The 288,358-nt window shown below is 47.5% G+C and overlaps 4 protein-coding genes, 1 long non-coding RNA gene and 1 pseudogene across 7 annotated transcripts; 4 read left to right on the top strand and 2 right to left on the bottom strand.

Annotated features, from left to right (window-relative positions):
* Positions 1–57,556: 57,556 nt before the first annotated feature.
* Positions 57,557–63,740, bottom strand: LOC100193443 (calcineurin subunit B). 2 transcript variants are annotated; one of them, NM_001138562.3, is made up of 6 exons: positions 63,521–63,717; positions 63,304–63,428; positions 63,001–63,097; positions 62,791–62,900; positions 61,717–61,791; positions 57,557–58,068 (listed from the first exon to the last, which is right to left on the bottom strand). In NM_001138562.3, the coding sequence occupies exons 1-6, from the start codon at positions 63,588–63,590 to the stop codon at positions 58,018–58,020; spliced, it is 528 nt and encodes a 175-aa protein (NP_001132034.1). In that variant the 5' UTR covers positions 63,591–63,717; the 3' UTR covers positions 57,557–58,017. The 2 variants fall into 2 exon arrangements, with proteins under 2 accessions (NP_001132034.1, XP_020406877.2); XM_020551288.3 differs by lacking the exon at positions 61,717–61,791 and having other exon boundaries at positions 57,752–58,068; positions 63,521–63,740.
* A 17,983-nt stretch (positions 63,741–81,723) lies between these two features.
* On the bottom strand, positions 81,724–214,121 carry LOC103655310 (uncharacterized; annotated as a pseudogene).
* Positions 214,122–220,883: 6,762 nt separating this feature from the next.
* On the top strand, positions 220,884–226,428 carry LOC103653308 (QWRF motif-containing protein 4). Of its 2 annotated transcripts, none has more exons than XM_008680245.3 (6): positions 220,884–222,455; positions 222,658–222,777; positions 223,019–223,135; positions 223,232–223,321; positions 223,537–223,644; positions 225,922–226,428. In XM_008680245.3, the coding sequence occupies exons 1-6, from the start codon at positions 221,187–221,189 to the stop codon at positions 225,973–225,975; spliced, it is 1,758 nt and encodes a 585-aa protein (XP_008678467.1). In that variant the 5' UTR covers positions 220,884–221,186; the 3' UTR covers positions 225,976–226,428. The 2 variants fall into 2 exon arrangements, with proteins under 2 accessions (XP_008678467.1, XP_008678466.1); XM_008680244.3 differs by having other exon boundaries at positions 220,886–222,455; positions 225,916–226,428.
* A 15,114-nt stretch (positions 226,429–241,542) lies between these two features.
* LOC103626035 (uncharacterized) lies at positions 241,543–251,518 on the top strand. Its single transcript, XR_002268723.2, has 4 exons — positions 241,543–241,561; positions 241,654–241,728; positions 250,932–251,007; positions 251,426–251,518. It is a non-coding gene; the product is annotated as an uncharacterized lncRNA (long non-coding RNA).
* Positions 251,519–259,809: 8,291 nt separating this feature from the next.
* On the top strand, positions 259,810–264,467 carry LOC103647279 (uncharacterized). Its single transcript, XM_020552076.2, has 10 exons — positions 259,810–260,087; positions 260,309–260,929; positions 261,057–261,212; positions 262,172–262,231; positions 262,315–262,617; positions 262,718–262,881; positions 263,379–263,559; positions 263,639–263,764; positions 263,890–264,267; positions 264,357–264,467. Exons 1-10 carry the CDS (start codon positions 259,821–259,823, stop codon positions 264,465–264,467), a joined length of 2,367 nt encoding a protein of 788 aa, XP_020407665.2. The 5' UTR covers positions 259,810–259,820.
* A 6,869-nt stretch (positions 264,468–271,336) lies between these two features.
* On the top strand, positions 271,337–271,633 carry LOC118476908 (uncharacterized). Its single transcript, XM_035967279.1, has one exon. The coding sequence runs from the start codon at positions 271,424–271,426 to the stop codon at positions 271,532–271,534; it is 111 nt and encodes a 36-aa protein (XP_035823172.1). The 5' UTR covers positions 271,337–271,423; the 3' UTR covers positions 271,535–271,633.
* Positions 271,634–288,358: the final 16,725 nt, after the last annotated feature.

Below are 288,358 nucleotides of genomic sequence, written 5' to 3'. Positions count from 1 at the left end.
GAGAAGAGCGCAGAGCCCGAAGGGCAATTAGTTATTAACTAATAGTTTTTATTGTGTTGTAATTTTTGGTTTTAAGCTTCGTTTGCCATTTGTAATAGCAATGTAGCCGTATCCTGTCCTACTTCAGATCCTGCTGAAGCGTCTCCGGGCCCTCAGCCGAAAGGAGACGACGAAATTAAAAAGATGACTGAAGCCATTATGGACGAAGTCATCAATCGGCTCCTGAATGAGGCTGCAGAAGTTGTTCTGAGAGAAGATTAAATACTATTGTAAATTAAACTTCTGAAATGTAATATGTGTGACATCTTGTAGCCCTGAATGTAATATACCTGCTTTTATTATTTAATTCTTTACGATGCATGAAATTTTACATACATACCGTTTTTGAGTCTTTGACGAAAAAAACACCTTCCCTTCTTTTTATGCTTCGTGAAGAATAATTTCCATTTGTCACCACAATATTCGTGGTGCTCTGATGAATAATATCCAAGCTTCGTGAAAATGTTCTCCGAAGCTGCTTAGCATGATTTTCCCCTTTCAAAACATTCTTCCGAAGATCGATGTCATGTCCCCTTCTTGTGCCATATGCAGCATGATGTATGATGCTTATGCTATGCGAAATGATGCGATGATGTTATGCTGTGTAAGATGTTGTTTATTCCGAAGATACACACATTCCTGCGACAAAACACATAATCTTTTGAATCAGCATTGTCTTTTTACTATAAGCCTCCCTTAGGAGCTTCTTCGCCTTTTACTTCAGCGGAATCAGCGTTTATTTTTCGCTGTAAGCCTCCCTTAGGAGCTTCTTCGCCTTTTACTTTCAGCGGTATTCGCGTTGACTTTTCGCGCTTCGCCTTTTACTTAGGCGGTATCAGCGTTGACTTTTCGCTGTATGCTCTGCATTCCCTTTGGAACGACTTTGGAGCAGAAAACTTACACTGCGCTCCCTTTGGAACGACTTTTTTGTGACTTCGGCAAACTTACTCTGCGTTCCTTAGAACGACTTTTTGTTGCTTCGAAGAATTTTCGATAGTTCGAAGGTCCTCTTTGTTATCACAAGTCTTTCAACAATTTAAGCCTGTGAAGAAAATATATTTTCCTTGTGGGAATCAACGAAACTATTTACATGAAACCTGAACAATGTCCTTTATTACAGAAAATAAAACTGAATGAAAAAGATTGCTATTAAGGTAGGATATTTGTCAATAGATGTGCTTTGACTCTGGCACAGTGCTGTTGACTGTGCGAGCTTCGGACTGTTCTCTGAAGTCCCTTTGGTGTGGAGCATATTGGCTCCCTTCTGGCTGCTGGCCTTGTTGCAGCGGTGGTGGAGGCGGAGGTTGTTGCCAGGAAGCCTGAGGTTGACTCGCCGAAGCAACAGAAACTGCAGGGTGATTGCCTACATACTCTGGAATGTAAGGCGAATGATACGAAGCAGTGTGCATGACCTGCTTCGGCTGAGCCTGTTGTGCTGCCGCTTCGGCTATTTCTTTTTGCTTCTGGATGGTAACATGGCACATCCTTGTGGTATGACCTTTGTTCTCACCACAGAATAAGCAAAAGATTCTTCTCGGTTGATCGCCAAATCTTCCTCCGAAGCCCCTGGCGCCTCTGCCTCTTGGAGCTGGTGGTCGGAAGGAGCCTTGCTGTTGCCCCGAAGCCTGTGAGGAACATTGTGGCCTTTGCTGTTGGTTCCCTCTATCATCATTTTGTGTAGAGTTATGAATTGATCTAACGTGCCTCGGGTAGAACCTCCCTCCGAAGCCCCTGGTCATTTCAGAAAACCTGAAAGCCTCCTCCCTTCTTTGGCGAAAATCATTATCGGCCCGAATGTACTCGTCCATCTTCTGGAGCAGCTTCTCCAAAGTTTGAGGAGGCTTCCTAGCGAAGTACTGAGCTGACGGTCCTGGCCGAAGCCCCTTGATCATGGCCTCAATGACAATTTCATTGGGCACCGTTGGTGCCTGTGCCCTCAAACACAAGAACCTCCGGACATACGCCTGAAGGTATTCTTCGTGATCCTGGGTGCACTGGAACAGAGCTTGAGCAGTAACCGGCTTCGTCTGAAACCCTTGGAAGCTAGTTAACAACAAGTCCTTCAGCTTCTGCCATGAAGTGATCGTTCCTGGTCGAAGGGAGGAATACCAGGTTTGAGCAACACTCCTAACAACCATAACAAAAGATTTGGCCATGACTGCAGCATTGCCACCATACGAAGATACTGTTGCTTCGTAGCTCATCAAAAACTGCTTCGGGTCTGAGTGGCCATCGAATACGGGAAGCTGAGGCGGCTTGTAGGACGGGGGCCAGGGTGTAGCCTGCAGCTCAGCGGACAGAGGAGAAGCATCATCAAAAACAAAATTCCCATGATGGAAATTGTCATACCAGTCATCTTCGTTGGGAAAACCCTCCTGATGAAGGTCTTGGTGCTGAGGCCTTCGGTGTTGCTCATCCTGGGCAAGATGACGAACTTCTTCAGAGGCTTCGTCTATCTGCCTCTGCAGTTCAGCTAGCCTGGCCATCTTTTCTTTCTTCCTCTGCACTTGTTGATGAAGCATCTCCATATCTCTGATTTCTTGATCTATCTCGTCCTCTAGTGGTGTCGGGCTGACAGCCTTCCTTTTCTGGCTTCGGGCCTCCCGAAGGGAGACTGTCTCCTGATTGTGGTCCAGCGGTTGCAGAGCTGCAGCCCCAGTCGCTGAAGCTTTCTTCGGCGCCATAACGAAGGTTTATGATCGCCGAAGGTGTTCAAAAAACTCAAAGAGTGGAAGTGAGTTCACCGGAGGTGGGCGCCAATGTTGGGGACTTGTTCTCAAATGCTATGAGTTAAGAACAAGGCAACATAGAAAATGTTAATCGATTAAGTCTTTCGTCCTTTGAAGCATTATTCCCCTTAGGATATAATGCTTTTCGGACGAAGATTATGAAATGCGTACCTTCATAAATACACTATACAGTGACGAAGGATGAATTGTAAGAAATATAAAGGACAACATAAACAATTATATATTATTATCATGTATAAACAGAAATAACATTGAATTACAAAAGTACCTTCAACTTGAAGGAGATGAAAGTACAAGCGTGACGCAAAAGTGAATGCCAAATCAGCGTGAACAGTACGGGGGTACTGTTCACCTATTTATAGGCACAGGACACAGCCTATGCAAAATTACATTTATACCCTTTACATTTGATAATAATTCTACAGTAATCTATTGAGGTCTGAATAGCCTTTTCATCTTTAAGTCGGTTTCATTTCGTTGCTACCACGCCGAAGCTTTCCTGCTCACACCTTCGGCGCTGTATAAACCTTCGTATTGTTCTGGTTTGCTGTGATACCGACTTGAGTCCGAAGATACCTGTTCACACATTAAACTCCAGAAATACTGTTAAATCCTGTTTTTGAGGACCTTCGTAAGCCGAAGGCCCCCAACATCTACGTTCTTCAGCAGCGTCCTCCAAACGATCATTTAAATTTAGAGGACGCTGCTGAATTCTCTATAAAGAGAGTTTCTCTAAACGATTCTCTATCCATTTGAATACTTTAAATAACTGGTTTAGCAAAACTAAAATATGTACAATACATTTGAGAGTATGAAAAATACGTATATACAAAAAATAAAAAATGTCTCTAATGTAACCATTTGAGTATAGAGGACGTGATTTAGAGGACGTTGTTGGAGAGAAAGTATATATAGAGGATGATTTTTTTTAGAGGAGACTGTAAAGGACGGATATAGAGGATGAATATAGAGGACGTTGCTAGAGACAGCCTTAGTAGCCAAGCTCAGCCTCAGCCCGTGGGCATTCCAGTTTGCACAGTTTTAGAACATAGTTTCAAAACGAACACAAATTCAAAATACAGTTTCACATTCTTAACTGAATGGACACAATTTCAGAACGAACATAATTTATCTGATAGTATAACAAGGTTCAAAATAACTACGATATTCATCCAAATATAGTTCATCTAATAGCATAACAAGGTTCACTTCTAACACTAGCTTACTAAAATCTTAGATAACACATAAATCAACAACTTATTAGAATCTTGTCACATTCTCTTCAGCTTCATTGGTATGAGCATCTTCACTAGCATCTTCTTAGGAGTTATATTCTTGGGAGGTGACTGGATATCAATCTGTCCATCTTCCAGTAGCATAGCAAGACGACTAAAAAATGAAGACCAGTATAATTTAATGAGACAACCGTGACTTGATGCAACATAATCGTAATGATATGTTTACCTCCTAGTGACTCTGATTGGGCTGTCCTGTAAAATAGACGCCCTTGTTGGTGTAATCGAAGAGAAACTTTGAGTTGGACAACTTCTTCAAGTTGGATAGCAACTTCGCCTTGGACAACACTGTGAACTTGGTCAATTTCTTCAAGTTGGACAACAGCTTCACTTTGGATCCCAATTATCATCAGTTTCACCATCTATGAATCCAAATGCAAGTGGATACATCCAATTATGACCATCAATAGCTGTGGCTGTAGCTATATGCCCATTCCATCTACCATTGAGGGCAATTGAGTCTATGCTAAGGTATGGCCTGCAACCATCTAAGAATCCTTGAATGCAAGGGGCTAATGTACAAAAAACAGTGGAAACAAATCTTGCCATCTACCTCTTTAAAGTCAACCTCAATGACACTCCCCGGAGAACGACTCAACACCTCTGCCCTCCAATTGAAAAGCGTCTGAAAACTCTCTTCCCAACTGCCATGTAACTCTTTTAGAGCCAATTGCCCCCTCCAAACAGTGTCATAATGAATTTCATACTTGTATTTTTCTTCCAACCTTTTCCACAGCTCCTTTGGACCTATGTTCGATTCCTTCTTGAGGAGATGGATACTTTTGATGCTACCCAAGCTCTAGTAGGGGTCGTGGTTTTTCCTTCTAGCACTGAAAGTAAAGTGTGTTCCTCAATTAAGACAATCACCTGCAATAATAAACCTCAATTAGTAACAACATAAACAATATCCTATGTACAAATAAAAAAATTGTAGTGCATCCCAGTCAATAACAAACTCTGAGTGCTCACTACGATGTACTACCATTGCTAAATTAAGTGAGGGCTCATCATCAAGGCTGAAAATAAAAAATAAAAATGAATTACACTACTGCTATTGTCAATACTACTTAGCTTGATTTGTAGAAAAGTTAGTAAATGTAGAAGCATACCCGTACATAGAATCATTCCAGTTGTATTCCATCTACCCACTTCCTCCTACTGTACAAGAGAACTTAGGGTTACAGGGTGTCGTGCGATTTGCTGAAGTAATCAAAGGGCAAGAACAAATTGGCAGTCTAGTTGTTAGTCACCAACGATGTGCCGTTGTTGGTCACTCAAATAAGAAAAAAACCTTGGGCGCTACTGAGAAGGGAGACAAGGCGCGGCTGTGCGTACCGATGGAACTGGGCGGAGTCTCGAACTAGGCGCTGGTGGTGGAATGCCGAGGTGAGCCGGTCGGTCGCCTGTGCAAGCCGAGGCCCGAGCGTCGCTGCCTCTCAGTCCGAGCGCAAGATGAGGATCAGAAGAGAGAGAGGTGCCCACGGGTAGAGAGAGAGAGAGGTGTTTTTTGTCAGGGGCAAAAGTGTCCGATGAAAAACTAACATCATAATCAAATAGTTTTATGTTTCAAATAACCCCCTAAATGACATTTTGTCTGTAAGCATATGAGTTGATAATGGTCTCTTAGCGAAGCGTGTTCCCATAATGGCATTTGAGTGAATCCTATGTTTCATAATGATAGAAATCCAAATTTCTCACCTCCAATGACTCCCAATACTTCTAACTTCAAACCTTAAAAATGGTACCCCCAACAATTCCCAATCTCTTCTCCCTATTCACTCGCAGCCAAAAAATAAAAAAAATCCAACCGCGTGCAAATATCCGCAGCCAGCATCTGCTCCTAGTCTCCCAATCCTGTTTTTCTCTTTCCTCGCATACGCGTAGGGGTGGTAATGGATCGCGATCCAAATGTTTCTTCATAAAATGGTAAGGCCCTAAATAGCTTGTAGTTCAAAAATAAATAAAATTAAGGCTCGATCCTAATCTGATTCGATCCTTAAATCTTATAGCGTTAAAGCCTATTGTCACCCCTACGAGCCAGTGGGGCACCCTAGAGTAGCCGTTGGCGAGGATCCAATCGAGGAGAGCAGGCCAGCGCCTGTGCCCGTCCCCACCATGGGAGCCTGGGACACTATTCCTTAGCAAAGTTGCTTTCAAACTTCCATGAGATGGAGATGACACCAGGATCCAAGGAAGCACAAAAACTAGTGCCTCCCGTACCATAATAACTAATTCAAAAGACTTTTAGAGAAAAAAAATACTAATTCAAAAGACTTTTAAAGAAAAATAGGGATCTATTGGGATACTTATAGGGTGTTTGGTTTGAGGAATAAGTTAGTCTATCATCTTCTAACTCCTTATTTTTTTGTTTGGTTTGTGGAATGGAATGAGTTGATTTATCACCATCTCATTCATCATAGTTAGTTAGTACTAATATGAGGAATGAGGTCATCTCATCAAATTTGAGGAATAGACTCATGATGCACCACCTCATGTTGAATGGAGTGGTTCCTCAAACCAAATATCCCCTTACTTTTTTATTGGAAAAGAAGAGTCTAGAGAGATCCCAAAATCAAGTATTTGGGGATATATTTTTAGTATCTCTTGGAGATGCTCTAACGTTTGCATAGAGAGGCAAAGAGATTTTTTAAAACTAATATATATATTATCGAGATCAACTATATTAGAAGTTGTAGACAAGATTAATGTAAAGTAGATGGATATATTTAATAAAACTATCTCAAGACAATGTACATCGACAACAAAGCTAGCCCGATGTTGAGCACCATATTTGGCACTGGTCACGGCCAGACGGTCTAGCCATATGGTTTGGACGGTTTGCGGGTGTAGCCCGGATGGTTAACAATTAGATTAACTTGAACGAGAGTCCTTATCTCGCGCATGCTTATCCAGCTAATCACGCAGGAAACTGTTGGGATACGCCTAGTGCCGTGGTTTCTGGAACCAGGGGACAATAAAATTTGTGTTCAGCGGGGGTGCTAGCACGGACTCACTCTGAATGGTGAGCTATGGGGGGCTCAAAGGTGGATTTGAGACGAGTGGGTTATACTGGCTGAAGCCCTAGTCCAGTGCAGTGCTGACAGTAGTTTTGCTTGGAGCGCGTTACAATTGGGTGCTTGTGTGAAGCTGTGGGATGTGTCTTTGGATGGGGGTTGTCATGCCCTTTTATAGCTTAAGGGTAGACGTTACAATGAGAACTTGTATTAAACTGGGGTGGAGTTTGACCTCCCACTTCTGGGCCTCGTAGCCCCTATGTTGTCGTCTGCTGGGTCGTGTGTCGTCGTACCCCTGGTATGGCATCACGTCTCGTCCGTTCCTCAATGGATTCCTGTAGTTGTTCCAATATAGACATAGCGATGCTTGATGGGTCCAGCCGAGTCAGCTCAAGGTGTGGTTTAGGGATATCTTCAATACAACTTCATCTTTCGTCGTCCCCTTTTCGTCACCTTCCATCATGCGTAGGCGTATGCTTGGTATCGCGTATTGCCCCATCCCTTCCGGCGTACGGGTCAATGTAGAGACCTCAATGCTGAGACCCCTGCGGCTTGGGTTGTCCGGTCCCACTAGTAAGCGGGGATACGTATCCAGCGTCGTGCTTGATAGATACCCTTCGATACCGCTTCCATGGTCTAGGCATGGCTCGGTGATGTCTCATCGTGCCGACGTGGCTCGATAGTACTAGGTCGGCTCTTCCTTTTAATAGAGGTGTTCGTCTAAGAGTCGACTGTCGTCTTGCTGGGTTGCTCGGCGGACAGGTTGGTTGGTAGCCCTGCCTCGCTGGGTTGCTCAGCGGATAGGTTGGTTGGCAGCCCCGCATCGCTGGATTGGTCGGCGGGTAGGTTGGTTGGTAGGCGCACCTCGCTAGGTTGCTTGGAGAACAGGCTAGTTGCCAGCCCGGCCTCGCTAGGTTTCTCGGCGGACAGGTTGGTCAGCAACCCCCCTCGCTGGGTAGCTCGACATTATTTGTTCGGTGAGCGGGCTGGTTGGCTTGGCGGGCCGTCATCGGAAGGCCTTTTGGACCTTCACGCCAAGCTTCTTGGTATGTGGGTCGGCCGGTTAGTGGCCCATCTTTGGGAGCCTTCGGGCCTTCTTTGGGTACTGTCGAAGAGAAAATCCTCCAACCGGGTGGCAGAACGCACCCGCCCTAATCCTAAGATGAGGAGGGGGCCTAAGAGGTTGCCTGTTTGGCGAATTCGGGAGAACACAAGAGGACTCAAGGGATTATAGTGGTTCAGGCCACCGGAGCGTAATACCCTACCTCCACTGTGTGTAAGTGATATTGAGTGTGTGATTGAGCGTGTGAGTCTTGCGTGTGATTGAGCCTATCCCTTGTAACGTTGTGTGCCTTCCCTTTTATAGTTTAAGGGAGGCACATACAAGGATGCTGAGCCCTGACATGCAGGCCCAGGAGCATAATGGAAGAAATAATAAATGCTGATAGCGCACAGAGATCTTCGTCGGACGTTGTGTTGCCTGCCTTAGTAACGCCTGAGCAATCAGCGGAAGTCATGATGGCTGCAGTCCATGCAGCATTGATAGATAGTAACCCTTTTCTTGGTAACGCGGGAGTAATGGTGAATCATTATCCTTGCTAGGGTAACGTGTGAGTAATGGCACGGCCCACGTATCGTGGTCTGGGCACGCCGCCTGCCAGTGGAATGGACAGGCACACGTCTTATCCGTAATGAATGCGAAGGCGCACGTAGCCAGAGGCGTCATGCCAGGTTCCGCCCGTTGGCTTATGACGCGCGCAGTAGGCCATGTGGCAGCATCGGGTCTCTGCCTGAGCGGGGAGCAGGAGTGTATGCGGATAGGTCCGGATCCTACTAGATCGAATCTGGACACGTGTCGGCACCGGACCCCCGCTTGGGCCCTGATTAAGGCACGGGTGTGTTCTGTCCTGGAACCTTGGGACCCTACTGTGGGTGGCCCGGACCCCATACGGGCGGGGTCCGGATCCCATTCTAGGGGTCTGATCCATACACGTGGGGGTCCTGGACCAAACATGGAGGTCCGGACTGTATATCTAGGGGTCCGGCACTTTCCCATGGGGGTCCGGACTCACTGTTGATGCCTTGGAGTATATCACTTTCTCTGGACACGTGGTGGCCCCTCGGACCCGCCCATGTGGTGGGGTCAGGCGCTGTTGCTGGCCCAGAGTAGTCGCCCGAGGCTGGGGCGAGTCATGGCCTGGTCCCACATATAGCTCTTTTACCACGCGACTAAGGATAGTCGTGTGGGTACTGCGTCTTTATACAGTAGTAAGGGGTACTCTAGTTTCAGGGTACCGACAGTGGCCCTCGGGCCCACCTTAGGGGAGGATGCGAGCCTGCAGGTGGGGCCAAAGCTTGTACTTTGCCTCAACATGGCTTGATTGGTGATTGGTGCGCTGTTTCAATGCGTCTACTGACGCACCCACCGTCAATCCACCTTCGGTCATGCCAACTGCCATATATGCCCCCACAGCTGACTGACCCACAGGCCCCCACTCCTGGTGGCTTCGTCGGGCCACGCGCGGGGCGACTCGTTGCTGCTGCATTGGTTTAAAATATTACCTTTTGTCTTCTGCAGCGGCCCCAAGGAGGCGCACTACAGACGCGTGTGGCGGTTCGCTCTTTCCGCACCCTAAATCTGGCACACAAACTGTATGACCTGTGGAGCCAGTGCCTCGTGTCATAGATTGGGCTGCCTGGGTCCTAGGTACCCGTCGAGCGAGATTTCCTGCAGCGATTCAGAGGCGCACGGAAGGGTTTCTCTGAACAGGGACTCAGGTTTCCTTGAAAAAGGATTCACCCCGTGTGTAGCAGTTACCTTTTCGCATTCTCTCCCAATCGCCTACACCCCTTTGCCTTCGTGCTCCTCTGCTCCACGCCCGCGCCGCCGCACACACCATGGCTTCGCTTGGTCACCCTGACCGTTTTTAGTCTGAGGAAGCACTTAACCTGGTGCGTGGCCTACTTGGGTGGAGCGCGCCAGGGCTCATCGGAAGAATCTGTGCCGGCGCTACCCCCTCGGCGATCTCGCCGCCGGGGAGTTCGTGTTGTTCACCTCCTACATCTCCTGAGGGTTGGTGCTCGATCTCGCCCTTCTTCCTGCTGCTGCTGGAGGAGTTCGGGCTTCAGCTTCAACACCTCATGCCCCACTCCATCCTCCAGGCAGCCATCTTTGTCCACCTCTGCGAGATGTTCGTAGGTGTGGCCCCCTACACTTCCCTCTTCCGCTACTTCTTTGTGCTTGTCAAGTCCGAGAAGACTAGGACCACATCAGTGCCTACTACTTCCAGACGAGGCCAGATCTGGTCGTAGTCTACATTCCCACCTTTGGTGGAGCGAGGTGGGAAAACTGGCGCAGCGACTGGGTGATTGCCAGCACCGAGGCCAACGACCGCCTCGTCCTACCGTCGAATGGACCGGCCCTCGACCGCAAGCAATGGAGGGCCAAGCCGTCCCTCTCGCCAGAGTTCCTGCCCATATTGGACAGGATCAAGGTCTTGGCCACGGGCGGCCTGACCTCAATGCACGTGGTCGGCGACCTCCTGAAGCGCCGGATCATGCCGCTACAGAGGAGGCCACGCCTGTGCTGCTGGTTTACCGGCCCAAACGACATCGGCAGGATCCAGCGCGGGCCGGGCACCGATCTATCCTAGGACGAGCTGGTAGTCCTGGTGGGAGGGATTACTGGGGAGACTTTTGTCCCTGAATCCCTGATACTCCCCTAGAACATCCCGACGCTCTGCGATGACCCAGGGCTGAGGACGGCGATCCTGGCCACACTGCCGACCCTCGACGACAGCGGCGTGGCGGTTCGCCAGACCGGCGGCCGGGACCCCCTCCGCGGGATCTGGATCTCCGATGCACCGGCTGGAGGTCCCCAGCCCGCCGGTATGGCTCCCAGCGCCAATCCCGTCGTGGCCCCCAGCCCCTTGGACAAGGGCAAAGGGGCTGCGAGCAGTGCCTCTGCCCCAGGTAGCTCCGGGGGGGTCGGAGGAGGAGAGACGATGAAGGCTGCGTCGCGCTGATGGGTCGCTTGTTTCGAACCCCCCCAGAAGCGCCAGAGGACTGCTAGTGGGGCCGAGGAGGCCAGCTCCCAGGCCCACGGCGCGCAGAGGCGCGTCAGTCCTCCGGTCCCGCTGCCACCACCACCATCTAGGGGTGATCACCCCTAGGGGCACCAGCAACAGCAACAGCAACAACAGCAACAACAGCGGTCGCCCCGCTTCCAGGGTCACTAGAAAGTCCAGGGCCCCAAGTAAGTGTAGCCCCTTTTTCCATGAGTCTAATCATCATGCCGACAAGTCTTAACCCATCATCTGTTCGCCAGGGATTCTTCCTCCGCCGCTCCCAAGGTCACGCCTCCTCCACCAGACACCAGGCCCACCGACGGGTCTGGCTCTCAGCAGCAGGAATCTGCTGAGGGTGGCGACGGCGGTCCGCCCCCAGCTGTTGCCAAGACAGCGCCAACGACTTCCCATGCCCCAGCCGAGGGTCTGGTGGCAGCGGCGCCAGTGTCAGGCGACGTCACAGTGGCAGAGGAGGTCCCAGTTGGGGGATCCGTGCCCACTCCCGACACCGGGGGTGACACCGGAGGCGCGTCTAGCTCCAACCCCCCGCCTGCACCGGAGGAGATGGAGGTAGTGTTCGGGCGACGGCTCTAGTCGGGTGCTGAGCAGGAAGCTGCGCCAGTCCCCCTCCCCCGCATGTTGTCTCGTGCCCACCAGGTCCTTAGTGACACTGGGGCAGCAATCTTGCGGGAGTGGAGGCGCTTGAGGCTGAGCACCAGCGCCTCAGTGACTGGCGCACCCAACTGGAGGAGCGCACCAAGACGCTGTCCCGACAGTTCATCTCCGAGCGGTCCCAACTCGAGCGGGACCGTAAGGAGTACAAGAGGGACCTCCAGAAGGTGTGCGCTAGGGAGCTAGAGGCGTCCCGAAGGGAGAAGAAGGTGGCCAGGAGGGAGGAGGTCGTGGCCTAGAGGGAGGCCCTTACAACAGAATACTAGGCCAAGCTGAGCGCCCTGGACCAGACTCTGGAAGCCTAGCGGGCCCAACAGGTCAAGGCTGTGGAGAGGCTGTAGAAATGGCAGCAGGAGCTCGAGGGCAAGGCCAGCGACGCCGCCCTCGCCGAGGAAAATCTTAAGGTGAAGGAGCAGTCCTTGGACAGGCGGGAGACGGACCTCACCAGGCAAGAGACAGATCTCGCCTTCAGGGAGGAAATGCTCACCCGGCGAGGCGAGCTGCTGGCCGAGCACGAGCTCGAGGCGGAGAAAAAAGAAAGGGAGCTGGAGGAGCAGATCCGCCAGTTCAATGCGGCGCAGGCGGCGCTGGGCCCCCAGGCCATGGAGGCCACCATGAAGGCCCTTGAAGATCTCCAGGTAGAGCACCGCGCCAGGGTCCAGCGCATTACCGAGTGGGCTGGCGAGGCTAGCACGGCACTGGTGCCACTAGGGAAGAGCCCCATCCCAGTGTCGGAGCTGCCGACGTCGATCTCCGATGCCCTCCCGGTGCTGGACTCCGCCGCCGATCGCCTCCGGTGCCTGGATTAGATCCTCGGAGCCCGCCTGGAGGAAGAGGGCAGCAAGCTCTACCGGGCGGTGGTTGAATACGTCCTGACGTGCTTCCAGAGTCACGACCCCGCCATATCCTTGGCGCCGGTGATCGCTGGTCCGGTGGCCGCCACAGAAGATGCCGCCCGGGAGAGTGTACAAGACGTCGTGGAGCTGTTGGCCGAGCGCTTCCAGCGTGATCCTGCTGACGACCTGTAGAGGCAAAGCAAGGGTTCCGCTGGGAAGCGACTGTAATAACTTTTGGTCTTATAACATATTTTAAGAACCGTTAATCAAGTAAAACTGGAACTTATCTTTTATGTTATTTGTCCTTGCTATGTGTAGTGTTATCAACTTCTCCCTGGTACTTGTACTTGGCCCTCTGGGAGGTAGGCTCGACGTGTCGAGGCTGGATACCAGTATACCAAAGAGAAAGTTGGTTGCCCGGTCCCTAGGAGGTAGTCTCAGCCGTCTTCCGAAGACGCCCTCGAGCACGGGTGCCCAAGTTGATGCCCTCGTGGAGAGTTCATCTACCGCTAAGTTGTTAGCTCGAGGAATATGTTGCAGTTCCAGGGCAATGAAGTCATTTTCTAGCTTCCTTACGTGGAGGAGGTAAGCTACGAGCCTAGGCTCGTTGCAGCTACATTCCCCGCGGACCTGCTTGATAATCAGCTGAGACCCCCCCCTTCACGAGGAGCTAGCGGATCCCTAGGGATAGGGCCACAGACAAGCCGAAGATCAGTGCTTCATACTCTGCCATGTTGTTGGTGGCCTTGAACTCAAGGTGCACCATGTACTTCACTTGATCTCCACTGGGGTCGACGAGGACCACCCCAGCACCGCCACCCTGCTGGCGGGCAGACCCGTCGAAGTAGAGCATCCAGTACGGCTCGGTGAAGACCGGAGCCCTAGGCTCCATAGGTGTGGGGTCCGAGTTAGGATCCGGACCCCCAGGAACGCTCGGGGATGTGGTCCATTCCACGATGAAGTCAGCCAGGACCTGGCTCTTAACAGCGTGGCGAGGCTGGAAGTCCAGTTGGAACTCAGCAAGCTCTGCGGCCCACTTGGCGATGTTGCCTATGGCGTTAGAGTTGTGGAGGATGGCCCTTAACGGGAAGGAGGTCACCACCACAACCCTGTGTGCCTGAAAATAGTGGCGCAGCTTCCTGGACGCAACAAGCACAACATAGATAAGCTTGTGCGTCTCAAGGTACCTGGCCTTTGCCTCATGGAGGACTTCGTTGACGTAGTAGACTGGCTTCTGGATGGTTCGGACCCCTACGGTTGGTCCCGAGCCCTCAAGCTCTTGACCTTCCATTACCATCGTGGTGGTCGGACCACCACCTTCTCCTAGGGGAACTTTTTGACTCCCCTAGGGATGTTGTGTCGTCCTTTCGACGACCAGCACCATGCTCACCGCCTCTGCAACCACTGCAATGTATAAGTACAACGGCTCCCCTGGCTCTGGAGCTACCAATATTGGTAGGGACACAAGGTGCTGCTTCAACTCTTGAAAGACCCGTTCTGCCTCCTCGGTCCAAGAGAATGGGCCGGACTTCCGTAAGAGCTTGAAGAAGGGTAGCGCCCTCTCAGCCAGCCTTGAGATGAAGCGGCTAAGGGCGGCCAGTGACCCCGTAAGCTTCTGGACGTCCTTGATTCGGGTCGGAGGCCTCATTGCCTGAATTGCTTTGATCTTCTCCGGGTTTGCTTCAATGCCCCGGTGAGAAACCAGGAATCCTAGCAACTTCCCTGCGGAGACACCAAAGACGCACTTTTCCAGGTTCAGCTTCGTGCGCGTTGCCCGCAGCTTGTCAAAGACCAGGGTCAAGTCTTCCACTAGAGTCGACCCTCTCTTAGTCTTGACCACGATGTCATCGATGTATATCTCTATCCTGTCCCTAATCAGGTCCCCAAAGGTCTTACTCATCGCCCGTACAAATGTTGGCAAGGCATTCTTCAGACCGTAGGGCATTACAACATAACAGTAAAGCCCATCCACAGTTACAAAAGCAGTATGCTTCCTATCTTGCCTAGACATCTGGATCTAATGAAAACCAGAGTAAGCATCTAGGAAGGACAAGAGGTCGCACCTGGAGGTAGAATCCACGATTTGATCTATGCGTGGAAGTGGATACAGGTCCTTGGGACAAGCCTTATTGATACTGGTGTAGTCGATGCACATCCAAAGCTTCCCGTTAGCCTTAGGAACGATGACTGGATTGGCTAGCCATACTGGGTGATGGACCTCTTTGATGAAGCCAGCGTGTAGCAGCTTCCAGACCTCCTCACGGATGAAATCCTGCCGCTCAACGAACTGTCCCCGAGGCTTCTGACTCACCGGTTTGGCATCAGGGTGGATCTTCAGATGGTGCTCAATCACCTCCCTGGGGATCCCAGGCATCTGCGATGGTTCCCATGCGAACACGTCGGCATTTGCTTGGAGGAAGACGACGAGCGTGATTTCCTATTTTTCATCTAGATTGCCCGTGATGCGAGTGGTCTGGGAGGAATCCACGCCGACCTAGATGGTCTTGACGGGACCGCCGTCTGCTCCAAATGGTTGCACCTTGGTAGGCGCCTTGGTACTAGAAGTCGAGGGGTCCCTCCCCCCGTCATCCGGGCGAACAGTTTCTGCCGCCAGAACATGCAACTTCTCGACAGCCACAAGCGCAGCGGCGCGGTCGCCCCGCACGGTGAGGACCCCAGCAGGGGATGACATCTTGAGGACCAAGTACCCGTAATGGGCAATGGCCATGAACCAGTACAGGGTCGGCCTGCCAATGATGGCATTGAAAGGGAGGTTAACCTCTGCGACGTCGAACTGGACGTTCTCTGTGTGGAAGTTCTCCTCGGTCCCGAATGTAACCGGGAGTGCGATGCTCCCAAGGGGATACACCGGTTGAGAGCCCACTCTGGAGAATGGATGAGAGGGTCCCAGTCGGGATCCTGGGATCTGCAGCTGCTTGAACGCAGCGTGACTGATGACGTTGAGTCCAGCCCCACCGTCAATCAGGACATGATGCAGCCTCATGTTGGCAATGACAGGGGCGGTGATGAGTGGTAGTATGCCGCCCCCCGCCATGTTTTTGGGGCAGTCGGATGCCCCGAAGGAGATAGTAGTGCTCCGCACTGCTGATGTGGAGCAGCCTTCGGGACCCCTGGGGTCGCCGAAAGGACCTCTCGGCGCAGGGACTTCACGTTCCTACGGGAAGTGAGCTCCTAGCTTCCGCCATACATCACGTACAGCTTTTTGCGGCGGTCATTTTCATCACCGGAGTCAGAGTCTCTAGTGAAGACGTCCTTAAGGACCTGCTCGGGGGACTGATACCCGAGGTCCCGTTCTCCCGCGGCCGCGTCGCCTTTGTCGACCTTCTCCTTGCCAGGTCGGTGACGAGGCAGTGAGCCATCTTTGGAGGCCTGCTTGCACCGCTCGCTGACGCGCTTCGTGAGCTTGAGGATCTCGCGGCATTTTGAGGCGCTGTGGCGACTGTTGGGGTGGACAGGGCATGACCCACTGTTGCTTCCCTGTTGCCGCGAGCGCTTGTCGCGCTCATTCCGGCCCCCCAGCCACGGCTGCAGCGACCGTAGCAGCAGACTGCGGCCTATCATGGCCGCGGTTCTTCTTCTTCTTCTTCTTCTTGTGGTTGCCGCCCTAGGTGGCGGTACCTGAGCCACCCGTCTGGGTAACTCCGGTCTGCGGTTCCAAGTGCCATGCACGACCCTCAGCAGCTCTGGCACATTTGTCAGCCAGAGCGAAGAGCGTAGTGACGGTTTCCATGTCATGCGTCGCCAACTTCTCCAACATCTTTTGATCACGCACCCCCTATTGAAAAGCAGTGATAATGGAGGCATCAGAGACGCGAGGTATGGTCCCGCGTACCTTGGTAAAGCAGGAGATGAAAGCCCAGAGAGTCTCCCCGGGTTCCTGCCTTACGACATGGAGATGAGCCTCCACACCATGCTGCTGGTAAGCACTGGCGAAGTTCGCTGTGAACCGTGCACAGAGCTCTTCCCAGGAGTAGATGGATCCCGGGGTAAGGTTCATGAGCCAGGTCCGGGCCAGCCTGGTCAAGGCTACATGGAAGTAGCTTACCATGAAGACAGTGTTTCCACTAGCTGCTGTAATGGCGGTGATGTAGACCTGCAAGAATTCTAACGGGTTTGATGTACCATCGTACTTCTCCGGCAGGTGTGGCCGGAACTTGGGTGGCCAAGTCACCGCGCGGAGATGATCCGCTAGTGTGGCACAGCCCACGCCGAGCAATGGGACCCCCGCCTGTATCCGGGTGCCCCTTGGAGTTTGTGGCGCAGCTGGAGAGAAGTCTTGGTCGAGGTTGTGACCCTCGAAGTTTTGTCGGCGCTCACGCGTCCTCTCTAGAGAGACTCGAGCATCCTCGCCCGCACGCCTACGGTTGAGTTCTGCCCGCAGATCGTCAGCCCTCTCCAGAGAGATCCGAGCATCCTCGCCCGCACGCCTGCGGTTGAGCACTGCCCGTAGGTCGTCAGTCCGTGCACTCCTCACTGAGGGTGAGTGCACAGACGCCGACGCCTCACGTTGACGCCGGAATGATCGAGGCCTGGGCCTGGCCGAGCTAGAATATGCCATGCCGAGGAGATGGTCGACATCTTCGCGCCACTGCCTCATGGCCCCCGGCGAGGCCGTTGAACTTGGAGGGTGGCGTAGCAACTCCCAGGCTACAGACAATGCCCCAGGAGCAGCCCTTGACGGAGCCATGGATGTCTGTGCGGATGTGTGCTGCTGCGCAGCGTGCATAGCAGCAGCACCAGGCGCAGGGCGGTTAGAGCCTCGTGGCATGGAAGATGCAGCCTCTTCCTCCATCAGGAAATCCTCGGGAGACAAGCCGTGGTGCTCGACGATCTGAACCATCGTGTCGAGCAAGAAAAATAGGAGAAAAATCTAGAGCCAAGCCCCCTACCTGGCACGCCAAATGTCGGAGAGAAAATCCTCCGGCTGGGTGGCGGAACGCACCCGCCCTAATTCTAAGATGAGGAGGGGGCCTAAGTGGTTGCCTGTTTGGCGAATTCGGGATGAACACAAGAGGACTCGAGGGATTATAGTGGTTCAGGCCGCTGGAGCGTAATACCCTACCTCCACTGTGTGTAAGTCGTATTGAGTGTGTGATTGAGCGTGTGAGTCTTGCGTGTGATTGAGCCTGTCCCTTGTAACGTCGTGTGCCTTCCCTTTTATAGTTTAAGGGAGGCACATACAAGGATGCTGAGCCCCGACATGCGGGCCTAGGAGCATAATGGAAGAAATACATTATGAATAATTGATAGTCGCCTAGAGGGGGGGGGTGAATAGGGTGAAACTGAAATTTACAAATATAAACACAACTACAAGTCGGGTTAGCGTTAGTAATAAAGAAATGAGTCCGCGAGAGAGGGCGCAAAACAAATCGCAAGCGAATAAGCAAGTGAGACACGGAGATTTGTTTTACCGAGGTTCGGTTCTTGCAAACCTACTCCCCATTGAGGAGGCCACAAAGGCCGGGTCTCTTTCAACCCTTCCCTCTCTCAAACGATCCACGGATCGAGTGAGCTTTCTCTTCTCAATCACACGGGAACAAAAGACTTCCCCGCAAGGGCCACCACACAATTGGTGCCTCTTGCCTTGGTTACAAATGAGTGTTGATCACAAGAACAAGTGAAAAAGAAAGAAAGCGATCCAAGCGCAAGAGCTCAAAAGAACACGACAAATCTCTCTCGCTAGTCACTAAAGGCTTGAGTGGAGTTGGAGAGGATTTGATCCTTTTAGTGTGTCTAGAATTGAATGCTAGAGCTCTTGTAGTAGTTGGGAAGTGGAAAACTTGGATGCAATGAATGGTGGGGTGGTTGGGGTATTTATAGCCCCAACCACCAAATGTGGCCGTTGGGAGGATGTCTGTTCGATGGCGCACCGGACAGTCCGGTGCCCCCTGCCACGTCATCACTGCCGTTGGATTCTGACCGTTGGAGCTTCTGACTTGTGGGCCCGCCTGGGTGTCCGGTGCACACCGGACATCTACTGTTCCTTGTCCGGTGTGCCGGAATGGGCGCGCCTGACATCTGCGCGCGCAGAGCGCGCATTAAATGCGCGGCAGAGAGCCGTTGGCGCGGAAGTAGCCGTTGCTCCGGAGTTGCACCGGACAGTCCGGTGAATTATAGCGGACTAGCCGTTGGAGTTTCCCGAAGCTGGCGAGTTCCTGAGGCTGCTCCTTCGTGGCGCACCGGACACTGTCCGGTGTACACCGGACAGTCCGGTGAATTATAGCGCGAGAGCCTCTGGAAGTTCCCGAAGGTGGCGAGTTTGAGCTAGAGTCCTCTAGTGCACCGGACACTGTCCGGTGTACACCGGACAGTCCGGTGCTCCCAGACCAGAGGGCCTTCGGTTCCCACTTGGCTCCTTTGTTGAATCCAAAACTTGGTCTTTTTATTGGCTGAGTGTGAACCTTTTACACCTGTGTAATCTATAAACTTGGGCAAACTTAGTTAGTCCAATTGTTTGTGTTGGGCAATTCAACCACCAAAATTAATTAGGGACTAGATGTAAGCCTAATTCCCTTTCAATCTCCCCCTTTTTGGTGATTGATGCCAACACAAACCAAAGCAAATATAGAAGTGCATAATTGAACTAGTTTACTTACAAGATATGCATGGATTGTTTCTTTCTTATAACATTTTGGACCACGTTTGCACCACATGTTTTGTTTTTGCAAACTCTTTTGTAAAATCCTTTTCAAAGTTCTTTTGCAAATAGTCAAAGGTGAATGAATAAGATTTGCAAAGCATTTTCCAGATTTGAAATTTTCTCCCCCTGTTTCAAATGCTTCTCTTTTGACTAACCAAAACTCCCCCTAAATGAGATCCACCTCTTAGTGTTCAAGAGGGTTTTGATATATCATTTTTGAAATACTACTTTCTCCCCCTTTTGAACATAAAGGAAAAACCAATTGATAATATTTAATACTAAGTTTTTGAAATTGGTGGTGGTGCGCGGTCGGTCCTTTTGCTTTGGGCTCATTTCTCCCCCTTTTTGGCATGAATCGCCAAAAACGGAATCATTAGAGCCCTCGAGGTGCTTTTCTTCCCCTTTGGTCATAAATAAACGAGTTAAGATTATACCAAAGATGAAGTCTGGGCCTTTTCTTGATGCTCATTTCTCCTCAAAGAATAGAGAGTTGCTTGGAGTGATGGCGAAGTATGAGTTACGGAGTGGAAGCCTTTGTCTTCGCCGAAGACTCCAATTCCCTTTCAATATACCTATGACTTGGTTTGAAATAGACTTGAAAACACATTAGTCATAGCATATGAAGGAGACATGATCAAAGGTATATAAAATGAGCTATGTGTGCAATCTAGCAAAAGAAATTGCGTGAATCAAGAATATTGAGCTCATGCCTAAGTTTGTTAAAAGATTGTTCATCAAGAGGCTTGGTGAAGATATCGGCTAATTGATCTTTAGTGTTAATGTAAGAAATCTCGATATCTCCCTTTTGTTGGTGATCCCTCAAAAAGTGATACCGAATGGCTATGTGTTTAGTGCGGCTATGCTCGACGGGATTGTCGGCCATTTTGATTGCACTCTCATTATCGCATAGCAAAGGGACTTTGGTTAATTTGTAACCGTAGTCCCGCAGGGTTTGCCTCATCCAAAGCAATTGCGCGCAACAATGGCCTGCGGCAATATACTCGTCTTCGGCGGTGGAAAGAGCGACTGAATTTTGTTTCTTTGAAGTCCAAGACACCAAGGATCTTCCCAAGAACTGGCAAGTCCCCGATGTGCTCTTCCTATTGATTTTGCACCCTGCCCAATCGGCATCCGAATAACCAATCAAATCAAATGTGGATCCCCGAGGGTACCAAAGCCCAAACTTAGGAGTATAAGCCAAATATCTCAAGATTCGTTTTACGGCCGTAAGGTGAGCTTCCTTAGGGTCGGCTTGGAATCTTGCACACATGCAAACGGAAAGCATAATATCCGGTCGAGATGCACATAAATAGAGTAAAGAACCTATCATCGACCGATATACCTTTTGATCCACGGACTTACCTCCCGTGTCGAGGTCGAGATGCCCATTGGTTCCCATGGGTGTTTTGATGGGCTTGGCATCCTTCATTCCAAACTTGGTTAAGATGTCTTGAGTGTATTTCGTTTGGCTAATGAAGGTGCCCTCTTGGAGTTGCTTTACTTGGAATCCTAAGAAATACTTCAACTCCCCCATCATAGACATCTCGAATTTCTGTGTCATAATCCTACTAAACTCTTCACAAGTAGACTCGTTAGTAGACCCAAATATAATATCATCAACATAAATTTGGCATACAAACAAGTCATTTTCAAGAGTTTTAGTAAAGAGTGTAGGATCGGCTTTACCGACTTTGAAGCCATTTGCAATAAGGAAATCTCTAAGGCATTCATACCATGCTCTTGGGGCTTGCTTGAGCCCATAAAGCGCCTTAGAGAGCTTATAGACATGGTTAGGATACTTACTGTCTTCAAAGCCGGGAGGTTGCTCAACATAGACCTCTTCCTTGATTGGTCCGTTGAGGAAGGCACTTTTCACGTCCATTTGATAAAGCTTAAAGCCATGGTAAGTAGCATAGGCCAATAATATGCGAATTGACTCAATCCTAGCTACGGGTGCATAGGTTTCACCAAAATCCAAACCTTCGACTTGGGAGTATCCTTTGGCCACAAGTCGAGCTTTGTTCCTTGTCACCACACCATGCTCGTCTTGCTTGTTGCAGAAGACCCATTTGGTTCCTACAACATTTTGGTTAGGACGTGGAACTAAATGCCATACCTCATTTCTCGTGAAGTTGTTGAGTTCTTCTTGCATCGCCACCACCCAATCCGAATCTTGGAGTGCTTCCTCTACCCTGTGTGGCTCAATAGAGGAAACAAACGAGTAATGTTCACAAAAATGCGCAACACGAGATCGAGTGGTTACCCCCTTATGAATGTCGCCGAGGATGGTGTCGACGGGGTGATCTCGTTGGATTGCTTGGTGGACTCTTGGGTGTGGCGGCCTTTGTTCTTCATCCTCCTTGTCTTCCTCAATTGTATCTCCCCCTTGATCATTGCTGTCATCTTGAGGTGGCTCATTTGCTTGATCTTCTACTTCATCAACTTGAGCCTCATCCTTATTTTGAGTCGGTGGAGATGCTTGCATGGAGGAGGATGGTTGATCTTGTGCACTTGGAGGCTCTTCGGATTCCTTAGGACACACATCCCCAATGGACATGTTCCTTAGCGCAATGCATGGAGCCTCTTCTTCACCTATCTCATCAAGATCAACTTGCTCTACTTGAGAGCCGTTAGTTTCATCAAACACAACGTCACATGAGACTTCAACTAGTCCAGTGGACTTGTTAAAGACCCTATATGCCCTTGTGTTTGAGTCATAACCAAGTAAAAAGCCTTCTACAGCCTTAGGAGCAAATTTAGATTTTCTACCTCTTTTAACAAGAATAAAGCATTTGCTACCAAAGACTCTAAAATATGAAATGTTGGGCTTTTTACCGGTTAGGAGTTCATATGATGTCTTCTTGAGGATTCGGTGTAGATATAACCGGTTGATGGCGTAGCAAGCGGTGTTGACTGCCTCCGCCCAAAACCGATCCGAAGTCTTGTACTCATCAAGCATGGTTCTTGCCATGTCCAATAGAGTCCTATTCTTCCTCTCCACTACACCATTTTGTTGAGGCGTGTAGGGAGAAGAGAACTCATGCTTGATGCCCTCTTCCTCAAGAAAGCCTTCGATTTGAGAGTTCTTGAACTCCGTTCCGTTGTCGCTTCTTATTTTCTTGATCCTTAAGCCGAACTCATTTTGAGCCCGTCTCAAGAATCCCTTTAAGGTCTCTTGGGTTTGAGATTTTTCCTGTAAAAAGAATACCCAAGTGAAGCGAGAATAATCATCCACAATAACTAGACAGTACTTACTCCCGCCGATGCTTATATAAGCAATCGGGCCGAATAGGTCCATGTGTAGGAGCTCCAGTGGCCTGTCGGTCGTCATGATGTTCTTGTGTGGATGATGGGCGCCAACTTGCTTTCCTGCCTGGCATGCGCTACAAATCTTGTCTTTCTCAAAATGAACATTTGTTAATCCTAAAATGTGTTCTCCCTTTAGAAGCTTGTGAAGATTCTTCATCCCAACATGGGCTAGTCGGCGGTGCCAGAGCCAACCCATGTTAGTCTTAGCAATTAAGCAAGTGTCGAGTTCAGCTCTATCAAAATCTACCAAGTATAGCTGACCCTCTAACACTCCCTTAAATGCTATTGAATCATCACTTCTTCTAAAGACAGTGACACCAATATCAGAAAAAAGACAGTTGTAGCCCATTTGACATAATTGAGAAACAGAAAGCAAGTTGTAATCTAGAGAATCTACAAGAAAAACATTGGAAATAGAATGGTCAGGAGATATAGCAATTTTACCAAGACCTTTGACCAAACCTTGATTTCCATCCCCGAATGTGATAGCTCGTTGGAGATCTTTGTTTTTCTCATAGGAGGAGAACATCTTCTTCTCCCCTGTCATGTGGTTTGTGCACCCGCTGTCGAGTATCCAACTTGTGCCCCCGGATGCATAAACCTACAAAACAAGTTTAGTTCTTGACTTTAGGTACCCAAATGGTTTTGGGTCCTTTGGCATTAGACACAAGAACTTTGGGTACCCAAACACAAGTCTTTGACCCCTTGTGCTTGCCCCCAACATATTTGGCAACTACTTTGTCGGATTTGTTAGTTAAAACATAGGATGCATCAAAAGTCTTAAAAGAAATGTCATGCTCATTTGATGCACTAGGAGTTTTCTTAGGCAACTTAGCATGGGTTGGTTGCCTAGAACTAGATGTCTCACCCATAAAAGCATGATTTGGGCCAGAGTGAGACTTCCTAGAATGAATTCTCCTAATTTTGCTCTCAGGATAACCGGCAGGGTACAAAATGTAACCCTCGTTATCCTGAGGCATGGGAGCTTTGCCCTTTACAAAGTTGGACAATCTCTTAGGAGGGGCACTAATTTTGACATTGTCTCCCCTTTGGAAGCCAATGCCATCCTTAATGCCCGGGCGTCTCCCATTATAAAGCATGCTACGAGCAAATTTAAATTTTTCATTTTCTAAGTTGTGCTCGGCAATTTTAGCATCTAGTTTTGCTATATGATCATTTTGTTGTTTAATTAAAGCCATATGATCATGAATAGCATTAACATCAATATCTCTACATCTAGTACAAATAGATACATGCTCAACAATAGATGTAGAGGGTTTGCAAGAATTAAGTTCAACAATCTTAGCATGAAGAATATCATTTTTATCCCTAAGATCGGAAATTGTAATTTTGCAAACATCAAAATCTTTAGCCTTAGTAATTAAATTTTCATTTTCTATTCTAAGGCTAGCAAGAGAAATGTTTAATTCTTCAATCCTAGCAAGTAAATCATCATTATTATCTCTAGGATTGGGAATTGAAACATTACAAACATGTGAATCAACCTTAGCATTTAAACTAGCATTTTCATGCCTAAGGTTGTCAATCATCTCACGGCAAGTGCTTAGCTCACTAGACAATTTTTCACATTTCTCAATTTCAAGAGCATAAGCCTTTTTAACCTTAACATGCTTCTTATTCTCCTTAATGAGGAGGTCCTCTTGGGAGTCCAAAAGGTCATCCTTTTCATGAATAGCACTAACCAATTCATTTAATTTCTCCTTTTGAGCTATGTTAAGGTTGGCAAAAAGGGAACACAAATTATCCTCCTCATCACTAGCATTATCATCACTAGAAGACTCATATTTAGTGGAGGAGTTAGATTTAACCTTCTTCCGTTTGCCGTCCTTTGCCATGAGGCACTTGTGGCCGACGTTGGGGAAGAGAAGTCCCTTGGTGACGGCGATGTTGGCGGCGTCCTCGTCGTCGGAGGAGTCGCTTGAGCTTTCGTCGGAGTCCCACTCTCGACAAACATGGGCATCGCCGCCCTTCTTCTTGTAGTACTTCTTCTTCTCCTTCCTTCTCACCTTCTTGTCGTCGCCTCGGTCACTGTCACTTGATATAGGACATTTAGCAATAAAATGACCGGGCTTACCACATTTGTAGCAAACCTTCTTGGAGCGGGACTTGTAGTCTTTCCCTCTCCTTTGCTTGAGGATTTGGCGGAAGCTCTTGATGACGAGCGCCATTTCCTCATTGTCGAGCTTGGAGGCGTCTATTGGTTGTCGACTTGGTGTAGCCTCCTCCTTCTTTTCTTCCGTCGCCTTGAGTGCGACGGGTTGAGCTTCGGATGTGGTGGGTTCGTCAAGCTCGTTGATTTTCCTCGAGCCTTCGATCATGCACTCAAAACTTACAAAATGCCCGATTACTTCCTCGGGGGTCATTTTAGTATATCTAGGATTACCACGGATTAATTGAACTTGAGTAGGGTTAAGGAAAATAAGTGATCTTAGAATAACCTTAACCACCTCATGGTCATCCCACTTTACGCTCCCGAGGTTGCGCACTTGGTTCACCAAGGTCTTGAGCCGGTTGTACATGTGTTTTGGCTCCTCCCCTTTGCGAAGCCGGAACCGACCGAGCTCCCTCTCGATCGTTTCCCGCTTGGTGATCTTGGTGAGCTCGTCTCCCTCGTGTGCGGTTTTGAGCACATCCCAAACCTCCTTGGCGCTCTTCAACCCTTGCACTTTGTTATACTCCTCTCTACTTAGAGAGGCGAGGAGTATTGTTGTTGCTTGAGAGTTGAAGTGCTCGATTTGGGCCACCTCATCCTCATCATAATTCTTATCCCCTATCGATGGTACCTGTGCACCAAACTCAACAACATCCCATATACTTTTGTGGAGTGAGGTTAGATGAAATCGCATTAAATCACTCCACCTAGCATAATCTTCACCATCAAAAGTTGGTGGTTTGCCTAATGGGACAGAAAGTAAAGGTGCATGTTTAGAAATGCGAGGGTAGTGTAGGGGGATCTTACTAAACTTCTTACGCTCTTGGCGTTTAGAAGTTACGGAGGGCGCGTCGGAGCCGTAGGTCGATGTTGATGAAGTGTCGGTCTCGTAGTAGACCACTTTCCTCATCCTCTTTTGTTTGTCTCCGCTTCGATGCGGCTTGTGGGAAGAAGATTTTTCCTTCTTCTCTTTGTGGTGAGAAGAAGATTTCTTCTCCTTCCCTTTGTTGGAGGAGATCTTCTTCTTCTCCCTCCGTTTGGTGCGGGACTCTTCCGATGAAGTGTTCCCGTTGCTTGTAGTGGGTTTTTCGCCAGTCTCCATCTCCTTCTTGGCGTGATCTCCCGACATCACTTCGAGCGGTTAGGCTCTAATGAAGCACCGAGCTCCGATACCAATTGATAGTCGCCTAGAGGGGGGGTGAATAGGGCAAAACTGAAATTTACAAATATAAACACAACTACAAGCCGGGTTAGCGTTAGTAATAAAGAAATGAGTCCGCGAGAGAGGGCGCAAAACAAATCGCAAGCGAATAAGCAAGTGAGACACGGAGATTTGTTTTACCGAGGTTCGGTTCTTGCAAACCTACTCCCCGTTGAGGAGGCCACAAAGGCCGGGTCTCTTTCAACCCTTCCCTCTCTCAAACGATCCACGGATCGAGTGAGCTTTCTCTTCTCAATCACACGGGAACAAAAGACTTCCCCGCAAGGGCCACCACACAATTGGTGCCTCTTGCCTTGGTTACAAATGAGTGTTGATCACAAGAACAAGTGAAAAAGAAAGAAAGCGATCCAAGCGCAAGAGCTCAAAAGAACACGGCAAATCTCTCTCGCTAGTCACTAAAGGCTTGAGTGGAGTTTGAGAGGATTTGATCCTTTTAGTGTGTCTAGAATTGAATGCTAGAGCTCTTGTAGTAGTTGGGAAGTGGAAAACTTGGATGCAATGAATGGTGGGGTGGTTGGGGTATTTATAGCCCCAACCACCAAATGTGGCCGTTGGGAGGATGTCTGTTCGATGGCGCACCGGACAGTCCGGTGCACACCGGACAGTCCGGTGCCCCCTGCCACATCATCATTGCCGTTGGATTCTGACCGTTGGAGCTTCTGAATTGTGGGCCCGCCTGGGTGTCCGGTGCACACCGGACATCTACTGTTCCTTGTCCGGTGTGCCGGAATGGGCGCGCCTGACATCTGCGCGCGCAGAGCGCGCATTAAATGCGCGGCAGAGAGCCGTTGGCGCGGAAGTAGCCATTGCTCCGGAGTTGCACCGGACAGTCCGGTGCACACCGGACAGTCCGGTGAATTATAGCGGACTAGCCGTTGGAGTTTCCCGAAGCTGGCGAGTTCCTGAGGCTGCTCCTTCGTGGCGCACCGGACACTGTCCGGTGTACACCGGACAGTCCGGTGAATTATAGCGCGAGAGCCTCTGGAAGTTCCCGAAGGTGGCGAGTTTGAGCTGGAGTCCTCTGGTGCACCGGACACTGTCCGGTGTACACCGGACAGTCCGGTGCTCCCAGACCAGAGGGCCTTCGGTTCCCACTTGGCTCCTTTGTTGAATCCAAAACTTGGTCTTTTTATTGGCTGAGTGTGAACCTTTTACACCTGTGTAATCTATAAACTTGGGCAAACTTAGTTAGTCCAATTGTTTGTGTTGGGCAATTCAACCACCAAAATTAATTAGGGACTAGATGTAAGCCTAATTCCCTTTCAATAATAAATGCTGAGAATGCACAGAGATCTTCGTCGGACGTTGTGTTGCCCGCCTTAGTAACGCTTGAGCAATCAACGGAAGTCATGATGGCTGCAGTCCATGTAGCATTTATAGATAGTAACCCTTTTCCTGGTAACGCGGGAGTAATGGTGAATCATTATCCTTGCTAGGGTAACGTGTGAGTAATGGCACGACCCACGTATCGTGGTCTGGGAACGCCGCCTGCCAGTGGAATGGACAGGCGCACGTCTTATCTGTAATGAATACGAAGGCGCGCGTAGCCTAGAGGCGTCATGTCAGGTTCCGCCCGTTGGCTTATGCCACACGCAGTAGGCCATGTGGCAGCATCGGGTCTCCGCCTGAGCGGGGAGCAGGAGTGTATGCGGATAGGTCCGGATCCTACCAGATTGGGTCTGGACACGTGTCGACACCGGACCCCCGCCTGAGCCCTGATTAAGGCCCGGGTGTGTTCTGTCCTGGAACCTTGGGACCCTACTGTGGGCGACCTGAACCCCATACGGGTGGGGTCCGGATCCCATTATAGGGGTCTGGTCCGTACATGTGGGGGTCCTGGACCAAACATGGAGGTCCGGACTGTATATCCAGGGGTCCAGCACTTTCCCATGGGGGTCCGGACTCATTGTTGATGCCTTGGAGTATATCACTTTCTCTGGACACGTGGCGGCCCCGGACCCACCCATGTGGTGGGGTTAGGCGCTGTTGCTGGCCCAGAGTAGTCGCCCGAGGCTGGGGCGAGTCATGGCCTAGTCCCACATACAGCTCTTTTACCACGCGACTAAGGATAGCCGTGTGGGTATTGCGTCTTTATACAGTAGTAAGGGGTACCCTAGTTTCAGGGTACCGACAGGTACCCTGTTCACAGGTACCCGACACCTAGGAATGGGTCTAGACCTCCCCCTATATATATGAAGGGGTACGGCTAATTGGTGTGAAACACATTTGATCCAAATCAATCTATTATCATTATCTTTCCAATTTTTGCCATAGGAGTAGCATCAATTTAGTCTAGATTTAGTCTTTCTGAATCTTCAACTTTCCTCGACTCTACATCGTTTAGATGCATCTTGGGTGGCCTGTCGACCCTAAGACAATCCTAGGATCTTTCCTCCGGGACGAGGTCCCACCCAGGGGTGAGATCTAGGTGCTAAAGGAGACCCTGAAGCCCTCTCTGCACACGCGAACGGTCTGCACACCCACAAAGAAGACTGGAGCCCCTCTACGCAATTGCAGACGGTTCGACCACCCAGCACAAACGATCCATGCTCCCACAGAGAGGACTTCAAGGTCCCACACGCCTTGCACGTGGCCCTAGAGTTTGTTTGGTGATTGACCCAAAGTGAGCCAACACATGTTTTTTTGACTCCGCTGGGGACGAGGGTGTCTAGAGCTGCTAAAAATTGGCCCCCAAAATGGCTAGTTCCAAAGATCGCACCAAAGTTTCCCTAAGCAACATCATGAAACCAACTCTGGAGAGTCTGTCGGCTGAAGATCAACAACAATTTGAAGATTACATAAGACAACAACAAGCCCAAGAGCGCAAGGAGGCGAAAGTGAAATATCTGGCACATTTCAAGGTGGATCGTCATCAGAGGATCGTCCAACAAGGAGAGTTCGAGATGACATCTCTTCTACCTACTACACATGCCCCTAATGTAAGTAAATCCGACAACATCCAATACTTAGGCAATATATAGATGAGCAGCGAGATCAATTAAAACAATACATGGGGTATGGAAGAGTCATTTAAAAAATCAACACGTGCATATGAAAAATTTGTCGTCTCTAATTTTCCATTGCATGAGATTGATACTAAGGCTGTCACACATAATTCATAGGCTACAAATGGGCATTCACAAACCTAGCCATCTTATGGTATATGCAGATGAACTCATACATCGGGCAACCATAACCTCATCCACCAATTTGGGATAAACCCACGGTCCTGCCCACGGTCGGACCGTCCGTGCCTGAGCTCATACTATCCACGCTCCCGGCCGATGGTCCCGTCCTTTACGATAGACCACCTAGAATCGCACTAGGACTTTCGTACTCTTGCAAGGCTTAATTGATATGCTTAGACTGTCCAGCTACACACACGAACCATCCGCATTTCACATTAGACCATTCGCGCTCCATACTGGACCATCCTAAAACGAGTACACAGAACATGATGCAGATTATTACTCGCAATCTCACCTGCCACAACAACACTTTCCCCTCCCTACATCTCATCAGGGTTTGTAGTATGGCTCCACCCTCATATGAGAACGAACACTTTTTGGCCCCTAGGAGGCCAGAAAGAATTAATACACAATATGGGCGACTGGGGGTAGTATGATCATGCCACAAAATCACATACCTTATCATCCATGGGTAAGGGGTCAGCATAATGAGGCCTGGTCACTCGCACATTTAGCCCTAAGGGCCAGTGGGCTACCATCGGCCTCTATTTATATAGTGAGAGAGGAAATACCTGAAGCATTCTGAGACAAACTCAGAGTTAGTATGACCAACATGAAATATGATCGAAAATTTTGTTTTGCGCTAGCGTAACCTTCCCATAATCCTACAAAAAGATACTTTCTTGCATGCATGATGTTTCCAACCATTCCCCATATCTAGCTCTACATTTACACTATAACTCCTCGTATGTTACTATTTGTATTGTTCTATCTGTTGCAGTCTCTAAAAGTGTAAAAGTTGGAGCTTGTAACAACTTGATGTATAGAATACATTTTTACATGGGCACCTAGAAGAAGAGCTCTACATGGAGCACCCTCGTGGCTATGAAAATGTGTTGAAACCTAGGTATATTTGCAAACTTGATAAAGCAATATATGAATTAAAACAAGCCTTTAGAGCCCGATACTCGGTTAAGTAACAAATTGATCTCTTTTGGTTTTCATGCATCAAAGGCAATGCCATTTTTTATAACACGGAGAATATAATAATTTTTATGCTTGTCTATATGGATAACATTGTTGTTGCTAGTTTATTAGAGAAGGCCACCTTAGTTTTGTTGCAGGACTTACAAAAATTGCTTTCGAGCACTTAGGAGATCTTCACTATTTTTCTTAGTATAGAAGTAACAAGAACTTCAAATGTAATTGTATTTACTAAGAAAAATATATGCATCGGATCTAGAGCAAATTGGGATGGTAGATTGTAAATATGTTGCCATGCCACTTTCAATGAGTGAGAAGTCATCACTTTATGAAGGATCCCCTCTAGGGCAAAAAATGGTACAAGCTATAAAAATATAGTAGAAGCTTTGCAATACTTGACTTTGACTAGACATAATATTTTGTTCTTAGTAAATAAGGTATGCTAGTTTTTGCATGCTTGTACTACTATTTATTGGATAACAAATAAGATGCTATTGAGATATTTAAGCTCTTATGCAGATTGGGAAGGATATATAGATGATAGAAGATCTACATATAGTTTATTTGGACAGTAATCCCACCTCATGGAGTGAACATAAGCAAGATATTGTATCAAGGTCTAGTACTAAAGCTGGGTACAAAGCCACAACAAATATTATGGTATAACTTATGTAGCTGTAAATTCTTCTAAAAGAGGCTAAAATTTCTAGTCCCAAGATGATAATACTGTGGCGTGATAATATTGTCACAAAGTATTTATCATCTAATCGTGTGTTTTATGCTAGAATAAAGCATATCGAAGTTTATTACCATTTTTTTGAGAAATAGGTCTTAGAAGAATGCTTGAGATGGATTTTGTTTTCTTCAAAGGATCAGGTGGCTAGTGTATCTATTAAAACTTTATCTGTAAAAATATCAAAGAATTTTAAGCATAATCTAAACCTAGAGAAGCTTACGATTCAAGGAGGCTATTAAGGATATTGTATAGGACGAGAAGTTGTAGTCGGATAGATGTTTCGATTTTAAGATATGCTAGAATCTAGTTTGAATCTGTACTGTATTTATCTATGACTCATCCTATATATATGTCATCATGAGGGCTATTCCTTATTCAACAGATCAACACGCAACACACAAAACTTAAGATTGGACTATCAGCGATTCCAGTAGTGATAGTCGCCTAGAGGGGGGGGGGGGGGGTGAATAGGGCGAAACTGAAATTCTTCAAAATAATCACAACTACAAGCCGGGTTAGCGTTAGAAATATAGACGAGTCCGCGAGAGGGCGTAAAACAAATCGCAAGTGAGTAAAGCGGTGAGACACAAGGATTTGTTTTACCAAGGTTCGGTTCTCGCAAACCTACTCCCCGTTGAGGAGGCCACAAAGGCCGGGTCTCTTTCAACCCTTTCCCTCTCTCAAACGGTCCCTCGGACCGAGTGAGCTTTCTCTTCTCAATCACTTGGAACACAGAGTTCCTACAAGGACCACCATAAGATTGGTGTCTCTTGCCTCAATTACAAGTGAGTTTGATCGCAAGAAAGAGTCAAGAAAGAAGAAAGCAATCCAAGCGCAAGAGCTCGAAAGAACACAATCAAATCTCTCTCACTAATCACTAAAGCTTTGTGTGGAATTTGGGAGAGGATTTGATCTCTTAAGTGTGTCTAGAATTGAATGCCTAGCTCTTGTAAGTGGTTGGAAGTGTGAAAACTTAGATGCAATGAATGGTGGGTGGTTGGGGGTATTTATAGCCCCAACCACCAAACTAGTCGTTTGGTGGGGCTGACTGTCGTATGGTGCACCGGACAGTCCGGTGCACACCAGACATGTCCGGTGCGCCAGCCACGTCATCAAAGCCGTTGGGTTCCGACCGTTGGAGCTCTGTCTTCTGGGCCCGCCTGGATGTCCGGTGGCGCACCGGACATGAACTGTAGAGTGTCCGGTGCGCCAGTATGGGCGTGCCTGACTTCTGCGCGCTCTGGCGCGCATTTAATGCGCTGCAGGTAGCCGTTGGCGCCGAAGTATCCGTTGCTCCGTTGTCACACCGGACAGTCCGGTGTACACCGGACATGTCCGGTGAATTATAGCGGACAAGCCGTTGCGGATTCCCGAAGCTGGCGAGTTCCGGAGGCGCCGTTCCTTGGAGCACCGGACAGTCCGGTGAATTATAGCGGAGCGCCTCTGGATTTTCTCGAAGGTGACGAGTTTGACTTGGAGTCCTCTGGTGCACCGGACACTGTCCGGTGGCACACCGGACAGTCCGGTGCGCCAGACCAGAGGTGCCTTCGGTTGTCCCTTTGCTCTTTTGTTGAACCCAATACTTTGTCTTTTTATTGGCTAAGTGTGAACCTTTGGCACCTGTATAACTTATACACTAGAGCAAACTAGTTAGTCCAATTATTTGTATTGGGCAATTCAACCACCAAAATCATTTAGGAACTAGGTGTAAGCCTAATTCCCTTTCAATCTCCCCCTTTTTGGTGATTGATGCCAACACAAATCAAAGCAAATATAGAAGTATGTAATTGAACTTAGCTTGCATAATGTAAGTGCAAAGGTTGCTTGGAATTGAGCCAATATAACTACTCATAAGATATGCATGTATTGTTTCTTTGTTTTTAACATTTTGGACCACGCTTGCACCACATGTTTTGTTTTTGCAAATTCTTTTGTAAATCCTTTTCAAAGTTCTTTTGCAACTAGTCAAAGATAAATGAAAAAGATTTTGCAAGGCATTTTCAAGATTTGAAATTTTCTCCCCCTGTTTCAAATGCTTTTCCTTTGACTAAACAAAACTCCCCCTTAATGAAATCTTCCTCTTAGTGTTCAAGAGGGTTTTGATATTAATTTTGAAGAGGGTATTCTAATTTGAAATTATATCACAAGAAAGATACCAATTTGAAAATACTCTTTGAAAAACTAAAATTTTAGAAATTGGTGGTGGTGCGGTCCGGTCCTTTTGCTTTGGGCTCATACTCTCTCCCCCTTTGGCATGAATCGCCAAAAACGGAATCATTAGAGCCTTAAGAATTACGCTCTCCTCCTTTGGTCATAAATAAATGAGTGAAGATTATACCAAAGTTGGAGTCCTCTTGCTTTGGACTCTCCCCAAAAGATGGAGAGATGCGAGGAGCGACGGCGAAGGAAGAGTTACGGAGTGGAAGCCTTTGTCTTCACCGAAGACTCCAATTCCCTTTCAATGTACCTATGACTTGGTTTGAGATTCACTTGAAAACACATTAGTCATAGCACATGAAAGAGACATGATCAAAGGTATATACATTAGCTATGTGTGCAGATTAACAAAAGAAGTTCCTAGAATCAAGAATATTTAGCTCATGCCTAAGTTTGTTAAAGGTTTGTTCATCAAGTGGCTTGGTAAAGATATCGGCTAATTGATCTTTAGTATTAATGTAAGAAATCTCGATATCTCCCTTTTGTTGGTGATCCCTTAAAAAGTGATACCTAATGGCTATGTGCTTAGTGCGGCTATGCTCAACGGGATTATCCGCCATGCGGATTGCACTCTCATTATCACATAGAAGAGGAACTTTGGTTAATTTGTAACCATAGTCCCTAAGGGTTTGCCTCATCCAAAGTAGTTGCGCGCAACAATGGCCTGCGGCAATATACTCGGCTTCGGCAGTAGAAAGAGCTACGGAATTTTGCTTCTTTGAAGCCCAAGACACCAAGGATCTTCCCAAGAACTGGCAAGTCCTCGATGTGCTCTTTCTATTAATTTTACAACCCGCCCAATCGGCATCGGAATAACCAATTAAATCAAATGTGGATCCCCTAGGATACCAAAGCCCAAACTTAGGAGTATAAGCCAAATATCTCAAGATTCGTTTTACGACCGTAAGGTGAGCTTCCTTAGGGTCGGCTTGGAATCTTGCACACATGCATACGGAAAGCATAATATCCGGTCGAGATTCACATAAATAGAGTAATGAACCTATCATCGACCGGTATACCTTTTGATCGACGGATTTACCTTCCGTGTCGAGGTCGAGATGCCCATTGGTTCCCATGGGTGTCTTGATGGGTTTGGCGTCCTTCATTCCAAACTTGCTTAGAATGTCTTGAGTATACTTTGTTTGGCTAAGGAAGGTGCCCTCTTGGAGTTGCTTCACTTAAAATCCTAAGAAATACTTCAACTCCCCCATCATAGACATCTCGAACTTTTGTGTCATGATCCTACTAAATTCTTCACAAGTAGACTCGTTAGTAGACCCAAATATAATATCATCAACATAAATTTGGCATACAAACAAGTCATTTTCAAGAGTTTTAGTGAATAGAGTAGGATCGGCCTTTCCAACTTTGAAGCCATTAGTGATAAGGAAATCCCTAAGGCATTCATACCATGCTCTTGGGGCTTGCTTGAGCCCATAAAGCGCCTTAGAGAGTTTATAAACATGTTTAGGGTACTCACTATCTTCAAAGCCGGGAGGTTGCTCAACATAGACCTCTTCCTTGATTGGTCCATTGAGGAAGGCACTTTTCACGTCCATTTGATAAAGCTTAAAGTCATGGTAAGTAGCATAGGCCAATAATATGCGAATTGACTCAAGCCTAGCTACGGGTGCATAGGTTTCACCGAAATCCAAACCTTCGACTTGGGAGTATCCCTTGGCCACAAGTCGAGCTTTGTTCCTTGTCACCACACCATGCTCATCTTGCTTGTTGCAGAAAACCCATTTGGTTCCTACAACATTTTGGTTAGGACGTGGAACTAAATGCCATACCTCATTCCTAGTGAAGTTGTTGAGCTCCTCTTGCATTGCCACCACCCAATCCGAATCTTGAAGTGCTTCCTCTACCCTGTGTGGCTCAATAGAGGAAACAAAAGGTAATGCTCACAAAAATGTGCAACACGAGATCTAGTGGTTACCCCCTTATTAATGTCGCCGAGGATGGTGTCGACGGGGTGATCTCGTTGGATTGCTTGATGGACTCTTGGGTGTGGCGGCCTTTGTTCTTCATCCTCCTTGTCTTGATCATTTGCATCTCCCCCTTGATCATTGTCGTCATCTTGAGGTGGCTCATTTGCTTGATCTTCTACTTCATCAACTTGAGCTTCATCCTCATTTTGAGTCAGTGGAGATGCTTGCGTGGAGGAGGATGGTTGATCTTGTGCATTTGGAGGCTCTTCGGATTCCTTAGGACACACATCCCCAATGGACATGTTCCTTAGCACGATGCACGGAGCCTCTTCATCACCTATCGCATCAAGATCAACTTGCTCTACTTGAGAGCCGTTAGTTTCATCAAACACAACGTCACAAGAAACTTCAACTAGTCGCGAGGACTTGTTAAAGACTCTATATGCCCTTGTGTTTGAGTCATATCCTAGTAAAAAGCCTTCTACAGTTTTAGGAGCAAATTTAGATTTTCTACCTCTTTTAATAAGAATAAAGCATTTGCTACCAAAAACTCTAAAATATGAAATATTGGGCTTTTTACCGGTTAGGAGTTCATAGGATGTCTTCTTGAGGATTCGGTGTAGATATAACCGGTTGATAGCGTAGCAAGCAGTGTTAACCGCCTCGGCCCAAAACCGATCCGGTGTCTTGTACTCATCAAGCATGGTCCTTGCCATGTCCAATAGAGTTCGATTCTTCCTCTCCACTACACCATTTTGTTATGGCGTGTAGGGAGAAGAGAACTCATGCTTGATGCCCTCCTCCTCAAGGAAGCCTTCGATTTGAGAGTTCTTGAACTCCGTCCCGTTGTCGCTTCTAATTTTGTTGATCCTTAAGCCGAACTCATTTTGAGCCCTTCTCAAGAATCCCTTTAAGGTTTCTTGGGTTTGAGATTTTTCTTGCAAAAAGAATACCCAAGTGAAGCGAGAATAATCATCCACTATTACAAGACAATACTTACTCCCGCCGATGCTTATGTAAGCAATTGGGCCGAATAGATCCATGTGGAGTAGCTCAAGCGGCCTGTCGGTCGTCATGATGTTCTTGTGTGGATGATGGGCACCAACTTGCTTTCCTGCTTGGCATGCGCTACAAACCCTGTCTTTCTCAAAATGAACATTGTTTAGTCCTAAAATGTGCTCTCCCTTTAGAAGCTTATGAAGATTCTTCATCCCAACATGAGCTAGTCGGCAGTGCCAGAGCCAACCCATGTTAGTCTTAGCAATTAAGCATGTGTCGAGTTCAGCTCTATCAAAATCTACTAAGTATAGCTGACCCTCTAACACACCCTTAAAAGCTATTGAATCATCACTCCTTCTAAAGACAGTGACACCTACATCAGTAAAGAGACAGTTGTAGCCCATTTTGCATAATTGAGATACAGAAAGAAATTGTAATATAATGAATCTACAAGAAAAATATTGGAAATAGAACGGTCAGGAGATATAGCTATTTTACCAAGACCTTTGACCAAACCTTGATTTCCATCCCCGAATGTAATAGCTCGTTGGGGATCTTGGTTTTTCTCATAGGAGGAGAACATCTTCTTCTCCCCAGTCATGTGGTTTGTGCACTCTCTATCGATGATCCAACTTGAGCCCCCGGATGCATACACCTACAAAACAAGTTTAGTTCTTGACTTTAGGTACCCAAACGGTTTTGGGTCCTTTGGCATTAGAAACAAGAACTTTGGGTACCCAAACACAAGTCTTGGAGCCCTTGTGTTTGCCCCCAACAAACTTGGCAACTACTTTGCCGGATTTGTTAGTTAAAACATATGATGCATCAAAAGTTTTGAATGAAATGTTACGATCATTTGATGCACTAGGAGTTTTCCTTTTAGGCAACTTAGCACGGGTTGGTTGCCTAGAACTAGATGTCTCACCCTTATACATAAAAGCATGATTTGGGCCAGAGTGAGACTTCCTAGAGTGAATTCTTCTAATTTTGCTCTCGGGATAACCGGCAGGGTACAAAATGTAACCCTCGTTATCCTGAGGCATGGGAGCCTTGCCCTTTACAAAATTAGACAATCTTTTAGGAGGGGCATTAAGTTTGACATTGTCTCCCCTTTGGAAGCCAATGCCATCCTTGATGCCAGGGCGTCTCCCATTATAAAGCATACTACGAGAAAATTTAAATTTTTCATTCTCTAAGTTATGCTCGGCAATTTTAGCATCTAATTTTGCTATATGATCATTTTGTTGTTTAACTAAAGACATGTGATCATGAATAGCATTAATATCAACATCTCTACATCTAGTACAAATAGATACATGCTCAACGATAGATGTAGAGGGTTTGCAAGATTTTAATTCTACAACCTTAGCATGTAATATATCGTTTTCACTTCTAAGGTTAGAAATAGTAGCATTGCAAACATCAAAATTTTTAGCCTTAGCAATTAATTTTTCATTTTCAATCCTAAGACTAGCAAGAGAATCATTTAATTCCTTAATCTTAGCAAGCAAATCATCATTACCATTTTTAAGATTGGGAATTGAAACATCACAAACATGAGAATCAACCTTAGCAATTAATCTAGTATTTTCATTTCTAAGGTTGTCAATAGTCTCATGGCAAGTGCTTAGCTCACTAGACAAATTTTCACATTTTTCAACTTGTAGAGCATAAGCATTTTTGACCTTAACATGCTTTTTGTTTTCCTTAATAAGGAAGTCCTCTTGAGAGTCCAAGAGATCATCCTTCTCGTGAATAGCACTAATCAATTCATTTAATTTTTCTTTTTGTTGCATGTTTAGGTCGGCAAAAAGAATGCGCAAGTTATCCTCCTCACTGCTAGCATCATCCTCATCACTAGAGGTTTCATATTTAGTGGAGGATCTTGATTTTACCTTCTTCTTTTTGCCCTCCTTGGCCATGAGGCACTTGTGGCCGACGTTGGGGAAGAGAAGTCCCTTGGTGACGGCGATGTTGGCGGCGTCCTCGTCGGAGGAGGAGTCGGTGGAGCTCTCGTCGGAGTCCCACTCGCGGCATACGTGGGCATCGCCGCCCTTCTTCTTGTAATGTCTCTTCTTCTCCCTTCTTCTCCCCTTCTTGTCGTCGCCCCTGTCACTATCACTAGATAATGGACATTTAGCAATAAAATGACCGGGCTTACCACATTTGTAGCATACTTTCTTGGAGAGGGGTTTGTAGTCTTTCCCCCTCCTTTGCTTGAGGATTTGGCGGAAGCTCTTGATGATGAGCGCCATCTCCTCGTTGTCGAGCTTGGAGGCGTCGATGGGTGTTCGACTTGGAGTAGCCTCCTCCTTCTTTTCTTCTGTTGCCTTGAATGCGACGGGTTGTGCTTCGGGCGTGGAGGAGGTGCCTTGCTCGATGATTTTCTTTGAGCCTTTAATCATTAGCTCAAAGCTCACAAATTTTCCTATAACCTCCTCGGGAGACATTAGCTTATATCTAGGATCACCTCGAATTAATTGAACTTGTGTAGGGTTAAGAAATACGAGGGATCTAAGAATAACCTTGACCATCTCATGGTCATCCCATTTTTCGCTCCCGAGGTTGCGCACTTGGTTCACCAAGGTCTTCAAGCGGTTGTACATAGCTTGTGGATCCTCCCCTTGGTGGAGCATGAAGCGACCGAGCTCCCCCTCGATCGTCTCCCGCTTGGTGATCTTTGTCACCTCGTCTCCCTCATGCGCGGTCTTGAGTACGTCCCAAATTTCCTTCGCACTTTTTAACCCTTGCACCTTATTATACTCCTCTCGACTTAGAGAGGCGAGGAGTATAGTGGTGGATTGGGAGTTAAAGTGGTGAATTTGGGCCACCTCGTCCGAGTCGTAGTCTTCATCCCCTACGGATGGTACCTGTACACCAAACTCAACAACATTCCATATGCTTGTGTGGAGTGAGGTTAGATGATGCCTCATTTTGTCACTCCACATATTATAATCTTCACCGTCAAAAACCGGTGGTTTGCCTAATGGAACGGAAAGTAATGGAGTATGTCTAGAAGTACGAGGATAATGTAAGGGAATCTTACTAAACTTCTTGCGCTCATGGCGCTTAGAAGTTATGGAGGGCGCGTCGGAGCCGGAGGTAGAAGGTGATGAAGTGTCGGTCTCGTAGTAGACCACCTTCCTCATCTTCTTAATTTTGTCGCCACTCCGATGCGACTTGTGGGAAGAAGTCTTTTTTTCCTTCTTCTTCTCCTTCCTCTTCTCCTTGTTGTGGGACTCTCCCGATAGAGCTTTCTCGTTGCTTGTAGTGGGCTTTTCGCCGGTCTCCATCTCCTTCTTGGCGTGATCTCCCGACATCACTTCGAGCGGTTAGGCTCTAATGAAGCACCGGGCTCTCATACCAATTGATAGTCGCCTAGAGGGGGGGTGAATAGGGCGAAACTGAAATTCTTCAAAATAATCACAACTACAAGCCGGGTTAGCGTTAGAAATATAGACGAGTCCGCGAGAGGGCGTAAAACAAATCACAAGTGAGTAAAGCGGTGAGACACAAGGATTTGTTTTACCGAGGTTCGGTTCTCGCAAACCTACTCCCCGTTGAGGAGGCCACAAAGGCCGGGTCTCTTTCAACCCTTTCCCTCTCTCAAACGGTCCCTCGGACCGAGTGAGCTTTCTCTTCTCAATCACTTGGAACACAGAGTTCCTACAAGGACCACCACAAGATTGGTGTCTCCTGCCTCAATTACAAGTGAGTTTGATCGCAAGAAAGAGTCAAGAAAGAAGAAAGCAATCCAAGCGCAAGAGCTCGAAAGAACACAAGCAAATCTCTCTCACTAATCACTAAAGCTTTGTGTGGAATTTGGGAGAGGATTTGATCTCTTAAGTGTGTCTAGAATTGAATGCCTAGCTCTTGTAAGTGGTTGGAAGTGTGAAAACTTAGATGCAATGAATGGTGGGTGGTTGGGGGTATTTATAACCCCAACCACCAAACTAGCCGTTTGGTGGGGCTGACTGTCGTATGGTGCACCGGACAGTCCGGTGCACACCGGACATGTCCGGTGCGCCAGCCACGTCACCAAAGCCGTTGGGTTCCGACCGTTGGAGCTCTGTCTTCTGGGCCCGCCTGGATGTCCGGTGGCGCACCGGACATGAATTGTAGAGTGTCCGGTGCGCCAGTATGGGCGTGCCTGACTTCTGCGCGCGCTGGCGCGCATTTAATGCGCTGCAGGTAGCCGTTGGCGCCGAAGTATCCGTTGCTCCGTTGTCACACCGGACAGTCCGGTGTACACCGGACATGTCCGGTGAATTATAGCAGACAAGCTGTTGCGGATTCCCGAAGCTGGCGAGTTCCGGAGGCGCCGTTCATTGGAGCACCGGACACTGTCCGGTGTACACCGGACAATCCGGTGTACATCGGACAGCCCGGTGAATTATAGTGGAGCGCCTCTGGATTTTCCCGAAGGTGACGAGTTTGACTTGGAGTCCGCTGGTGCACCGGACACTGTCCGGTGCGCCAGACCAGAGGTGCCTTCGGTTGTCCCTTTGCTCTTTTGTTGAACCCAATACTTTGTCTTTTTATTGGCTAAGTGTGAACCTTTGGCACCTGTATAACTTATACACTAGAGCAAACTAGTTAGTCCAATTATTTGTATTGGGCAATTCAACCACCAAAATCATTTAGGAACTAGGTGTAAGCCTAATTCCCTTTCAAGTAGCCTATGTACTTTTATAATATGAATTTTAGGGACGTGACCAAGTTGTGGTTCTTATAGGCCACATGTTATAGTTATTTGGACAGTAATCCCATCTCATGGAGTGAACGTAAGTAAGATATTGTATCAAGGTCTAGTACTAAAGTTGGGTACAAAGCCACAACAAATACTACGGTAGAACTTATGTGGCTGCAAATTCTTCTAAAAGAGGTTAAAATTTCTAGTCCCAAGATGGTAATACTGTGGTGTGATAATATTGTCACAAAGTATTTATCATCTAATCATGTGTTTTATGCTAGAATAAAACATATAGAAGTTTATTATCATTTTTTCGAGAAAGAGGTCTTAGAAGAATGCTTGAGATGGATTTTGTTTTCTTCAAAGTATCAGGTGGCTAGTGTATCTATTAAAACTTTGTATGTAAAATTATCAAAGAATTTTAAGCATAATCTAAACCTAGAGAAGCTTACGATTTAGGGAGGCTATTAAGGATATTGTATAGGATGAGAAGTTGTAGTCGGATAGATGTTTCGATTTTTAAGATATACTAGAATCTAGTTTAAATCTGTATTGTATTTATCTATGACTCGTCCTATATATATGTCATCGTGAGGGCTATTCCTTATTCAACAGATCAACATGCAACACACACAAACTTAAGATTGGACTATCAGCGATTCCAGTAGTCTATGTACTTTTACAATATGAATTTTAGGGACATGACCAAGTTGTGGTTCTTATAGGCCACATGTTATAGTTATTTGGACAGTAATCCCATCTCATGGAGTGAACGTAAGCAAGATATTGTATCAAGGTCTAGTACTAAAGATGGGTACAAAGCCACAACAAATACTACGGTAGAACTTATGTGGCTGTAAATTTCTTCTAAAAGAGGTTAAAATTTCTAGTCCCGAGATGATAATACTGTGGTGTGATAATATTGTCACAAAGTATTTATCATCTAATCGTGTGTTTTATGCTAGAATAAAGCATATAGAAGTTTATTATCATTGTTTCGAGAAAGAGGTCTTAGAAGAATGCTTGAGATGGATTTTGTTTTCTTCAAAGGATCAGGTGGCTAGTGTATCTATTAAAACTTTGTCTGTAAAATTATCAAAGAATTTTAAGCATAATCTAAACCTAGAGAAGCTTACGATTCATGGAGGCTATTAAGGATATTGTATAGGACGAGAAGTTGTAGTCAGATAGATGTTTCGATTTTAAGATATGCTAGAATCTAGTTTAAATCTGTATTGTATTTATTTATGACTCATCCTATATATATGTCATCGTGAGGGCTATTCCTTATTCAACAAATCAACACGAAACACACACAAACTTAAGATTGGACTATCAGCGATTCCACTAGCCTATGTACTTTTACAATATTAATTTTAGGGATGTGACCAAGTTGTGGTTCTTATAGGCCACATGTTATAGTTTTGTTTCCCGACAAGCACTCTTGTAAGAACAATACCCTAATAGGTGTAGGAAACGGTGAAGCCTAAGAGGGGGTGAATTAGGACTTCTAAAAACTATCTCTAAACTAGGCCATAATTAAATCCATAGAGCAAAACCTATGCAAATAAACATTCTAGAATGTGCAAGCTAGGTTTTGTCTAATTGTTGCTATCTCTACCGCAAATCCTAAGTTTCAATCCTAAATAATCTAACTAGAAAGGGTTAGAATCATCAATTAAATCAAAGCAAGAAGTAGAAGCATCTTTCTTAATAATTTCATGTATTTTAATTAAAGATACTTCTGAGGTGCTACCAATGTTCTCTAGCTTTGTAGTTAGCTCATTATTGTGTATGCTAAAAATTTTCATTTTTCCTATCAAGTTTTCAATGGCTTCTTCAGAGCTAGCTAACTTAGCCTTAAGTTTTCCATTCTTTTTAATAAGGCTATCATTGGTAGCTAAGGATGGAGCATTAGACTCTAATTTCTCAATTTTAGTTGTTAGCTCACCATTCAAATTTGCAAATGTATCAAATTTTTCTAAAAACATTTATAATCATTTTGAGAACTAATCAACTTATTTTTCAAGGTTTTAAGTTGAGCCTTTTATTTAGTGCATACATCCTCAAAAAATTTAATGGCTTCCTAAAAGTTGCCTAGAGAGGGGGTGAATAGGCGAAACCTGAAATTTATAAACTTTAAACACACACTAGGTCCGGGGTTAGCGTTAGAATTAAATTCAAGTCTAAAAGATTGTTTCTCTTGCTAGGAGTTGCTCAAAGAGTGCGGGTGACATATGGGAGCAAACTCAAATTAATACTAGCAAGGAAACGTTAGAGAGAGGAAAGAGGGCAAACAAATCAAGCGAGAATAAAGCGAGTAGAGACACGGTGATTTGTTTTACCGAGGTTCGGTTCCAAAGAACCTAGTCCCCGTTGAGGAGGCCACAAAGGTCGGGTCTATTTCAACCCTTTCCCTCTCTCAAACGATCACTTAGACCGAGTGAGCCTTCTCCTTAATCACATGGGTCACTAAGACCCCGCAAGTACCACCACACACTTGGTGTCTCTTGCTTTGCTTTACAATCACTTAGAAAAGGAGTGAGGAAGGAAGAAAGGCAATCCAAGCAACAAGAGAAACAAAAGAACACAAAACACCCTCTCTCAAGTCCCTAATGGAATTGAGTTGATTTGGAGGCTTGGAGAGGATTTGATCTATGTCTTGGAGTGAAGTCTTTTGCTCTTGCAACGAATGAGATGTTCAGAAAACTTGGATACCAATGAATGAGGTGGTTGGGGGTATTTATAGCCTCCAACCACTTCCTAGTCGTTGGCAAAGGCTGCTGGCGATGGGCGCACCGGACAGTCCGGTGCGCACCACGTCAGTGCAACCGTTAGGGTTCGGAGTAGTTGACCGTTGGAGTCGCTTGTCGTCTTGCTGCACCGGACAGTCTGATGACCTCTGACTTCTGCGCGACACTGTTCACTACTGTAGCTCTGCACAGTCGACCGTTGGCGCGCAGGGAGCTGTTGCTCCGCTGGCTCACCGGATAGTCCGGTGGCACACCGGACAATCTGGTGAATTATAGTGGAGCGTGCCTGACAGAAACCCGAGAGTGGCTAGTTTATAGTTGTACGGGCCTGGTGCACCGGACAGTGTCCGGTGCGCCAAATTTCAGCACACTCAAGTCCTTTTGCTCCAATCTTTAATTGTGTCTGTAACTGAAATTCTTTCTTGGTTTGTATTGAACCTTATGCACCTGAGATAAATGATATCTAGATAAACTAGTTAGTCCATGTGGTTTGTGTTGGATGTTAACCACCAAAATCAATTACAGGAAATAATTAACCCTATTTCCCTTTCACTTCCACAAGCTCATCTAAGGAGTGTTTTCCCTCACCTTCACCATCATCACTACCATCGTCATCACTAGAGGTTCGGATACTTATTTTACCTCTTGCCATAAGGCACTTGCGTGATGAGCGTGATGAGCGTGATGAGGATTAGTGGCTACGTGTCCTTGGAGGTTCATCTTCGCTTGAAGAGTCATCCCAAGTTTTGACACTTGTAAGCACTTTGCCTTTGCTCCTCCCCTTTGTGGGTTCGGCCATGTTTGGACAGCTGTCCCTGAAGTGGCCCTTCTCCCCGCATGCAAAGCATCCTCTCTTTCTTTGCTTTTTCCTATCAATGTTTAAGAGAAGATCCTCGACCTGCAGAGGCACACCCATTAGATTAATCTTGCGGATCATCCCCATTACCTTTCCGACGTGTCAGATTGTTTCTTCATCCTCGGAGGATGATGTTGATGGTTGATTATCTTCATCATCACTTTCTTCTTCTTCCTCTTCTTCACTTGAGGAGCTTGGAGTGGGAGCCTTCTTCATTCCCTTGTTCTTTTCATCACATGCAAAAGCATATGGTCTTGAAGAAGTTGGCTCCTCTTGTCAAGGGCAAGCTAGCACCTCGATACATCGGACCGTACCAGATTCAGGCAAGATGTGGAGAAGTGGCATATCAACTCAGCCTACCAGAAAGTCTGTCAATCGTGCATGGTGTGTTCCATGTGTCTCGGCTAAAGAAGTGTTTACGAGTCCCAAAAGAACAATTACCAATCGAGGACCTCGAAGTTCAAGAAGACTTAACTTATATCGAGAAGCCAACTCAGATTTTAGAGACAGCAGACAGTCACTTGAAGAAGCACCATCAGAATGTGCAAAGTCAAGTGGACGCCATCATTCAGATGAAGAAGCAACTTGGGAAAGAGAAGATGATCTGAAAGCTAAATAGGTTTGTAACACCCTGAATCTCGAGGGTGAGATTCTTTTTAAGGGGATAGGTTTGTAACACCCTAAATTTGGGGTATAAAATTTCTTCTCTAATGCCTACCAAATTAAGGTGTTACCTCTTGTTTCTCTCTCTCTAGTTTTCTTCTCTCTTCCTTTTTATTAGAATTATGTCTATTAGGTGGGAGATTAATTATTTCTTTACTATATCAAAACCTATGGGAGTCATGAAATGTTGCATCATGTTGAGCCTAAATTATTCTTTTGTTTGATGCACATGTTTGAATTATTTGAATTTGAATTATGGTTGAATTCGATTTGAATTCCATAGACAAAATAAAAAGAAAAAACATTTAGAAATTTAGGAAAATAGAAAAACCCGTTTTGGCCCAAACAACCCAGTCTGGCCCAGCTAGGCCGCGCGCGCGAGCCCGCGTCCTCTGACAGGTGGACCCCACCTGTCAACGTTAGCCCTCGCTCTCTCTCTCCCTCTGCCCGGTGGGCCCAGCTTGTCAACGCCGCGTTCTGCTCGCTCGCCTTCTCTCTCTGCCCAGTGGGACCGCCCCGTCAGTGCCATTGCACGCTCGCGCGCACTCGCTCTTGCTGACTTGCGCCCCCCTTGTCAGACACGTCCCCTCCCCCGCAGCCGCCGCGTCCGCACCCATGGCATGCGCCCCGTGCACGGTCAAACTGCGCCCACACCCCCACAACCCACCCACGTCGCTCGAGTGCCTAGGTGAAGACCCTGCGCCCCCTCAGCTCGCCGTGCCTCTCATTCGCTCTCTCCCTGCCCTCGCGCTCCCTCAGCCGTCGGCTAGATCTAATCCTGACCGTTGATCTGAGACCTAATGGCTGGCAGAACCCGACACCCCTTCGGTTTGTAGCTTTATAAAGGGAACCCTCGGCTTTCGAGAAATAGAACCCTCCATCCCCAGAGTTTGTAGCCGATCCCCTAGGACTTTGCAGAAAGGACCCCGAGCTTGTATTTAATCGCAGAAATAGGTCTGGTTTAGGGTTTTAAATTCCAAAACTTGTTTATTTCATATCTTTTGCATATGAGCTCCAAATTGGGTGGTTCAAATTGCAAAATGTTCATAAAATTATTCTCTACCTGTTTAAATTATAATCTTTTGTTGTCTGCATGTATTAATTGTATGCCTAGGCTATATGTGCATTTAAAGTAATGGTTTACTATTTAGAAAGAAAATAAGTAGGAGAACACTAATGATAATCAGGTGATTAACTTTGTGAAGGTAATATCATGTAATGTATGAACCCTTCTCTGGTATAATTTTAATCTCTACTAATCCTTAAGACGGTAGTGTAGACCAAGCACAACCATGCCCCCACCTGTATCCCAACCGTCCATTTACGTCCACCAAATCACCACCGTCCAATTCCATCCCCGCGCAGACGCCCGCGCAGACGCGCAGCGCGCAGCCGACCCCGCCCACGCGCAGCCGACCCGCAGCGCGCAGCCGCTCCCGCGCAGCGCGCATCCGACCCCGCCCCCGCCCACGCGCAGCGCGCAGCCGAGCCCGCGCAGACGAGCCCCCGCAGCCGACCCGCCCCCACGCAGCGCGCAGCCGAGCCCGCATCGCGCAGCCGCCCCCGCCCCCGCGCAGCGCGCAGCCGAACCCGCCCCCGCCGATTCCCCCGCACTGCGCGACTCATCCGATATCCGCGCATTCCCATGGCGCCCCGAATCCTCATCTTCAAGCCGCGAACAAACAAATCCCGCTCCGACCGCGATCCCCACGCCGTTCTCCCCGTCAACTACCACCTCCTTAACTCTCACGCCATGGATTGCAGCGATATACCCGCCCTCTGTGCCGTCAAAGAGCTCATCTCCATCACATCCCGACGTCGTCCCCATCCGTCTCGCCCCGCCCCGCAACCAAAATCCTCGTGCGATCGTGAGCCCCTTGCAGCGGCGCGGAAGATCGTGAGCCACCAGCCGACGGGATATCGGTCGCGAGCTCCGCGTAGCAGAAGCAGTGCCGATTTGCTGCCGTGGAAGCCCAACGACCTCGCCATCACTGCCAGGTATTCCCATTGTAATATCAATTTGCTGGTATATGCATCCACCTTAATTTTATTAACACCCGTGCGATCGTGAGCCCCTTGCAACTGCGCGGAAGATCTTGTTCAATCATCGCCGCCAGGTCCCCATACTAGCAGCGGCGCGGAAGATCGTGAGCCACCAGTCGACGGGATATCGGTCGCGAGCTCCGCGTAGCAGAAGCAGTGCCGATTTGCAGCCGTGGAAGCCCAACGACCTCGCCATCGCTGCCAGGTATTCCCATTGTAATATCAATTTGCTGGTATATGCATCACATTAATTTTATTATCACCACCAGTTACAGCATGACATCTTTGCCAATTATTTTGCTTTATTTGATCACATGCTTTTGGATGTCCAAATCCAAACAGCTCATATTCATGTACATCCAAAGCAGGCAGGGTTAATTTGGAGCCCTGACTACCAACCTTTAACAACATAGGTGTGCAGAAGGGATTGTATTATAGTTAGTGAGTTAGCATAGGTGCCAAGAAGTACGAAGAATGTAAGCATCTATAGTTGACTAAAAATAAGTTAGAGAAAACCTAACCTAAGCTTTCAAGGTGATAAATTAGGCATGAAGAGTAAGTCATGTCAAATAGTCAGTATCCATACTTCTTATTGAAATGTTGATGTCCACCCATTCATGTTAGTAGTTGCTCCATTTGAATATAATCCTCCCGTTGTTAGTGGACTACCATGTTCAAGGCCACTTTGATTTAAAATGGACGTGTTCTCCAACAGTGTGGAAACACGTAAAATTTTAGGTGTGCAGTGATTAATATGGTTTATGATAGTAATTCTGTTTTTTCTTTTCAATGTTTAATACTGAAAAGTACTTCACAAGCAGCTTACACATTTGCAAGTAACAACAGCTAACTCATTCTACACTTATGGATTCAGTCCGTCCACTGCTTTTCAGTCTGTTCATAGTCGATAGTAGCAGCTAACAATGTCCACAGTTGTGCTGCCATTTCGATTCAGTGTCAGCCATCAATTTTGTTTTTATTAAAAGTACACCTACTATATGCAGGAGTGATATATCTCAGATATAGTATCCGTATAACCTGTACAGTTTACCAAAGAATCATGTATGTGGTATAATTTACTCTGCTAATTGTTCAGTTTTAGTCCAGTTATACGACCATGAGGTCATCATTTTGGTCTAACAATGTGCTTCTTCATTGATCTATATATGTGTTCATAAGCTTTACACTTTCTATTGATCATTCCTATCAAATCCCAGTCACTTAGTTGTGTAAAGCAAATGCAGTTTTTTTGTTAGGAGTACGGAATTGCTACATGTTTGATATTTTTTCCTATCAGTTTCTCAACTGCTTGATAATTGATCGTGTTATCACTTTGATCATTGTGGGTTTTTTCCAATCTCTACTAATGATACAATGAAGAACCATACAAACATTTAATTTAGCCACCAAAAAAGTTGTTTCCTTCTTAGTGCATCTCTAGCCATGATGTTCTTGCCCACACCAAACCAGGAATCTCCACAATTCTACAACAATGACTCAGGTTCATCAGACATTCAGTTCATTATATAATATCTCTAAGCCTAATATAAGTAACCCAAACAAACTGTGATGACCTACTAAAATTCCTGAAGGTAATCTATTTGAGTAGGAATTCATCTTATTGCATTTTGAATTGCTATTAAGATTGCTTGAGCCGCTGAACCATACATGGGTTTGGGTTAAGTTTTTTTAGATAATGGAACAAGGTTCGAGCTGGGTTTGGGTTATGTATTACCATAACTAAAATCAGTTTAATAAAGGCCTACACTAGAGTATAGAGGGTGGGTACCATATGATTTACACAACCTCTTCTTGTGGCCAATTCAAACTTATACTTATATAATTGCACCTAGCATCCAATATATAGGTCTCAGTTCCCATCTCAGTCTCCTAGACATGGGCGCAATAAGAAATTCCTTTAGCACCCCCATGGATAATAGTACGGCCGTAGTAGTGTGCTTTTGTTCCAAGTGAGAATGTGAAGAAAATTGATGCTAACTGCAGTTGCATGAGGATAAAATCACTCAGAGCTGCACAGAAACCCTTTTCCAAACCTAGCTCCATCACCATAGGCAATCCTGTAAGCAGTCCCAGCTGGAGAAGAGACCATATGATTATGCTGACAATAGTGTTAATGATCTTTTGTATATGATAATCATTTGTATGCAAATATTGTGGGCCTGCAACAGATCTTGTGATAATGTAATTAAATGGCACACAAAGCTTACTGCTCAATGGGATTGATGGGGCAGGTATTTTATTTTTAGAATAATGAAAGTTCTGACCACAGTGCACGTTTTGTCCTCTTTTTGTAGGTAGGAACAATTTGACAACGACACATCATTATCTGGATATTGTGTTCTTGCTGAAAGATCCTGTTCAACATTGAGACTGTCTTCGATATACTTGCCACCCTTAACAGGTTTGATTTGCTTTCTTCATGCCTGGCCTTCACTGAAATCACATAAACTTTTTGACTTAACTCCATTTTTACTTTTTATGCTTTAGGGTCCTTATTTTTTGAATCTACTAAAGTTTAGTGGTCCTCTTTCTATAATAACTTTTGGTCTTCCCATCAGTCAGATATATGATGTAATTGTAATTAAAATATGACATAGGTTAATTAATTTTTGTGTATTTGGGGTCTTTTTTGGGGTATAAATTTTATAAGCATGATTCCTGTATATAGATGTTGATGCTAAACTTGAGATACATGAAAGTGGGATTTAGGGTCCTCTCTTTTTGAATCTACTGAAGTTTAGATGTCCTCTTTATATAATAACTTTTGGTTTTCCCATCGGTGAGTTTAGTAAGATATGGTAAAATTTGTAATTAAAATATGACATGAGTTAATTCCATTGTGTGTATTGGGGGTATTTTTTGGGGTATAAAATTCTATATGCATGCTTCCTGTATATATAGGTTGATGCTAAACTTGAGATAACATGATAGTGGGAAGGCTTAGCTGGTAGTATACTTTGAGTACGGTGCGCTTGCATCCGTTCCCAACTCTCTTTCTCACTTGCTTCTCTTTCTGCTTCTTTAGCGGGTCTAACATTAAACACAAAGACAAAGACAAAGACCCTTTATTGCTCAGCAAATTTATCGTGCATTGGTGTTTAATAAACAAATATAATCAATGTACTAAACCTTGTTCTGCTTGCCCCCTCTACTCAATTATAAAAATTAAAATTTAAACATTGTTAAAGGATACAAATTTTCGATGGATCCTGTCGTATTGAATCGTGAAAGAGCTGCAGCGGACCGCCCAAAAAGGATGCCTATGTAAGTTATATTAAATGGTTACACACGATTTGTCTATCAAACTTATGACCCTATATTTAATCGAATGGTTAATATAGCTTCAGGTTGTTCGATGACTATCGTGATGAAGATTTTTATGGGCTACCGCGGAAGTACAATATTGTCGCTCGGGTAGAAGTTAAATTTCCCTTTGAACCACGTTATCGAGACAGCCAACATTTCATTTTGTCTGACATCAACGTAAGACAGCATTTTCATAATTTCCTTTTCATAAATTATATATGACCTTAATACCATTGCCTCTTTAACTATTAAAATAATATTAGGGATCCAAGATCGAGGCCATGACAAGTTCATATGAGACGGTCAAACACTTCGATAGTTTGATCAACGAAAAACATGTTTACAAGATGCATAATGTAGAGTTCAGCATTAATTTAGGTGATCGTTTTCGACATATAAGTGGTCCCATGGAATTGTATCTCACCAGACAAACTGTTGTGGAGCCGTACACTGTTCCATTTCAAATGCCGCCATTCCCAAAACATATATTCTTGAACCTTGCTGCTATTGCCGAACTGCCAAACCGGACATTAGTTGGTAAGAATGTATATCAATCTCCTACTATTTCTAACACCTTCGCAGAAATCAGTATTAATCCATTTTTCACAATTTTGTAGACATTATGGCTATTGTAGTCCACTTAGATACAGTTCAACACACAATGTGGGGTAATGTCAGGAAGATTGTTGTCATGGATGCTAGGTGGTCTTTACACACTATTAAAGTTTGGGGTGACTTACTAAACAAAAATGCATTCCGCTGGGCGTTGGCTAATGAGAATTATGGCATAATAATTGGGACTATGTTTCGGCGATTTAGAAGGCAAGGTACAATATTTACCTACGTCTTTTCATGCCCATATGTCATTAGTAATTTTCGTTTAATGATTGGTAATGATAACTTTAATGTTCTACGCTAGAGTACCTCGAGTCATCTGATTATACAGCAATACACTTCAATCCGTACCATCACAGCACCCATCATTTTGAACGTAAGTATTTGAAAAAAACTCTTAAAATAAAATTTATGTTCACATTATAACTTATGAAGTAAATGTCATATACATGTAATCAAAATGTGGCATTCATTGCAGCTATTCGGAAAGCTTTGATGGAGTGGGGTCACGATCGTCAATTTGCTATTACATTCCTTGAAGAAAAGAGGTGTAGCTAGAGTGCAATTGTAAAGTGCCTTGAGTCTTCGGAACATACAACAATACACTTCCCCATCAAGTTTAGATCTTTTACCAAATCTGTATTCTATGATACAATAATTGTCATGGTGTTATAATATGACATCAAACTTACATATGTCAAGAGTTGTCAATCCTGTGTGTTCTCCATTTATGCTGTGTTGCCAGGGGAGTTAACAATAGTATAAAACAGAGATCTGGAACGACAAACTTCATTATGATATGTAAAATTCGTGTGCCATATTTTCAATGTAACACTAATATTTTAATGACGCTATTATACGTAATACTTACTATAATAAAATGCACCGAGGATCGAGGGATCAGCCTGATAGGCAGTCAAGGAGGAGGCGGTAAGTAAGAATGCTGGGAGCAAGCCTGAGGGTTGGGAACAATAATCCAGCCGCACCAGGCATTTAGTTATTATAAGTGGTTCAGTTGTCCTTGTTAATTATGACCCCATATATTATGCTGGTTAATAATGCCCAATTTATTCTCCCTTGATGGCCAATATGGTTAACTCATGTTTAATCTATATATTTGTTGGCCCTCTTGCATTGTTGTTTATATGCTCATATTTCCATGGCACTGTTTTGGTTATGGATCAGATGGGACATAACGCTGGTCACAAACCATTCACAGACATCTCAAACACCATCATTCGAGGTAAAATTTCAATTAGCACGTGTCAATTGATGATTGAATCGTAGTAAGTAGGGGAACATTAATAAGCAAACTTACATTATAGGTGATCAAAATGAATCAAACTCGCTTGGACCAATGGTCGATGCTAAGGAACGTAAGAGGAAGAGGGATAAGGAAAGATATGATGCGATGTCTGTTGAACAAAAGAATGAGAAAAATAAGAACCGTCGAGAAGCACGTCAGCGAAATAAAGCACTATCGATAAAGCCCAATTCATCCAGAGGTGATGAAAAGTTAAATTCCTAATTGTTATACCTACATGCCCCTGAATTACAAAGTTGACATGTACCCTTTATAAATATATAGATATATATGAAGAAGACATTAATACAAATCAGACACGTGAGGCGGTTAACGTTGAAATATTTGCAGATGTGCATCTTGGTTCAGGTACATGACAATTTTACCAGTAATTTTAATATATCATGAAGTTGATTAATGAGTATGTATTAACCCCGTTTTTGGCTTTCACCGTAATTCGCAGTTAGCTTTCCAGATAACTGTAGCACCATTGATTTCACACATTCCGCAACAAACCCTACTAAAAACATTTCACTGGTTGGTAATTCTATCAAACAAAAAATTCAAAGGGCTAGAGAAAGGCGTGCAACATTGTCCGTTGAACAAAGGAACATGATCAATAAGAAGCGTCGGGAAGCGCGTCAACGAAAGAAGGGACAAAATGTCCAGGCAAATGACATTGTCCCAACGATAGACCTTCTGACACCAGGTACTACATTTGACCGCAATGACCTCACTGACTCGGTGAGTTTGCACAAACTAAACAATTACTAATATTATCTCATTAACTTAGCGCAACATCTGATTCCATGTTTTACAAAAATATAAAGATTAAAGGGCTGCAAAAGCAAATTGATATGGTATCTCAGCGTAAAGATTTAAAAGATCACAGGTGGCCAAACCTTCAAGTTGCTTCTTGGCCGCTGAGAGAAATAGATATGGGATATGCAAAGTAGACAGATGGGTATACATAAATTCTTCTTAACTAATTTCTTCATACAAATGTTAATTTTGACATTTTTATTCATGTATATAATGTAGCTCTTCATGTGGCCTATTTCTTTTGAACTATATCGAGTACTGGACAGGGGATGAGCTATCTGACAGTTTTACCTAGGTATATTATTACTATTATGGTATATATGCACATCTACAGTCAGTGTTACATATAATGCTAAGTAAATTGTTTCTTATTTGCAGGATGACATGTCACATTTTAGAAAAAAATTGGCTGCTATATTACTATCTTCATACATGAACAAAAGAAGGAGATATCCAATATACAAATATGATAAAGAAGTTCATACTGGAAGCCCCTCTGATGTTGAGATATTAGATAGCCCAACAAATCATAAGAAGAGGAAACTACTCCATGTGCTTGATAATAGCGAGGTATTGATGGAAGATGAGGATGGCCCCATTACTCAAGCAGACTTACAAATGTGGTTTGTTGATGAATGGGATAAAAGAACTCCTACAAAAGTCTCGGCGGATGGGTGCACAGACGACTTTTTAATGAGTGGTCTCTCCACAAAAGACATGCCAGTGACTAAAGCCGATTTAATAGATGTGCTATGTGATTACATTATGACAATCCAAGATGATAGGACATTAGAGTAAGTGCTTATTGTTTTGTCTATTTTATTTATACCAATTACGTATAGTCTTGATATAGACTTCCGTCATGTCATGCTACATTACAGGATGATATGGGTGCGAAGTTTCAATCCTTTTAAGATAGAAATATCTGTCAAAGACCTGCAGAACCTATTAAGTATAAATCTAGATATGACTCTAAAATGTTTTGATATGGCTGTTCGATTGCTTGCCAATAAAGAGTCACGTAGGCCGAAAGGTGAAATCATAAAGAATAGAAAGCATTATATGGACATGCGCTTCTGGGTAAGTTTATTTCCAATCAATAATGTAGCAATATATAGTATCTATCTATATCTAATCCTCATGTGGTCATGTATATATTAATATTTATCCAGAGAATGATTGGTTTTGGTAAACTGCCAAAGTACCATCAGGACCCTACAGCAGAAGAGTTAACAAAAACACTCGATTGTTGGCCATCAATGAACTATTATATCACGACTTGTAAATATGTAAGTATGAGTTCATTTCAAATATATTTATAAAGGGCACTTCTTTGCAATCCTAATGACTGATATTTTATAGGTTCTTATGCCATGGAAATTCAACAGTTGCTACGCCCTTTTCGTAATAGATCATGGTAAAAAACACGTCACTTTTATTGACTTTGCACCTATTCAAGATTGGTGTAAGCATATGCCATACAAGAGGTTCGCAGAAGCGATTATCATCGCTTCAAAGAAATATAAGATTGCCTATAGCAAGAAACGTACTGGATGGACAGAGGATATTTTTAAGTGGCAACATACAATTCAACCTGGTGTTCCAATTGACTTAAAAGAGTATTTTCTCCGTACCATCTTCTTAGCAATTTCATTTTTTTATATGATTTCCATTGTATATAACTTAGTTGGCAAAACATTATTTTATAGGCTTAACACCAGCTACCTTATCCTACAAGCTATGGCCATGTGGGGGAATGATAGTCCAATGAAATTTGTTAGGGTGAGTGGAGTACGTTCCTTTCATATTCAAACATACATTCCAATTAAATAATAAAAAATGACGTTTTGTTCTCTTATATGTCTTATGTGTAGGATGCAAAGGTTCTTCGGAGGAACTTTATTATTGAACTGTTAAGTTACGAGGAAAATTCGTGCAGATATGCCATCCCGGCAAATATACAACAGAGAGTTAACAATATTATTAAAAAAGATTAGATTAGTGTACAAGGTGTCAACATATTTACTTATATGATTAAGCATTATATATTTACTCTTTATAAACTATTTGTGTGATTCCATTTCAATCTATTTGGGTAGACTTATTTATATCGTTCTATATCTATGTTTAACAATCACATATTTTGCCGTCACTATTGTACTCACGCCGCACGTTGTCAGGGCCCTAAGTCTATTAAAGGGTCGCAATTTGTATTCCGTGGCATCGCACGGGCACGTTCCTAGTAATCCATTAAGATGACTATAGTAAATTATGTAATCCACTGAGGTAAGCAGTACTTAGAGAACCCGAACCCCTAGTTTGTTTGTCTACCCTAGAATCTAGTTTTCACTCTGTTGTTTGTACTTTTCTGTTGGACTTGTGTTCACTTGATTGCATATGTTAGGTGTATTGTTCCTTTATCATTTTCCAAATGTGTTGAATGCATGATTGCTTTACGTAGACAATGAGCAGTCCGTAGTTCCTAAGTGTGTTGCCGGAGACTTCCTTGAGCAGCAACCTGATGAAGGCAGGTGTCCTCTGACCCATTATGTCCTATTTACTTTATAACTCACTGTCCCACATTACTTAATTGAAACCTAAGGATTGACTAGTTTGTATTTACCTTGTCCTTGATTACCTTTTTGGAGGGAGTACTTTTGGGTAATAACTAGGTTTATTACTAAAACTTGGCTTACTATTGGTAATAAATATCTGACCAACTAAAAGCAACTGCTTTAACCTTAACCCTCACGTACAGCTAGTCCACTTTAGCCAAACGAGATATTTGCTGAGTACGTTGATCTGTACTCACACTTGCTTTAAAAAACCCTCCAACCCCAGGTTGTCCCCACTGTAATCAGTGCTCAGGAGGAGATGAAGGCAACATGGAGAACTTTGTGGAGTTTCAGTACTACGATGAGTTCTAGTTGTGTTTAGTGGCAACCCCCAATTAGATGCCTGTGAAGGCCTTATCTTCTACGTTTCGTATTCCGCACTTTGATTATGATAATGACTATGTTAAGTTAATGAATCTGTTGATGTCTTGGATATCTTGATGTAATAAAGTATCATTTTCACTATTATTTTGAGCAATGTGTGATGATGTCCAACTATGTAATCGTTGTGTACGTGAGTTTCTGGACCTAGCACGTACATGATTCGTATTTGGTTTGCCTTCCAAAACTGGGTGTGACACACCTGGGTTGGGTGTATCAACTAGCATATAGCTCATGATAACGCTATGATCCCAGAGAGGGAAGGAGTCGATAGCGGCACCAGCGGCACGAGTGAGGGGGAGGGTGCGAGGGAGGGGATGCAGGGGATGGTGAGGCTAGGCACGACGGAGTCACAGGAAAGGGGGAGAGACGATCAAAATAATATTGTCCATTAGATTTGAGTAAGAGATAGATGGTTATCTAGCAATCTAAAGTTTTGATGGTGTATTAAATCTAAATGCAATTTGTTTGATGGATTTAGTATAGGCTATGGATGTGAGTGAGATTTAGTTAGGTGAGTTTTACTAAGTTTAAATTGATAGATTATATAATGATATAGATTAATAGAGGAAACTTTGGACGCCTCATCTTGAGAGAAAGAACGCCTCGTCTTGAGATAGAAAGAAAGGAACGTGCGATACAGGAACGTGCGATTTATTTTTGGGATGTGGACCTAGGAGTCATCTGATTTTTTGTTAGACTGTATCTAGTAACGTCCTCTATATACATTCTCTATATCCGTCCTTTACAGTCTTCTCTAAAAGATTTCATCTCTTATATCTACTTTCTCTCCAACAACGTCCTCTAAATCACGTCCTCTATATGTAAATACCTATATTAAAGACATTTTTAATTTTTTAATTTTTGTATATATATGTATTTGTCATACTCTTAAATGTATTGTACATATTTTAGTTTTATTAAACCGGTTGTTTAAAGTATTCAAATAGATAGAGAACCGTTTAGAGAAACTCTACATATAGAGGATCCAGCAGCGTTCTCTAAATTTAGAGGACCGTTTAGAGGATACTGTTGAAGGGAGTAGAGGACGTCCTCGTTCTCTAAATTTAGGGTACATGACCCTTTAGAGCTCCAACAAGGAGCTAGTAACTATCTGATTGTTTTTCTCGAATTAAGTTATCTGAAAACCTAACTGTTTTTCTTGATGAGTACCATCTTTTTGGGTTTCCTCAAGTTGGCCATGAGAAGGGGAGCTTTGACGCAGTAGTAATGTCATGGGTTCTCTTAAAAAATACAGGGAAAATACAGGAAAAAGCTGATGTTGCCTTGTCACCAAGACGTCAGGGATTCCAGTCAGTGAAAAGTCTCTTACAGAATACAGAGAAAAACTCCGTACAATAGATCACCGATCAATCATGGTCGAATGAACAGGGTCTTCCAAGTTAACTGAAATGTTCACCATGTTTATATCTTTTGTTTGGCAAGTCCATCTACAAAAAAAATAATAACCTTTTCCAAGAGACTCCGTTCCAAATTATAAGTTGTCTTAGATTTTCTACATACATATAGCTTACTGTATGTATATGCACCTAGACAAAATGTATATCTAGTATTAACAACTCTAAATTCAGTAATGCCTTGATCATTTAATTTTTTTTGACACATTTGTAGTGAACCTTACATCCGTAAGGTTATCTGGAAGATATCACGGCGTATAACAAGCGTTGTGTATAAGTGCGAGCCAACTAAACCTCCAAATAGCAGGTACATATGTTTCCTTAATTACATCTCTGATCATGATTTGAGTTGCAAGGATATAAATATACCATCTACTTAATTTAACACAAATGAAGATACAGGCCTGAAGCAACTAGATGATGCTTGTTAGGTTTTTAGTCAATAGGAACTTCAACCTCCATCTTGAGCTCAGAATTGCCAATAATCTGAAAATAAATACCAAGTTGGTCAAGGGAAAAAATGGCGCTTCCTTCCAGCTGAAATAGTACAATACAGATGTACAGTGGTTACATTGATGAGCCATAACTTTATAAGTGAAAGGACAGACCCAGCACCAGAACTCCCACATGAGTGGGGTGTGGAGAAGGGATAAAGTGATAAAGTGAGGCAAGCCTTTTCCGCAAATGCGGAGAGACTGCTTCAATCGCGTGAACTAGTGCCTCAGTGAGATAGCTCTCGCTGCTGCACCAGGCCTGCCCTTCCATAACTTTATAAGTGCATATCATAGAATTTCCAAGGTATATCAAACACAAAGAAATTGTGTTTGCAACATAAATAGTCGCTTCATGCATTTCAGAATACAACAAGCAATTCGTCTGGACTAGCCTTAATCATATGGTCACAAACTCACACTGTTCATTGTTCGATTTACTGCATAAAAATGTATAATGTGAAATTGTGCATGTGTTGTGAATATTTTTTTTTGAACAAACGCAGGAGAGCTGCGTGTCATTTCATTAACGGGGCGTTTGGATCCTTTCATTTTACAGGAATTGGAATTCACTCAATCAAGTAACTTATTTAATATGGAATTTGAGATTCCACCACTTTCCAAAGTTCAGATATAAATCTATCTCAAATTCATTAGGTGGAGGGTGGGAAATGATTTTATGCATTAGTAGAATTTGTTTCTACTTTGTAACTTACATGATAGTCTTTGTCTCACTCCTCTATAATAAAAATGTAGCACATAAATATCTCCGACATCTTGCTAATAATAGTATACAGATATATTTTGCATAAAACCGAATTAGCTTAATTGATATATGCCTAAATTACTATTATTAGAATGGAATTCAATTCCAATGATCCAAACGGGGCGTAAGAAGAAAACTACAAAGAGGGGCAGGACAAGACTTACTGGCCGCAATTACAGACCACGTCTAAGGACAGCGTGCCACACACAAGGTAGAGAACAACGACCACTAGCTTCACCGAATTCAGGTGGAGTCCCAGAGGGGAGCTGACGCAGCAGGAGGTCTTGGAGGGCTGACGCAGCAGGAGGTCTTGGAGGGCTGAAGCTCCAGCCAAGCACCAAGTGCGCCCTTCCTCGCCCACCGCTAGCACCACGTTTTGAACACAAGCCCTAGAACCCTCAAAGACACAAGAATTACGATGTTTCCAAAGCTGCCAGGCCACTAGGATGATTAGGGAATTGAGTCCTTTCCTCATGTCCTTTCCAACACTCTTGATGCTTTGGCTCCACCAGTTTGAGAAATGTGTGCAATCTAGCAGAGGGGCAATGGGGAGCAGACCAAACTTGCTGAGGATCGAAGTCCAGACTTCACGGGCGAAAACACAAGAGATGATGAGGATATGTTGAATGGTCTCGTTGGACTGATCACAAAGAGGGCATGCATTAGGATGAGGCATCCCTCTTTTAGCAAGTCTATCGGCTGTCTACACTCTGTTCTTGATTGCTAACCAAATGAAAACTTTGCAATTCGAAGGTCCTCCAAGGGGCAAAGGTTATGGACCCAGCGAAGAAGGCGTCATAGGCAGACTTGCTAGAATAGATGCCATGCTTAGAAAGGCGCCAAGTGTGACAGTCCGGAGTGTCATCCTGAAGCTCTATACTCTCGATGAGGTTCCAAAGCTGCAAATATTCCAAAAGCACTTGTACAGAAGTGCCTTTACGCTTTGTTTGGATACTCTAGTATTGACCTCAATCCACATGTGTTGAGGTGGATTGGGGTGTAAATTAGTTTAAGTTACACCACAATCCACCTCAATACATGTGAATTGATGTCAATACTAGAGTACCCAAACTAAGCCTTAATGTCCTGAACCCAATTCTGACCCAGCAGCCCCTGAGCCACTGTCCTATGCTTTCTAGCTTTCTTTGAGATTAGAAGGATCAAATTTGGGGCCAGATCAGTGACAGTAAGACCTTGCAGCCAACTGTCTGTCCAAAACTTAGTCGATTCGCCATTACATACCGTGGAAACCACAGCCATGTTAACAAGAGCTTGTACACAATCCGGCACACGAAAAGGAAGACCGGCCCAAGGGTGAGAGGCGTCCGTCTTTTGCAGCCACAACCAGCGAGCATGCAATGCCCAGCCGAATAATTCCAGATTAAGGACACCAAGGCCACCAAACCGCAAAGGCCGCTGAACACAATCCTAGGAAACAAGACAATGGCCTCCATGCACCTGCTCCTGCCCTTTCCAAAGAAAACATCTTCGTATTTTGTTAATTGCTTTAGTTACCCATTTAGGAAGGTCCAAGGCAAGCATAGAGTACACAGGGATGGAAGATAAGACCACCTTGACCATCACAAGCCGACCGGCCCTGCTCATGAGAGAAGATTTCCAGCCCGGTAGCTTGTTTGCCACTTTATCGATGAGAGGCAGCAGGTCAGATTTTCTAGGCTGGCAAAGTGTTAGGGAAAGACCTAAATAATTACAAGGGAACTCCTTGAGCTCACATGGCAGCAGCTCAGAAATGATAGCCAAATCCTCCCCTCCACATTGAATGGGTGTCACCGAACTTTTGTGAATATTGGTCTTGAGTCAAGGAGCTGTGTGATCAAAAGGAGATCAGGCCTGAGAGGCTGAAGAAATAGAACAACATCGTCGGCATAGAAGGATATGCGATGTTGGGCCTGTTGATACACAATTGGCTGCAGAAGGTGCTCCCGAGAAGCAAAGCTAATAAGAGAATTCAGCACATCCATGACCAGAATAAAAAGCATGGGTGACAGCGGGTCCCCATGGCGAAGTCCACGGTGGTGGAGGATGCAATTCCCAGGCTCCCCATTGATTAGAATCCTGGTAGAAGCAGTGGACAACATCAAGCTAACCAAGTTGCACCATTTGCGGCCAAATCCAAGGTGCTGCAATAGTTCTAGTAAGAAGGACCATGACACCGAATCGAATGCCTTGGAAATATCTAGCTTTAGGAGCACATGTGGCGTCTTCTTAGCATGTAAAACTCTTGCAAGCTGCTGAATATTTGGCAAAGACAAGCTAACGGACAATAGCAGGTGGTAGATAATAATGCCTAAAATTGGCTATAAAGGTATTTGCAGACAGCAGATGCCATAACAAAAACATATCATTTGATTCGATAGTATACAAGCAGCAGCAAATGGATCAGAAGAGTTGAACCTTGTCTGAAAAATGCACATTTGAGATGATGACCGTTACTTGTTCAGACTGTATATATGTTAGTTTGGAAGCCATCAACGTGCATTCGGTAAAAAAAAGTACCAGCCATCCAATATTGAGGTCTTGATTCAGAAAATATTCTGAGCCCTCCTAATGCTTTAACATGTACTTTGTTGACTGTTATATTAATGTTTTAACAGCTTTACAAATAATAAAGCTACTCCAGAGATCTGAAACATGTGTTCCAACACTTAAGTTGCCATAGCACTTGGTGTTGATGTCCGAGTGTAAGGAATAGTATCATAGCTAGATTTAGTTTTGTAACTGACATAAATTTATAAGCAAACTTTAGTAGCTTCTGATACCCAGAAAGCAATATTTTTATGCCCAAAGTAGATTATGGATGGTGATAATATGTTTATGACTGAGTAAATTTATCTGTTAAAGGAGGAACGAGGTTACCTTCATAAAGTCTGGGAGTGTAAAATGTGAATCTTTTGTGTATCCAGCTTCTTCTAACACATGAATCAAGACTTTCTGTAATGCACAATATGTGTCTTCACGTGAGAATAGCCAGAAAAGACTAATGCTAATGTGCACGCACGGGGGACAATACCATAATGACCAAAATGTCTCTTACATTACTATCGCACAAATATGTACAATAATGAATGCCTCTTAAAGCTAATATATACCCAAATTAAGAAATCTTAACTCCAGGAAACTGTATCCTGATGCATTGTGCTAGTAGTGCCTTTTTCTGGGGGAGAAAGAAAGATAAACTCCTTGCAAAAGGCATTATGTTTTACCGAGATAACTTGCCAGCTGAAACTATCTAACAGTTCATGACCACGCAAGAAGTGCAGGTATGAATTACACAACTAAGGCCTGTTTGGAAGCCCTCAGTTTTTAAGAATCTGGTTTATGAAAACTGAGGTGGTTCCAAACATACCAGTTTATGCTCTAGTTTATAGAAACTGGATTTCCAGTTTTTTAAAAAACAAAAAACTAATCTTCCCTAGCTAAAACTAGTTTATGGAAATAGAGGTGGTTCCAAACACCATTAACCAATTTTTTATAAACCAGTTTATGGAAACTAAATTCTTAAAAACTAGGTCGTTTCCAAACAGACCATGTTTGGAAGCGACCTAGTTTTTAAGAATCCAGTTTCTATCTCCCGTTTCTAGAAATTGGTTTATAAAAAAAACTGGTTGGTGGTCTTTGGAAGCACCTCAGCTTTCATAAACTGGTTTTAGCTAGGAGAGGCTAGCTTCTTGGTTTTAAGAAACTAGAAATCCGGTTTTTATAAACTGGGGCATAAACTGGTATATTTGGAACCACCTCAGTTTTCATAAACCAATTTTTAAAAAACTAGGTGCTTCCAAACAGGCCCTAATTAATCACAGACTAAAAGCAATATGTGAAAACATGTGGTATATCCAGTATTTGGAAACTCAAGACGGAAAAGTCAAGATTATTAATTCGTTTTGTTATGTCGTGTGATAACACAAAGAACCAGAAATCCAGAATACAAACCTGTCTCTGTTGCTCTGTCATAAATGAACCTGTCAGATCTCGCAAGATGCTCAAGATGTCATCAAAAGCAACCTTCCCGTTGCAGTCAGTATCATAAACCCTGAAAATAACTGGAGAAAATATAAAAAATCAGACAAAAAAGATTTGAAAGAATTTCCACACTACATATTGACAAATAATATAGAAGTTTAATAAAAATCTAATACCTACATTCAATCTTTTGCTGCAGGCTTGTGCGGGGGCTAAAAGCTGACAAAAATGCTACAAACTCCTTGAAGTTGAGCCCATCCAGCATCCTCAGGAGCCTCTGATATTAGAACAAAGCAACCTTCAATTGCAAATTATCAGGGAACAACACCTCCTTAAGCACACAATTCACATGCTCCAGCCAAAACCCTCAACGTAGCATGGTCTCTACGACTCTAGCCATTAGCATACTCCAAGGATGTTGTCGACAACAGAGGAGAGTGGTTAGTGGCGTGAGGCGAGTTTAGCGGTGGGTGGGGGCCGTACCTGGGAGAGGGGATTTACGGCGAACTCAGGGACCGACATGAACTCGTCAGCGGAGACGAAGCCACCACCGTTACGGTCGAGCTGGCAGAAGCGGTGGTACAGCGATACGATCTCCTGCTGCGAGACTAGCGCCGATAGCCGCGACGGCGAAGCACCAGATTAGATCAGACTAGACCAGATCAGGGGAGCGAATTAGGTGTCAGAGTTAGCGACTGACATGCGTGGTTACAATGGTCCTGGACCTCCTCGATATCGTATTGGGTGAGCATAGAGGAAGTGCTCCCCATCTCGGCCGGACCGCAGGCGGCGGCGGATATCGCCGGAGCAGGAAGAAGCGATGATTCTGGTCGGGACGGAGAGGACGAGGCGTGATGGAATTCCCAATCTGGACGTGACATAAGAAATTGAACCATTGGAGTTTTTGAACATGGGCCGATACCGTGACCCAAATCGATGTGCCATGGGCCGTATTATTCGAGAAAAGGTTTGAACGGGCTGCGTAATAAGGCCATATACATCATGGAGCGCTTAAACTGTCCGCAATTGTTCCCCTAAATTTATCTAATATTTCATTTTTCTCGTCAAGATTCCTTCCCTATATTCCTACCTCTTGTAATGGTTATAAAATTATTTTTTATCTCAACTACCATAGTTGTCGTCCTTCTTATTTTTCCTTTTAATTCAACAGAAACAAATATTTTGCTCCTTTTCGTGGCTACAAGTTGGTATGTAATTGTAATTTTTTTTAATGTTGTCAATAGGTTTCTATACAAAATAAATTAGTACTTTTGAGTATTGATAAAAAGAAGTTTTTGACATGAAGTAGGCCATGCACACGGAATACTTTGGTTTAGGGTTAGCCATGACAAATTTGATGGGTTTACAGTTTAGAATTGTGTACAAAAGAGTAGTTTTAATAATGAACTGAGACCTCTGCAAATAAGGTCGCCCCCTGTCAGCTACCATGATTAGTGCCAAAAACTCCTTCCCATAGATAGACAACTGCTTATTCTTCACTCCCAAATCTTTACTCAAAAAAGCTAATGGTCTATCCTCTTGCATCAAAATAGCTCATATCCCTTCATCGCATGCATCAGTTTCTACCACAAGACCCACATCAAACCGAGGCAAAGCAAGTACAAGGGTCTGAGTCATGGCTTGCTTCAAACTTACAAAGGCTTGTTGGGCTTCTTCAATCTAGTGTCATACTTTCTTGCCTTCGAGTAATCTGGTTAGAGGCTTTGCCAAAGTACCAAAATGCCTAACAAACTTCCTATAATATCCCATCAGGCACACCCCTCCCCAACTCTGTAACAAAGGTAGGGACTAGACATCTCCCCATTGCTTCTGTTTTAGAAGGGTCAGTAGCCAACCTTCCTTGGAAATAATGTGGCCCAAATATTGCAACTCTACCTTAGCAAAGGCACACTTCTTGAGATAAAACTGATGTTGCCTCAAAATGGTGAACACTCGCCTCAAATGGTGTAAATGGTCTTGAAATCTGGGACTATTCACCAAGATATCATCTATAAACACCATTATAAACTTTCTAAGGCATGGTTCCAAAATCGAGTTCATGGCACATTGAAAAGTTGCTGGGGCATTAGTAAGCCCAAAAGGCATTACTCGAAACTGGTAGTGCCCATGATGGGTTTTAAAAGCTGTTTTTAGTTCATCCTTCTCACCCAGCCTGATCTGATGGTACCCAGCTGTCATATCAGGGATAGAGAAATATTATGTTCATGCTAGCTCATCCAAGATTTAACCCACCAAAGTCATAGGAAATCAGTTCTTTATAGTCATGTCATTCAATTTTCGATAATCCACATAAAATTTCCAAGTCCCATCCTTATTTTGAACCAAAAGAACATGTAAGCCAAAAGGACTAACACTTGGAAGAATAAGTCTAGCTTGCAATAGCTCTGCCACTTGCCTTTCAATCTCGGTTTTATGCAAAGGAGAGTATCTGCAAAGTCTTGTATTAACTGGCACAGACCCTGGTAGCAAAGGTATATAATGATCAAATAATCTTGGAGGTGGTAGAGCAGCTGAAAGGGAAATAGGGTTAACCTTTTCCCACAATTAATTTTGGTGGTTGAATGCTCAACACAAATATATGGACTAACTAGTTTGCTCTAGAGTACATGTTCTACAGGTGCATAAAGGTTCAACACAAACCAATAAATATTCAAATTAGGGATCAAAATCAAAGGAGCAAAAGAAACCAAGTGTGTTGTGGTCTGGCGCACCGGACTATCCGGTGTGCCACCGGACAGTGTCCGGTGCACCAGGACCGTATTGTGTCCAACCAGCCACTCTCGGGTTTCCGCAGGCGCACTCCGCTATAATTCACCGGACTGTCCGGTGCACCAGCGGAGCAACGGCTAATTTGCGCAACGGTCGATTGCAAAAGCTGCTGACAGAGGAACAGTGCGTGCAGAGTCAGAGCCGCAGATTCAGAGGCGCACGGAACAGCGAACAAGACCTGTCCGGTGGCACCGGACTGTCCGGTGCCGCAAGGAGACAAAGCTCCAACGATCGACTTCACTCTGAACCCTAACGGTTGGGTGACGTGGCGGCGCATCGGACAGTGAACAGGATCTGTCCGGTGGCGCACCTGATTATCCGGTGCACCCATCGCTAGCAGCCTTCCCCAACGGCTTCTTGGTGGTTGAGGGCTATAAATAACCCCAACCACCACAACTCCAAGCATCCAAGTCTTCTGAAGTTTTCATTCAATACAAGAGCTAGTGCATTCACTCCTAGAGACAAATCAAAAGATCAAAGCCTCTCCAAGTCCCAAATTCATTCCAACAACCTAGTGACTTGAGAGAGAGTGTGTTCGTGTTCATTTGCGCTCTTGTTGTTTGGATCGCTTTCTTCCTTCCTCATTCTTGTTCCTAAGAGACTTGTAATCAAAGCAAGATACACCTAAGTGTGTGGTCGTCCTTGTGGGGTCTAAGTGACCCATTTGATTAAGGAGAAAGCTCACTCAGTCTAAGTGACCGTTTGAGAGAGGGAAAGGGTTGAAAGAGACCCGGTCTTTGTGACCACCTCAACGGGGATTAGGTTCTTTGGAACCGAACATTGGTAAAACAAATCACCGTGTTCATCTGCTTGTTTTCCATTTGATTTGTTTTCTCCTCTATCCCGGACTTGATTTAAGTTCTAACGCTAACTCCGGCTTGTAGTGTGTGTTTAAAGTTGTAAATTTCAGATTACGCCTATTCACCCCCCCTCTAGGCGACTTTCAATTGGTATTGGCTAACCCCCCTCTAACAACTCGAAGTGATGTTGGGAGATCACGCCAAGAGGGAGATCGTGACCGGAAACAAGCCCGCAAGCTCGGGGAGAACCCTTTCAAGGGAGTCCGGCCACAAGCATAAGGAGGAATCCTCTTCCTCCAACAAGACGCATCGGAAGGGTGACAAGAAGAAGAAGATGAAGAAGGTGGTCTACTACGAGACCGACTCTTCATCACCCTCCATGTCATGAAGCTCTGACTCGTATGTCGCCTATAAGCACCATGAGCGCAATAAGTATAGTAACATGCCACTTCACTATCCCCGTATTTCTAAGCGCGCTCCTTTACTTTCCGTTCCCTTAGGCAAACCACCATATTTTGATGGTGAAGATTATTGTATGTGGAGTGATAAAATGAGGCATCACCTAACCTCACTCCATGAAAGCATTTGGGATATAGTTGAATTTGGAGCGTAGGTACCATAGGTAGGGGATAAGGACTATGAATCGGACGAGGCCGCCCAAATTAGACACTTTAACTCCCAAGCCACGTCTATACTCCTCGCCTCCTTGTGTTGGGAGGAGTATAACAAGGTGCAAGGGTTAAAGAGCGCCAAAGAAATTTGGGACGTGCTAAAGACTGCGCACGAAGGGGACGAGGTGACCAAGATCACCAAGCGCGAGACGATCGAAGGGGAGCTCGGTTGGTTCGTCCTCAACAAAGGAGAAGAGCCGTAAGCCATGTACAACCGGCTCAAGACCATGGTGAACCAAGTGCGCAACCTCGGGAGCACCAAATGGGATGACCATGAAATGGTCAAGGTTATTCTTAGATCCCTCGTATTTCGCAATCCTACTCAAGTTCAATTAATACGTGGGGATCCTAGATACAAGCTAATATCTCCCGAGGAAGTGATTGGTAAGTTTGTGAGCTTTGAGCTAATGATCAAAGATTCCAAACACATCGTCAACTTGGAGCAAGGCACCACCTCCACACCCGAGGTGCAACCCGTCACATTCAAGGCGACGAAAGAAGAGAAGAGGGAGTCTACACCAAGTAGGCTTCCAATCGACGCCTCCAAGCTTGACAACGAGGAGATGGCGCTCATCATCAAGAGCTTTCGCCAAATCCTCAAGCATAGGAGGGGAAAGGACTACAAACCCCGCTTCAAGAGGGTGTGCTATAAATGTGGTAAGCCCGGTCATTTCATTGCTAAATGTCCAATGTCTAGTGAAAGTGACAAGGACGACGACAAGAAAGGGAAGAAGAAGGAAAAGAAGAGGTACTACAAGAAGAAGGGCAGTGATGCCACGTGTGTCGAGAATGGGACTCCGACGAGAGCTCCACCGACTCCTCCTCCGATGAGGACGCCGCCAACATCGCCGTCAACATGGGCCTCCTCTTCCCCAATGTCGGCCACAAATGCTTCATGGCTAAGGACGGCAAGAAAAAGAAGGTACAATCTAGATCCACCCCCAAATATACAACATCTAGTGATGAGGGTAGCTCTAGTGAAGATGAAGATGATTTGCTTACTCTTTTTGCCAACCTTAGCATGGAACAAAAGAAAAAATTAAATGAATTGATAGAAGCTATTCATGAGAAGGATGATCTCTTGGAAAGCCAAGAGGACTTTCTTATTAAAGAAAACAAAAACATGTTAAATTGAAAAATGCTTATGCTCAGGAAGTAGAAAAATGTGAAAACTTAACTAAGGAGCTTAGCATTTGTCATGACTCTATTTCAAACATTAGAACTGAGAATGCTAGTTTAATTTCTAAGGTTGAAAAGTTAAATGATTGTAATGATTCAATTTCCTGTCTTAGAGATGAAAATGCCATGTCAAAATCTAAGATAGATGAATTAAATGTTTGCAAACTCTCTACATCTACTGTCGATCATGTTTCCATTTGCACTAGATGTAGAGATATTAATGTAGAAGCTATTGATGATCAAATTGCTATGATTAAACAACAAAGTGATCATATAGCCAAATTAACTTCTAAAATCAATGAGCATGAACTTGAAAATGAAAAGTTTAAATTTGCTAGAAGCATGCTCTATAATGGGAGACGCCCTGACATTAAGGATGACATTGGTTTCTAACAAGGAAGCAATGTCAAGCTTAATGCCCCTAAAAGATTGTCTAATTTTATAAAGGGCAAGGCACCCATGGTTCAGGATAATGAGGGGTACATTTTATATCCTGCTAATTATCCTGAGCACAAAATTAGGAAGATTCATGCTAGGAGACCTCATACTGTTTCTCACCATGCTTTTATGTATAAGAATGAGGTATCTAGCTCTAGGAAAAGCACTCATGTTAAATTGCCTAGAAAGAAAATTCCTACTGCATCAAATGAACATAACATTTCATTTAAGACTTTTGATGCTTCATATGTTTTAACTAACAAATCAGGCAAAAGTAGTTGCCAAATATGTTGGGGGCAAACACAAGAGCTCCAAGACTTGTGTTTGGGTACCCAAGGTGCTTGTTTCTAACGTGAAAAGACCCAGGACTGTTTGGGTACCTAAGAACAAGGCCTAAATTGTTTTGCAGGTTTATGCATCCGGTGGTTCAAGTTGGATAATCGATAGCGGATGCACAAACCACATGACAGGGGAGAAGATAATGTTCTCCTTCTATGAGAAAAACTCAGATCCCCAAAGAGCTATCACATTCGGGGATGGAAATCAAGGTTTGGTCAAAGGTTTGGGTAAAATTGCCATATCACCTGATCATTCTATTTCCAATGTTTTTCTTGTAGATTCTTTAGATTACAATTTGCTTTCTGTTTCTCAATTATGTAAAATGGGCTACAATTGTCTATTTACTGATATAGGTGTTACTATCTTTAGAAGAAGTGATGATTCAATAGCATTTAAGGGAGTGTTAGAGGGACAACTATATTTAGTTGATTTTAATGATAACCAAGCTGAACTCGATACTTGTTTAATTGCTAAGACTAATATGGACTGGCTCTGGCATCGCCGACTTGCCCATGTTGGAATGAAGAATCTTCACAAACTTCTAAAAGGAGAGCACATTTTAAGACTAACAAATGTTCATTTTGAGAAAGACAGGGTTTGTAGCGCATGTCAAGCAGGGAAGCAAGTTGGCTCATCATCCACACAAGAACATAATGACAACGGACATGCCACTAGAGCTACTCCACATGGATTTATTCGGCCCGATTGCTTACATAAGCATCAGCGGGAGTAAGTACTGTCTAGTTATTGTGGATGACTATTCTCGCTTCACTTGGGTATTCTTTTTGCAGGAAAAATCTTAGACCCAAGATACACTAAAAGGAATCTTGAGACGGGCTCAAAATGAGTTCAGATTGAGAATCAAAAAGATTAGAAGCGATAATGGGACAGAGTTCAAGAACTCACAAATCGAAGGCTTTCTTGAGGATGAGGGCATCAAGCATGAGTTCTCTTCTCCCTACACACCTCAACAAAATGGTGTAGTGGAGAGGAAGAATAGAACTCTACTGGACATGACAAGAACCATGCTTGATGAGTACAAGACTCCGGACCAGTTTTGGGTTGAGGCGATTAACACCGCCTGCTACTCCATCAACCGGCTCTACCTTCACTGAATCCTCAAGAAGACATCATATGAACTCCTCACCAGTAAAAAGCCCAATGTTTCATATTTTAGAGTCTTTGGTAGCAAATGTTTTATTCTTGTTAAAAGAGGTAGAAAATCAAAATTTGCTCCTAAGGCTGTAGAAGGCTTTTTATTAGGATATGACTCAAACACAAGGGCATATAGAGTCTTCAACAAATCCATTGGATTAGTTGAAGTTTCTTGTGACATTGTGTTTAATGAGACTAATGGCTCCCAAGTGGAGCAAGTTGATCTTGATGAACTAGATGATGAAGAGGCTCCATGCGTCGTGCTAAGGAACATGTCCATTAGGGATGTGTGTCCTAAGGAATCTGAAGAGCCCACACAAGCACAAGATCAACCATCATCTTCCATGCAAGTATCTCCACCAACTCAGGATGAGGATCAGGCCCAAGATGATGAAAATGAAGATCAAGAGGATGAGCCACCTCAAGAGGAGGACAATGATCAAGGGGGAGATGAAGATAATGAAGACAAGGAAGATGATCAAGAAATACAGGGTCAAAGACCGCCACACCCAAGAGTCCACCAAGCAATTCAACGAGATCACCCCGTCAACTCCATACTTGGTGACATTCATAAGGGGGTAACTACTAGATCTCGACTTGCTCATTTTTGTGAACATTACTCTTTTGTTTCCTCTATTGAGCCATACAGGATAGAGGATGCACTAAAAGATCTGGATTGGGTGCTAGCGATGCCAGAGGAACTCAACAACTTCACAAGGAATGAGGTATGGCATTTAGTTCCACGTCCTAATCAAAATGTTGTAGGTACAAAATGGGTATTTCGCAACAAGCAAGATGAGCATGGTGTGGTGACAAGGAACAAAGCCCGACTTGTGGCCAAAGGTTATTCACAAGTCGAAGGTTTGGACTTTGATGAAACTTATGCACCCGTAGCCAGGCTTGAGTCAATTCATATATTACTTGCCTATGCTACTTACCATGGCTTTAAGCTTTATCAAATGGACGCGAAAAGTGCCTTCCTCAATGGACCTATCAAGGAAGAGGTCTATGTTGAGCAACCTCCCGGCTTTGAAGATATTGAGTATCCTAACCATGTTTACAAACTCTCAAAGGCGCTTTATGGGCCCAAGCAAGCCCTAAGAGCATGGTATGAATGCATGCGAGATTTTCTTATCACTAATGGCTTCAAAGTCAGAAAAGCCAATCCTACTCTCTTTACTAAAACTGTTGCAAAAGATTTGTTTGTATGCCAAAATTATGTTGATGATATCATATTTGGGTCTACTAACAAATTAACTTGTGAAGAGTTTAGTAGGATCATGATACAGAAATTCTAGATGTCTGTGGGGAGTTGGAGTATTTCCTTGGATTTCAAATCAAGCAACTCCAAGAGGGCACCTTCATCTGTCAAACAAAGTACATTCAAGACATACTTAAGAAGTTTGGGATGAAGGATGGCAAACCCATCAAGACACCCATGGGAACCAATGGGCATCTCGACCTCGACACGGGAGGTAAATCCGTAGATCAAACGGTATACCAGTTGATGATAAGATCTTTACTCTATTTATGTGCATCTCGACCGGATATTATGCTTTCCGTATGCATGTGTGCAAGGTTCCAAGGCGATCGTAAGGAAGTTCACCTTAGGGCCGTGAAGAGAATCATGAGATACTTAGTTTACACTCCTAAGTTTGGGCTTTGGTTCCCCAAGGGATCCACTTTTGATTTAATAGGTTATTTCGATGCCGATTGGGCAGGGTGTAAAATTGATAGGAAGAGCACATCAGGGACTTGTCAGTTTCTGGGAAGATCCCTGGTGTCTTGGGCTTCAAAGAAACAAAACTCAGTAGCTCTTTCCACCGTCGAAGCCGAGTATATTACCGCAGGCCATTGTTGTGTGCAATTACTTTGGATGAGGCAAACCCTCAGGGACTATGGCTACAAATTGAGCAAAGTCCCTCTCCTATGTGATAATGAGAGTGCAATCCGCATGATAGATAATCCCGTTGAACACAGTCGCACTAAGCACATAGACATTCGGTATCACTTTTTGAGGGATCACCAACAAAGGGGGATATCGAAATAGCTTATGTCAACACCAAGAATCAATTAGCCGATATCTTTACCAAGCCATTAGATGAGAAAACCTTTAGCAAACTTAGGAATGAGCTAAATATTCTTGATTCTCGAAACTTTGATTGAAACATTGCACACATAGCTCATTTATATACCTTTGATCATATTTCGTTCATTTGGCACAAATGCATATTCTTATTATGCCAAAGCTATGACTAATGTGTTTTCAAGTGTATTTCTATACTAAGTCGTAGATTGAAAGGGAAATGGAGTATTCGACAAAGACAAGGCTTCCACTCCACTCTAACGGTATCATTTACCCTTCGTCGTCACTCCACAACACTCTCAATTGGTATAACCCTTCACTCTTATTTACTTGTACCAATGGGAGAGAAAAGTCATAGGGCTCCCACATTCTCTGTTTTTGGCGATTAATGCCAAAGGGGGAGAAAATATTAAGCCCAAAGCAAAAGGACCGCACCACCACCATTTCAAAAATTTCGAAATAAAAGATTTAATTGGTATTCACAAAGGTTTGTTTTTTCAATTAGTATTCGAGGCAATTTCAAATTAGTATCTATTTCAAAACCCTCTTGAAAGCTAAGGGAGAATTTCATTCAGGGGAGTTTTATTTAGTCAAAAGAAAAGCATTTGAAATAGGGGGAGAAATTTCAAATCTTGAAAATGCTTCTTGCAATCTTATTCATATACCTTTGACTATTTGCAAAAGACTTTGAAAAGATTTTCCAAAAGAATTTGCAAAAACAAAACAAGTGGTGCAAAACATGGTCCAATATATTAAATAAAAGAAAGCAATCCATTCATATCTAGTGAGATTATTAATTGGTTTAATTCCAAGTAACCTATGCACTCACCTTATGCAAACTAGTTTATTTCTGCACTTTATATATTTGCTTTGGTTTGTGTTGGCATCAATCACCAAAAAGGGGGAGATTAAAAGGGAAATAGGGTTAACCTTTTCCCACAATTAATTTTGGTGGTTGAGTGCCCAACACAAATATATGGACTAACTAGTTTGCTCTAGAGTACATGTTCTACAGGTGCATAAAGGTTCAACACAAACCAATTAATATTCAAGTTAGGGATCAAATTCAAAGGAGCAAAAGAAACCAAGTGTGATGTGGTCTGGCGCACCGAACTGTCCGGTGTGCCATCGGACAGTGTCCGGTGCACCAGGACCGTACTGTGTCCAACCAGCCACTCTCGGGTTTCTGCAGGCGCACTCCGCTATAATTCACCGGACTGTCCGGTGTGCCACCGGACTGTCCGGTGCACCAACGGAGCAATGGCTAATTCGCGCAACGGTCGACTGCAAAAGCTGCTGACAGAGGAACAGTGCATGTAGAGTTAGAGCCGCAGAGTCAGAGGCACACCGGATAGTGAACAGGACCTGTCCGATGTGGCACCGGACTGTCCGGTGCCGCAAGGAGACAAAGCTCCAACGGTCGACTTCGCTCCAAACCCTAACAGTTGGGTGACGTGGCGGCGCACCGGACAGTGAACAGGACCTGTCCGGTGGCGCGCCGGACTTTCCGGTGCACCCATCACCAGCAGCCTTCCCCAACGGCTTCTTGGTGGTTGAGGGCTATAAATACCCCACAACCACCACAACTCCAAGCATCCAAGTCTTCTGAAGTTTTCATTCAATACAAGAGCTAGTGCATTCACTCCTAGACACAAATCAAAAGATCAAAGCCTCTCCAAGTCCCAAATTCATTCCAACAACCTAGTGACTTGAGAGGGTGTGTGTTCGTGTTCATTTGCGCTCTTGTTGCTTGGATCGCTTTCTTCCTTCATCATTCTTGTTCCCAAGAGATTTGTACTCAAAGCAAGAGACACCTAAGTGTGTGGTGGTCCTTGCGGGGTCTAAGTGACCCATTTGATTATGGAGAAGGCTCACTCGGTCTAAGTGACCGTTTGAGAGAGGGAAAGGGTTGAACCTTGGTAAAACAAGTCACCGTGTTCATCCGCTTGTTTTCTATTTGATTTGTTTTCCCCTCTATCCCAAACTTGATTTAAGTTCTAACGCTAACCCCAGCTTGTAGTGTGTGTTTAAAGTTGTAAATTTCAGATTACGCCTATTCACCCCCCTCTAGGCGACTTTCAGCAGTAGGTTGGGAAAACATATCTTGAAATTATGTAATTGGGTATGTCAGCTAACTTCCTCCACTTTTCTCCTCTTCTAGAGTTAGCTTTTGCAATGACACAAATGCCCAAACCTCATTCCCCTTTAGCCATTTCTACACCTACAGAGCTTGGACTTATGGAATTTCAGTGATAATTGGGCAATTCTGTTGCACCTGAATTTGATGTTCCAGGTAATAGAAATTGAGGGTCTTCTTGTTCCAATCATAGTTCATGGGATTATGGACCTTCAACTAATCAAACCCTAAAATGGAGTCATAAACTCCAATGTCCAACACCCTCATGGGACTACACCATCTAACTTCCTTCACCACCTGATCACTAGTCGTCATTCCACCATTAGTTGCCCTAGCTAACTCTCACAGGATCACAAGGCTCAACTTCTAGTCCCATCTTATCAACCATGTGTTGGCCAATAAAACTAATAGAACTTCCTGAGTGCACTAACATCAACATGAGTTGGTTTTGAATCAATGCCCTAATTCTGACACAATGAGGGTCATGAGCTCCACTAATGGCATCCATAGATAGTTGCTGAACTTCCTCTTCTAGCTTCTCTTCCTGTTCCACTTGTTCTAGCATTTTAGGTTGTAACACCATCCCCATATCCTCAGTGGTCAAGGCATGTAACTGAGGCACATTCCCCTTCAAACATTTAACCTGGTGTCTAGGCTCAAATTTCTCCCCATAAGTATAGCATAGACCATTTATTCTCCTAAACTACTTCAATATTGTCTCCTTACTTTATTCTCCCGTTTCTACCACACCTCTTGCCTCAGTTTTACTTCCTATAGTCAACTTGCTAGAACCTACTTATTTACTGAGTTTGAACTTCCCCTTATCCACAATATCCTACTGGACTTGGGTCAATAACATAGCTCTGTCCATAGTAGAAGGGACTTGTGACAAGACAAGCCCTTGAATCTCACTCTTCAGCCCCATGATAAACTATGTCACAAAGAAAGTCTCATCGAGTAGCATACCTAGCCTCTTCAAACTCCTGCACATACTCCTCTACAACACCTTTCTGCCTCATAGTCATCAGCTTCCACATAGCCCTTGGTTATTCTTATGTACCAAATTTCTCCATCACAGCTCTAGCTAGGCTTCTCCAATCTCCTAAACCATGCTTCAACCTGAACACTTGCAACCAACGCGCTGCATTTCCCTGCATATTCATGGATGTTGTTGTTATCTTCATCGCCTCAGGGACTTGGTACAGATTGAAGCAGTCCTCACACTTAACAATCTAGATGGTTAAATCAGTCCCACTGAATTAAGGAAACTACATTTTTAGGATGTGTTGTTGAGCCTGTTCCATGTTCCATTCTTGTTGGTTCTGTATCTCCCTCTGCATCCCTCCTGTGACACCTAGTATCCTACCTCTTCCACCACTAGTTTGTGGACCTCCCTGTAACACCCTGAATTTGGGGGTATAAAATTTCTTCTCTAATATCCACCAAATTCATGTGTTACTCTCTCATTTCTTTGCTTTCTTATTTTTTCCTAAAAATGGAGAATTATTTTGTTTTATATTGGCGTAAACCTAGTGGATGAGCCCTAGAGGCACTTCGGTTGTCGCATTCATGCCACTGCATGGTGTTTCTAAGTGCGAAATGTGTTTGAAACATGTTAGTCTATCCTATAGAAGCTCTCGGTTGATTTTCATATTTCTCAGAATATTTTCCTATTTTCCGGAAACCAAAATCTATTTATTTAAGATACTTAAAAATGTTTTTAGAAACTCTAAGTATGTTTTTAATTTCATTAGGTGCCAAAACATCTGTAGGAATTTTTCTGGAATGTTTGGAAGCATCTATAGTATTTTGAGCACAAAATATGAATTTCTAGGCTTTCCGAATTTTATAAATGGTAAAATCCGAATTTGAACCGAATTTCTACCTCATCCGAACCCCAGCTATATATATATATATATATGCCCAGCTTCTCCTTGTCGAGCACATTCTAAATTACAAAACGATTTCCTCAGATTCATCCCCACCTCCCGAAATTGCTCGCCGAAGTTCGAAAGCAGTTCCAACTCCGACGACAACTCCGGCGAGCAATTACTCCCAATCCGTGCATCGTCTGTGGAATCCGAGGATACCACTGCGATCATATCGTCGAGGGCTTCGCCTAGGTGCTTTCGATTCATTGATCCGACTGGTGGTTCGTCGTCAATCAGTGTTTTCCTTCTCGTCTCTAGCGAGCACCTTCTTCTCCGACGAGGTTCACCATTGCTTTTCTTTGTTTCCTCTTCATTTTCGCAGATTGTATTACATACTCTCCCCCCAGCCACATCCACCCCACGGCCCCCTGCCCCTGGCGGTGCAGCTCGTGCCCCATGGTGGCTCGGCCCCTGCTTCCCCCCCACGCGCTGCTGCCGCAGCAGCCAGCGGGGCAAGCGAGTGCGCCCTGCCCCCTATGCGAGAGCGGCTCAGCCCGCCGAGCGCCCTTGCCCGCCGGCGCGACCAGCGGCAGCTGTGGCCTGGCACGGTCTGGCCTGCTGGGCGAGCTCCCCATGGTGGTCGACCCCTCCTCTCTCCCCATGCCTTCTTCTCTCTCTTCTCAAGGTAGAAGAAACTACCCCCACATCTGATCCCACCAAATGCATTACTCTGTGGCTTTGCGTCCATGTGGCCCAGTGTGTGGCAAATGGTTTAACCAATAGAATTGTGCCACGTCATTTAAAAACGAGAGTTAATAAAAGTGCGATATCTTTTGTATTCCAAGTCCGTTTCGCACCGTTCAAATTACGTTAGATTTGTAATGACATTGCCCACATGTTAATAACATTAATTCATCTGGTCACATCCTACTACTCTATATGTTTGCATTGTAGGCGTGCACAGTAGCAAATGTTCTGCCATCGCGTGCTCCGCGCCCGCAGTCCCCTCCACACGCCAGCATCCCCCTCCACGCGCCCACATTCCCCGCCACCGTCCTCACGGCCGCAGCGCCCCCGGTCCCCAAATCGGCTGCGACCGCGCGCAAATCCACCGCGCCCCCAGTGCCCAAAGCTGCAACGTCCGCAAAGCTGTACCGCCGCGCCAGCAACGCCCGCAGTCTCCGCCGCGAGGACGCAGCTGAGCACAGCTGCAACGGCCGCAAAACCGACGCGCCAACAAGGTCCGCACGATTCCCCTCCCCGCGCCTGCATTCCCCGCCGAGGCCCGCAAATCCGCAACGCCAGCAATGCGCCACCACCTCTTCCTCGGACGCGCGGATGGAAGGTTGCGCCACCAAATCACGTGGATGGAAGGTCCACCTCCTCCTCCTCCTCTCTCCAAATCACGCATCCGCCGTCAATGGAAGGTTCGTGGCCCTGCGCCCTCAAATCCCACAGATCCGCCACCTCCTCCTCTGTCACCGTCAATGGAAGGTCCCAGATTTCTTCTCGCCATTACCATGCCCACCCCGTCAATGGAAGGTCCATCACCTCATCACACGTCTCCCTTTCTCTCGGAGCATCCACTGCCATTCATGGGCGGCAGACGCATCCATCCTCAAGAACTTGTATCTATTTAAAAACCCCTAATCGATCCATAAGCCATACGCCAGTGAAGCCACGCGTCGCTAAGGACACGGTTCTGAAGGTCAGTGTTTCCTTTTGATGAACAACTACTCATCTTTTCATGTGCTCTACCAGTTCGTAAGATTAGTTTAAGAACTTGTATCTCGGTTCATAGTTTGTTGTACCAGTGTTTCCTCTCGATTCATAGTTTGTTATATTTTTCATGATAGTTTGTTCTACCAATGTTTCCTCTCGGTTCATAGTTTGTTATATTTTTTCATGTATAATACAAGTTCATAGTTTGTTGTACTAGTGTTTCCTCTCGGTTCATAGTTTGTTATATTTTTCATGATAGTTTGTTCTACCAATGTTTCCTCTCGGTTCATAGTTTGTTGTACCAGTGTTTCCTCTCGGTTCATAGTTTGTTATATTTTTCATGATAGTTTGTTCTACCAATGTTTCCTCTCGGTTCATAGTTTGTTGTACCAGTGTTTCCTCTCGGTTCATAGTTTGTTATATTTTCATGATAGTTTGGTCTACCAATGTTTCCTCTCGGTTCATAGTTTTTTCATGTATACTTCAAGTTTGTTGTACCAGTGTTTTCATGATAGTTTAAGAACTTGTATCTCGGTTCATAGTTTGTTGTACCAGCTGATCTCGGTTCATAGTTTGTGGAATTTGATTTAGAAATACACTTGAACACTGAGTAGTTGTTCACTATCCATCCAAATTTTTTATTAATCCATAAGTGAAAGCGCACCCAGTAAGATAAACTCTTGGTTGCAAACGTGTTCAACTAAACTTTAGCCAGGGCATCGCTTTTGGTTGCAAACGTGTTCATTCAAGTTTCGTTTTTAACTTGTACAAACATATCCCAACTGAATTGGTTTTTTACTTGTACTAATCCTAATAACAACAACAAGGACCAACTTTATCTAACTTGTTTGCCAAACTTAAACCCCTTTATTATATAGGTTCTGGCAGAAAGAAGTCCCATGTGATCTTGAAGAACTATACCTTAAACGGCAAAATCGAAGGTAACTTGTGATGAACAACTACTCATATTTTCGTGTATACTTTTCTTGTGTTCTACCAGTTCCTGCTGATACAATTTTCATGTGTTCTACCAATATCATTTAACAACTGCCATGTGATCTTGCGTTGTACTGTGTATAATTATATATACTTAGATTTTTGCTGGTAATTATCTGCTTTCACCTGGTAATTGCTGATTTTTCCCCAGATCTTGTTTTGCCGCAATGTGAAATGCTTTTCTGGTTGCTAATTTTAGGTTTTAGTTGACCTAGAGCTTCGATCAGCATCACAAGAGGGGTTTTACCCTAATTTAGCCTAGATTGCCAATCTGGATTAGTTTATTGGAGTTCAGATCGATCCGTTTTATTTACCTTTTCATTTTCTACTTCTAGGTTTAAATTATTGCTGCAGTGTTGTACCTTGCAGTTTAATACAACATTGGATCATTCCTAATTTCTCTCCATCTAGATTGCAATATCGCCATTAAATGTATTCCCAAGATTATCTTATCTCAATTTTGCTGTTGAAACTTTCCCCAGCTACTTATAGTTATTCAGAAGAAAACTCAGATCTTTGTTCCTCACTGTCACTGCATTGTTCGTGGTCCTGGTAGTACTGCAGAGTTTGGTTTTGTTTGATCTGTATTTTGAATTGGTCTGTCAGTATCAATTGTTAAACTGGTCGCAGTGAAATTAGGTATCTAGATTTGAGTCTGGCTGTAGCCCTTGCTGTCCTTTTATGGAATTTGGATTGAGCTGAAGAAGGCAGTTGGCCTTGGAGGATGGCATTGGCTGGTAATTCGCTGCTTCCACCTTGCAATTCCCGAATTTTAATCCCAGACCTTGTTTTGCTGCAATGCGAATTACCAGCCAATGTAGCTGCGAATTGCTTCGACCTTACAGATCTTGGTTTCTGACCATCACTGCGTTGTTCGTGGTCCCGATTGCACTGCGAATTTTCATTTTGTTCGATCACTGCATTGGATGTTTAGGTAATCTAGATTTGAGTCTGGTTGTAGTCCTTGCTGTTTTTTAGGAGAGCTCTTAAGTTATTTGTTCCTGTATTTGAGGCAGCTCTTAAGTTATTTGTTCATGTATTTGAGGCACTGTTCCTGTATTGGGTTAGTCTTGATTTGATTTTAGAGTTATCCTATATGTTTTATGTAGCAAAATAATTTGGTATTTATGCTAGCCAATCACCTTTCTTAACAATATTAGTTTCTTGTTTCGGCTACATTGATCATAGAGTGTTTACTAAAATTGTGTATGGGGTTTCATTGTAGTAGTTTGTTGTTTCGGCTAGCGAGGGGTGTGGAAGAAGGAACAGATAAGGTGCTTGGTTGACCCGGACCGGACGGCAGGACACCGTCGGTGGTTCGCTGCAATGCATCGACGGCTTCCACAGCTTCTCGGGCCAAGGTAAGCTTTCAACCGAATTTGTTGCTGCAACTGTTCTTTAATAGCGTGTGATATGTTAGTAAATTGCCATACCACTTTGGTTTCATTTTTCGATCATGTTTCAGTTGAATTTTCCATACAAACAATGTTGTTAATGCCGTGTATGCTTGTGTGTATTGGGGACTAGTATTGGGGTATAAAGTTTATATGCATTCTTCCGGTATATATCGGTTGATGCTAATCTCTACTACTATAAATCAGAACAATAATTCATGTTTTTTTGTGCACACATATTTGTGCAGCTATCTGTATGGGGTCTCAAGGCTATATATCCTTGCTCTCCCTCCTTTAAAATAAACTACTTGTACCGGAACACCCGTACTAGCATTGAAGAATGCACCCAGGTAGTAGATAGTTGAAAGAGACCCCTGTCTGCGAGTAGTGCAAACCAGTAGGTGCTTCGTGTTTGCTTCTTTGCAAAACCAAATAAGCTGCCCTGGTATTTACACCATAGTTTCTGAAGCTACTGCTCAGCTACCATTGTACTGGTTTTACTTTCAGGACATGGTTTAACAAATCTGATTCCTTTGTTCTTGACAAGACCATGCCCATGCATTTCGTACTATTAAGCAAGTGAGCCCATCATGGTACCTCTCCGACAACAGTACAAATTCTGATGAGTACAATCCATGTCCTGTCAATATCTTATCTGAAACAGTTTCGTTTTGAAATGTTGTAGTACCAAATAATCCTCGATCTTAAGAAAATAATCCTTGATCTTACTGGCGACAGTACAATCTTGTTATGTTTATGTATCTATTTTTTATGCCATGCTTATTTCTGCTGCAGATCTATTCTTAAAGCTCCAGAAAAAGGCACATTTAGACGCACAGCAAAGAAAACAGGTCTAGGCCCAGAACTTGAATTTTGATTGATGTCTTTTTTGAAATCTAATGATTCCATTGAGAGTTCATTTTCCTCTCCAAGATTCAACCTTATAGCATTGTTGTCGTCTGGTGATAGATATGCATTACCGAGCTTCAACGAACTGAACTCGAGCTTTGCTGTTTTATCTATGATCGTTATTTCCATAACCGAGTCCGCCATTCAGTTATGCAGAGAGCGGCAGCTTTAAATGCATTTTACAATGGGTACATATGCATTGCAAATTCTGACATCACATGATGTTGGTGAACATTCTCGCACTCCCAATGGCCTATGGGCTGGTCTACATTGTTTGCGTATTTCCCTTGGTAATCAGGGTATGACGAGTAAAATGGCCATTCCCTGGGAGTAAACTGAATGACGTCCTCAGCTCGCTACAGTGGCGAAGTGCGCCCATACTTTGTCTGTTGAAACTGAATGACGTCCTCAGCTCGCTACTCTGCTCTAGCTCTCTTCTTGAGCTCCGAAATGAAGTCCTTCCTCTCTTCTAGTCTGACATGCCCTTCGTGGAGCAGTCCCCGAGCCCCACTCGGCGCCCCGCAGGCAGTACTTGTCCTGGATCATCCTCTCGTTCCTGCAAAAACCACATGTTCAACGTTGGAGATCACAAGAACCAAATAAAAGACTATGTTTTTACTTCTCTTTGTTCTTCCTTCTCTTCTCGAGCAGGTCCTGCAGCACCTTGGACTTCTTGAACCTGTTATCGAACTCGGTGTACTTCTTCTGGTTCTCCGCTTGAGAGCAAAACAGGGAGACATGGTTTCCATGAGTTAGAAAAGGCCCAGAATGGTAAAATGCTTGCAGCAAGAATAAGTCCTTGGCCTCCACAAGAACTCAGCAGGTAACTCAATATCTCAACTAACCATTCCATTTCTCCAGGAACTCGAGCCGGGGGAGGTCGGGGCCGGGAGTCGACTCCAGTCCCGAGAAACCGGATAGGATGCCTGCGTTCACTGCAGTTCACGAACAAAATGTTCCGGGCATTATTAGTCTGGAAGCACCGGTGGCGAATCTTTGAATGTATTACGTTCCATCAAGTGTGTGACTCTGATGCTGTGTTGCACCGGTGTCGCTAGCAAGTGCGCCGTGCCGGTGAGCAAGACTGCAAGAGTAGTCGTACCTGGACTGGACCAGAGGAAGAGCGAGAGCGAGAAACCTTGCAATGGATTTGAAGAAGCTTTTGGACAATGTAGGGAACTTGTACCACATTTGTGTTTAGCTCGTAAGCTGATATGCCTTGTTCATAAGACCATTGTGATGGCTAAGACCATTGTGAAGCAAAGTGGTGGACAATACCACGTCCTGTTGATAATTGCAGGTGGGCAGGTACCATGTTAACTCATCTTGTTTGGATGTTATGCAAGTATTTGATGTCTCTGAATACTCTATCCTTTTTCAAGTCATTTTCCTTACCTGTATATTGCCATTGCCTGAATCTAGCATGTCAGTACATGCATCAATGAAATAGAATTTTGTTCTTAAAATGAAGCATTTATAGTATCATAATATATGTTTAGGATGTTTTCTCTCTGATGCTTTTCACTTGCACTCTCTTTTTCCCTTTAGTCTGCAACTATGAATCCTATAGTCAGTAGCAAGTAGTGACAATAGCAACATTTCTTATAACTGTATAATACACATTTGTATATAAGTTATTGTGATATTATATGTTCCCGTTGCATCGCACGGGCATTCACCTAGTATTCTAATTAATTTATTTAATGGTTGCTTGACTAATATTTATTAGATTAGTAGTCCATTTAAATTAAATATATAGTTGTCAACTTGCGCTTTTATAAATAAACATTAACATGGTTAATATTAACTTAAATATTTTTTATTTATTTAATACTTGTTTAGTTTAAATACGTCATATAATTAGTTTTCCCCGTCTGTCGCGCGTGCCGTTCCGCACGCGGTGGCATGCTGTTTCGCGTGTCATTCGCGCACTGTTTGCGCATCGTCGTCGTTTGTTCGCGCATTCGAGCCGCGCGTCTGGGTCACGTGTTGCCGCATGTTGTTCGCGTGCGTCGTCACACATCATTTGCACATGGTCACACACGTTTTCGTGCTCGCAGTCTGTGTGCTTCTTCATCGCACGGTCTGCGCATAGTTCGTGTGTGATGTGCTTGTAGTCACGTGCTGATTCACGCGTCGTTCGCGCTGGTTGCGTGCACTATTTCGTGCGTCATCCGCATGCTAAGTCATGCGTGTCCGTGCGTCGTTCGCACGCTGTAGTGCTGTTTCGCACGTCGTAAATTCTCCTCGCTTAGAATCTATCACACCCGATTTTGGAAGGTAAACCGTATGCGAACCATGTACGTGTCAGGATCAGAAACTCACGTACACAGTGATTACATAATTGGACATCATCACACAATGCTCGAAATAAATAGCGGAAAGGTACTTGATTACATCAAGATGTCCAAGACATCCAGATAATCTATTACATAACCATTGTTCAACATAATTATCAAAGTGCGGAAATACGAAACGTAAGTGCTAAGCCTACACAGGCAGCTGACTGGGGGTTTGCCACTAAGAAAGGACTAGAACTCGTCATATTCCTGGAACTCCTCGAAGTCATCCATGTTGCCAGCATCACCTCCTGAGCACTGAGTACACTAGGGACAGCCTAGGGTGGGGTGGTGTGTAAAGCAAGGGTGAGTACACAACAACATACTCAGTGAATGTCCCGTTTGGCTAAAGTGGACTAGCTGTATATGGAGTTTGAGGTTAAGCAGTTGCTTTTAGTTGTTCAAGTATTTATTATTATTAGTAGAGCCAAGTTTTAGTAATAAACCCAGTTATTACCAAGAAGTACCTCCTCAAAAGAGGAAATACCAGAGATTAGATTTTATATCATCATTGTTAACCATCATCATAAAAGTATCCAAAGTTCTTCTAATCAAAGAGGATCCCAAGGCTGCTCTTAACCGTGAGCTCGGCTGATATACCAGTTTTTAACACTCTGCAGAGGTTGTACACTTTACTCACAAGTCGTGATCCCTCTCTAGCCTGGGTTGTACAGACCCGGTCTTCACTACCAAGGTGAATGGCCAGGGATACACTACGTAGCCTTTACAAAGACTACCCTGGTGCATAGCTACTCGTTAGGTTTCGCCAGTCGTACAAACGTGGTACACCTCCCCAAGGTGGGTGACTAACAAAACTAAATCGAAAGAACCTCTACACCCCAACCTTGGCAGAGCGAGCACTACGCCCCGGCCCCCATTGGCGGCCTTCCGGCAAAGCCAACTACACCCCCAGGTTCATCTAATTAATCAGCTAAGGGCGTCCCATTCCACCCTCATGGTTGTACTGTTATCCCGGGTGGTCACTCCACGAACAGGTCCTTACGGAGAGGTACTCAAGAAAATGGCCTGAGTCCCCTAGAGTATCACAATATCATCATCGGGATAACATCATCGTATCATATATATTCACAGCATGTTCATTGATTAAAGTAAAGCAATAACATGAAGCTAACCATAATAACCCAAAAGGTAAACAAGGACAAGGTAAATACAAAGCTAGTCAATCCTTAGGTTTCAATTAAGTAATGCAGGACAGTGAATTATAAGTAGATAGGACATAATGGGTCTGATGACACTTGCCTTCACCAGGTGGTTGCTCAGGGAGGTCTCCAACAACACACTCAGGAACCTCGGACTGCTCGTTGTCTAAATAAAGCGAGCATGCATTCAATACATTTGGAAAGTACAAATGAACATCACATCAAGCATGAACAAACATTGGAACACATCTTAAAAGGACACAATACTACATAAGGGATAATGAATTCAAAATATAACATGAACTATAACATAAATTAACTTCATTTGGAAGTAGATTATTATTTCCCTAAGTGTTATTTACAAGTACATAATCATAGATCAACTTATTTTATTGTGACCTAAAATTTAGAAAAGAGATGAACTTATGTAATACATATTATTAATCTCACAAGCTTAAACAAGTTTAAATCTCTAAGGTTCTCCTTTTATTTATTTTATTAAATAAATAAAACTACATCTACATTAGTTCATATTTAGTCATAAAAATTAGAATGTGCAGACAGTGAATGAAACCATTTTATTTAGACAGAGAATATATCTATGAACATTTTGTAATTTGAATCACTAAATTTGGAGTTCATATGCACAAGTTATGAAATAAACAAGTTTGAGAATTCAAAATATGAAATTAGGGCTAATTCTGTGAATATTTAAAAGTCCAAGGCTAAATCTGCAAGATTACAGGGGCCTGCGCGTGAAAACCAGGGACGGCGGGTTGATTTCCAGTAAACCAAGGGTCTCTTTAAGAAAACTACCGCGCAAAGGGGTATCGGGTGAATCTAATCGTCAGATCTAAAACCAACGGCTGAGATTAGATCTGCGGCTGTAGCGCGCGCGTGAGCGGGCGAGCGCTGACAGGCGGGCCAGGGAGTGTCAGCGACAGAGGGGGAGAGCGCGCTGACCGAGCGGGCCCAGCGCCAGGGGGTTTGGGCGCTGACAGGCGGGCCAGGGCGTCAGGGCGCGTGTTGGAACTTGCTCTCAGTTGCAAGGGGGTCCAACAAGGGTGAACAGTGGCGTTAACAGGGTTCTCGTGCAAAATGGCAATAGCTCTGTTAATCTGGCCTCTCACGGGCACTGTGCGGGGGTATTTATAGGTATCTGAGCGCCCAGCGTCTTGTGTCAAGGACGCATGTGCCCCCAGATACCTAGGTTATCCCCAGAATATTCTCATAAAGCAGGGTTACAGACTGTAATTACAGGAATGCCTTTACAAATTAGGCCCGTAACACGTAGCGGCCACGCAGGGCCCGTTACAATGGGCCGGATCGTACGTGGGCCTCCGAGCTGGGCGAGGCCGCACGGTGGGATGACCTCGTCGCATGCCTTCGTCTGATGTCGTATCGAGGGAAGGGTGTCCCTGCCCGTTTTGTCTTCGTCGGACCAACGACTGCAGCGAAGGCCTCGAGCGAAGGGTGGCGTCTTTGCCTTCGTCCCAACATTTGCCCTCCGAGGGACTAGTTCGACAAAGTCATCTGGTGCCGAAGACGTCGCTAGATGGTGGAGACGCTGCCCTCGCTCGAAGTGGTTCCGCGGGGGTTTTTGACATGACCGTTGATTGACACTGTATTGTTGGACTGCGGGTTTCCCGAAGCGCCGCGCCCTGTGTATAAAAGGGGGCGGGGGTCGGCGCTTTTTGAACTCCACTTTCCGCGCTCCGTGAAAACCCTAGCCGCCTTTTCCACCGTCTTGCTGCTCGTCTGCCCTCCCTGCTCTTGTTCGCCAGAGATCTGGCTCGAGTGAAGCAAACCGCCCGCCGCCGCCGACGGTACGTAGCGATGCCGACCTCCTCTTCTTCTGCTGCCGCCACGCCGCCGGCCGACGCCTCGCCACCGGCCGACGCCTCGCCGCCGGCTGACGCCTCGTCTGAGGAGACGCTGAGTACTTTGGTGGCGGAGGAGTTGCGCGCCGGCGATACGGTGAATTTTGGTGTGTCGCGGATGTCGTCGGTCCGCGTGCAAGATATGCAGCGGCTGGGTTACTTTGGCGGCGGAGTTGCTCGTGTCCCGGGGACGGAGGAAGTCCCCGAGCCGGAAGGCGAGTTGGTTGTGTTCGAGGCGTTCTTCGCCGCCGGTCTCCGCCTGCCTGCACACCGATTTGTTGGAGAAGTCCTGCGCAGATTCAACGTTCAGATACATCAGTTGACGCCGAATTCCGTGGTGGCTCTGTCGAAGTATGTCTGGGCGACGACTTCGTACGGCGGACAGCCATCGGTCGAGGTCTTTGCGAAGTACTATTGCCTGCACTGGCAGAAGAGGATGATTGGAGATGAAGTTGCCTAGTTTGGGTCCTGTACGTTTACGCCGAAGACCGGCAAGACCACGATGGAGGTAGTCGAGATGGTTCCTTGCGCCCGCAACAAGTGGGGCAATTGGAATGAGTTTTGGTTTTACGTCGCGGAGGGTACCGTCGAAGACCATGAGGGGCTCCCTGTGTCCGAGATGTGTTCGCATTTTTACTCAGCATACCCGCCCTTTGAGGTGGCGGAGGAGGATGCGGACGAAGGGGCCCTTCGGTGCGCCGCCGGCCTGAGCAGTGGGCGCGACTTGGTTGAAGAATTTGTGGCATACGGGGTATGGCCCTTGGCGCATGGCTGGGCGTTAGGCGAAGTGTGCCCTCGCCAGATGCCTTCCCATGGTGGGAAGATGGTGCGAAGTCCTGCCTTCGCGCTGGATCTGCAAAGCCACGATCCGGCCGCCTTTGTGCGTGAGGCGGAGGATGGGGCGGTGCAGATCGTTGGTCGGTACGTGCCGAGGACGGAGGGCCAGCGTAGCTGGGATATCCGCGGGTCGAATGACCGTTTGAACAGGGTTTTTGAATTGAATCGACTGTCGTATAACGGCTATCCGGGCCAAGATGATGTGGACCGCCGCGGGAAGAAGCCGGTGGTAGAGTCTGGAGACGACCCTGCGCCGGCGGCCGCCCTATCCTCTAAGAAGAGGAAACTAGGTACTGTTATGGGAGGACTTGGGGTTTCCGATGGTTTTGCTAGAGAGTTGATGAGGACATGCGCGGCCCCGGGGGGAAGGATGTCTTCGCCCGAGCTCCGGGAGTCTTCGGCGCGGATGCTGAGGGTTACCGGGGGTTGGTGGCCTAGGAATGTTCCTATACCCCGCGCGGCCGACGAAGACTTTTTTACATCCCGCATGGTTCGTGAATGGAAAGTGTTTCCTTATGGGTGGAATATTGCTGCTGTTGTGTCGGCAGTGATGGACAAGGATTGCCAGGGAGCTGCACAGAAGCGCCAGACAGTTGTCAGGCTTCATGAAGCCAGGCCGAAGAGGCAGCGATGGGCTGCGAAGGCTGCTAGCCCCGGTGGAGGCAAGCCACCGCTGGCGGCGAAGTCGGCCGTTCCTGCTTCCAGCAAGGCGCCGGAGGCTGTGGCTGGCGCCGGTGGTTCCAGGCCCGCGAAGGCTTTGCCGGCGTCCAGCAAGGTGCCGGAGGTCGCGAAGGCGGCCCGAGGGTTGCCGTCGCCGGGCAAGGCCGTCGCCGACTTCGCCACTGATATTAGTGTGGACGACTATCTTGGTGGTAAGCCGTTGGCTCGTTTTTTTTAAATTCGTTGATGCGTCGCAGGGTCGGACAAAGGCCAACTTGTTATTGTTGCGCCTGCCGCGGCGACCATGGCTGCCGCCGTAGTGCCGAAGGCAAAGGGCGGTGCTCTTAGTGCCGGAGGCGAGATGCCGGCACTCGCGGCTGTCAGGGACGAGGCGGGCGCTGTGTCCCGCCGGCTGAAGGAGATGAAGGAGGCGCTAAGTCAGGTCCGTTGAGCTAGACTTTGGGTTTTTTTTACCGGCTTTGTTGGGGCCGCGGTCTTACGTATGTTTTGCAGGCGACTGACTTCGCAGACCGCGCGGCGTCGGGGGCCCTCACGGCAGTTGTGTCTGCCGAAGTCGAGAGACTTCGGACGCAACCTGCTGATGCCGTCCGGGAAAAATCGGCCGCCGACAGTAAGTGCCGCAAGCTGGCGGACAAGGTGGCCGCACTGGAGGGGGAGAAGACTGACCTCCGGCGCCAACTGGCGGGGGAGAGAAGGGAGGCCAACGAGGCCCTCGCCAAGGCGCAGGCTGCGCAGGCGGAGGCCAATCTAGCGCGGGCGGAGGGCAATCTTGCTAGGGAGCGCGCCGAGCAGTTGCAGGAGCGGCTCAGCGCCCTGGAGAGCCGTGTGGAGAGGGCCGAAGCCGCGACGCGCGCGGAGGCTGAGCGGACGCGCAAACAGCTTATGGATTCATACCATGAGCTGGGCGCGCGGACCGGTGACTTCGAAGTGCCGGACCGAGAGCCCGGACTTCGCTGCCTGGAGTGGGTACAGGAGGAGTTGCAGGCACTCCCCACTATCGTGGAGGGGTTCATGTCGTATGCCTCCCTGGTCACCTGCGAGGGGGCGATGAACGCGCTCTCTCGCGAGGGGTGCCGACACTTTGAGGTCTTCGACCAAGCTGATGAAGATTTTGAGCGAGATATCTACAAGGTTGAGGACCCCATAGTGAAGGAATCCGCCGGAGCCATCTACGACCGGATGTGGGGTCCGCACGGTCGCGAGGTGGTCAGGGAGCGGGCCGAGACGGCGAGGGCTCAGGTAACGTTTGGCTTTTGTTTGACGTTTGCTGGATGTGGGCTATGTGTGGGTTTGCTGAATTTGTGTGCTGTGTCTTAGGCGGCGCGTGGCGAGAGGGTGGATGACTTCGGGGCGTTGAACAGCGCGCTGCCTGACCCGGAGCCGATTCCGGGTGTCCGGGGCCGCCATGTAGCCGCCCCCGGAGACTGCGGAAGGCGCTCCGGATGCCCCCGCAGCTGCTGCGGCCGGCGGAGACCCGCCCCCAGAGACCGCCGAAGGCGCTCCTGATGCCCCCGCAGCCGCTGCGCCGAGGGCTGCAGATCCTGCGACGGTGGCGGCGGAGGCGATAGCGGAGGCAACGGCAGAGGCTCCCGCGACGGCTGGGTCTTCGCAGGTGGCGTAGTGGGTGTGGATAGTTAGGGAATTTTGGATATGTTGCTGAATTTTGGTTGCTGCGCAGGTTCAAGATTTTGGGCCTGCGCACGCAACCGCCACTACTAATTTTTTGGCGGCTTCGACCGTGGATGGTGGTAATAAATATGATGGGTCTGCATCTGAGTTTTCTGATTTTGCTGACTCTGGGAGCTCGGTTGAGTGGACTGAGGAGTCGTCGGAGGAGGACTTGGACTACTTTGCGGCCTTGGATGTGGCAGCGGCGGAGGCTTCACCGCACGCTGCGGGCACAGAAGATGTGCCTGGTCCAAGTACTGGGCGCAGGCGGCGAAGGGCGGTTGCGAAGCGTAGGGTGAGCGGGGCGGAGGGCGGTCGGCTTCGTGTGAGTAGGGCTGGCCGGCAGGAACTGTTGTCCTTGCCTGCCGCCGCGAGTACAGGTGAAGGGGAATTGCGAAGTCTTTTTGCGGGTGAGGAGCTTAGGATAATGTTATTTAACTATAGGGAGATGGGAATTATTCCGAAGGTTGAGCCGATGTAGAGTGTGATGCCCTCGCTTGTACATGTGTAAAGGCTTGTATGATGAAGGTTGAGCCGATGTCAGGTGTATTTGTTATGCTGGACTGGTGCGTATATAGTCGGTCTTGGCGCGGACAGTTTGGTGTGGTCGTTTTTGCTTTTGTTACGCTTCGTCCGGCTGTGCCCTCGGGCAACTTAGGCGCGGATGGTCTTTGCAGTGGACTTCGGTTTTTCGCACTTGCTGTGCTAATCCGGCTGCACCCTTAGGCGACTTCTGCACGGTAAGTCTTCGCGGTAGACTTCGATTTTTCGCACTTGTTGTGCTAATCCGGCTGCACCCTTAGGCGACTTCTGCACGGTAAATCTTCGCGGTAGACTTCGATTTTTCGCACTTGTGCTAATCCGGCTGCACCCTTAGGCGACTTCTGCACGGTAAGTCTTTGCGGTAGACTTCGATTTTTCGCACTTGTTGTGCTAATCCGGCTGCACCCTTAGGCGACTTCTGCACGGTAAGTCTTTGCGGTAGACTTTGATTTTTCGCACTTGTTGTGCTAATCCGGCTGCACCCTTAGGCGACTTCTGTACGGAGTTGTCGCACGCGAGGGTGGCTAGCGCTGAGCCTCGCGGTGACTTCGTATTGGTCGAATGTCGAAGACCGTCGTCGCGGTCTTTTTTCGATGCATGTTTTTGCGGGGGATTTTTCACTTGTATATTACATGGCTCCGCCTCGTTAAAAACCTCACCCCCCAGGAGGAAAAGAGTGCGGGCCAGAATAAAATTGTTTTTGCGAATTACAAGGGCGAATCAGCCCTGATGAGTCAAACAAAAAAATTGCGGAGGTTGTCAATGTTCCAGGAGTGCTCCAGGTCTTCGCCGCTTGGCGTTGTGAGCCTGTAAGCGCTAGGGGAAGCTTTCGTCTTGACTATGAAGGGGCCCTCCCACCTGGGCTCTAGCTTGCCCCTGGACTCTGTCCGGGCTGTTCGGACGAGTACGAGGTCCCCTTCGCTGAATTCCCTTGGGATGACTGCATGGTCGCGCCATGCTTTTGTCTGGGCTTGGTATTTGTTTAGAGCTTGCAGGGCGAAGACTCGATCCCCATCGATGAGATCCTTTGAAGTGGGCTCGTCCACGTCAGGGACTGCTGAAGGAACTGTTCGCGGGGACCCATGTTTTATTTCTTGTGGGGTCATGGCCTCCGATCCATATAGAAGGCGGAAAGGAGTGAACCCGGTCGCCCTGCACTCAGTCGTGTTTAGTGCCCAGACTGCCTCGGGTAACAAATCGGCCCACTTGCCCTTTTTTTCGTCGAGGAGCATCTTTTTGACAGCTGTGAAGATTTTTCCATTGGCGCGTTCCACAACCCCGTTGGACTGCGGGTGATAGACTGAGGCGAAGGCAAGCTTGGTGCCGATGGAGAAGCAAAAGTCCTTGAAGTCTTGGCTGTCAAACTGTTTGCCGTTGTCGACTGTTAGTTCGGACGGTACTCCGAAGCGGCAAACAATGTTTTGCCAAAAGAATTTTTGGGCAGTCTTTGACGTTATTGTGGAGACAGCCCTTGCCTCGATCCATTTGGTGAAGTATTCGACAGCGACGAAGGCGAACTTAAGGTTCCCCTGAGCCATGGGTAGGGGCCCGACGATGTCCAGGCCCCAGCGCTGGAGAGGCCATGTGTGGGCGATAAGCTTTGTAAATTGCGAAGGGCTGCCTGATCGAGGGGAGAACTTCTGGCAGGCTTCGCAAGACCTTGTGACCCGATTTGTGGCGCAGATCATTGCGGGCCAGTAGAAACCCTGGCGGATCACCTTAGCGGCTAGGGCCCTTGGCCCTGCGTGAGAGCCGCAGGTACCACTGTGGACTTCGCGTAGGATCTGGACACCTTCGGTTTCGGTGACACATTTGAGCATTGGCTGACTGATCCCCTTCTTGTAGAGTTGGCCCTCAATCAGTGCGAAGTCCCGGCTTCGATGTTTGAGGCGCTTGGCCTCGTTGATGTCGGTTGGGTGATAATACCCCTGTAGGAACAGAGTTATTGGTGCCCGCCAGTCTTCGGTCATGATGAGGTTGACTATTCGGTGGCCCTCGCTGTCATTGGTTATTTGGAGCCCTTCGGGGCTTCGAACGGCTGGTGTGCCGATGACGTGGTAGAACATGTCGGAGGGCAAGGACTCGCCTCTGGCGGCAGCCTTGGCCAATGCGTCGGCCTCTTCATTTTTGGCCAGGTCCACATGCTGCAAAGTGAATCCCTTGAATTGTCTCTCGAGACTTCGGATGGCCGCGAGGTATTGCATGAGTGCGGGGTCCTTTGCTGCATAGTCTTTCTCGACCTGGCCGGCAACTACCTTGGAGTCTGTTCTGATGATGCAGGTGGTGACCCCAAGGGCCCTCAGCTTGCGGAGACCGAGGATGACTGCTTCATATTCTGCTATATTATTTGTGCATCTGTCAGATTCCAGAGCGAAGCTGAGGCGAGCCGCATATCTGTGCTTGACTCCGGTTGGCGAGGTGATGACTGCCGTGGCGCCTGCCCCCGCATGGCACCATGCGCCGTCGCAGTGGATCGTCCAAACCTTTTCTACGGGCGGTTCCGGCTGTGTAATTGGCCCAGTCCAGTCGACGACGAAGTCTGCCAGGACTTGTGACTTGATGGCTGTCCTGGGCTCGAAATTGATGTGGTAGCCGGAGAGTTCGGCCGCCCACTTGGCAATCCTCACCGATGCTTCCGGGTTTCTGAACAATTCGCCTAGTCCCCTGTCAGAGGTGACCCGGACCTTGAATGCTTCAAAATAATGGCGCAATTTGCGCGAAGACATAACGACTGCGTAGGAAATCTTCTCCAGCTCTGTCATGTTGCATTTGGACGGCGTCAGCACTTCGGAGACGTAATAAATTGGGCACTGCCTGATCACGCCCTCAACTGTCTGCTCCTGTACCAGTGCCGCGCTGACCGCATGCGGCGAAGCCGCAACATAGAGCAACAGAGGTAGTGAAGAGTCGGGGCTTGTAAGGACTGCCAACTCCGACAGGTACTGTTTTAACGAGGCGAAGGCCGCTGCCTGCTCTGGTCCCCAAGCGAAGTCTCTTGCGCCACGGAGAGTTTTGAGGAAAGGGAGACTTCGCTCAGTGGATCTAGAGATGAATCTGTTGAGGGCGGCCAATCTCCCCGTCAAGCGCTGGACGTCTCTGGCGGACTGTGGAGGCCTCATGTTTATGATGGCTTGAATTTTGGTTGGGTTGGCCTCAATGCCGCGGTGCGATACCAGGTAGCCCAATATTTTGCCTTGGCGAACGCTGAAGACACACTTTTCCGGGTTTAGGCGGAGTCGTGCGTCTCGCATGTTCGCGAATGTCTCGGCGAGGTCAGCGAGATGGTCCGCCTTGCTCTTGCTGGCGACGACGATGTCGTCCACATATGTGAATATATTTCTGCCAACCTGCCCGTTGAGCACTGTCTTGGTAAGCCTAGAGAAGGTGGACCCGGCGTTCTTGAGTCCCTCCGGCATTCTGATGAAGCAATATGTGCCGAAGGGTGTTATAAAGCTGGTGCTAGCCTTGTCTTCCTCCTTCATGTATATCTGGTGGTAACCGGAAAAGCAGTCGAGGAGTGACATGACTTCGCATCCGGCCGCGCTATCGACTATTTTGTCGATCCGCGGCAACGGGAAGTTGTCCTTTGGGCAGGCCTTATTGAGACTGGTGAAGTCGATGCACATTCGCCACTTCCCGCTCTTTTTCTGCACCATCACAACATTGGAGATCCACGTGGGGTAAGCCACCGGCTCGATGAATTTGGCTTCCAGGAGGCGGTGCACTTCTGCCTTGGCGGCCTCTGTCTTCTCGTCGGACATCTTGCGAAGCCGCTGTTTTTTCGGCCTCACCGAAGGGTCGATTCCCAAGCCGTGCTCAATTATGGAACGGCTGACCCCGACCAGATCGAGGGCTGACCAGGCGAAGACATCTTTGTTCTTGGATAGGCAGCAGAGGAGCTTCTCCTCTTCATGCGAAGTGAGGTCTTCGCTGATAGTGACTGTCTGCTTGGGCGTGGCCTGGTCGAGGGGGACAGTCTTGGTCCCGTCGTTGCTCTGTAGCTGTGCCTTGTCGTGCTGCTTATTGGTTGGGCTGGCGGGCGCGGGGACCTCGCGCTGGGCCGTGAGGCAGTGCACGTTTCTCTGACCGGGCACGAAGTCCCGGTCTATGTTGCGCGCAGTCTGTTGATTGTCGTAGACCGTAATAACGCCTAACGGACCTGGTATCTTCATACATAGGTACAGTCCGTGAATGGCTGCTTCGAACTTATTGATGGAACCCCAGCCCATGATGGCATTGTATGGATATACCATATCCACAATATCAAAGGTTACTTGCTCACTTCGGGCATTGGGTGCTACACCGAAGGAGAGAGGCAGCTCTATTTTGCCGACCGGAAAGGTGCCCTTGCTGCCGAAGCCATACAACGGGTTGTCCGAAGGCTTGAGCAGGCTGTGGCTTATGCCCATGCGATCGAAGGCGTGGAGGAAGATGATGTCCGCCTGACTGCCATTGTCAACTAGGACTTTGTGCAGGTCCCAGCCTGCCACGCTGCAATTGATAACCATGGCGTCGCAGTGGGGGGCACTGCTCAGGTCGACGTCTCGTGCGTCGAAGGTTAGCGGTATGTGGGACCACTTTGTCTGCATGACTGGGCCAGTGACGACGACGTGGTTGATGCTGCGGTAGTGGTCCCGCTTCTGCCGCTTTATGTCGAAGTCAGTGCTGGACCCCCCAGTTATCATGTGAATGACTCCGCGATATGGCTGATCGGCGAATTCTTCCTGCTTTGGAGCATGGGGGATGTTTTGATGTTGCTGGTGTGGTGGTGGGGGTTGGGGAGGTACGATTTGTACTTCCTGATGGTGTTGGTAAGCGTGGTGCGGTGGATGCGGGGCGGGGGCGTGGATATATGGTGGAGGGGGTTGCTGGTAAGTGTGTGCGACAACTCTGGGGTTGTCGGCTGGTTGCGCTCGTGCCATCCTGTCTCTGGTGGCCTTCGTTTCTGGGCAGTCTTTGGTTTGGTGGGCGCAGTCTTTGCCATGGAAGAGGCAGTAGAATCGGCGCGGCGGCTGCGCACGCCCCCGACCCCTACCGCGAGTTCCATTTCCGCGGCCCTGGGGGGGATATTCCTGGCGACGAGGGGCGTCAGCAGCGGGGTGCTGGTTGGCGATGTTGTGCACTTGCTGTTGATTGCGGCCGTCTCGACCGGAGTCTGGCTGCGGAGTCCTCGTCCACGTGCGGCTGGACTGTGGAGCATCTTTTGGCTTCCTTTGGGACTCAACCTTGCGCTGGTGAAGCTCTTCGGATTTGGCGTATTTTTCAAACAGCTGATATAATTCCTGGAGGTTCTTGGGCGGATCTCTGATGCAGTGGCTGTAAAGGACGCCGGCGCGAAGGCCACTGATAGCGTAGTTGATAGCGATCTGGTCATCGACTGAGGGCAGCTGTGACTTGAGTATTAAAAATTTGCGGTAATACTCCCGCAGAGTCTCCTTTTCCAGCTGCTTGCAGAGCGAGAGTTCGGCCAAGGCGTCGGTGTCTGGGCGGTACCCTTGGAAGTTGAGCAGGAACTTGTCCCGGAGGCTTCTCCAGGAATCAATGGACAGCGGAGGCAACCTGGTGAACCAGGTGAGAGCTGGGCCCTCTAGGGCGATGATGAAAGACTTCGCCATTGTGGCGTCGTCCCCTCCGGAAGATGCAACGGCGACCTGATAACTCATTATGTATTGTGCTGGGTCGGTGCTGCCGTTGTACTTGGGATAGGTCCCTGCCCGGAAGTTAGCTGGCCAAGGCATCACTTGCAGGTGTGGCGCCAGGGGACTTCGCTCGTCGAGGTAGTTGACCCCTTGGAATGGCGCGGCGTGCGGGAAGGTGTGGTCGCGCTGGGGGAAACGCGGGTCTTCCGGTTGTGCGCGCTGTTGCAGGGGTGGCCCATGCTGCAGGCCGAGGTGGCCTTCACGCGTGTCTTCCAGTTGTGCGCACTGCTGGAGGGGTGGCCCGTGCTGCAGGCCAGGGTGGCCTTCGCGCTGCATCAGCGCGATCTCTCGCTCGAGGTCCTGGGCCTTCTGCTCTTCGTCGCGTATCATTTGCCGCACTTTGGCTAGTGCGGACACGCGCTGGCGCTTGGCCTCCAGTATCTCTTTCTGCCTCTAGAGATTGCGGTTCTTGAGGCGCAGGGCGCGCAGCTGTAGCTGTTCTTTCGCTGAGACGCCGAGGACTTCACCGTCCTCGGTGAGGTCCGCGCCCTCCAGTGGGGCGAAGCCTGGGGGTGGCTGCGATTGTCCTTCAGGGCCGCAGGTGCGGAGAGTGTCGTCTTCGCAGGTGTGGAGAACGTCGTCTTCAGTGGCCTCTTGGTGGGTGGACTGGGTGAGGGCGAGGGCCTTGCCCTTTCTTGCGGCAAGCAGTGCTGCCTTCGCAGCCTCGTCAGCCTTCGAGTTAGCTTTCTTGGGTGCCATCGCGGGTGGTTTTCTCGTAGCACGAACGGTGGGCGCCAAATGTTGGAACTTGCTCTCAGTTGCAAGGGGGTCCAACAAGGGTGAACAGTGGCGTTAACAGGGTTCTCGCGCAAAATGGCAATAGCTCTGTTAATCTGGCCTCTCACGGGCACTGTGCGGGGGTATTTATAGGTATCTGAGTGCCCAACGTCTTGTGTCAAGGACGCATGTGCCCCCAGATACCTAGGTTAGCCCCAGAATATTCCCATAAAGCAGGGTTACAGACTGTAATTACAGGAATGCCTTTACAAATTAGGCCCATAACACGCAGCGGCCACGCAGGGCCCGTTACAATGGGCCGGATCGTACGTGGGCCTCCGAGCTGGGCGAGGCCGCACGGTGGGATGACCTCGTCGCAGGCCTTCGTCTGATGTCGTATCGAGGGAAGGGTGTCCCTGCCCGTTTTGTCTCCGTCGGACCAACGACTACAACGAAGGCCTCGAGCGAAGGGTGGCGTCTTTGCCTTCGCCCCAACAGCGCGCGTGGGCGAAACGTTATCTGTGATCTGAGCCGTTCGATCTGAATCGGATGGAGGGGATCAGACCAGGGGGGAAACAGACGTCTACATGCGGCACCGCTCCTCTCTGCGACGGTGAGGTCGCCGGAGTTGGGCAGAGAGGGAGAGGGTGCCACGACGAACTCAATGGCGGGGAAGAGGCCATGAATCCACTGGCAGAGAGGGGAGAACGGCGGTGAGAAAGCCTCGGGCGGGCCGGAGTAACTCCGGTGAGCTATTCTGGCCACGGGGAGGGGACTTAAGGTGCGCTAAGGCCTAGGCTAGCTTCAGTAGATGCAGGGGTGACACAGATACCTACTACGAGGAACTAGACCGGGCTAAATCGGCCGGCCACCGTGTGAGCACGGCGGACCGCCGCGGCCGAGCACCGGCGAAGGTGAAATTGGCCGAACACAGGGCACAATTGGGGAAATTGGGCATGGGGACGGGTGTCTCACCTTGGGGCGGAGCTCGGGGAGGCTTGGAGCAGTCTCCAGCGAGCTAGATGGTCGGGAACACGGGTGCGGGTCTCCGGCGGCGGCTGGCGGCGTGGGTAGAGCGCGAGAGAGGGTGATGCTATGCGAAATGAGGTGGGGGAGCGAGTGCGGGCACTAGCGGGGCTCTAATAAGGGAGCTGGGCGCGTGGGCGGGCGTCGTGGCCGAGAAATCCGGCGACGTGCGCGAGTGCGCACGCGCCGGTCCACGGTGAGCGCGAAGGGGGCGGAACTGACAGGGCAGGCCCACAGCGCAGAGAGAGAGGAAAGGGGCGCGCGGGGCAACGGCTCGGCGACTGGCGATCCGGGCCCGCGAGACAGAGAGAGAGAGCGCGCGCGGGGGAGAAAAACTGGTGCCAACAGATCGACCCCAGTGGGCAGCGAGCGAGGGAGGGAGGGCGTGCGCGAGGGAGAACTGCCGCTGACAGGCGGGGTCTGCCTGTTAGACGGCGCGGGCGCGCGGCCTGGCTGGGTCGACTTGGGCCGGCTGGGCTGCTTTATCCTTTTCTTTTTCTCTGAGTTTTCTAATTCCTTTTTCATTTCATTTTCTATAGAGTTTTCAAATCCAAATTCAAACTAGGTTTCGAATTTAAATAAATTCAAACTTGTGCAACACTTCAAAGAATATTTTAAGCTCAGCATGATGCAACATGTCAAGACTCATAAGGTTTTGGCAAAAAATAAATAATTAACCTCCACTAGTTTAATCTATTTCTAATCAAAAAGGAAAAAAAAGGAGAAAGAATCTTGAGAGAGAGAGAGAAATCCTAGAGTGAGAAAAAGAAGAGTAACACATGATTTTGGGTGATAATTAGAAAGAAATTTTATACCCCCAAAATCAGGGTGTTACAAACCTATCTCCCTTAAAAGAATCTCGCCCTCGAGATTCAGGGCTGGCTAGAAAAGAGCTCAGGATACTTGGCTTTCAAATTATCTTCTCTTTCCCATGTTGCTTCTTCTTCTGAGTGGTGACCCCATTTGACTTTGCACATCCTGATGGTACTTCTCCGAGTGACCCAGTTTGCTGTCTCCAGAATTTGAGTTGGCTTCTCAATATACGTCAGATCTTCTTGAACTTCAAGATCCTCTGCTGGCAACTGCTCTTCTGGCACTCTCAAGCATTTCTTCAACTGAGACACATGGAACACATCGTGCACAGCGGACAGATTCTCTGGTATGCTGAGTTGATAAGCCACTTATCCACGTCTTGCTTGAATCTGATATGGCCCAATATATCGAGGTGCTAGCTTGCCTTTGACTCCAAACCTTTTGGTTCCTCTGATGGGTGACACCTTTAAGTAGACATAGTCTCCCACTTCGAAACTGAGTTCCCTTCTTCTGGTGTCAGCATAGCTTCGCTATCTAGACTGCGCTGCCTTTAAATTCTCTTGGACCATCCTAATGTTCTCTTCGACTTCAAACAGAATATCTGGTCCGAACACCTGTCTTTCACCAGGTTGGTCCCAATGCAATGGAGTTCTGCAATTCCTCCCATAGAGCACTTCGAATGGTGACATCTTCAAACTGGCTTGGTAGCTGTTGTTGTAAGAGAATTCTGCATATGGTAATCTCTTGTCCCAACCTATCTTGTCTTGCAAAGCACAATCCCTCAACATATCCTCCAGAATCTGATTGGTTCTCTCTGTTTGACCATCTGCCTGTGGGTGGTAAGCTGAGCTGAACTATAAGTGTGTGCCCAAAGCTTCATGTAACTGCTACAAAAAATGAGAGGTGAACTGGGTGCCTCTATCTGATACTATCTTTTTTGGAACACCATGTAAGCACACAATCCAAGCCATGTATAGTTCGGCTAACACCGCACTGTTGTAGGTGGTCTTGACTGGTATGAAATGGGCCGCCTTTGTCAAACGGTCCACTACTACCTAGATGGAGTCATAACCAGTACGAGTGCGGGGCAAACCGACTATGAAATCTATTCCGATCTCTCATCCCATTTCCACTGAGGAATCTGCAACGGTTGCAACAAACCTGCAGGTCTCTGATGTTCTGCTTTAATCCTCTAACAACTGTCACATACAACCACATACTCTGCTATCTCCCTTTTCATACCGTACCACCAGAATATTTTCTTCAGGTCTTGGTACATCTTCTCACTACCAGGGTGTATAGAGTATGTTGTCTCATGAGCTTCCTTGAGAATCAGTTCCCGGATCGATTTGATATCGGGAACACACAATCTATCCTTGAACCATACCACTCCTTCTGCATCCTCACGGAAATCTTTGCCTTTCCCACTATGATTAGCTGCCGGATCTCGTTGATCTTCCCATCATCCTTCTGACCTTTCCTGATGTCTTGCTCTAGATTGGGTTCCAACTCAATTGTCACTCCTTGAGTGTTGTTCAGAAATTCGAGACTCAATCTGTCGAACTCCTTTGCTAGCTCATACGGCATCGGGTAAGCGGCCAACATATTAACTTGACTCTTTCTATTCAAAGCATCTGCAACCACATTTTCTTTGCCTGGATGATAATGAATCTCTAGCTCATAATCTTTGATCAACTCTAGCCATCTTCGCTGCCTCATGTTTAACTCTGATTGAGTGAATACGTATTTGAGGCTCTTGTGATCCGTGTAGATATCACACTTCTGCCCATAAAGATAATGCCTCCAGGTCTTCAATGCATGAACCACGGCTGCTAATTCCAGATCAAGAGTAGGATAATTTTTCTCATGAATCTTCAATTGTCGGGATGAGTATGCCACTACTCTCCCTTCCTGCATCAACACACATCCCAGTCCGGTGTACGAAGCATCGCAATACACTAAGAATGGCTTGTGAACATCTGGCAGAATCAGTACTGGTGTCGTTGTCAGCTTCTCCTTCAATGTCTCAAAGGACTTCTGGCATGCTGGGGTCCACTTGAACTCAACCTTCTTTGCCAACAATGCTGTCATTGGCCTGGCAATCTTGGAGAAACCTTTAATGAAATGCCAATAATAACCGGCCATTCCGATGAAACTCTTGATTCCTCGGACATGTTTTGGTGCTTTCCAGTCCAAGATAGTTGTTACCTTCTTCGAATCTACAGCCAATCTCTCTCGGTTTATAATGTGACCCAAGAATAGGACTTCACTGATCCAGAACTCGCACTTGTTAAGCTTGGCATACATCTGACAATCCTGTAGCCTCTGAAGTACTTTCCTCAAATGCTCCTCATGCTCTTGCTCATTCTGGGAATATATAAGAATGTCATCAATGAACACCACAACGAACTTGTCGAGATAATCCATAAACACACTGTTCATCAAGTACATGATGTAAGCTGGCGCATTCGTCAAACCAAATGACATAACCGTGAACTCATATAGTCCATACTTGGTGATGAATGTTGTCTTCGGTATATCCGAAGGTCGGATTCTAAGCTGATGGTAGCCTGACCTCAGATCTATCTTCGAGAACACACTGGCTCCTCTCAACTGATCGAATAAATCTTCAATTCTGGGCAGGGGGTACTTGTTCTTGATAGTAACTTCATTCAAGGATCTGTAGTCAGTGCACATCCTCTTTGTTCCATCCTTCTTCTCCACAAATAGCACTGGGGCTGCCCAAGGCGTGGTACTTGGTCTGATGTAGCCTTTCTCTGACAACTCATCAATCTGCTTCTTGAGTTCCACCAACTCTGGTCCGGACACTCGATAGGCTCTCTTGGAAATAGGGGCAGTGACTGGTATAAGCTCTATGGCAAATTCAACCTTCCTTTCAGGTGGCATACCCGGTAACTCCTCGGGAAACACATCTGGGAATTTTGACACTACATTGATAGCCTCTGATGGTTTAATCTCCTCAATATGGGCGGTGACTTGGTGACAACTCCCTTTCCTTGATCCAGACAAGACCAATTCCACTAACACTTCTTCTCCTGATAGGGACACTAACTTCACTGTTCTCTTGTCACAACTAAGACTGGCTTGATACTTGGTTAACCAATTCATCCCTAGGATAACATCTATAGTTTTATCCTGGTTACCCATAACTATTAAATCAGTGGGGAACTCTATCCCCCTTATTTGAACCTTTGTACTAGGGCAAAATCTATCAGTTTGGGTCCTTCCACCAACTGAACTAACTCTCATGGGTGGGTACATGGGTGCTACTGGTATATTATGTGATTCTACCCATGATGCAGTCACAAAAGAATGTGTTGCTCTAGTATCAAATAAGACATTTGCAGAATGGTACTCGATAGAAAACGTACCTAGTGCCACTCCTGGAGTCTCCTGGACGGTGTCAGCCTCCAAGTGGTTCACCTTTCCATACTGGGCACGAGGTTGCCCACGCTTGTTGCCTCCTGGCTGCATTGCATTCTGTCTGACTGGGGCATTGGGAGCTGGCTGCTGCTGAGCTGCTTTCTTTGGGCAATGATTCGCCCAATGGCCTTGTTCCCCACAGTGGAAACATGCACGACTTCCTCCTTAAGCTGGCGCTGCTTGATTGTTCTGGTTGGTTGCTGGGGCAGGAAGACGGGCTGCCTGGTTGCTCTGACGCTGATATTGATTTCCTCCTTGCTAGTTGTTCTGACGGTACTGCTGCTGCTGAGGAAATTGCCTCTGGTACTGCTGCTGGTTCTGACGCTGATGCTGGTGCTGGTGCTAGTGACCTTGCTTGAATTGCTGAGGTGGGTTGCCTGAGTAGCGAGGACGGCTGCTACTGCCAACCTGAGGTCCACCAATCTTGCGTTTCCTATCCTCCATCTCCCAACGCTTCCTTTCTGTCATGATTGCTCTATCTATCAGATGCTGGAAGGTAGGGAATGTGTGGTTCATCAACTGATAGTGGACGGGATCAACCAATCCTCTCAAGAAGCGGTACTGTCTCTTGGCATCCGTGTTGACATCCTTTGGGGCATAACGCGACAGCTGCAGAAACTTGTCCATGTACTCGCTGATGGACAGGGGACCTTGCTTCAGGGCGAGAAACTCCTCCTTCCTCACTATCATCAGTCCCTCGGGCACATGGTAGCGACGAAAGTTATCCCTGAACTCCTCCCAAGTGATAGCTTTAGGGTTGGCATGGGTGGCGAGGTAGGACTCCCACCAAGACTATGCTGCTCCCCTCAGCTGTCGGGGACCATACAACACCTTCTCACGATCGTTGCACTGGGCAGTGTGCAACTCACGCTCCACGGTACGTAGCCAATCTTCAGCGTCCATGGGATCAACAGAGTGGGCAAAGACTGGGGGATGGCTCCTCATGCATTCTGCCCACTTGTCTCTGGGCACTTGTTGCATCTGGACTTGCACTGGAGACTGAGGCGGTGGTGGCTGCTGCTGCACCTGTTGCATGGCTGCTAATGTCTAACCAATTGCCTGGACTGCTTGGGTCTGCATCAAGAACATCTGCTCAATGGTCATCGGTGGTGGCGGTGGCAAATGCTGCTGCGGGGCTGCCTCCTCTTGGGGTGCCTGCTGTTCAGGCTGAGCACGCCTCGCACCTCTACGCCTGTTCTCAGATATCTGTAGAAATCACACACATATATCAAATCTGACTATGCAGTCTTTCAGCATAAGAAAAGATGTATAGAAAATCTTCATAGAACTAAACAATTGACCATCTTCACTGACCGCTTATCAGATAAAGAGGAAAGTGGAAATAAATGGATTACTCAACTAAATAACTGACTTTATTAATAACTACACCAAGTTGCAGGGGGTACCCACACTTTGGTGACAATCATTACAAAGATCCAACTTCACTACATGTCCATCATAACAAGCATCCAACATAAAATAAGCAAACTAACTCTAACTAGACTGACTAGACTGAGATACTGAACTAAGAATTACTACAGACTCCGACTCTGTCGATCTAGGGATCCAAATCTATCCGGGTCCTGCAGTCTGGGGTACCATAGTCGAAGCGACCATAGGGCGACGAACGGTAACGGTGCTGAATCCCGATAGGGATGGGAGAACCACCATCCAGATAGTGGAGTGCTGCGCACTCAGCACGCAATTCCGCAACCTCCGCCCGAACCTTGCCCAACTCGGCGAGGGCGTGGTCCAACTCTGTATTGAGCACGACATCCAAGTTGACCATGTTGTTCAGCCTGGGATTGTCCTCACCAACTGGCGAGGCAATCACACCTCCAGCACTGCCGGTCGAACGACAAGGGTAGTACTTCAGGTCAAGGCCATCAGCTACCCCACTGAACAACGAGCAATACTGAGAAAGTGCCCGTCGTGCTGCATCTTGCATGGCTGCCTCGATAGTATCCCTCTCAGTAATAGAATAGTGCTATGAGAAGGCCTTTGCACCCTAGAGATCATCGTCCGGACGACGCACCAAGCAAGTAGCCTCCCACTGGTCCGGGTATAGCCCACGACGATGCTGGTAGACTACACAACGGTACTCGATAGACCAAGTGTGTCGATCAAAGGCCCGACGCAACAGGGTATCAAGAGCGTCGTGGAAGTGACACCCACGAGCAGCGTCACGAGTACTGGGTCTAGCGATCCATCCCTCCGGCTCCGGCTCCTTCGAGAGCTTCGTGCCGTGGCTCGAACTGCCACTGGCATCGTCGTCGTCTCCGACTCTGTCACGGTCTCCTCCAGCAGCCGGGATGCCCTATGGTGGTGCAGGGGGCATCTCTGGCTGAGGTGCAGGGGAAGGTGGCCTCTCAGACTCCACCTCCTGCTGAGGCGAGGGGGAAGAGTCCTGCTGCTACTGTTCCTGCTCCTGGCGTCGGCGCTCCTGCTCCTCGTGCAGGCGACGATGTAGTCTCTCTAGGTGACTGGACTGACCTGGCACCGTACGACGCAGTGGACGCTCCGCCAAGCGAGAAGGCAAAAAGGGGATCATAGACTTACGTGCAGTGCACCTAAGACGAGCCATCTACAGAAGACATCATAAGCACAAGAGTAAGAGTAGAACTATTAGACCAGAAAGTAAACAGAAAGAAAAGTGAGACAAAACTTTTGAGATAAGTAAATAACATAGAGTTGGTCAAGATGACCAACTTTTGAAAAGACTCTAAGGTCAAGGTAAGAGTAAGGGTCTATAGTCCTTAGGTCGACCATTCTAGTCTAGATTAGCGGTCCTACAGTTAGCAAGGCTTTGATACCACTTATGTCACACCCGGTTTTGGAAGGTAAACCATATGCGAACCATGTATGTGCCAGGATCAGAAACTCACGTACACAGCGATCACATAATTGGAAATCATCACACAATGCTCGAAATAAATAGCGGAAAGGTACTTGATTACATCAAGATGTTCAAGACATCCACAGAGTCTATTACATAACCATTGTTCAACATAATTATCAAAGTGCGGAAATACTAAACGTAAGTGCTAAGCCTACACAGGCAGCTGACTAGGGGTTTGCCACTAAGAAAGGACTAGAATTCGTCATATTCCTGGAACTCCTTGAAGTCATCCATGTTGCCAGCATCACCTCCTGAGCACTGAGTACACTAGGGACAACCTGGGGTGGGGTGGTGTGTAAAGCAAGAGTGAGTACACATCAACGTACTCAGCAAATGTCCCGTTTGGCTAAAGTGGACTAGCTGTATATGGAGTTTGAGGTTAAGCAATTGCTTTTAGTTGGTCAAGTATTTATTATTATTAGTAGAGCCAAGTTTTAGTAATAAACCCAGTTATTACCCAGAAGTCCCTCCTCAAAAGAGGAAATACCAGAGATTAGATTTTATATCGTCATTGTTAACCATCATCATAAAAGTATCCAAAGTTCTTCTAATCAAAGAGGATCCCAAGGCTGCTCTTAACCGTGAGCTCGGCTGATATACCAGTTTTTAACACTCTACAGAGGTTGTACACTTTACCCACAAGTCGTGATCCCTCTCTAGCCTGGGTTGTACAGACCCGGTCTTCACTACCAAGGTGAATGGCCAGGGATACACTACGTAGCCTTTACAAAGACTACCCTGGTGCATAGCTACTCGTTAGGTTTCGCCAGTCGTACAAACGTGGTACACCTCCCCAAGGTGGGTGACTAACAAAACTAAATCGAAAGAACCTCTGCACCCCAACCTTGGCAGAGCGAGCACTACGCCCCGGCCCCCATTGATGGCCCTCCGACAAAGCCAACTACACCCCCAGGTTCATCTAATTAATTAGCTAAGGGCGTCCCATTCCACCCTCATGGTTGTACTGTTATCCCGGGTGGTCACTCCACGAACAGGTCCTTACGGAGAGGTACTCAAGAAAATGGCCTGAGTCCCCTAGAGTATCACAATATCATCATCGGGATAACATCATCGTATCATATATATTCACATCATGTTCATTGATTAAAGTAAAGCAATAGCATGAAGCTAACCATAATAACCCAAAAGGTAAACAAGGACAAGGTAAATACAAAGCTAGTCAATCCTTAGGTTTCAATTAAGTAATGCGGGACAATGAATTATAAGTAGATAGGACATAATGGGTCTGATGACACTTGCCTTCACCAGGTGGTTGCTCAGGGAGGTCTCCAACAACACACTCAGGAACCTCGGACTGCTCGTTGTCTAAATAAAGCGAGCATGCATTCAATACATTTGGAAAGTACAAATGAACATCACATCAAGCATGAACAAACATTGGAACACATCTTAAAAGGACACAATACTACATAAGGGATAATGAATTCAAAATATAACATGAACTATAACATAAATTAACTTCATTTGGAAGTAGATTATTATTTCCCTAAGTGTTATTTACAAGTACATAATCATAGATCAACTTATTTTATTGTGACCTAAAATTTAGAAAAGAGATGAACTTATGTAATACATATTATTAATCTCACAAGCTTAAACAAGTTTAAATCTCTAAGGTTCTCCTTTTATTTATTTTATTAAATAAATAAAACTACATCTACATTAGTTCATATTTAATCATAAAAATTAGAATGTGCAGACAGTAAATGAAACCATTTTATTTAGATAGAGAATAATTCTACGAACATTTTGCAATTTGAATCACTAAATTTGGAGTTCATATGCAAAAGTTATGAAATAAATAAGTTTGGGAATTCAAAATATGAAATTAGGGCTAATTCTGTGAATATTTAAAAGTCCAGGGCTAAATTTGCAAGATTACAGGGGCCTGCGCGCAAAAACTAGGGACGGATGGTTGATTTCCAGTAAATGGAGGGTCTCTTTAATAAAACTACCGCGTGTCACACCCGGTTTTAGAAGGCAAACCGAATGCAAACCATGTACGTGCCAGGATCAGTTATTCACGTACACAGCAGTTACATAACATGGACATCATCACACAGTGCTCAAAATAGTATTAATAAGGGAAATAGTCGATTACATCATACGTCTGAGACGTCCATATAGTTCTTACAGTAAATCAAAGTGCGGAAAAGAAACGTAGATAACCGCGGCCTTCACAGGTAGCCGACTGGGGGTTGCCGCTAACCCACACCTAGAACTCGTCGTAATCTTGGAACTCCTGGAAGTCTCCTTCCACAGCTTCATCTTCGACTGAGCAGTGGTTGCAATGCTGACAACCTGGGGATGGGGGGTTTGGTGTGTAGAGCAAGGGTGAGTACACATCAACATACTCAGCAAGTATCCTGTTTGGCTGTAGTGGACTAGCTGTATGTGGGGATAAGTCAAGCAGTTGCTTTTAGTTGGTCAGATTATTACTTACTAGTAGAAAGCCAAGTTTTAGCATTAACCCAAGTTATTAACCCAAACGTACTCCTTTCCAAACGGAAAGAGTACCACTTACCAGCATCATAGTCATAACCAAAACCATCAATCTCATAACCACCTGTACCAAAGTATCTCTGATCAAGTACCACTAATCACTGGAGCTCCCTTGGCCGCTCATAACCGCGAGCACGGCTGATATATCAGTTTTTCAAACACTCTGCAGAGGTTGTGCACTTTACCCACAAGCCGTGATTCCCATTCTGCCCGGAGATCATGACTCTCCATTGATCACTACCAAGGTGACCCAGCAGGGCATCACTACGTAGCCTTTACAAAGATTCCCCGGGACTGTAGCCACCCGTTAGGTTTCCTAAATGCACCGCACTCCTCCCCAAGGGGCGAACCCAAACTTGGCAGAGCGAGCCGCATACACCGAGCCCCATTGACGGCACGACGGCTAAGTGAACTACACCCCGGATCCTCTAATTATTCAGCTAAGGGCACCCCATTCTACCCTCATGGTTGCACTGTTTTCCCGGGCGGTCATCCATAGAACAGGTCCTTACGGAGAGGCACTCGAGAAACCGCTCGAGCCCCCTTGGTGACCACAAGCATAACATCATAATAAGAGAAGGGAAAACAGCGTATCATAGATAATCTCATCATGTTCATTGATTATAGTTGAGCAATAGCATAAAGCTAAACAGTAATAATCCAACCCAAATAGGTGAACAAGGACATGGATCACAAAAGCTAGTCAATCCTTAGGCATAAATGTGTAAAGCGGGAGGTGAATTAAATAATGAATAGGACATAGATAGGTCAAAGGACACTTGCCTCCACCAACCGACTGCTGCTCAGGGGCTTCTCCTGCGAGTTCCTCGGGCTCTTCAACCGGATCGTTCTCTATACGAGCGCAAACATACATACATCCACATATTTAATACCAAAGAACAGTACACCATACAATAGAATGCAATAAGTAAACAGACGTTCCACGCGGGCTCGCGAGTACGGTTAAGAGAGAAAGAGGAAAAGACAGTCGAGAAACGATCACGTTGCATGATTATAAATTAGCCACTAGCTTAATGGAAGGAAATTTAATGTAGATACTATGTTTAGCGTAAAGTAAAGTCATGTTTCATGTCTAATTATTATAAGCAGGTGGAGATAAATAAAAGGATGGTCGCGCGGCGAGACGCGCGACAAAGCTCTCTAAAACAAATTAAAAAGTTAACGACTCGTCGCGCGACCGAGCACACAACGAGACACTTTGCCTTAGTTAAGAGGAGACGTTAAGCGTTGCGCGACGAAGCGCACGACGGCATACGTCGGCTAAACTGAGTCCAAAGTGGAACGTCGCGTGAATACACACGCGACGTTACACCCTAAACAACCTGGAACAAAATGGATCGTCGCGCGACGAAGCGCACGACGCAACACAAGATAGAATCTGAATTTAGACAAATCCGTCGCGCGGCGAAGCGCGCGACGCAACACGCTAATTAACAAATAATCACCACGAGCGCGGGCGAGCGGGGACACGGTCGGGCGAGGCCGGGACGGGGGAACGGGCGGGCGAACTGGGGCCAGGGCGGTTGAACCGGCCAGGGGGGCGGTTGAACCGGCCAGGGGCGGCCGAGTCGGGGGCGGGGGCGTGCGGGCGAGCGGGCTCACCGCGCCGCGGGAGGGCGCCGGGCCACCACGGCCGGCCGAGCCGAGGGGCGGGGCCGCGTGCAGGGGCCGGGGACGGGGCAGGGGGCGAGGCCGAGCGCCGCCGGGGGCCGGGCGGGGCCGCGCGAGGGGAGGGGTCGAGCGCCGCCGCGCCGAGGGAGGCCGGGCGGGGGCCGCGCCGAGGGGCCGAGCGGGGGCCGCGCCGAGGGGCCGAGCGGGGGCCGCGCCGCCGCGCCGAGGAGGCCGAGCGGGGGCCGCGCCGCCGCGCCGAGGAGGCCGAGCGGGGGCCGCGCCGCCGCGCCGAGGAGGCCGAGCGAGGGCCGCGCCGCCGGGGAGGCCGGGCGGGGCCGAGCGCCGCCGGGGAGGGGGACCGGGCGGGCGCCGCCGGGGAGGGCCGAGGCGGGGGGCCAAACGCCGCCGCGGGGAGGGAGGCCGGGCGGGCGAGGCCGAGCGCCGCCGCGGGTGAGCGCCGCCGGGGTGGGGTCGGGGTCGGGGTCGGGGTCGCGCGCGGGCAGGGGGAGAGGGAGGGTGCGCGCGCGGGGAAGAAGAGGAGGGAGAGAGAGAGAGAAGAAGGGGAGGGGAGGGGAGGGGAGCTCACCTTGGGGTCCAAAATCCGGTGATTGCCGTCTCCAAATCCTAGGGCACCACGGGGAGAGAGAGGTGGAAGAGGGAGAGGAGAGGTTGTTGCGCGGGAGATCCAAATGAGAGAGAGAGAGGGGAGGGGGGCGCATGGGGGGGGGGGGGTTTGGGCGCCGGGGGCGTGCAGGCCAGGGCGGGTCGGGCCGGCTGGGCTGGGCTGGACTAGATTGGGCTGGGCCGGGCCACTTCGCGGATCGAAAACCCACGACGAGCGCGACCACTAAACAGAATTAAATCGCGAACCGAAATCCAGAACGGAACGAGACGAACATTCATCATCAGACAAAGAAATGTGCTTCGGCATGATGCAACACCCATGAGACTTAGGTTTTGGTTTATACATGACACGGACACCTGCCGCTATACTGGTTTGAAATTGGGAAGAAGGAGCAAACAGGGAAAGAGAAAAGAGAGTAACGCCCGAATTTGGTGAGAGAAAAGAAGAAAAAATTCTGCCCCCAAATTCAGGGCGTTACAAACCTATCCCCCTTAAAAGAATCTCGCCCTCGAGATTCAGGGTTGGCTAGCAAAGAGCTCAGGGTATTTAGCCATCAGATCATCTTCACGCTCCCAGGTTGCTTCTTCCTCAGAGTGATGATCCCATCTGACTTTGCACATTCTGATGGTCTTCCTTCGGGTGACTCTGTTTGCAACCTCAAGGATTTGCACTGGCTTCTCAACGTAGGTCAAGTCCTCCTGGACTTCAAGACCTTCCACTGGCAACTGCTCTTCTGGCACACGCAAGCACTTCTTCAACTGAGGCACATGAAAGACATCATGCACAGCTGACAAATTCTCGGGCAAACTGAGCTGATAGGCCACTTCTCCACGTCTTGCAAGAATCTGATACGGACCAATGTAGCGGGGTGCTAGCTTGCCTTTCACTCCGAATCTTCTGACTCCTCTGATCGGTGACACTTTCAGATAGACAAAGTCTCCGACTTCGAAACTCAGCTCTCTTCTTCTTGTGTCTGCATAGCTTCGCTGCCTCGATTGCGCTATCTTCAGATTCTCTCGGACCATCTTGATGTTCTCTTCGGCTTCGAGCAAAATGTCTGGCCCAAACACTTGCTTTTCTCCAGGCTGATCCCATTGCAACGGAGTTCTGCAACTCCTTCCATAGAGCGCCTGAAATGGTGACATCTTCAAACTGGCCTGGTAACTGTTGTTATAGGAAAACTCTGCATAAGGCAATCTCTTATCCCATCCGGACTGATCTTGCAACGCACAGGCTCTCAACATGTCTTCAAGAATTTGATTGGTCCTTTCGGTCTGGCCATCTGTCTGCGGATGATAAGCTGAACTGAAATTCAGATGCGTGCCCAAAGCTTCATGCAACTGTTGCAAAAAATGAGAGGTGAACTGCGTTCCTCTGTCTGACACTATCTTCTTTGGCACACCATGAAGACAAACGATCCGAGACATATACAACTCTGCCAATACTGCACTGCTGTAGTTGGTCTTGACAGGTATGAAGTGGGCTGACTTGGTCAGACGGTCCACCACTACCAAAATGGAATCGTAGCCGGCTCGAGTGCGAGGCAATCCGACTATGAAATCCATACCGATTTCATCCCATTTCCACTGAGGGATCTGCAACGGTTGCAACAATCCAGCAGGTCTCTGGTGCTCTGCCTTAATTCTTCGGCAACTATCGCACATAGCCACATGCTCTGCGATTTCCCTCTTCATTCCGTACCACCAGAATTTCTTCTTCAGATCCTGATACATCTTCTCACTGCCAGGGTGAATCGAATAGGCTGTCTCATGAGCTTCCTTAAGAATCAACTCCCGAATGGACTGGACATTGGGAACACACAAGCGGTCTCTGAACCATATCACGCCTTCTGCGTCTTTTCGAAAATCTTTGCCTTTGCCTTCTAGAATCAGTCGCCGAATCTCACTGATTTTCTCATCATTCTTCTGCGCTTCTTTGATTTCGCGCTCCAAGGTAGGTTCCAACTCAACTGTAACTCCTCGCGAATTGTTCAGAAATCCGAGACTCAACCTGTCAAACTCCTTGGCCAACTCATAAGGCATCGGACGAGCGACCATCAGATTGACTTGACTCTTTCTGCTCAAAGCATCTGCCACTACGTTTGCTTTGCCTGGATGGTAATGAATCTCCAACTCGTAATCTTTGATCAACTCTAACCATCTTCGTTGCCTCATATTCAACTCGGACTGAGTGAATATGTACTTCAGACTCTTGTGGTCTGTGTAAACATCGCATTTCTGTCCATACAAATAGTGCCTCCATGACTTCAGTGCGTGAACCACTGCTGCCAACTCTAGATCATGGATTGGGTAATTCTTCTCATGAACCTTCAACTGTCGGGACGAGTAAGCCACAACTCTTCCCTCTTGCATTAACACACATCCCAAACCTGTGTAACAAGCATCACAATACACCGAGAAGGGCTTGTGCACATCAGGCAAGACTAGGACAGGCGCTGTAGTCAACTTCTCTTTCAGCGCTTCAAAGGCCTCTTGACATTTCTGGGTCCACTTGAACTCAACTTTGTTGCCTAGCAACGCTGTCATTGGTTTTGCGATCTTCGAAAACCCTTCAATGAATCGCCGATAATATCCGGCCATTCCAATGAAGCTCTTGATTCTTCGAGCATCTGTTGGCGCTTTCCAGTTCAAAATGTCTGCCACTTTCTTCGGATCCACAGCCAATCCTTCTTTGTTGATTATGTGACCCAAGAACAGGACTTCACTGATCCAGAACTCACACTTGCTCAACTTTGCATACAACTGATGCTCTCGCAATCTCTGCAACACCATCCTCAAATGATCTGCGTGCTCTTCTTCGCTTTGAGAATAAACCAGAATGTCATCAATGAATACCACCACAAACTTATCGAGATAATCCATGAATACACTGTTCATCAAGTTCATGAAGAACGCTGGCGCATTGGTCAAACCAAAAGACATCACTGTGAACTCATACAAACCATACTTGGAAATGAAGGCCGTCTTCGGAATGTCCGAAGGTCGGATTCTGAGCTGATGATAACCTGACCTCAGATCAATCTTGGAGAACACACTGGCTCCTCTCAACTGGCCGAACAAATCTTCTATTCTGGGCAAAGGATACTTGTTCTTGATCGTGACCTCATTCAAAGCTCGATAATCGATGCACATCCTTTTGGTGCCATCTTTCTTCTCCACAAATAGGACAGGGGCGGCCCAAGGCGAGGTGCTTGGCCGAATGTAACCTTTCTCTGACAGCTCATCAATTTGCTTCTTAAGTTCATCCAACTCTGGTCCAGATATTCTGTAAGCTCTCTTGAAGATAGGGGCGGTTCCAGGAAGAAGCTCTATAGCAAACTCAACTTTCCACTCTGGTGGCATACCCGGTAAGTCCTTTGGAAACACATCTGGGAACTCGGACACAACCTTAATACTCTCAATTGGGTCTGCTTCACTGCTATCAACAGCTATCTGATAACAACTTCCTTTCTTTGGCTCAGGCGGGACTAACTCGGTCACCACTTCCTCTCCTAGTGGGGACACCAACTTGATCGTCCTTTTATCACAACTGATAACTGCCTGATACTTATCTAGCCAATTCATCCCTAGGATGACATCTATTCCCTGAGTACCCATTACTATAAGGTTGGCGGGAAACGCTATCCCCCTTATTTCCACACTTATATTCAAACAAATGCTATTGGCTCGAATTCTACCACCGGCTGAGTCAATTTGAATGGGGGTTGACATGGTAGTAATTGGAAGATTATGTGCTTCTACCCATGATGCAGTAATGAAAGAATGCGTTGCTCCAGTATCAAATAACACTTCTGCAATATGGGAGTCGACCGGGAACATACCTACTATCATGCCGGGGGTCTCCTGAACTGCTTCAGCCTCCAAGTGGTTCAGCCTTCCATGATTATAGCGCGGCTGAGAGCGATTGCCTGCTCCAGGCTGAGACACATTCTGCTTTGCTGGGGCATTGGGGCCTGACTGCTGCTGGGCTGCCTTCTTCGGACATTGCATCACCCAATGGCCTTGCTCTCCACAGTGGAAACATGCTCTGTTTCCAACCTGAGCTGGTGCTGCCTGACTGTTCTGCTGGTTTGCTGGGGCAGGAAGACGAGGTGCCTGCTGATTCTGCCTCTGAAACTGACCTCCTGACTGATTGCTCTGACGGTTCTGATACTGATGCTGTGGATACTGCCTTTGGAACTGCTGATGCTGCTGAGGTGGACGCTGGTTCTGCCTGAACTGCTGAGGTTGATTGCCTGAGAAACGAGGACGATTGCTGCTTCCAGGCTGAGGTCCACTGATCTTGCGCTTACGATCTTCCATCTCCTTACGCTTTCTCTCTGTCATGATTGCTCTGTCAATCAGGTGCTGGAATGTCGGGAAGGTGTGATTCATCAGTTGGTACTGCAGAGGGTCAACCAAGCCTCTCAGGAAACGGTACTGTCGCTTGGCGTCGGTGTTGACATCTTCAGGAGCATAGCGAGACAATTGCAGAAACCTGTCTCGGTACTCACTGACAGACAATGGCCCTTGCTTGAGGGCCAGGAACTCCTCCTTCTTCACTGTCATCAGACCTGCAGGAACATGGTACTGACGAAAGCTACTTCTAAACTCTTCCCAGGTGATGGCGTCAGGGTGGGCATGGGTGGCGAGGTAAGACTCCCACCATGATTGGGCTGCTCCTCTCAACAGACGGGGACCATACAGAACTTTCTCCCTGTCATCGCACTGAGCGGTATGCAACTCCCGCTCCACAGTGCGCAGCCAATCTTCAGCATCCATAGGGTCAGAAGAATGAGCGAACGTTGGTGGATGACCTCTCATGAATTCAGCACGCTTATCTCTGGGCATCTGAGGCATCTGAGGCTGAGGTGGGGCCTGCTGCTGTTGCTGCTGCTGCTACTGAATGGCGGCCAAAGTCTGACCGATGGCTTGAACTGCCTGAGTCTGCATCAGAAACATCTGCTCGATCGACATCGGGGGCGGGGGCGGCAGGTGCTGCTGCTGAGGCACCTCCTCCTGTTGAGCGGCTCGCTCCTGCTGAGCACGCCTTCCTCCTCTGCGCCTGTTCCCTGACATCTGCAGGATGCAACCACACATCAGAACTGATCTGGCAAATCTTGCAGCATAAGGAAAGAGAATAGAATTCTTCAACAACACTGAACAGATGAGCATCTTCACTGATCTCCAACACAGACCACACAGCTTCTCAGATAGAAAGGAAAGGGGAATAAAAGGGGTTTCCCAACTATATAACTAACTCCATTAACATAATAGATAAACCAAAATGCGGGGGATACCCACACTCTGGTGACAATCATTACAAAGATCCAAACCAAACATAGTTCATCATGACAAACATAAATGCACAGGATATAGCAAACTACCCTGTCTAACTAAGACTAACTAAGACCGAGGTTAACGCTAAGACTGAAGCTTCTATGTATATATTTCGTATTAATTACAAGATCCAACTCTAACGATCTATGGTTCTAGAGTTATCTTGGTCTTGCAGTCGGGATTGCCATAAGACTGGTGTCCACGCTGAGGTGAGCGGTACGGGTGCTGAGTCCCGACGGGAGCGGGGGAACCACCATCCAAGTGACGACGTTCCGCACGCTCAGCCCGCAGCAGGGCGATCTCAGCACGAGCCCTACTCAGCTCGTCTAGTGCATGGTCCAGCTCCGTGTTTAGCACGGCGGCTAGGTTGACTGTGCTGCTCAACCTAGGATTGCCCTCACCAACAGGTGAGACAATCACGCCTCCTGTGCTGCCAGATGGACGGCGGGGGTAATACTTCAGGTCAAGACCGTCAGCTGCCCCACCGAAAACCGAGCAGTAGTGCGAAAGCGCACGCCGTGCAGCATCTTGCATGGCTGCCTCAGCTGAGTCCCGCTCAGAGATAGAATAGTGCTCTGAACAGGCCTCTGCACCCTGGAGACTGTTCTCCGGGCAGCGCACCAAGCAAGTTGCCTCCCAGCAGTCCGGATAGACCCCGCGACTGTGCTGGTAGACCACACAGCGATACTCGACGGACCAAGTATGCCGGTTAAATGCCCGACGTAGCAGGGTGTCGAGCACATCATGGAAGTGACACCCGCGAGCAGCGTCGCGAGTGATGGGTCGAGCAACCCATCCTTCCAGCTCAGGGTTAGCAGAGAAGTCGGTGTCGTGGCTCGAGCTGTCGTCGCCACCTCCGTCGTCTGGGTCTCCTCCAGCAGCTACTCCAGAAGCTGGGGCGCCCAGTGGTGGTGCAGGGGGCGGCTCCAGAGGAAGCACAGGGGAGCAGCTCCTCACAGACTCTATCTCCTGGTGGAGCGAGAAGGAAGAGCTCTGCTGCTCTGTCGTCGACGCTCCTGCTCCTCACGCAGGCGGTGGTGTAGTCTCTCCAAGTGGCTGGACTGTCCGGCCACGGGACGGCGAAGCGGACGCTCAACAAGACGGGAGGGTAAGAAGGGGATGACTGACTTTCGTGCAGTGTGTCTAAGTCGAGCCATCTACAAAAGACATCGCAAGCAAAAGGGTAAGAACAGAATTAATATGACCAGCAAATAATAAACCATAAGTAAATGAAGGATTAGAATAAAACATGATTTTCAGCAAGGTATTATATATAGTAGAACATAGGTTTGGTCGGTATGACCAACTTTTGAAGGGATATCAAAGTCAAGGCAGAGACAGAGGTCTATAGTCCTTAGAGCGACCATTCTACTCTAGGTTAGCGGTCCTACAGTCAGCACGGCTTTGATACCACTTATGTCACACCCGGTTTTAGAAGGCAAACCGAATGCGAACCATGTACGTGCCAGGATCAGTTATTCACGTACACAGCAGTTACATAACATGGACATCATCACACAGTGCTCAAAATAGTATTAATAAGGGAAATAGTCGATTACATCATACGTCTGAGACGTCCATATAGTTCTTACAGTAAATCAAAGTGCGGAAAAGAAACGTAGATAACCGCGGCCTTCACAGGCAGCCGACTGGGGGTTGCCGCTAACCCACACCTAGAACTCGTCGTAATCTTGGAACTCCTGGAAGTCTCCTTCCACAGCTTCATCTTCGACTGAGCAGTGGTTGCAATGCTGACAACCTGGGGATGGGGGGTTTGGTGTGTAGAGCAAGGGTGAGTACACATCAACATACTCAGCAAGTATCCTGTTTGGCTGTAGTGGACTAGCTGTATGTGGGGATAAGTCAAGCAGTTGCTTTTAGTTGGTCAGATTATTACTTACTAGTAGAAAGCCAAGTTTTAGCATTAACCCAAGTTATTAACCCAAACGTACTCCTTTCCAAACGGAAAGAGTACCACTTACCAGCATCATAGTCATAACCAAAACCATCAATCTCATAACCACCTGTACCAAAGTATCTCTGATCAAGTACCACTAATCACTGGAGCTCCCTTGGCCGCTCATAACCGCGAGCACGGCTGATATATCAGTTTTTCAAACACTCTGCAGAGGTTGTGCACTTTACCCACAAGCCGTGATTCCCATTCTGCCCGGAGATCATGACTCTCCATTGATCACTACCAAGGTGACCCAGCAGGGCATCACTACGTAGCCTTTACAAAGATTCCCCGGGACTGCAGCCACCCGTTAGGTTTCCTAAATGCACCGCACTCCTCCCCAAGGGGAGAACCCAAACTTGGCAGAGCGAGCCGCATACACCGAGCCCCATTGACGGCACGACGACTAAGTGAACTACACCCCGGATCCTCTAATTATTCAGCTAAGGGCACCCCATTCTACCCTCATGGTTGCACTGTTTTCCCGGGCGGTCATCCATAGAACAGGTCCTTACGGAGAGGCACTCGAGAAACCGCTCGAGCCCCCTTGGTGACCACAAGCATAACATCATAATAAGAGAAGGGAAAACAGCGTATCATAGATAATCTCATCATGTTCATTGATTATAGTTGAGCAATAGCATAAAGCTAAACAGTAATAATCCAACCCAAATAGGTGAACAAGGACATGGATCACAAAAGCTAGTCAATCCTTAGGCATAAATGTGTAAAGCGGGAGGTGAATTAAATAATGAATAGGACATAGATAGGTCAAAGGACACTTGCCTCCACCAACCGACTGCTGCTCAGGGGCTTCTCCTGCGAGTTCCTTGGGCTCTTCAACCGGATCGTTCTCTATACGAGCGCAAACATACATACATCCACATATTTAATACCAAAGAACAGTACACCATACAATAGAATGCAATAAGTAAACAGACGTTCCACGCGGGCTCGCGAGTACGGTTAAGAGAGAAAGAGGAAAAGACAGTCGAGAAACGATCACGTTGCATGATTATAAATTAGCCACTAGCTTAATGGAAGGAAATTTAATGTAGATACTATGTTTAGCGTAAAGTAAAGTCATGTTTCATGTCTAATTATTATAAGCAGGTGGAGATAAATAAAAGGATGGTCGCGCGGCGAGACGCGCGACAAAGCTCTCTAAAACAAATTAAAAAGTTAACGACTCGTCGCGCGACCGAGCACGCAACGAGACACTTTGCCTTAGTTAAGAGGAGACGTTAAGAGTTGCGCGACGAAGCGCACGACGGCATACGTCGGCTAAACTGAGTCCAAAGTGGAACGTCGCGTGAATACACACGCGGCGTTACACCCTAAACAACCTGGAACAAAATGGATCGTCGCGCGACGAAGCGCACGACGCAACACAAGATAGAATCTGAATTTAGACAAATCCGTCGCGCGGCGAAGCGCGCGACGCAACACGCTAATTAACAAATAATCACCACGAGCGCGGGCGAGCGGGGACACAGTCGGGCGAGGCCGGGACGGGGGAACGGGCGGGCGAACTGGGGCCAGGGCGGTTGAACCGGCCAGAGGGGCGGTTGAACCGGCCAGGGGCGGCCGAGCCGGGGCGGGGGCGCGCGGGCGAGCGGGCTCGCCGCGCCGCGGGAGGGCGCCGGGCCACCACGGCCGGCCGAGCCGAGGGGCGGGGCCGCGCGCAGGGGCCGGGGACAGGGCAGGGGGCGAGGCCGAGCGCTGCCGGGGGCCGGGCGGGGCCGCGCGAGGGGAGGGGTCGAGCGCCGCCACGCCGAGGGGCCGAGCGGGGGCCGCGCCGCCGCGCCGCCGCGCCGAGGAGGCCGAGCGAGGGCCGCGCCGCCGGGGAGGCCGGGCGGGGCCGAGCGCCGCCGGGGAGGGGGACCGGGCGGGCGCCGCCGGGGAGGGCCGAGGCGGGGGGCCGAACGCCGCCGCGGGGAGGGAGGCTGGGCGGGCGAGGCCGAGCGCCGCCGCGGGCGAGCGCCGCCGGGGTGGGGTCGGGGTCGGGGTCGGGGTCGCGCGCGGGCAGGGGGAGAGGGAGGGTGCGCGCGCGGGGAAGAAGAGGAGGGAGAGAGAGAGAGAAGAAGGGGAGGGGAGGGGAGCTCACCTCGGGGTCCAAAATCCGGTGATTGCCGTCTCCAAATCCTAGGGCACCACGGGGAGAGAGAGGTGGAAGAGGGAGAGGAGAGGTTGTTGCGCGGGAGATCCAAATGAGAGAGAGAGAGGGGAGGGGGGCGCATGGGGGGGGGGGGGGGGGGGGGGGGGGGTTTGGGCGCCGGGGGCGCGCAGGCCAGGGCGGGCCGGGCCGGCTGGGCTGGGCTGGACTAGATTGGGCTGGGCCAGGCCACTTCGTGGATCGAAAACCCACGACGAGCGCGACCACTAAACGGAATTAAATCGCGAACCGAAATCCGGAACGGAACGAGACGAACATTCATCATCAGACAAAGAAATGTGCTTCGACATGATGCAACACCCATGAGACTTAGGTTTTGGTTTATACATGACACGGACACCTGCCGCTATACTGGTTTGAAATTGGGAAGAAGGAGCAAACGGGGAAAGAGAAAAGAGAGTAACGCCCGAATTTGGTGAGAGAAAAGAAGAAAAAATTCTGCCCCCAAATTCAGGGCGTTACACCGCGCGAAGGGGTATCGGGTGAATCTAACCGTCAGATCTAAAACCAACGGCTGAGCTTAGATCTGCGACCGAAGGCGCGCGCGCGCGAGCGGGCGAGCGCTGACAGGCAGGCCAGGGAGTGTCAGCGATAGAGGGGGAGAGCACGCTGACCGAGCGGGTCCAGCGCCAGGGGGTTTGGGCGCTGACAGGCGGGCCAGGGCGTCAGGGCGCACGTGCGCAAAGCGTTATCCGTGATCTGATCCGTTCAATCTGAATCGGACGGAGGGGATCAGACCAGGGGGAAACATACGACTGCAGGCGATGTCGCTCCTCTCTGTGACGGTGAGGTCACCGGAGTTGAGACTGGCGTGAGCTAGGGTGACTCCGAGGTTGGTGGAGTTGGGCAGAGAGGGAGAGGGCGCCACGACGAACTCAATGGTTGGGAAGAGGCCATGAATCCACGGGCATAGAGGGGAGAACGGCGGTGAGAAAGCCTCGGGTGGGCCGGAGTAACTCTGGTGAGCCATTCCGACCACGGGGAGGGGACTTAAGGCGCGCTAAGGCCTGGGCTAGCTTTAGCAGATGCAAGGGTGACACAGGGACCTACTCCAGGGAACTAGACCGGGCTAAATCGGCCGGCCACCGCGTGAGCACGGCGGACCGCCACGGCCGAGCACCGGTGAAGGTGAAATTGGTCGAACACAGGGCGCAACAGGGGAAATTGGGCACGAGGACGGGTGTCTCACCTCAGGGCGGAGCTCGGGGAGGCTTGGAGCGGTCTCCGACAAGCTGGATGGCCGAGAACACGGGCGTGGGTCTTCGGCGGTAGCTGGCGGCGTGGGTAGAGCGCGAGAGAGGGCGATGCTGTGCGAAATGAGGCGGGGGAGCGAGTGCGGGCACTGGCGGGGCTCTAAGAAGGGAGCTGGGCGCGTGGGCGGGCGTCGTGGCCGAGAAATCCGGCAACGTGCACGAGTGCGCACGTGTCGGTCCACGACGAGCGCGGAGGGGGCGGAACTGACAGGGCAGGCCCACTGCGTAGAGAGAAAGGGGCGCGGGGGCAACGGCTCGGCGACTAGAGATTCGGACCCGCAAGACAGAGAGAGAGCGCGCGGGGGAGAAAAACTGGCGCCGACAGATCGGCCCCACTGGGCAGCGAGGGAGGGAGGGAGGGCGCGCACAAGGGAGAACTGCCGCTGACAGGCGGGGTCTGTCTGTCAGACTGCGCGGGCGCGCGGGCTGGCTGGGCCGACTTGGGCCGGCTGGGCTGCTTTATCCTTTTCTTTTTCTCTAAATTTTCTAATTCCTTTTCCATTTCTTTTTCTATAGAGTTATCAAATCCAAATTCAAACTAGGTTTCAAATTCAAATAAATTCAAACTTGTGCAACACTTCAAAGAATATTTTAAGCTCAGCATGATGCAACATGTCATGACTCATAAGGTTTTGGCAAAAAATAAATAATTAACCTCCACTAGTTTAAGCTATTTCTAATCAAAAAGGAAAAAGGGAGAAAGAATCTAGAGAGAGAGAAAGCCTAGAGTGAGAAAAAGAAGAGTAACACATGATTTTGGGTGATAATTAGAAAGAAATTTTATACCCCAAAATCAGGGTGTTACAGAATCTCTCGTGTTAATTAAATTTCTTATTAAACTAATAGTTGTTAGTGTAGCAGATTAATCAGAACTAAGTAGTAGTCTTATTTTTCTTATGATAAATATTTGTTAATATGTGTGAGGGACCATAATTAGGGGTACCCCCAAGACTCCTAATCTCAGCTGGTAACCCCCATTAGCACTAAGCTGCAAAGGCCTGATGGGTGCGATTAAGTCAAGGCTCGGTCCACTCAAGGGACAGGATCTCGCCTCGCCCGAGCCCAGCCTCGGGCAAAGGCAGCCGACCCCGGAGGATTCACGTCTCGCCCGAGGACCCCCTCAAGCGACGGACACACCTTCGGCTCGCCCGAGGCCCAGTCTTCGCCAAGAAGCAACCTTGGCCAGATCGCCACGCCAACCGACCGTATCGCAGGAGCATTTAATGCAAACGTGGCCTGACACCTTATCCTGATGCACGCCCTTTAGTCGACAGAGCCGAAGTGACCGCAGTCACTTCGCCGCTCCACTGACCGGCCTGACAAGAAGACAGCGCCGCCTGCGTCGCTCCGACTGTTGTGCCACTCGACAGAGTGAGGCTGACAGCGGCCAAGTCCGGCCTCGGGCGCCATAGGAAACTCCGCCTCACCCTACCCCAGGGCTCGGACTCGGGCTCGGCCCCGGAAGACGACGAACTCTGCCTCGCCCGACCCTAGGGCTCGGACTCGGGCTCGGCCCCGGAAGACGACGAACTCCGCCTCGCCCGACCCCAGGGTTCGGACTCGGGCTCGGCCCCGGAAGACGACGAACTCTGCCTCGCCGACCCCAGGGCTCCGACTCGGGCTTGGCCCTGGAAGACGACGAACTCCGCCTCGCCCGACCCCAGGGCTTGGACTCGGGCTTGGCCCCGGAAGACGACGAACTCTGCCTCGCCCGACCCCAGGGTTCGGACTCGGGCTCGGCCCCGGAAGACAACGAACTCCGCCTCGCCCGACCCCAGGTGTAACACTCCTGGTGTTACTGTAACTAAAACTTGAGCATGACATCATAAGCATTGGCATTGCATATGTTTGATACACTTAGAGTGCATTCACTAGGTAAAAATTTCAAACAAGTGTATTGTTCTAATGTTTTTCAAATAGGATCCTAGATAGGGAACTTAACCCTAAATAGGGGTTAAGGGGTAAAACCTAAACCAAGTTGAGAAAACCTAAAAGCTTTAGGGTAAAAGTCATAAAATATCCCCAAAAATAAAGTTGAATCACATTTATACCCCTGGGATACCAAAAATCTCAATTATAATCCTGGAAAACCCTAAATCCAAAACCCTAGGGGCATATGTGCAAAATTAGTCCACTTTTGGACTAAAGTGCAAGAACCAAGTTAAATAAGTATATTAAGTCATTTGGGTCATTCATATGTGAATTTACAAGCCAAACCCTGAGTTTTGGACTTACTTGCAAAAGAGCCACATTTGAACTCTTTTGGCTAAGTCTGAATTTCAGTGTATTGTGCTCACCTTTGTGACCTTGCAACTTTCAAAATATAGGGTTTTTGCCCTAGGCCACCACATAAATTTTGTAAACCTATTATAGGAGAGCAACTTTGATGCAGACATCTCCTGTTGTTGTTATACAAAAATTAGAGAAAAACACACCCAAAGTCAGGCTGTCAGGCAACCCTAGGACTGAATTTCCAGTAACAGTGGACTTAGGCAGGCTTTGAACCTGATTTTGAGTTGGATTTGGTAACTATTTTATGGTGAGCTCCGTGGCAAAGTTGAAGATGAACTATAGGTCTATAACTTTAGTATAGAGACTTAAATCAGTCACCACAGTAAATTTGGAGGAAATTCGAGTTCAACATTGGCTGTCAGGTTCATCTGACTGAAACTCGCGATGGTACAATAGCCTGGATTGGATCAGGCTGCCAGCGCGGAACTCTCACCGCCGACGATACCTCCGCCGTGATTCGTGTCGCTGGTGTTTGGGTTCGTGCGGGTGGCAAGTAGATAACGTCGCGGGGTGAAAGTGCATCACCGTCGGTGAGCTGGACTCCACTCCGGCTAGCCGCCGTGCCCCTCCCCTGCACACTGATCTTTCGGATAGGGTTCTCACCGCCGTCGTGCTGTCACCGTCGCGCACCACGTGCCTTAGCGCTGGCTCTCGTCACGGTGAATCATGCGGTGCATGTCCGGTGATCACCGGAGCACCTGCCACGGTGAAAGGCCACTGCGTCATGCGCCAGAGACCTTTTTCCTCTCCGGCCGCCACCGCGCCATCCTCAATTCAAGTGCCACCGACGAAATTGCCTATAAATTGAGCTCGTGACTAGCTTCGCAATATCATTGTGCACCCCCACACCAAGTAATGCTCCTAGCCGATTCCCTACGAGCTCTAATTTCGCATTCACCCCAATTCGGTTCAAGCATACCCGAAACCCAACCTCATCGTGGCCAGCGCTCCTCGGGTCGGTAATTATCTAATTGCTCCTTGTTCTCGGTTGTATTTGATCTCCTATTGCCCCCTGTATCAACAATTAGAATTTGGTTGAAGCCCATCACCAGAACGCGTGCTTGCTCTGAAGAACACCGCCGTGACCCCCTCACCGTCGACCCACTCCTCGGGCCTTGTTCTGCCCAAAACAAAATGTGTCCGTAGACCCTGGTGAACCCGTGAAGCTTTACCCAGCCCCAATTTGGCCATCCTCATCGCTGTTTGATCGGAACACGTTCATCCCCTTGCCCATCCGCTCGGACACCATGAACCGATTGATCCAGTGCCCCCTTGGTGAAATTAATGGAGGGGAAATGCTCGGGCTTGGTCCAATTTGATGTCCGCCGCTCGGGAACCCTAGCCGTTGCCCCAATCGGCCGGCGTAGGTGCTCGCCGGAGCTCGGCTGGGCGTGAACGCCGCCGGGGACTTCACCGTGCAAGGGAATAGAAGGTGGAGGTCCTATTTGTAATCGGTCAGCGACACACAGGAACAGTGAAGAAGCTCGTTTTCAGTTAGTTAGAAACCCGGGGTCTCTTCTGCAAAGATGCCAGGGCGCGGGCGCGCGCGGGCGCGTTTTGCCCTGGACCTGGGCCGTCTGGGCCAGAACCGGCCCAGCTCTATTTAATCCTTTTCTTTTTCTTTTTTACAATAGAGCTTTAGAAATTTGTTAAAATTGTAGAAAAATCCTAAAATTGTGAAACTAATTTTCCTAGGCTTGTTATTTTCCCTAGAATTTAGTAAGAATAGTTTTGTGATTTTTAGTGGAAATAAGAAATTTTAGGGTATTTAAAGTGGTTAAAGTATTAGTTCTGGATTTTTAGAAAACATATGGTAATTCCAAAAATGCCCAAACTTTTTATGGGAACTTAAAACAATATTTAGAAGCCTTGGGTAGAGTTTGAATTGATTTGGACCTTGTTTGATCACCAAACCCCAAAACACCCCCCTGCCCTATGAACTCCTTTACCGACTCCGGAAACCCTAAGTTCTCGGAGTTCTGTGAAGGAAAGTTGTATTCAAGACTTAGTCAATAAATTTTTATTATCTTTGCATCCTCATGAGCATCCCATGGCATCCATTCTTATAAATATATATGGTGATGTTAGAACATGAAGAAGAGATAGAAGTCACCGAAGACAGGACACCACCACCTTCGGATTCTCAAGCAGGCAACTGCTTCTACTTCGATATCTATGGATCCGAACCCGATTCACCTGTAAACGAAGGCAAGCCCCGGTGCATTTGCCACCTCCCTTGATATTTTTAAAATCTTTCTCACTTGCTTGATGCATTAGGTGATAGGAGTTGATTGCTAAAACAATTCCTGCATTACCTTCCTTGAATTTGATTACCTTCCTTGATCACTCATTTTACAAAAGATTTTTGATGCTTAGCCTTGCTTTAGAAAACAAAATGTTTTGTTTTTACAAAATATGTGGCAAAAGTGGGTGGGATGTTTTCGAAAATAAAACTTGATGATGGATCTATCAAAGGCCTTGATAGGTTCAACATCGGAAAAGATGTACCTCTGTCAGGTACCAAACTTTGGGTTTGAAATAATTAAGTTGAGACCGGGCGGGTGACTTGCACGAGAAGAGAGTCTCGGTGTAGTGTCTCCGTCTGAGTCGATTAAGGACCTTGTCGATGTAGGCTTGATGATCGGGGACCCTTTAACTGGTCACATGCCTCGTCATGGGTAAGCCTTGCCTCGGGCAGACTAAGGCCAGAATAAGATAACACGAAATGGGCGTGGAGCAGTGGCGAGAGTAGCGTGTACCCTCTGTGGCAAGAGGCTGGACGGTGGTGTATCTGTGCTCTCGGTTTGCGTGAACCTGATCTGGTCTTAAGAACCCCGGTGGCGGGTTGACATATGCAAGGGTTAAGTGCTACATATGTCGTGTGATTGGAGATCCTCAGCTGAGTATAATCGATTCAGATCGCCGTACCTTCGCGGTTTTGAAGACTTGGTCACTGCCCTACACGTAGCATTCCACTAAAGATGATGGGTTTTTGTTAAGAAATTGGCTAGTGCAGGACCAGTGATTGAACTAGGGTAGAAAGAACTCTAGTTGCAGGTAATTGTACTTAACTTGACAAATAAAATTGGATTTTTAAAGATCCACTTTAGTAAGCATTTCTGCAAAACAGAGTCTTTGATTATTGAAAAGCCTTACCTTGACTCCCTTAAGCCAGCATACCCTTGAGAGTCTTTTCTTTAGTCGGGTAAGACTTGCTGAGTAATTCCATACTCAGGGTTTATCCCTTTGTTGTTTTTAGGTGAGGAAGTAGCAGATTTCTGCTGCTTCTGTGCCAAGGTGGTTCCCAAAGAAGAAAAACAAGACTGAAGTGCGGGAGGACTCGGTCCTCCACATAGGATATTTTGCTTATAACTTATCGGGAGGAGTTTGTGCCTCCCTTGGTTTGTATAATATTACTACTCTGCACTCGCTTTTAGTTCTGGTCTGTAATAAGTAACTTAATCTTACTTTCTAAATAAATGTAAGTTTATGTAATTGCTTCCACATTTCTTTACCTCCGATGTTCTGTAATGTCTGCAAGACGGGTGAAACGTTCCTGGTAAGGTAAGGAAAGATACCGAACTTGTCAAGTAGTTCAGGGGCACCTACAGGGTTGTCTGAGGTCCGTTGGACAAGGACAACTGTAGGTGGGCCTAATTACTTGGGAGGTTCCGTCACAGCTGGTATCGGAGCGTAGCCCTTCTTTGCAGATATTATGAGGCATCTTCAAAAGGATTTTCAAAAGTCTTACCTAAAAACTCTTTTCTCTTCTTACCTAAGTATTCTGAAGAGTCTATCTTAAAGACCAGATAGGAAGAGTGCAATGTATAGAAGGTTGAATCGACTAAGGTTGATTCTGTACTTACACATGCATCATGCTAAGAATTATACTAATAACATTTTCCCCCTTAGAGAAATGCTGTCGCGCACCAGAAAGACCGCGCGCGAATCTATTAGACCTATTGGCATACTCCGCCATTAACTTTCCCCAAGACATGAAGAAAGTAGCAGTGGTAGCAACGATCCTATCAGGGATCTGGAAGCACAAGTCGAACTGCTTCAATCAGAACTCCGTTATAGGAATGATCTGTGAGTCGCGGATGCAGTCATCCGCTACTTGCAAGACCAACTCGCGAAACGAGATCTAGCGCTCGATTGGACGGTTAACTCTCGTTTACTCGCCTGGACTAAGGAAGCCAAAGCTCGAGCCCATGTGGAGGAGCTTAGCTTAGCCATGGATAACTTGCAGGTCTATTATAATACACTACATGAAAAAGTTCATGTGTTGTATTCACAACTACACCCGAACGTCTCTGCGAATTCTATCGGGATGGAAGCCGGACCTTCTCATGTAGCGGGATAAGCACTTGATGGTGCATTGGACCTTTTCAGGCCCCCTCCCTCTATGAAGTTGGTTGACAAATGGTCTCCTACGCCCAACAGCAAAGCTACCAAAAGTGAAAAGAAGTGGCTTACCAAGTGCCTGTAACATTGGCCGGACGGGACTTTCCTGCTAATATGGTTGTTCTGAAAGGCCAAGACATAGATGTCATCTTGGGCATAAACTGGTTAGCCCAGCATAAAGCAATTCTCAATCCTGATCTGAGAACCATCAGGTTTAGTTATGACCAATAGAGAGTTGGTGACTTGAGTGCCTAAACCCAAGAATTAGGCTATATTCGTATTTAGTGAACCATGACCCGACCCAAAGTCGAATTTTCCGTTATCACTTCATGACCACACCCGTACAAATAAATGCCTAAATAATTTCCTTGTCAAACCTAAGGTGTACCTAGACTTCAAACAAGGATCTCAAGTCATACCTCCTTTTAGAGCCATTCTCTTGATCAGCTGATGCAGGTTGAAGTCTCTAGTGTATTTGGCCTCTCCTTGCGGATCGTCGTGTTGCTCTATTAACCCAACCTAGAAAAGACATGTCCGACCATTTCCTTGAATTTGATGCCTTTGGTTCCTTCATACTTATCAAAGGCATACCAACTTAAGCCTTGACCTTGTGATCTCTGCGATGGGCATAGAAATATGCTTGGGCTGAATTAACAGTCTCCCATCGTACTTCTTTCATCAAGTTAGGTTATGGCCATGCCTTGTTTACTTCATCGGGCCATGATCTATATGGCTCTCTACTTGTAACCATTCTTACAAGTGGAGTCTCTTTTGTACATTGTCATCCTTAACCCGTCTATTTGTGTTATGTGAGATTTCTTATTGGTTATGTCTGGTAATGGTGTTATGACTAAAATCGGTGACACCGCGCTGAAACCGAGGGCCTCCGGTGGGTGCACACACATGGTTGCGCTACTTGGCACGCGCTAGTATCACAGTTAGTAGTCATAATCCATTATAAGGCTATATTGATATGTTATCTCTACGCCTTGTTCTTACCTTGTGAGATTCAGTATTGGTGTCAGTTTTGTAGTGGTGTCATGATTAATGACTTATGGTGCCGCAACGAAACTGAGAGCCTCCTGTGAATGCGCACACATGACTGTGCCACTCATCGGATGCTGGTATCAAGGTCTCTGGTCATGATCCATTGTGGAACTACCCTGATGGTTATCTTCCGTGGACTCCTTCCTTGAAACAATTTCTATGTTGTTTGTCAAATGGCCAAGCAACATCTATCATCTCTGTTGGATCAAAAGGGGCATACCAGTTTTAGGTGTGGTCTCTTTTCTTTTGATCTTAGTAGTGACTACTTATAGAAGTTCCCTTTACATCCTTTGTGTAAAGGTGAAGTCTTGGAGCTTTTTAGTGTTGAGAGACAACTAATTAGCTCTCAAAATGGAGATCTGTTTTTCCCTACTGCTGAGATGCAGGAGTTTGTTTATTCGCTCCCTTATTTAATCCATATATTCCCTAACCAAGTCTGTTCATCTTGCATGAAGAAACGGGTGAACAACCTGACCAAATGGATTTCTACCCAACTACATGCACAACTGTTAATATGAGTGAACTCTCGACCGTTGGCTTACCAATGGTACTGAGAGGATTTGCTTAATGTCAAAAGTAGTTCAACAAGTTGGTTTTGACTAACTTGTAACTGCCCAATGAACACATGCTGAGTTTAGAGATCGTTTTATCGAGTTGTCTAAACTCACTTTGGTTCAACCCACGCTAAAGAAAGTACTTACCAAAATCAAGTTAAGTTGACCAGTAACCACTTAATTATCGCTCTAGTCGCGCCTCGACCGTTTCACGCATGCTTTTCCTGCATGTGTGATCATGCCGATCCATGACTAGTGCTGGATGAAATGGACTGGTTGCAAAGTCCGCATTTTTTTAGATCCCTCCACTGGTGATTTTTCTTGAATCAATATCACCTTTCGTGGACTTGGATCCCCTGGTTAACACGAGTTGACCGTGATGTTATTCGACATTCACACCCGTCTCGTGTGCTATGAACTTACTGCAACCACTTGTTGGTAAACCTCTTTCGTGTGTTTTACCCAAGATGGTGCATCTGATTCTATTTGGGTAAAGTTGCATAAGTGCCGCCCACCCAATAGACTCAGATAGTACAGTGTCATCCGAAAAAGCAAGTTGCACACATGGAACCTTATGTGTTCTTCTGGTGGGCAAAGATGCAAATTGGAATTGCACGGTGTGACACTTGTAAACGTGTCAAGGCCACACATATGAAAACTGCTGGTCCATTACAATCTTTGCCAATACCAACATGGAAATGGGAAGATATTGTATGGACTTTATCGTGGGATTACCCAGGACTACAAAAGGGTATGACTCTATCTGGGTTATTGATCGGCTTACGGAAATTTCTCATTTTCTGCCAGTCAAGACATATTACCCGGTAATTACCTATGCGGAGTTGTACATTGCTCGCATTCTCAGTTGCACGGTGTTCCAAAGACTATAGTGTCGGATCATGGACCACAATTGGTATCCAAATTCTGGGAAGAACTCTATAAATCCCTGGATACCAAGCTGCTCCACAGTTCGGCCTAGCGGACGGACTGAGAGAGTCAATCAAATACTTGAAGATAAGCTACGGGCATGTGTTCTGGAATTCCCACAGAAATGGGATGAATGTTTGCCCTTAGCGGAGTTCTCATATAATAATAGCTATCAAGAAAGCATTAAGATGGCACCCCTTTGAAGCTTTGTATGGACGACGATGTCGTACTTCGCTAAATTGGTCTGAACCTGGAGAAAGATACTTCTTTAGGCCTGATATGGTGAAAGAGGTCGAAGAAAAGGTTCAGAAAATTATTCATAATATGAAGAAAGCTCAGACTCGGCAAAAGAGTTATGCAGACCGACGACGACAACCCTTATGCTTTCTGGTAGGCGATTTTATCTACTTGAAAGTTTCACCAATGAAGGGTGTATCGCATTTCGGGGTTAAAGGGAAGCCTGCATCCAGGTCCATTGGTCCATTTCCTATACTTGAAAGATATGGGCTAGTGGCGTATCGACTTCAGCTCCCCGAAACATTGTCTGCCGTGCATAATGTGTTCCACGTGTCACAATTGAAGAAGTGTCTTCGAGTTCCCGATCGAACCATTGAAGTAACGGATGTTGTCCTTGAACCGGACTTGACATACTTTTAGCACCCTATACGAGTCTTGGATCAAAAGGACAGGGTTACCCGGAGAAAAACTCTCAAGTTTTATAAAATACAGTGGAACCAGCATTCTGAAGACGAAGATACTTGGGAAACTCAAGACTTCTTGAATGAGAATTTCCCAGGCTTTTTAGCCTCATGTAAGTTGTAAAGCCTGTATAACTGTGTAATACAAAAGTGACCCCCACATCACCCCTGCCTTGTACCAGAAATAAGGAAATAAAAGTATTCCGCGTTTCCTTTTCCATTACTTATCCTAGGACTTTTAATCTCGGGACGAGATTCTTTTATGGGGGGAAGGATGTAACACTCCTGGTGTTACTGTAACTAAAACTTGAGCATGACATCATAAGCATTGGCATTGCATATGTTTGATACACTTAGAGTGCATTCACTAGGTAAAAATTTCAAACAAGCGTATTGTTCTAATGTTTTTCAAATAGGATCCTGGATAGGGAACTTAACCCTAAATAGGGGTTAAGGGGTAAAACCTAAACCAAGTTGAGAAAACCTAAAAGCTTTAGGGTAAAAGTCATAAAATATTCCCAAAAATAAAGTTGAATCACATTTATACCCCTGGGATACCAAAAATCTCAATTAGAACCCTGGAAAACCCTAAATCCAAAACCCTAGGGGCATATGTGCAAAATTAGTCCACTTTTGGACTAAAGTGCAAGAACCAAGTTAAATAAGTATATTAAGTCATTTGGGTCATTCATATGTGAATTTACAAGCCAAACCCTGAGTTTTGGACTTACTTGCAAAAGAGCCACATTTGAACTCTTTTGGCTAAGTCTGAATTTCAGTGTATTGTGCTCACATTTGTGACCTTGCAACTTTCAAAATATAGGGTTTTTGCCCTAGGCCACCACATAAATTTTGTAAACCTATTATAGGAGAGCAACTTTGATGCAGACATCTCCTGTTGTTGTTATACAAAAATTAGAGAAAAACACACCCAAAGTCAGGCTGTCAGGCAACCCTAGGACTGAATTTCCAGTAACAGTGGACTTAGGCAGACTTTGAACCTGATTTTGAGTTGGATTTGGTAACTATTTTATGGTGAGCTCCGTGGCAAAGTTGAAGATGAACTATAGGTCTATAACTTTAGTATAGAGACTTAAATTAGTCACCACAGTAAATTTGGAGGAAATTCGAGTTCAACATTGGCTGTCAGGTTCATCTGACTGAAACTCGCGATGGTACAGTAGCCTGGATTGGATCAGGCTGCCAGCGCGGAACTCTCACCGCCGACGATACCTCCGCCGTGATTCATGTCGCTGGTGTTTGGGTTCGTGCGGGTGGCAAGTAGATAACGTCGCGGGGTGAAAGTGCATCACCGTCGGTGAGCTGGACTCCACTCCGGCTAGCCGCCGTGCCCCTCCCCTGCACACTGATCTTTCGGATAGGGTTCTCACCGCCGTCGTGCTGTCACCGTCGCGCACCACGTGCCTTAGCGCTGGCTCTCGTCACGGTGAATCATGCGGTGCATGTCCGGTGATCACCGGAGCACCTGCCACGGTGAAAGGCCACTGCGTCATGCGCCAGAGACCTTTTTCCTCTCCGGCCGCCACCGCGCCATCCTCATTTCAAGTGCCACCGACGAAGTTGCCTATAAATTGAGCTCGTGACTAGCTTCGCAATATCATTGTGCACCCCCACACCAAGTATTGCTCCTAGCCGATTCCCTACGAGCTCTAATTTCGCATTCACCCCAATTCGGTTCAAGCATACCCGAAACCCAACCTCATCGTGGCCAGCGCTCCTCGGGTCGGTAATTATCTAATTGCTCCTTGTTCTCGGTTGTATTTGATCTCCTATTGCCCCCTGTATCAACAATTAGAATTTGGTTGAAGCCCATCACCAGAACGCGTGCTTGCTCTGAAGAACACCGCCGTGACCCCCTCACCGTCGACCCACTCCTCGGGCCTTGTTCTGCCCAAACCAAAATGTGTCCGTAGACCCTGGTGAACCCGTGAAGCTTTACCCAGCCCCAATTTGGCCATCCTCATCGCTGTTTGATCGGAACACGTTCATCCCCTTGCCGATCCGCTCGGACACCATGAACCGATTGATCCAGTGCCCCCTTGGTGAAATTAATGGAGGGGAAATGCTCGGGCTTGGTCCAATTTGATGTCCGCCGCTCGGGAACCCTAGCCGTTGCCCCCAATCGGCCGGCGTAGGTGCTCGCCGGAGCTCGGCTGGGCGTGAACGCCGTCGGGGACTTCACCGTGCAAGGGAATAGAAGGTGGAGGTCCTATTTGTAATCGGTCAGCGACACACAGGAACAGTGAAGAAGCTCGTTTTCAGTTAGTCAGAAACCCGGGGTCTCTTCAGCAAAGATGCCAGGGCGCGGGCGCGCGCGGGCGCGTTTTGCCCTGGACCTGGGCCGTCTAGGCCAGAACCGGCCCAGCTCTATTTAATCCTTTTCTTTTTCTTTTTACAATAGAGCTTTAGAAATTTGTTAAAATTGTAGAAAAATCCTAAAATTGTGAAACTAATTTTCCTAGGCTTGTTATTTTCCCTAGAATTTAGTAAGAATAGTTTTGTGATTTTTAGTGGAAATAAGAAATTTTAGGGTATTTAAAGTGGTTAAAGTATTAGTTCTGGAATTTTAGAAAACATATGGTAATTCCAAAAATGCCCAAACTTTTTATGGGAACTTAAAACAATATTTAGAAGCCTTGGGTAGAGTTTGAATTGATTTGGACCTTGTTTGATCACCAAACCCCAAAACACCCCCCTGCCCTATGAACTCCTTTACCGACTCCGGAAACCCTAAGTTCTCGGAGTTCCGTGAAGGAAAGTTGTATTCAAGACTTAGTCAATAAATTTTTATTATCTTTGCATCCTCATGAGCATCCCATGGCATCCATTCTTATACATATATATGGTGATGTTAGAACGTGAAGAAGAGATAGAAGTCACCGAAGACAGGACACCACCACCTTCGGATTCTCAAGCAGGCAACTGCTTCTACTTCGATATCTGTGGATCCGAACCCGATTCACCTGTAAACGAAGGCAAGCCCCGGTGCATTTGCCACCTCCCTTGATATTTTTAAAATCTTTCTCACTTTCTTGATGCATTAGGTGATAGGAGTTGATTGCTAAAACAATTCCTGCATTACCTTCCTTGAATTTGATTACCTTCCTTGATCACCCGTTTTACAAAAGATTTTTGATGCTTAGCCTTGCTTTAGAAAACAAAATGTTTTGTTTTTACAAAATATGTGGCAAAAGTGGGTGGGATGTTTTCGAAAATAAAACTTGATGATGGATCTATCAAAGGCCTTGATAGGTTCAACATCGGAAAAGATGTACCTCTGTCAGGTACCAAACTTTGGGTTTGAAATAATTAAGTTGAGACCGGGCGGGTGACTTGCACGAGAAGAGAGTCTCGGTGTAGTGTCTCCGTCTGAGTCGATTAAGGACCTTGTCGATGTAGGCTTGATGATCGGGGACCCTTTAACTGGTCACATGCCTCGTCATGGGTAAGCCTTGCCTCGGGCAGACTAAGGCCAGAATAAGATAACACGAAATGGGCGTGGAGCGGTGGCGAGAGTAGCGTGTACCCTCCGTGGCAAGAGGCTGGACGGTGGTGTATCTGTGCTCTCGGTTTGCGTGAACCTGATCTGGTCTTAAGAACCCCGGTGGCAGGTTGACATATGCAAGGGTTAAGTGCTACATATGTCGTGTGATTGGAGATCCTCAGCTGAGTATAATCGATTCGGATCGCCGTACCTTCGCGGTTATGAAGACTTGGTCACTGACCTACACGTAGCATTCCACTAAAGATGATGGGTTTTTGTTAAGAAATTGGCTAGTGCAGGACCAGTGATTGAACTAGGGTAGAAAGAACTCTAGTTGCAGGTAATTGTACTTAACTTGACAAATAAAATTGGATTTTTAAGGATCCACTTTAGTAAGCATTTCTGCAAAACAGAGTCTTTGATTATTGAAAAGCCTTACCTTGACTCCCTTAAGCCAGCATACCCTTGAGAGTCTTTTCTTTAGTCGGGTAAGACTTGCTGAGTAATTCCATACTCAGGGTTTATCCCTTCGTTGTTTTTAGGTGAGGAAGTAGCAGATTTCTGCTGCTTCTGTGCCAAGGTGGTTCCCAAAGAAGAAAAACAAGACTGAAGTGCGGGAGGACTCGGTCCTCCACATAGGATATTTTGCTTATAACTTATCGGGAGGAGTTTGTGCCTCCCTTGGTTTGTATAATATTGCTACTCTGCACTCGCTTTTAGTTCTGGTCTGTAATAAGTAACTTAATCTTACTTTCTAAATAAATGTAAGTTTATGTAATTGCTTCCGCATTTCTTTACCTCCTATGTTCTGTAATGTCTGCAAGACGGGTGAAACGTTCCTGGTAAGGTAAGGAAAGATACCGAACTTGTCAAGTAGTTCAGGGGCACCTACAGGGTTGTCTGAGGTCCGTTGGATAAGGACAACTGTAGGTGGGCCTAATTACTTGGGAGGTTCTGTCACACCAGGGCTCGGACTCGGGCTCGGCCCCGGAAGACGACAAACTCCGCCTCGCCCGACCCCAGGGCTCGGACTCAGCCTTGGCCTCGGACGACGGTTTCCGCCTCGCCCGACCCGAGGCTCGGACTCGACCTCGACCTCGGAAGACAGACTCGACCTCGACCTCGGAGGAGCCTCCGTCTCGCCCAACCCAGGGCTCGGACCGACCACGTCACAAGAGGGGCCATCATTATCCTACCCCTAGCTAGCTTAGGCTACGGTGAACAAGACCGGCGTCCCATCTGGCTCGCCCCGGTAAACAAATAATGATGGCGCCCCACGTGCTCCGTGACGACGGCGGCTCTCAGCCCCTTACGGAAGCAAGGAGACGTCAGCAAGGACTCGACAGCCCCGACAGCTGTCCTTTCGCAAGGCTCCAGCGCTCCTCCGACGGCCACAACATCACATGAACAGGGTGCCAAAACCTCTCCGGCTGCCACGACGGCATGTACTTAGGGCGCTAGCTCCTCTCTGCTAGACACGTTAGCACACTGCTACATCTCCTATTGTACACCTGGGCCCTCTCCTTACGCCTATAAAAGGAAGGCCCAGGGCACTCGTACGAGGGGGTTGGCCGCGCGGGAGGACGGGACGACGCGTGTAGGCCTCTCGCCCCCTCCCACGCGGACGCTTGTAACCCCCTACTGCAAGCGCACCCGACCTGGGCACGGGACAAACACAAAGGACATGGGTTTCCCCTTTACGCCTGTCTCCTTGTTTCCCCCCTCCGTGCTCCGTCTCGCGCCGACCCATCTGGGCTGGGGCACGCGGCGACAATTTACTAGTCGGTCCAGGGACCCCCCGGGGTCGAAACGCCGACAGTTGGCGCGCCAGGTAGGGGCCTGCTGCGTGTTGACGAACAGCTTCCCGTCAAGCTCCAGATGGGTAGTCTCCAGCAACCTTTCCAGCCTGGGACGGTGCTCCGTTTCGGGAGTCTTGAGTTCATGTCCCTCGACGGCAGCTACGACATGATACTCCTTCCCCCGCCGCGCGACAGCGACAATGGCGGCCGGCAACCCGCCCGCCGGTGGCGGAATCGATGACATCTTCCCCACGTGGCGGAAGAACAACATTCGGGTTTGTCCCGTCGCCTCCCCCGCCGACAGAGGAGGAGGCAGGGCAACCAAGGCCAAGTAGGAGGCGGCACCTCGTCGGCTGTCGAGCGAGTCGACGGCGCCGGCGCCCCAACGGGGGACACATCGGGCATCGACCTCGCGTCTGAGACGAAGACAAGCGCCATTTCCCCGCAACACGCCAACTCCAAGCGGACGGACGACGCCAGCACGCTCGCAAAGGACTTGCTGGGCATCACCCTCGTACCCGAGACGACGGTGCAGTCTGCCCCTGACGCGACTTCGTCACCGCCCATCGACCAGGAGGTACCGACCGATTCCCATCTCATGCCTTCATAGAGGCGTGTCCAAACCCTTCGGGGTACGGTATGCGGTCACCCTGGGACCGGCTGACAGCCGTCTCGACCTACGGCCCCTCGGGTTCCGAGGAAGATGACGAGCCCGACTTTTGTTGGGATTTCTCCGGACTTGGTAACCCCAGTGCCATGCGGGACTTCATGACCGCATGCGACTACTGCCTTTCCGACTGTTCCGACGGTAGCCACAGCTTCGGCGACGAGGACTGCGGCCCAAGTCATGACTGTTTCCACGTCGATCTAGGGGGTCCCGGCGAAGGCAACCATCTTGGTATACCGGAAAATGGTGATCCCCCTAGGCCTGCGCCTCGCGTTGACATCCTTCGGGAGCTAGCTGTGGTCCCAGTCCCTACGGGGGGTCAGGACGCACAACTCGAGCAAATCCGCGAGATGCAGGCCAGGCTCGACGAGGGAGCTGGAACACTTGAGTCGTTCCGCCAGAACATCGGGCAGGAATGGGCAGGCCAAGCTCAGGCCGGAGAAGCGCGTCATCTACCCCAGGGCATCCAGCACCGCATTGCCGATGACGTCAGGGAAAGGCCGCCACCGGCTTCCAGTGGGGTCGGCCAGAACCTGGCTGCAGCAGCGATACTTCTCCGCGCGATGCCGGAGCCATCAACCACCGAAGGGCGGCATATCCAGGGAGAGCTCAAGAATCTCCTAGAGGATGCCGCGGTCCGACGGGCCGAAAGCTCTGCCTCCCGAAGGCAGGGGTACCCCTCGAAGCATCGCGCCGCGACTTCCCGATTCATGCGGGAAGCCTCGGTCCACACCGGGCGCATGCGCAACACAGCGCCTGCGGCCCCGGGTCGCCTCGGCAACGAGCACCACCACCGCAACCGTCGAACCCACCTCGACGAGAGGGTGCGCCAAGGCTACCACCCCAGGCGTGGGGGACACTATGACAGCGGGGAGGATCGGAGTCCCTCGCCCGAACCACCCGGTCCGCAGGCTTTCAGCCGGGCCATACGACGGGCGCCGTTCCCGACCCGGTTCCGAACCCCGACTACTATCACAAAGTACTCGGGGGAGACGAGGCCGGAACTGTGGCTCGCGGACTACCAGCTGGCCTGCCAACTGGGTGGAACGGACGACGACAACCTCATCATCCGCAACCTCCCCCTGTTCCTCTCCGACACCGCTCGAGCCTGGTTGGAGCACCTGCCTCCGGGGCAGATCTCCAACTGGGATGACCTGGTCCAAGCCTTCGCCGACAACTTCCAAGGCACATACGTGCGCCCTGGGAACTCCTGGGATCTCCGAAGCTGCCGCCAGCAACCAGGAGAGTCTCTCCGGGACTACATCCGGCGATTCTCGAAGCAACGCACCGAGCTGCCCAACGTCACCGATTCGGATGTCATCGGCGCGTTCCTCGCCGGCACCACCTGCCGCGACCTGGTGAGCAAGCTGGGTCGCAAGACCCCCACCAGGGCGAGCGAGCTGATGGACATCGCCACCAAGTTCGCCTCTGGCCAGGAGGCGGTTGAGGCCATCTTCCGGAAGGACAAGCAGCCCTAGGGCCACCGGCCGGAAGATGTCCCCAAGGCGTCCACTCAGCGCGGCACCAAGAAGAAAGGCAAGAAGAAGTCGCAAGCGAAACGCGATGCCGCTGACGCGGACCTTGTCGCCGCCGCTGAGTACAAGAACCCTCGGAAACCTCCCGGAGGCGCCAATCTCTTCGACAAGATGCTCAAGGAGCTGTGCCCCTATCATCAGGGGCCCGTCAAGCACACCCTTGAGGAGTGCGCCATGCTTCGGCGCCACTTTCACAAGGCCGGGCCACCTGCGGAAGGTGGCAGGGCCCACAACAACGAAAAGAAGGAGGATCATAAGGCAGAGGAGTTCCCCGAGGTCCACGACTGCTTCATGATCTACGGTGGGCAAGTGGCGAACGCCTCATCTCGGCACCGCAAGCAAGAGCGTCGGGAGGTCTGCTCGGTAAAGGTGGCGGCGCCAGTCTATCTAGACTGGTCCGACAAGCCCATCACCTTCGACCAGGGCGACCACCCCGACCGCGTGCCGAGCCCGGGGAAATATCCGCTCGTTGTCGACCCCGTCATCGGCAACGTCAGGCTCACCAAGGTCCTCATGGACGGAGGCAGCAGCCTCAACATCATCTACGCCGAGACCCTCGGGCTCCTGCGGATCGATCTATCCTCGGTCCGGGCGGGCGCGGCGCCTTTTCACGGGATCATCCCCGGGAAACGCGTCCAGCCCCTCGGACAACTCGATCTACCCGTCTGCTTCGGGACTCCCTCCAACTTCCGAAGGGAAACCCTCACGTTCGAGGTGGTCAGGTTCCGAGGAACCTACCACGCAGTGCTGGGGAGGCCATGCTACGCCAAGTTCATGGTCGTCCCCAACTACACCTACCTCAAGCTCAAGGTGCCGGGCCCCAATGGGGTCATCACCGTCGGCCCCACGTACTGACACGCGTACGAATGCAACATGGAGTGCGTGGAGTACGCCGAGGCCCTCGCCGAATCCGAGGCCCTCATCGCCGACCTGGAGAGCCTCTCCAAGGAGGCACCAGACGTGAAGCGCCATGCCGGCAACTTCGAGCCAGCGGAGACGGTCAAATCCGTCCCTCTCGACCCCAGCAACGACGCCTCCAAGCAGATCCGGATCGGCTCCGAGCTCGACCCCAAATAGGAAGCAGTGCTCGTCGACTTTCTCCACGCAAACGCCGAAGTTTTCACGTGGAGTCCCTCGGACATGCGTGGCATACCGAGGGATGTCGCCGAGCACTCGCTGGATATCCAAGCTAGAGCCCGACCCGTGAAGCAGCCTCTGCGCCGATTCGACGAAGAAAAGCGCAGAGCCATAGGCGAGGAGATCCACAAGCTGATGGCAGCAGGGTTCATCAACGAGGTATTCCATCCCGAATGGCTTGCCAACCCTGTGATTGTGAGAAAGAAAGGAGGGAAATGGCGGATGTGTGTAGACTACACTGGTCTGAACAAAGCATGTCCGAAAGTTCCCTATCCTCTACCTCGCATCGATCAAATCGTGGATTCCACTGCTGGGTGCGAAACCCTGTCTTTCCTCGATGCCTACTCAGGGTATCACCAAATCAGGATGAAAGAGTCCGACTAGCTTGCGACTTCTTTCATCACACCTTTCAGCATGTACTGCTACGTTACTATGCCGTTTGGTTTGAGGAATGCGAGTGCGACATACCAAAGGTGCATGAACCACGTGTTCGGCCAACACATCGGTCGAACGGTCGAGGCTTACGTCAATGACATCGTAGTCAAGACGAAGAAAGCCTCCGACCTCCTTTCCGACCTTGAAACGACATTCCGGTGTCTCAAGGCGAAAGGCGTAAAACTCAATCCCGAGAAGTGCATCTTCGGAGTCCCCCGAGGCATGCTCTTAGAGTTCATCGTGTCCGAGCGGGGCATCAAGGCCAACCCGGAGAAAATCGCAGCCATCACCAACATGGGGCCCATCGAGGACTTGAAAGGCGTACAGAGGGTCATGGGATGCCTTGCGGCTCTGAGCCGCTTCATCTCGCGCCTCGGCGAAAGAGGCCTACCCCTGTACCGCCTCTTAAGAAAGGCCGAGTGCTTCACCTAGACCCCTGAGGCCGAAGAAGCCCTTTGGAACCTGAAGGCGCTCCTCACGAACGCGCCCATCTTGGTGCCCCCCGCTGCCGGAGAAGCCCTCTTAATCTACGTCGCCACTACCACTCAGGTGGTCAGCGCCGCGATCGTGGTTGAGAGACGAGAAGAGGGGCATGCATTGCCCGTCCAGAGGTCGGTCTACTTCATCAGTGAGGTACTGTCCGAGACCAAGATCCGCTACCCACAAATTCAGAAACTGCTGTACACGGTGATCCTGACGCGGCGGAAGTTGCGACACTACTTCGAGTCTCATCCGGTGACTGTGGTGTCATCCTTCCCCCTGGGGGAGATCATCCAGTGCCGAGAGGCCTCGGGTAGGATCGCAAAGTGGGCGGTGGAAATCATGGGCGAGACAATCTCGTTCGCCCCTCGGAAGGCCATCAAGTCCCAAGTCTTGGCGGACTTTGTGGCTGAATGGGTCGACACCCAGCTTCCAGCAACTCTGATCCAACCGGAACTCTGGACCATGTTTTTCGATGGGTCGCTGATGAAAACAGGGGCAGGCGCGGGCCTGCTCTTCATCTCGCCCCTCGGGAAGCACCTCCGCTACGTGTTGCGCCTCCATTTCCCGGCGTCCAACAACATGGCTGAGTACGAGGCTCTGGTTAACGGGTTGCGCATCGCCATCGAGCTAGGGGTTCGACGCCTCGACACTCGCGGCGACTCGCAGCTTGTCATCGACCAAGTCATGAAGAACTCCCACTGTCGCGACCCGAAGATGGAAGCCTACTGCGACGAGGTTCGGCGCTTGGAAGACAAGTTCTACGGGCTCGAGCTCAACCACGTTGCCCGACGATACAACGAGACTGCGGACGAGCTGGCTAAGATAGCCTCGGGGCGAACAACGGTTCCCCCAGACGTCTTCTCCCGAGACCTACATCAACCCTCAGTCAAGACCGACGACACGCCCGAGCCCGAGAAGGCCTCGGCTCAGCCCGAGGCACCCTCGGCCTTCGAGGGTGAGGCACTACGCGTCAAGGAAGAGCGAAGCGGGGTCACGCCTAATCGAAACTGGCAGACCCCGTACCTGCAATATCTCCACCGAGGAGAGCTGCCCCTCGACCGAGCCGAAGCTCGGCGATTGGCGCGGCGCGCCAAGTCGTTCGTCTTGCTGGGGGACGGGAAGGAGCTCTTCCACCGCAGCCCCTCAGGCATCCTCCAGCGATGCATATCCATCGCCAAAGGTCAGGAGCTCTTACAAGAAATACACTCGGGGGGCTTGTGGTCATCACGCAGCGCCTCGAGCCCTTGTTGGAAACGCCTTACGACAAGGTTTCTACTGGCCGACCGCGGTGGCCGACGCCACTAGAATTGTCCGCACCTGCCTAGGGTGTCAATTCTATGCAAGGCAGACCCACCTGCCCGCTCAGGCTCTACAGACGATACCCATCACCTGGTCGTTTGCTGTGTGGGGTCTGGACCTCGTTGGTCCCTTGCAGAAGGCACCCGGGGGCTACACGCACCTGCTGGTCGCCATCGACAAATTCTCCAAGTGGATCGAGGTCCGACCCCTAAACATCATCAGGTCCGAACAGGCGGTGGCGTTCTTCACCAACATCATCCATCGCTTTGGGGTCCCGAGCTCCATCATCACCGACAACGACACCTAGTTCACCGGCAGAAAGTTCCTGGACTTCTGCGAGGATCACCACATCCGGGTGGACTGGGCCGCCGTGGCTCACCCCATGACGAATGGGCAAGTAGAACGTGCCAACGACATGATTCTGGAAGGACTCAAGCCGAGGATCTACAACGACCTCAACAAGTTCGGCAGGCGATGGATGAAGGAACTCCCCTCGGTGGTCTAGAGTCTGAGGACAACGCCGAGCCGAGCCACAGGCTTCACACCATTCTTTCTAGTCTATGGGGCCGAGGCCATCTTGCCCACAGACTTAGAATACGGTTCCCCGAGGGCGAGGGCCTACGACGACTAAAGCAATCGAACAAACCAAGAAGACTCACTAGACCAGCTGGAAGAGGCTCGGGACATGGCCTTACTACACTCGGCGTGGTATCAGCAGTCCCTGCGACGCTACCACGCCCGAGGGGTTTGGTCCCGAGACCTCCAGGTGGGCAACTTGGTGCTTCGGCTGCGACAAGACGCCCGAGGGCGGCACAAGCTCACGCCTCCCTGGGAAGGGCCGTTCGTCATTGCCAAGGTTCTGAAGCCCGGGACATACAAGCTAGCCAACAGTCAAGGCGAGGTCTACAACAACGCTTGGAACATCCGACAGCTACGTCGCTTCTACCCTTAAGATGCTTTCAAGTTGTTCGTACATCTCGTCCGCGTACAAAGTCTAACCATCAAGGAAGGGTCAGCCTTGCCTCGGCAAAGCCCGACCCTCCCTCGGGGGCTAGAAGGGGGGAACCCCCTCTGCGTCAAAATTTTCCTCGCAAAAAGTCTTCCATAAAAAAGACTTTCGCGTCTCTCGGCTATATCAGTAACAGGACCCCAAGAAACGAATAAGGGTGCATGTAAGTGGCAAGGCCGATCGAGCCGAGGGACTCCTACGCCTCTAGGATACGGATACCTCACTCGTCGCCTACCACGAAAAATGACTCTTACTTGGGCAAGCTACCCTGCTACTGACGAACGGGTTCGGATACGCAAAACGGAAGGAAAAGAAACACAACCTTATATTACGATAATAAGGTGTTCGGGCCTCGGCGGCCGCAAAAGACACATATGCATTCAAAGAAAACTGCTCCGGCAGAATCAGGCGTCGCCCGGAGAAGGAGTCGCGCCCTCGGCTTCGTCCCCACCCTCGGCAAGATCCGCCCCGGCCTCGGACGATGGCGCAAGAGGGAGGATCTCTGCCTCGAAGGTGGTTGCCAGCACCACGCTTGGGCCCACGGCGACCGCGTCGTGCCTCTGGACTTCGGCCAGGGCAGCTTCATCTTTGTCGAGGAGGCAATACCCCTCGCTGACCCGCTCCAGATCCACGTCATAGTGGGAAGCGAGCACGGCGAAGGCCCGCCTGACGCCGTGATGCAGCGCCTCGCGGAGTCTGCCACGCGCATGGTCACCCAAGGCCTGCAGGCGACTTTGAGGGGAACTTCCCGAGGGGACGTCATCAAAGCCAAAGACCTGGCAGAAGGCCGAGATGGCCTCGGACATGGCCGCGTGGTCGGCCTCCCTCTCCTCGGCCGCCTGAGCAAGCGCCTTGGCGGACTTATCAAGGGCAGTCTCGAGCTCTACGAACAGCCAAAGCGGAAGACTTCAAACACGAGTTGAGGAACGAAGCCGAATCGAAATCTTAAAACAGCCAAGACATACCTTCGGCTCGGGCACGCTGCTCCGAGGATGCGGCTTGGGCCATGGCTAGGTCTGCTACAAGGGCTCCGGCCCGAGCAGACGCCTCGGCTAAACTGGACTCCAAGAGCCTCAGCCCGGCTTTCGGCCTCGGCGGCCCGGCCCCGAGATTGGTCCCGCTCGCCGGTGACCTGGTCAAGCTCCGATTGCTGCCGCTGCGCCTCTGCGCGTGCCGCTGCTGCCTCTGCTCCCAGATCGGCACAGAGAAACCGAAGGTCCGCCACCTCGGCGCTCTGTTGGGAGAGGCGCGCGGTAGCCCTGGAAAGCGTGGTCCTCAGGGACCGCAGCGAACCCCAGACATTGACCTCGCGGCGGATGAACGACGACTTGGCGGCGCTCAGATCCGTCAGATCTTGAGGGAAGGAAGCGGGGCGTCACAAAGAGCGCCTTAATCACGTGAAAGGTATGCCTGAAATCATTACCTGGAGGATCTTGGGAACGTCCCTGCAAAGGACCTCCAAGGTCGAACAGAGCGACCCCACCGTTGCCTCGGCACACTCACGAAGCCCGTCCCAAGACTGCTCCTCCCGCTCGTCGTCAAGAACGAAGAGGGGATCTGAGGCCCCACGGGTCCGGAACCGAAGCAACTTGCGCCGCCCGTTGGAACTACGCCGCGCAGGGACAAGGCTGCTGCTCGATGGGACGGGTCGCGGTTCCGCGCCCCCCCTCCTCCGAGGCACCAAGTAGCGATGCCTCGGCCATCTCAGCATCGGCGGCGACGGGTGGCTCCACGGCTAGAACGGCAACGGCCTCGGCAGCAGCCGGCGCCACCGCCGGCAGCATGTCTGGTGGGCCCGAGGCCACAGCCGCGCCGGCAGCCTCCCCCAGCGCGATGGCCGCGTCGACAGAGGAGTCAGCCTTGGGAGCTTGCCCCCCAGCAACTGGTGCCGCCTGAGCCCCCCGCCGTGGGGCGTCTTGCGAGGAGGTCAGCTGGCTGGCGAGGCCCGGCGCGGCACTAGCTGTAGAAGCCGACGCCGTCTTGAGGACCTTCCGGGGAGCCAGACCGGTCGAACCGTGCCTCCGCTTGCTAAGGAGAAAAGGAAAATCAGGATCAGGACATACAAAGGAGGAGCCAGGACGAAGATATCCTAAGATACTTACCCTCTCCGAGCCATGATCAATCGTGCCTGTGGGGAGGTCTCTCGAACCTCGATCCCCAAGGGTACCACCGAGGTCTGCCCCGCTGCCGGCTTCGGTACCGTCCTCGCCTTGGGCGCCCGAGGCACCCGAGGGACGGGCTGCCTAGAAGCAACCACGACGACCCGAGGATCGCCCTCCTGCGCGGTCGGCACGGGCGACGGTTCTCGGGGAACAGGCAGCTCTGCCTGACTCCCCGGGGTCACCTCAACTACCTCGGCCGAGGGGTCAAGTACCCCCTCGGTCTGCCCCCGCTCTTCGGACCGGGACCCCGACGTCCCGGCCTCGGATACCGATGGCACCAGCCCGCTCGGGGGCTGGCTTGACGACCCCTGGCCCAGCCTCAGATCCGGGTTGAGGCCGAGGCGGGCAGCCATATCGTCGTCTTCATCATCATCTTCATCGTCGTCGTTGTCGTCAGGCGTCTCCGGCGATGGCTCCCTCGGGAGCCCATCCCTCTCCTGCCGACGACGGAGCCTTTCCAAGGCGTCCCGAGCCCGCGTTCGCTCGCGAGCCTGAGCCTTCTTCGCGTCCTTCTTCTCCTTCCTCTTCTCCGCGGCAACCCTCCGCGCAGCTCGGTCCACCGCGTCCTCCGGGACTGGTGGCAGGGAAGGCTTGTGATGCCCTACCTCCTGGAGACAGACGAAAAGTCTCGGCTGTGAGAACCAAGGGCAATCCGACGCAAGAAGAAAGAAGGAGCGGACACTCACCAGGGACACACACCCGCGGTCGGGACGCATCAAGAGCTGGGAGAGGGCGCCGACATCCGGCTTCCCCAACGTGACGGCTACCCGCCTGTGGAGGTCGTCGACGGGAAGGGGATCCGAGGACATCCGCAAACCCTCCAAGTCGACCTCTGGCGTCATCTCCCAAAGCGGCAGCCGCCGCTCTGTCAAAGGGAGCACCCTCCGGCGATGAATGGCAGCAACCACCCCCGCGGCGGTGAGCCCTTTTCCTCGCAACTCCTCCAAGGCCTTCAAAAGGGGCTGGAGATTCTTCTATCTGTCGCGCGGGGTCCCGTAGCGCCAGTTCTCGGCGGCGGTGGTCACCACTCGTTGAGAAAACGACGGGAGCCTCCCGTCGTCATTCCAGAGATAAAACCACCGGCGCTGCCACCCTTTGTTCGAAGACGCAAGGATGGCAGGGATGTACTGCAGTGCCCACGCCTGCCTCAGCTAGAGGATGCAGCCACCGGCCCGCACCGCCATGCGAACCCTTCTTTCCCCCGTCGGCGAGGCAAAAAGCTCCGCGGAGAAAAGATGGGTCCACAGGTCCTAGTGGGGGGCAATCCCCAAGTATCCTTCACAAACCGTCGCGAAGATGGCGGCCTGCGAGATGGAGTTGGGACTAAGGTTGTGCAGCTCCACCCCGTAGACGTGCTGAATCGCCCGCATAAAACGGCTCGCCGGCACTCTGAACCCCCGCTCGTGAAAGGAGACGAAGCTCACCACATACCCCGGCGGCGGGGACAGGGCGGCTCCGCTCGAGGGGGCCATCCACTCCGGCTGCGAGTCACCGGAGAGAGGGCGAAGTAAACCATCAGCAACAAGGGCCTCCAGGTCATCCACCGTGATGGTGGAGAAAGGCCACGGGTCGCGCGGCGAAACAATGGTCACCCGGTCAGCCATCACTAAGCAGAAGAGGTGGCGGCGGAGAGGACGAGGTGCGCGGTTTCCTTTCTCTGGCAATTCCCTCGGGTTGCGAAAACCTAAGTGGGAGGCGAGCAGCAGAGTAGAAAACCGCCACCGGTCCCTCTCTCGAATATATGAAGGGCCAGGCAAGACCAGTTCAACACTTCGCCCGAACCTGCCGCGAGATTCAAAACTCAACGCGAGACGTCCGTTCCTTGAATGGCTCGCGCACGCGCAACGGCTACCCCGCAAACCACTCGTCCCGTCGCATGAACTCTGCGGCAGGACAGGCGACACCTTTGGCAAGCGAAGCAGGTGACGCTTCGCTTCCGCCATAATGACCGCGTCGAAAAAGATGCGCCACGTCATTCGATTTCGTATCCTTTTCCTCTTTCTCTCTCTTACAACAGGGACCGGGAAAGGGGATACTCCGAAAGGGATCCTTCTCCGTGAAGGAAGCGGGCCCCGAGCCCCCCCTACTGATCAGAGGTTCGAAGGCTGGCCCCTCAGAAGGGTTCAACGACCGCCTCAGAGCACTCGGGCTCCGCGCCCACTACTGGTCAGAGGTTCGAAGACCGGCCCCTCGAAAGGGTTCAACGGCCGCCTCAGGCCACTCGGGCTCCGCGCCCACTACTGATCAGGGGTTCGTAGGCTGGCCCCCGAAGGGTTCGACAGCCGCCTCAGACGCAGAGCGAGGGATTGACCCTGGGTACGTTCGATACATAACCAAGGCTCAGGCTATGCTCCCGAGGTACCCTAGGACATTTCCGAGACCAGCGGGAATGATCTAGTAACGGAATCCCACCAGAGGGAGGCATCGAGCCCTCGGACCCCATCAAAAGGGGACCGGGTCCGGCAAATCACCCGCAGGTACTTTTGGAGCGCGCCTCCGGGCCACTAGCCGACCCCTAACGAATGGGGCACGGGCGTCCACTCGGATTACCCGTTAGCAACTCACTGGAGACCATGTTCGGCACCCTCTGAGGGCAACATGGCGCTTTCCCCCCTCCTCCTTGCGGAAAGGCGACGTAGGGGCGTATGTAAAAAAGTCGAGTCTGTCCTTGACCGTCCTCTCGCTCTGTGCGGAGGCTCGGGGGCTGCTCTCGCAAACCCGGCCCCGGCCAAACCGTTGACAACGTCAACATACCAGCCCGAGAACTTGGGACTCGACTGTGCACCCGGGCTACGGCCAGTTCGCATGAGGGAACAACCAGACCGGCCAAAGCATTACGAAACGTACTAAGACCTCGAAGGAGTCAAACTACTCCTCCGAGGCCTCGGGGGCTACACCCGGCGGGTGCGCTCGCGCGCACCCACCGGAATGAAACGCAACCGAGAAAGGCCGGTCCCCTTGCAAAAAAGTGCGACAAAAGCCTCCAAGCGAGTATCAACACTCCCTTCGAGGCTCGGGGGCTACTGTCGGGGACCATAATTAGGGGTACCCCCAAGACTCCTAATCTCAGCTGGTAACCCCCATCAGCACTAAGCTACAAAGGTCTGATGGGTGCAATTAAGTCAAGGCTCGGTCCACTCAAGGGACACGATCTCGTCTCGCCCGAGCCCAGCCTCGGGCAGGGGCAGCCGACCCCGGAGGATTCACGTCTCGCCCGAGGACCCCCTCAAGCGACGGACACACCTTCGGCTCGCCCGAGGCCCAGTCTTCGCCAAGAAGAAACCTTGGCCAGATCGCCACGCCAACCGACCGTATTGCAGGAGCATTTAATGCAAAGGTGGCCTGACACCTTATCCTGATGCACGTCCTTCAGTTGACAGAGCCGAAGTGACCGCAGTCACTTCGCCGCTCCATTGACCAGCCTGACAAGAAGACAGCGCCGCCCGCGTCGCTCCGACTGCTGTGCCACTCGACAGAGTGAGGCTGACAGCGGCCAAGTCCGGCCTCGGGCGTCGTAGGAAACTCCGCCTCGCCCGACCCCAGGGCTCGGACTCGAGCTCGGCCCCGGAAGATGACGAACTCCGCCTCGCCCGACCCCAGGGCTCGGACTCGGGCTCGGCCCTGGAAGACGACGAACTCCGCCTCACCCGACCCCAGGGTTCGGACTCGGGCTTGGCCCCGGAAGACGACGAACTTCGCCTCGCCCGACCCCAGGGCTCGGACTCGGCCTCGGCCTCGGAAGACGACGAACTCCGCCTCGCTCGACCCCAGGGCTCGGACTCAGGCTCGGCCCCAAAAGACGACGAACTCCGCCTCGCCCGACCCCAGGGTTCGGACTCGGACTCGGTCCCGGAAGACGACGAACTCTGCCTCGCCCGAACCCAGGGCTCGGACTCGGGCTCGACCCCGGAAGACGACGAACTCCGCCTCGCCCGACCCCAGGGCTCGGACTCAGCCTTGGCCTCGGACGACGGTTTCCGCCTCGCCCGACCCGAGGTTCGGACTCGACCTCGACCTCAACCTCGGAGGAGCCTCCGTCTCGCCCGACCCAGGGCTCGGACCAACCACGTCACAAGAGGGGCCATCATTATCCTACCCCTAGCTAGCTCAGGCTACGGGGAACAAGACCGTCGTCCCATCTAGCTCGCCCCGGTAAACAAATAATGATGGCACCCCGCGTGCTCCGTGACGACGGCGGCTCTCAGCCCCTTACGGAAGCAAGGAGACATCAGCAAGGACTCGACAGCCCCGACAGCTGTCCTTCCGCAAGGCTCCAGCGCTCCTCCGACGGCCACAACATCACATGAACAGGGTGCCAAAACCTCTCCGGCTGCCACGACGGCATGTACTTAGGGCGCTAGCTCCTCTCTGCTAGACACGTTAGCACACTGCTACATCTCCTATTGTACACCTGGGCCCTCTCCTTACGCCTATAAAAGGAAGGCCCAGGGAACTCGTACGAGGGGGTTGGCCGCGCGGGAGGACGGGACGGCGTGTGTAGGCCTCTCGCCCCCTCCCACGCGGACGCTTGTAACCCCCTACTGCAAGCGCACCCGACCTGGGCACGGGACAAACACGAAGGCCGCGGGTTTCCCCTTTACGCCTGTCTCCTTGTTTCCCCCCTCCGTGCTCCGTCTCGCACCGACCCATCTGGGCTGGGGCACGCGGCGACAATTTACTCGTCGGTCCAGGGACCCCCCGGGGTCGAAACGCTGACAATATGATAATGCCAAATTGAATGTCCTAGTTCATATTCGTTTAGCACAAACACGGTATAACTCGACCGTAGCTCCGACTGTCTCGTTTCTTTTCCTCGCGTGACCGTAGTAGCGAGCTCTATTTCGTATTGCATGTTTTTATTATGTTTTCCTTGTCATGGTGTAATGTTCTTATGCATATATATGTTTGTTTGCTTGTACCTCTTTGTCTTCGCTCCGCGTTGCGATTAGATCACCGTTTCGGAGCTTCGGTGAATCAGGGATCAAGCGTTGGCGACTAAGTGATCCAGCACTTCGAGTTCTACGAGATTGAAGACCCTGAGTATCTGTTTGGTGAAGGCAAGTGTCCTATGACCTATTTATGTCCTATTCACATGATAATTCACTTCCTCGCGCTACATAATTGAAAACTATGGATTTACTAGCTTTCTATTTACCGTATCCTTGATTACCTTTTGGGTTATTGTTGTTAGCTTTATGGTAGCGCTCTACTTTAATCAATGAATATGATGAGAATATTTATGATACACTCATGATATCTTGATTATGATGATGAGCTTGTGTTACTTTAGGGGACTTGGGTTGTTTGCCGAGTCCCTCTCCGTAAGGACATGTTCGTTGGATAACCAACCGGGAAAATAGTGCAACCATGAGGGTGGTATGGGACACCCTTAGTTGATTAATTGGAGGAACTTGGAGGTGTAGTTGGCTTCGCCGTAGGGCCGTCAATGGGGGTCGGGGCATAGTGCTTGCTCTACTAAGGGTGGGTGTTGAGGTTCTTTTTATTTGGTTTTGTTAGTCACCCACCTTAAGGAGGATTACTGCGTTTGTACGACTGGCGAAACCTAATGGGCAGCTACACACCAGGGGAATCTTTTCAAAGGCTACATAGTGTACCCCTGGCCATTTACCTCGGTAGTGAAGATTGGGTCTCGCAAACTCATGGGTGAAGTGTGCGACCTCTGCAGAGGAATGAAATTGATATATCAGCCATGCTCACGGTTATGAGCGGCCTTGGGAGCTCCTTTGATTAGAGATATAGATGATCTGCGATACAATGGTTCTATTAATGGTTTTGGTTCGATGATGACAACGATGTTCCTCGATGAGGAAAGGATTCATGGGTTGGTTATTTCTAAAACTTGGCTTCCACTAATAATAAATATCTGACCAACTAAAAGCAACTACTTTGAGCTTAACTCCACATAAAGCTAGTCCTCCTCAGCCAAACAGGACATTTGTTGAGTACGTTGATGTGTAATCACCATTGCTTTCACAAAACACTAGGTTGCCTTTGGTGCAACATATGCTCAGGTAAAGAAGGATAAGAAGGCGTCGAGGCGGATCTCCTGGAGTTCCAAGACTTCAACGAGTTTGAGGATTAGGCTAGCGACCTCCCCCAGTCGACTACATGTGGTGGGTTTATTTACGTTGGCTACATTTCTGTTATGTGCACTTTGGTTCATATTATTTAAATGATTCTAGTATTTAATATTATTACTTACTCTTTATTGTTATTCGAAGCATTTTGCTATGATGAGTCATTTATGTAATCGCTATGTACGTGAATTTCTGATCCTGGCACGTACATGGTTCGCATTCGGTTTACCTTCTAAAACCGGGTGTGACATAAGTGGTATCAAAGCCTTGCTGACTGTAGGACCGCTATCCTAGAGTAGCATTGGCTATTTTAAGGACTTATTGATTATTACTTCATCTCATCCTTGATGCTGCTTCAAAATATTAGTCACCTCCACTAATTCCATGTTATTCTCCTATATATATATATCACCTTGCCAAAAGTATTTTATTCTAGTATGGTCTATACTTTTCTCAATCTATTAGATCATATCTCACTCTTATGCTTTCGACATCTTTGTAGATGACCCCCGACCATAGCTTTTAGTCTTTTGGGATTCTTTCATCTTCCATTATTAAGTTGCTACCATTTGACCATCTTTGTTCCCTTGGTATTGACATGCTCGTACCCCCTGGATTCTTTCATACTCTTGTTTCAAATACTTACCTCTGAATTTCTATTGCCTACTTAAACATTCTAGTTTATATTTTCATGACCTTCCTGTCTTTTGAGATCCCTTCCTATTCCGTTGTTAAGTCATTATCTATCAGCAATTTCTATTCCCTAGGTCTTAGTATGCTCGTATCCTTGGAGTCTTGCATACTCTTATATTTTCGTGTATGCTTATCTTCATACCCCAATGTCTGTTTAAGACATTTCAGTTAACATGTCCTTGACCACCCTTGTTTCTTAATGATCCATGAGCGGTCATTTTATTTTGCATATCCTTGGTGATCTCGTTAATTCCTTATAACTTCCTTCGGTAATGAATTTTTACTTCAACACTTTTGTCAGAACCTCACTGGTCTTATCCTTGATTGTTTTCTCCACTTCGTCACTTTGCGAGTCTTGCCTTAACTCTGTCAATGCATTATGCTTTTCATCATTATCACCTTTATCCTTATCACCTCTATATCTTACCTTGATGTTTATCTTATACCGGCCTTTAAAATATCCTCTTTTCCATCTCAATCCGAGCATTGTACTTTACCTACTTTTCCCTTGGTCGTATCCTCTTCTTTGTCACCTTCGAGTTTTTAACTCTATCCTTGTTTTGTTTTTGTTTGTTATGTCCTTTACCCTTCTCATCACTCTATCCTACCTTGTGATTACATTATGTCTGTTATCTAAAATCTCCAATCTCCTATCTAAATTTGAGAGCGGTGTTTTACTTAACTTGCCCTTGGCTATATCCTCTTCTTCACCGCGTGTAAGCTTGTGCGCAACTCCATTCTTTGTTGTACTCATACCACTGGCTCTCCAATGCCTTCATATTTTCTCTCATACCCTTGTCTGTTATCACCTTTAACCCTTGTAATATCTATATCTTTACTTAAATGCTTACTTTGAACTTATCCTTTAAAAGCCTCCCCTTTCTTTCAACCCAGTCTGAGAGCTGTGAGTTACCTATCTCTCCCTTGATTTCTTTTCCCTCTTTGTCGCCTTACAAGTTTTGTCTTAATTCCATCCTTTGATGTGTTTTTATTTGTTGTCACCATTACCTTGTTATCCATCGATCTTGCCTTGATACTTATCTTTATGCCTGCTCTTTAAAAAATCTCCTCTCTTCCACCTCAATTTGAGAGTGACAAATTACCTATCTGGCCCTTGGATATATCCTCTTCCTTTCCACTTGTAGGTCTTGTCTTAACTCCATCCTTTGTGTTTCTTATTCTCTTGGTTCTTATGCACATTTACCTCCTCTCTTACACCCATGTCTGTCATCACCTTTAACCCTTGTAATATCTATACCCTTACCTTCATGCTTACTTTGAACCTAACCTTTAAAGCCTCCTCTTTTCCGTCCCTGTTCAAGGGTAATGCCTCACCCACTTCACCATTGACTGCTCCCCCTTTGTTGACACCTTCCAAGTTTTGCCTAAAATACATCCTTTGTTGTGTGTTTGCTCGTTATCACCCTCACCCTTGGCGTCCCTCTATCTTTACCTTGATGCTTATCCCATACCTGCATTTTTAAAGCCTCCTGTCTCGTCCTAGTTGAAGAGTGTTGTCTTACCCATCCCGCTCTTGGTCGTTTCCTTTTCCTCTATCGCATTGCAAGTCTTAGCTTTTGTTTGATATCACCCTTACCTTTGTAATCACTAGATCCTGCCTCGATGCTTATCTTAGGTCTACTTTTTGAAATCTCCTCTTTTCTATCTCAACTCGAGAGTGGTGTTCTACCTATTATGCCCTTAGTTGTATCATTTTCTCGGTTGCTCCAATGCTTGCTTTAACTCCATCCTTTATTGTGCTCGTGCCCCTGTCCTGCACGTCTTGTTTGTCTCCTTGTCCTTAGACAACCTTAGATAGTAGTTATCCCCTTTTCAAGAAAGACCACCATGTACTTAAAAGGAAAGTATTGTTGGAACTTGCTCTCCTGGGCAAGATGATCCAACGGGGGAGTGAAAGGAATGCGAACAAGGTTTTAACTCAAGATGGCGATTGCTCTGTTAATCCAACCTCTCAAGGGCACTGTACGGGGGTATTTATAGGTGCCTGAGAGCCCAGCGTCTTGATGTAAGGACGCATGTGCCCTCAGGCACCTGGACTATCCTCGGAATATTCCCATAAGGGAGGGTTACAGACTGTCATTACAGAAAAGCCATTACAAGTCGGGCCTGTAACACACTTCTCCGTGCAGGGCCTGTTACAATGGGCCGAATCCCGCGTGGGCCTCCAGGTTGGGTGAGGACGCGGGACGGGGCGACTTCGTCCTAGGCCTTCGTATTGTAGTGTAGAGGACGAAGGGTGGACCCTGCCGGTCGTTTTGCCTCCGTTGGTGCAGCGAGATTGACGAAGGCTTGGAGTGAAGGGTAGCGTCTTCGCCTTCGCCCCAACATTTGCCCTCCGAGGGACCAGTTCGACTAAGTCATCTAGTGCCGAAGGTGTCGCTATATGGTGGAGACGCTGCCCTCGCTCGAAGTGGTTCCACGGGGGTTTTTGATGTGACCGTTGACGGACGCAGTACTGTTGGACTGCGGGTTTCCCGAAGCGTCGCGTCCTGTGTATAAAAGGGGGGCGGCGTGGGTCAGGTTCTCTTACCTTTCTGTGCGCCGCAAAACCCTAGCCTCCTTTTGAAACTGTTCGCCCGCTCGCCTGCCCTTCTTGCTCCTGTTCGTCGGAGATCTGGCCCGCGTCAAGCAGACCGCTCGCCGCTGGCCGACGCATCGTCTGAGGATACCTTGAGCAATGTGGCGGCGGCGGAGCTACATCCGGGTGATACAGTGGAGTTCGGCGTTTCGAGGATTTCCTCGGTCCGCGTGCATGATATGCAGCAGCTGGGGTATTTTGGCAGCGGAGTTGGGCGTGTCCCGGGGGCGGAGGAGGTTCCCGAGCCCGAGTTGATCGTGTTTGAGGCGTTTTTCACCACTGGCCTTCGCCTGCCTGCGCATCGCTTTGTGGCGGATGTCCTGCAGAGGTTTGAGGTCCAGGTCCACCAGCTGACACCTAACGCCGTGGTGGCCCTGGCGAAGTATGTCTGGGCGGCGACTTTGTATGGCGGTCAGCCTTCTGTGGAGGTCTTCCCAAACATTACGGTCTGCATTGGCAAAAAAGAAAAATTGGACACAAGATTGCACAGTTTGGATCGTGCACGTTTACGCCGAGGCCCGGAAAGACTTCGATGGAAGTCGTGGAGTTAGTTCCCTATGCCCGCAATAAGTGGGGCAACTGGTGGGATTTCTGGTTTTATGTTTCCGAGGGCGAAGTCGAAAACCACCCAGGGCTCCCCGTGGTCGTGATGTGCTCCCATTATTATGTGGCTTACCCGCAATTTGAGGTGGTAGAGGATGATGAAAATGAAGGAGCCCTTCGGTGCGCTGCCCGCATGAGTAGCGGACGTGATTTAGTTGAGGAATTCATTGGGTATGGGGTGTGGCCCTTGGCACATGGCTGGGCATTGGGCGAAGTATGCCCTCGCGAGATGCCCTCCCTGGGTGGGCAGCGAGTGCGAAGTCCAGCCTTCGCGTTAGATCTGCATGGCTGGGATCCCGCCACATTCGTGCGTGAAGCGGAAGACGGGGCTGCACGTATTGTGGGGCGTTATGTGCCTAGGACGGAGGCCCTGCGGAGTTGGGATATCCGTGGATCCAACGTTCGCCTGAATAGGGTCTTCGAGCTGAATCGCTTGCCATACGGTGGCTATCCCGGGGATGACGCTGTCGACCGCCGCGGGAAGAGGCCAGTGGCCGTGACTGAGGAAGGCCCTTCGTAGGAGGCCGCCCCAGCCACGAAGAAGAGAAAAATAGGTACTGCAGTGGGGGACTGGGGGTCTCCGATAGTTTTGCTGTGGAGTTGATGGGGACGTGCGCAACCCTCGGGGGAAGGATGTCTTCGCCCGAGCTCCAGGAGTCTTCGGCACGAATGCTGGAGGAGCTCCATCAACTCGATGTTTTGCCTCCGTTGATGCAGCGAGATTAACGAAGGCTTGGAGCGAAGGGTAGCGTCTTCGCCTTCGCCCCAACACGTATAGCAACGAGATGTTTGTTGTTGTATGCTTGTCATGAACAGTAAATAACAAATTGATAATAAAAGCATGATCATGAATAATGTGTATCTTAACACCTAAAACGACATAAAGCAATAGCAGGTACTACCCAAAACTTTAGTGGTAAACAAGGTATAAAGATAGCGAAACTAGGGTAACCTATTGGGTCCCATCAAAATTAACCTATGCCGATCATAATGATTAACAGGAACATTATTGTGTAAATAGAAATGATCAAGGGCACAACTTGCCTTCAACGAGCTCCTGCTCAGCAATTTCCACCTACTGAACACCTAGGTCCTCGGTCACTTGCTCGTCTACTCATAGCAATACAAACAAACATGGTATAGGAGAAATTATCATCACACCAAACATGAGTACATAATATATGATAATAATCTACGCATCGTAACGAGATCATAGGTTTGAGAATTACTAAATTCGGAGTTACGGTTAACGAGTTATGATATTTCGAAGATTTATTATATTATAAATTGGTTAATATACAATATATGAGAAATATAATCTAAATGACTAATTCAACTTTAATCCAGATTATATCTTGATTAGGGATTTCATTTTAATCAGATTATAATTATGGAGAGATTAACCTAAATTAGTGGAGTTAATCTACTGGATATAGATTAAACACTTATCTAATTATAAAATATGGAATATGGTACACATGATGTTGCTACTGCGCAGATAATATTTTTATAAAGCTAACACAACTACAATGGGTTAAATCGGAGTTATATCGAAGAAGTAATTGAATTTCAAAGTAATTTATATTAATTTTATACTCTAAAATTGTTTCAGGGGTGTTTCTGCTAATACTAGGGACCCTGATGTAACACTTTCCTACCACTAGGGGACATCAGGTTAATTTACTAAGTCCCTAGCGTTTCTTTTGTAAATCAGGACGGCCGAAGGGGTATCCTGGCGCCACAGCCGATGGATCTTAAGTGGATGGCTCGGATTAAATCCCGCCAAAGTGGTACGCTCTATCTCAATCGGAGTCGTATGATCACGAATCAACACATAGCTACTGTCCACGCCCTGGATCAAATCCATACCATTGATGTATGACCCAATGACAATCGTGCCATAAGCCGAATTGGTATGGCATGAGTTAATCTGAGCCGTTCATCAAACGGGTGACAGTAGCCACGCCATCACCCACCTCCAGACCACGGCCGGAGTCAAACAGGGCTCCCGCGGTAGAGCACCACCGGAGCCATGCCCGCCGGCACCCCAAGTGCCCTAAGCTTCAAGGGAGTGGTTTATGAGAAGATGGCAGACATGAGGAGGGGCACATACCTGCGGCAATGTCACGGTGAAGGCGGCCACGGGGCTGTGGATCTTGCGGCCGAGTGATTGTTCCGGCGAGTGATTGACGAGAGCCTGTCCACCCTTGAGCCGATGCAATCAACGGCCCAGCAACCCCCAGGGCTCACGCTCCTTCCTGACCCAGTGCCCAAGATTGGACCGGCAGTACAGGTGAGACCCACGTATGGTGGCGCTCCTCTCCGACGAGACTCTCGACAGGTAGCACGACTTAGAGATTAATTTCTAGTGGACAGGAAGGGAGCATGATCATCATAAATAGGGCATGCGGTGAAGGCGGTGACAACTCATCTAGGTGGGATCCGAAACAACCCCCGGTGATCTCGGTTGACGATGCGCGGAGTTCGATATGGGGCGGTGGAGCATGATGACCGCACGAGCCCAGTTACAGCGGCATCATAGAAGCTGAGGCGCGGGCCCCATGTGAAAGTGGCACAAGTCGCATAAGTGGCCTAGCGGGGTAGGGAGGGAGTTTGGGCTAGTTTGTGGCCCACACGGGCGTGAGAGGGAGAGGCCGCAATGGGCTGTGACCAGCGCAGATGGATTATGTTATTCTTTTCCTTTTTATTTTTCCTGATTATCTTTCTTTCTTCTCTATGTCATTTTCACTTTCTTGACTTCAAATTAAGTTAAACCCCACTTTCAACATTAACCTATCTTTATCACTCTTATCATTATTAGTAAATGCACAAACAAATAAACTCCAACATGATGCATATGTTTGTTGCTTCATTAATTACTTTGTTTACTTTAATTAGGCTCTTTAGAATTCATCATGAATGAAAGACCATACCTATAAGAAGATTAATACCATTCATTCATTATTTACAAGTTGGGTATTACAAATCCTACCCCCTTAAAAAGAATCTCGACCTCGAGATTAAGAGGAACTAGGAAAGAGGTGGGAAAATTCTATTCGTAGCTCTTCTTCTCTCTCCCAAGTTGCTTCATCTTTTCCATGATGACTCCATTGCACTTTGCACATTTTGATCACTTTACTCCTCGTAACCTAGGTCAAAGTATCAAGGATCTTGATAGGATACTCAGTATAAGTCAGATCATCTTGAACACTCAACTCCTCCATAGGTAGTTGCTCTTCGGGTACCCTGAGACACTTCTTCAACTAGGATACATGGAAGACATCATGTACATCCGCAAGATGGTCGGGTAGTTCTAGTTGGTAGGCAACTTCCCTCACTCGTTTAAGGATCTTGAAGGGTCCAATAAAGCGAGGGGGTAACTTACCTTTAACTTTAAACCTCCTCATACCCCGGATTGGTGACACCTTTAGATACACATGATCACCCTCCTTAAACTCCAACTACCTTCTCCGGGTATCGGCATAGCTTTTCTGCCTTGACTACGCAGTTCTCAAGTTTTCCCGTATCAATCGTACTTGTTCTTCTGCCTCTTGTATAAATTTTGGCCCAAAGAACTACCTTTCACCAGTTTGATCCCAATATAGAGGAGTCCTGCATTTTCTTCCATATAAAGCTTCAAACGGGGACATCTTCAAACTATCCTAGTAACTGTTATTGTAAGAGAACTCTGCATAGGGCAAACTCTTATCCCAACAGCCACATGTTTAAGAGCACAAGCTCTTAACATATCTTCTAGCACTTGGTTGGTTCTCTCGGTCTGCCCATCGGTTTGAGGATGGTAGGCCGAGCTGAAATTCAACTTTGTGTCCAAGCACTCGTGCAACTTCTGCCAAAACCGAGAAGTGAACCGGGATCCCCGGTCTGACACAATCTTCTTAGGCACTCCGTGTAGACAAACTATTCGGGCCATGTACAACTCTGCTAGCTTGCCCCCATGTAATTAGTCCTCACAGGGATGAAGTGAGCTACTTTTGTTAATCTATCCACAATCACCCAAATAGAGTCATACCCAGCAGAAGAGCGGGGTAGACCAACAAAGAAGTCCATACCAATTTATTCCCACTTCCACTCGGGTACCTTGAGTGGGTGAAGTAATCCAGCTAGTCTCTGATATTCAACTTTTACCCTCTGGCAAACATCACACACTGCCACATGTGAAGCAACGTCCCTTTTTAGACCATACCACTAATATTTTTGTTTCAGGTCTTGGTACATCTTGGTACTGCCAGGATGAATGGAGTAGGCTGAGTCATGTGCTTTCTTTAATATGGTCTCACAAAGACTATCAATCTTATGGACACAAATCCTGCTCTTGAACCAGATCATGCCCTGCTCATCTTCTGTGAAGTCTAGACCTCTACCTTCTGCCAGCAGATCTTTGATCTCTTCAATTTTAACATCACCGATCTGACCTTTTCATATTTATTGTTCTAAGGTAGGTTCCACTTCTATGGTAATTCCCTCAGTATGAGCAACTATCCCCAGATTGAGCTTCTCAAAGTCTTCTACTAACTCATCGGGTAACTGGGAGGCAATAGCTCCATGAACATGCTCCTTCCGACTCAAGGCATCTGCAACCAGATTCGCCTTTCCCTGATGGTAATGAATCTCCAAGTCATAATCTTTGATGAGCTCCAACCAACGACGTTGCCTAAGGTTGAGATCCTTCTAAGTGAAGATATACTTTAAGCACTTATGATCAGTGTGACTTGGCACTTAGTCCCCATAATATAATGCCTCCAAATCTTGAGTGCATGCACTACGACTACCAGTTCTAAATCATGAGTGGGGTAGTTCAACTCATGTTTCCAAACTGATGAGACGTGTAGGCAATGACATGTCCTTCTTGCATAAGAACACATCCCAAGCCCTGGCGGTACGCATCACAATATATGTCAAATCCCTTATGTAGATCTGACATAACCAACACTGGAGGTGACATCAATTTTAACTTCAATTGATTGAAACTATCTTGACATTCATGAGACCACTTAAACTCCTTTCCCTTCTCTAATAGTGAGGTCATAGGCTTCGCTATCTTGGAGAATCCCTCAATAAATCGTCGATAATACCCTGCGAGTCCCAAGAAGCTCCGGATCTCAGTAATCAAACTTGGTATCTTCCATCCCACTATCTCTCTTACTTTAGCAGGATCCACTGATATTCCTCCATTAGAAATGATGTGTCCCAGGAATGGTACTTCGTCAAGCCAGAACTCACACTTGCTATACTTGGCATAAAGTTGGTTACCCCTTAACTTCTGTAGCAACATTCGCAGATGTTCCTCATGATCACTATCATTCTTGGAATAAACCAGAATGTCGTCGATGAATACCATGACAAATTTATCAAGATACTCCATGAACACCTTGTTCATCAGATTCATGAAGTAGGCTGGTGCATTAGTTAAGCCAAACGACATGACCGTGAACTCATATAGACCGTATCGGGTAGAAAAGTCATCTTGGGAATATTAGAGGACCTAATCTTCATTTGATGATAACCTGATCTGAGATCAAACTTAGAGAATACCCTAGCACCTCTCATCTGATCAAATACATCTTCGATACGAGGTAAAGGATACTTATTCTTGATTGTAACATCATTAAGTGATCTATAATTAACACACATCCTTTATGAACCGTCCTTCTTCTGTACAAATAGAACCGGTGCTACCCAAGGTGAGGAACTCGGACGAATGTACCTCGCCTCCTGTAAATCTATTAGTTGCTTCTTTAGTTCTTCCACGGACATCCTATATGGCCTTTTAGAAATAGGAGCGGTTCCCGGTAAGAGATTGTCGGAGAGGAAATCTCCGGCCGGGTGGCGGAGTGCACCCGCCCTAAATCCTAAGATGAGGAGGGGCCTAAGCGTTTTGCTTGTTGCGAGATGAAGGAATGAACACAAGAACACGCAAGAGTTTAGAGTGGTTCGGGCCGCCGGAGCGTAATACCCTACTCCACTGTGTGTTATATTGCTTGAGAGCTTGAGTTGTCTTGGATGACTTGGGTCTAAGCCTAAAGATTGAGCTTGCCTTGTAACATTGCATGCCTCCCCTTTTATAGCTAAGGGGGGCATGCACAAGGGTACTGAGCCCAGACACGTGGGCCCAGGAACATAACGGATGAGCTACTAATGTTTGCTGTTGGAGCAATCTCCTTGTGCCCTGACATCCGAGATCTGCGTAGTATCGACGTGCAGGGGAAGCTTCTCGTACAAGGGATGATGGAATTAGTGTGCCGCGCAGCATGGGCGCACTGTTTGATAATGGACTGGACAGGTGCGCCGTCTGTAGGATGGCCCTGACACCGCCTACCAGCGGAGTGGACAGGACACATTAAATGCTGAGGGGGCACATCGCCTGTCAGCAGGGTGGACAGGCGGCGCGTCCTCTCCGCAATAAATGCAGAGACCGTGCGGCCTAGAGGCCTTACGTCAGGCTCCGCTCGCTGGCTTATGTCACGGGCAAGATATCATGCGGCAGCATCGGGGACTCCGCCTGAGCGGGGAGCGCTAGCACACGAGATAAGGCCTAGCCACGTGTCAGTACCGGACCCTTGCTTATGCCAGGGTATCCCCTATCCTGGGACCTCGTTGCGGTTCGGACCTTACTAGGATGGAGTCTCGGACCGTAATCGGGGGTCCGGGTTGTGTGTACAGGAGTCCGGTGCTTCGTCGTGGAGGTCCAGTCCAACTGATACATCCTGGGATGTATCATCTTTTCTCGTCACGTGGTGCCCCTTGAGCTGTCCTCACGGTGGGGCTGGGTGCTGCTCACCGTGCGCCTAGAGATCGCCGTACGGGCACCGCGTCTTCATACTGTAGTAAGGGGTACCCCTGATTCAGGGTACCGACAGTGGCGCCCGGGCCCGCCTCAGGGGAGGACACGAGCCTGCAGGTGGGGCCAAAGTTTGGCAGGCGATTGATTCGCTATTTTTGCGCGCCCGTTGGTGTAATTGCTGTCGGTCCTCCCTTGGTCACACCGACTACCACGCCTGCCCCCGCGGCTGACTGACCCCTGACCTTCGTACTTAATGGCTTTGTTGGGCCATGCACGGGGTGCCTCGAGTCGCTGCATTGGTTTTGAAAATTTAACTTCTTCGTCTTCTGCGGTGGCCCCGAGGAGGCGTGGTACTGGCGCGAGTGGTGGTGCGACTTCTCTGTACGCAGAAACCGGCGTGCCGGGTGCATGACCTGTGGGCCTGGGCCCCCATGCCAGAGGTTGGACTGCTAGATGCAGCGAAGCCGAGGGGGCGCACAACCGCGGTGCGGTTGCACGCTCCTTGTGCGGTGGTTCGCCTTCTTGACCGCTGGTTGCGGTGAAGATGAAAGGGCGTATAACCGCGGGGCGATCGCACGCTCCTTGTGCGGCGGTTCGCCTTCTTCGCGCTTCGGGCCAGCTTGTATGACATGTGAGGCCTGACCCCCGTGTCATAGGATGGGAACCTTGGTGCGCATCGGGGGAGGCCCCACCCGTGACGCTTCGGGGCGCGAGCGGGGAAATCTGCCTTTAAAAAGGGGTTCACCCCTCGAGTAGCAGCCATGTCTTGCTTCTCTCCAACTCGCGGTGCCCTTTCATCTTCGAGCTCTCTGCGCCCCTTTGCCTTCAAGGTTTCTGCTTTGCGTTGCCGTAGTTCGCCATGGCCTTGTGACTTCATCTCGAGCGCGCCCAGACTGAGTGAGTGCTCGAAATGGTATACCACCTGCTTGGATGGAATGCGCCAGCGCTTGGCGGAAGGGTTTGCGCCAGCGTCATCCACCCCGATGATCTTGCTGCTAGAGAGTTTGTGCCTTTTGTTCTCCCTAGCGGGCCGGTGCTACCGGTCTTGTTTTTCCTCTGCTAGAGGTGCGCGGCCTTGCGGGAGCGACGCTCTTCCACCGATGCTTGGCTTCAAGGGTGTTCATCAGCCTTGCGGTGGTGAGGAGCGAGCTAAGCCGCGGCTTCGCCTCCCACATGGGCTGGTGCCCACCTCTTCCTCCAGCATTCGGAGGAAAAGGATGATCACCAGCCTTGTGAAGGAGGCGAACTTTGGCTATACGGTCCCGGCCAGACCACAAGCACCGCCTTCCATCGTGCTCCTAGCTCCATGGCTTGGATGGTCTTGTCCTCACCCCCGTAGTGGGATGGAGGCGAGGACCTCTTCGCCATGGCGCGCACGCTGAGGTGGTCGCCACCGCTAGGAGGCTGCCTGGCGCAGAGGTGGTTGCCGCCGCTGGTGAGGCTGCCCGTTGCAGAGGTGGTTGCCCCTGCTGGCGAGCCACTCGGAGCTAAGGTAGTCGTCGCCACTGGCGAGCCATCGGTGCAGAGGTGGTCGCTGCCGTCGGAGCAGAGGTGGTCGCCTCCGCTGGCGAGCCGCTCGGAGCTAGCTACCCACGCGGCCCTACTGGTGTGGAGGTAGTTCATACCTGTAGAGTAGAGATGGAGCTAGGACTCCACTTGAAGGCGGGTGTAATAATTTTGCTTTTTGTAAGGTACTTTTGAGTACTATTTATCAAGCAGTATTAGCACTTATTTGTGTACCACTTGTCCCTGTTGTGTGTGGTGTAACCGATTTTTCCTTGGTACCTGGCCCCCCTGGGATGTAGGCTCGATTTGTCGAGGCTGTAGACCAGCATACCTAAGAAAGAGTTGGCGATGGCCCCTAGGAGGTAGCCTCGACTGGGACCTGGGCCTGCACACAACTTCGACTAGGGAGCATTAGTAGTACACCCACAGGACCCACCATCTGACACTAGCCATCCTTTGATACATGCTCGGGACCTGCAGGGTCTAGTCTGGGAGGCCAAGTTGTGCGTCCGGACCCCCTGGATGGTGGTTCTAGGTACTAGGACACCCGTCGCAGAGTGGTGGAGCGTGCAGGCCCATGGTATGGGACCAGGCTGAGCGGCTACACGGGCTCCGGACCACCCCAGGAGACAAGTGTCCATTCTCTAGTTCCGAACCCCAGGTTGTTAGGCCCACAGGACTTATAGCTCCAAATACTAGGGTTCCCGTCATGGAGCGGTGGAGTGTGTAGGCTTTCGGGTATGGGACCAGGCTAAGCGACCACACAGGCTCCGGACCACTCCATGGAACGGGCTCCTGTTCTTTAGAACCGGCCCCTAGGCTGTCAGGCCCTCCTGCTTTCGCAGAGAGGTCCTAAACTGCAAGCCTGGATGTTTAATTCGGATGTCATTATGTCTGATGGAAAGGGAACTGTTAGGGTGGGTTAGATAAAATAACATCCGAAAAACTGCAAGGTAAGACCGTGGAGCAGTAGGATAAAACTATCATAGAGGCACATCTGAGGGGGTAAATCTTTTCTTTATAACTTGTCATGCATGGGTGCAGACCAATAGGTCAGGCTTATGAGGGCGGACCTCACAGGGTTGGCATACACGTATGCGGTACCTAGTTACAAAAGGGAGAAAAATTCGACCCCTCAGACTTGCTCCTATGGATAGGACTTACAGAGATGCTCCAGTGGGCAGGGAGAGGTACTCCTTCAGTTGTGGCGAGATAGTCACCCCCGGGTCAGCGCATTCCCGCCACCTTGAAGGGTCCTTCCCAGCTAGGGGAGAGTTGCGGAGCCCTTCTTGGTTTGGTACTTGCCGTAGGACTAGGTCCCGACCCTGGGTTCCCATCTGTGTCTGATGAGGAAGCCCTTGCCCTCATGCTGTAGCCATTTCTGCATGGACCTGTCAGAGGCCTAGACCCGTGGGGAGTCCAGAAGGGTTTCCGGGGGAAGGCAGGCTTCGCCCCCATAGACCGGGGAGTACGAGGTCCCTCTGGGGGTCCATCTAGTTGTCGCCACCGGAGTAGGAACCTCCGGCGAAGACGTCCTTCAGGTCCCCCTCGGGTGACTGATACCTGAGGTCCCGTTCAGCCACGGCCACCTCGTCGTCGTCGACCTTTTCTTTGCCAGGTCGACGACGAGGTGGGGAGCCGTCTTTGGAAGACTACTTGCGCCGCTTGCTGACGCGTTTCGCGAGGTCAATGATCTCGCAACACTCCGCGGTGTTGTGGCGACTGTTGGGGTGCACAGGGCATGAGCCGCTGTTACCCCTCTACGGCCGTGGGCGTTTGTTGCGGTCGCCCCGGCCCCCGGTCGCGGCTGCAACGACTAGAGCGGTGGACCGTGGCTTCTAGTAGTCGTGGTCCTTCTTCTTTTTCTTCTTACCGTCCTGGGGGACGGCACCCGAGCCACCCGACTGGGCAGCCCGGTTTGTGGGGCCGAGTGCCATGCACGGCCCTCGGTGGCTCTGGCGCATTTGTTGGCCAGAGCGAAGAGTGTGGGGACAGTCTCCACGTCATGCGTGGCCAACTTCTCCAACATTTTCTCATCACGTACTCCTGGCGAAAGGCCATGATGATGGAAGCATCGGAAATGCAAGGTATAGTACCTCGCACCTTGGTGAAGCGGGAGATGAACGTCCGGAGAGTCTCCCCGGGCTCTGGCCTTACCGCGTGGAGGTGGGCCTCCACACCGTGTTGTTGGTAACCGCTGGTGAAGTTCGCAACGAACCGCGCGCAGAGCTCTTCCCAGGAGTAGAATGACCCTGGGGCGAGGTTCATGAGCCAAATCTGGGCAGGTCTAGACAAGGCGACATGAAAATATGTCGCCATCACAGCGGTGTTTCCACCTTCTGCTGTGATAGCGATGACGTACACCTGCAGGAACTCCGATGGGTTTGACGTGCCGTCGTACTTTTCCGGCAGGTGTGGCCGAAACTTGGATGGCCATGACGCCGCGTGGAGATGATCCGCAAGGGCGGCGCAGCCTACGCCGACCAAGGGGACACCCGCTTGGGACCGGGTGCCCATTGGGGCTTGCGGTGCTGCCGCAGCGAAGTCTTGATCGAGGTTGCGGCCCTCAATGTTTTGGCGGCGCTCGCGCGCCCTCTTCAAAGAGACCCGGGCGTCCTCTCCCGCACGCCTGTGGTCGAATTCTGCCCGAAGGTCGTTGGTCTGTGCGCCCCTCACTGAGGGTGAGCGCACAGACGCCGACGCGTCATGTTGGCGCCGGGATGAGCGTGGCCTCGACCTAGTCGAGGTAGAATGTGCCATGCCGAGCAGTCGGTCAATGTCATCCCGCCATTGCTTCATGGTCCCTGGTGAGGCTGTGGAGCTTGGAGGGTGTCACAGCAACTCCCTGGCTGCTGACAATGCTCCCAGAGTCGCCCTCGACGGAGTCCGAGATGTCTGTGCAGCTGTATGCTGCCGTGCAGTGTGCACAGCAGCAGTGCCCGGCACAGGGCGGTTGGGAACCTGTGGTGTGGAAGAAGCAGCTTCTTCCTCAACCACGAAATCCACCAAAGTCTCGGCGCGGTGCTCAAAGATTTTCACCATCATGCTGAGCGAGAAAACAAGCAAAAACCTAAAGCCTAGCCCCTACCTTGGCGCGCCAAATGTCGGAGAGGAAATCTCCAGCCGGGTGGCGGAGTGCACCCACCCTAAATCCTAAGATGAGGAGGGGCCTAAGCATTTTGCTTGTTGCGAGATGAAGGAATGAACACAAGAACACGCAAGAGTTTAGAGTGGTTCAGGCCGCTGGAGCGTAATACCCTACTCCACTGTGTGTTATATTGCTTGAGAGCTTGAGTTGTCTTGGATGACTTGGGTCTAAGCCTAAAGATTGAGCTTGCCTTGTAACATTGCATGCCTCCCCTTTTATAGCTAAGGGGGGCATGCACAAGGGTACTGAGCCCCGACACGTGGGCTCAGGAACATAACAGATGATCTACTAATGTTTGCTGTTGGAGCAATCTCCTTGCGCCTTAACATCCGAGATCTGCGTAGTATCGACGTGTAGGGGAAGCTTCTCGTACAAGGGATGATGGACTCAGTGCGCCGCGCAGCACGGGCGCACTGTTTGACAATGGACTGGACACGTCTGCAGGATGGCCCTGACACCGCCTGCCAGCGGAGTGGACAAGACGCATTAAATGCTGAGGGGGCACATCGCCTGTCAGCAAGGTGGACAGGCGGCGCGTCCTCTCCGCAATAAATGCAGAGACCACGCGGCTTAGAGGCCTTACGTCAGGCTCCGCCCGCTGGCTTATGTCATGGGCAAGATACCACACGGCAGCATCGGGGACTCCGCCTGAGCGGGGAGCGCAACCGCACGGGATAAGGCTTGGACACGTGTCAGTACCGGACGCTTGCTTATGCCAGGGTATCCCCTGTCCTGGGACCTCGTTGCGGTCCGGACCTTACTCGAAGGGAGTCTCGGACCGTAATCGGGGGTCCGGGTTGTGCGTACAAGGGTCCGGTGCTTCCTCGCGGAGGTCCGGTCCAACTAATACATCCTAGGATGTATCATCTTTTCTCATCATGTGGTGCCCCTTGAGCTGTCCTCGCGGTGGGGCCGGGTGCTGCTCACCGTGCGGCTAAGGATCGTCGTACGGGCACCGTGTCTTCATACTATAGTAAGGGGTACCCCTGATTCAGGGTACCAATAGAGATCAATAGCAAACTCAACTTTTCTATGTGGTGGCATTCCGGGTAACTGAAAGTTCCCTTTGTCCGGGAACATGATCTGGATGTTGCCTAGAGGGAGGTGAATAGGCGAATAATAATTATCACTTTGAAACTTAATTTCTTCCTCTACTCGAAGACTGTATCGCAGTGGAATGAAGAATCCTTCGAGTAGGTTGCAGGGGAATAGAAGATCCTGTCTTAAAATGCCCTGCACTTCAAATATAACTTGTAGCACAAATAAGTGTTGAAGTGCAGATATAAAAAGTAAGAAAGACAGAGACACAGCACAGAGCAGAGCACACAGACGCAGAGATTTATCCCGAGGTTCGGCCAAGCCTAAATTGCTTGCCTAGTCCTCGTTGGAGTTAGCCACACCTGGGCTTGGAGTCTTTTTCAACTCCTTCCTCTGTTTGCTCAGATCTGTCAATATGACAGATAGAGCCTTCCACTATGTTGATATGGGTTACAACAATGCCGTGGCTGCTTACAGTCTTCTTTACAGCACTCCGGCAGAGTAACAATCCACTCAAGACTTTGCTCTAGCTCTTAGCAGCACTTCTCCACTCTCTAAAGGGTTATATCTTTGCCTCTACACAAACTAGAGAGATACACACGAGAGGGAGAGAGAGAGAATTGATCCAAATGATGTATACAATTGTTGGCTGCACTCGTGTACTTGTTGGAGACGCCTAGGGGTCCCTTTTATAGACCCAAGGGGCCTAGGAGCCGTCGGAATTCATTTTGGAAGGCAATATTTGCTTTCTGTCGGGTGGCGCACCGGACAGTCCGGTGCACCACCGGACAGGTCCTGTAGCTTGTCCGATGCGCGATCTCCTTCCATATCGGGCTCAGCTGACCGTTGGAGCAACAGTCCTCTTGATTCACCGGTCAATGTCCTGTGCACACCGGACAGTCAGGTGCGCCAACTAACCGTTGGCTCAGGCCACGTGTCGCCCGCTGATTTCGCTGCCGACCGTTGGCGCAGTCGACCGTTGGCTCACCGGACAGTCTGGTGAATTATAGCCGCACGTCGCCAGACTTTTCCCGAGAGTGGCATGTTCACCGGAGTTCAGACTGGCGCACCGGACACTGTCCGGTGCACCACCGGACAGTCCGGTGTGCCAGACTGAGCAGAGTTTTGGCTGCACCGAGCCAAGACTTTTTGCAATTCTTTTCTCGCTGTTTCTAGCACTTAGACAGAATATGTTAGTACTCAAAAACAATTCACTAAGTCTAGAAACACACCTTGTTCTTGTTTTGCACTCCTTTAGCATTTGGCATGATTGAGATTGATGTTGGACTCATAAACTATCAAGTCAACTTGACTTGATCTAGATTTGTCATTTCTGAGCTCCAACATCCTGCAAAGGTCACATAGGATATCTCCAAACATAGGAACAACCCAAACTAAAGATCAAGGTGCACTTAGCTTTTTGGGTTGCTTCCAGTTCTGGTTTTGACACAGCTTCTCCTTCCAGTGACCTTGTTCACTTCTTGAGCTTGATCTTGAGCCTTATGACTTTCACCACATAATTGTAGATGTTACCTCATTGGTTGTAAGTCATGTCCTTTTGAAGTGTTCCTTGATGCACCATAACTCTTAACAAGATCAACCTTGACTTTGCAAGTCTTTTTTTCACCCCTGGCTTTGGGTTCCTGGTCTCCTTGACTTTCTCCCGTGCACTCGGTACCTCAAAGCTCTTCTTGCTTCCATCCTTGGCTTGATCGGTTGTCTCTGAGTTATGCACATCGAGTCTCACTTAAGCAATGTCCATCTTTCTTGTGATGTCCATTATCTAGAGATAATTCAGTCTTTGGACCATCACACTTGTTCACTTGTGTTGAACCCTGTTCGCTTTGCATTCAGCACCTGTTCAACACTAAGCACACGTGTTAGTCCTTTAATTGGGTTGTCATCTAAACACCAAAACCCACAAGAGAGCTTTCAATCTCCCCCTTTTTGGTGATTGATGGCAACACAATTAAAGCTTATATAAGAATAAGATTTAAAGCACAAATTTTGAATTCTAAGTATATAGAATGCTCCCCCTAAATATGTGCCCACATTAAAATCTTAACTTTGGCCTTATATTCCAATTTGCACATACTTAGGCTAATTCGAAGCATTACTACACCTTAGCACCTGTGGGATGCACTGTGTCAAACACAAATGCACAGAATCCGAGTTAAACACCAATTAAATGGATATACCACAGGAATACAAACCTACCACTATTCCCATTAAGATACCAATTTAATGCAATTTTAAAGCACCATAACCACATGAATATCTATTACATGATAAACACAATAGATGCCAATTGATTCATATCAACGGAAGCACTAATTTTGCATCATCACCATATAATACAACAAGAAGCATTAACACATCCTTCCTTAAGACCAACGAAAGTCAAGGAAACCTCAGCATTAACACATCCTTCCTTAAGACCAAAGGAACTCAAGGAAACCTAAGCTTTAATGCACAAAATTATCCCCCTTTGACATCAAACACCAAAACCACATTCACGCAAGAACATAGGATGATGTTAAGGAATAGCAGGGTATTTAGCAGGTAAAATACAACACACTAACATTACTCCCCCTTACACATTAAACATATGCAACACAAAAATTGGAGGAAAATTAAGATACAAATACGAAAAGGTCAATACTTCCTTTTGTACCTTTACCATGTTGTGATGTAGTTTAATCTCTAGGGAGCTCCTTCATACTTGTGCTTGATCCTTTATCCTGACCTTTTCTTGTTGCTAAGACACCAGACTTAGAACAAGTTATAGTATTGTGGCACAAGATGAAGCTTCTATTCTAGTGATTACCAAAAGATATCAATTGAAGCACACTACCAAGGCTATCAATCGAAAAATCATTACTGTCATAGCTCCATGATATTTAAAGATAAGCATCATGGATCACCAACTATTATAAAGCACGAGCAATCTTTTAAATATGCAATTACTCATAACTTTAGATACCAATTGCTCGACTTGTGGAGGTACCCACCCAAGTCCTTATTGCTCCACTTCTTGCTCATCTTCCCTTTTCCACCTTGAGACTATATAGGATCACTCAAGAAATAGTTAGTCTCAAAAGACACAAGTTATGTGTGCTCCCCCTAAAGTTGTGCATCAAGTATTTGAATGACTTGCACTTTGCACGTCCTCAGAACTAGAGGGGATCACAACATACCTTGGTCTAGGCATAATATCTCAATTGTATCACAAAAAGATACCAATTGAATAGATGACCTAATACACTTTATGACTAATGGAAACAATGCATGCCTCAAGATATACAACATTTTAAAAGCAACCTAGGCACGCTTCACACATGATTATCATTGCAACATGCATATAAAGCACAATGTTTAAGCACACCATGATTAAGAAGTAATTTCTTAGGTACACCAAAGGAAACAACATTTTAAGGCATAAGGCGCCTAAGCCAAGATACTACCAATTGAAAGGCAAGAACATAGCTATGATCACAATCAATGGAACTTCAAGATATTCAATGAAATTGCATAGTTCCATTCTCCATACCTTTGCCTTTTCCTGAATTGCCATGAGAGCACCTGTTGTCACCAATTTAGGACTCCTTTTGCTCATGCACCTTATAGCTCAGGAGGGTGCATTAGAGGCACAACACGGATTTCTTGTTTCGTTATACACAGAGTTCCAATACAAAGAAATCATGTGAACGTGGACTAAACAAAACTGTCATGCTTGCACATAGATTAATCATTAAAAAACATATAGCATGATTTACAAAAAGATACAGGTTTATTCACGAACACAAAAAGAGTTAATGATGGTGAATATATCAAATGAAAAGCCACTAATTGAATGATTCAAGAGATATAACATATAGAACACACAATCATGATTAAGAAAGCATCATTATGATCTTGGAAATCATGAACCATTGATTGAAAGGTATTCCACACAGGCAATCTCAAAAGCATAACTACTCCAAGGATAGGTAGCACAACAATCCAACTTAAGAGCAATACTGATTGGCAATAATGTACTTAAGATACATGGGTACCGTCCTTTGGAGAGCGAGTTGCAGATTTTCATCAAGGTTCTTTGTTTGATTCACCAATAATGATTAAAGACCTCTACAACTTATTTAACTTGAGATGAACATGGGATTAGTATTGCACAATAATTCAACCTTGGGTCAATAAATAGACAATAAAAATTGACAGCTTAAGCATAGAGTTTGAATTAACCATCTTAAGCTCTCCCATGGTCTCCAGTCCATCTCGAGGCACTTGCATGGCACAGTTTGGTACCCATCTCGAGATGGGTCCATAACAATCATCCAAAAGAGCCTTTGGTACCCAAATAGCAATTTTGCTAGTTCTAGGTGATCTCATTACTGATCTAGCACAAGTGTATGGTTTGGGTCTCCTAAGCGAATAAGATTGAGATAAATTTACTTGCTTAGGAACCTTACCCTTTTTACATACCTTGGATAGATGACCATGCTCACCACACATGTAGCAGAAGCGTCGCTTAACCTAACATGATGCTTGTTGTTTGTCTTCTTTCTTAGTGGGGGTCATCTCGGAGAGTGCACGTGCTTGATTTTTCATGAGCGGACAAGAAGTGATCATATGGTCCTTGTCATTGCATCTGAAGCATCTCCTCATCCCTTCATCCTTGTCGTTGTGTGGACACGACGCAATGAGGTGTCCTAACTCATTGCACTTAAAGCATCTCCTTTTTCATTTTCTCTTTTTGTTCTTGGATGACATAGAGAGATGGTTAGTGCAGACAACATGACTGATTGAATCTTTACCTTTTTCTTTGTTCATGTTGATTTCTTCATTTTTGTGCTTTAGGAACATCCTTCTTATGGAGCTTAACTCTTGCTGCAGTTTCTACGCACCCGTGGATATCTTGAGAAGGTTGAGCAATGCGTCTTCTCCTTAGTTGCTTTCTTTTCTTGTTCCTTTCTTTATTGATGAGCACTTTTTCCTTTGATCCTGCAGCTTGATGCTCATTCAAAAGTTGGCTTTCTTTTAAGCAACAGGGGTTAGCACATGGTGATGTATTATCTAAATGTGCACGTGTGCAAGAATGAGGTTCACATGAATTTAGGTTTGCGATTACAACCTCATGAGCAACATCAAGCATGATATGTCTATCCAAGAGATTATCATGATAATAAGACAATAAATCATATTTTTCAGTAAGAGCAAATTTATCATGACTTAGCAATTCTACTTGCCTCTCAAGCATGGCATTTTCCATTTTAAGTTGAGCAACACAAGATAAAGCATCATCATTATTTCTTTGCTCAATTAAAACTGAATCATACTGTTGGACCAAATCATCATGAGAGCACTTTAGCTCCTCATGTTCTTTGGTCATCTTCTCCAGGCTGTTGTTGGTTTTGATGAGAGTCTCCTCTAGCCTGAGAAGCGTCTCGCCTTGTTCCTTGTTCCTTCTCAACAGCTTAACCAAGAGCATTTTGTCTTCTTTGTGGAGATGGGTGTAGAAATGGTGAATCTCCTCTTCTTCCACATCATCGGTTTCATTTTCCCTGTCATAATTATCAGTGGAAGCAAAACAGGAAAATGTACCTTCTGGTGATGTAGACTCATCCTCGCTATCATCCGCATATTCCTCCCTATCATTGCTTTCATCTCCACTCTCATTGTTAGCAACAAGACATGTATAACTAGTGGGAGATGAACCTGTTGGTGAGGTGGATCCACCGCTTGGTGTCCATTGTTCTTGTTCTTCTCCCTTGGACAAGTTAGTACTACCAGCAATAGAGGGAGCAGAAGCAGTGCATATGGACTTAAAAAGTTTCAACTTAATTTTAGTCCATAGATCATGAGCATCAACAAATAAATCACTATCACTACTCATGATGGCAAAATAGACACCTCTAGAAAGAGAGTCAACTAAGATGTTGCAAGCATGGTGATTGAGAGACAGACATCTTAGTTCAGCATTAGAAAGTTCTCTACTAAAATCAGAGGGAAAAATACTTCTACTGAAGATATGTCTCAAATCAGGATCAATATGCATGAAAGCATTATAAATAGAGACAGACCAGGATTTATAATTAGAACCATCGCCTAGAAGAAGTTCTACAGTTACCTCTTGTGACGACATCGTCATCTCCGGACGGCTAAGCCCACACTGGAGAGGCCTAGCTCCGATACCAATTGAAAGTTCCCTTTGCCCAGGAACAGGATCTGGATGTCGCCTAGAGGGGGGTGAATAGGCGAATAATAATTATCACTTTGAAACTTAATTTCTTCCTCTACTCGAAGACTGTATCGCAATGGAATGAAGAATCCTTCGAGTAGGTTGCAGCAGAATAGAAGATCCTGTATTAAAATGCCCTGCACTTCAAATATAACTTGTAGCACAAATAAGTGTTGAAGTGCAGATATAAAAAGTAAGAAAGACAGAGACACAACACAGAGCAGAGCACACAGACGCAGAGATTTATCCCGAGGTTCGGCCAAGCCTGAAATGCTTGCCTAGTCCTCGTTGGAGTTAGCCACACCTGGGCTTGGAGTCTTTTTCAACTCCTTCCTACGTTTGCTTAGATCTGTCAATATGACAGATAGAGCCTTCCACTATGTTGATATGGGTTACAACAATGTCGTGGCTGCTTACAGTCTTCTTTACAGCACTCCGGTAGAGTAACAATCCGCTCAAGACTTTGCTCTAGCTCTTAGCAGCACTTCTCCACTCTCTAAAGGCTTATATCTTTGCCTCCACACAAACTAGAGAGATACACACGAGATGGAGAGAGAGAATTGATCCAAATGATGTATACAATTGTTGGCTGCACTCGTGTACTTGTTGGAGACGCCTAGGGGTCCCTTTTATAGACCCAAGGGGCCTAGGAGCCGTTGGAATTCATTTTGGAAGGCAATATTTGCTTTGTTTCGGGTGGCGCACCGGACAGTTCGGTGCACCACCGGACAGGTCCTATAGCTTGTCCGGTGCGCGATCTCCTTCCATATCGGGCTCAGCTGACCATTGGAGCAACAGTCTTCTTGGTTCACCGGACAATGTCCGATGCACACCGGACAGTCTAGTGCGCCAACTAACCGTTGGCTCATGCCACGTGTCGCCCGCTGATTTCGCTGCCGATCGTTGGCGCAGTCGACCGTTGGCTCACCGGACAGTCCAGTGTACCACCGGACAGTCCGGTAAATTATAGTTGCACGCCGCCAGACTTTTCCCGAGAGTGGTCTGTTCACCGGAGTTCAGACTGGCGCACCGGACACTGTCCGGTGCACCACCGGACAGTCCGGTGTGCCAGACTGAGCAGAGTTTTGGCTACGCCGAGCCAAGACTTTTTGCAATTCTTTTCTCGCTGTTTCTAGCACTTAAACAGAATATGTTAGTACTCAAAAACAATTCACTAAGTCTAGAAACACACCTTGTTCTTGTTTTGCACTCCTTTAGCATTTGGCATGATTGAGATTGATGTTGGACTCATAAACTATCAAGTCAACTTGACTTGATCTAGATTTGTCATTTCTGAGCTCCAACATCCTGCAAAGGTCACATAGGATATCTCCAAACATAAGAACAACCCAAACTAAAGATCAAGGTGCACTTAGCTTTTTTGGATTGCTTCCAGTTCTGGTTTTGACACAGCTTCTCCTTCCAGTGACCTTGTTCACTTCTTGAGCTTGATCTTGAGCCTTATGACTTTCACCACATAATTGTAGATGTTACCTCATTGGTTGTAAGTCATGTCCTTTTGAAGTGTTCCTTGATGCACCATAACTCTTAACAAGATCAACCTTGACTTTGCAAGTCTTCTTCTTCACCCCTGGCTTTGGGTTCCTGGTCTCCTTGACTTTCTCCCGTGCACTCGGTACCTCAAAGCTCTTCTTGCTTCCATCCTTGGCTTGATCGGTTGTCTCTGAGTTATGCACATCGAGTCTCACTTAAGCAATGTCCATCTTTCTTGTGATGTCCATTATCTAGAGATAATTCAGTCTTTGGACCATCACACTTGTTCACTTGTGTTGAACCCTATTCGCTTTGTATTCAGCACCTGTTCAACACTAAGCACACGTGTTAGTCCTTTAATTGGGTTGTCATCTAAACACCAAAACCCACAAGAGAGCTTTCAGTAACTCCTCTTGAAAGACAACTGGGAACTATCAAACCACACAGATGTTTCTGCCCACAAATTTTCCATCTACTAAATATATGGCGGGTCTGGTAGAGGGGGTTATGGTAATCATGACTTCGAATCTTTCTCCTTTTGGACTGGTGAGTTCTACAGTTCCCCTAGCACAATGTATAACTACCTTTGCTTTCCTTAACCATGACATACCAAGTATCAGATCTATACTGCTCTCCTCTAATACTATAGGCATAGACCAGAATTCCCTTCCCATGATTGTAAGTGTTAATCTGTTGGTCATATAGTTTGCTTCAATATATCCTTTAGGGGTAATTACTATCAGTGATTTTTGCATAGTTTGAAGTGGTAACTCATTTGTGTTGACATAGCAAGCAGAAACGAACGAATGCGTAGCTCCAGAATCAAATAATATAGCTACAGGAACTGTATTAACGTAAAATGTATCGATAGTGATATCAGCTCCATCAGCATTAGCATCAGCACTGACTTGGTTGACTCTGGCAATGCTGAATCCCTTGCCAGATGATGGAGTCTGTTGCTTGCCTTGGACATTGCTTCGAGCAGGTGTGTTGGTGATCCTCTTCGGACAAGCGTTGGCGTAGTGCCCAACCTCACCAGACTTGAAGCAAGTGGTGACTGTACCCTGTCTTGCAGGTCTCGCCGAGGTGCCAGTGGGGACAACCTGACGAGTGTGTGGAGTTTGTAGAGTCGCCTGTGGTGTATACTGAGCTGGTCGTTGCGCTCCTCCAGGACGAGCTGGTGTACCCTGGGGTGGAACATAGCGAGGACAGATACTACTGCTCCCCTGCCCTTGGGTGATAGCCTTCCTTTTCATCTCACCCAGCTGAACACATTTGTGTTCAACTGCTATAGCCTTGTCCAGAAGCCTCTAGAAAGATGGGAAGGTGTGAGAAACCAGCTGATATTGAAGAGGCCCAATAAGTCCCTCCATGAAATGCTCCTGCTTCCTTTCATCATCAGCAACCTCATCTGGAGCATACCTTGATAGCTGAATAAATTTGTCACGATATTCACTAACTAACATGTTGTCTTGCTTCAGCGATAAGAATTCCTTCTTCTTGATTTTCATCAGGCCGGCAGGAATATGGTAGTTTCTGAACTGTGTAGCAAATTCTGCCCAGGTAATAGTATTGGCAGCATCATGGGCAGCAGTGGAGTCCCGCCAATCAGCAGCGGAGCCAGTGAGACGACCCGAAGAATAGAGCACCTTCTCTCGATCAGTGCATTGAGCAATATTAAGCATCTTCTCCACTGATTTTAGCCAGTCATCAGCATGTAGGGGGTCTGGGGATCTAGAGAATGTAGGTGGCTTGTGACTCATGAATTCCTGGTGCTTGTCTCGAGGTGGAGCTGGTGGTGGTGGTGGAGGTAGTGGTGGTTGTTGTTGCCTTTCGCGTCATTCTTGCCTCATCTCCTCTTGCATCTACTGCCTTTCCTGACGCATCTCCTGACTTTCTTGCCTCATTTGAGCCTGCATTTCATTCATCGTGTTTGCCATCTGCTGTAGCATCTGCATCTGAGCGGCAACCACTGGATCTGTCCCAGCCGATGGAGGATTTGGAGGATTCATTTCTGGTTGTGGTTGTCTAACAATCCTTCTGCTATGGTGGTTGGCAGGTAGATCTATTCCGTCTCCCTTCCTAGTATTGACTATCTGGGTTAGAAACACATGGTAAGATAGAATTGTAGATAAGACGAGTAATTACGAGACGTGATCTTTTGGGGGTTTTATTAGCTAAGTAGATTAGTGTGCCACCCACTAAGACTAACACATTACCTTATAGTGGTACATGCTAGAATTCCCTGCTATACTAATTCAGTCAATCAAAGAAGCAAATCAAGCATTTATCGTCAGAACAAACATCCAATCACTTCAGGTAGAGAATATATATATATATATATATATTTGTCTTAGGTCTCGTATCTCTTTAAGAGGTCTTAGATGTAGGATTCCAAGGTGTGAAATCCTTCTTGTCTTTCTAAAGTAAAAAGGTAAGAGTAGTCATAGTAGAACAACAAAAGATGAGACAGGATCAGGATAAGTATAGAAAGAATCAGAGTAAAGATAAGTAGGTAAGGGTTTTGTCCATTTCTATCTAGGTTTCGTCCTACAGTCAACATTTCCTCTATTACCACTTTTGTCATACCCGGATTTAAGGGATAAAGCCGGGTGCGTCTCATATGTGCACCAAAGAAGAACATCACATATAATGACAAAGTGTATAGATATAAATGTCACAAGTATCATTATTACATAGCAAAAGTCTTAGAAAAATAGATGATAACAATAAAACGAACTAAATAATTATTCCTTGGCGCCATCAAGCTGAATGGGAGACGCCACCTAGATAAGCTTGTACTCCTCGTTGTAGGCCTCCTCTTGGACCACCTGTTCTTCTCCTGTGGGGGGGGGGTTTATATATCGCAAGAGTGAGCTCACAAAAGATCATAGCTCAACAAGTTATGGGTAATAATGTGCATGAACTCACCAAAGGTGGGAGTTCATGTGAAGTGTAGGGCTGATCAACAAACAATGGTTAAAGCTGAGCATTGCTTTTAATAAGTTGGTCAAATTTTATTAGTAGTTACTAAATGTAAGTATATACCAAACCAGGGTAATAATAGATCAAAATTAATAATAAACCACAATGCAATGCAAATGACCAATTAAATTTAATTCCATAAGTTATTCATGTGAGGGTCCGAGCCACTCATGACCGTGAGCACGATAATATACCAGTTTTACACTCTGCAGAGGTTGCATATCTTTACCCACAAGTCATGTTACCCGTCTACCAAGGGGTCATGAATCCCATACACCTCTACCAAGGAAGCGAGGCAGGGTAACACTACGAGGCCTTTACAAAGTTTCACTAGCTTCACAAAACCCGCTACAGTTTCTAGGGCACGCAATGCAGGAATCCCCCGTCTGACCGCCATCGTAGCAAAATCAACCCGAGAACCTCCCTACACCAACCACTCCCCTACTGCCCTTGCCCCTTTCGGGTAAGGTAGTCATCCACTAGCTTTCCTAATTAGTCAGCCAATGGCGTCCCATACCACCCTTGTGGTAGCACTATTTTCCCGGGTGGTTCTCCATGTTCCAATTAACATAATGATCTTGTCATGAACAGTAAATAACAAATTGATAATAAAACATGATCATGAATAATGTGTATCTTAACACCCAAAACCACATAAAGCAATAGCAGTGTCGGCGTTTCGACCCCGGGTGGTCCCTGGACTGACGAGTGAATTGTCGCCGCGTGTCCCAGCCCAGATGGGTCGGCGCGAGACGGAGCACGAAGGGGGGAAGAAACAGGCAAAGGGGAAACCTGCGGCCTTCGTGTTGCCCTGCGCCCAGGTCGGGTGCGCTTGTAGTAGGGGGTTACAAGCGTTCGCGTGGGAGAGAGCGAGAGCCTTATGTGCCGGCCCGTTCTCCCGCGCGGCCAACCTCCTCGTACGAGAGCCCTGGACCTTCCTTTTATAGGCGTAAGGAGAGGGTCCAGGTGTACAATGGGGGGTGTAGCAGTGTGCTAACGTGTCTAGCAGAGAGGAGCTAGATCCCTAAGTACATGCCGTCGTGGCAGTCGGAGAGGTTTTGGCACCCTGTTCATGTGATGTCGTGGCCGTCGGAGGAGAGCTGGAGCCCTGCGGAAGGACAGCTGTCGGGGCTGTCGAATCCTTGCTGACATCTCCTTGCTTCCGTAAGGGGCTGAGAGCCGCCGTCGTCATGGAGCACGCGGGGCGCCATCATTACTTATTTACCGGGGCGAGCCAGATGGGACGCCGGTCTTGTTCCCCGTAGCCTGAGCTAGCTAGGGGTAGGGTAATGATGCCCCCCCTGTGTCGTGGCCGGTCCGAGCCCTAGGTCGGGCGAGGCGGAGGCTCCTCCGAGGTCGAGGTTGAGTCCGTCTTCCGAGGTCGAGGCTGTGTCCGAGCCCCGGGTCGAGCGAGGCGGAGTCCGTCTTCCGAGGCCGAGGCTGAGTCCGAGCCCTGGGTCGGGCGAGGCGGAGTCCGTTGTCCAGCGTCGAGGTTGAGCCCGAGCCCTGGGGTCGGGCGAGGCGGAGACCGTCTTCTGAGGCTGAGGCTGAGTCCGAGCCCTGGGTCGGGCGAGGCGGAGTCCGTCGTCCAGCGTCGAGGTTGAGCCCGAGACCTGGGGTCGGGCGAGGCGGAACTTCCTATGGCGCCCGAGGCTGGACTTAGCTGCTGTCAGCCTCACTCTGTCGAGTGGCACAACAGTCGGAGCGACGCAGGCGGTGCTGTTTTCTTGTCAGGTCGGTCAGTGGAGCGGCGAAGTGACTGCGGCCACTTCGGCTCTGTCGACTGAAGAGCGTGCGTCAGGATAAGGTGTCAGACGATCCTCTCATTAAATGCTCCTGCGATACGGTCAGTTGGCATGGCGATCTGACCAAAGTTGCTTCTCTGCGAAGACTGGGCCTCGGGCGAGCCGAAGGTGTGTCCATTGCTTGAGGGCGCCCTCGGGCGAGACGTGAATCCTCCGAGGTCGGCTGCCTTTGCCCGAGGCTGGGCTTGGGCGAGGCGAGATCGTGTCCCTTGAGCGGACTGAGCCTTGACCTTAATCGTGCCCATCAGGCCTTTGCAGCTTTGTGCTGATGGGGGTTACCAGCTGAGATTAGGAGTCTTGGGGGTACCCCTAATTATGGTCCCCGACAGTAGCCCTCGAGCCTCGAAGGGAGTGTTGATACTCGCTTGGAGGCTTTTGTCGCACTTTTTTGCAAGGGGTTCAGCCTTTCTCGGTTGCGTTTCGTTCTGGTGGGTGCGCGCGAGCGCACCCGCCGGGTGTAGCCCCCGAGACCTCGGAGGAGTGGTTTGACTCCTTCGAGGTCTTAGCGCATTTCGTGATGCTTCGGCCGGTCTGGTTGTTCCCTCATGCGAACTGGCCGTAGCCCGGGTGCATAGTCGAGTCCCAAGTTCTCGGGCTGGTATGTTGACGCTGTCAACGGTTTGGCCGAAGCCAGGTTTGCGAGAGCAGCCCCCGAGCCTCCGCACAGAGCGAGAGGACGGTCAAGGACAGACTCGGCTTTTTTCATACGCCTCTGCGTCGCCTTTCCGCAAGGAGGAGGGGGGGAAAGCGCCATGTTGCCCTCGGAGGGCGCCGAACATGGTGTCTCCAGTGAGTTGCTAATGGGTAATCCGAGTGGACGCCCGTGCCCCATTCATTAGGGGTCGGCTAGTGGCCCGGAGGCGCGCTCCAAAAGTACCTGCGGGTGATTCGCCGGACCCGGTCCCCTTTTGACGGGGTCCGAGGGCTCGATGCCTCCCTCTGGTGGGATTCCGTTACAAAATCATTCCCGTCGGTCTCGAAAATGTCCTAGGGTACCTCGAGAGCGTAGCCCAAGCCTTGGTTATGTATCGAACATACCCAGGGTCATCCCTCGCTCTGCGTGCTCTGAGGCGGCTGTCAGAACCCTTCGGGGGCCAGCCTACGAACCCCTGATCAGTAGTGGGCGCGGAGCCCGAGTGGCCTGAGGCGGCTGTTGAACCCTTCCGAGGGGCCAGCCTTCGAACCTCTGACCAGTAGTGGGCGCGGAGCCTGGGTGCTCTGAGGCGGCTGTTGAACCCTTCCGAGGGGCCAGCCTTCGAACCTCTGATCAGTAGGGGGGCTCGGGGCCCGCTTCCTTCGCGGAGAAGGATCCCTTTTGGAGTATCCCCTTTCCCGGTCCCTGTGGCAAGAGAGAGAAAGAGGAAGTGGAAAAGGATACGAAATTGAACGACGTGGCGCACCTTTTTTGACGCGGTCATTTTGGCGGAGGTGAAGCGTCGCCTGCTTCGCCTGCCAAAGGTGCCGCCTGTCCTGCCGCAGAGTTAATGCGATGGGACGAGTGGTTCGTGGGGCAGCCGTTGTGCGTGCGCGAGCCGTTTGAGGAACGGAACACGGGCGCTTCGTCTTTACTCCATGGGAGAGGGCTCTCTTGCTGTCCCAGGAGGGGACGTGAGTCCGCAGGCGACTTGACCGCTGCTTTCGCTCGCCTGCCACTGCCATTACTGCCGGCCCATTTCTGGCCGTATCGACCGTCGCGCCTTCTCCCGTGGCTGGCTGACCCGTGACCGATGTGCTCGGTTGGCACTGTCGGGTCATGCGCAGGGTCACCTCGAGTCGCGGCACCGGTTCCGCAGTCGAGAAGGCGCGGTACTGGCGCGAGTGGCGGTGCAGTTTCTTGCACGTAGTAACCGGCGCGCCGGTTACATGACGTGTGGGCCTGGGCCTCCATGTTGGACGCATCGAAGTCGAAAGGGTGCGCCCCCTTGGTGCGATTGCATGCCGCCTGCATGGCGGTCCGCCCTTTCACCTGCTGGTCCGGGCGATAGTGGAGGAATGCTTGTAACTGCTGGGCTGTTGTGCGCTCCGTGCGTGGCGGTTTGGCTCCTTCTGTCCTGGGCCAGCTTGCATGATGCGTGGGACCCAGCCCCCGTGTTGTAGGGGGAAGACATTGGAGCATGTTGGAGAAGACTCAGTCCGTGCCGGCTGAGGACGCGAGTGGGGTGAGTCACCTTTAAAAGGAGGGTGACCCCCTTGGATGGCAACCATGTCTTTGCACTCTCCTCATGCATCTCGCCCTTCCACCTTCCGAGCCCCCGGATGGGGAGCGCTCGCGTTGCTTTCGTCTTGTCGTCGTTGGAGGAACGCAACTTCGCGGAAGTTGGTACCTTTCAGCCATCGTTCGGCTTCAAGGATTTTCGTCAGGCAGCCCGGCTGCATCCCCTCGCCGGTGGTCACCCAAGACGGTGACCACCAGTTCGATGGTGGGGAGAAGCGAGCCGGGCTGCGACCTCAGTCCCGCCCTCAGCTTCAAGGATCTTCATCATCCTTGCTGGGGCGGAGAGCGAGGCGAGCCGGGGCCTGCCTTCGCGTGGGCTGGCGTCCCGCCTCTTCCAGCTTCTGGGGGTGGGAACCATCCTCCAGCTCTATGGAGGAGGCGCCCCCCAGCCATGCCGGGGAAGGCGGACTGTTGCTGCCTAGCTAGGATGCAACATTCCGTCCTCTGTCCTCGCTTTCGTGGCGAGGACGGGAGTGAGGACCTGCCGGTGCGCTTTGGGGTGGCCGACGCTCACTAGTGCGGTGTTGGTGGACGCCGCCGTCGGTGGCAGCTGGAGAAAGCTTCTCCGCCGACAAGCCCGTCAGTGCTACCCGTGAACCGACCTCCAGCTCTTTGGCTTTAATGTCTGGTTCGCGCCCCTTGAGTGGGGACACGAACGAGAGCCTTCTGGCGACAACGTCCGTCCTGGGATCGTCGCTGCTGCTGCAGAGGTCGCTGGCGAGCCACCAGGAGTTTGTCGTCCCGTAGTCTCTCCGGTGTGGAGGTTGTTCATACCCGCGGGGGCGGAACCGGAGTTCCGTTTGTAATGGCACCTTGAGTGCCGGTGTCTTGTTCGTCGTGGTTGTCGGGGCCTGAACATGTATGTATTTTTGGCATGAAGCCGTGTTTTTTCCTCATTTCGAGCACTAGGACTCGCCTGTCGGCTAACTGAACCGCTTAACCAAGTGTGAGTTGCCTCGTGCGAAGGTGACAAGTGAGGTATCCGTATCCCGAAGGCGTAGGAGTCCCTCAGCTCGGTCGGCCTTGCCGCCCGAGGCTTCTCTTGCTTAGTTAAAGGAACCCTCGGCCGCTCTGCGGTGAGCTGGGGCTGAAGGCAGCGGTGTCAGCATGAACAGAGGCAGAGTTGGCTCGAAAAGAAGACTTCGTCGGCCGGAGCCTGGCCGGGCCGTCCACTGGCAGGACCAGCACCGGAGTCGAGTTGCCGAGGCCACGAGCCGGGCTGGTGTCCTCGGGGGACAGCTGGCTGAGGCTTCGGGGCGACCGGCCGAGCCGTCTGCTCGGGCCGGGTTCCTGGAGGAGACCCTGACGGCGACGGCCCGGGCGTGGTGCTGACGTCGTCCTTCGGAGCGGAGATCCTTCGCTCGGGTTGCCGTCCGAGGCTCGGTCGGACTTTGCCGAAGGTGGAGTTGACGTCGAGGGTGCTGCTGCTCCCCCTCCATCGACGTCTGAGCCTGCAGGATCAGCTTTGTCTGTAGTGTGTGTATGTTTTTTGCAGCCGCTGAGGCCCAAACATACTGTCGTCGTGTTGTAAAGCTGCGTTTCTTTTCCTCTCGTTTCGAGTATCTGGACTTATTTGTCGGTAACAGAATTGTTTGTCCGAGCGAGAGTTACTTTTCACGGAAGGTGATGAGTGAGGTATCTGTATCCCGGAGGCGTAGGAGTCCCTCGGCTCGGTCGGCCTTGCCGCTTACGTGTACTCTTACTCGTTCATAGGATTCTGCTATCGATATAGTCGAGAAGGCACGAAAAATCGTTTCAGCAGAAAAGTTTCCGAGCATTAAGACTTGTTCGGTCAGCGGAATCGCTTATCCGAGCGTGAGTTACTTATCGCAGAAGGTGATGAGTGAGGTATCCGTATCCCGGAGGCGTAGGAGTCCCTCGGCTCGGTCGGCCTTGGCTGCTTACGTGTACTCCGTCGTTTTCGGGATCCCACTTTCGAAGTAGTCGAAAAGCACGAAAGATATTCTGGCAGAAAGACTTTTTCCGAAGAAATTTTTGACGCGGAGGGGGTTCGCCCCATCTAGCCCCCGAGGGAGGGTCGGGCTTTGCCGAGGCAAGGCTAACCCTTCCTTGATGGTTAGACTTCATATGTAAACGAGGTATATGAACGGCTTGAGAACATCTTAAGGGTAGAAGCGACGTAGCTGTCGGATGTTCTAAGCGTTGCTGTAGACCTCGCCTTGGCTGTTGGCTAGCTTGTACGTCCCGGGCTTCAAAACCTTGGCGATGACGAACGACCCTTCCCAGGGAGGCGTTTGCTTGTGCCGCCCTCGGGCGTCTTCTCATAGTCGAAGCACCAAGTTGCCCACCTGGAGGTCTCGGGACCGAACCCCTCGGGCGTGGTAGCGTCGCAGGGACTGCTGATATCGCGCCGAGTGTAGTAAGGCCATGTCCCGAGCCTCTTCCAGCTGGTCCAGTGAGTCTTCTCGGTTGGTTCGATTGCTTTGGTCGTCGTACGCCCTCGTCCTCGGGGAACCGTATTCTAAGTCTGTGGGAAAGATGGCCTCGGCCCATAGACTAGAAAGAATGGTGTGAAGCCCGTGGCTCGGCTCGGCGTTGTCCTCAGACTCCAGACCACCGAGGGGAGTTCCTTCACCCATCGCCTGCCGAACTTGTGGAGGTCGTTGTAGATCCTCGGCTTGAGTCCTTGCAGAATCATGCCGTTGGCACGCTCTACCTGCCCATTCGTCATGGGGTGAGCCATGGCGGCCCAGTTCACCCGGATGTGGTGATCCTCGCAGAAGTCCAGGAACTTTCTGTCGGTGAACTGGGTGTCGTTGTCGGTGATGATGGAGTTTGGGACCCCGAAGCGGTGGATGATGTTGGTGAAGAACGCCACCGCCTGTTCGGACCTGATGCTGTTTAGGGGTCGGACCTCGATCCACTTGGAGAATTTGTCGATGGCGACCAGCAGGTGCGTGTAGCCCCCGGGTGCCTTCTGCAAGGGACCGACGAGGTCCAGACCCCACACAACAAATGGCCAGGTGATGGGTATTGTCTGTAGAGCCTGAGCGGGTAGGTGGGTCTGCCTTGCGTAGAATTGACACCCTTGGCAGGTGCGGACAATTCTAGTGGCGTCGACCACCGCGGTCGGCCAGTAGAAACCTTATCGGAAAGTGTTTCCGACAAGGGCTCGAGGCGCTGCGTGATGACCGCAAGCCCCCGAGTGTATTTCTTGTAAGAGCTCCTGGCCTTCGGCGATGGATATGCATCGCTGGAGGATGCCGGAGGGGCTGCGGTGGTAGAGCTCCTTCCCGTCACACAGCAAGACGAATGACTTGGCGCATCGCGCCAGTCGCCGAGCTTCGGCTCTGTCGAGGGGTAGCTCTCCTCAGTGGAGATATTGCAGGTACGGGGCCTGCCAATTTCGATTAGGCGTGACCCCATTCCGCTCTTTCTCGATGCGCAGTGCCTCACCCTCGGAAGCCGAGGGTGCCTCGGGCTGAGCCGAGGGCACCTCGGGCAGGGCCGAGACCTTCTCGGTCTCGGGCGTGTCGTTTGTCTTGACTGAGGGTTGATGTAGGTCCCGGGAGAAGACGTCCGGGGGAACCGTTGTCCGCCCCGAGGCTATCTTAGCCAGCTCGTCCGCAGTCTCGTTGTATCGTCGGGCGACGTGGTTGACCTCGAGCCCGTAGAACTTGTCTTCCAAGCGCCGAACCTCGTCGCAGTAGGCTTCCATCTTCGGGTCGCGGCAGTGGGAGTTCTTCATGACTTGGTCGATGACAAGCTGCGAGTCACCGCGAGCGTCGAGGCGTCGGACCCCTAGCTCGATGGTGATGCGCAACCCGTTGACCAGAGCCTCGTACTCAGCCACGTTGTTGGACGCCGGGAAGTGGAGGCGCAGCACATAGCGGAGGTGCTTTCCGAGGGGCGAGATGAAGAGCAGGCCCGCGCCTGCCCCTGTTTTCACCAGCGACCCGTCGAAAAACATGGTCCAGAGTTCCGGTTGGATCGGAGCCGTTGGAAGCTGGGTGTCGACCCATTCAGCCACAAAGTCCGCTAAGACTTGGGACTTGATGGCCTTCCGAGGGGCGAACGAGATTGTCTCGCCCATGATTTCCACCACCCACTTTGTAATCCTACCCGAGGCCTCTCGGCACTGGATGACCTCCCCCAGGGGGAAGGATGACACCACAGTCACCGGATGAGACTCGAAGTAGTGTCGCAACTTCCGCCGCGTCAGAATCATCGCGTACAGCAGCTTCTGAATTTGTGGGTAGCGGATCTTGGTCTCGGACAGTACCTCACTGATGAAGTAGACCGGCCTCTGGACGGGCAATGCATGCCCTTCTTCTCGTCTCTCAACCACGATCGCGGCGCTGACCACCTGAGTGGTAGCGACGACGTAGATCAAGAGGGCTTCTCCGGCAGCGGGGGGCACCAGGATGGGTGCGTTCGTAAGGAGCGCCTTCAGGTTCTCGAGGGCTTCCTCGGCCTCGGGGGTCCAAGTGAAGCACTCGGTCTTCCTTAAGAGGCGGTACAGAGGTAGGCCTCTTTCGCCGAGGCGCGAGATGAAACGACTCAGAGCCGCAAGGCATCCCATGACCCTCTATACGCCTTTCAAGTCCTTGATGGGCCCCATGTTGGTGATGGCTGCGATTTTCTCCGGGTTGGCCTCGATGCCCCGCTCGGAGACGATGAACCCCAAGAGCATGCCTCGGGGGACTCCGAAGACGCACTTCTCGGGATTGAGTTTTACGTCTTTCGCCTTGAGACACCGGAATGTCATTTCAAGGTCGGAGAGGAGGTCGGAGGCTTTCCTCGTCTTGACTACGATGTCATCGACGTAAGCCTCGACCATTCGACCAATGTGTTCGCCAAACACGTGGTTCATGCACCTTTGGTACGTCGCACCCGCATTCCTCAAACCAAATGGCATAGTAATGTAGTAGTACATGCCAAAGGGCGTGATGAAAGAAGTCGCGAGCTGGTCGGACTCTTTCATCCTGATTTGGTGATACTCTGAGTAGGCATCGAGGAAAGACAGGGTTTCGCACCCAGCAGTGGAATCCACGATTTGATCGATGCGAGGCAGAGGGTAGGGAACCTTCAGACATGCTTTGTTTAGACCAGTGTAGTCTACACACATCCGCCATTTCCCTCCTTTCTTTCTCACAAGCACAGGGTTGGCAAGCCATTCGGGATGGAATACCTCTTTGATGAACCCTGCGGCCATCAGCTTGTGGATCTCCTCGCCTATGGCTCTGCGCTTTTCTTCGTCGAATCGGCGCAGTGGCTGCTTCACGGGTCGGGCTCCAGCTCGGATATCCAGCGAGTGCTCGGCGACATCCCTCGGTATGCCAGGCATGTCCGAGGGACTCCACGCAAAGACTTCGGCGTTCGCGCGGAGAAAGTTGACGAGCACTGCTTCCTATTTGGGGTCGAGCTCGGAGCCGATCCGTATCTGCTTGGAGGCGTCGTTGCTGGGGTCGAGAGGGACGGACTTAACCGTCTCTGCTGGCTCGAAGTTGCCGGCGTGGTGCTTCACGTCTGGTGCCTCCTTGGAGAGGCTCTCCAGGTCGGCGATGAGGGCCTCGGATTCGGCGAGGGCCTCGGCGTACTCCACGCACTCCACGTCACATTCGTACGCGTGTCGGTACGTGGGGCCGACAGTGATGACCCCGTTGGGGCTCGGCATTTTGAGCTTGAGGTAGGTGTAGTTGGGGACGGCCATGAACTTGGCGTAGCATGGCCTCCCCAGTACTGCATGGTAGGTTCCTCGGAACCCGACCACCTCGAACGTGAGGGTTTCCCTTCGGAAGTTGGAGGGAGTCCCGAAGCAGACGGGTAGATCGAGTTGTCCGAGGGGTTGGACGCGTTTCCCGGGGATGATCCCGTGAAAAGGCGTCGCGCCTGTCCGGATTGAGGACAGATTGATCTACAGGAGCCCGAGGGTCTCGGCATAGATGATGTTGAGGCTGCTGCCTCCGTCCATGAGGACCTTGGTGAGCCTGATGTTGCCGATGACGGGGTCGACAACGAGCGGATATTTCCCCGGGCTCGGCACGCGGTTGGGGTGGTCGTCCTGGTCGAAGGTGATGGGCTTGTCGCACCAGTCTAGGTAGACTGGCGCCACCACCTTTACCGAGCAGACCTTCCGACGCTCTTGCTTGCGGTGCTGAGCCGAGGCGTTCGCCACTGGCCCACCGTAGATCATGAAGCAGTCGTGGACCTCGGGGAACTCCTCTGCCTTGTGATCCTCCTTCTTGTCGTTGTTGTGGGCCCTGCCACCCTCCGCAGGTGGCCCGGCCTTGTGAAAGTGGCGCCGAAGCATGGCGCACTTCTCAAGGGTGTGCTTGACGAGCCCCTGATGATAGGGGCACGGCTCCTTGAGCATCTTGTCGAAGAGATTGCCACCTCCAGGAGGTTTCCGAGGGTTCTTGTACTCAGCGGCGGCGACAAGATCCGCGTCGGCGGCGTCGCGTTTCGCTTGTGACTTTTTCTTGTTCTTCTTCTTGGTTCCGCGCTGAGCGGACGCCTCGGGGACGTCTTCCGGTTGGCGACCCTGGGGCTGCTTGTCCTTCCGGAAGATGGCCTCAACCGCCTCCTGGCCAGAGGCGAACTTGGTGGCGATGTCCATCAGCTCGCTCGCCCTGGTGGGGGTCTTGCGACCTAGCTTGCTCACCAGGTCGCGGCAGGTGGTGTCCATCAGCTCGCTCGCCCTGGTGGGGGTCTTGCGACCTAGCTTGCTCACCAGGTCGCGGCAGGTGGTGCCGGCGAGGAACGCGCCGATGACGTCCGAGTCGGTGACGTTGGGCAGCTCAGTGCGCTGCTTCGAGAATTGTCGGATGTAGTCCCGGAGAGACTCTCCCGGCTGCTGGCGGCAGCTTCGGAGATCCCAGGAGTTCCCAGGGCGTACGTACGTGCCCTGGAAGTTGCCAGCGAAGGCTTGGACCAGGTCGTCCCAGTTGGAGATCTGCTCCGGAGGCAGATGCTCCAGCCAGGCTCGAGCGGTGTCAGAGAGGAACAGGGGGAGGTTGCGGATGATGAGGTTGTCATCGTCCGTTCCACCCAGCTGGCCGGCCAGTCGGTAGTCCGCGAGCCACAGTTCCGGCCTCGTCTCCCCCGAGTACTTTGTGATGGTAGTCGGGGTTCGGAACCGGGTCGGGAACAGCGCCCGTCGTATGGCTCGGCTAAAAGCCTGCGGACCGGGTGGTTTGGGCGAGGGACTCCGATCCTCCCCGCTGTCGTAGCGTCCCCCACACCTGGGGTGGTAGCCTCGGTGCACCCTCTCGTCGAGGTGGGCTCAACGGTTGCGGTGGTGGTGCTCGTTGCCGAGGCGACCCGGGGCCGCAGACGCCGTGTTGCGCGTGCGCCCGGTGTGGACCGAGGCTTCCCGCATAAATCGGGAAGTCGCGGCGCGATGCTCCGAGGGGTACCCCTGCCTTCGGGAGGCAGAGCTTTTGGCCCGTTGGACCGCGACATCCTCCAGGAGATTCTTGAGCTCTCCCCGGATACGCCGCCCTTCGGTGGTCGACGGTTCTGGCATCACGCAGAGTAGTATTGCTGCTGCAGCCAGGTTCTGGCCGACCCCACTGGAAGCCGGTGGCGGCCTTGCCCTGACGTCGTCGGCAATGCGGTACTGGATGCCCTGGGGTAGATGGCGCGCTTCTCCGGCCGGAGCTTGGTGAAAGGGAATTAGGCTTACACCTAGTTCCTAAATAATTTTGGTGGTTGAATTGCCCAACACAAATAATTGGACTAACTAGTTTGCTCTAGTGTATAAGTTATACAGGTGCTAAAGGTTCACACTTAGCCATTAAAAAGACCAAAAGTTGGGTTCAACAAAAGAGCAAAGGGCCAATCGAAGGCACCTCTGGTCTGGCGCACCGGACAGTGTCCGGTGCACCACCGGACATGTCCGGTGCACCAGAGGACTCCAACGCAAACTCGCCACCTTCGGGAATTTCCAGAGGCACTCGCACTATAATTCACCAGACTGTCCGGTGTACACCGGACAGTGTCCGGTGCACCAAGGAGGAGCAGCCTCAGGAACTCGCCAGCTTCGGGAATCTCCAACGGCTAGTCCGCTATAATTCACCGGACATGTCCGGTGTGCACCGGACTGTCCGGTGCAACTCCGGAGCAACGGCTACATCACGCCAACGGCTACCTGCGATGCATTAAATGCGTGCGCAGCGCGCGCAGAAGTCAGGCGTGCCCATACTGGCGCACCGGACAGTGAACAGTTCGTGTCCGGTGCGCCACCGGACATCAAGGCGGGCCCAGAAGTCAGAACTCCAACGGTCAGATTCCAACGGCATTGGTGACGTGGCTGGGGCACCGGACATGTCCGGTGTGCACCGGACTGTCCGGTGCGCCATTGAGCAGACAGCCTCCACCAACGGTCAAGTTTGGTGGTTGGGGCTATAAATACCCCAACCACCCCCACATTCAAGCCATCCAAGTTTTCCACTTCTCAACCACTTACAAGAGCTAGGCATTCAATTCTAGACATAGCAAAGAGATCAAATCCTCTCAAATTCCACAAAAGGCTTTAGTGATTAGCGAGATAGATTTGCCGTGTTCTTTTGAGCTCTTGCGCTTGGATTGCTTCTTTTCTTTCTCACTTGCTCTTGTGATCAACACTCAATTGTAATCAAGGCAAGAGGCACCAATTGTGTGGTGGCCCTTGCGGGGAAGTTTTGTTCCCGGCTTTGATTTGAGAAGAGAAGCTCACTCGGTCCGAGGGACCGCTTGAGAGAGGGAAGGGTTGAAAGAGACCCGGCCTTTGTGGCCTCCTCAACGGGGAGTAGGTTTGCGAGAACCGAACCTCGGTAAAACAAATCCGCGTGTCACACTCTTCATTTGCTTGCGATTTGTTTTGCGCCCTCTCTCGCGGACTCGTTTATATTTCTAACGCTAACCTGGCTTGTAGTTGTGTTTATATTTGTAAATTTCAGTTTCGCCCTATTCACCCCCCCCCCCCCCCTCTAGGCGACTATCAATTGGTATCAGAACAGGTTCTTCATTAGAGCCTAACCGCTCGAAGTGATGTCGGGAGATCACGCCAAGAAGGAGATGGAAACCGGCGAAAAGCCCACTACAAGCCATGGGAGCACTTCATCGGAAGAGTCCCGCACCAAGAGAAAGGAGAAGAAGAAGAGCTCCTCCAACAAGGGGAAGGAGAAGAAATCTTCTTCTCACCACAAAGAGAAGAAGGAGAAATCTTCTTCTCACAAGCCGCATCAGAGTGGGGACAAGCACAAGAGGATGAGGAAAGTGGTCTATTACGAGACCGACACTTCATCAACATCCACCTCTGGGTCCGACGCGCCCTCCGTAACTTCTAAACGCCAAGAGCGTAAGAAGTTTAGTAAGATCCCCCTACACTACCCTCGCATTTCTAAACATGCACCTTTACTTTCCGTCCCATTAGGCAAACCACCAACTTTTGATGGTGAAGATTATGCTAGGTGGAGTGATTTAATGCGATTTCATCTAACCTCACTCCACAAAAGTATATGGGATGTTGTTGAGTTTGGTGCACAGGTACCATCCATAGGGGATAAAGACTATGATGAGGATGAGGTGGCCCAAATCGAGCACTTCAACTCTCAAGCGACAACAATACTCCTCGCCTCTCTAAGTAGAGAGGAGTATAACAAAGTGCAAGGGTTGAAGAGCGCCAAGGAAGTTTGGGATGTGCTCAAAACCGCTCACGAAGGAGATGAGCTCACAAAGATCACCAAGCGGGAGACGATCGAGGGGGAGCTCGGTCGGTTTCGGCTTCGCAAAGGGGAGGAGCCACAACACATGTACAACCGGCTCAAGACTTTGGTGAACCAAGTGCGCAACCTCGGGAGCAAAAAGTGGGATAACCACGAGGTGGTTAAGGTTATTCTAAGATCTCTTATTTTCCTTAACCCCACTCAAGTTCAATTAATTCGTGGTAATCCTAGATATACTAAAATGACCCCCGAGGAAGTTATCGGGAATTTTGTAAGTTTTGAGTGCATGATCGAAGGCTCGAGGAAGATCAACGAGCTTGATGATCCCTCCACATCCGAAGCTCAACCCGTCGCATTCAAGGCGACGGAGGAAAAGAAGGAGGAGTCCACACCAAGTCGGCAACCAATCGACGCCTCCAAGCTCGATAATGAGGAAATGGCGCTCGTCATCAAAAGCTTCCGCCAAATCCTCAAGCAAAGGAGAGGGAAAGACTACAAGTCCCGCTCCAAGAAGGTTTGCTACAAATGTGGTAAGCCCGGTCACTTTATTGCTAAATGTCCATTATCAAGTGACAGTGACAGGGATAACGACAAGAAGGGCAAGAGGAGAGAAAAGAAGAGGTACTACAAGAAGAGGGGCGGCGATGCCCATGTTTGTCGGGAGTGGGACTCCGACGAAAGCTCTAGCGACTCCTCCGACGACGAGGACGCCGCCAACATCGCCGTCACCAAGGGACTCCTCTTCCCCAACGTCGGCCACAAGTGCCTCATGGCAAAGGACGGCAAAAAGAAGGTTAAATCTAAATCCTCCACTAAATATGAATCCTCTAGTGATGATAATGCTAGTGATGAGGAAGATAACTTGCGCTCTCTTATTGCCAACCTCAACATGCAACAAAAGGAAAAATTAAATGAATTAATTAGTGCCATCCATGAGAAGGATGATCTCTTGGACTCTCAAGAGGACTTCCTAATCAAGGAAAATAAAAAGCATGTTAAGGTTAAAAATGCTTATGCTCTAGAAATTGAGAAATGTGAAAAATTATCTAGTGAGCTAAGCACTTGCCATGAGAAAATAGACAACCTTAGAAATGAAAATGCGAATTTATTAGCTAAGGTTGATTCTCATGTTTGTAATGTTTCAACTTCCAATCCTAGAGATGTTAATGATGATTTACTTGCTAGGATTGAAGAATTGAACATTTCTCTTGCTAGCCTTAGAAATGAAAATGAAAAATTGCTTGCCAAGACTAAAGATTTTGATATTTGCAATGCTACTATTTCTGATCTTAGAAGTAAAAATGAAATATTGCATGCTAAGGTTGTAGAACTAAAATCTTGCAAACCCTCTACATCTACCGTTGAGCACACTTCTATTTGTATTAGATGTAGAGATGTTGATATTAATGCTATTCATGATCACATGGCTTTAATTAAACAACAAAATGATCATATAGCTAAATTAGATGCTAAAATTGCCGAGCATAACCTAGAAAATGAAAAATTTAAATTTGCTCGTAGCATGCTTTATAATGGGAGACGCTCTGGCATCAAGGATGGCATTGGCTTCCAAAGGGGAGACAATGTTAAACTTAATGCCCCTCCTAAAAGATTGTCTAACTTTGTTAAGGGCAAGGATCCCATGCCTCAGGATAACGAGTGTTACATTTTATACCCTGCCGGTTATCCCGAGGACAAAATTAGGAAAATTCATTCTAGGAAGTCTCACTCTGGTTCTAATCATGCTTTTATGTATAAGAGTGAGACATCTAGCTCTAGGCAACCAACCCGTGCTAAGTTGCCTAAGAAGAAAATTCCTAATGCATCAAATGAACATAGCATTTCATTTAAGACTTTTGATGCATCTTATGTGTTGACTAACAAATCCGGCAAAGTAGTTGCAAAATATGTTGGGGGCAAGCACAAGGGGTCAAAGACTTGTGTTTGGGTACCCAAAGTTCTTGTGTCTAATGCCAAAGGACCCAAAACCATTTGGGTACCTAAAATCAAGAACTAAACTTGTTTTGTAGGTTTATGCATCCGGGGGCTCAAGTTGGATACTCGACAGCGGGTGCACAAACCACATGACAGGGGAGAAAAAGATGTTCTCCTACGAGAAAAACCATGATCCCCAACGAGCAATCACATTCGGGGATGGAAAACAAGGTTTGGTCAAAGGATTGGGTAAAATTGCTATATCTCCTGACCCTTCTATTTCCAATGTTTTTCTTGTAGATTCATTAGACTACAATTTGCTTTCCGTATCTCAATTATGCAAAATGGGCTACAAATGTCTCTTTACTGATATAGGTGTCACTGTCTTTAGAAGAAGTGATGATTCAATAGCATTTAAGGGTGTGTTAGAGGGTCAGCTATACTTAGTAGATTTTGATAGAGCTGAACTCGACACATGCTTAATTGCTAAGACCAACATGGGTTGGCTCTGGCACCGCCGACTAGCCCATGTTGGGATGAAGAATCTTCATAAGATTCTAAAGGGAGAACACATTTTAGGGCTAACAAATGTTCATTTTGAGAAAGACAGGATTTGTAGCGCATGTCAGGCAGGAAAGCAAGTTGGAGCCCATCATCCACACAAGAACATCATGACGACCGACAGGCCAATAGAGCTCCTACACATGGACCTATTCGGCCTGATTGCTTACATAAGCATCGGCGGGAGTAAGTACTGTCTAGTTATTGTGGATGATTATTCTCGCTTCACTTGGGTATTCTTTTTACAGGAAAAATCTCAAACCCAAGAGACCTTAAAGGGATTCTTGAGACGGGCTCAAAATGAGTTCGGCTTAAGGATCAAGAAAATTAGAAGCGACAACGGGACGGAGTTCAAGAATTCTCAAATTGAAGGCTTCCTTGAGGAGGAGGGCATCAAGCATGAGTTCTCTTCTCCCTACACGCCGCAACAAAATGGTGTAGTGGAGAGGAAGAATCGAACTCTATTGGACATGGCAAGAACCATGCTTGATGAGTACAAGACTTCGGATCGGTTTTGGGCCGAGGCGGTCAACACCGCTTGCTACGCCATCAACCGGTTATATCTTCACCGAATCCTCAAGAAGACATCATATGAACTCCTAACCGGTAAAAAGCCCAACATTTCATATTTTAGAGTCTTTGGTAGCAAATGCTTTATTCTTGTTAAAAGAGGTAGAAAATCTAAATTTGCTCCTAAGACTGTAGAAGGCTTTTTACTAGGATATGACTCAAACACAAGGGCATATAGAGTCTTTAACAAGTCCACTGGACAAGTTGAAGTTTCTTGTGACGTTGTGTTTGATGAGACTAACGGCTCTCAAGTAGAGCAAGTTGATCTTGATGAGATAGGTGAAGAACAGGCTCCATGCATCACGCTAAGGAACATGTCCATTGGGGATGTATGTCCTAAGGAATCCGAAGAGCCTCCAAATGCACAAGATCAACCATCCTCCTCTATGCAAGCATCTCCACCAACTCAAAATGAGGAAGAGGCTCAAGTTGATGAAGAAGAAGATCAATCAAATGAGCCACCTCAAGATGACGGCATAGATCAAGGGGGAGATGCAAATGATCAAGACAAGGAGGATGAAGAGCAAATGCCGCCACACCCAAGAGTCCACCAAGCAATCCAACGAGATCACCCCGTCGACACCATCCTCGGCGACATTCATAAGGGGGTAACCACTAGATCTCGTGTTGCGCATTTTTGTGAACATTACTCGTTTGTTTCCTCTATTGAGCCACACAAGGTAGAGGAAGCACTACAAGATTCGGATTGGGTGGTGGCGATGCAAGAGGAGCTCAACAACTTCACTAGGAATGAGGTATGGCATTTAGTTCCACGTCCTAATCAAAATGTTGTAGGAACCAAATGGGTCTTCCGCAACAAGCAAGATGAGCATGGTGTGGTGACAAGGAACAAAGCTCGACTTGTGGCCAAAGGATACTCTCAAGTCGAAGGTTTGGATTTCGGTGAAACCTATGCACCCGTAGCTAGGCTTGAGTCAATTCGTATATTATTAGCCTATGCTACTTACCATGGCTTTAGGCTTTATCAAATGGACGTGAAAAGTGCCTTCCTCAATGGACCAATCAAGGAAGAGGTCTATGTTGAGCAACCTCCTGGCTTTGAAGACAGTAAGTACCCTAACCATGTCTATAAGCTCTCTAAGGCGCTTTATGGGCTCAAGCAAGCCCCAAGAGCATGGTATGAATGCCTTAGAGATTTCCTTATTGCTAATGGATTCAAAGTCGGAAAGGCCGATCCTACACTCTTTACTAAAACTCTTGGAAATGACTTGTTTGTATGCCAAATTTATGTTGATGATATCATATTTGGGTCTACTAACGAGTCTACATGTGAAGAGTTCAGTAGGATCATGACACAAAAATTCGAGATGTCTATGATGGGGGAGTTGAAGTACTTCTTAGGATTTCAAGTGAAGCAACTCCAAGAAGGCACCTTCCTAAGCCAAACGAAGTACACTCAAGATATTCTAAGCAAGTTTGGAATGAAGGATGCCAAACCCATCAAGACACCCATGGGAACTAATGGGCATCTCGACCTCGACACGGGAGGTAAGTCCGTGGATCAAAAGGTATACCGGTCGATGATAGGTTCTTTACTCTATTTATGTGCATCTCGACCGGATATTATGCTTTCCGTATGCATGTGTGCAAGATTTCAATCCGGCCCTAAGGAATCCCACCTTACGGCCGTAAAACGAATCTTGAGATATTTGGCTTATACTCCTAAGTTTGGGCTTTGGTACCCTCGGGGATCCACATTTGATTTGATTGGTTATTCGGATGCCGATTGGGTGGGGTGTAAAATTAATAGGAAGAGCACATCGGGGACTTGCCAGTTCTTGGGGAGATCCTTGGTGTCTTGGGCTTCAAAGAAGCAAAATTCGGTCGCTCTTTCCACCGCCGAAGCCGAGTACATTGCCGCAGGTCATTGTTGCGCGCAACTACTTTGGATGAGGCAAACCCTGCGGGACTACGGTTACAAATTAACCAAAGTCCCTTTGCTATGTGATAATGAGAGTGCAATCAAAATGGCCGACAATCCTGTCGAGCATAGCCGCACTAAACACATAGCCATCCGGTATCATTTTCTTAGGGATCACCAACAAAAGGGGGATATCGAGATTTCTTACATTAACACTAAAGATCAATTAGCCGATATCTTTACCTAGCCTCTTGATGAACAAACTTTTACCAAACTTAGGCATGAGCTCAATATTCTTGATTCACGCAACTTCTTTTGCTAGATTGCACACATAGCTCATTTATATACTTTTGATCATATCTCTTTTATATGTTATGACTAATGTGTTTTCAAGTCTACTTCAAACCAAGTCATAGGTATATTGAAAGGGAATTGGAGTCTTCGGCGAAGACAAAGGCTTCCACTCCGTAACTCATTCTTCGCCGTCGCTCCAAGCCACTCTCCATCTGTGGGGGAGAGAGCAAAAGGACTTCATCTTTGGTATAATCTTAACTCATTTGTTTATGACCAAAGGGGAAGAAATTACTTCGAGAGCTCTAATGATTCCGTTTTTGGCGATTCATGCCAAAGGGGGAGAAAGTAAGAGCCCAAAGCAAAAGGACCGCACCACCACCAATTTCAAAAACTTTGTGTTTCCAAGGATATTATCAATTGGCTTTCCTATTATGTTCAAAAGGGGGAGAAAAGTAGTATTTCAAAAATTATCAAAACCCTCTTGAACACTAAGAGGAGGATCTCATTTAGGGGGAGTTTTGTTTAGTCAAAGGAAAAGCATTTAAAACAGGGGGAGAAAATTTCAAATCTTGAAAAAGCTTCTCAAAATCTTATTCATTTGCCTTTGACTATTTGCAAAAGAACTTTGAAAAAGATTTACAAAAGAGTTTGCAAAAACAAAACTTGTGGTGCAAGCGTGGTCCAAAATATTATATAAGAAAGAAACAATACATGCATATCTCGTAAGTATTTATATTAGCTCAATTCCAAGCAACCTTTACACTTACTTTTTGCAAACTAGTTCAATTATGCACTTCTATATTTGCTTTGGTTTGTGTTGGCATCAATCACCAAAAAGGGGGAGATTGAAAGGGAATTAGGCTTACACCTAGTTCCTAAATAATTTTGGTGGTTGAATTGCCCAACACAAATAATTGGACTAACTAGTTTGCTCTAGTGTATAAGTTATACAGGTGCTAAAGGTTCACACTTAGCCATTAAAAAGACCAAAAGTTGGGTTCAACAAAAGAGCAAAGGGCCAACCAAAGGCACCTCTGGTCTGGCGCACCGGACTGTCCGGTGTGCCACCAGACAGTGTCCGGTGCACCACCGGACATGTCTGGTGCACCAGAGGACTCCAACGCAAACTCGCCACCTTCGGGAATTTCCAGAGGCACTCGCACTATAATTCACCGGACTGTCCGGTGTACACCGGACAGTGTCCGGTGCACCAAGGAGGAGCAGCCTCAGGAACTCGCCAGCTTCGGGAATCTCCAACGGCTAGTCCGCTATAATTCACCGGACATGTCCGGTGTGCACCGGACTGTCCGGTGCAACTCCGGAGCAACGGCTACATCACGCCAACGGCTACCTGCGATGCATTAAATGCGCGCGCAGCGCGCGCAGAAGTCAGGCGTGCCCATACTGGCGCACCGGACAGTGAACAGTTCGTGTCCGGTGCGCCACCGGACATCAAGGCGGGCCCAGAAGTCAGAACTCCAACGGTCAGATTCCAACGGCATTGGTGACGTGGCTGGGGCACCGGACATGTCCGGTGTGCACCGGACTGTCCGGTGCGCCATCGAGCAGACAGCCTCCACCAACGGTCAAGTTTGGTGGTTGGGGCTATAAATACCCCAACCACCCCCACATTCAAGTCATCCAAGTTTTCCACTTCTCAACCACTTACAAGAGCTAGGCATTCAATTCTAGACATAGCAAAGAGATCAAATCCTCTCAAATTCCACAAAAGGCTTTAGTGATTAGCGAGATAGATTTGTCGTGTTCTTTTGAGCTCTTGCGCTTGGATTGCTTCTTTTCTTTCTCACTTGCTCTTGTGATCAACACTCAATTGTAATCAAGGCAAGAGGCACCAATTGTGTGGTGGCCCTTGCGGGGAAGTTTTGTTCCCGGCTTTGATTTGAGAAGAGAAGCTCACTTGGTCCGAGGGACCGCTTGAGAGAGGGAAGGGTTGAAAGAGACCCGGCCTGTGGCCTCCTCAACGGGGAGTAGGTTTGCGAGAACCGAACCTCGGTAAAACAAATCCGCGTGTCACACTCTTCATTTGCTTGCGATTTGTTTTGCGCCCTCTCTCGCGGACTCGTTTATATTTCTAATGCTAACCCGGCTTGTAGTTGTGTTTATATTTGTAAATTTCAGTTTCGCCCTATTCACCCCCCCTCTAGGCGACTATCACTTGGTCTGCCCATTCCTGCCCGATGTTCCGTCGAAACGGCTCAAGTGTTCCTGCTCCCTCGTCGAGCCTGACCTGCATCTCGCGGATTTGCTCGAGCTGTGCGTCCTGACCCCCCGCAAGGACTGGGACCACAGCTAGCTCCCGAAGGATGTCAACGCGAGGCGCAGGCCTAGGGGGATCGCCGTTTTCCGGCATACCAAGATGGTTTCCTTCGCCGGGACCCCCTAGATCGACGTGGAAACGTTCACGACTTGGGTCGCAGTCCTCGTCGCCGAAGCTGCGGCTACCATCGGAACAATCAGAGAGGCAGTAGTCGCATGCGGTCATGAAGTCCCGCATGGCACTGGGGTTACCGAGCCCGGAGAAATCCCAACAAAAGTCGGGCTCGTCATCTTCCTTGGAACTCGAGGGTCCGTAGGTCGAGACGGTCGTTAGTCTGTCCCAGGGCGACCGCATATGGTACCCCGGAGGGTTGGTACATGCCTCTATGAAGGCTTCCACCGAAGCGAGGTCGCTTGGTGGGTCGAAGCTGAATCCAAAAGGCACGAGACGGGAATCGGTCGGTACCTCTTGGTCGACGGGCGGTGATGAAGTCGCGTCAGGGGCGAACTGCACCGTTGTCTCAGGTACGAGGGCGACGCCCAGCAAGTCCTTCTCGAGCGTGCTAGCGTCGTTCGTCTGCTTGGGGTTGGCGTGTTGCGGGGAAACGGCGCTCGTCTTCGTCTCAGACGCGAGGTCGAAGCCCGACGTGTCCCCCGCTGGGGCACCGGCGTCGTCGACTTGCTCGACAGCCGACGAGGTGCCACCTCCTGCTTGGCCATGGTTGCCCCGCCTCCTCCTCCATCGGCAGGGGAGGTGATGGGACAAACCCGGATGTTGTTCTTCCGCCACGTGGGGAAGACGTCGTCGATTCCGCCACCGGCGGGCGGGCTGACGGCCGCCATTGTCGCTGTCGCGCGGCGGAGGAAGGAGTATCATGTCGTAGCTGCCGTCGAGGGACATGAACTCAAGACTCCCGAAACGGAGCATCGTCCCGGGTTGGAAAGGTTGCTGGAGACTACCCATCTGGAGCTTGACGGGAAGCTATTCGTCAACACGTAGCAGGCCCCTACCTGGCGCGCCAACTGTCGGCGTTTCGACCCCGGGGGGTCCCTGGACCGACGAGTGAATTGTCACCGCGTGTCCCAGCCCAGATGGGTCAGCGCGAGACGGAGCACGAAGGGGGGAAGAAACAGGCAAAGGGGAAACCCGCGGCCTTCGTGTTGCCCTGCGCCCAGGTCGGGTGCGCTTGCAGTAGGGGGTTACAAGCGTTCGCGTGGGAGAGAGCGAGAGCCTTATGTGCCGGCCTGTTCTCCCACGCGGCCAACCTCCTCGTACGAGAGCCCTGGACCTTCCTTTTATAGGCGTAAGGAGAGGGTCCAGGTGTACAATGGGGGGGTGTAGCAGTGTGCTAACGTGTCTAGCAGAGAGGAGCTAGAGCCCTAAGTACATGCCGTCGTGGCAGTCGGAGAGGTTTTGGCACCCTGTTCATGTGATGTCGTGGTCGTCGGAGGAGAGCTGGAGCCCTGCGGAAGGATAGCTGTCGAGGCTGTCGAATCCTTGTTGACGTCTCCTTGCTTCCGCAAGGGGCTGAGAGCCGCCGTCGTCATGGAGCACGCGGGGCGCCAACATTACTTGTTTACCGGGGCGAGCCAGATGGGACGCCGGTCTTGTTCCCCGTAGCCTGAGCTAGCTAGGGGTAGGGTAATGATGGCCCCCCCTGTGTCGTGGCCGGTCCGAGCCCTAGGTCGGGCGAGGCGGAGGCTACTCCGAGGTCGAGGTTGAGTCCGTCTTCCGAGGTCGAGGCTGTGTCCGAGCCCCGGGTCGGGCGAGGCAGAGTCCGTCTTTCGAGGCTGAGGCTGAGTCCGAGCCCTGGGTCGGGCGAGGCGGAGTCCGTCGTCCAGCGTCGAGGTTGAGCCCGAGCCCTGGGGTCGGGCGAGGCAGAGACCGTCTTCCGAGGTCGAGGCTGAGTCCGAGCCCTGGGTCGAGCGAGGCGGAGTCCGTCGTCCAGCGTCGAGGTTGAGCCCGAGCCCTAGGGTCGGCCGAGGCGGAGCTTCCTATGGCACCCGAGGCTGGACTTAGCTGCTGTCAGCCTCACTCTGTCGAGTGGCACAGCAGTCGGAGCGACGCAGGCAGCGCTGTTTTCTTGTCAGGTCGGTCAGTGGAGTGGCGAAGTGACTGCAGTCACTTCGGCTCTGTTGACTGAAGAGCGCGCGTCAGGATAAGGTGTTAGGCGATCCTCGCATTAAATGCTCCTGCGATACGGTCGGTTGGCGTGGCGATCTAGCCAAGGTTGCTTCTCTGCGAAGACTGGGCCTCGGGCGAGCCGAAGGTGTGTCCGTTGCTTGAGGGGGCCCTTAGGCGAGACGTGAATCCTCCGGGGTCGGCTGGCTTTGCCCGAGGCTGGGCTCGAGCGAGGCGAGATCGTGTCCCTTGAGCGGACTGAGCCTTGACCTTAATCGCGCCCATCAGGCCTTTGCAGCTTTGTGCTGATGGGGGTTACCAGCTGAGATTAGGAGTCTTGGGGGTACCCCTAATTATGGTCCCCGACAAGCAGGTACTACCCAAAAGTTCAGTGGTAGATAAGGTATAAAGGTAGCCAAACTAGGGTAACCTATTGGGTCCCATCAAAATTAACCTATGCAAATCATAATGATTAACATGAACATTATTGGGTAAATAGAAGTGATCAAGGGCACAACTTGCCTTCAACGAGCTCCTACTCAGCAATTTCCACCTGCTGAACACTTGGGTCCTCGATCACTTGCTCGTCTACTCGTAGCAATACAAACAAATATGGTATAGGAGAACTTAACATCACACCAAACATGAGTACATAATACATGATAATAATCAACACATCGTAATGAGATCGTAGGTTCGAGAATCACTAAATTCGGAGTTACGGTTAACGAGTTATGATTTTCCGAAGATTTATTATATTATAAATTGGTTAATATAAAGAATATGAGAAATATAATCTAAATGACTAATTCAACTTTAATCCATATTATATCTTGATTAGGGATTTCATTTTAATCAGATTATAATTATGGAGAGATTAACCTAAATTAGTGGAGTTAATCTACTGAATATAGATTGAACACTTATCTAATTATAAACATATGGAATATGGTACACATGATGTTGCTACTGAGTAGAAAATATTTTTATGAAGCTAATGCAACTAGAATGAGTTAAATTAGAGTTATATCGAAGAAGTTATTGAATTTCAAAGTAATTTATATTATATTTATACTCTAAAATTATTTTAGGGGTGTTTCTGCTAATACTAGGGACCCTGATGTAACACTTTCTTACCACTAGGAGACAACGGGTTAATTTACTAAGTCCCTAGGGTTTCTTTTGTAAATCAAGACGACCGAAGGGGTATCCTGGAGCCACAGCCGATGTGTCACACCCGGTTTTAGAAGGCAAACCGAATGCGAACCATGTACGTGCCAGGATCAGTTATTCACGTACACAGCAGTTACATAACATGGACATCATCACACAGTGCTCAAAATAGTATTAATAAGGGAAGTAGTCGATTACATCATACATCTGAGACGTCCATGTAGTTCTTACAATAAATCAAAGTGCAGAAAAGAAACGTAGATAACCGCGGCCTTCACAGGCAGCCGACTGGGGGTTGCCGCTAACCCACACCTAGAACTCGTCGTAGTCTTGAAACTCCTGGAAGTCTCCTTCCACAGCTTCATCTTCGCCTGAGCAGTGGTTGCAATGCTGACAACCTGGGGATGGGGGGGTTTGGTGTGTAGAGCAAGGGTGAGTACACATCAACATACTCAGCAAGCATCCTGTTTGGCTGTAGTGGACTAGCTGTATGTGGGGATAAGTCAAGCAGTTGCTTTTAGTTGGTCAGATTATTACTTACTAGTAGAAAGCTAAGTTTTAACATTAACCCAAGTTGTTAACCCAAAAGTACCCTTTCCAAACGGAAAGAATACCACTTACCATTACCATAATCATAATCAAAACCATCATTCTCATCACCACCTGTAATCCGAACATCTCTGATCAAGTATCACTAATCACTGGAGCTCCCTTGGCCGCTCATAACCGCGAGCACGGCTGATATATCAGTTTTCAAACACTCTGCAGAGGTTGTGCACTTTACCCACAAGCCGTGATTCCCATTCTGCCCGGAGAGAGCTACTCCCCATTGACCACTACCTAGGTGGCCTAGCAGGGCATCACTACGTAGCCTTTACAAAGATTCCCCGGGGCTGTAGCCACCCGTTAGGTTTCCTAAATGCACCGCACTCCTCCCCAAGGGGCGAACCCAAACTTGGCAGAGCGAGCCGCATACACCGAGCCCCATTAACGGCACGACGGCTAAGCGAACTACACCCCGGATCCTCTAATTATTCAGCTAAGGGCATCCCATTCCACCCTTGTGGTTGCACTGTTTTCCCGGGCGGTCATCCATAGAATAGGTCCTTACGGAGAGGCACTCGAGAAACCGCTCGAGCCCCCTTGATGACCACAAGTACAACATCATAATAAGAGAAGGGAAAACAGCGTATCATAGATAATCTCATCATGTTCATTGATTATAGTTGAGCAATAGCATAAAGCTAAACAGTAATAATCCAACCCAAATAGGTGAACAAGGACATGGATCACAAAAGCTAGTCAATCCTTAGGCATAAAGGTGTAAAGCGGGAGGTGAATTAAAGAATGAATAGGACAGAGATAGGTCAAGGGACACTTGCCTCCACCAACCGACTGCTGCTCAGGGGCTTCTCCTGCGAGCTCCTCGGGCTCTTCGACCGGATCGTTCTCTATGCGATTGCAAGCATACATACATTCATCCATTCAAATTGGCAAACAAACAGTACATCATACAAGGGAACAAATAAAGTGAATATGCATCAAGTATGACATTCGATATCGCACTCATTATGGTTAGAAAGAAACGGGAAAAGGTCTCGCGGGAGGGGGGGGTTAAAGCTTATGCACTAATGATTAGTTACTATTGGTTCTAACAAAAGAATTCAGTTATATGCACTAATGGAAACCTAGTCGTTTTTAGTTGATCAACATTGGACTGGATAAACAATTAATTGTATGAACTAACTAGCATAACGAAATTCTAAATTAAGTTTCCTATTTCAATAACATGAACAATGATTAACCTACCTAAAATAAAATAAGTAACAGTAATGAAAGAAAATAAAATAAAATAAAATAAAATAAAAAAGGGGGGCGGTTGAACCGGCCAGGGGGCGGTTGAACCGGCCAGGGGCGGTTGAACCGGCCTGGGGCAGGGGCGGCCGAGCCGGCGGCGGGCGGCCGAGCTGGCGGGGGGCGCGGAGCAGGGGGGCGCAGGGGCGGCCGAGCCGGCCAGGGGGCGGGGCAGGGCGCGCGGGGGCGGCGGCGGCCGAGCCGGCCAGGGGGCGGCCGAGCTGGGCGGCGGGCAGCCGGACCGGGGCGCAGGGGCAGGGGGCGGCCGAGCCGGGTAGGGGAAAGGGGAGGGGAGATGGGGGAGGGAGGAGAGGGGGAGGGGGACCTCACCGGGGACGGGGACGGGGCGGCCGAACCGGCGATGAGCAGGGGCGGCGGCTAGGGCAGGGGCGGCGGCTGGGGTGGGGGAGAATGAGAATGAGAGGGAGGGAGAGGGATTTTGGGGAAATTGAGGGAAATTGGGGGGAAGGGAGGGGGTGGCTGGGCCAATGGGCCCAAAGGGGGCGCGCGGGGGGGGGGGGGCTGGGCCGGCCAGGGGCGGCTGGGCCGAGCCGGGGCGGCCCACGGCGCGGGAGAGAGAAAAAAAGAGAGAGAGAGAGAGAGAAAGAAAAAGAAAAAGAAAAAGAAAAAGAAAGAAAAGGTTTTTCTCCTTTTCGAAATCCGATCTTTCTAGATGAATGCACTTACATCTCTAAGCAAATCAAAGAATGCATAGTTCGGCATGGTGCATCAAACCACATAAAGTAATTTAGAGTTTTTCTTAACACGGGAAATCCAAGCCAAACCCCGCTATAACTTTGGAAAAGGTCAAGGTTTAGCGAGGGAACGAGAAAAGAAAAGAGTAACGCCTGAATTTGGTGAGAGAAAAGAAGAAAAAATTCTACCCCCAAATTCAGGGCGTTACAAACCTATCCCCCTTAAAAGAATCTCGCCCTCGAGATTCAGGGTTGGCTAGCAAAGAGCTCAGGGTACTTGGCCATCAGATCATCTTCACGCTCCCAGGTTGCTTCTTCCTCAGAGTGGTGATTCCATTTGACTTTGCACATTCTGATGGTTTTCCTCCGGGTGACTCTGTCTGCAACCTCAAGGATCTGCACTGGTTTATCAACGTAGGTCAAGTCCTCCTGGACTTCAAGACCTTCCACTGGCAACTGCTCTTCTAGCACACGCAAGCACTTCCTCAACTGAGACACATGAAAGACATCATGCACAGCAGACAAATTCTCTGGCAAACTGAGCTGATAGGCCACTTCTCCACGTCTTGCAAGAATCTGATACGGGCTAATGTAGCGGGGTGCTAGCTTGCCTTTCACTCCGAACCTTCTGACTCCTCTGATCGGTGACACTTTCAGATAGACAAAGTCTCCGACTTCGAAACTCAGCTCTCTTCTTCTTGTGTCTGCATAGCTTCGCTGCCTCGATTGCGCTATCTTCAGATTCTCTCGGACCATCTTGATGTTCTCTTCGGCTTCAAGCAAAATGTCTGGCCCAAACACCTGCTTTTCTCCAGGCTGATCCCATTGCAACGGAGTTCTGCAACTCCTTCCATAGAGCGCCTGAAATGGTGACATCTTCAAACTGGCCTGGTAGCTGTTGTTATAGGAAAACTCTGCATAAGGCAATCTCTTATCCCATCCGGACTGATCTTGCAACGCACAGGCTCTCAACATGTCTTCAAGAATTTGGTTGGTCCTTTCGGTCTGGCCATCTGTCTGCGGATGATAAGCTGAACTGAAATTCAGATGCGTGCCCAAAGCTTCATGCAACTGCTGCTAGAAATGAGAGGTGAACTGCGTTCCTCTGTCTGACACTATCTTCTTTGGCACACCATGAAGACAAACGATCCGAGACATATACAATTCTGCCAATACGGCACTGCTATAGTTGGTCTTGACAGGTATGAAGTGGGCTGACTTGGTCAGACGGTCCACTACTACCCAAATGGAATCGTAGCCGGCTCGAGTGCGAGGCAGTCCGACTATGAAATCCATACCAATTTCATCCCATTTCCACTGAGGGATCTGCAACGGCTGGAACAATCCAGCAGGTCTCTGGTGCTCTGCCTTAATTCTTCGGCAACTATCGCACATAGCCACATGCTCTGCGATTTCCCTCTTCATTCCGTACCACCAGAATTTCTTCTTCATATCTTGATACATCTTCTCACTGCCAGGGTGAATCGAATAGGCTGTCTCATGAGCTTCCTTAAGAATCAACTCCCGAATGGATTGGACATTGGGAACACACAAGCGGTCTTTGAACCATATCACACCTGCTGCATCTTCTCGAAAATCTTTGCCTTTGCCATCTAGAATCAGTCACCGGATCTCACTGATTTTCTCATCATTCTTCTGCGCTTCTTTGATTTCGCGCTCCAAGGTAGGTTCCAACTCAACTGTGACTCCTCGCGAATTGTTCAGAAATCCGAGACTCAACCTGTCAAATTCTTTGGCCAACTCATAAGGCATCGGACGAGCAACCATCAGATTGACTTGACTCTTTCTGCTCAAAGCATCTGCCACTACGTTTGCTTTGCCTGGATGGTAATGAATCTCCAACTCATAGTCTTTGATCAACTCTAACCATCTTCGTTGCCTCATGTTCAACTCTGACTGAATGAATATGTACTTCAGACTCTTGTGGTCTGTGTAAACATCGCATTTCTGTCCATACAAATAGTGCCTCCATGACTTCAGTGCGTGAACCACTGCTGCCAACTCTAGATCATGGATTGGGTAGTTCTTCTCATGAACCTTCAGCTGTCAGGACGAGTAAGCCACAACTCTTCCCTCTTGCATCAACACACATCCCAAACCTGTGTAACAAGCATCACAATACACCGAGAAGGGCTTGTGCACATCAGGCAAGACTAGGACAGGCGCTGTAGTCAACTTCTCTTTCAGCGCTTCAAAGGCCTCTTGACATTTCTGGGTCCACTTGAACTCAACCTTGTTGCCTAGCAACGCTGTCATTGGCTTTGCGATCTTCGAAAACCCTTCAATGAATCGCCGATAGTATCCGGCCATTCCAATGAAGCTCTTGATTCCTCTAGCATCTGTCGGCGCTTTCCAGTTCAAAATGTCTGCCACTTTCTTCGGATCCACAGCCAATCCTTCTTTGTTGATTATGTGACCCAAGAACAGGACTTCATTGATCCAGAACTCACACTTGCTCAACTTTGCATACAACTGGTGCTCTCGCAATCTCTGTAATACCATCCTCAAATGATCTGCATGCTCTTCTTCGCTTTGAGAATAAACCAGAATGTCATAAATGAATACCACCACAAACTTATCAAGGTAATCCATGAATACACTGTTCATCAAGTTCATGAAGAATGCTGGCGCATTGGTCAAACCAAAAGACATTACTGTGAACTCATACAACCCATACTTGGTAATGAATGCCGTCTTCGGAATGTCCGAAGGTCGGATCCTGAGCTGATGATAACCTGACCTCAGATCAATCTTGGAGAACACACTGGCTCCTCTCAACTGGTCGAACAAATCTTCTATTCTGGGCAAGGGATACTTGTTCTTGATCGTGACCTCATTCAAAGCTCGATAATCGATACACATCCTCTTGGTGCCATCTTTCTTCTCCACAAACAGGACAGGGGCGGCCCAAGGCGAGGTTCTTGGCCAAATGTAACCTTTCTCTGACAGCTCATCAATCTGCTTCTTAAGTTCAACCAACTCTGGTCCAGATATCCTGTAAGCTCTCTTGAAGATAGGGGCGGTTCCAGGAAGAAGCTCTATAGCAAACTCAACTTTCCGCTCTGGTGGCATACCCGGTAAGTCCTTTGGAAACACATCTGGGAACTCGGACACAACCCTGATACTCTCAATTGGGTCTGCTTCACTGCTATCAACAGCTATCTGATAACAACTTCCTTTCTTTGGCTCAGGCGGGACTAACTCGGTCGCCACTTCCTCTCCTAGTGGGGACACCAACTTGATTGTCCTTTTATCACAACTGATAACTGCCTGATACTTATCTAGCCAATTCATCCCTAGGATGACATCTATTCCCTGAGTACCCATTACTATAAGGTTGGCGGGAAACGCTATCCCCCTTATTTCCACACTTATATTCAAACAAATGCTATCGGCTCGAATTCTACCACCGGCTGAGTTGATTTGAATGGGGGTTGACATGGTAGTAATTGGAAGATTATGTGCTTCTACCCATGATGCAGCAATGAAAGAATGCGTTGCTCCAGTATCAAATAACACTTCTGCAATATGGGAGTCGACTGGGAACATACCTACTATCATGCCGGGGGTCTCCTGAACTGCTTCAGCCTCCAAGTGGTTCAGTCTTCCATGATTATAGCGCGGTTGAGAGCGATTGCCTGCTCCAGGCTGAGGCACATTCTGCTTTGCTGGGGCATTGGGGCCTGACTGCTGCTGGGCTGCCTTCTTCGGACATTGCATCACCCAGTGGCCTTGCTCTCCACAGTGGAAACATGCTCTGTTTCCAACCTGAGCTGGTGCTGCCTGACTGTTCTGCTGGGCTGTTGGGGCAGGAAGGCGAGGTGCCTGCTGATTCTGCCTCTGAAACTGACCTCCTGACTGATTGCTCTGACGGTTCTGGTACTGGTGCTGAGGATACTGCCTTTGGAACTGCTGATGCTGCTGAGGTGGACGCTGGTTCTGCCTAAACTGCTGAGGTTGATTGCCTGAGAAACGAGGACGACTGCTGCTTCCAGGCTGGGGTCCACTGATCTTGCGCTTACGATCTTCCATCTCCTTACGCTTCCTTTCTGTCATGATTGCTCTGTCAATCAGGTGCTGGAATGTTGGAAAGGTGTGATTCATCAGTTGGTACTGCAGAGGGTCAACCAAGCCTCTCAGGAAACGGTACTGCCGCTTGGCGTCGGTGTTGACATCTTCAGGAGCATAGCGAGACAATTGCATAAACCTGTCCCGGTACTCACTGACAGACGATGGCCCTTGCTTGAGGGCCAGGAACTCCTCCTTCTTCACTGTCATCAGACCGGCAGGAACATGGTACTGACGAAAGCTACTTCTGAACTCTTCCCAGGTGATGGCGTCAGGGTGGGCATGGGTGGCGAGGTAAGACTCCCACCATGATTGGGCTGCCCCTCTCAACAGACGGGGACCGTACAGGACTTTCTCCCTGTCATCGCACTGAGCGGTATGCAACTCCCGCTCCACAGTGTGCAGCCAGTCTTCAGCATCCATGGGGTCAGAAGAGTGAGCAAACGTTGGTGGATGACCTCTCATGAATTCAGCACGCTTGTCTCTGGGCATTTGAGGCATCTGAGGCTGAGGTGGAGCCTGCTGCTGCTGCTGCTGAATGGCGGCCAAAGTCTGACCGATGGCTTGAACTGCCTGAGTCTGCATCAGGAACATCTGCTCGATCGACATCGGGGGCGGGGGCGGCAGGTGCTGCTGCTGAGGCACCTCCTCCGGTTGAGCGGCTCGCTCCTGTTGAGCACGCCTTCCTCCTCTGCGCCTGTTTTCTGACATCTGCAGAATGCAACCACACATCAGAACTGATCTGGCAAATCTTGCAGCATAAGAAAAGAGAATAGAATTCTTCAACAGCACTGAACAGATGAGCATCTTCACTGATCTCCAACACAGACCACACAGCTTCTCAGATAAAGAGGAGAGTGGAATAAAAGGTTTCCCAACTATATAACTAACTCTATTAACATAATAGGTAAACCAAAATGCAGGGGATACCCACACTCTGGTGACAGTCATTACAAAGATCCAAACCAAACATAGTTCATCATGACAAACACAAATGCACAGGATATAGCAAACTACCCTGTCTAACTAAGACTAACTAAGACTGAGACTAACGCTAAGACTGAAGCTTCTACGTATATATTTCGTATTAATTACAAGATCCAACTCTAACGATCTATGGTTCTAGAGTTATCTTGGTCTTGCAGTCGGGATTGCCATATGACTGGTGTCCACGCTGAGGTGAGCGGTACGGGTGCTGAGTCCCGACGGGAGCGAGGGAACCACCATCCAAGTGACGACGTTCCGCACGCTCAGCCCGCAGCAGAGCGATCTCAGCACGAGCCCTACTCAGCTCGTCTAATGCATGGTCCAGCTCCGTGTTTAGCACGGCGGCTAGGTTGACTGTGCTGCTCAACCTAGGATTGCCCTCACCAATAGGTGAGACAATCACGCTTCCTGTGCTGCCAGATGGACGGCGGGGGTAATACTTCAGGTCAAGACCATCAGCTGCCCCACCGAAAACCGAGCAGTAGTGCGAAAGCGCACGCCGTGTAGCATCTTGCATGGCTGCCTCAGCTGAGTCCCGCTCAGAGATAGAATAGTGCTCTGAGCAGGCCTCCGCACCCTGGAGACTGTCCTCCGGGCAGCGCACCAAGCAGGTTGCCTCCCAGCGGTCCGGGTAGACCCCGCGACTGTGCTGGTAGACCACACAGCGATACTCGACGGACCAAGTATGCCGGTTAAATGCCCGACGTAGCAGGGTGTCGAGAGCATCGTGGAAGTGACACCCGCGAGCAGCGTCGCGAGTGATGGGTCGAGCAACCCATCCTTCCGGCTCAGGGTTAGCAGAGAAGTCGGTGTCGTGGCTCGAGCTGTCGTCGCCACCTCCGTCGTCTGGGTCTCCTCCAGCAGCTACTCCAGAAGCTGGGGCGCCCAGTGGTGGTGCAGGGGGTGGCTCCAGAGGAAGCACAGGGGAGCAGCTCCTCACAGACTCTATCTCCTGCTGGAGCGAGAAGGAAGAGCCCTGCTGCTCCTGTCGTCGACGCTCCTGCTCCTCACGCAGGCGGTGGTGTAGTCTCTCCAAGTGGCTGGACTGTCCGGCCACGGGACGGCGAAGCGGACGCTCAGCAAGGCGGGAGGGTAAGAAGGGGATGACTGACTTTCGTGCAGTGTGTCTAAGTCGAGCCATCTACAAAAGACATCGCAAGCATAAGGGTGAGAACAGAATTAATATGACCAGCAAATAATGAATCATAAGTAAATGAAGGATTAGAATAAAACATGATTTTCAGCAAGGTATGTTATATAGTAGAACATAGGTGTGGTCGGTATGACCAACTTTTGAAGGGATATCAAAGTCAAGGCAGAGACAGAGGTCTATAGTCCTTAGAGCGACCATTCTACTCTAGGTTAGCGGTCCTACAGTCAGCACGGCTTTGATACCACTTATGTCACACCCGATTTTAGAAGGCAAACCGAATGCGAACCATGTACGTGCCAGGATCAGTTATTCACGTACACAGCAGTTACATAACATGGACATCATCACACAGTGCTCAAAATAGTATTAATAAGGGAAGTAGTCGATTACATCATACATCTGAGACGTCCATGTAGTTCTTACAATAAATCAAAGTGCAGAAAAGAAACGTAGATAACCGCGGCCTTCACAGGCAGCCGACTGGGGGTTGCCGCTAACCCACACCTAGAACTCGTCGTAGTCTTGAAACTCCTGGAAGTCTCCTTCCACAGCTTCATCTTCGCCTGAGCAGTGGTTGCAATGCTGACAACCTGGGGATGGGGGGGTTTGGTGTGTAGAGCAAGGGTGAGTACACATCAACATACTCAGCAAGCATCCTGTTTGGCTGTAGTGGACTAGCTGTATGTGGGGATAAGTCAAGCAGTTGCTTTTAGTTGGTCAGATTATTACTTACTAGTAGAAAGCCAAGTTTTAACATTAACCCAAGTTGTTAACCCAAAAGTACCCTTTCCAAACGGAAAGAATACCACTTACCATTACCATAATCATAATCAAAACCATCATTCTCATCACCACCTGTAATCCGAACATCTCTGATCAAGTATCACTAATCACTGGAGCTCCCTTGGCCGCTCATAACCGCGAGCACGGCTGATATATCAGTTTTCAAACACTCTGCAGAGGTTGTGCACTTTACCCACAAGCCGTGATTCCCATTCTGCCCGGAGAGAGCTACTCCCCATTGACCACTACCTAGGTGGCCTAGCAGGGCATCACTACGTAGCTTTTACAAAGATTCCCCGGGGCTGTAGCCACCCGTTAGGTTTCCTAAATGCACCGCACTCCTCCCCAAGGGGCGAACCCAAACTTGGCAGAGTGAGCCGCATACACCGAGCCCCATTAACGGCACGACGGCTAAGCGAACTACACCCCGGATCCTCTAATTATTCAGCTAAGGGCATCCCATTCCACCCTCGTGGTTGCACTGTTTTCCCGGGCGGTCATCCATAGAACAGGTCCTTACGAAGAGGCACTCGAGAAACCGCTCGAGCCCCCTTGATGACCACAAGTACAACATCATAATAAGAGAAGGGAAAACAGCGTATCATAGATAATCTCATCATGTTCATTGATTATAGTTGAGCAATAGCATAAAGCTAAACAGTAATAATCCAACCCAAATAGGTGAACAAGGACATGGATCACAAAAGCTAGTCAATCCTTAGGCATAAAGGTGTAAAGCGGGAGGTGAATTAAAGAATGAATAGGACAGAGATAGGTCAAGGGACACTTGCCTCCACCAACCGACTGCTGCTCAGGGGCTTCTCCTGCGAGCTCCTCGGGCTCTTCGACCGGATCGTTCTCTATGCGATTGCAAGCATACATACATTCATCCATTCAAATTGGCAAACAAACAGTACATCATACAAGGGAACAAATAAAGTGAATATGCATCAAGTATGACATTCGATATCGCACTCATTATGGTTAGAAAGAAACGGGAAAAGGTCTCGCGGGAGGGGGGGTTAAAGCTTATGCACTAATGATTAGTTACAATTGGTTCTAACAAAAGAATTCAGTTATATGCACTAAGGGAAACCTAGTCGTTTTTAGTTGATCAACATTGGACTGGATAAACAATTAATTGTATGAACTAACTAGCATAACGAAATTCTAAATTAAGTTTCCTATTTCAATAACATGAACAATGATTAACCTACCTAAAATAAAATAAGTAACAGTAATGAAAGAAAATAAAATAAAATAAAATAAAATAAAATAAAAAGGGGGGCGGTTGAACCGGCCTGGGGCAGGGGCGGCCGAGCCGGCGGCGGGCGGCCGAGCTGGCGGGGGGCGCGGGGCGCGGGGCAGGGCGCGCGGGGGCGGCGGCGGCCGAGCCGGCCAGGGGGCGGCCGAGCTGGGCGGCGGGCGGGCGGACCGGGGCGCAGGGGCAGGGGGCGGCCGAGCCGGGTAGGGGAAAGGGGAGGGGAGATGGGGGAGGGAGGAGAGGGGGAGGGGGACCTCACCGGGGACGGGGACGGGGCGGCCGAACCGGCGATGAGCAGGGGCGGCGGCTAGGGCAGGGGCGGCGGCTAGGGTGGGGGAGAATGAGAATGAGAGGGAGGGAGAGGGATTTTGGGGAAATTGAGGGAAATTGGGGGGAAGGGAGGGGGCGGCTGGGCCAATGGGCCCAAAGGGGGCGCGCGCGGGGGGGGGGGGCGGCTGGGCCGGCCAGGGGCGGCTGGGCCGAGCCGGGGCGGCCCACGGCGCGGGAGAGAGAAAAAAGAGAGAGAGAGAGAAAGAAAAAGAAAAAGAAAAAGAAAGAAAAGGTTTTTCTCCTTTTCGAAATCCGATCTTTCTAGATGAATGCACTTACATCTCTAAGCAAATCAAAGAATGCATAGTTCGGCATGGTGCATCAAACCACATAAAGTAATTTAGAGTTTTTCTTAACACGGGAAATCCAAGCCAAACCCCGCTATAACTTTGGAAAAGGTCAAGGTTTAGCGAGGGAACGAGAAAAGAAAAGAGTAACGCCTGAATTTGGTGAGAGAAAAGAAGAAAAAATTCTACCCCCAAATTCAGGGCGTTACACGATGGATATTAAGTGGATGGCTTGAATTAAATCCCACTGAAGCGGTATGCTCTATCTCAATCAGAATCGTACAATCACGAATCAACGCACAACTACAGTCCATGCCCTAGATCAAATCCATACCGTTGATGTATGACCCAATAGCAATCGTGCCATCAGCCAAATTGGTATGGCACGAGTTAATCTGAGTCATTCATCAAACGGGTGACGGTAGCCATGCCGTCACCCACCTTTAGACCACGGCCGGAGGCAAACAGGGCTCTCGCGGTAGAGCACCACCGGAGCCATGCCCGCCGGCACCCCAAATGCCTTAAGCTTCAAGCGGAGTGGTGCTAAACATTGATGAGAAGATGGCAGACAAGCAGAGGGGCACATTCCGGCAACAATGTCACGATGAAGGCGGCCGCGGGGCTGTGGATCTTGCGGCCGAGTGATTGTTCCGGTGAGCGATTGCTGAGAGCTTGTCCGCCCTTGAGCCAATGCAATCAACAGCCCAGCAACCCCAAGGGCTCGCGCTCCTTCCTAACCCGGTGCCCAAGGTTGGACCGGCGGTAGAGGCGAGACCCACGTATGGCGACGCTCCTCTCCGACGAGACTCTCGACAGCTAGCACGACTTGAGATTAACCGCTAGTGGACAGGAAGGGGGCATGACCGTCATAAATAGGACATGCGGTGAAGGCGGTGGAAACTCTTCTAGGTGGGATCCGAAACAACCCCCGGTGATCTCGGCTGGCGACGCACGAAGTTCGGTATGGGGCGGTGGAGCATGATGACCGCACGGGCCCAGTGATAGCGGCAGCAGAGAAGCTGAGGCGTGGGCCCCATGTGACAGTGGCACAAGACGCATAAGTGGGCTGGCGGGGTAGGGAGGGAGTTTGGGCCGGTTTGTGGCCCACACGGGCGCGAGAGGGAGAGGCCGCAATGGGCTGTGACCAGGATACAGCCCAAGCACGGATGGATTTTGTTATTCTTTTCCTTTTTATTTTTCCTATTTTTCTTTCTTCTCTATGTCATTTTCACTTTCTTGACTTCAAATTAAGTTAAACCCCACTTTCAAAATTAACCTATCTTTATCAATATTATCATTATTAGTAAATGCACAAACAAATAAACTCCAACATGATGTGTATGTTTGTTGCTTCATTAATTACTTTGTTTACTTTAATTAGGCTCTTTAGAATTCATCATGAATGAAAGACCATACCTATAAGAAGATTAATACCATTCTTTCATTATTTACAAGTTGGGTATTACACATGGATGGTCTGGTACACACACGGATGGTCTAACTGACTCAGCTGGACAGTCCGGCAGCAGCTAGAGACCGCTGCATCTACGCACCTTCAAGCTTCGACAACCAGAAGTAGGTACATGAAAGCAAAATACATTCAAGACATCTGGTCGGCTGGTTAAAGTCGACTCTACTTTTGATCAATTACTATCCAATAATAAGAAGGTTGTTCCACGTGGTTGGCCAACAAAGCAACCTCGACCACCCACAAAAGTAACACAAGCTATAAAAAGGGCCCAAAAGGCGTCATAATGAGTGTCGCGTGTTCATCCTTCCCTAGTAGTGTGATGGTACTTTTTACCGGCATACTCATCGCCGATATATTATCATATTCAAATATGGAATAGTACGACGATGAACCTGTATTACATGCATAATCCCTTTGGTTACTCGGGCTAGGGCATCACAATTCTATGCCTTTTGACCCATTGATCAAATAGTCATGCCCGAGAAAGATGCAATCTTAAACGGCCTTTATGCATTAGAATTCTATTAAATGATTATCCTATTAGATTGAAAAAGTCGGTGACTTGCCTCGAGCTGAATTTTTACTTCAGAAACAAAATGACTTGTGAGATATATTGTTTCTTGAAGGGTGCTAATAGTGCAAGTGCTTTTGGTTCGTCAAGCTCCATCAAAAGGCAGGGACATGTGTTGAGCACCAAAAGTGGTCGGACAGTCCTACCCTAGAGCACGAACGGTCCGCACGGGAACATATTCAGTTAGGGTTCCTGATTTCTTGCGGGATTTGTTTGAGAACCGACTAGATATAGGTCTAGAGCTCCCCCATATATAAATAAAGGGGTACGTCTTATTGGAAGAACCACAATCAAATCTATCAAACCAATTTATCTTATTTGCCTTGTTCTTTTCATGCATTAGAAGTAGGAGTAATCTAGCCTTAGTGTAGCCTTTCTCAACCTCAATCTTCATATTTTTTCGGCTCTACATCGTCTAGAGAATTTTTTGGGTGGTCTGTCGATTGCAAGACAACACTATGATCTCTGCTCCCCGATGAGGTCCCTTATAGAAAGCGAGATTCATGTTTCTACGCAGAAAAAGACTCTGCGTCGTTGCAGACCGTCCGAAACTACGCATGGACCATCCGAAAACACGCAGAGAGGAACATCTCCTGCACCACTGTGCAATGCACGATCCTAGACCGTCCACGCTAACGCCGAGACCACCGCCTCGAAATTCGTACCGGTGTTTAGTCTAAAATAACGCCCACAAAAACAAAAGCATCTGGTGCAACGCCATCGATGCAACAAAAACACACACACCATTTTTTCCCCAAGGAAAATGAGATGAGATATTTTGGGGGATGCCGACCTATAGATGGCCAACCGGGCCGCACGGCACGGCACTGGCACTAGCACGGCTAGGCACGGCACGAAAGGGCACGGCACGGTTAGGCACGGTAGAAGATCCGTGCCGTGCCTATTAGTGCCAGCGTGCTGGGCCCTCGGCCCAGGCACGGCACTACCAGTGCTTAACCGTGCCGTGCCGTGCCAACAGGCACGCCAGCACGCCAGTGCTAGTGCCAGCACGGGCACTACGAGTAGAAAAACCAGCAGCAGCATTCAAACAGCATAACTGAGTAACAGATTTCATAGTTAATAACAGATTCAAACAGTATTCAAACAGCATTCACAAAGAGAGTAAGAGACTAATCAAACAACAATTTTATGAGCTGTAGTGCAATGGCTGCCTCGTTAAAAACCTGTCTAGGTAAAACTCACCCTTGTGAGAAACCCTAGACAGGAAAAAAGAGTACAGCCCAGCTCATTAAAATGTTTTTCAAATGTTTACAGTCCAGTCCAGTGTCCAGGTGCATAATATTACAGTCCCATTACAGAAATGGTCAGAAAGAGAGTAAGACTAATCAAGATAAAGATCTTCAAATGTTTCTTCAAGCTCTTTGTCATCCACCATGTGTTGCATCCTTGCTTCAGCATCCTCCCAATCTTTAATGCATGTCAACATCTCAACCACATCAGACTTCAATCTCCTCCTCCGCTCGTCGATGATCCTGCCAGTTAAACTAAAAGTGGATTCTGAAGAGATGGTAGACACAGGAACAGTTAAAATATCTTTAGCCATAATTGATAGTACTGGATAAGTGAGTTTGTGCTGATGCCACCAGTGCAAGATATTGAAATCATCAGTTAATTGGTTGACAGTGTCACAATCTAAGTAAGAAATGAGTTCAGAAGCAGTAGAAGCTGAAGAGCTTGCAGCATGCAGTAGAGCAGTTGCAGAGGTATCTCTAGCAATGTTTAGAGTAGAAGCAAAAGAATGCATACCAACAGAAGTACCCACATCATCAGCATCATCATAAATTTCATCCCAAGCAGACCGTTTCTTACCAGACAAGTTAGGAGGGACAACCCTGTTCAATCTAACAGATCCACATTATAGGTCTAAGCAACCTCATGGCAGCAGCATTAGATGATGCATTGTCTAGGGTAAAAGCAAACACCTTATTAGTCAAGCCATAATCAGCAAGCACACCAGCAACACGATCAGCAATGTTTTGTCCATTGTGTGACACATCAATAAGAACTAAAGCAAGCACCCTTTTCTCTAGTTGCCAATCAGGGTTTATGTAATGGGCAACAACACTAAGGTAGTCCTCTTTGGCATTACCAGACCAAATGTCAGAGGTCAAACACACACAATTAACATCAGAAGAAGAAAGTGTCTCAACAAGCTTAGCCTTTTTGTCAGTGAAGTATTTAACCATGTCTCTGGTGGTGGTTTGCCTAGAGACAGGCACAAATTTAGGATTATGTGCAGTTCTAATGTAGTGTTCAAATGCAGCATTTTCACCCAAACTAATAGGAATTTCTAGCCTAGCAAGCAATCGAACCAATTCATTACGTGCAACCATAAGACAGTACTCCCAATTACGCATACTACCATCAGGATTAAAAGATATCTGAGACTGAGACATGCGGGTTTTTTCACGCCTCCTGGGACATCTATCTCTATGTCGGGTCAGGTGGCCAGTGCCACCACTAGAGAGAGCAGAATATTGCTTAGAGCAATGTATGCACTTAGCTGCAAACCTTATCTTCTTACCATTCACGGTTTTGAAAATTTTCTCGAAATCTAACCACACTGCAGAAGTAGAAGGACGACAACGCTTGGAACTGTGTTCGTCCCCTTCACCTTCCTGATCCTGACCACCGACTTGTTGTTCATCACCGACATGGACGGGATGCTCACTGCTAAGGCCAAAGAGCGCTGCAGCATCCTCCCGGAGGTCATCCTCATCGTCGTCTCCGGCCAACCCACACAACCGTCGCTCCTCGTTGCAGTCGATCTCAACAGTTTCATCGTCGGAGACGGCCATCGACCCACCTCGGGCTCGGAGTCCCGGTTCCTCAACGGAGTAAGCCGGAGCACCAGAGCTAGGAGAGAGGAGGGGATGACCGGTCCGGCCAACCGGTTCCTCCACGGATTTGAATCCGGAGCACCAGAGCTAGGAGAGACCGGAGCTAGGAGAGACCGGAGCACCAGAAGAAGATAGGTGAGGGAGACCAGAGCTAGGAGAGAGTAGAGGCCGAGAAGAAGATAGGTGAGGGAGACCGGAGCTAGGAGAGAAGAGAGTACAAGTGCCAGTGCCAGTGCCGGACAGTGCCGGAGGGGGAGAAGAAGATAGGTGAGGGAGACCAGAGCTAGGAGAGAGGAGAGGCCGAGAGGGAGACCGGAGCTAGGAGAGAAGAGAGTACAAGTGCCAGTGCCAGTGCCGGACAGTGCCGGAGGGGGAGAAGAAGATAGGTGAGGGAGACAAGAGCTAGGAGAGAGGAGAGGCCGAGAGGGAGACCGGAGCTAGGAGAGAGGAGAGTACCAGTGCCAGTGCCAGTGCCGCCGTACCGGACCCCGGAGTCCCGGTTCCTCAACGGAGCAAGCCGGAGCACCGGGATCTCCGCAGAAGCGCAGATCACACCGGAGGCCGGAGGGGGAGAAGAAGACAGGAGAGAGGAGAGAGATGAGGGAGAACGGAGCACCGGGATCTCCGCAGAAGCGCAGATCGCACCGGTTCACAAACCCTAATAAGCCGGAGCACCGAGATCTCCGCAGATCACACCGGAGGGGGAGAAGAAGACAAGAGATCCGAGCGGGGGTTATGGATCTGAGTTACCCGGTTCACAAATGCGCAGATCCGAGCGGGGGAGAGCCGGAGAGGATCTCCATTCTCCGACGAGCGACGATCGATCCGAGTCCGAGCGGAGGCGCCGAGGCGGAGAGCCGGAGACCGCAGACCGGAGGCGGAGATGGAGACCGGAGCGCTTAGCGGAGGCGGAGGCCGGAGGGAACGAGGGAGAGGGGAGCTCGCCGGACGCCGCCGAATCGCCCGCGGGCCGCGGCTGAGCGAGAGCGAGTTAGGGTTTGAGCGAGAGCGAGAGCGGGTGAGCGAGTGAGCGACTGAGCGGCCGCGGCTGGGGAGTGGGGACTGGGAAGTGGGGGCCGGGGGCGGGTTACACTGCTGGCCGGCTGCTGGGTGGGCCGTGCCGGCGCCGTGCCAGCCCAATTTACCGTGCCGTGCCTGGGCCGACCCTACGGGCCCAAGTGGTGGCCCAGGCACGGCACTAAGAACGGGCCGTGCCCGGCACTGGCACTAAAAGGTCCGTGCCGTGCCGTGCCAGTGCCGTGCTTTTTAGTGCCGTGCCAGTGCCGGCCCGTCGTGTTAGTGCCATTTGGCCAACTATATGCCGACCAATTCAAGCCGTGTTCCTCGCTTCGCTTCGCATGGCGTCCTCTTCGCGCTGCTGTGCTGTACCAAGCCAGTAACCGTATCGTACCGTACGGCGCCTTTACATCGAATCCTTTGCGCCCAAGTCAAGCGTCCCTTTCCGTGCGATTGGGCATTTTGATTCACCGTGGGGGTGCGTCCAGGTTGATAGCGCCGGTCGCTTCAGATCCAGAAACGCGCGCATGGTGTGGCGGCGCGCTGGACTTGGAGAACGGCTCAACTCGAAGCCAATTTGGCTACATTTTTATAATACTAGTTTATTTATCGTGGGCCGCTGCTACCAACGTGCCGGTAACTCTTCATGTCTATCTATCTTGCTTGTTTCTTGGACTATTTTTCAGCTATATATGTTTCCTCCGGTTTTTTTTTTCTAAACCACGGAGGCTTGGATTTTGTGGGCTTGTCTCATTGTCTGCGTAGAACCAACAATGCTGAAGTGTTACTGAACCATCCATGTGTTCCCCTGCTGCTTCGAAGCTGTATATTATTACTACCGCTCCATCATGTGTCGCTGTCGGCCGCAAAGATTTCCATGATGGATTCCATCATCCATGCAGGTAGCCGGTAGCGTCGTCGCAGCCGGCGAGTATGAGCAGCAGGAAACGCCGCGCTTGATTCCGTCCGTCCGAGCTAGCACACTAGCAGTACCTTCAGTCACGGGAAATTCACACGGCAGTGCATGTGTCCACTGCCCTCCATCTCGCCATGGCTGTGACCTGTGAGCCCCACGTTGCGCTAGCTAGAGAGCCTTCTTCTTCTTCCCCCAGGGGACCGTTGCGGACCAGTCCACGGCATGACGGCAACGGCATCCCCGTGACGAGAGCGACTCGTTACAGTAGCAACAAACCGGCCGGAGGGTTTCCTAACCCATAGGCCATAGCCGAATGCGCGCGCGCGCGTGACCGCGGCACTTGGCTGTCGCCATCGGGCATGCACCGGCCGCCGGTGGCCAGAGCGTGCGCCGTCGTCGCTGTAGCGCTCGCTTCCCCGAGTGGGGGGTCCGGGTCCGGGTTCTTGGCCCCGCTCGCGACGTGGTGTGGTGGGGGACTGGGTTTTGCTCCTTCTCTAGTCCGTCCGAGATGGTTAACGCTAGCTTCTATCTTGGCTGATTATCCCGGTGGTTGGATCCGTGTCTCTGTCTTTTCCGGTAGTCCCCGCGTGGCGTGGCCTTGCCGTGGCACTGGCAGTGGCGGACGGGCGCGCGTACCTTGATGAGAGCCACACCGATGTGGGTGGTGCGTGCTACTACTGCTGCCTCTCTGGCGCGCGGCTATTCCATTCTCCTTCGTCGTCATCGTCATGGAATCCATCATGAAGGCTGAGCGGAGCAAGGCTGCTGCTGCCGCACAGAGGCGGCCGCTGGCGCCGTCCGAGAAGAACAATGCAGCAGCCCCCGCCGGTCGGAGAACAGAGAGCCCTTCGAGGTTCAAGCCCGTGTCGGTGTCGCCGGCGGCTCCTGCAGCGAGGCGGTGCGGTTCTCCGAGCCCCGGCCCCGCCTCTGCGGACGGCGGCTCGGCGACGTGCAACGGAGCGCGGTCGGCTGCCGCGCCTTCTCCTGCGCCGTCCTCTCGGCTGAAGCCCTCGGCCGCGGCGAGGTCCGCGTCTGCCGTGTCTCCACGTGACGCGGCCGCCGATGGACACGGCACTCCACCCCGTGCAAGGAAGGGCAAAGACTCCGACCGCCCGTGGGCGTCGGCGCGGAGCTCGTGCTCGTCTCCCCTGCTTCGACCAGAGGCAGAGCACGGGCAGTCCCCTGCCACTGCCAGTAAGGTAGACAGGCTAGTCCGTGGCCTACCTTCAGAGCCGGTGGTCAGACTGAGGCCAGGAGCTGTGGCTGAGAGGAAGACGAGCACGAGCCCTCGACCTCGTGGAAGGAGCACGAGCAAGAACAACACCGGCGACCAAAGCCAACACGAGAATGCTCGCCCTCCGGAGTCCCCTGCCAACAGTGTCGCCCTCGCCGATAAACACTGGTGGCCGGGGATGATGGCTGGCCTCTCTTCGACAACCGCCGCTTCTGCGGAAAAGGCTAGCAGGTCTGACGCCTCTTCGTCATCAGATGCTTCAGCAGGACGTTCTCCTCCAAGGAGGACGCGTCCATGTGAAGGCGCAGCAACCGGCAAGAGCGTGAAGCGGGGACCATCGAACGAGACGGCGCAGATCGTTCACCGGAGAAGGAAAGACAAGGCGGCGGACTCCAGCAGCGACGCCTCCTCGCAGATGTCGGAGAGCTCTAAACCCACCTGCCGCCCGATCAAGCAGGCCGTTTCTCTGCCCGTTCCAGCTCTGCGCCGGTCCTCGTCTACTACCTCCCGGTCCTGCCAGACCCCGTCGCGGATGAGGCCGTCAGCAGCAGCTTGCCAATCGAAATGCGCGTCTTCGGCTGCTCGAACGGTTGTCGAACAGCCTGCTTTTAGCTACATCATCGCTGATGCGCGGAAAGGGAAGAAGAACGCATGCCAGATTGAGAACGTACACCAGCTCCGTCTGCTGAGCAGTAGGTATCTGCAGTGGCGCTTCGTGAATGCACATTCAGAAGAGACACTGTCCCATAGAAATAGTGTTGAGGTAACTTTGGCAACGTCGCATCTTACGTTACCTATGTTCATGATATATATATTTTTGCATCATATAATCAGTCAGTATGCACACTATTTACCGGCAATGGTGTTTTAGTGTCTTAAGTGATTTTTTAGTTTTTTTTGTAGGTAAATTTTCTGTACCAACGTTAAACTGACACGAAACCCTTTTTCTCCTATCATGCAAGCAGAGTGTTCTTTACAATGTTTGGGAAAGTATCTCGACACTGCGGGATGCTATGGCAATAACAAGAGACAGTGTGCGACACCTGCAGCAACAAGTGAAGCTGTATCACATTCTAACAGAGCAGGTGCAGTGCAATATTCAGAAACCAGTCACTTTGTTTTTGCATCTCGACCTGTTTAGGATCGGAGGACCCATGCATAGACATTTTTTTTTTGAAAAAAAACCATATTAATAAATAGATGTTTTTTAGATAATGGAAAGAACCAACCATATTGAATAGATATATATGTGTGGAAACCTTATGGGCAGCCTTGTTTTCTCCCATAATTCGGTTTACTGACCATGCATACACTAGTATGATTCAGATTTGTTACCTTGAGCAATGGCCTGCACTAGAAGAAGAATGCAATGGCACACTAGTTGAGGCGACGGAGGCTCTCAAAGCAAGCACGCTTCGCCTTCCAGTCACATCAGGAGCACAGGTGTGTGCCAAACAAACATCTTCCAACTAATGAACAGTAGTCTTTATTGTTTCTACTAGGATATATATAATAATGGCATTGCTACTGCGTGAGCAGGCTGACGGAATTGCAGTCAGGAACGCTATAAGCTCAGCCGTTGATGTCATGCAAGCTCTGAGTTCCTCTATCTACTACGTGCAATCGAAGGTTGGGTTTTTTTTAGCTTTCGGTTCTTCCACAGTATGTCTCTACTATGATGATTTGGAACGAGCCTCAGAATCATTGTAAACTAATTATATATGTTTAAAAGGAAACAACTATAATCTATGAACTGTTTATATTATTAGTACTACATGGTTTGGTGGAAGATGGGAGGACGTCCTTGCTGCCGTTATTGACGCTAGGACATGCGTGCGTGCCAGGTCGAAGACAGGACATGTTTGGTTTCGGGACTTTCGGCTACGGCAAGAGAGGAAAACGTCGCCCTTGATCAATGCAGAGAGCTCTTAGCTACGGCAGCAAAACTGCAGGTATTTTTTGGATTACTGTCAGGTCAAACCTTCTATTATCAAATCAGCAAGTGTCTAAAACAATCGGAAAAGCCTAAAAAACAATCGGCAAAGAAAGATCGACGAACCGTACATCGACAACGACTTTTTATCAAGTATTTTTTATCGGGCACTTGGTAAAAACTTTGTCGAGTATCGGCCGCTACTCGGCAAAGAAAAGTCGTCGTCACGGCGCTAGGTAACGGCGACGGAGTCTATACCAAGTGTCACGGCTCACTCTTTGTCGAGTGTCCACTGTACTGACACTCGGCAAAGAAGCCCCACATGGGCCCCTTTACCAGAGCCTTTAGCATATTAGGTGGCACTCGGCAAAGGCGGCCGAGTGTCCGCCGGACTAGCACTCGGCAAAGGGATCACCAGCGGGCCCCTTTGTCAGTTTCGTTACCGAAAGTGTGACTTTGCTGAGTGTGGCACTCGACAAAAAATTCTTTGCCGAGTATCCGACAAAAAACACTCGGTAAAGTGCCGGATTCCGGTAGTGTCCGAGACCGCTGATCACCGTTTGCGTTTTATCTTATTACCATCTTGATAATTCACAATTTAGTTCCCACTTAAGCTCTCTGGATTCAATAAACATTGGCATTCCGTACCCTAGGTGACTGATATATATGAATTTTATTAAGAAAATGTTGAGATTAAAACCCATTCTAGAAAAATTTATGCACGGCAAGTAGGGGTGAAAACGGTCGAAAACGCTGGGTAAATACTAAAACCATTTCCGTTTTCATATTTTTTCTCGAAAATGAAATCGAAAACAAAAACGACATCGGTAATTCGGAAATGAAAGTTAAGTACAGAAAACACATCAGTTACTGTCGTAATCTAAAATACACCGGTAAAAGTCGTAACATGTACCCTCAATTAACTTTAATTTAAAAATTCACACAAGTCGTACATCCACATAAAAAAATAGTAAAAAAATATAAATATTCACAAATTCATGAAGGATTAAAACATATCTCACAAAACATTAAAGTAATATCTCATAAATACAAGTGACAGGCACTGCGCACATATACATATAGTTATAGAAAGTCAACATAATTGGTATCATCCTGGTCCTATAAAGCCCTTGTGCAAATTATGAATATATGTATCAAGAGTAATAATTGTAAAGAAACTATAAATAATATCCATAAAAAGATTCACTCTAAATTATATACCATTATATAGATCTTGATTTTAGGAAAACAATGAAATTAGTTTCATAATTTTCTTAGTAAAAACAAATTTATTAAGAATTTATAAAGTTTCTAAAAAATGCCGAATTTATTAGAGACGGTAAAAATACCAAATAAATACCGTGAATTCCGGAAATGGTTATAAGAGGATCGAACTATTTCTGTTTCTGATTTTTTGTACCGATTTCGTTTCCATATTTTTGGTAGCCGTTTACATTTAGCCTTGAATTTCGGTGAAAAATCGAAAATGATTTCCGATAAACAAAAAGTTACCGTTTATGTTTTCACCTATATCTGCCAGACAAATTCAAAGAAATTTCGTCTTTTAGTTCACATCACTTTAGTTTTATCTTTTTTCCATGGATTTTTTTTTAAAGATTGAGTTGAACTCAACTTTTCAGGGAACTTCGTATATGGACTCACTAATCATTGTTGATATGCGTCTTTTATTTTTTTTCTAGTAATTGCACGTTTGCACCAAAGTGTATAGGCTTACATACTTTACAGTACAGGTATTCTAGTTCGATAGTACTCGTACGTCAAAGCAGCCGTGAGCTGTTGAGACTTGAGAGGATTATTGTACTCCGCCCAAGTCTACATATACATACTGGTTAAGGGATTGTTTGGTTACTACAAACTAATTTTTAGTCCATCCATTTTATTGCATTTGAATTTATAAATTGTCATATATTTTAGTTTCCGTATTTACCACTTTATGAATAAAATAAAAAATAGAATAAAATTGAGACACTAAAAAATTAGTGCCTAGAGATCAAACACCCTCTTAAGTTTGCATTGCCATATCATGCGTTTGGAATTGTTTGCTCCTCGTGGGCTGTGGCTGGACCGTGGTACCTGACAAATTCCGCCGGTAGGAATCCGTCCATAGTTAGTTCTGGACCATTTGACGAAGAGCTACTGAATCTATTTGCCTTCAGCGTCCCGGCTGAATTTTCCATCAACAGTGCATTGTGCATATCTTGAAACAACAAACTCGAACTATATGTAAGAATTAAGATAGCAGGTTATTACATGGATTATCTTTGGTCAGGTGCAGGAGACCAGCCTTCGCACGCTTCTGATGCAACTGCGGCAGAGATCTGCAGGATGAACTGACAAAGATGATGAAGGAAAATAACCATGTTTTTGACGTCAACACTGCCAACATCAGCCTACGTCGTACGTACTGGAACATACTCCCACCAAAGTAAACAGTGATCTGTAGAGATGAGTAGCAGACTGCGCATACCGCACGTATACAGCCATACACAGTATCTGTCCTTGGGGGTATGGCCGTATGGGGGCGTTGTGCATTTCTGCAAGCCTGCAGCTAACGACTCACGACGCTTACAATTGTTTGAGGAAAAGAAAAAGGACAAAAGGTGTAAATGATTTTCACCGTACTGTAGTTCTTTTATTTGTTTGTTTGTTTTCATTTCATAGGGGACGTTAGTTGTTTCTTCAGGGAGCTAGCAATCTTTCTTACCCAGCTCCCACTGTACATCTTGATTTTTTCGAGAAGTGAAAAGAAAAGAAAAAGGATAGAAGAAGAACCGCCAACAAATTTATCGTGTCATTTTCACTGCAGTATGCAGCTTCTTTGCCGAGTGTCTGAAGCAATCGGTAAAACCTTGGAAACACTCATCAACTATAAACGACTGCTGACGGCCCTTTACCGAGTGTCCTTAATGCCGAGAGTTTGACACTAGGCAAAGGGACTTTGCCAAGTGTCCTTCTATACCGAGTGTCGCACTCTCGCTAAACGTTGTCATTGTCGAGAGTCTTATTTCGTCGATAGTAGCTGTAGCACCCAAAAAATTCAAATCTTGAAAATTTCTCAAACTCGCTATAAATTCAAATTGAATTTTAAATTTTATTTCAAAATGTTTGATTGCGAGTTGATCTCAACAAATAAAATATAGTGGTCTATATTCTCTCTAAAATTCTCCTCAAAATATCCTACAAATATTTTCCAATGACCACCTCAATTTCTTTCCAGAAATACCGCCCAAATATTCCACCGATATTTCTCCAAATATTTTTCTCCTCAGAAATACCTGAATCATTTTTTGAAGTCCATACAAATATTTTCTTAATAATTTTCCTCATGCTTATACGTATACATACGTCTCCGGTGTCATACAGTAAGCTCTACAAGCTAATTTCACTTATACATGACTGATACATGTTTATCTCCTACTAATCCTCGCCTCCTCCCACTAATCCTCGCCTCCTCCCCTAATCCCCCACCTTGCCTATAAATAGAGGAGCAAGTGCCTCCCCTCATACCACCCCAAGCCACTTCATGGCAACTCACTTCCCCCTCACTCCCACTCCCACACAAGCACAACATAAGCGCAAGGATCGTTCGATCGTCCGTCCACCTATTCATAATTTTTTCATTTGTCCGATCATTCATGGTTTGTTCGTTCGTTTGTCCGATCGTTCGTCCAAATAATCTTTGTTCAGTCGTTATGCTGTCAAAATTCTGATCGCTCGTTCGTTCATAATCCCTATTCATCGTTCATCGTTCGTTCATACGAACTATTCATCGTTCGTTCATCGTTCTTTGATACAGACTATTCATCAGATCGTTCATAGTCACTATTCATCGTTCGTTCATACAAACTATTCATCGTTCATTCATACGGACTATTCATCGTTCATCTTACTATTCATCGTTAATATTCATCGATCATCTTATCACCCAAATATTTAACTGTCCATCCGTCATGATGTCCAGCTCACCTAAGACCTATCAGACCAATATTTCAGTCATACGAACTCTGGTGACTGTGATTTTCCTTCTAGTAAGAACTTCCTGTCTGGTCACCCATCCCAGATTTCTCCAAGTTGAGCACGCTTAACTTTGAGATTCTTTCGAACTAGGCTTCCAAAAAGAAATGCGAACCATGTTTGTATGGATATGCCGTCAATCCTATAAAACCTGGCCCAAGATACCACAACCCACCGGACAACCACAATATTCCAGCCATCTGGGTCCCGCCTTACTGTTGTCCCAAATGACACGATATGTAAGAACAGTTGCCACCAACATAAGCCTTTGCTCATGAATAACCTAGAAATAATTCCTGTCACTCTGCTTTGTTTTTCCAAATATCTCTAAATATTCAAATTCTGGAATATTCTAGGAATATTCCTTTTCCCTTTTATTTTTATTTCCATGATTATAAAATCCATCCTTGGCGAGCATCGGTTAACCCCCATGCGCCCACCCGCCAGATAATGGACTGATGGCCCCGATGGGCACCACACTGATCCTCACTACCGAGAGACTGGCTTTGGGTGTCTCGACGCCCAGACCCATCTCCCGCACAATGGTACACCCAATTTCGTGTTCCCATCATCCCAACATATTCTAAGTTCCATACCTCAGCATGTTGGGAGAACTGTGTTTGGATCTACTCATGCACCTAATCTCGGCTCCCTTTCGAAGCTTCATTTTCTTGCATTCGACGAGGATAACACGGGTCTATGGATTAATAGGTCTGAAGATTATTGTGATCTCTATCACATTGACCCAAGTATGTGGATTCGCATCGTCGTTGTGCATTTCACATGCCCTGCCATTAGATGGTGTCAGTCTGTTGAGAAACGGTTTAAGGGCACCATCTGGAGGGAGTTTGGCACTTGGTCATTAGAACGCTTCGGGTGAGACCAGCATGAACAACATATTCGCCAGTTGTTTCACATTAGATAGACATCCACTATAGCGGCCTACATAGAACAATTCTCTAAACTAATAGATTAGTTATCAACTTATGAGAACAAAACCGATCCACTATTTTATATGATGTGATTTATTGATGGTTTGCGGGATAATATTAAGTCTAGTGTGCTTTTACACCATCCTTATACACTCGATACTGCTTGTGCTCTTGCCCAATTGTAGGAGGAAGTTGTTGGGGACTTGTTCTCAAATGCTTCGAATTAAGAACAAGGCAACATAAAATGTTAAATGTTAATGACCTTCGTCCATCGAAGCATTATCTCCCCAAGGATATAATGAACTTCGGACAAAGGTCATGAGCAACAATCACAAAGGTCATACCTTCGTAACTAGAATTGTGAAATAATGAAAGATGAAATATAAAATATAAGACATGAAGGAATAATATATCAAAACACATAAGCTTATTCATATATTTCATTATATAAATTCAAATATTAAAACATAACATTTAATCACATTTATACCTTCGTCTTGACAGAAGGCAATAATCCAAGTGTCGCGTGCAAGCGATTACAATATTGCGTGAACAGTACGGGGTACTGTTCATCTATTTATAGGCACAGGGCGCAGCCTGTGTGAAAATACATTTATGCCCTTTACAATCGATTACAATCATGACACAAACTATCATGGGTCTATTGGTCATTTCATCTTTAAGTCGGTTCACTCCTTCGTCTTGAGACATGTCATTATGCCGAAGCTTTATAGGTGATAGCTTCGGCACTACTTTTGAGAGGACCTGCTGAAGGTGTTTCTTTCTTTAGGATCTTCGGCTACGAAGCATATCCCAACAGTAGCCTCTTCGCGGTGCTAGATCGTTTTTCGTAACGAGCTTGATCCGTGAAAAAGTCTCCTAAGCTTCAGGATGCCGAAGATCCGAAAAACACCTTCCCTGAGCTCGTTGCCAAGAAACGATTAAAATAATCCGAGCGGGAGGTGACCCCACCATGCAGTAATTGTGCGTGTCCTGGCGATTCACCTTCCCGGGCTCTGTGGCCCACCGTTCAGTGGGTGCGGGCGACTGTTTGTCCGGTGCGGAAGACTTGACGATTTACCTTCCCACCTGCGGCGCTATATAAACAGACGGGTAGGTGTGAAGTTACCACAACATTCATTGCTATTGCACTGTTTTGCTGCCAAAAATTTGACCATAGCCGAAGCTTGCTTACTGCATCGTCAGTCGAAGCTATTCATTTTGCTCAAGCTTCGTAACAAGAAAGAGCTTCGGCAAAATTAAAAATTTTCAACTTCGTCAAAAAACAAGAAATTCAATCATCAGATGGCTAGGCTACGCTCAACAGCTAGGGTTACTCACGACGGAGAGGAAGCCGAAGGTGCCGAAACTGCTCCAATCTCTGAAGTGATGCAACAGTCAGGGCTGGTAGTATCGGAGGATGCACCTGCCGCTGAAGCTAAGCAGGTTAATGCTGAGGAAATTGAATCTGAAGATGATTACAACGCCGTGCCATCTAAACCCAACCACCTGGAGTTTGGGAAATCCACCATTACCGAAGGTGATATGTCTAAGCTGATGAAGTTAGGCTATTTTAGCGAAGCAAAGAAGGAGCTGGTTCATTTTGGCGGAGAGGAAATTACTCCAAAGCCGAAAAAGGATGAGGTGGTAGTGTTCAAAAGCTTCTTTAAAGCAGGATTAAGATTTCCTTTGAATGGGATGATTGCTGATGTTTTGAAGAAGTTTGGGATTTATCTTCATCAACTAACTCCTAACGCCATCGTTAGGCTTAGTGTCTACATCTGGGCCCTCCGAAGCCAGGGGTAGAACCATTTGCCGAAGGCTTCTGCCGAGTACATGAGCTTCATTATCAAACAAAGGCTAGAGAAGATGGGCTGCATGAAAACTTCGGCTGCTACAATTTTGCTTATCGCAAAAATACGAAGTTTCCAGTTATCAGCTATCGTACCAAGTGGACAGCTGGCTGGAAGACCGAATGGTTTTACGTCAAAGTTGATGAAGAAAAGGAGAAGCTGGTCCAATGTCCACTGGAATTAATCTTCGGAGAAACCAGGCCCCAGTGCAACATGACACCGAAGAGTCCAAGCCAAATTGCACTGGTTGAATTTCGAGTTATTGCGGAGCATATTGGCACTAGGGATCTAGTGCAAGAATTCTTGGCTTTTAGAGTGTTCCCAACTTTGAAAGAGTGGGACATGCCGAAGCTTGAGGGAGAAAAGAAAAAGGGGGAACTTGTTCGGTTGCCCTATTATTATAAATTCAAGAAACATTTCAAAGTACCTTGCCAAGAATGGTTAGACACAATTGAAGTTATGTGCAACGACATTCTTGGCAATTATTCTAAAAAAGAAGATCAACTAATGACTGCAGCCTTCGGCACCCATCCGAAGCGAAGGTTAAACCGGGTAATGGATGCTCTGAACTTTGAGTATCCTGACTATGAGCGACTAGACCGAGGCGCCAAAGGACAGAAAAGAAAGAGAGTTGCCAGCGTCCTGAATAAAGAAGATGCTAAATTGGTGAAAGATGATAAAGAAAAACTGAAAAAGAGAAAGCTGAGGCCTGAGCCGAAGACAGATGCTTCGAAGAAAAGAAAGACTGCGGCTCCGAAGCAGAAGGCGACTGATATAGAAGAAGAAACTGCTGCAACACCTTCTGCCACCGACGTGGAGGAAATCTTAAAGGTAATGGCTGAATCTTTGCCTATCAAGCTAAGTCCACTGGGGCCGCATCTGATGAAGCTTTTTTAGAAGGAAAAGGAGCCCTCGATAACGAAGAAGGCAGCTGGGCCAAAAAAACGAAGAATTATTACTGTGACAGAAGTTATTGAAGGGACACCACCGTCAGCTTCGGCTTCGAAGGCACCAGTTGTTGAGAGCGCAACAGCCACCGAAGCTGCACCTACTGAAGCTGCAGCTGCCGAAGCTGCCACAACCGAAGATGTACATATAGAGAGCACACTTTCTAACATTGATAAGATACTTCTGGACATGGCCACAGAAGAAGCTGCCGCAGCCGCTGAAGAAGCCATGGCTACAGTACCTGAGAAGGAGAAGAAAATAGTTGAAGAACCTTCGGAAGAAGAAAACTTTAACTTTCAAAACTTAATTGGCAAGAATTGTCGGAGGCTGAGAAAGAAGAGTTGAGAGAATACGCCATATCCTGCGGGTATCAACCAGGGGCACTACTCTTCGGCGGTGTTGACGATGAAAAATTGGGCTGCGTCTGAGACCAAATCAGAGCGAAGGTTATCGGTACTCTGTCAAAGAGTATTGGTTTCCCAAAGCTTGAGACTGACATAAGCTACTACCGACGACAACATCTTGTCGGTAGTTTATTCTATTCTAATTTCAAGGTAAAAACTTTTCTTCGACTTTTTTGTTTTGAACAATGAAGGTGTTTTCTAACGAAGGTTGCTTGTGCATAGAGTATGTTGTTGAGTAAAGCTATGAGAATGCAACAAGATCTTGAAGATAAAAAACATGAAGTTATAATTGAGAGTTTAGAAAGCAAATTAAAAGATCAAGCAGCTGCTCTTGAAAAGAAGGATTTCGAGCTTCAGACAACAGAAGGGTTATTGGCAGAAGCTGAAGCTAAAATTGCAAAGTTAAATTCAGAGCTTCTCTCGAAGTCAGAAAGCTTCGAACAGGAGAAGCAGAAGTTAAATACCAAATTTAAGACTGAGGTCGAGAAAAGCTCGAATCTGCAAAAATCATTGACAGAGCTTTAAAACAAATGTCTGGAGTTCAGTAGCCGATGTGTACAACGGCTGAAGCAGATCTTCAATTCGGTTGGAGCCAGCTGTGAAAAATTTAGTCCTTCGACTGAAGACTTGCCAGGGGCCTTCGAACATATTGAAGGTGAAATTGATGACCTTGATGAAATCATAGCCGGACATGGTGATTTCTGTGCCCTGATAGCTTCTCGAGGCACAGCTGTCGCCTTCCTGAAATCTGGTTGCACACATGGAAAGGTTGTCAATAGACCCAACTTTGGTTTATCACCAGCAGGTCTGGTTAATATTCCCAGTCTTGCCCGAAGCATAGGAAACAGATTTATAAAACTAGTATGGACGAAGGGTGGACGAAGCATAGCTGATGACGAAGCTCGAAGTCATCTTAAGCCGGTAACAAAATCATACCTTGTGTTTACCTTTTTCTTTAAACTTGAATTTTCCTTACAATACTTTAATATGTACAGGATGATGAAGCTGAGGAACAAGTTGACGAAGCTGAAGAGCACAAAGCCGAAGCTTAATAGATAATGATGAAGCTTGACTAGATAGCTGTAGAAAAAACTCTAAGAACACTTGTAATAACCTTTGTAAAGAATATTGTAATTTAAGAATTAGATCTTACTCTGTAAATTTTGTCCATACCTTGTAATAATATATTTTTACCTTTCCATCAATGTATGAAGTGCTTCGATGTGAACGAAATTAGCACTTTTGAGCCGAAGGCGAAAAACACCTTCCCTTCTTTTCGTGCACAATGAAGCATAAAACTGCTTCTTTTTTCTTTTGCCGAAGCCTGTGTTATGATGATGATGATCCTATGGATGTCTAAATGAATGTTTATGAATGCAAATGTATGATGTAATGTGTCGTGCAAATGAATATCCAAACACACGCATACGAAGCCACAACCATAGCCTTCATTCCCTTGAGAATGACCGAAGTCTCTTTGCCGTTTATTTTTCGGCTTCACCGCTTATTTTTCAGTGTATCAGCGCTGACTTTTCGCTGTAAGTTCTGCATCCCCTTAGGAACGTCTTTTGAACTTCTTCGCCTTCTATTTCGGCGGTATCGCGTTGACTTTTCGCGCTTCGCCTTATATTTCGGCGATATCAGCGTTGACTTTTCGCTGTAAGCTCTGCATTCCCTTGGGAATGAATTTTGAGCAGAAAACTTACGCTGCACTCCCTTAGGAACGACTTTTTGTAGCTTCGTCGTGCTCTGCATCCCCTTAGGGATGACTTTCGAGCTTCTCCCTGTTTTTTCCTTTTTGCCTGCACTCGATGGTGCATGCTCAGTTTTTACATTTACATTTTTGGGAGATTTTGCTCTCGTAGAGCTGAATAAGAAAAAGAGAAATTACATGCTATGGCCCCATTAAAAACCTTTCTCCCCCTTCGAAAAGGAAAAGGGTGCCATAGGAAAAATAAAAAGATTACATCAAGCTAAACATAATATCGCCGAAGCTCATCCGCATTCCAAGATCTAGGAATGTCGTTGCCGTCCATATCCTTCAGTCTGTAAGAGCCGGGTCTTGACGAAGATACTACCAGAAAAGGTCCTTCCCACTTCAACTGTAGCTTGCCTACTGTATCTGGGTTGGCAACTCTCCGAAGCACCAAATGCCCTGGCTTGATGTTCTTTAGCCGAACTTTTCTGTCACGCCACTTTATTGTTTCGGCTTGATATTTATTGATGTTCTCGATGGCCTGAAGCCTGATCCCTTCTATAGCAACTTTTGTCACAGAACAATCAGCTTCGTCCTCTGCCGAAGCCACTGTTCTTATTGATCCTGCCTTAGTTTCTTCTGGGGTTATTGCTTCGTCACCAAACAGTAATTTGAATGGTGTAAAGCCTGTTGACCTTGATATTGTTGTGTTGTGGCTCCACACCACTTTGATCAATTCATCTGGCCACTTTCCACTGGGCTGATTGAAGATTAACTTCATTATTCCCGTCATTATAATGCCATTAGCTCTTTCAACAAGTCCGTTTGACTCCGGATGTCTAACCGATGCAAAATGAATCTTCGTGCCAATTTGTTCATAGAATTCTTTGAAAGCGTCAGCATCGAATTGTGTCCCGTTGTCCACAGTAATAGCCTTCGGCACTTCGAAGCGACAAACAATATTTTGCCATAAAAATTTCTGGACTGTGACCGAAGTTATTGTGGCTAAAGGCTTTACCTCAATCCACTTGGAAAAATACTCTACCGCCACCACAACATATTTTAGATTTCCTTGTGCTGGTGGAAGTGGGCCTAGCAAATCGAGGCCCCACCTTTGCAATGGCCAAGTGGGTTGTATTAATTGAGTGAGAGACGAAGGTTGCTTCTGATCCCTTGCACATTTTTGACAGCCTTCGCATTTTTGGACTAATTCTGCTCCATCCGAAGCTGCTTTCGGCCAATAAAATCCTTGTCGAAAAACTTTTCCCATCAAGGGCCTAGATCCAATGTGAGATCCACACAAACCTGCATGTATCTCTTTCATTAATTCCATACCTTCGGTTCTTGATAAACATTTGAGGAGTGGTGAACAAACTCCATATTTATACAATTCCCCTTCTATCGTCACATATGGTCTTGTTCTTGCCTCCATTCTTTTGTTATAAGCTTCGTCACTTGAAAGACAATTGCCTTGAAGGAAAGATATTATTTCAGTTCTTCAGTCTTCACTGTGTACTGGAGAGATAGTAAGCACTGCTCTCTCCATGAGCTCAACCGAAGGTGCTTTTATTGCTTCAAAAAATACTTCGGAGGGTAGGGGGAGCCCCTGAGCCGCTGATTTGGCTAGCAAATCTGCATGCTCATTTTCACCTCTTGGAATATTTTTGATGGAAAAACCTTCGAAGGAAGCTTCCAACCTTCGGGACTGCATCCAGATATTTTTCAAGCTTCGGATATCGTGCCTTGCTGCTTTTATCCACATGGCCAGCAATAACTTGAGAATCAGTCTTTAGGATGGCCCTTCTTATTCCCATTGCCCTTAGTTTCTGAAGCCCTAATAGAAGTGCTTCGTACTCAGCAATATTATTTGTGCAACTGAAATCCAATTTGACTGCAAAACATGTTTTGACTTTTGAAGGTGCCACTAAGACCGCAGCTGCTCCTGCACCGAAGGTTCCCCAAGAACCATCGCAGAACACCGTCCAAGCTTCGGTATCCTTGCTTGTCCCTTCTTCGTGAGCCCCTGGCGTCCAGTCAGTGATGAAGTCTGCTAGCGCCTGGGATTGAATTGAAGATCTGTGCACGTAGTCAATGGTGAATTCATTGAGCTCCGCGGCCCACTTTCCAACCCTTCTAGTAGCTTCTCTGTTCCTCATAATATCCTTCAGAGGCTGTGACGAGGGAACAATTATATGGTAAGCTTGAAAATAATGCCGAAGCTTCTTGGAGGCCATTAATACATCATACAACACTTTCTCCAATTCTGTGCAATTTTTCTTTGATAAGCTTAATACTTCAGAGACAAAATATACTGGGACTTGCTTTTTAGTTTGTCCTTCAAGCTTCTCCTGTACAAGCGCCACACTTACTGCAGAGTGTGAAGCTGTCACATACAATAGTAGAGGAGCCCCTGGTGTGGGTGGAGTTAGCATTGTTAGATCTATCAGGTATTGCTTCAGCTCTTCGAAGGCTTTCTGCTGAGCTGATCCCCATTGAAAGACTTCGGCCGACTTCAGCACTTCAAAGAATGGTAAATTTCTCTCTGCTGATCTAGATATGAATCGATTCAAAGATGCCAGTCTTCCTGTTAGCCGTTGAGCCCCTTTCTTTGTGCTTGGCGGCTCCATCCGAAGAATAGCTTCGATTTTGTTCGGATTAGCTTCGATCCCTTTCGTTGAAACTAGACAACCAAGGAATTTTCCCTTCTTTACTCCGAAGACACATTTCTCTGGATTAAATTTAAGGCCAGCTTGCCTAAAATTAGCAAATGTTTCCTGCAGATCAGCAATATGATTTTCCTGCTTCGTGCTCTTTACTATGATATCATCAACATATGTTAGCATATTTCTGCCTATCTAAGAGCGAAGGACTTTGGCTGTCATTCTACTAAAGCTTCCTCCAGCATTCTTGAGCCCCTCAGGCATCCGAAGATAACAATATGTACCACTGGGGGTTATGAAGCTGGTTTTTGGCTCATCTTCCTTCTTCATCCAGATTTGGTGGTAGCCTGAATAACAATCTAGCAGACTCATGAGCTCTGACAAAGCTGTTGCATCTACTAGAGAATCTATTCTTGGTAATGGGAACTCATCCTTTGGACAAGCCTTGTTGAGATCGGTAAAATCAATGCACATTCTCCATTTACCATTGGCCTTCTTCACCATAACAGTGTTGGCTAGCCATTCTGGGTATTTTACTTCTCTGACGACTCCAGCACTAAGAAGTCTTTTTACTTCATTCCGAGCACCTTTGGCTTTGTCATCAGACATTTTCCGAAGCCTCTGCTTTCTGGGTCTAAAGGATGGATCGACATTGAGCGAATGTTCAATAACGTCCCTATTGACACCACAGAGATCGTTGGCTGACCATGCGAAGACATCTTTGTTGTTGAACAAAAACCTTATTAGAGTTTTCTCCTGCTCCTCAGATAATTGAGATCCCAACAACACCTTCTTCTCTGCTATATCTTCACATAAAAGCATGGGCTTCGGCTGATCAGCCGAAGCAGCCTTCTCCCTTCTGTACTTATACTGCTCACAAGCTTCGGCTCCATCTATATCATGGATTGCTTTTGAACCTATCCAGTTTCCTTCAGCCTTTCTGGCAGCTTCCTGACTTCCATGAATAGCAATAGGCCCTTGATCCGAAGGTATCTTCATGCATAGATATGCTGGATGAAGAATTGCTTCAAAAGCATTGAGTGTCCCACGACCAATGATTGCATTGTAGGGGTACTCCATGTCGACAATATCAAACACAACTTGCGCAGTCCTTGTATTGTTGACAAATCCGAAAGTCACTGGCATCATGATCTTGCCGAGTGCTACAATCTGCCTTCCTCCGAAGCCACAAAGAGGGTGTATAGCATCATGAATCTTATCCTCTAGCTCTTGCATCTGTCTGAAGGCCTTGGCAAATATAATATCCGCTGCACTGCCCGTATCAACCAGAACATTGTGGACCAGAAATCCCTTGATGACACAAGAAATGACCATAACATCATTGTGAGGGTAATCCTTGAGCTGAAGGTCCTCCTGGGAGAAGGTAATTGGGATGTGAGACCATTTCGACTTGATGAAGGGTCCCTGCACCCCGACATGCTATACCCTTCTCTGAGCCTCCTTCTGCTTCTTGTTGGCCAGCTCTGAACATGAACCACCTGTTATCGGGAGCACCAGCTTCATAGCCGAAGCAGCTTCAACTTGGTTGTTGAACGAAGCCATCAGCTCAAAAAGTGGAAGTGAGTTCACCGGAGGTGGGCGCCAATGTTGGGGACTTGTTCTCAAATGCTTCGAATTAAGAACAAGGCAACATAAAATGTTAAATGTTAACGACCTTCGTCCATCGAAGCATTATCTCCCCAAGGATATAATGAACTTCGGACGAAGGTCATGGGCAACAATCACAAAGATCATACCTTCGTAACTAGAATTGTGAAATAATGAAAGATGAAATATAAAATATAAGACATGAAGGAATAATATATCAAAACACATAAGCTTATTCATATATTTCATTATATAAATTCAAATATTAAAACATAACATTTAATCACATTTATACCTTCGTCTTGATAGAAGGCAATAATCCAAGTGTCGCATGCAAGCGATTACAATATTGCATGAACAGTACGGGGGTACTGTTCATCTATTTATAGGCACATGACGCAACCTGTGTGAAAATACATTTATGCCCTTTACAATAGATTGCAATCATGACACAAACTATCATGGGTCTATTGGTCATTTCATCTTTAAGTCAGTTCACTCCTTCGTTTTGAGACATGTCATTATGCCGAAGCTTTATAGGTGATAGCTTCGACATTGCTTTTGAGAGGACCTGCTGAAGGTGTTTCTTTCTTCAGGATCTTCGGCTATGAAGCATATCCCCAACAGAAGTCTTGGAGCCCACTCGGTTGGATGTTCTCAAGCCTGTATATGCTCGGGGATCTACTCCTCTTCAGCATCCAAAGTCGTTGCCCCGACCTCCACCTACTGAGAAGCCTCTTCTCGATGTCAGCAAACGTCCTCACACTCCTCGTAGATGTTCCATGAACGATAAGCTTTCTTCCTTGAAAGCATATTCTAGATAAATGTGATGAAAAGTGGTTCCATGGTCACTATTGTTCTTCCACCGTCCAGCTGCATGTTTTGGAAGAAATGTGGGAATTGTGGGATGACCCTGCTGAAGCTCGTGTCGGCCCGATACTGATAAATTCCTTTGAGGAGTTGCTCCCATTTTCAGTTGCAGCAGTCTCTAGGACATTATAGTTATGTGGTGACTATCAAGGCCACCCCATTTCCATTTTAGTTGATTTAGGCAACTGCCATTCATTTGTCAGTACTTTTTAGCTACTAACCTCCTAGGGTGTCTATGTTATCTTCTCCAGTTTCAGTGAAGGTTGCTGATGGTGGCCATGTTCATTGCACACATGTGTTGAATCCTGCCAAATGGACAATACATGGGTACTCCTTTTATACTAATTTTAGAGTCTTTCCATTGTCTGCATATGAGGTCATCCTAATGGACTGTCTCGAGCAATTCATCCATACGAAGATCCATTGGAAAGATAAGTGGTTGCTAATGTCATACCGAGGGAAACTCAATGTTCTGCAGGGCAAGGTTCAACACTCATATCAACTTGACATGCTACATGTCATGTATCTCTTGTAGTCTGACACTAATACTTCTTTGCCAACAGATTTGGATCCCATAATTTCTTTGGTCTTGCAGCAGCATCAACTAGTCTTTGAAGTGCCTAAAGGTCTACCACCATCTCGATCATGTGACCAACCATGCCCTTGATTCAAGGAGCACAACCTATCTTTATTCGACCATACATATACGCCCCCGCTGTCAAAGATGAAATCCAAGCCCACGTTGCTGACCTGCTTCATTCTGGTATTATACAACATAGTACTAGCTCATTCTCCTGTGTGATACTTTTGGTTCGAAAGAAGGACAAATCCTGGCGTTTTGTGTGGATTTTTCGTCACCTTAACGCCCTCACTATTAAACAGAAATATCTAGTACCCATCTCTACTACTTATTAAGGCAGTAAGGCGTAGGCTGTCATTCCGTGTTCTGACATTCCCATTCCCTGTTCTGCCTTTCGATTCCCCCTCCCCGCACAGTTGTCATTCTCATTCCCTGTTCTGTCTTTCCCATTCCCCCCTCCCTGCACAGTCCATTCTCATGTTCTACCACCATTCCCTGCCATTCTCATTCCTTGTTCTGCATTTCTCATTCCCCCTTCCCGCAAACCTCATTCTCATTCCCACGTACATCTCACGCCTAGCTAAAATTAAATTAAAAAAAACACAAATGCCCCAAGTGCACCGTTTGAGGTAGATTCTGCACAAAAGAAACAGTTCTTTACTATTATATTGCAAACATGTACATCTCTGGATGTTATTTCGGGAAAACAAAAAGAACTTCCATTCCATGCGATATAGCACTAATATATATATATATATATATTACTACTACTCTATAAGACGCTATTGTAGGCGTCCACAAGTGCACCGTGGTTCTACCCGTCCTTCCCCTCGCACAATCCCAGGAATCATCGCCCTGTGTGTCCTGCTCAAGCCGCCCCGCCATCAACGCCCCTCGCGCACCTTCCTTCGGCAACCTTCCATAGGCGCAATCACAGGATTCATCCATCGCCCCGCGTCTGTGCTCCCCCTCGCGCAATCCTAGGAAACCCTCCATTACCGCACTCGCCTCCCGAAATCGGCCGCCACGGCGCTGCACGTCACGGCTCCTGCCTGGCCCACCTCCCTACAGCAGCTGCAGCTCCCTCCGGCCTCCGGTGGTCTGGCACGCCTCCTCCTCACCCAGATCCATCTGTGGTCCACCCTGCCACGCCCAGCTCCAAAGCTCCCTCCTGCTCGTGGGCACGCGGCCTCACCCTGGGGGCCATGCCCTGGGCCGCCATCTCCGGCATTCGCCCTGAGGGGTGAGCGCGATTCCGCGATTCCGCGTCCCCATCGAATCCGCGATTCCGCGTCCCGGTGTCCATGCCCGTGCTACAGTCGCAAGCACGCATGGAAGAAGGGCCCACCGTGGGGGAAGGGCGGCCACAGAACACGATGTGCGAGTACCGCGGCGTGGGGCAAGTGGGTGGCCAAGATCTGAGAGCCCAACAAGCGCACCTGCCTCTGGCTCGGCTCCTTCGCCACCGTGTGCTGTATGGCTTGGACGGCTGCGACCACAGTGTGCTGGCGCCTCCTCCGCCTCCCCTCCGCCCGCTGCCCTCTCTCGTCCCGGGCCCGTTGTTCCGCTGCGCAGAGCCCAGACGCCGTGGACAAGGAGTACGCCAACCTCAACCTCTGGCCTCTGTACCCCAACGTCTGTCGTCACCCTTCTTCTCTTCGTCCGTACCCCCGGTGCTATTCCAATCTTACCGCTGATCCATCTCTGTACGCAGAGGGGCCATCACATGCGCATACAGCAGCATGTGAACCCGCTCAGCTCATCCTTCTCGGTAAAGCACTCCTAATTCCTCACCCATTTTTTCAAGATTGCCAAGCGAGCATAGGCACTCGTATTTTCCGTTAATTTGTGCTCTGTTTTGCGGTGCGTAGGAGCCCACGGGCCGCCAGAGTGGAAGGAGGTGTTCGACGACCCCTTGCTTCCCCTCATGGTCGACATCGGCTACGGTGCGCAAGTGCTACTTTTATTTATTTTATTTTATACTGGCAATGGGTTGCTTGAAGGAGGATGTTCTTAGGGAATCTTGATGTCCAGGGAGTGGGAGGTTCTTGATTTGGCACACGAAGAATTCTGTCAAGCGTCAGAACTACCTTGGGCTAGAAATCCGCCAAAAGGTTTTATTGGTTTTAGGTTTCAGTTTGTTTGGTTTCTGGATTGGATGATTTTTTCCTTTTTTCATGTATAAATGCCCGGATCTCTGCCTTTCAGTTTAAGAGATGTCAGAATTAGAACCTCAAACAATGCGAACCTCAAGCTCAACTTTTTTTCAACCTTGATGCATTATATGTCTTTACCTTGCAAACAGGTTAAGAAAATCAGGGAACTTCCATAGAACACTGACAGTCCAGATGTATGTTCAGACCTTATGATGCTGTTTAATTCTTGTGAGCCATAATGTGTTACAGTTGGAATGATGTCAACCTTTTTCCCATTGTCATCCAGGTACTTATTTGGGATGTTGAAGCACAACCAAATAGACATGTTGTCCTAGGAGCAAGCGAGTCTCGCCCTGATCTGGTATGATTCATTGTTTTTGAAAGGGAAATAGGGTTTAACCTTTTCCTATAAATAATTTTGGTGGTTGAATGCCCAACACAAATAATTGGACTAACTAGTTTGCACTAGATTAAATATTCTACAGGTGCATAAAGGTTCAACACAAATCAATAAAAAGATCAAGTTAGGGTTCAAAAAGAAAGGAGCAAAAGAAACCAAAGGGTGCCCTAGTCTGGCGCACCGGACTGTCCGGTGTGCCACCAGACAGTGTCCGGTGCACCAGGACAGTATAGCTCCAAACTCTTCACCTTCGGGTTTCTCTGGCCGCGCTCCGCTATAATTCATCAATCTGTCCGGTGTGCCACCGGACTGTCCGGTGCACCAGCGGAGCAACGGCTACCAGCGCAACGGTCGACTGCAACATATACCTACAAATGCTACAGTGCGCGCAGAAGTCAAAGCAGCCACCAGAGGCACACCAGACATTGAACAGTACCTGTCTGGTGCGGCACCGGACTGTCCGGTGCCACTGGAAGACAAAGTTCCAACGGTCGTCTGCGCCCGAATCCTAACGGTTGGATGACATGGCTGGCGCACCGGACTATCCGGTGCGCCTATCGACAGCAGCCACCCCCAATGGTTGTTTTGGTGGTTGAGGGCTATAAATATCCCCAACCACCTCCACTCTAACCATCCAAGCTTTCATCACTCCTCATTCAATACAAGAGCAAAGTGCAACACTCCAAGACACAAATCAAAGCCACCGATCCGATCAAAGTCCCCAATTCAATTCTAGTGTTTTAGGACTTGAGAGAGGATCGTTCTTGTGTTTCTTTGTTGCTCTTATTGCTTGGTTGGCTTTCTCCTTTCTCTCATTCTTATTCTCAAAGCCTTGTAAGCGAAGCAAGAGACACCAATCGTGTGGTGGTCCTTGCGGGGTCTAAGTGACCCGAGAAATCAAGGAAGAAAGCTCACTCAGTCTAGGTGACCGTTTGAGAGAGAGGGAAAGGGTTGAAAGAGACCCGGTCTTTGTGACCACCTCAATGGGGACTAGGTTCTTTAGAATCGAACCTCGGTAAAACAAATCACCGTGTTCATTCGCTTTACTTCTTGGTTGATTTGTTTTCCCCTCTCTCCCGGACTTGACATTTGTTCTAACACTAACCCCGGCTTGTAGTGTGTTTAAAGTTGTAAATTTCACTTTCCGCTTATCCAACCCCCCTCTAGGTGACTTTCAATTGGTATTAGAGCCAGTACTTGATTTAGAGTCTAACCACTCGAATTGATGTCGGGAGGATCCGCCAAGAGGGAGATGGAAATCGACGATAAGGCCACAAGCCACGGGAAGGCCCCATCAAGAGAGTCCGGCGCCAAAGGAAGGGAGAAATCACCTCCCCACGTCAAGTCGCATCGGAGTGGCGACAAGAAGAAGATGAAAAAAGTGGTCTACTACAAGACCGATTCTTCATCGCCATCCACCTCTGGCTCTGACGCCGCGTCCGTCACTTCTAAGCGCCATGAGAGTAAGAAGTTTAGTAAGATCCCCTTACGCTATCCCTGCATTTCTAAACGCGCTCCTTTATTTTCCGTTCCATTAGGCAAACCACCATATTTTGATGGTGAAGATTATTGTTTGTGGAGTGATAAAATGAGGCATCACCTAACCTCACTCTGCGCAAGTATATGGGATATTGTTGAGTATGGAGCACAGGTACCATTCGTGGGGGACGAAGGCTACGACTCGGACGCGGTCACCCAAATCCGGCACTTCAACTCCCAAGCCACTACTATACTCCTCGCCTCTCTATGTCGAGAGGAGTATAGTAAAGTGCAAGGGTTGAAGAGCACTAAGGAGATTTGGGACGTGCTCAAGACCGCGCACGAGGGAGATGAGGTGACCAAGATCACCAAATGGGAGACGATCGAGGGGGAGCTCGGTCGTTTCATCCTCAACCAAGGAGAGGAGCCACAAGCTATATACAACCGGCTCAAGACCTTGGTGAATCAAGTGCGCAACCTCGGGAGCACCAAATGGTATGACCATGAAATGGTCAAGGTTATTCTAAGATCACTCATTTTTCACAATCCTACGCAAGTTCAATTAATACGTGGTGATCCTAGATATAATCTAATGTGTCCCGAGGAGGTTATAGGAAAGTTTGTGAGCTTTGAATTGATGATCAAAGGCTCCAAACAAATCGTCAACTTGGAGCAAGGCGGCACCTCCACACCCAAGGTGCAACCCGTCGCATTCAAAGAGACAGAGGAGAAGAAAGAAGAGTCTACATCAAGTAGGCTCCCCATCGATGCCTCCAAGCTCGACAACGAGGAGATGTCGCTCATCATCAAGAGCTTTCGCCGAATCCTTAAGCAAAGGAAGGGGAAAGACTTCAAGCCCCATTCCAAAAGGGTGTGCTACAAATGTGGTAAGCCCGGTCACTTTATAGCTAAATGTCCTATGTCAAGTGATAGTGACAGGGGTGACAACAAGAAGTGAAAGAGGAAGGAAAAGAAGAAGTACTACAAGAAGAAGGGCGGCGATGCCCACGTGTGTCGGGAATGGGACTCCGACATGAGCTCCACCGACTCCTCCTCCGACGAGGATGCCGCCAACATCGTCGTCAACAAGGGTCTTCTCTTCCCCAACGTCGGCCATAAGTGTCTCATGGCAAAGGATGACAAAAGGAAGAAGGTAAAATCTAGAGCCTCCACTAAATATACAACATCTAGTGATGAGGGTAGCTCTAGTGAAGATGAGGATAATTTGCTTACCCTTTTTGCCAACCTTAACATGCAACAGAAAGAAAAATTGAATGAATTGATAGGTGCTATTCATGAGAAGGATGAACTCTTGGATAGTCAAGAGGAATTCCTTATTAAGGAAAACAAAAAGCATGTTAAAGTTAAAAATGCTTATGCTCAGGAGATAGAAAAATGTGAAAACTTGACTAAAGAGCTTAGCATTTGCCATGACACTATTTCCAACCTTAGAGCACAAGACGCTAGTTTAATTACTAAGGTTGAAAAGTTAAGTGCTTGTGATGATTCTATTGTCAGTCTTAGAAATGAAAATGCTAGTTTATTGCTAAGATTGATAAGTTGAATGAATCAATTTCTAGCCTTAAAATTGAAGATGCTAGTTTAATTTCAAAGGCTAAAGATTTGAATGTTTGCAATGAATCTATTTCCTACCTTAGATATGAAAATGCCATGCTAAAATCTAAGATAGATGAATTAAATGTTTGCAAACCCTCTACATCTACTGTTGATCATGTTACTATTTGTACTAGATGTAGAGATATTAATGTTGATGCTATTCATGATCACCTTGCTTTAATTAAACAACAAAATGATCATATAGCTCAACTAACTGCTAAAATCAATGAGCATGAGATAGAAAATGAAAAATTTAAATTTGCTAGAAGCATGCTCTATAATGGGAGACGCCCTGGCATCAAGGATGGCATTGTTTCCAACAGGGAAGCAATGTCAAACTTAATGCCCCTAAAAGATTGTCTAATTTTGTTAAGGGCAAGGCTCCCATGGTTCAGGATAACGAGGGCTATATTTTATATCCTGCTAGTTATCCCGAACACAAAATTAGGAGAATTCATGCTAAGAAGTCTCATTCTGTTTCTCACCATGCTTTTATGTATAAGAATGAGACATCTAGCTCTAGGCATTCTACACATGTTAAAATGCCTAAAAAGAAAACTCCTACTGCATCAAATGAGCCTAACATTTCATTTAAAACTTGTGATGCATCTTATGTTTTAACTAACAAATCAGACAAAGTAGTTGCCAAATATGTTGGGGGCAAATCAGACAAAGACTTGTGTTTGGGTACCCAAGGTGCTTGTTTCTAATGTGAAAGGACCCAAGACCGTTTGGGTACCTAAGAACAAGGCCTAAATTTGTTTTGTAGGTTTATGCATCTGGGGGCTCAAGTTGGATAATTGATAGCAGGTGCACAAACCACATGATAGGGGAGAAAAGGATGTTCTCCTACGAGAAAAACGAAGATCCCCAAAGAGCTATCACATTCGGGGATGGAAATCAAGGTTTGGTCAAAGGACTTGGTTAAATTGCTATATCACCTGACCATTCCATTTCCAATGTTTTTCTTGTAGATTCTTTAGATTACAATTTGCTTTCTGTATCTCAATTATGCAAAATGGGTTACAACTGTCTTTTTACGGATATAGGTGTTACTGTCTTTAGAAGAAGTGATGATTCAGTAGCATTTAAGGGAGTATTAGAGGGTCAGCTATACTTAGTTGATTTTAACAAAGCTGAACTCGATATTTGCTTAATTGCTAAGACTAATATGGGTTGGCTCTGGCATCGTCGACTAGCCCATGTTGGGATGAAGAATCTTCACAAACTTCTAAAGGGAGAACACATTTTGGGACTAACCAATGTTCATTTTGAGAAAGACAGAGTTTGTAGCGCATGTCAAGTAGGAAAGCAAGTTGGTACCCACCATCCACACAAAAACATCATGACAACGGACAGGCCACTAGAACTACTCCACATGGATCTATTTAACCCAATTGCTTACATAAGCATCGGCGTGAGTAAGTACCGTCTAGTAATTGTGGATGATTATTCTCGCTTCACTTGGGTGTTTTTTGCAGGAAAAATCACAAACCCAAGAGACCTTAAAGGGATTCTTGAGACGGGCTCAAAACGAGTTCGGATTAAGGATCAAGAAAATAAGAAGCGATAGTGGGACGGAGTTTAAAAACTCTCAAATTGAAGGATTTCTTGAGGAGGAGGGCATCAAGCATGAGTTCTCTTCTCCCTACACAACTCAACAAAATTGTGTAGTGGAGAGGAAGAATTCAACTCTACTAGACATGGCGAGGACCATGCTTGATGAGTACAAGACTCCGGACCGATTTTGGGCTGAGGCGATTAACACTGCCTGCTACTCCATCAACCAGCTCTACCTTCACCGAATCCTCAAGAAGACATCTTATGAACTCCTTACGGTAAAAAGCCCAATGTTTCATATTTTAGAGTCTTTGGTAGCAAATGTTTTATTCTTGTTAAAAGAGGTAGAAAATCTAAATTTGCTCCTAAGGCTGTAGAAGGGTTTTTACTTGGTTATGACTCAAACACAAGAGCATATAGAGTCTTCAATAAATTCACTGGGTTAGTTGAAGTTTCTTGTGACATTGTATTTGATGAGACTAATGGCTCTCAAGTGGAGCAAGTTGATCTTGATGAATTAGATGATGAAGAGGCTCCATGCGTGGCGCTAAGGAACATGTCCATTGGGGATGTGTGCCCTAAGGAATCCGAAGAGCCCACTCATGAACAAGAGCAACCGTCATCTTCCAATCAAGCATCTCCACCAACTCAAGATGAGGACCAAGCTCAAGACAATGATGATGAAGATCAAGAGGACGAGCCACCTCAAGAGGAGGACAATGATCAAGGGGGAGATGAAATTGATCAAGACAAGGAAGATGATCAAGAGATACAGGGTCAAGAACCGCCACACCCAAGAGTCCACCAAGCAATTCAAAGAGATCACCCTGTCAACTCCATTTTTGGTGGTATCCATAAGGGGGTAACTACTAGATCTCGAGTTGCTCATTTTTGTGAACATTACTCTTTTGTCTCCTATATTGAGCCATACAGGGTAGAGGATGCACTAAGAGATTCGGATTGGGTGCTGGCAATGCAAGAGGAGCTCAACAACTTCACGAGGAATAAAGTATGGCATTTAGTTCCACGTCCTAACCAAAAATGTTGTAGGAACCAAGTGGGTATTCCGCAACAAGCAAGATGAGCATGGTGTGGTGACAAGGAACAAAGCCCGACTTGTGGCCAAAGGTTATTCACAAGTCAAAGGTTTGAATTTCGGTGAATCTTATGCACTAATAGCTAGGCTTGAGTCAATTCGTATATTACTTGCCTATGCTACTCACCATGGCTTTAAGCTTTACCAAATGGACGCGAAGAGTGCCTTCCTCAATGGACCAATCAAGGAAGAGGTCCATGTTGAGCAACCTCCAGGCTTTGAAGATAGTGAGTACCCTAACCATGTCTATAAACTCTCAAAGACGCTCTATGGGCTTAAGCAAGCACCAAGAGCATGGTATGAATGCCTGTGAGATTTCCTTATCACTAATGGCTTCAAAGTCGGAAAAGCCGATCCTACTCTCTTTACTAAAACTATTGCAAAATATTTGTTTGTATGCCAAATTTATGTTGATGATATCATATTTGGGTCTACTAACAAATCTACTTGTGAAGAGTTTAGTGGGATCATGATACAGAAATTCGAGATGTCTATGATGGGGGAGTTGAAGTATTTCCTAGGATTTCAAGTCAAGCAACACCAAGAGGGCACCTTCATCAGCCAAACAAAGTACATTCAAGACATACTTAACAAGTTTGGAATGAAGGATGCCAAGCCCATCAAGACACCCATGGGAACAAATGGGCATCTCGACTTCGACACAGGAGGTAAGTCTGTAGATCAAAAGGTATACCGGTCGATGATAGGATATTTACTCTATTTATGTGCATCTCGACCAGATATTATGCTTTTCGTATGCATGTGTGCAAGGTTCAGGAAGTTCACCTTAGGGCCGTGAAAAGAATCATGATATATTTAGTTTATACTCCTAAGTTTGGACTTTGGTACCCCAAGGGATCCACTTTTGATTTAATAAGATATTCAGATGCTGATTGGGCAGGGTGTAAAATTGATAGGAAGAGCACATCAGGGACTTGTCAGTTTCTGGGAAGATCCCTGGTGTCTTGGGCTTCAAAGAAACAAAACTCAGTAGCTCTTTCTACCGCCGAAGCCGAGTACATTGCCGTAGGCCATTGTTGCGCGCAATTACTTTGGATGAGGCAAACCCTCAGGGACTATGGCTATAAATTGAGCAAAGTCCCTCTCCTATGTGACAATGAGAGTGCAATCCGTATGGCGGATAATCCCGTTGAACACAGCCGCACTAAGCACATAGACATTCGATATCACTTTTTGAGGGATCACCAACAAAGGGGGGATATCAAGATTGCTTATGTTAGCACCAAAGAACAATTAGCCGATATCTTTACCAAGCCATTAGATGAGAAACCTTTACCAAACTTAGGAATGAGCTAAACATTCTTGATTCTCGGAATTTTGATTAAAACATTGCACACATAGCTCATTTATATACCTTTGATCATATCTCTTTTATGTCTACGACTAATGTGTTTTCAAGTGTATTTCTATGCTAAGTCGTAGATTGAAAGGGAAATGGAGTGTTCGGTGAAGACAAGGCTTCCACTCCACTCTATCGGTATCATTTACCCTTTGCCATCACTCCACATCACTCTCAAATTGGTATAATCTTTCACTTATATTACTTGTACCAATGGGAGAGAAAGTAACGAGGGCTCACAAAGTCTCCGTTTTTGGCGATTAATGCCAAAGGGGGAGAAAGTATTAGCCCAAAGCAAAAGGACCGCACCACCACCCGCACCACCACCTTTCGAAAATTTTAAAATTAATATATTTCAAATTGGTATGTTGATTTTCAATTAGTATATTTTCAAAACTAGCATCTAAATACATTTCCAATTTATATCTATTAAAACCCTCTTGAAAGCTAAGAGGAGAATTTCATTCAGGGGGAGTTTTGTTTGGTCAAAGGAAAACATTTAAAACAGGAGAGAAATTTCAAATCCTGAAAATGCTTCTTGAAATCTTATTCATATACCTTTGACTATTTGCAAAAGACTTTGAAAAGATTTTCCAAAAGAATTTGCAAAAACAAAACAAGTGGTGCAAGCGTGGTCCAAAATGTTAAAAGAAAGAAAGCAAACCATGCATATCTAGTGAAAACATAAATTGGTTTAATTCTAAGAAACCTATGCACTTACCTTATGCAAACTAGTTCAATTCTGCACTTATATATTTGCTTTGGTTTGTGTTGGCATCAATCACCAAAAAGGGGGAGATTGAAAGGGAAATAGGGTTTAACCTTTTCCTATAAATAATTTTGGTGGTTGAATGCCCAACACAAATAATTGGACTAACTAGTTTGTTCTAGTTTAAATATTCTACAGGTGTATAAAGGTTCAACACAAACCAATAAAAAGATCAAGTTAGGGTTCAAAAAGAAAGGAACAAAAGAAACCGAAGGGTGCCCTGGTCTGGCGCACCGGACTGTCCGGTGTGCCACCGGACAGTGTCCTGTGCACCAGGACCGTACAGCTCCAAACTCTTCACCTTTGGGTTTGTCTGGCCGCGCTCCGCTATAATTCACTGGACTGTCCGGTGTGCCACCGGACAGTCCGGTGCACCAGCGGAGCAATGGCTACCAGCGTAACGGTTGACTGCAACAGACACCTGCAAACGCTACAGTGCGCGGACAGTGCGCGCAGAAGTCAGAGCAGCCGCCAGAGGCGCACCGGACAGTGAACAATACATGTCTGGTGCGACACCGGATAGGCTCCAACGATCGTCTGCGCCCGAACCCTAACAGTTGGGTGACGTGGCTGGCGCACCGGACTGTCCGGTGCGCCCATCGACAGCAGCCACCCCCAACGGTTGTTTTGGTGGTTGAGGGCTATAAATACCCCCAACCACCTCCACTCCAACCATCCAAGGATTCATCACTCCTCATTCAATACAAGAGCAAAGTGCAACACTCCAAGACACAAATCAAAGCCACTGATCCGATCAAAGTCCCCTATTCAATTCTAGTGTTTTAGGACTTGAGAGAGGATCGTTCTTGTGTTTCTTTGTTGCTCTTGTTGCTTGGTTGGCTTTCTTCTTTCTCTCATTCTTATTCTCAAAACCTTGTAAGCGAAGCAAGAGACACTAATCGTGTGGTGGTCCTTGCGGGGTCTAAGTGACCCGAGAAATCAAGGAAGAAAGCTCACTCGGTCTAGGTGACCGTTTGAGAGAGGGAAAGGGTTGAAAGAGACCCGGTCTTTGTGACCACCTCAACGGGGACTAGGTTCTTTAGAACCGAACCTCGGTAAAACAAATCACCGTGTTCATCTGCTTTACTTCTTGGTTGATTTGTTTTCCCCTCTCTCCCGGACTTGACATTTGTTCTAACGCTAACCCCGACTTGTAGTGTGTTTAAAGTTGTAAATTTCAGTTTTCGCCTATCCACCCCCTCTAGGCGACTTTCAGTTTTGTTCAGTGTGCCAGATATACTCTTCTTTGGCACAGGGCTTACTAGCATATACTGTTTGTTCAGATATTAACAGGACATAAGGAAAATGCGGAATTTGTGCTTGCCATGTGTCCAGCAGAACCATATGTCCTATCAGGAGGTTAGCCTATTTTTCATCTTGTATGTTTGTGTTTTCCTACTATTTTGGAAGTCAACTATTTATCCAGTTTGTTTGAACATCTCGAGCACAAGACTTGGGTCCACCTAACTTCCATTCAATGGCAATATGTTTCTTTATTGCATTGGCAAGTGTCCTTTCCCTTAGGATGCCATGGCAACTTTAAGGCACATGAAGAATATTTGGAGTGGAACCTTAGTCACCGCTACACCATCTCAGCCTATGTAATAACCATGTGTAAAGTTCAGTTTGGACATAAGATGATTTGTTTGAACTTTTGGGGCTATAAAATTATGTTTTTTAGCTCAACTAGAAGAATTGTTCATTTTCAGAAGTTATTGATTACTGTGCTTTTGATAAATAATAACATGTGTTTTGTTCAAATACAAAACTTAAATAGGAAAGGACAAATCTGTTGTCTTGTGGAGCATCCAAGACCATATATCTGCCCTTGGGGATTCCTTGTCTTCTCCTAGAGCATCTGGCAGCAAACAGTCTGTTAAAACTACAAATGAAAAGGAGAACCCTAAAGTTGATCCTAGAGGTATATTTCATGGACATGACAACACAGTTGAAGATGTTGAGTTCTGTCCTTCCAGGTAAACAATGTTCTCTGTTTTTCGGGTTGCCTTCAAAACAACTATTGGACATACATAAGCAGACATGTACTCCAATTTTTTAGATGTTCATTGTTAAAACACGTCTATTTGTTTAATGATGTTATTGTTAATTAAACTAGGATCATCTGCCTTCTCTGTGAATGTCTATGTTGACACATGCCTTATTTTTATTTATATTAATACCCTATATTGTTTTTTTATTTGGGGATGAAGTGCGCAGGAGTTTTGTAGTGTGGGTAATGATGCTTGTCTTATTCTATGGGATGCTCGAACTGGCACTGCCCCAGCTGTTAAGGTGACAATTTTCTTGTTCTATATCTAATTGGATAAACTATGTTTTTGGCCAAAATCGAGTCCATGAATGCAATGTGGCTTCTTTTGTAATAATATAACTTCACTCAAAGAGTTGATGGGCTGTTGGTTTTAATGAGACCATTGCAATCACATAGAGCTATGTATTTTGTCAAAGTGGCCTGAGATACTTGTTGCATGATAATTGTGTTTCTAATTTTTTTTGTTGAATGACAGTTCATTTTCATTAACTTAACTGATATAATGTGTTGGGAAATTGATCCTGACTGATTTATTGGTCGAAAGTATTTTGTTCAGTTTTTTTACTTGTTCCAAACAGGGTGACATTATATTTCTTTCCTAATGTGGTGTACCTTTAGAATTTTTTTCAGGATATGGAGTTTGTAAATGCAGTATGGACTATAATGTTAAAAGTTATTTATTATTTATTTCTAGGTTGAGAAAGCTTATAGTGGACATGTTCATTGTGTTGATTGGAATCCCCTTGATGTTAACTATATCTTAACTGGGTATGATGGCATTAAGGTTCAATTCAGCATAATCGTTGAAACAAATTCGATCTCTATCAGTTCCTTATACGTTCCAGTAATGAATCTTTCAATTGATTAAAATAATAAAATTTATGTATGGCTAAGATCACAAATAGATTACAAAACATTTTCTCATAACGCTATAACACACATTTATACATAAGTTATCGTGTTATTACATGTTTCTGTTGCAACGCACGGGTATATATATATAGTTTATATATTAGAAGCCCTGGGCTTCCAATAACTAGAGGAAGCCCAGGTCGGACGGTGCAATCCGGTCGAGCCGGACCACATCCGGACGTCTATAAAACAGGACCCTGAGTGCTAGGGTTCAGTTTTTTACGCTCCACCCCGATTCATTAGCGACGCCACGTGCGACGACGGCGGTTGCCCTAGAGCGTGCGCGACGGTGGACCCCCAGCCGGTGGCCGCAACTCCATGACCTCGACGCACGGTGGCAGAGGTTCCTCGATCCGGAGTAGTGGGGGCGGTTCCCAGGTCGGTGGCGGCGGCTCCCCGATCCAGAGGGCGAGCGATAGCGGGGCCCTTGTGCGGGCAAGCGGCGGCGTCCTCAAGGTCCCGAGGAGGCGGCACTTCCAACGCCGGCGAGCAAGCGACACCCGTCGATGTGCGAGTAGCGACGGCGATGCATGAGGCGCGATCTTCGAGCGAGCGGTGTCACGGAAGGCCCGAGATGCGCGCAGCGATGATCGCGCGTGACATCTTCCGATCCGGCGTAGTTTTGTTTTCGATTATTGTGTTTTATGCCTACCACATGTATTATTTACGCCAAAAATTGTACGATTTTATGCTTAAACACGGAGTTCGTATATCAGTTTACTGCATGCACATTGGAAAGACAATTTCTTGATTTATGCTGTTCGTAATTTGCGCGCATGCAATGGAAACTCCCACGATTTTTGCCATAATTTTTGGATCTGTATAAAAATAGAAACCACATGCATGCGGCTGCCATATTTTCGGATCTGTCATAAATAGGATAGTAATAACAACCTACTAGAGCTATCAACCTCTCACATTGACTCAGTATTTACGCTTATAATTGAGGGATTTTATGCTCAAAACTTAAGGATTTTACGCTCCACCCGGAGATGCGTCCACCAGTGAACAACATGACAGATTTTTACGCAGTGTAACGAATTGCATAAATACCTACACCGTGTAGTATAATTTGTATCAGTATATATCATAAACTAGTTCTAATGCGTTTAGCTGCATGGCTGTTGGAGGGATCCTATATTTACAAAGAAAATAAAACATTAAATGCGATTTTTTGTTTCTATACATGCAATTCATTTCCTTTTATTGCATATTCTTTCCAACATAAATTCGTGTGCATGCAGTTGGTAACAGATTTTTACGCAGTATATCGAATTGCATAATTATCTACACAGTGTGGCATATTTAGTATCAGTATATATCATAAAATGGTCATTACGAGTTTAGCAGCATGACTGTTGCAGCGATCCTAAATTTATAGAGAAATAAAGCATTTAAAATAGAAACCGCCACATATATCTTTTCTAAATTTACGCGCATGCAAGGGAACGTGTTTGACTCATGCATGCATTTTGCCATAATTTTTGGATCTGTATAACCGTATGCACGCGGCTGCCATGTTTTTCGGATCTGCCATAAAAATAGGACCGTAATAACAACCTACTAGAGCTATCAACCTCTCACATTGGCTCGGTATTTACGCTTATAATTGAAGGATTTTATGCTCAAAACTTAAGGTTATTACGCTCCAACCCGGAGATGCGTCCACCAGTGAACAACATGCCAGATTTTTTATGCAGTGTAACGAATTGCATAAATAACTACACCATGTAGTATAATTTGTATCAATATATATCATAAACTAGATATAATATGTTTAGCTGCATGGCTGTTGGAGGGATCCTATATTTATGAAGGAAATAAAACATTAAATACGATTTTTTGTTTTTATGCGTGCAATTCATTTCCTTTCATTGCACGTTATTTTCATCATAAATTCGTGTGCATGCAGCTGGTAACAGATTTTTATGCAGTATACCGAATTGTATAATTATCTACACAGGGTAGCATATTTAGTAGCAGTATATATCATAAAATGGTCCTTACGAGTCTAGTTGCATGACTGTTGCAGCGATCCTAAATTTATGGAGGAAATAAAGCATTTAAAAATAGAAACAACCACACATATCTTTCCTAAATTTATGCGCATGCAAGGGGACGTGTTTGACTCATGTATGCATTCTTTTTTGCGCGGACATCGTGGGCGCGGGTGGTGCAACCGACAGCCTGGTCCAGTCGGTGCGCTGGGTTAAACCAGGTTGCAAGGATGATCGACCTTGACTTCTTTTAACTATTGGAAGCCCAGGGCTCCCATTATACCTGTCATATATATATATATATATATATATATATATATATATATATATATATATATATATATATATATATATATATATATATATATATATATATATATATATATATATATATATATATATATATATATATATATATATATATATATATATATGGAGCCCTAGGCTTCCAATAACTAAAGGAAGCCTGGGCCAGACAGTGCAATCCGGTCGAGCCGGACCATATCCGGACGTCTATAAAACAAGACCCGGAGTGCTAGGGTTCAGTTTTTCACGCCCCATCTCGATTCATTAGCGACGGTGGTTGCCCGATAGCGCGCGCGGCGGTGGACTCCGGCCAGTGGCTGCGGTGGACGTGGCTCCCCGACCTCGACATGCGGTGGCGGCGGTTACCAGGCCGGCGGTGGCGGCCCCCGATCCAGAGGGCGAGCGGCGGCAGCGCCCTTGTGCGGCAGCGGCGGCGGATCCCAGGCCGGTGGCCGCAACTCCATTACCTCGACGCGCGGTGGCGGAGGTTCCTCGATCCGCAGCGAGGCCCTTGTGCGGGCAAGCGGCGACGTCCCCAAAGCCCAGAGGAGGCGGCACTTCTAAGGCCGGCGAGCAAGCGACGCCCGTCGACGTGCAAGTAGCGACGGCGACACATGAGGCGCGATGTTCGAGCGAGCGACGTCACGGAAGGGGCGAGATGCGCGCAGCGATGATCGCGCGTGACATCCTCCGATCCGGCGCATTTTTCTTTTCGTTTATTGTGTTTTATGCCTACCACATGTATTATTTACGCTAAAAACTGTACGATTTTATGCTTTAATACAGAGTTCGTATATCAGTTTACTGCATGCACATTGGAAAGACAATTCCTTAATTTATGCTGTTCGTAATTTGCACGCATGCAATGGAAACTCCCACGATTTTGCCATATTTTTTGGATCTGTATAAAAATAGAAACCGCATGCATGCGGCTGCCATGTTTTTCGGATCTGTCATGAAAATATGATCGTAATAACAACCTACTAAAGCTATCAACTTCTAATTGACTCGGTATTTACGCTTATAATTGATGGATTTTATGCTCAAAACTTAAGGTTTTTACGCTCCACCCGGAGATGCGTCCACCAGTGAACAACATGCCAGATTTTTTACGCAGTGTAAGAAATTGCATAAATACCTACATCGTGTAGTATAATTTGTTTCATTATACATCATAAACTAGTTCTAATGCGTTTAGCTGCATGGTTGTTGGAGGGATCCTATATTTATGAAGGAAATAAAACATTAAATGCGATTTTTTGTTTCTATGCATGCAATTCATTTTCTTTCATTGCATATTCTTTCCATCATAAATTCGTGTGCATGCAGCTGGTAGCAGATTTTTACGCAGTATACCGAATTGCATAATTATCTACACAGTGTAGCATATTTAGTATTATTATATATCATAAAATGGTCATTACGAGTTTTAGTTGCATGTCTGTTGCAGTGATCCTAAATTTATGGAGGAAATAAAGCATTTAAAATAGAAACCGCCACACATATCTTTCCTAAATTTACGCGCATGCAAGGGAACATGTTTGACTCATGCATGCATTTTGCCATAATTTTTGGATCTGTATAAAAATATAAACTGCATTCATGCGGCTGCCATATTTTTCGAATCTGTCATAAAAATAGGATCGTAATAACAACCTACCAGAGCTATCAACCTCTCACATTGGCCAGGTATTTACTCTTATAATTGAGAGATTTTATGCTTAAAACTTAAGGTTTTTACTCTCCAACCTGGAGATACGTCCACCAGTGAACAACATGCTAGATTTTTTACGCAGTGTACCGAATTGCATAAATACCTACACCGCGTAGTATAATTAGTATAAGTATAAATCATAAACTAGTTCTAATGTGTTTAGCTACATGGTTGTTGGAGGGATAGTATATTTATGAAGCAAATTAACCATTAAATACGATTTTTTTTCTATGCATGCAATTCATTTCCTTTCATTGCACATTATTTTCATCATAAATTCGTGCGCATGCAGCTGGTAACAGATTTTTACGCAGTATACCGAATTGCATAATTATCTACACAGTGTAGCATATTTAGTCTCAGTATATATCATAAAATGGTCCTTACGTGTCTAGCTGCATGGCTGTTGCAGCGATCCTAAATTTATGGAGGAAATAAAGCATTTAAAAATAGAAACCGCCACACATTTTTTTCCTAAATTTACGCACATGCATTGGATCGTGTTTGACTCGTGCATATATTCCTTTTTTGCGCTAACAGACGTGGGGCAGGTGGCGCACCCGACAGGCTGGTTGGCCGCTTTGGTTGAACCAGTTTGTAGGGGTGGTCGGCCTGGGCTTCCTTTAACTATTGGAAGCCCAGGGCTCCGTTATACCTACCATATATATATATAGTTTATCTATTAAGAGTCCTGGGCTCTATATAACTGTAGAGGGCCCCAGCCCACGTCCAATCACTTTTTACGCAAGCGAACAAATTTAGCGTAAACGGAAACCCATTTTAGCGTAAACAGAGTAACAACCGCGAGCCCTACATGTTTACGCTACTCCATTCTTCCGTTTATACATAATAGTGATTTAGCATAACTACTTCAGCCGACCCACGTTCCAGAAATAAAGGAATGGACCCACTACCCCACTTCCCACGCGGTCAAACACTTCTATACCCTAACCCCCGCGCGGTCAACCATCCTGGCCGACTCGCCGCGTTTCTTCAGCGGTCGCCTGGGCGATTCTTGTTCATCCGCCGCCGCCAGCCCGTTTCACCGTCCTCCACCGCCGCACGCCCTCAACATTAATCGCCGCCGCCGTTCACAGCATCGTCGAGCCGCTGCCGTTGTCAATCTTGCGCGCCCCGCGTCACATTGGCTCACGTCCGCGGTCGCTATGTCGTCCGGATTCCAAGGTGCTCGAGTTGATTTTTTTAATTTTATGCTTTACAATGCAACTTCCTAATCTCCTTCCCCACTCCGGCAGTGTGAATCGCCTTCATTTGTCTCCGCGCGAACTCAACCCTAATCGGCGCCGCCGTTGACAGTGTCGTCGAGCCGGCCGCTGCTGTCAATCCTCTGCCACCGCGTCCTATAGGTATTTTACATGCCCACCAACGGTCTTCATTGATCTTACTGTTCTTGTGCGATTATGGTTCAGTTATTTATCATAGAGCCTTTAGCTTTGATAAAGGTTCACGGACCTGTTCTTTTAGACTCATTGTATGCTCAAATTGTGTGGGTGAAGATATATGCAATGATGTGAATTATACATACCTTTATGAAGTAGGGGTTGATATTTTGATGTGGAAACAAGTGTGCTGCTCATGACTTCGTGCTACTATATATTATTCAAATAAACTGTAATGCATTTCACTTTTTATATACTTACTGGATCATATTTTTCACATAAATATGGTCATCAATCATGTCCAAATTAATCACTCAACAATCATAAACCACTACTTCATAACATTAGTAAACTAATAGGCACTGCCTACATTTATCTTTTGTGCTGCAGCTATATGAACATATATGTTCAACTTCCAAAATGGAACTAAATCAACCATAAACCACAGAGAAAGAGAGAAACCTGCCATCTATCCACAGAGAAAGAAAAGGCAGGGATGAGAATGGCGTGTTTGCCCTCTTTAGTGGCTCTGAACAACAAGATACAATTCCTTTTTTATCCTCTGTTCTGCATTTTTTTCAACATAGAGGCGGTTCTAGCAAACCAAACTAATCACTCAACAATCATAAACCGATCTTAGCACATAGGTAACAGCCTCAAATCAAACCAATCCAAACTAGCTGAAAGCAAATGATTAGCTCGGGGTGACTTGGCCATATGTGCTTACGGCGCTGCGAATTTTTGCGAACACCTGTTTTTTGCTCACATAGGTCTTGCTGACAGAATCATTTACAAAAAATACCGAGTTTTTTTCTATTATAACACTTGTTTTAACAGGTTCCTCCCTTATAGTATTTTTAATGTGACCTTCTCTATAGTAGTATTTACAAGTGCTATTACTCTTTAAAATAGTATTCTCACCTCTTTTTATTATTTCATTTTCCTTTATTTTTCCCTTCTCCTAAACTTACTGTATTGCCCCCAATCCCCATCACATCTGTTCGTTCGTTTCTTGATAGCATTCGGCGCTGCCAAATTTTCTAATGTCTCTACCGTAATAGTGTGTAGCTTAATTGTCAATTCCCATCTGTACGTTCGTTTCTTCACTTCACCGTGTGGATAGTATATGCCAGCATCAAGAGCAGATCCCTCCAATACATTGAATTCACAATAGTTAGTCACGTTTTAATTTCAATATTTCACCTCCATAAACTGATATATTTTCAGTATTGAGAATTAGAAACAAATATACTACTTGATGGATCAATCCAACATCTGCAACATTCTTTTATGCACAAATGTACTACATGGTTTAAAAACTATCACAGATTTACACTTTTGAGGAATGCAAAAACTATTTTATTTCCTGTCAAGAAACGAACGAACAGATGTGATGGGGACCAAGGGCAATACACTCAGTTTAGAAGAAGGGGAAAAATAAAGGAAAAAAGAAATAATATTTGAACATCTGTTTGCATGTTTATTCAGTCATATATACATATTTATGTTGATGCTTATTAACTACTAATATTGCATAAATATACATTTTCTTGAGTAAATATTGTTTCTATTATCAGTCTGTTGGTTTGCATATATGTATATGGCAATTTTTATAAGGAAATGATATAATTTTTTTGATGTTTGACTGTGTTGACATTTATTTCGTTAGGGTCATAAAACACAATTAATGACATTTTTTCAATTAGTTCGTATAATCACTGGTGTATATGTTGTTCTAACTCAATGAAGCGCATATGTTTTACATTGTTCTTTTGCAGGCTGCTGTTTCAATAATGCGGAAGGTTGATCGACCCCCAACCAATCCGAAGCGTTTAATCATTGAGTCAAGTCAAGAATGTTTCAGTGTTGACATTTCATGCTCGACTGACATGGCAGACCCTACAAATACGCCGTCTGATGGTGATCCTCCGCAGCATAGAAAGACGGGTGTTGCAGCTGCTGCTAAAAACATTGCTATGCCTAATGTGGATGATGATGATGACTTTGAGCCACCCAAAAAGAAGTGCAATATCTCAATGGATGCCCCAAATAAGACGCAGGTGAGTTTACAACATTGCAGAAATTAATCGTTTCCAATATTTTAATCATGCATCTAATCTCAATACATATCTTATGTGCTGAAAGTTATACCTTTCTACATTACCTTAGCTCATTAATACAAAACAGTCATAGTACAAGGAACTTTGTATAAATAAGAAAGCATAAATTGTGATATTTAAGTATTCACATATTTATCCATCTATCTACCTTTTCATTTCAGAAGCTCAACATCAGATGCAACCCAGGAGATGTTCTTGCGTCCATTCAGATATTGAATGAAAGGCAACGTCAAGCTATAGTCAGAAAAGGATTTTCTAGTATTCTTGACATGACAATTGATGCAATTGGATGTCGAACACTTCTCTGTTGGCTCATGCAGAAGCTAGACCCCAGGGACATGACTCTTCGTATTGGTCCAGACAAAGAACTCAAAATCACCAAGCAGACTGTCCATCAGATATTGGGTCTTCCAAATTTGGGTGGTGGAAAGCCCCTTAATATTAATGAAGCGAACGCTGCGGCAACACTTCGGGCCTCATTGAATATTACCAAGGATGAGTTTGTTATTTCAAAGCTCCAAGGCAGACTGAGGCTAGGCCAGGATGATGATCTTTCTATCAGATGTTTTTTTCTCATTCTCTTCAACCGGCTGCTATTCCCAACAGCTAGCTGGTCTATTTCTTTCAATGAGGTTGTACTTACAGAAGAAATGGAGCGATTCCCTCAAATTGATTGGTGCCATCTAATTTTTAGTGACTTATGTGAGGCTGCCCAGAGATGGCACAACAGGAGCATTAACAATGTGTCGGCGACGATATATGGCTGTTCCATCATTGTTCTTGTAAGTTTCAAAATTAAGTTGTCAAATCTTTTATTAGATTATTCATTTGCAATTTGAAAATACATAGACATATTATGTGTTTACGTTCATTTGTATATGACTCTCATGAAATATTTATATTATGTAGCTGTATTATTTGGATCATTTGCATCATGCTGCTGCTCCAAACAACAAAAATGGCACTCCACGCATAAAGTATTTTAATAAGAATATTATAAGGGCGTTGTCAATGGCCGATAAGCGGAAGCCTCGCCAGGGTGGTGAACCATTTGGTGTTTGCCCTGTGAGTCTTCATTTCTTCTATCATATTTTTCCTGTTCTTTATAACAATGTTATTTACAACTAGTTACATAATTATTAATTTTGATTCTGTTTCATCAGTTTCGTAGCCTATTAGTTAGCTTGTACCTTTGAACCCAAAATGTGCATTATGTCTTTACACTAAGACCTGACCTAGTACAAGTTATAAAACATTAAGTAGCCCTTTCTGAAAATAAAACTCTATGGTTGGGTTACCAAGTTTATCCAAAGTAATAATTTTTGGGAGCACCATTTATGATTAACTTTGTCTTAGATATTATATAATTACCCTCTAGTAGACTAGTACTACTGCATGGATTTGCTTGACTCATCTTACTGGCTGTTATTGCGCATTCTTGCATTTTCTTTGTAAAGTAAATATTCTGATCAAACTTGAGCCATGAACAGTACTGCAAATGGGTGTGGTGAGGGACTATTTGTCTGTTTGATTGGGATCTGCCAGGCATTGATCATGACCCCAGGCAGATGAAATTGTGCGCCTGGGAGCACTGCCTGTGCCTGGCAGGTTTCCTAGGGATCCCAAGCAAACAGCCACTGAAAGTATATATTCATGTCGAAATGTTTTCTTGCGTTCACTATAATATGTCTGGAAGGTTTCCTAGGGATCCCAAGCAAACAGCCACTGAAAGTATATATTCATGTAGAAATGTTTGCTTGTGTTTACTATAATATGGCTCCCTATCAAATCTATATTACATTTAGAATGTCCTGATAAATAAGAGGTGTCAGGATTGCTATCCTTGTATATGGAATCTGAAACTTGCAGTATGCATGGCTGGATGGTTTGAAATATAGTCTGTGGTCTTCTTTTCTTTTTTAGTTGGAATACACATCTTGATTTTAGTAGTCATATAACGATATCAATTCATGCCATGCGTCAATCCATATACATAATTATTAATTTTGATCCTGTTTCATCAGTTTCGTAGCAGCAGTGAGACATGTTACGTCTCAAAATCGCCAACTACTTGCCAGATTGAGGTTAGGTCATATACCCACTATGATCTTTGTTTGTCTGTTGCTTTACCATACTTATCATATCATTATTATCTTTTTTACTTCAGTTTCCTATGAGGCCAGAAACTTTTGATGAAGACCCAAATCAACATGATCGACTTCCCAATATAATCATCCAACTCCCTCTTATGCAAGACTTGATGGCAAATAAGATTCAGATGCTTCCTGTACATCAACGCCAGAAGTTCCAAGCTACGTTGATTGATTATGACTTAGAGGTTGGCAAAATATTTGCCTCTATCAAGCAATGTTTGAATACTATTGGTACAAAGCAGTCCAATCTAGCTGCTACATTTGGAGAATTGATTGATGAGGTTCTTCGGGCCGATGAATCTGTTACACCAAATACTGTTAGTATTTAAGCTTTACTTATATATCTTTTCTGTCTTGATATCTTGCATTTCATGTTTACATATTCTCATTAACGTATACTTCATATTTTTTGTGCAGCAAGGTCAGACAGTGGTAGGTGGCACAGTTGAAAATGATTCTGGACCAGTATTTGACAAGACTCCTATTGGGAGTGTTTCTGCACCAGGTCTCTTCTTATCTGAATTAGAATGTGCTCGCGCTCTTCGGGCATACTTGTGTTCTAGGTTCATTGAATTGGACAGGTACATAATTTTCAATTTCTTTGACTTGGCATATTTTTTAATTCTTTTTAATTCTGATTGAACAACATCGTGGCAATGGTATTGATACTATTAAGTTTTATTCAATCTTTGCACCCAAATATTTAGCATTGAATAGAAGCGAAAGCAAAATAGCTATACACATGACTGAACTTTGAGTTGTAGCTTCTATAGAACATTGCCTTGAGCTTCCACTTTCCTTCTGTCAGCTCCAACAGCAGGCTGTGCGAGACATTCAAAAGTCAAAAACAGCAAGTTTACATAAAAGAGAAAAACAGAAAATTGAAATACTAGAATTCCCATTATTATGTCTGAGAGAGGGTGGTCAAGTTGCATATTATGTAATTTTGTATCTCATTGTTCCCATATAGTACCTTCAATTCAATGGTCAAGTTTCATATATATTATGTAATTTATATCTCATTTATACAAATAACATTTGTTTCTATTTGTTGTATGCTCAATCTTTTCTTATGTAGAAATATAATTGACTTTGGTGAACATCGCGCCAATTGTTGTGACATACAACAATCTTTTGCTGATGGCGCATGTCTCGACAACGTGTTTATGCAATGTTTCATTGAGTGTGTCCGCGATGACTGGTCTAAACATATTTCTCCTCTCAATGCTCACCAGCTCATTCTAGATGTTAATGTTGGGGTATGACTTCTACATTTATACCTCTTTTTTAAATGCATATCTTTAATGGAAATTACATAATACTTCTCTATCCTATTAGGCTATATTGAACTTTGAGGAGCAGGAGCAACATAGTAAGTCTCCTCGTCCATTTGACCCTTCAGTTTTGGAGAGTTACCTATTGAAGACACTGCCTTCTTTCAAGCAGTTGGATGACTACAAATCAGTTAATTTCTGTTCCTTCACCCTCCACACTCTCACCTCATTTTGCTGCATTTAAATTTTAATCCAATCATCCATATCAACCTTAGTGTATTAAACATTTGTTATTTCCATTTTGTGTGCATGTAGATAATGGTACCCATGCTACGATCTGGACATTGGACATTGTATGTTGTTAATCTTCAGATTGGACGCATACATGTGTTAGATTCCAACCCTTATGGACCAGAGATGGGTGGGACTATCTGGAAAAATTACCATTGTATACCTATGGATTTGGGTGATAGGAAGGTTTTATGGGCTAGGTTAATGATGAGTAGGCTCAATCTAGCTATTCAAAATGCTCGACCAAGATCAGCTCTCCCTGCTTTTTTGAAGTACCCTATTGAACTCATGAATAACTGCCCAACAATGAAATTGGGGTCTAATGATTGTGGATTCTTTGTCATGAGATATATGCAGAACTACGACTACATGGTTGGAGCTATGAATGCAGTCATTGATCTGGTACATAATACATAGATAGTTTTTTTGTTGTTATGACATAATGTATGTACAGTTATGTCTAACTCACCTTTCCTTATATTTGTTTGCAGGATAATTCAGAGGACATTCGCTCTCTTGTACTGCATTACCTAATATTCCATCGACTAAATAGAAACAGCTTCGTGGTCTCCCATCTGGACAGATTCAAGTTCTCTCAGTAGTAGCCTAGTATAGTTTACTATCTTAATATTAGTATGAACATCATGGTCTGATGGCTTTTGGTGGCTTCAAGTTATCTCAGTTCTAGCTTAGTTTAGGGTAGTGTCACTGAATGGTGTTCATGTAAATATTGGTCTGTTGGCTTATGTTAGGATTCAGATAATACTTATGTCCATATGCAGCTCTTAGCAAACTCTTATATATATCGTACCAGATATGTTTTAGATGTTATATTTATATATGATAGTTCTGCACTTTATCATTTGTCTTATGGTTTTTATATCTTATTCAGTGATGTTCTTCATTTATATGTTTTGTTTCGAAGTTCATTTATTCAGTCTTTTCAGTTATTCTCAGGATTGATTATGCAAAAACCTGATACTGTTTATGCATATTACTGAACATGTTTATGTTTTTTTGTATACTTATTTACTTTATGCGCCTGTTTATCCAGCTTCATTGTGTTGATTATCTTTGATCAGTTCTGTTCAATATTTTCAATAATTCCTTGTATTGACTATGCAAAAAATCCGATAATGTTTACGTATATAAATGAACAGGTTTACCTTGTTTTATGTACTTATTTACTGAATGCGCCTATCTTTGTTTATCCAGTGTTAATGTGCTGCCTATATTTGTTCAGTTATGCATAAATCTGATGCTGTTTATGCATATAACTGAACATGTTTACGCTTATTCATTTAGTATTTTTGTTTGGCGCCAGCCCCTACATATTGAGTTCATTTCGCCGGATATTTGATTCTTTCAACATAAATACTGTAGAGATGCAGTGAATATATGATTATATAGCCAAACAAACCCATCAGTAGCATAGCTCATAACAAATAATTACGTCGCATTAATAGATATAATCCATACAGTGAGCTTTTAACGTAAATATTCATAATCATCAAATAGTATCATGATCATAACATTTCAATATCATCCATTATTTATGTATAAATGTTTTACAATTCTGCCAAATTATCGTCATCCGAACCATGTTCTTCAGAATCAGTATGTTTATGTTTTTTTGATGTGGATGTCTCATTCCACTGTGGGGCCATTGTTGAATTTTTGTTTCTAGACCCAGGCGGTCGTCCTCTTTTTCTATCGGCAAGGCTGGCCAATTTAACCCTATTTTCCTCTACAGACAAGCAGGTTCGACTGTTGTGTCCATCAGCAATGCCACATTTTTGGCACTTTCGAGTCTTCTTCTTTTCTCCTTTCGCACCCAGTTTTAGAACTCTTTGTTCACTAGTTTTTATTGTCCTTCCCTTTGGCCTTGCATTACTTGGACGCAATAAGCTTATGTCATCTACATCATATTCCAGTCTCTACATGCCATACAAAGAAGTATTTATAGGTACATATGTTATGATGCCAAATTATAAATAGTTACTACCATTAAATATACATAATATCTGCAATTTAATAAATTTAGATTTCATACCTTTCTAACATCCCCATATTGTGTTCCTTCACAATCATCATTTCCAACAAGCGTCATTTGCAGTTCAGATTGATGATGTGCATCAATATTTAAGCCTCCATCCTACTCATTAGTGCATTATAGTCAATATTACAAATAATGTATAAATCATCCCATTTGTTTGCACTATACATAAATTACATTGTTTTTTTGCCATAATATTACCTGTTGTCGTGAATGTACTGCCACATGCTCCTCGTTATCACATTGCGATACATGTTCATCTTCAGCGTTTCCAACATCATCCTCTTCGCCCTGCAACGTTTAATTTTTACAATTAGCAATAATTAAGTTTTGAATAAAATTTTCAACACTTTTATATAAAAGAACACCCACATGGTTGCCCTCTCCAGTAGTTGCACCACCAGCATCTTCACATCCTATATCTGGCTCTAAACGCCCAAGCATCTCCAACAGTTCATCCATTGTGTCCAAAGCCTTATCACTCCCTGCCTTTGACATACTAGCTTGGTTTACTACCTTCATTGCCTTTTTAAGCAACATTTTTTGCCTATATGATTTTGTTTCTCCATCTTTTCCACTCATTTTCCTGTCATCTCTTGAAAATTCCACATCTTGCTTAGCTGAGTATGTGTAACGCTGTAGAATGTATTCCTTAGGTATCCTCTCTAGTTGAATGTGCATGAATGTTCGGATTAGATGCACACAAAATAGTCCTACATTTAAACAAGGGTGCAACATTTCACATTCAGCTTTAATTATTATCGTATAAATAATATGACGTTATTTCTTAACTCTTGCTTACCTGTGTGTTCCCACTGTTTGCATTCACATTTAAACTTTCCTGCCTCTACATCTGCATTCACTTTGAATTGGTGTTGCCCCCACATGATTCTTTTCGATCTTGATGTATGCTGCACCAACCAATCATTTGCGCCTCCATCTGGATCAAGTGTTATCCTATATGCAGTAGCGTATTTTATTGACTCCTCGAATCTATTCATCACAGCCCTGGTGTATGCCCTTGCAACCCTAATTTCGAACATATATAGAGTTGTGGTTTCTTTTTGACCCTGCATATAAAATAATTAGTTACGTCGTGCGAGCCTACTAAATAGTATAATGCATAAATAATATTACATACCATACATCCTAGTGTTTCCTTTCCTTCTTGCATCTTCCTGCTACGCAGTAGTTTCAACATTTGCTTAGCAAACTCATGAAGTGGGGTGTTTGAATCTACATGAGCGCTCTTCACGAGTTTGTTCATGCTCTCGCTACGTTGCGTAGACACCATAAGCCCACAATAGTCATGTTTGAAAAAACAGGTATCCACTCCTTACGCATTGCATATAATTTTCTAAGTGTTCCATCTTCATGCAGGTTGAATTCATCAATCAACAATTTCCATGCAGCCTCAAACTCTATTTCAGTCAATGGATGATGTACTATAGACTGGAATTTTGTCTTAAAATCTGCTTCAGCATATCGTGCATACAACTCATTTAGAAATGGCATGTACCTATTTTGCACATGCCATAGACACAACATGTGGACTGTGTTTGGGAAGACCCGACGTAATGCCACTGGCATTGCAGGGTCTTGATCTGTAAATATTCATTGTCTGACATTATTATATGCATATTTTTATGCAAACATTGTATGGTACATAACAAAACAAGACTCACATGCATTGTAAATACGCACAAGATATTGAATTTATATTGCATGTACTTCGAGTTTATAGTCATTATATCTACATAAATCATACCTGTCAACATGACTCTTGGTCCTTCAGTCCCCATGCATGTCTTGAATGCATTAAATACCCACTCGAATGTTTCAACAGTTTCATCTCCTAATAATGAGAACCCAAACACTGTGCATTGTAGGTGTTGGTTTGCACCAACAAACATTCCTAGGGGTTTTCCATACAAATTAGTCTTATGAGTTGTATCAAAGGTAACTGCATCCCCAAAATCAACATACTCTCCTTGCTGACTAGCATGAGACCACAAAATACTCAATATTTTTCCTTCGCTGTCTAACTGGAAATCAGAGAAAAATTGTGGATTATCCCTTTTGCATAATGAAAAAAAGCCAAAAGCTTAGACACATCATTGACATTCTTTTCTCGTTGCTTTGCCTGTTTCCTGTATATTTCAACAAAAATTTATAATTATTACTCATTAACTTGAAATGGATTTTAAAATTTATATAATAGATACATAAAGAAAATGATTCTTACAAATTAGCAATGTCCTTTGTTGTAATTGGTACGTTTTCTGGACCACCATGCATCTCAGACACGAAGTCCATGATACAGTGTTGCGGTATTCTGCTTTGCTGCATTGAACTGAGAAACTCCATGTACTCAGGATCATGAGTCTTGTTGCATTGTAGGTGTTTCTTTACAGTATCCTTCTTAATGAATTCATGATTATGTTCTAAGTGCACCAGATCGATTCTTACGGCTACAATATTTTCTTTTGAGTCATCATAGATTTTTTTTAGTTTCAAACCAGCCTTGCATTGTGTTCTCCTCGATGATGTATTACGGATTCTAGGATTACTAGCTAACCTTTCTGTATTTCTACCCTCCATTGAACAATTTAACCACTTACAGTTCTTTCTCTCCCTATACTTTTTAAGTGGAAAACCAACCTCATATGCGTAACGACTGTAAAAATTGTATGCCTCATCGACATTTCCAAATGTCATACCGATCCTAGGCACCATGGTTGGATCAATACTTTCAGGCTGTGAATTAACATAATCATAAATACAATTAATTTTATATTAGTTACAGTCTTAATGTTATTTAAATTGTATAATTGACATAACCAAAGATAAATAACTTACATGACTTCGGAGGATATTGGTGTATCTTGTTCATGATCACTAATGGTCCTCATAGGCACCATTTGATTTGCTGCTACCATTGTTTCAATTACGGTTGTATTGCCATCATTGACCCCTGGCGCTCGTAATTCTGCAGGTGGTGTTACTATATTTATCCGTGGACTCGCACCACAGTTTGGAGATATAATTCTTGATGTGGGCGCTGCTGGTAGACCACTGCATGTGTCTGCAAGCCGGCCATCATATTTGTCTAATTATTTTATGAACTGAAGTAATAATTCAATTGCAAATGTACCTGGTGCAGCTCTGTGCAATGACGCAGAATTATCATCGCCTGCTTCTTCTTCTCTGCCGTCATCCATTGTAAACAATGCAATACAATCAGCCGCCACGTTCCTTTTTATATGCCCTGAGCTAACCAATCCCGTGTACAATGTTTACGCTATTTAGTTCGGTCAATTACGTACTATAAAGTTTGTTCCTGCATGCCAGGAGATATTGTCGGACTGGTGATAACAACTCGAGAGAATTTATCGCGGTTTGTTGAAACAGATTTATATTTACTGAAGTATATGCAACCAGTTACGCCATTGCATGTACATATTTATGCCTCGCGTTTCTGCTTACGTGCATGCTGGGCGATATTTTCGGGAGGCTTCGGTTATCGTTCACGATTTTATCGCGTATATCATTTTACGCTAAAATACACAAGGGTTTACGATCTCTTGTCTTATGATTTACGCTGTGGTTCGACCAGACCATAAACCGCCGAACAAACCTGCGGTTTGATCGATTCCGTCTAATTGGCTGGGGCTTCCCGATACTAATAGAAGCCCTAGGCTTCCATTAGTTCGTCCCTATATATATATATATATATATATATATATATATATATATATATATATATATAATCCTCGTTGTTGCACTCTGTCATCATGTACATGCACTGAACTTGCTCCAGTTTTCAGTGTTCTTGCTGCTGCTTGCACTCTCCTAACCTTTTCAGACCACAGAAAACAAGAAATTAAAATAAAAACCTAATCATCACCCCTCGACGACTCCTCGAAATACTACCCAAAAAAAATGACACGTACGTATCGTTTGACCGGCTCTAAAAACACGGCTGGTTGCAAAAACGAATGTTCATTCGCTATATTTCGCATGCGTCAAGGGCCATCCATATTTTGTCTAGATGCAACGCCCCAAATGCAAGGAGATAGACGTTCTTATCATTACGTACCGATCGAGTAAGCGTTCGTGTTTGACCAGTCGATCTCTCCCGGCCTTGACAGTTCAGTTGCCCATGCATAGCAAGGGCCCCCACGGCGCCCTCCTTTGCTTATGAAGCTGGAGAATGATCTCGCTTGCTTTTCCACTCAACGTTTAATTCAGTGTTCAGTAGTAACTTTGAAGCTATAATATAATATAATGCTGGTGTTCTGTGGCGCTGATGGGTCCGTGTCAGAGCACTGTTACTTGAGCAGCACAACTGATGTTCATCTTGCAAGATCACGGTGACATGGTTAGTTGATGCTTAATTCCTAAGGTTGCCAGGTATCCAGTGCAGCGAGGAGGGCCGGGATACTGTCTGAAATTTCCTGCTGTCCATAGATCGATTGTTTATTACTTACTGGTCGAGTCATCAGTCGTAGGGGTATGAGTTGCAATTCAGCTGTCGGCTATAACGGCTGGCTACAGAGCAGCAGAGGTCGACGCAAGAGGTGCGCCTGAACGAAGCTTAGCTTTTCGCTCTCCGAGTTCTGGATGGTCCAAAGCAATCTGAAAAAACGGCACACGCTTCAGCTACTACGACCTTTTTCCCTAGCTAGTACTTTCACCGTACGTACGTAGCGATGAATGAACAAAGGCTCAGCGCCCCGTTGATGAGAAAGCCATCGAGATCGGAGCACTAGTTCTCGGATGAAGTAAACAATGGTCTACGTGTATATATATACGTGCAGTGCATCTCTTACGAGTTGATAGCTTTGTCCCACGCTTGGAGATGGCCAGCTGTCCGCTCTACTTTGTCGTCGTTCATGCATTTATTTACCACTCACAATAGGAAAATTAGAAATCTCCGACGGCTATTCCTTACGACCGTCGGACGTAAGTTATGTTCGTCATAGGATATAAGTCTTTGGCCGTCAAATATAAATTATGTCCAATAGTTTAGGATTTCCGACGGCTTTTGCCGTCGGAAATTTTATCTCTTAGGGTTAGTTTGGAAGCTAAAAAACAAGAGAGAATTAGAGGGGCTATCCTTTTCTTATTCAATTTTTAATAAGAAGGAGATTTTAGCCTCTCCAGTCCTCTCCGGTTTTATGACTCCCAAACTAATCCTTACTGTAGTGACTGTAATTCACTATTAAAGGTGGGTGATGGCCGCCCACGCACGGATTAATTACCATCTCCAAAGCAACTCCCGGGTAGAAGAATAGTAGGAGTTTGTCAAGGGGGGTTGTATTTCTCTCCAACTAATCGCGAGTCATCTCGTCCTCCTCTATATAGGGACTTCTCTACCTCTCTATTTTGCTCTGTCCACAACACTTAGCTATAGGGCCACCAACTCCTGCGCGCCTCCAACCTTTTTCCTGACAAAACCTGATCTGAAGGAACCTGCATTGTTACTCATATATTTCCACAATGAAGGTTGGAAGCCAGATGAAGCAGATGAACAAGTCTCTGAGGGAGAAGAGGGCCAAGCTCTACATCATCCGCCGCTGCGTGGTCATGCTTCTCCGCTGGAGTGATTGATCCGCCATGATCGATCGTCCCCCGCTTGTTCCAGTCGGCCGTCGTCGTCTCGTCACCCCCGGCCCCTCGCCGGTTTTTTGGATCTTTTTTTGGCCCCCGCCATTGCGGTTGCGGTAGGCCTTCAGATTCCAGCGTGCGTACGTGCGCCACACGGTGCTCTACTGCTCCATGCATGGTATAGCATTTTAGGACGGGACGACGACGACCGGCCGGCGCGCCGGTTGATTGATTGATCGATCTTAATTTTCCTTGGCATTTGTTTTGCCCCCTGCGCCCTGCATGCTGTCTCTCTTTCGTTAGAGGCTAATTAAAAAGGGCGTGAGGACGCATTCGACTACGTACGGCTACTACGTGCATGTGGTTGATATGCATTTCTTGCCAACTGATGATAGATGCTGAAGGCTGCTGCTGCCTGCTGTGCTATTAATTTGTATCGTTGCAAGAGAGTCGCATTGCCCCGGCCCCAAGGGTTACAGAACAACTCATCACCCTGGCCCCTGTAATTTGACGGTCGAGATAATAAGGCTGCAAGAATATATTTTTCTAGTCCTTTTTTATTATTATATTGTTGTTGTTGTTGCACCGAGAGTGCTCATTTTTTCTTGTTACACTGGGTTGTACTGAAAGTGATCAGCCAGAACTGTTCTGATACGTACGGCCGGGAGTTGTAGTGTCTAAATAAGGCTGCGCGAGATGGATTCGAAATGGAAAAAAAAGCAAAATATAGTTTCCTACACATGATCTGGATATATTAATTCTGGATTTCTAGCTTGACCTATATCTCGCTCCAACGTAATACGACCAGATGGCTTACAGATCGAGGAAATTAAGATGGGGGCATATCGTTCTTTTAGAATTTTAATTCTACCGTTGCTTTAGCCACCAAATTAAAAGATAAGATGATCACCGGACAAAGTCCATCGGTACAGGTTGGGAACCAACTATAATACCGGATATTCAATCGGTACTGGATAACCCGGACCAGAGCGTATCAAACTTTAGTCATCTTTACATTATCCGATACTAAAGAGAATGTATCCTACACACATGATCTATTTGTGAAGAGTACCGGAGACGCATTATTCTTTGTTCAGTGCTCGTAGGTTCACTGGTAGAAAAGAGCTCTAAACCTGCGGTGGTTTTATTTTTACAGGTGGTTTTGGTTATTAAGCGTCAGTGGTATTTTTGGTGGTGGTTTATTAAGAAAACCAGCACTAGAAATCATTGATTTCTACAGGCGGCCTCTAAAAACGATTTCTGTATGCGGTTTTTTTAAGAAACCGCCACTAAAAATCATTTTTATCTTGATTTTTTGGAGTTTTGTAGCACCTCATAATCCTATTTTGGGAATCTAATAAACTTTTCCAAAGGTTCAAAATTAGGGTATCTTTTAATAAGACCCTTATTACCTTTAAACTCACATCCCCTAAAATAAATATGATTTCTAATAAAAGACATATTTATCCTTATATGGATTTCATTATCCCTTGATGAATTATAAGTATTCCATAAGGATATATGTTAGAGCATTTTTTTGAGATAATACAATATAAACTATTTCCCTTATATTAGATGAGTGGGAGTTATACATTTAAAGGAAAATCCTTAAATCGAATAATAAATAAATAAAATAATATCAAAATTTTCATCTCATGATGGGATTTTTTTGTGCATTTAGAACTTGTTTGGATTTAAATCTGAATTAGAACCCTGAAAATACAACTAAAACCAGGAATTAAAATAAATAAATACTATATAGAAATTGTGCGTCATATTGGAGTTTTGCTTGTGCATCTAATAGAAGTTTGAAATTCATAACCGAATGCAAAAATTCAAACTTAGATGTGAAATTTAAATCAGAAAATGAAAAATAAAAATACTAAGTAAACCTATACTTGGGCCATTTTCCCCTGTTCCTTCGGCCCATTCCCTCGTCGCTCTGACCGCCCGAGCTCGCGGGGTGGCTCAGCTTGCTCTCCCGCGCCGACACGTGGGGCCGCCCGTCAGCCGAAAGTTGCGCACACTTCGTCGCTAGCTTGCGGGCCCGTGCACGCAGGGCTGTCTTCCTCGCGCAGAGCGGGCGAGCTCAACAAACGCGGAGCGAATCTCGCGTGGTGTCGCGCCAACAAAGCCACCTGACCCGTTTCCTGGCCCTACATAAGCGTCTGCAACACGCCCCTTGACCATCAAGTGGAGAATCCAGTCGCCACCGAGAGTTCCGGGGAAGAAGGGAGCCGCCACAATGGGAATCGGACCGCCCGTCAGCCGAAAGCTGCGCAAACTTCGTCGCTAGCTTGCGGGCCCGTGCACGCAGGGCTGTCTTCCTCGCGCAGAGCGGGCGAGCTCAACAAACGCGGAGCGAATCTCGCATGGTGTCGCGCCAACAAAGCCAGCTGACCCGTTCCCTGGCCCTATATAAGCGTCTGCAACACGCCCCTTGACCATCGAGTGGAGAATCCAGTCGCCACCGAGAGTTCCGGGGAAGAAGGGAGCCGCCACAATGGGAATCGGGCCACCGTCGGGTCGCTTACTCACAACGTCATCGGGGCCTTGACCGTCGGTTGAGAAGGGCTCACCGGGACCCATAGAACTTAACTATGCTACAACAAGGCCATAGAACCAAACAGGGGTCAAGCAATTACTCCCTGTCGTTTCGTCCTACCGCGGCCCCGATTATTGCTGTGAACCCGCTTCCATGCATCGCCTACGCTGGTGACTCTTCAGCCATTACCTTTGCCTTGTTCTCCTCGTGGCGTGGTAGTAGTTGGTAGGGATTGGTGCCCGGAATTGTCATACGGGGCGTCGCCGACGAACCATCGTCACGCGTAGGGCACCGCCTCTGTGGGCGACCGAGTGGGGGTGATGACGTCAGTCCGTCGGATCGAAAGCCAACGGGCATGATCAAACCGGTGCTCACCCCCTTCGACTTGCTAAATCAGAGCATTGTTCCAGCCGGGGTGATTTTGCATATGAATCCCCGAGGACTTAATAAATCAACCCGCCTTCCCGTAGCAGTAGGAAAGAATTACATCAAGGTCCTTGGAATTAACAGAAAATACCCTGAAGACTTAAGGAATAGTGCTCACAGTCCATCCAGTTCAGAAATAATAAAATAAACATGGAAATTGATTTTCAAATATAAAAATAATTCTTGAATCTTAGAAAATTCACAATTTACACGTTTTAACTCTGTTTTACTCTGTTCCAGTTGTGTTAGTTTTGTAATAAAATTGCCTACGTAGTGATGACATTATTTGTACTATAACACATATCTTTATAAATAGATAGTAGTTTAGCCTATTATTGGTAGATTTACCCTTCTAACCAAAGTTAAATTCGTCCATGACGATAAGTGACTAAAATATGCCTTCTAATCAAGTTATAATCTGGGTTAATGTTGAATTGATTATTTAGAGTATATTTTCTCATATGATGTATATTAACCAATTTATAATATAGTTTAATATTTAATCACATAGATCTTCCATAAACCATATCTTTTTAACTGTAACTCGGAATTTAGTGATTCTTGAACCTACGGTCTCGTAGCAACGCGTATAGTTTTCTTACGCTGATTGTTCACATGTTTGGTGTACTGTTATTTTTATGTACTTCTTATCTATTTGTATGTATTGCTACGAGTAGCAGCGAGGCTACGAGTCACCTGAAGACCAATTTGGTGAAGTACCTGGGATGTCAAGTCTAAGGCAAGTTATGCCCTTGATCACTCTTCTTTACCTAATAATGTTCCTGTTAATCACTGTGACATGCTCAGGTTAATTTGATGGGACCTAATAGGTTTTCCTAGTATTGTTTATCCCACAGCTTGAAAACAGATGAACCATTGGGTAGATTTGTTATTGGTCTACCTAGTTTTGGGACATTAATGTTATATATGATCATGTTTCATTTTTATTGCTGGTTTATTATTGTTCATGAAAAAATTATTGTGTTAATTGGAACATGGAGCGACCAACCGAGAAAATAGTGCTACCACAAGGGTGATACGGTACGCCCTTGGCTAACTAATTAGGAAAGCTAGTGGAGGACTACCTTACCCAAAAGGGGCAAGGGCGGTTCAGGAGCTACGGTATAGGGACGTTCTCGGGTCGATCATGCTGCGATGGCTTTTCGGACGAGGGATTCCTATATTGCCCTTCTCAGAAACCGTAGCGGGTTTTTTGAAGCTAGTGGAACTTTGTATAGGCCTCGTAGTGCTACCCTGCCTCGTCTCCTCGGTAGAGATGTATGGGATTCATGACCCCGTGGCAAATGGGTAACACAATTTGTGGGTAAAGATGCGCAACCTCTGTATAGTGTAAAACTGGTATATCAGCTGTGCTCACGGTCATGAGCAGCTCGGACCCTCACATGAGTAATTTATGGAACTAAACTTAATTTGTCATTCACATTGCATTGTGGGTGTTATTATTAATTGTGATCTCTTATTTTTTTGGGTTGGTATCTACTTATACTTAGTAACTGCTAATAAAACTTTGACTAACTTTAAAAGCAATGCACAACTTTAACCATCTCCTTTAGTAAACCTTACACTTCACATGAGCCCCCATCATAAGTGAGCTCATGCACATTATTCCCCACAACTTGTTGAGCGATGAACGTATGTGAGCTCACCTTGTTGTACTCACATCCCCCAGGTCAAGAACAGGTACCGTAGGATCAGGAGCATGAAGGATGTCGCGATGAGTTCATGAGAGGTCTAGGCCGTCGTCTCCAAGTCAACTATGGTTGATGGATCGTTGTCTTCGTATGATGCAATTATTTAACTACTTTGTACAGAATTTCATTATACATTAAAGATGTGACATTCGTTTCTGTACCATGAGTCATTATATGCGTGAGGCTTGATCGTAGCACACATTTGAGACGCACCCAGGTTTGCCCCTTAAATCCGAGTGTGACAGTTTTTAAATGACCTTGTATGATAAAAACCACCGACATAAAAATTATAGATCTCTAAAAGTTATGAAACTTTGTAGTTGACAACTTATTATTTGAAATCATTTCGGCTCTAAAAACGCATCTAAATTTGTGAAAATTGAAATGCAAATTTTGCAAATGACCTTGGATGGGAAAAATACCAAAATAAAAGTTGTATAACTACAAAAGTTATAAAACTTTGTAGTTGACAACTTCTTCGTTTGAATTCATTTACAACCTCAAAAGCTAATTCATATTTGGATTGTTCTAACATGTTGGCAACAAAACTATAATATAGACATTAAATAAGTGATAGGTGGAGTGGTAGAGGGTGTCACGCTCCAGGGTGAGGTGCGGGGGTTTGATCCCCACCCGGATGCGTAACCGCGAATTTTGCACGAAAAATGCCGCGACTTGCGACTTTGATGGAGATGGGCGGGCGGGGCCTAGGTTAGGTTTTAGGGTTGCTCAAACACCCAAGTGCTTAATAGAATCACTCGATGATTAGTGTATGTGCTTTGCGAAGTGCTTAGGTTAGTTAGACCGCTTATGCGCTTGCTCTAGGTGAATCTTAGTTGGTTGAGTGAGTTTAGAAAAACCACACAACCCCCAGCTCTTGCATGATCCATTGTAATTGTACCAAGTGAAGAAGGCTCTAAGCTCAAGTTCCTCAATTGAAGAAGAGGAAGAAGAAGATGAAAATGATGATGAAGAAAATGATCAAGCCTCAACATCATCCTTTGAGGACGGAGAAACAGTCCGACGCGTCAGAAATATTGGGGATCTTCTAATGGGTGCGCCCCTACAGGTTGAGGATCTTCTCTTTAACATTGACAGGAAAAAACAAAGAAGGAGATGATGCTTCGTATGTGGGAAGAAGGGCCACTTTAGGGACAACTGTCCAAATATGACCGAACCCACAAAGAGGAGGAGCAAAGGCAAGGCAATCACAAGTGTCAAGACTTGGGATGATTCTTCAAGCGAAGATGATCCTCCAAGGACTCGAAGCCACCGCTCTTCGTTACGCTCTTCACGGTCATCTCACAAATGCCTTATGACAAGAGGTAAAACAAGTATCCCATCCTCTAGTGATGATATTGATGATGAGTGTGATATGGTGAGGGAAATCCCTCCATAGATGAACTTGCGTATGCCGTTAAGTTTTTTGAGGATGTTTGCACCAAACAAAAGGCTCAGCTTAAAACTTTAAAAAAATAAGTTGATTAGCTCTCAAAATGAATATAAATGTTTGCTAAAAAATTTTGAAACATTTGCAAATTTGAATTGTGAGCTAACAACTAAAATTGAGCAATTAGAGTCTAATGCTCCATCCACAAGAAGCCATTGAAAACTTGCTAGAGAAAATGGAAATTCTTAGCATACACAATAATGAGCTAACTAGTAAGCTAGAGAGCATTGGTAGCAGCCTAGGAGCATCTTTAGTTGAAATTCCTGAAATTATTAAGAAAGATGCTTCTACGTCTTGCTTTGATTTAACTGATGATTCTAATCCATGCAATCAAGTTCTTATCAAGAATGTTGTTATAGAAACATGTTTGAATGAGATTGCAATGGAGAATGAGCAATTAAGTTTAGAGGTGGCTCGCCTAAGCAAGGCTTTGTATGACAAGAAAGGCAAAGCCAAACAAACACAAACTCCACAGGATAACACCACTGCGGGAGTGAAAAAGCCTAGAGAGGGAGAAACCGTGGTTTGTAGGCTATGCCATAAGGAAGTCCACAAGTCTTACCAATGCAAGGCAAAGACCGGGGAAAGCAAAAGAAAAAGTCAACAAGAAAATCTCCAACACCTACATCAACAAGGTGGACAAAAAGGGCGCTACACCATATTTGATCAACATGGAAAATAATGGAAAGGTGATCGCAATCAAGGCCAACAAGAAAGGCTTCTGTGCCGAGTGCTAGGTGTACAGCACTCGGCAAAGCTTTGTTCTTTATACTTTGCCGAGTGTCACGCATCTAGCACTCGGCAAAGACCTCTTTGCCGAGTATCATCCCTAGACACTCGGCAAAGTATATTTTTATTTTTTTGATTTTGTCTCCCAAACTTTTTGTGGTATGTTCCTACACTATGTAGACCTACATGTATCATTTGTGGACAATTATAACAGAGATTCAATCGTTAGTAGATTTAGTTCGTTTATTTGAATTTCTTCGGAAAATTCAAATTTGAACTGCAGGTCACTTGAAACGTGGAAAACCGTGCATGAAAAAATGATATTCATGGTACTTAGCATAAGTTACGACCGATTTCAGAAGCGTACCGGAAACTTCGAGCAACATGCTCACTAAACATGGCCGTGAACTTGGCATCCACGTGTTTAAAAATTGTATAAAACACAAACAAAGTCAGAAAATCATGAAACTTGTCCCTGTGTCATGATATCATATGTATAGACTGTGATAAAAATTTTAGAGTATTTGGAGAAAGTTGTGAGACACTATGTGTAGAAACCTAAGAGGACTACACATGAAATCATAGAGTTTCAATGTGGATCTCTTAGGTTTCTACACATAGTGTCTCACAACTTTTCTCCAAATACTCTAAAATTTTTATCACAGCCTATACATATGATATCATGACACGGGGACAAGTTTCATGATCTCTTAGGTTGAAGATATTGAGCAGGAGCTTGCTGAAGGCTAGTTGTGCCCTTGATCACTCTTCTTTACCTAATAATATTCTCTATAATCACTACGACATGCTCAGGATAAATTTGATGGGACCTAATAGGTTATCCTAGTTTGGTTTACTTCACACCTTGCTTATCACTGAACTTTTGGGTGGTATCTGCTATTGCTCTATGTGGTTTTGGGTGTTAAGATACATATTAATCTGATCATGCTTTATTATTGTGATTAGATTATTTAATGTTCATGACAAGATTATGGTGTTAATTGGAACATGGAGCTTACCTTGAGATAACAGTGCTACCACAAGGGTGGAATGGGACGCCCTTGGCCAAGTAATTAGGAAAGCTAGGGAGAGACTACCTTACCCGAAAGGGGCAAGTGGGGAGGCATCGCTGCAGAGTACAAGGAGTTCCTCGGGTCGGACTGTCTGTAAAGCTTTTCGGACGAGAGATTACTATGCTTCCTTCTTCCTAAATCTGTAGCAGGTTTTCTCGAACTAGTAGAACCTTGGAAAGGCCTCGTAGTGCTACCTTGCCCCGTCTCCTTGGTAGAGATGAATGGGATTTCTAAACCTCTTGGAAAATAGGTAACATGTCTTGTGGGTAAAGATGTGCAACCTCTGTAGAGTGTAAAACTGGTATATCAGTCATGCTCACGGTCAAGAGCGACTCATGACTCTCGCATGATTAACTTATGAGGTAAACTTCATATGTCATATACATTGCATTGTGGGATTGATTATAATTGTGATCTCTTATTTTATTGGGCTAGTATACACTTATACTTAGTAACTGCTAATAAAATTTGATCAACTTATTGAAAGCAATGCTCAACTTTAGCCATTATTTGCTGATTAGCCTTACACTACACATGAGTCCCCACCACAAGTGAGCCCATGCACATTATTTCCCACACTTGTTGAGCAATGAACTTTTGTGAGCTCACTCTTGCGATAACCCCCCTATAGGTTAAGGGCAGGTGCCACCAGAGGAGTACTACTACTACGAGTTCGATGAGATATATGTGTCGTCTCCCAGTCAGCTTAATGGCGCTAAGGGAATAATATTAGTTCGATTTATTTTTTATCATTTATCTTGTAAGACATTTATGCTATGTAATAAAGTTTGTGACATTTGCTTCTATACACTGAGTCATTGTATGTGTTGATCTTCTTTGGCCCATATATGAGACACATCCGAGTTTACTTCTTAAATCCGGGTGTGACAGATAGTGGAACATATGAACAAATTAAATTTGGTCTCTTCATAGTTCATCCAACCATAAACGGCCGAGCATGTATGTATTTTTTTCAAATATAAATCTGGGCACGTGAGGGATGAGTGACAAAGGGGTTTTTTCCTTAAAACACGTTAGATTTAATTTGTGTATATGTGCACGAAAGTGTCATGTGCATAGAATACTAAAGAGAGACATTTAGAACTGATTGGTGGCTCAAATTGTTACTAAGGGCTTGTTCGTTTACATCGGTTTGCACCCGGAATCGTTCCGGCTAATCAAAATTTATATAAATTAGAGAAGCAATCCGGCTCGGAATCGTTCCGACCCACCAATCCGACACAAACGAACAAGCCCTAAAGGGGTTTGAAGCCAGCCATGTGGGCACACTCTCGGGGGACCTTTTAATGTGGGTTGGAGTGATTAAGCTGCATGTCTAGTGAGTTTTTATTCTATATATTTACAAACTAGTATTGATGGATACTTAATGTATATACTTATTAGAAATTAATATTATGATGAGACTAGATTTTAGTAATTAATATGTGTACATAAAAATGAATAGTAATAATATAATATAGTAAAATGTACACTAGTAACTACTAAATATTTATTTATTTACATATTCTCAATATTCATCCTCTATGTCTTCTGATGGACCCAAGAATTTTTTTCCATTGTAATAGAACTATCCTTCTTTGGATATGATCTCATTATATTTAAATCCTATTTGTTGTTGTTGAAATGCTACGATCTTTTGAAAGCCTCAAAGGTAGTAGTTCATTTTGATTCCCACCGACCGTGTAGCCAAGAATTTTGCACGAAAAATTATCCGCGACCTGCGACTTCGATGGAGACGGGCAGGCGGGCCTATGTTAGGCCTCCACTAACTAAAATATTTTTTTCTATTTTAAAAACCCATTTTGTGTTTTCTGGAAATCGATTTCCACTAGCAGTTCTAAATTACCCGCCTGCACAAATAATTATTTCTACTGACCTCAAGTACTGGCGGTTCTGAAAAACGACAGTTCAAATAGGTTCACAACCGCCTCTATAAACTCTCAGCCGACGGCAAAATATCGGACACTAAGCAATGCATTCTTTGCCAAGTATCACTTCGGTAGTGGAACATATGAACAAATTAAATTTGGTCTCTTCATCCAACCATCAACGGACAACCATGTATGTTTTTTTTTTGCAAATATAAATCTGGGCACATGAGGGATGAGTGTCAAAGGGGTTTTTTTCTAAATACGTCAGCTGTTGATTGTTAAACAAAGGATCTAGATTTAATTTGTGTATATGTGCACAAAAGTGTCATGTGCATAGAATACTAAAGAGAGACATTTAGAACCGGTTGGTGGCTCAAATTGTTACTAAGAGCTGATTTGGTGACCCGGGATCCCGGGAGGATTGGAGGGATTGAGGGGGAAATTAGTTTATTTTCCCCTCAATCCCCTCCAGTCCTCCCGTGATCCCCTTGTCACCAAATCAACCCTGAGGGCTGATTTGGTGACCGGAGATCCCAAGGGGAAGAAATCATCTTGCTATTCAAAATTGAATTGCAAGGGGATTCCTTCCCTAGGGATCCCTAATCACCAAATCAGCCCTAAAGGGGGTTTGAAGACAGCCATGTGAGCACACCCTCGGGGGACCATTTAGGGCTGATTTGGTGTCTAGGGATCACGGGTAGATTGGACAGAATTGAGGGGAAAATTAGTTCATTTCTCCCTCAATCCTCTCCAATCCTCCCGTGATCCCCTTGTCACCAAATCAACACTTAATGTGGGTTAGAGCCACCAATAGGTACTAAACTGTAGTGAGTTTTTATTCTATTAATTTACAAATTAGTGTTGATGGATACATAATATATATTTATACTTATTAGAAATTAGTATAATGATGAGACTAGTTGTTAGTAATTAATATGTGTACATTAAAATGAATAGTAATAATAATATAGTAAAATGTACACAAGTAACTACTAAATATTTTGTCGGCGTTTCGGACCCGCGAGGACCATCAACCGACCAGTGAATTTGTTGCTGCGTGTCCCTGCCCAGATGGGTTGATGCAAGATGGAACACAAGCGGGAGGATGAGGCTTATATTATCTTGCACCGGGGTGCTCGTAGTAGGGGTTACAAGTGTTGCGGGAGAGCAAGGGCGAGAGAGAGAGAGAGGGGGTTTGGCCTTGAGGTGAGCTGTCTGAGTTTGCCTCCACCGCGTCTCTCCTACTCTGCCTGCCTCTGCTTGCCTGCCTTCGCCCCACTCAGGAAGGCCCTGGACATCCCCTTTTATAGATACAAGGAGGTGCCCAGCTGTACAATGGAGGTGTGGCTATGTGCTAACGTGGCTGACGGAGAAGTGTCTTAAGCCATGTACACGTGCTAACGTGGCCATCGGAGTAGCGTTTGAGCCCCGTAGAAGCGTAGCTGACGGTGCGGCCCGGGGTCCTGCTGACGTTTCCTTGCTTTCGTAAGGAGCTGAGAGCCATCGATGTCATGGTCGCACGCGGGGAACCATCATTACCTACTATCGGAGTAATTTGATGTGACTCTGGTCTTGTTCCTCCGTAGCAAGGGGTGGCTAGCTAGTGGTAGGGTAATGATGTATCCCCTGTAGCGTAGTCGGTCCGAGACCGAGGTCGGGCGAGGCGGGGACTTCTCCTGAGGCCGAGGTCGAGGTCGGGCGAGGATGTGACTCCTCCCGAGGCCGAGGCCCGAGGTCGGGCGAGGATGTGACTCCTCCCGAGGCTGAGGCTGAGACCGAGGCCTGGGGTCAGGCGAGGCGGAGACCTTCTTCCGAGCCCGAGGCCGAGGCCGGGGGTCGGGCGAGGTGGAGCTCCCTGTTGTGCCCGAGGCTAAACTCGGGGGAGGTCGTGACTTACTGCTGTCAGTTTTACCCTGGTGGTTGGCACAGTAGTCGGAACGGGGTGAATAGCGCTGTTTTCATGTCAGAACGGTCAGTAAGGGGGCGAAGTGACTGCGGTCACTTCGACCTTGCCGACTGAGGCACGCGTGTCAGGATAAGGTGTCAGGCGATCCCCGCATTAAATGCGCATGCGATACGGTCGGTTGGTAAGGCGATTTGGCCGAGGTCGCTGCACGACAAAGTTTGCCCAAGCTGGGCTTCGGGCGAGCCGAGGGTGCGCCCACTGCCTGAGGAGGCCCTCGGGCGAGGCGTGAATTCGTCCGGGACTACTGTTCCCGCTCGAGGCCGGGCTCGAGTGAGGCGAGGTTGCGTCCCGTGGTAGACGAGGCCTTGACTTGAACCGCGCTCTTACAGTCGTGTATGGTTTGTTCTGAAGATGTTTTCCAGCCAGGTTAAGGAGCGTTGGGGGTACCCCTAATTACGGTACCCGACAGTAGCCCTCGAGCCTCGAAGGGAGTGTAGGTACTCGCTTGGAGGTTCTGCCGGATTTTTTGCAAGGGGACCAGCCCTTCTCGGTCGTATTTTGTTCCGATGGGTGCGCGCGAGCGCACCCGTCGGGTGTAGCCCTCGAGGCCTCGGAGGAGTGGTTTGACTCCTCTGAGGTCTTAATTCTTTTCGTGATGCCTCGATCGGCCTTGTTGTTCCCTCATGCGGCCTGGCCGTAGCCCGGGTGCACGGTCAGGCTCCGAGTTTTTGAGCTGGTTTGTTGACGTGGTCAACAGTTTGGCCGTAGCCTGGTGCGAGAGCAGCCCCCGAGCCTCTGCACGGAGCGAGAGGACGATCAAGGACCGTCTCGACTTTTGTTGTACGCCCCTTCGTCGCCTCTCCGCAAGGAGGAGGGGGGGGGGAAGCGCCATGTTACCCTCGGAGGGCACCGAACATGGTGTTTCCAGTGAGTTGCTAACGGGTGATCCGAGTGGACGCCCGAGCCCCGTTCGATAAGGGTCGGCTAGTGGCCCAGAGGCGCGCTCCAAAAGTACCTGCAGGTGATTTGCTGGACCCGGACCCATTCGATAGGGTCCGAGGGCTCGATGCCTCCCTCCGGTGGGATTCCATTACAAATCGTTCCCGCTGGTCTCGGAAATGTCCTAGGGTACCTCGGGAGCATAGCCCAAGCCTCGGCCATGTAACGGACATACACAGGGTCATCCCTGACTCTGCGTGCTCTGGGGCGGTTGTCGAACCCTTCCGAGGGGCCAGCCTTCGAACCCCTGATCAGTAAAGGGCTCGGAGCCCGAGTGCTCTGGGGCGGTTGCCAAACCCCGCAGGGCGCAACCTTCAAACCCCTGATCAGTAGGAGGGCTCGGGGCCCGTTTCCTTCGCTGAGAAGGATCCTTTTTTGAAATATCCCCTTTCCCGATCCCTGTGGCAAGAGAGAGAGAGAGAGGAAAAGAAAAAGGATATAAATTTAAATAATGTGGTGCACCTTTTTTGACGCGGTCAATCATGACGGAGGTGAAACGGCACCCGCTTCACCTGCCGGAGGTGTCGCTTGCCCTGCCAAGGAGTTAATGCGACGGGACGGGCGATTCGCAGGGCGTCTATTGCGCGTGCGTGAGTCGTTCAAGGAACGGAACACGGGTGCGTCGTCTTTATGCCATGGGAGAGGGCTCCCCTGCCGCTTCGGGAGATGATGCGAGCCTGTAGGTGATTGGACCGCCGCTTCAGCACGTCTGTTGCTGCAATTACTGTCGGTCCGCTTTTGGCCATATCAACTGTCGCGCCTATCCCTGCGGCTGATTGACCCGTGATCGTCGCACTTAATTGGCACTGTTGGGTCACGCGCGGGGCTGCCTCGAATCGCTACACTGGTTCTGCAGTCGAGAAGACGTGGTATTGGCGCAAGTGGCGGTGTGGTTTCCTTGCACGTAGTAACCGGCGCGCTGGGTACATGACAGGTGGGCCCGGGCCTCCATGCTGGACCGCCGGATGCGACGAGGTCGAAAGGGTGCACAACCGTGGTGTGGTTGCATGCTTCCTGCGTGGCGGTCCGCCCTTTCGACCGCTGGTTTCGGCGAGGATGGGGGAATGCTTATAACCGCGGGGCGGTTACATGCTTCGCGTGCGGCGGTTTGCCTTCTTCGCGTTTCGGGTCAGCTCGCATGACGTGTGGGACCTAGCCCCCGTGTCGTAGGGTGGGAACCCTAGAGCACGTCGGTGGAGATTTTGCCTGTGACGCTTGGGGGTGCGAGTGAGGAGATCTGCCTTTAAAAAGGGATTGACCCCCCGGACGGCAGCCATGCCTTCACACTCCTCGCATTCATCGCGTCTTTCCACCTTCTGAGCCCCCAGATGGGGTGCACCTATGTTGCCTTCTTCTTGCTGCTGTTGGAGGAGCGCGACCTCGTGGAGGTTGGCACTCTTCAGTCGTCGCTCGGCTTCAAGGATTTTCATCATACAGCTCGGCTGCAGTCCCCCGCCGGCGGTCACCCAGGATGATGACCGCAGGCCTCATGGTGGGGAAGAGCGAGCCAGGCCGTGGCCTCCCCCCTACCCTCAGCTTCAAGGATGTTCATCATCCGTGCTGGGGAGGAGGGTGCACCGAGTTGGGTTCCGCCTCCGCGTGGGCAGCGGCCCGCTCCTTCCCTCAGTGATTGGGGGAGAAGGGCGTTCACCGTCCGTGGCGCTGTCAGCTGCCATGTGTCTGGCTCCCCAGCCTAAGCGGCTCTGGTGCTGCTTCCGGTGCCGCCTCCTACCGCTGGGGCAGAGCGTGGCTGCCCGTTCACCGCACGGGTGTCGGTTGTGCCGTGCGCGGGCCGGCCACGTCCAGGTCCTCCCTGCGCCGTCGGCTGCACCGGGGGGTCGCTCAACACGTCGTATGCCGCGAGGGCGGTGCTCGTGTTCTAGGACAGCCTCGGCGAGGACGAGAGTGAGGACCTGCCGGTGCGCATTGGGGCGGCCGCCGTTCGCCGATGTGGCGTTGGCGCGCAGGTGGCTGCTATCGTCGGTGCTGAGGCGGTGGTTGCCATAGGTGAGGCTCCCTCTGCCGAAGCTGTTGCCTCCGCCGATGAGACCGTCAGTGCCACCTGCACTACGGACCTCTGGCTCTTTGGCTTTAATGGCTGGTTCTCGTCCCCCGTAAGGGGACGTGAGCGAGGGCCATTTTGCAGTAGCGTTTGCCCTGAGGCAATCGCTGCAGTTGTCTAGCCGCCCGAGGCAGAGGTCGTTGTCGCTGCTGGTGCAGTGGTCGCCGGCGAGCCGCCTGGAGTTTGTTATCCCGCATGCCTTCTAGTGTGGAGGTTGTTCATTCCTGCGGGAATGGAGTCGGAGTCCCATTTGTAATGGTACTTTCTTGAGAGCAAGATGTAACTGCTTCAAGTACTAGACATCTGCCGTAGGTCGGTAAAACCACCGAGGGCGCTGCTGACGCCTATGTCTAGGTACCATAGTTATCCCAAGTATGTGTGTTTGTTCTTTGTGGCTGCTGAGGCCTGAACATTTAGGTATAAAGTTGTGCTTCTTTCCTCTTGTTTCGAGCATTAGGACTTGTTCGTCGGTAGCAGAATCACTTATCCGAGCGTGAGCTACCTTTCACGGAAGGTGATGAGTGAGGTATCTGTATCCCGGAGGCGTAGGAGTCCCTCGGCTTGGTCGGCCTAGCCGTTCAAGGTCTCTCTCGCTCGTCATTAGGATTTTGTTATCGATGCAGTCGAAAGGCACGAAAGTCGTTTTGGCGGAAAACTTTTCCGAGGAAAATTTTGACGTAGAGGGGGTTCCCCCCTTTCTAGACCCGAGGCGACCGCTCGGGCCGGGACCTTTGCGGAGGGCATGGCTGTGGCCGTCGGGTGCGGCCGGTCCGCCCAAGCCATGACCTCACAGTAGCGTGCCCGGGCCGAAGGTATGTTTTGCCCGCTTTGTGACTTTGTTTTTTGTCTTCATTCTTCTCTTCATGTCTGAAGAATTTTGTTCGGCTGTCTGCAGGGTTCAAGACGGCTCTTAACGAGTCCGTCAAGAACTGCAAGGCACTTGCCTAGGCGGCTGAGCAGAAGGAGGCCAACCGCGTGGCCATGTCCGAGGCTATCTCGGCCTTTTGCCAAGCCTTTGGCCTCGACGGCGTCCCCTCGGGTAGCTCCCCCAGAGTCACCTGCGGGCCTTGGGCGGCCATGTGCGCAGCAGACTCCGCGGGGCGCTGCACCACGGCGTTAGGCGGGCCTTCGCCATGCTCGCTTCCCACTACGACGTGGATCTGGAGCGGGTCAGCGAGGGGTACTGCTTACCCGACGAAGAGGAGGCTGCCTTAGCCGAGGTCCAGAGGCTTGACGCGGCTATCGAGGGCCCAATCGCTGTGCTAGCTTCCTCCTTTGAGGTGGAGATCCTTCCGCCCGTATCGCCGTCTGAGGCTGGGCCAGATTCTGCTAAGGGTGGAAACGACGCCGAGGGTGCTGCTCCTCCCCCTGCTGATGTCTGAGCCTGCAGGAACAGTTAGTTTTAAGTATGCATATGTCTTTTGTGACTGCTGAGGCCTAAACATTTTTATTGTTGGATTATAAAGCTACGTTTTCTTTCCTCTTGTTTCGTGTGTTAGGACTTGTTCAGTAGCAGAATTGCTTATTCGAGCGCGAGTTACTTTTCACGGAAGGTGATGAGTGAGGTATCCGTATCCCGGAGGCGTAGGAGTCCCTCGGCTCGGTCGACCTTGCCGTTTACGTGTTCCTCTCGTCCATTTCAGGATTCCGTTATCGATATAGTCGAAAAGCACGAAAGTCGTTTTGATAGAAAACTTTTCCGAGGAAATATTTGACGCAGAGGGGGTTCCCCCCTTCTAGCCCCCGAGGGAGGGTCGGGCTTTGCCGAGGCAAGGCTGATCCTTCCTTGATGGTTAGACTTTATTTATGCGTGTAAAGAAAGCGAGATACATGAACGACTTGAAACATTTTAAGGATAAAAGCGACGTAGTTGTTCAATGTTCCAAGCGTTGTTGTAGACCTCGCCTTGATCGTTGGCTAGCTTGTATGTCCCGGGCTTCAAAATCTTGGCGATGATGAATGGCCCTTCCCAGGGAGGAGTAAGCTTGTGGCGCCCTCGGGCGTCTTGTCGCAGCCGAAGTACCAAGTCTCCC

This window comes from Zea mays, chromosome 4 (assembly GCF_902167145.1).
Source record: "Zea mays cultivar B73 chromosome 4, Zm-B73-REFERENCE-NAM-5.0, whole genome shotgun sequence".
NCBI lineage: Eukaryota > Viridiplantae > Streptophyta > Magnoliopsida > Poales > Poaceae > Zea > Zea mays.
Note: the sequence above shows the minus strand (reverse complement) of the source record. Positions and strands in the feature narration are given on the sequence as shown.

Excerpts from the sequence above, each read along its gene's own strand:
- LOC100193443 (XM_020551288.3), bottom strand. The coding sequence starts at position 63,716 with ATGGTTCAATTTCTTATGTCACGTCCAGATTGGGAATTCCATCACGCC. Across the intron at positions 63,429-63,520 it reads GGACCATTGTAACCACGCAT|TCTCGCAGCAGGAGATCGTA; the intron begins GTCAGTCGCTAA and ends TATCGGCGCTAG. Across the intron at positions 62,901-63,000 it reads CCTGCAGCAAAAGATTGAAT|TTATTTTCAGGGTTTATGAT; the intron begins GTAGGTATTAGA and ends TATTTTCTCCAG.
- LOC103653308 (XM_008680244.3), top strand. The coding sequence starts at position 221,187 with ATGGAATCCATCATGAAGGCTGAGCGGAGCAAGGCTGCTGCTGCCGCA. Across the intron at positions 223,322-223,536 it reads TCTACTACGTGCAATCGAAG|GTCGAAGACAGGACATGTTT; the intron begins GTTGGGTTTTTT and ends CGTGCGTGCCAG. Across the intron at positions 223,645-225,915 it reads CTACGGCAGCAAAACTGCAG|GTGCAGGAGACCAGCCTTCG; the intron begins GTATTTTTTGGA and ends ATCTTTGGTCAG.
- LOC103647279 (XM_020552076.2), top strand. The coding sequence starts at position 259,821 with ATGCGGAAGGTTGATCGACCCCCAACCAATCCGAAGCGTTTAATCATT. Across the intron at positions 263,560-263,638 it reads TTCTAGATGTTAATGTTGGG|GCTATATTGAACTTTGAGGA; the intron begins GTATGACTTCTA and ends CTATCCTATTAG. Across the intron at positions 264,268-264,356 it reads TGAATGCAGTCATTGATCTG|GATAATTCAGAGGACATTCG; the intron begins GTACATAATACA and ends ATTTGTTTGCAG.
- LOC118476908 (XM_035967279.1), top strand. The coding sequence starts at position 271,424 with ATGAAGGTTGGAAGCCAGATGAAGCAGATGAACAAGTCTCTGAGGGAG.